Genomic DNA, 238,292 nt, shown 5'->3' with positions numbered 1-238,292 from the left:
TGTGTGTGTGTTCATGTATGCATTTGCATGTTAAGAATAGCTCTAATAAATTGCAATTTTTTTTAACTTTGGAAAATTGTAAAAATAGTCATGGTTGGAAGTTCAGGATCTCACTTGGCCAGAAAACAGAGGAAAACTATAGAAGTGCAGTCTCGAAGCCTTGTGCTAGTGCTCAGGGAGAGAAGCTGGCATTCCTTCCTGCTGTCTCACCCTGCTGGTACTTAGAGGAAATGCTGTTTAGGACACGCCTGGCCCCTGGGCAGTGCTGAGGACAGATCTCAAAGAGGGGTTCTACCGATCTGGTACTGACGGGAGCTGTGACATACTGGCTCAGATCTCTTCAGGGCCCTCATAACTCCCATGCAGCTCCAAGACCTTGTGGCTTCACTTGCATTGGGTTGGGAGTTGTTTGATTGTTTTGTTTTGTTTTGTTTTCTGGTTTCTCTGTTCACGTGAAGCGTTCAAAGGTCATGAAAGGACCTCAGGACCTCTGAGTTCTCATTGCCTGGTTTCTTCTTCCTTCCCCGGGGGGAATAGCCGGTGCTGCATCAAATGACTGTAGGCAGTCTCAAAAGGAGGGTCGTCACCTGTGTGTCATTCCTACAGCTCTCGTTGAGGAGATCCTTTTGGTCTGGCTTGCATTCATAAGCAGTGGCATCATTTAGCATCTGCTAATCAAACTTCACTAAGCACATGTATTTTTAATCTCTTAGGTCATTCAGTAACTATTTACTGGATGCCTGCTATAATGCATTAAAACAAAAAATCAAATTCTGCCTTGCTCTTCAAGAGCTGAATTCCAGTATATAAAGGAGGGGGAAATGTAGCAATTCTGCAGTAAGCTATTACTGAGGTAACCACTGAGGTTCCAAAGGCCATGGTCAGGAAGTCTCTAGACAAGAATGTTTTTAAATGCTTAAAAAAAAACACCTGTTGGGGTGCCTGGGTGGCTCAGTCAGGTAAGCATCTGACTCTTGATCTCAGCTCTGATCGTGATCTCAGGGTCGTGAGTTCAAGCCCAGCATGGGCTTCACGCTGGGCACGAAGCCTACTTAAACAAAACAAAACAAAAATCTGTTCTTTTTCGGTCTGTATGAAAGTTGATTTTAGGTGACTTGCCCCCAGTTTAAACCTGTCTGGTTAGCCCTCTGGCACAGTGGTGACATTTCTACTACTTGGCAGGTAGACAGGCCTGAGTGTTGATTTAGAGAAAGAAAGGACTTACAGTAACCAAGTTTCGCATCTAAAACACTTGTGCACCAAGGTATGCATCTAGACGAGTCAGAGTCCTCTAGATTTTCTGGTAGCATGTTATTCAAACCGTATTAGGCAGTTAACATTCTGACCGTTGAACGTTAGGTATATTTGCTGTGTTGTGGTCAGTTTAGACAGTGGCAGGAAATATTTTTCTTTTTGGCAGCAGATTGGAATGTGGCTGCCCTGAATACTTGGATTTTCTGGATCTTTTCTCAGGCAATATGGGAAACAGATGGTGAGCACATAGTCATTCTCTTTCCCATCTGATCATCTGGGCAACTACTGAGGTTGACCGGATGGCTCTACTGTTGAAGTCATGATGGTTCTCTGTTAGAAATAACTCGATTTGCATCTAAGGATAAATAACAAAATACAACGTTTTCTGGTGAGATATAAATTGGATGTCTTTGAAGTTATACATTGTGAAGAATTTTAAATGTCCAGCATTTTGGAAAACACATAAACCTTCATGAGCTGATTTTTGTTTTACTATTCTTTTTCCTTTGGTTATTAATTTAATCTTTATATAACTGACATGTTTGATGGTTACATGACTATTTCCAACCAAACAGATGCATGTACAATAATCGTTGTATTCGCCCAAGTGAAAAGGTCATAAGGTATCAAATTAAATGGTGTAGACACCAACATCAGAAATCTATACACTACCCCACACAGTACATGTGCTTAATGTATGGAGAGGGAGAAACACTGTATTACAGCTTATATCACCCAGATGTATACTTAACACTGAAGTGATACTCATTTTTAATTTTAAGGAGTTGTTTCCCAGGCAAATCAGTAAGGAGTGCCTTGTCTAGAACTTAGTCTTAAAAAGACCCAAAGGCCAAGCGTGTAGCTCAGGTTAGGTAAATGCTGTGTGGTCATCTTGGTGTCCCAGGTCCCACAGTGTCCTTCAGGCCCATTTGCTGCCGCCCTGACTTCTCATACCTGGCACCTGGCACCTCCTCATACTTACTAAGTTGGAAAGTAGTTCAATATTTGAGGGCTGGAGGCTGGAGGTGGGCCAGCAGGTGGATCTTAGAGCTTCTTTGAGATTTATTTGCTCATTCAAACAAGCAATTATTGAGCAATTGCTGTGTTCTGAGTTACAGGTGAATACACACGACAGCTGTTCATACCCTAGTGAGGGGAGACACTGCAATGCGGGGGACCCTGTTCTCACAGATGCCTTGGGCCACCTAACAGAGGCTGTCAAAACAGAGGGAAAATGTAACCTTGCATAATCATTGCCTACGGATGCTGTAACAAAGTGGGTGCCTTAAAACTACAGACATTTATTGTCTCCCAGCTGTGGAGGCTGCAGGTCTGAAATCAAGGTGTCAGTAGGACCATGTTCCCTCTGAAACCTGTAGGGGAGAACCTGGCTTGCTTTTTGTTTGCTGGCAAGCCTTGGCTTCATTGGCTTGTCGAGGCACTGCTGGAATCTCCGCCTTTATCTCCACATGGTCATCATTTCCTTTGTGTCTGTCTCTTCTGTATGTCTCCTCTTCTTATAAGGACACCAGGCATACTGGATTGAGGGCCCACCCTATTCCATCACGACCTTCAAATACCCTATTTCTGAATAAGGTCTCAGCTCCCGGGAGTTAGGACTTCCACCTGCCTTTTGGGGGGACATAATTCCACCCAAAACACTTTTTGAAAAAATAATATAAATTTTTTCATTTTGAGAAAAATAATATAAGGCTTCAGGAGACCCCATACCTAGCCTATTCCACTTCCTCTCTGGAAATTTCTGATGTATTAAGAAATAATTTTTAGGGGCGCCTGGGTGGCTCAGTCGGTTAAGTGTCCAACTTCGCTCAGGTCATGATCTCACAGTCAGTGAGTTCGAGCCCCGGGTCGGGCTCTGTGCTGACAGCTCAGAGCCTGGAGCCTGTTTCAGATTCTGTGTCTCCCTCTCTCTGACCCTCCCCTGTTCATGCTCTGTCTCTCCGTGTCTCAAAAATAAAAATAAAAAAACGTTAAATTGTTTAAAAAAAAAGAAAGAATTTTTAGAAAATGTCGTAGCAGGATTGACGACATTCTAAACATGGTGGGACACTAAATGTTTTCAATCGACAGGTTAATTTGTAACACAAAATAGTTTTAATATAATTATGTTATTCACAAGATGATGGAAGAATTTACTTAAACATCTTTATAGTGTATTCTGGGAAGTGGGATCCAAGTTTTAAGTTTCCTGATGCATGCCAGTTTATTTTAATCCCATCGGTTTATCTTGGTCAGCGATTATGTAACCTCACTAGACATAACTTCAGACGCCTACCCTTGAGGCTTTTTGTGAAAATGAGACTGGGCCACGAGGCCTGGGCTCCCCACAGATAGCATGCCCCCACTTTGGAAAGAAGCCATTTTTTAGTGAAGCGTGCCTAGATCCTTCCCATCTATCTGCTGAGCCACATTTGCTCTGGCATAGCTTTCCTCACACCCTCGTGCCCCTGACTCATGGCAGTGCCTGCTGTCTCCTGCCCTCTCCTTGTCTGCATCCTGCCCACTCTTCGCCAGAGGATGGACATGTTCCGTCGGGCCTGCAGGTGGCTGCTATTTGCAGCAGTGAGCTCTGCAGTCCACACTGTGCCGATCCGAGGTCGTAAGCCTCTTTGCTCTTGTTCAGTGACCCAGAGAAGACTCAAGGGCTTGAGACAGTTTTCCAAGTGCTGCAAGCACTCTCCTGAGACACCGTGATTGCTCCTATAATATATTGCCCACCTTCTGATGCAGAGGGATTGCTTTGCGTGATCACATTGCTATTGCCCCAGAGACATGATAGTAATAACTGAGAGTTATTGAACACTTACCAGGGCTTAGGCACTGTGCTCAACTCTCCACCTGAGTTGTCTCATCTAACCTACACAAAATCTTATGAGGCCGGTACAAATATCTAATTCATGTTACAGGCAAGGAATCCAAGGCACAAAGTAGGTAGGCTACTTGCCCGAGGTCACACTGTTGGTATCTTTGCAGAGCTGCTCACGTCAGGTGCTCTGACCCCAGGAACAAGACCGTTTATCACTCTAGCCACCTATGGAAGACAGTGGATAGATGACCAGTGAGTGGGTAGTTGGGTGGATGGACAATAGAGCAATAGATTGACCTCTGCACAGTGAGCACAGCTGGCCTGTCCTAGGCTATCTCAAGCCCTTCAGACAATGTCACCTACCTACAGTCACAAACATGCTCTTAGTGGGGAGCACACCGGGCTAAGAGTTTGGGCTCAGAGGTGACACTAACTGACTTTGAATCCCAGCTCCATCACTTCCAAGTTATGTAACCATGGGCAAGTTTTTTCCGTGTCTGTTTGCCTCCGTTTTCTCTTACATAAAAATAGGGAGAGCATCATGGTGTCTTTCTCATGGAGTATTACAAGGATTAAATAAAATGACGCCTGTTAAACGCTGGGTTAGGGCCTGGCAGATAACAAATGCTCTCTGAACTCTGGCTAATGTAACTATTACAATTACTTAACAATAATACCTTTTTGTCTTTTACTTTGAAGCTTTCAAAGCTTATTTAAAATGTTTTCTCATTTGAGGGGCCCCTGGCTGGCTCAGTCAGAGGATCATGGGACTCTTGATCTTGGGGTCATGAGTTTGAGCCCCACATTGGGTGTAGAGATTACTTAAATAAATAAATGAACTTAAAAAAGAGTGTTTTCTCATTTGAGTCTCAACCAGCCCTTTGGGATAGAGAAGGAAAGCATTTATCTCTGGTTTACAAAGAGTTTAGGTACATAAGAAATCCTAGAGCCTAAGATAGTAAATGCAGAAAGGGCTGGAAGCCACAAGGCCTGCCCGGGCCCTGAGGGGTAAGACTTCCATGAGGAAAACTATAAAAGTAAAGAAAAATCTGGCTTTGCTTCCTCCCTCCTCTCTTCACAGATGTAGTCCTAGTTACTTCAAGCTCTAGATTCCCTCCAAAATTTGATGTTGCCTCGAAGGGTTGTTCTTTACATGCCTATGCTATGTTTAAAGAGGGTCACTTAATGGCCATTAAGACCCTAAGGAGCTGACCTGTGTTAGAAAGATTTCGGTCTTTGAGGGGATGAATGGGGGGGTTGGGAGTGGTGGGTTATAGCTAGTTTGGTGTCTCTGGGCTCCAGGAAAATTAGGCAAGCAGGAGCCTGTCATCGCCAATGGCCTTGTATGCAGATGCTAAGGACCTCATATTTATGTTTAGATGGCAGGCTGCAATGGAAGCACCTGATGTGCTAAAGGGACACACTTGAGTTTTACACATACGAGCCCAGTGGCTGATGGGAAATAGGTGGGAGGCCTGCAGCAGGGAGGCTGCATTGATAATTCAGGTGAGAAATACTGATTGGAGTCAATGGAGGAGAAAAGAGGTTGCTGTGAGAGTGATTTATGAGGTGGCACTGAGAGTTTGAATGCACTGAATAAATGTGGAAGATGAATGGGAACTGGAGTAAGAGATTTTTACAGCCAAATGAGGGGTGGCAGGAAATACTTCCTACAACAGTAGTTCTCAAGCTATAGCATTCTCAAATTTTGCATAATACTTGGAAGACTTTTGAAAATAGAGAGGCTAGTCCCCTACCCGAGAGAATCTGATTCCAGAGGCTGGAGCAGGACCCCAAATTTACATTCCTAGCAAGTTCCCGGGTGATCCTAAGGCTGCTGGTCCTGGGACCACACTTTGAGAACCACTATCCTAGAGAATAGTATAGTTACAGGTTGATGTGACTTCTAGAAAAGATTTAGACATAGAGTAGCTGAGAAGATGGAGGAGAGAATTTTAGGTGGGCTGAACAGCATTAGTAAGGCAATAATACAAGACCGTGACTTGCCCACGAGAGTGGCCTCCTGAGAATCTACAGAAGCATGGCGGAGGTGAGACTTTCTTTTATAACCACGTCCCTTTGCAGTATTACATGTTTTTGAGAACTTGACTTCCTCATGTTGTGAAATGGCCATTGGATATAACAAGTCTTAGCATGGTTTTCCCAAATGCAGGCACCTGAGAATGATTTAAGTGAAAGTATTCTATTTAAGAGGTTCAGGCAACTCCAGTAGAGAAAGGTGTGTTATACAGGGAAGAGAAGGCATACCTATTAGGCCACAGATAAACTGGATTGGTACAAAGCACAAGCCTCAGAATTAACCCAACCAAGGTGGGAGGGAGGCAGCTGGCGTGTTTGTCCATCAATTCCTGTCATTATTGTCGGAGGTACCTGGTGATAGAGGTGCTGTGTCTGCGGCTTGCTGGGCCGTGCAGCTCTCCTTAGTCCTGAGGAAAAGAGCCTCGGGCACAGAGAAGCAGACGCAGCTTTAGAAGTGCTGGAATATATTCAAAGGGCTGAGGGAGAGACTGTATACCAATAGAGCACCACCTGGGCTAACCTCTAGCCAAATACCAGCAATGGTCCCTGGTAAGGCTCCTGGTCTGGGCCTGTCGGCAGCATGGCAAAGCAACAACCATCCTTGCAATTCTGCGTTCATTTGCATTTTGCGCATCTGATGAAAAAGAAGGTCAACAAAATGAATTGAGGTGGAGTAGGGAGAAGGATTCCTTTTGCTTTTCTAAGGATGCCAAGCAGTTAGCCTCCAAGAATAGTGCATTTTACAGTTCATATTCTTTACCCATTCTTTCCATGTGGGACTACTCTTTCTTTTAATGTTTACTTTTTATTTTTGAGAGAGACTGGGTGCGAGTGGGGGAGGGGCCAAGAGAGAGAGGGAATCCAAAGCAGGCTCCAGGCTCTGAGCTGTCGGCACAGAACCCGATGCGGGGCTCAAACTCGCAAACTGTGAGATCATGACCTGAGCCAAAGTTGGACGCTTAACCGACTGAGCCACCCAGGTGCCCCACATGTGGGACTACTCTTCTTCCTTATCTGTAGAAATATTCTCTGCTTATTCCAAGAAGTAGAAGTTGCAAACTCTAATAGGGTTAGGATTTTGCTTTGGATATTCACCTGACATTAACACATTACTAGTTTATCTGTTTACTACTGTTACTTTTTCTTGAAAATGTCATGACTTGGGTAATTCTTTAACTATTCTTCCCAGAAAATCCTATTTTCCTGGGCATCTAAACTAGATTTGCATTTTACTTTCAGATCCTCCCAGTCTCTGCAGCCTTGGATTCATTCTGAGATCAGCTGGAATGATATTCTTTTGGTCACCATTCAGAGGTAAGCAAAATGGCAGAGAAACTAAATGTTTCTGCTATTTGTTAAGCTCCTGGGGTGTCTGAATGAGGCATACCTATAACCAATCAAGAAGTGTATTAATCACATTGAAAGTTTTTTTTTTATCACTTTTCATAAAAAGCAAAAGGAAACAGCAGTAGGAATTTTTTTAGGTAAAAAGTCACTATTAACTCCAGTGACTCCTGGAGTAGCTCTAAGGTACATCAAAATGCCTCTTGGATATTTTCCTGTCCAGAGAAATAGCTCAGTAAGTATTGGTTAGCTTTAAACTTTTTTTTTAAAATAAAAATCAGGACTATCATTTACATTTATTAAATTAAAAAACATATACCATTGCTTTATAATGTAATGTAATGGCTTAAATATAGTGTAAAATATTTTTTCTTGGAGGTCAAATTGGTTTTGTTTGAAAGTTACCCCATGTCAGTCTTCAGCTATAAAATCATCCTGAGACCCAAGATGTGGGACATCTATTTATGGAGAATTAGCTATGGTGCCTGTCACTCAGCAGCCCAGCAGGGCAGTAGAGAGGTCAAGGTCTAAAGTGAACCTCACACACAGGAAGATATTTCATGCCATGACGGAGCTGAAAGGGTCACACAGCTCACTCATTTTACAGATGAGGAAAATGAGTCCGAAAGCAGGGGAGTGATTTTCAAGAGTAACACATTATTTAGTTGTAAATTGAATGGCGTGCAGGTCAGAGATAGAGAAGATGGTAAACAGACTCTCTGTTCCCAGCCTTGGGTGCCGATTTTTTTCTGTGCCCGTCCAAAGCATTTGGGTTTAGACTGAGGCAGATCTGGAGTTGCCACTGTGAACAAGTGGGATTCACAAACTGTATTTTATGTGATGAAATGCACTGATGTACTGATGATTGTTCTATGGTTAGGTAATTTTTAGACATGTAATATGAAACAAAAGAAGCCAGCAGGGTTCTTTTACTTTGAGGCTCCGTTTCTTGGAGCCATCACAACTGAATGTGCTTGCAAATCTCAGAGAAGGGTTATAGTACTCTGCATTTCCCACATTTGTTGGCAATGGAACTCTCTTTTCATCAAACGAGTTGTGAGACTAATGATTCTCAAGAACTCAGATTGGGAAAAGCTGGTCCTAATTCCCTTGTTTACTTATGTGAAAAGAAAGCTACATAGAGGCTTTATGGGACTAGGCTTCCATTTTGGAAAAAAACCATCCTCAAGTTTAACCAGGGCCCAAAATGTGCCCACTCCAGGCATCTGTCTACTGAAATAATAATTACAAAAGATACCACTTTAAGCTTTGGTTTGCACGTGAGGTTATCTGTTTAATTCAAGGCCCATAGTGCCATCTTGACTCTCCCTAAGGTATATCTTAGGTCATTGGAGATGGTAGAATTGACCCAGTTTTTTGGTGACTTCCAAACCACTTACATTCAATAGGTCAGCTAGACTGTTCAGTCCATAATGAACCAGATTTTAACAATAGACCTGCGCCCCAGGGATCTTCCTGGCGCTAAACTGGACATGGAATCGACGGGGCAATTGTTGTCTATTTAGCTGCCCATATTTGCTATATTGTCGAACATTCCAACCTCTAATGTTTTTGGCTGGCCACAAAAATTTATTACTGAAAAACTCTCATTTTCACTTTCCTTCTTGGAGAACAATCTGTTCTGGCCTCAGTGACAATGACAGAAAGATGAGTTAGATATTAGTTCAAACTCCATCAAATAAGTTAGGCATTTCCAGACTGCTTATTACTCATGCAGAGCATTGAGAACTACTTAATCAATCAAAAAAAGAACTATTTAATAAATCATTGTCTAAGGATGGCTTAGGTGGGTTGGCTTGTCCTATATGGGACCTCAGAAAATGCCACCTACTCGATACAGCCTTATCTTGCCAGCTAGAAGTGGTACAACAGTTTCCTCCTCAAGACCAGCACGTTTGAAAACTAATGAACATGGAAATGTATATTCCATTTAGAAAGTTGTCATCTAAGCTAGAGGAAACTTTTATGTTGTAAATTGTACAACTGCCTCTATATTCGTATTTACACACACGTATATATAAATAAATACATGTAATGAATAATTTTTTAACATTAGGCCTTATTTTTAACAATATAAGGACTTATATATTCAAACCAGTATTTGGGAAGTCTCTTTCCTGGGAAAGATACACACACATATGTATACACACATACGTATGCACACACACATGTACATATACATCTATAATTTGTGTGCAAGGAGACAGTTGGAGGTACTTGTGCCTCACAAGTCACACAAGATAATCAGCTTTGCTAGTTTATCTTTATAGGTCATATTGGAAACTCCTTAGAAGTCAGCAATTTAAGGCTGGCATTGTTTTGAGACCCATTCATTTGTGAAGTCAGGCTGGCAATGGGCAGCAGGTTGTAGATTCTAATAATTTACTCCATAGCAATTGGGTAACCGGAATAGTGGGCTCAAAGAACGATTTTGGATAAGACTGTGGAGAGGGGAGAATAGGAGCAAAACACAGAAAACCCTTGTTTGTTCTCAGTTCAATGCAGAGATCAAGAGACGCGTTGCCTAGAAAAGTGAGGACTCTCCTGACAATGAAGCTTACTGAAGAGCTCACATAGAAAATAAACCTATGTCCAAGTCCTACAAGAAATCAGGGAAATGGCCCAGAAGGTAATTTAACATTTTAAATCTCCCTGTACCACGTTTATGTATTTTTCATGGGGTTTGACTTCAGTGAACATCAGTAGGAGGAGGTAGGAGTATTTGGAAGGATGAGTGGGCAACATTGGTGAAACTTACTGTGTCCGACATGGATTTGGGGAAGCAGGTAACACCTGGGTGGCTTCATAATTTGAGAAAGCTCTTATTTACAGCTATATATCCTGCTGAGTTACTGGATCTGCATGTTCCGCAATTGAATGTGCTTAATTTTACACTGTATAATGCATGTTTCTGATGTATTTCCATTTTGCTAATATCTGATTGCCTTAAAGCTCTACACTATATAGAAGAGAGTAGCAACTTGAAAGGTCAGTATATATCATGTTCTACTCCTTAACTAGGCATTCAGTGTCATCCATAGCATAGCTTCTACTCTATAGTCTTCCATTACTTCTCTACATATATCTTACTCGGTCTAAACCAAATATGCCACACACTTTCCCACCTCTGTGTGATTCTCCACACTATCTGTAATCCTGGAAAGCTCTTCTTCCTGTAATGTCCAACTCTTAAAGTTCTTTCCAAAATTTTTTCAAAATGCTATGTCCTTGCTTGGGATTCAAGATGGCTGACTGAGCACCCACATTTATTTTCACCCTTCTCAAACTCCTGATGAATTTCATAAAAAAAGTTAATAATAATAAATGATAAATCAGTAATAAAAAAGAAACTTGATAAGTAGCAGCTATTAGAAATTCTATACAAATCTCATTTATAGGGAAAATAAATGTTTTCATATACCTAGGAATACACTTGTACTGCTTGATGTACAAGATCTATATAAAGAAAACCTTAAACCTTTACTGATGGATGTAAACAAGAATCTCGATAGCAAGATTAAATTATGAAAGTGGTCAATTCTTGCAAAATAAATTCACAAGTTCAATGCAATCATTAAAAAATAATCCAAGGATAATTTTTGTGAAACCTGATAAGCGAATTCTTAGTACTTCTAAAAAAACAAAAGTGTAAATAGCCAAGTGAATTTTAGAAGAATGAGGGTAGCTTGCCCTACAGATATAAAACATACTAAAGAGATATAATAATTAAAACAGCATGATACTGACTTAGGAAGAGTCAAATAGATTGGGGCATCTGGGTGGTTCCATTGGTTAAGTGTCTGACTTCAGATCAGGTCATGATCTCACGGTTGTGAGTTTGAGCCCCACATCGGGCTCTGTGCTGTCAGCATAGAAATAAGTCAGTCAGAGAAAGACAAATACCAGATGATTTCACTCATATTTGGAATTTAAGGAACAAAACATACAGATAAGCCCCTCTCCCACTCTTAAATACAGAGAACAAACTGGTCGTTATCAGAGGGGAAGTGGATGGGGGCAGGGGGGAGACATAGGTAAAGGGGGATCAAAAGTACATTTATTGTTGGGGTGCCTGGGTGGATCAGTCGGTTGAGCTTCCGACTTCGGCTCAGGTCACGATCTCACGGTCCATGAGTTCGAGCCTCGCATCAGGCTCTGTGCTGACAGCTCAGAGCCTGGAGCCTGCTTCAGATTCTGTGTCCTTCTCTCTCTCTGCCCTCCCCTGCTCATGCTCTCTCTCGCCCTCTCTCTCTCAAAAATGAATAAACATTAAAAAAAAATCTTTAAAAGAGTACGCTTATTGTGATGAGCACTGAGTAATGTAGAGAATTGTTGAATCATTATATTTTACACTTAAAACTAACATTGTATGTTAATTATACTTCAATAAAAAAAGAAAAAAGTTAAAATTTATATCAAATATCAAAGACAAGAAGAGCGAAAACTCTCATAAGGATAAAACATGAAGTGGGAGGACTTGCTTTTCCAGATATCAAGGCAGATCAGAAAGCTACAGGATTAATACAGTGTGGTATTGGTGCAGGGATAGACAAATAGATCCATGGACAAATAGACAAATAGACCAGTGGATAGGGTAGGGAGCCCAGAAAAAACTCATACATATCTGGAAAAAATTGATAGCAGAGGAGGAATTTCATCCAGTGGGGAAACAATGGAATTTTTGATAAAAGTTGCTGGCACAATTGGCTATTGATATACAAAAAAATAAAATTAGATCTATTGTTCATACCATATCCAAAAACATAAAATTTCCAGGGTGATTAAAGACTTAAATGTGAAAGGTAAACTCCAAGCTTAAAAAAATTTTTTTTACATTTATTTATTTTTGAGAGACAGAGGGAGACAGAGCACAAGTGGGGGAGGGGCAGAGAGAGAAGGAGACACAGAATCCGAAGCAGGCTCCAGGCTCTGAGCTGTCAGCACAGAACCTGATGCGGGGCTCGAACTCATGGACCACAAGATCATGACCTGAGCCAAAGTCGGACGCTCAACCAACTGAGCCACCCAGGTGCCCCAAACTCCAAGCTTTTAGAAGAGTATATAGGAACATATCTTCATGATCTTGGGGTAGAAGGATTTTTATTCTCCTAGTCATGAAGGAGAAAATTGATGAAGTTTACTACGTGAAAATTAAGAACTCCTGTTCATCAAATTCCAGTATAAGAATAATAAAAAGACAAGCCACAGAGAGGAGGAAGATATTTGCAACACATATAACTATCAAAGGATTATTATCTAGAATAAAGAGCAATAGGCCAGCAACTGAGAAAAATGGGGGAGATTTAAACAGACACTTCTCAAAAAACACTAGAACACCCAAAAGTCTAATAAATGTGTGAAAAGAAGTTCAACTTTACTAGCAAGTCACAGAAATGCAAATTAAGACCATAAGATTATACTACTATGCACTTATCAGACAGACAAAATTTAGAAAGCTTTATCTCTTTTATCTCAAGGGGTAGGCAAGTTAGGAGCCACACATGACTGTTGAGAACATAAATTGGTACCAATAGTGGAAAACAGTTAGTATTATTTATTACAGTTGAAGATGAGCATATTCTTTGACCCATAATTTCCGCTCCTACTTACTGGTCCGCTTAGCTGCTCCTGTCGTAATTACTCTGATCATTTAATTGTTTATGACCACCAGAGTCCATGTACAAGAGTGTTCAGTTTACCTAGTGTCTAGTTCTTAATTGACAAAAGCTGGAAATACTCAGTTCTGCCTCAACAGTAGAAGAGATAAATAGAAATAGTCATATATGGATATTCTATAACAATAACAAGCAACAGACATGATATTAAGTGAAAAGTAAAGTTATAAAAATTGCATATAGCATTAATCCATTATGTAAAATTTAAAAATAGACAAAACTGAACTATATTGTTTAGGAATGCATACAGATGTGGTAAAACTAAAAACGAAAGAAAGGAAATTATTACTGTCAAGGTCAGGATAGAAATGACCTTTCTGTGCCTGAGTGGTAATTACATGGATGCTTACTTTACCATCATTTGCTAAACTGTACACGTAAGTTCTTTAAAATTTTCTGTGTATTATACTTCACAATAAAAAACAAAATCAAATAAGTAAAAAATAAAAATAAAAACCCAAAAAGTAAAAATAAAAGAAGACAAGAAAAATCACAAAGACTCTAGAAACAAACATACACGCTTGTTCAATGTGTGCTGAACGTGGCATTTCCAATTCAACTCGTTCAATAAGTAGTGTCAAAACTAGAAAGTAGGGATTGCCAGATTTGACTGCAAATAAATTTAAATCATCTCTATGGCCACGGACACCACAAACAACTTGGAGAAAATACTTACAACACCTATAAGACACAAATGACTAATATCCGTATGTTAAGAATGCTTATAAATCAGTGTAACAGGGGAGATATAGTCAATACACAGAATGAAAGATACAAACAATGTATTTGAATTGTTTCAAATATGAAACAATAATAAATTTTATTAGAATTTGATAAAGTACAAAATAGAAAAACATAATATATATACAGGGAAATTTAAAATAATCACAATATAATCATTTGTAAAATTATATACTAAACTTAATAAGCCATAAAATAATTACAAAATATAAGAGCTAAGGAAGTCATTAAAGGCTAAGTCTCCTTTTAGCTTTACCATTCTTTATACTTACCCTCATAGTCTCAAAATGGCTGCTCTGTCCCCTGACATTACATCTGTGTTCTAGGCATAGACAAGGGAAGAATGGCAAGAGGACTATAGTACACGCCAGCTGAATCTGACCCTGCATATCAGTAGAATCGTACCTTTCCCAGAAGCCTTATTCTCTAGAATTACACTCAAATCTTACTGCCAAAAATGACACAGTTTACCCTTAACTCTTAGGGATTTATGGAAGAGTGTGTTTTTAAAATGAGCATATTTCTGTGCCAAACTAAATTATGATTTTGCTAATAAGCAAGAAGTGGAGCATATATATTGCTTAGTCAACTAGAGGTGCTGTGTGAAGGAAACATCTAGAACACTGCTTGGTACATTGTATATACTCAATAAACATTAGTTAGATAAAGGAATGGGAATTTTTTTTTTAATTTTTTTTAATGTTTATTTTTGAGACAGAGAGAGACAGAGCATGAATGGAGGAGGGTCACAGAGAGGGAGACACAGAATCAGAAGCAGGCTCCAGGCTGTAAGCTGTCAGCACAGAGCCCGACGTGGGGCTTGAACTCACGGACTGTGAGATCATGACCTGAGCCGAAGTCAGATGCTTAACCAACTGAGCCACCCAGGCGCCCCAGGGAATGGGAATTTGTATGTTATGATCTACATAATCCCCAGAATGACAGGGAAGGGGGATCAAGATGAGAACCCAGGACCAGCTACAGAGGAAATTAGTGCAGGTTGAACAGAAGGCTCCCTGAAGTCTAGGATGAAATGGATACAATTATGGAATGTTACTTGAGGTCACTGAAAATACTGACAGCAGATTTAGACGTAAAGTTTGAAGTAGTTAGTGATCTATCTCTAGAGTTGCGCTGGTCAACACCTCAGCCACCAACCACATGTGGCTAAGTTTAAATTAAAGAAAAAATATAACAACTCAGTTCTGCAGTCAGAGTCACATTTTGAATGTGAAGCTAGTGGCTACCATACGGGATGGGGCTGGGATAGGATGTTCCCATCATTGCAGAAAGTCCTATTGGATACTGCTTATCTAGAAGAAAGAATTAAGCCAAGGGAAAAGAGAGTGGGGAGAATACCAATTCCCAGAAAAACTAACTCTTGTGCAGGAAAAGGAAAAGAATCATAATATATGGGGCTCCTTTGTGAATAAGCTTTGCTAATCATGATAATATAAACATTGAATTCTGAATTCCGTAAGTAGAACTTAATTGGGAGGTCGCAGGGCTGAGAGGAGCCTTGTGTCTGGTAAGGGTGGGCGTTCGTGTGGAAGAGAGCTAAAGCTTCACCTTCCAAAGTGGAAACCTAACAGATAATGCTTCTGACCAAAAAAAATCAGAAGAGAGCAGTCTAGACACTTTGTTAAATGCGTAGAGAAAAATAACAAAAGATTCGGCTAAAAGAGTTAAAACGATTGTCTCCAGAGAGGGAAAAATAGAGGACCAGGGAACCGATTTAGGAACGAGCCTCGCAAAACTATGTGATTCTCAAATGATGTGCAGATATGATTGGATTAACATAATTAATAAAACAGAATAAACTGTAGGACAGTTACAGAATAAACTGTTACAATGCCACCTGCTCCATCAAGTCTCTTCTGGTCCGCAGTCATGATTCATCTGGTATTTAGGAATGCATCATCTGAAAGTCTGCTCTTGGCACCTAACTGCACCATGCCTTGCTTTGCAGTCCATTATACAAGTTGATAGTCAAACTCCTATTGATTCATAAATTCTTAGACCAACTATCGCCTGATTTCATAAGCATCACAATATTTCAGTCTAATACAGAGTAAAGCATGAAGACTCCAATAAAATGTGTAAAAATATTGGGGTGCCTGGGTGGCTCAGTTGGTTGAGCGTCCGACTTCGGCTCAGGTCACCATCTCTCTGGCTGTGAGTTCAAGCCCCACATCAGGCTCTGTGCTGACGGCTCAGAGGCTGGAGCCTGATTTGGACTCTGTGTCTCCCTCTCTCTCTGCCCCTCCCTCATTCATGCTCTGTCTCTGTCTCTCTCTGTCAAAAATAAATAAACGTTAAAAAAAATTTTTTTTAAATGCTAATAATAATTTAGAAATAATAATAGTTAACATCCGTGGAGCACTTAGGATATGCAAGGCATATGATAAGAGCTTCCTACCAGTAAACCAGGGTGGCAATTTATTCTTCTTCCACAGAGGAGGCCATAGATAGGGCAGAAAAATAGAGCAGCTCTTCCATACCCAGGGGACGTAGTTCCAGGTTAGCATTAGAATGTCTATGCTTTTTTTTTTCTTTTTTGCTTATATGATTTTGTGCTATGTGTTTTAAAAAATGGGCCTGTATTAGTTTTCAATTTAACACCATCTTTTAAAACACATAACGAATAGTAAGTCAATTGTAGTTTACATCTGCTGGCGGAATGATCTCACGTTACACGCATGTCACTTGGTCATAGAACCTGTGAGAACATAGAAAACGAACAAGGTATAATCAGTTAAATGATAAAATGATGTGTCAATTTTATTTACCGCCATATGAATCACAGAAGGGGGAGGGGAAAGGTACATATGTTTGAAATGTGAGAATACTTACTAACAGCTAAAAAAGAGCTATTACAATATGTTTAATCCCAAATCCATGTCAAGATACGAGTGACCCACAGGGTTTTTGCCTTGGTACAGAGGAGTAGAGGGAGTTTAAATCTGTGAAAATTGTCTTTAGATAGAAAATTGTTAGGTAATTTTTACAAACTCAATGTCATACACTCTGACTTACCTAAGAGAGCATTAGCTTCTCCTAGTAATTTACTGATTTCGATTTTACCTGCTATTGTGTTTGGAAATTGAACCCTTTTGTGCTTGCATTCACACTTTGCCTCTAGAAGCCACCTGACAAAAAGGAAAATCAGAAACCCAGTTACATATGAGAGAGGCTCTTCATTCCCAGCACCTGGCACTACTTAAGAAGGGAGAAGAAAATGAGTATGGTCTTGGCACCCCCCTCTGGTTTAGTAACAGAAAAATGATGGGGCCTATTCTCTCTAAATACACCCTGTGGTTATCTAGGGTCACATCAAATATTTTCACCTGTCATTTCATTTGATCACGACTTTAAACATTGTTTTGCCAACTTGTTGTTTCATGAATTTTATTCCTTTATTTCTTTCACATTGACTCCTGAAACTTACCTGTAGCTCACCTGGTGAGCTGTACAAAAGGGGACAAATGACGTGAAGAAAGCAGCTACAGAAGGGTCACAGCCCCTCCAAGCCATGCTTATTTTATCCTAATTTTTTTTTACGTGAATATGGTATTAAATAGGGTTGCAGGAAATGAGAGATTAAACCTAAATTTGAACTCCATATGCTGGAACTTAGGTAAAATTCCATTACATTTGAATAGTTCTAAGCAAGCAATTTGTTACCCTTTATCCTTTAGTGGAATTGATGAACAGGTGGTTTTTAGAAGATCACTCAGTATATTTAGCTTCTGAAATTCGAGCGACTCAGGGTCTGATTGGCTGCTGTTGCCACGTGATAATTGGGAGCCCAGGCACCAAGCTCGCTCTTGCCTGGGGTTCTCAGGAGGGGAGAGTTGGGAGAGGCTTTGCTGCTGAGGAAATTGATTTGATAGAGTAAAGGTAAGGCCAGTTTATGGCTTTTTCTGACATATTCTTTCTGGAGATGTTCTGCAGTTTCCGTTAAGTATTTTCCAAAGTTTGGGGTCATAACTGGGGAAGTTAGTGATGAAAGTGTGACTAGAAGAGCTTGTGACCCTATTGCCCTACTCAGGCCCTACTTACATCTGCCATGTGGTGTGTGATTTGAGTCAAGTCCTCTACTAACCAACTTACTGCTTGACTGAGTTGGCTTTCTCGTCCAAACAGAAAAATTTTTAAACATGTTTTGCCTTTGATTTTTTTTTTCTAAATATATTAGGATGAAAAAGGATCTATGTTCTGCATTCCTATATTTATCCTGTTCTACTGGGCTTCATTTGCCTCAGAAGGAGTGGCAGTTTCGCCAGCTTAACAAAACCAGCCATGGTGGGGTATTGGTTTACATGGCAAATATCTTTGGGCGAAGGGACAGCTGCTCCAAGTCATCATCCAGTTTTATCAGGAGAGTCCCACTCTCTGGCGTCAAACTAAGAAGGCCTTGGGAGATCCTTTCGTTAGTTCCTGAATTAGAAGCTTGGGCCAAAGACCCACAATCTTACATATACTTCAATCAGTGCTTTAAACGTTTCCTATTTTTCAGGTTTGAGGAAGAGCTACAGAAACAGAAGAGAAAAATCCATAGAAGCCAATGGTGTTCGGGGGGGAAATAACCCCATTGCCTTGAGGTTTCTATTTGTTCTTCTAAAACGGTTGATTTGTTTTTCTGTGTTCTAATTTCAAGCGTAGGCTAGAATGCTACCATGTATTAGAGCGGCGTGGGGACCAAAAGCAGCCCTCTTAGAATTTTGATGCTGGGGGAAAATTCTAACTTCTGGGAGCCAAGCTGACCTCCCTCTCACTAACGCTTTTGCTTGAAAATGTCTTTCGGCAAGTATTTAGAAATAGAAATACTCTGTTTCTTTGAATCCAAACCCTCTCGCTTTCTTCCCTCAACTTCCTTTTGCAAGTTTTACAATGAACTCAATTGATCCCGTAGCTAGAAGTACCAGTACTTACCACGTTCTTGAGGGAATCAAGAGAGAGTAATTTGAAGCCTCAGTTGTTTAGACCTGTATTTAAATATCTTGCTTAGCCTCCAAAAATCTATGGGTATGTAGGCTGGAGAAGTCTTAAATTCTGTTTTTGTAATGTTATGATTTCAGTCCTAGGGAGAGATTCTAATGTGTTTCTATTTTTTGGAATATGGAAAGTTTGTAGGGTGCCGCTACTACTCTGGGAAAATGGCCGATGACGAAGAATATGAGGAGGTCGTGGAGGTAAGACTATAACACCTGACTCTGACAGCCAAGTGTTTTATGTAGCGACAATCGAAGCTGTGTAGGTGAATTAATCACTTGAAAAATACATTGTCTATTATAACTTCACAAAGACTCATTATTAAAGCATGAGAAAGGAATATTTTATGTTCGGTTTCACTATAATTATGTGGGATTTAGAATTGAAAAGAAATATCACTGTTTCCCACTTGTGCTTTTCTTTAAACTCTCAGAAAAACATGGTGTGGGGGAAAGGCGGGTTTTAATTTGTCTTCTAAAACTCCTTCTTTCCCACCTGCCAACTCTCCTGATCAAAGGGACAGAGGAGATGAAGAGAAAGTTCTGAAAAGTGAACTCTATTTTTTAGTTTCTGCAGAGCAATAGGGAAAAAAGAGCTATTTGCTCTTTGCTTCAACCAGCTGATCCTCTATAGGGTGATATGGATTCAATATTCAGAATAAGATATATGAGATTATACACATATGTGAGACTATATATATACATAAATATATGTAAATGTGCACACATACCTGTAAATAGAAATTTGCCATACTCACAAGTGACATTTGGAGCCAATCAGGATGTCAATCAGGGTCAGCTTTCTGACCAATCCTATTATATTTACTTAAGGGAACGAGACTAGCTTTTGCTTTTAAATTTTGGTGGGGGGGGGGGGGGGAAGCAAAGACCGAAGTGGACATCTTAAAAAAACTTCCTCTGGACATCTGACACATTTTACAAAGCTGTTAATTGTTTGTCTTATAAAAATTTTAAAATCACGTTATGGTTTTTCTTCACCAGCTCTTGCCTTCAGCTTTGCATTCTAGAAATAATACCTAAAGGTTTAGGGGCTATAATCCATATAAATATATTGCCATTGAATCTGAAAGTGCTTGATACTTCATAATTAATGATGATCTAAACATATGAAAATCTCCGAGTGCCGATGATACTTGGAGGTAGTTTTGAAAATCTGTGCTTCTTCATCAGAATGAAATCAAGAGCTACCCAGAACCAAATTCCAAATTAAAGTGCCAAAATTTGTCTTTGGAAGATTATTTTAGCGGCCAGTTTATGTTTAGGTGAAGAAAAATTTGTTATTCTACAAATAAAATTGCTTTTATTATTGAAGGATCTAGGGAAAAAAACACAGAATGAATCTCCTACAGTAGAACTTTCCACCTCTCTGGCTTAAGTGCCCAAGGCTACATTCTCAGTGTTCAGTATTATCACTGGTGTTATTGTTTTACATATGTCCCTATGGATCAGAGTAATGTCTATTAAAACATTGACACAATTATACATTAGATTGCCTTCCCTATGGTGGTAATACCAGTGATAATTTTAGCCTCCAACTTAAAAAAAAATCCCTTGTTTTTCTTAAAATAATTGTATTCATTGGTCACTGGAAGTTATCCTCAGTGCTAGACTTGATTGGTTTAACTAGATGTCATAAAAACGGAGGGGACTATTTTTATTTTTAGGCATCTCATCCTTGCCATTTTGTTCCTAGTACTGCTTCTGGGTCTGACCAGCAGTTGCTAAATGGATAGATTTCCTGCCAGAGAGTGTTCAACCAAGGGCTCTCTGACCTCAGAAAAGATGCCATGAAGAACGGGATGGTGGCAAATTTGAGAAGATGGTCAGGGAAGAGTTCAAAAACAAGAGCTAGCTCTAAAAATATATCTTCTGGGGACCTTGGACATCTAAATAAAATTGTGCTATCCATCTCTATTCAAACTTAAACTTGGATTTGGGGCGCCTTGGTGGCGCAGTCGGTTAAGCGTCCGACTTCGGCTCAGGTCATGATCTCATGGTCCGTGGGTTCGAGCCCCGCGTCGGGCTCTGTGCTGACAGCTCAGTGCCTAGAGTCTGCTTCAGATTCTGTGTCTCCCTCTCTCTCTGACCCTCCCCCGTTCGTGCTCTGTCTCTCTCTGTCTCAAAAATAAATAAACATTAAAAAAAAATTTTTTTAACTTGGATAGAAAGGACAAGAAGCAAGGATGTACTATCTAATTAGTGGCACAGCTCTAAAAAAAGTGAGATTTGGCATATATGTTAATGCCAACCATTTGGGTAACATTACTTTTTTTATAAGCTTCTTTCTGAGATACATTTACTAATGGTGAGAGCCCAGCAAAGGTAAAGTTGGATAGCTCCCAAAGATCTGCTTTTGCTTGGGGGCTCAGAAAATCCAAAATAGTTGTGAATCATTCATTTTAGTTTAAAATTTCTTCTCGAGTCACTGATGTTTTGTGTGGCCACAGGCATGGCTGTGTGTGGATCAGCATTAAACAGTATTCCCTAAAATGTCCAAATGATATTTCCCGTGTGATGAAGGCACAGGCATATAAAAGAGAAATTCTCTGTCCTTTCGGAGTTTGTGGTTTCTGTCGCTCTGTGTAAGGACACACTGATAGAATTAGATTTTAAACTAAAGAAATAGTACAGGAGCAAAGAAAGCCCAAGAGTAGGCGACATTAGGTAAATTTTCTCCTATCTTCCTGCAGACGAAATAGAGCCTGCGGCCTATTGACAATGGTTAAATAACTTGATAAGCGTTCACTGAACCAAGGGGCAAAAGAACAGAGGCCAACTGAGGGAAATTAAGAAGTCAGTGTTTTACCCTCTCCCTGAGTATGTTTTGGTGGCAGGGAAAAGAAAAAGGAAGCATAAAATGTTATACGTTTTGTTGATTGAGAAAATGAGCCAAATGTTTCCTTTTTATCCCTTTCCTTTGTGCCTCGGCCTGAGGCTTTGCTTCTTGCTGGGTGAGGCTGGGGGAAAGATTCCACTCCCCTTACGCATCTGAAACAAAATGTCAGCCAGTTCCCATCAGCATCTATTTATTGCCAGTGATGTCAGAAGTAGAACAAAAGTAGGTTTGATTTCAGATCCAGGCTGCAGGCACCTCGCAGCCGTCAGCTACAAACTGCAGCCTAACTTTCCCACATCTTGTGCTGAGAAATCTTTGCATGTTTTCAGTCTCCCCTTGGCATTTGTAAATTTTCATCTTTGCATCCTTTCAAGACCATTGTGCTATGAAAGGATACACCCCGCCCTCTGGAAGAAACTTTCATTCCTTAGTAATCAGGAGGGGGTACGGATAATCGAGATGTGTATATGCTTTCGGGTCTATTATTTCCATGATACAATCCAGTTAAAAATGTTATTCACCTTGAGGTTTCTGTTTCGTTTTATTGTTAGTCACAAATAGTGAGTTATGGCAAGTTTTTTTTTTTCTGCCCAACCCACATACTCAGGATATTGTTAGTATATTTTTTTCTGCAAATTCTGCCCTGGGTACTGTAAGAAAGTCTTACCTTGTCTCAAGTTAAATAACTGCCCCTAGGGGCGCCTGGGTGGCGCAGTCGGTTAAGCGTCCGACTTCAGCCAGGTCACGATCTCGCAGTCCGTGAGTTCGAGCCCCGCGTCGGGCTCTGAGCTGATGGCTCAGAGCCTGGAGCCTGTTTCCGATTCTGTGTCTCCCTCTCTCTCTCTCTGCCCCTCCCCCCGTTCATGCTCTGTCTCTCTCTGTCCCAAAAATAAATAAAAAACATTGAAGGGAAAAAAAAATTAAAAAAAAATTAAAAAAAAATAATAACTGCCCCTAATAAATAATCAGCCTCAGACACCTTTCTCATCACCCTGCATCTCCTTGCCTTGTCTGGTAGCATTCACTCTAACTCCCCTGAAGTTTCACAAAACTAAAATGGGTCCCAAAATGTGAAGACGCTCCCTTGTGTACTTGTTTCCCACAGATAGTGCACACTGGCTGAGCTAGTGAAATAATCCAGTGGTTCAGCTGAGGCAGAGGAGAGGTGATTTCTGCTTTGTTCTCATGATAATTCCTTTGTGCTCTATTTATAGTACTACACAGAAGAGACAGTCTATGAAGAGGTGCCAGGAGAGGTAAGACCCAACCTGTGTCGGCATGAACTGCATGCTGATTAAAGCAGGTAGAGCCTTCCCCTCTCACAGACCTCCAGGGCTACAGGAGCTGGCAAAGGGAGAATCTGAGAAGAATCCCTCACCTACGTGTGCCCAGCAGCAGATGATACAAGAATGAATGCTACTTGTTTGACAGAATACGTCCCTGTTCTTGCTATTGAACGTATCCAAAGTGATTGGGGATCATTCCCCCATTGTTCGTGTAGTATTTTTGGTGTAGGTGGTGCTCATTAAAGCAATATCAATGGCCATCACCACTCTGTGACTGCAGCAATCACATAGCCTTGGACATACGATTTGCATGGGAACCAGCTGTTTTATTATATAGAGTTGTAACTTGTGGGGCACCGTCTTTGCCAACAGGGACAAGCACCACGAAGCCTATGTCCCTGATGATGCAGTGAAGTGCCACTTAGATTTTAGCACATTAGGAATTCTAAGAAAGCCATTCCCATAGATATTCCAAGGTGGAACTTTTTTTCTAAGGTGAAATCCCTCAATCACGCTTTATTTTCTGAAAAGAGCAGTTTTTCTTGATCGTGACAAACAGGGATGGCTATCCCTGGAGCCTGCTCCAAGAGCGTGTGATTGCATGAAACCTAACATTTGTAGATGCTGTGAACTGGTTCATTTCTCACCATCAACCGTACGTCAGTAATAATAGGCAGAAAGCCACCTATTAGCAATGATCTGACAACACTAGGGGAAGTTGTCGTAGAGGTACAATTTCCTTGTTACTTAAGTTTCTCTTCATCATTTGGTACAGATGATATTAGCTGTGAAGGAAATCATGCTGTGAGATGGATTGAAGACTTGTCTGCTTACCTTCTTTTCTTACATCCAGTATTTTTAACCTTGGACCACACCCAAACTTTGGGCCTTAGTTTCTTCCACTATACAGCCTGTTGTAAGAAACAGTCATTTCCCACCTACCGCATGCATAGGACTGTTGTAAGGATAATTTAATTACCCCCTTATGTTGTCATCGTTATCCTTGTCCACCTAAGCATTTATTGGTGTAAATGGCACTCCAATTCAGATTAATTAACTAAGCCAAAAGAATGGTAATCACTTGTAATACTGATGTGATTCATTCTTTAGAATTCATTATTCTTTGTGTTAGACTGCAGGGGAGAATGCCTAAAGACCTGGGGAACAAGCAACCAACTTCTTCTTAGACTCATTTGCAAGTGAATATAAAATCAAGAATTTGAGCTTTATTTGATCATCTTCATCTTTTGTTCTTTGATCTCACGTTTGCTTTTACTTTACCTAGACGATTTAAGATTTTAAATGGTTAAGAATACTGTATTTCTGATTTTCATCCAACCTTAAGGGGTTTGGGTTCTTTTCTACAAATGGAATGTTAAGGCCCTGTAGCAAATTACTAAGGAGTAAACTTTTTGTTCCACGCCATCTTGGACAGTCAGCATTCAGATTTATGTAACGTGATGTACCTTCATATGGACCGAGTGTATGATTTCCTGCTTTGACTGGCTTTAAATATGTAGGAATAACACTAGGAATGTAAGTCTGACTCAAGGTCAGAATAATGTGTATATACAAGATCATGATATCACGGTTTTTACTTACATAACAATGTTGAACTGCATGTCATATTTTCAGACAATAACAAAAGTCTATGAAACTACGACAACAAGGACAATCACATCTGACTATGAGCAATCAGAAACTTCCAAACCGGCACTGGTACAGCCAGTATCGGCACAGCCGGTACCAGCCAAGCCGGTGGAGAGGAAGAGGGTTATCCGGAAGAAATTGGATTCTTCTAAGTTCATGACGCCCTACATTGTACACAGTCAGAAAATGCAGGATCTCTTTAGCCCTGTAAGTTTCAAACCATTTCTGCTAATCTGGCTTTATTAGTGAGAAATTACTGATCTCTACCAACTCTGTTTTGGATGCTAGCTGGATTTTGTTTCTCAACCTCCTATGAGACAACAACTTATTCTGCAGAAATATAAGCTCTTGTGACTCTTTAATTTTCCTTTCCTCTAATTCATTTGCACCATTGCAGTATCAGGGAAAACATCCTTTCTGAAATTATTCCCACAAAATAAGCAGAAGGCCAATCGTACAGCATTTATTGGTATTTAATCACAATTTGTTAGCCAATCTAGAATAATGAAGTCCTGAATATATTCAGTTGAAATCAGTTCAAAGAAGCTAAATAACGTCTAATTAAAACTATGCCTGAGCAGGATGCCCCTAAAGTAGACTAGTTAACAATATGTAAAACGATCTTTAAGAGTTGTATAGCGAAGAAGAATGTGTAGTTCAGAACACCAGGATCAGAGTGAGAACTCCTCTGAAATGAGGATTGGAACGTTCGACTATACCCCAGAACAGTGGATTTTAACTGTGGCCGCACATTGGGATCCTCTGGGAGGTTTAGAATTATGGATACCCAGGCTGTTCTGGTTTTATCCGCGGTTGGGACCTGTGCATAAAGATTTTTAAAAGCGGCCCAGGTGGCTCTAATGTGCAGCCTTAGTCCAGAATCACTGCTGTTGAAGGTCCCTGGTCCTTAACTTTCCATGTACGGTTAGACTGTAACAAGTTACATTGACTGGAAGCAGATTGGATCTCATTTATTGATTGCCCTTGTGGGCTGAGGTCTCACTAGGTGGCATAGCCTCCAGCAGCTGTAAAAAAACGAAAAGCAGCTCAGGGGAACATTGGATTATATAGGACTAAATGCTTGTGTCAAAAGCATCCTGTTGCGATTGGTCAGTAAATATTTATGTCTGGTTTAGCGTTAACTCCTGGGGACTATTTGGTAAATTTCTAGTTCAGAGTCTCGCATGATCTAAAACCTAGTTTTCTAAGACTTTGGTCTGTAAAAACAAGATTATTTTGCCTCCTTTATCCTTGCGGTATTCAGCAAAAATAGAAAATTTTTTGTCAGTTTGTTGCCATAAAGTCTCAAATTCTGACACTAATATCCTAGAACTTCTGCTAGCTTGAAGAAAATGTTGAACGTTTATAGTATTTTTTAAATGGTTACTGATAAAATCAAGAGTCTAATTTAGATTGCTGACTACATTCAAGAGTACTATTGAAGCATTAATAATGATAAATTATACACGTTGTTATTAAAGTGAGAACTCTGTATATTTAGCAGAAATAACAAAATTGCATTCCTTTTCAAAATACTCCATAATTCAGACTTTCCATTAATTCAGCTGGTGTCTCAGCTATCTGAACCACTGAGATTGAACTCCTGAATGGAATATTTTTGCATTGTATTAGCAATCAAATCTTTTCAGATAATTTCTATATTTGCTAAAATTATTGAGGTTCTGGCTTTTTATGTGTGCATTTATGTGTGCAATAAAAACATTGAGAGAATCATTTTAGGGCATTTCCAAGACAATAGTCTGTAATAAAATTTCTACTGTCTCAAGTATCCAACTGTGTTTAGGAAGAGCAATTAACAAATCTATTTTAGTTTTTGCTGAGAAAATCAGGGTAGGGGACAAAAAACTGTTATAACTGATAATTGTTAGAATTTGCAGGATTTTTTTTAATCTATTGGGGATAAATACATTGCCTGAAATTTCTGCTGCTGTCTTATCAGGTTTTAGGCTAATATCTGATACTCTTTTCAGAATAAATACAAGGAGAAGTATGAGAAAGCTAAAGGACAGCCATACGCCATCACATCCGATACCCCAGAACTTCGTCGAATCAAGAAAGTACAAGATCAACTCAGTGAGGTGGGCTGCATTGCTAAAAGAAAGGAGACAGACATGTCAAAAACATGCCTATCACTGGGAATTGAGGGCTTTAATTGGCGTAGAGAAAATGAGCAGTCGAATTGCTGTGAGCCGGTCCAGAAATCTAGAGGAAGTATTGGCTATAGATTATGTTGCTCTAAATGTGAACCCCAAGAGACCTCTAAAAGCTTGGCTTAGCAAGTTAGCTTAAGAGATGCGAGATGGTAAATTCGAATTCACTGTGGTCTTCCATGTGGGAGAGCAGGGAGGCTGAAATTCAGCCAGGAAAGCAGATATGCAATAAATGCAGGGACTCTGCAGATTTTTGGAGATCACGGTTTTCTACCTAAAATGTGGAAAGTCTGCTTTGTGGTGCAGACGTTGAGTCATTGGGTTAATGCCCTTTTGTTAGAAGATACCCTTTAGTATACTCACATGTGCATGCCTGTCATGAACTCTGTATATTATTTCTGCAGGTTAAGTATCGAATGGATGGCGATGTTGCTAAAACTATCTGTCACGTAGACGAAAAAGCAAAGGACATTGAACATGCAAAGAAAGTGTCGCAGCAAGTCAGTAAGGTGAGGTCATGTTATGGATGGCTGGGATGCTAAGTAGCACGTAGGTTACCTCTACCTGGCCTTAGAGGAGAAAACTGGACAGGCCTGATCCTGCTCACCAGTCTCACTTAAATCCAGGGACCTCATGAGCTCTGGTATCCACACATGTCAGGAAGGCTGCACAGATGACTGAAGTGGCCATAGGACCTATGGTGGATTGGAGAGCATATGCCCTGCAACTCAGCTCCAGGCAGCTGCTATACAGAGTGCAGTCCCGATGTCCCCAAAGTCTGATTTATTTTTAAAGAGGCTAGGGAGCTTTATTTTTATGAGAAATGCTCAAATTTCAAATGTAGGCAACTAATTAAAAACATTTAAAAAAATAACACATAAGTCAAAAGAAACACGTTTACTATCCAAATTGAGCCAATGACCAGTAAGATTGCAGCCTTTAAAAGGAATCTATAGAGAATCATAATCATGATTTAGTTAAAAAAAAAAATCAGACTTTTCAAGTAAAAGCTTACTAATGCAGGAAAAGTATTATAGGATGTTGACATGGTCAATGTTTTCACAATTGATGCTAGTAAAACAAAGGCACAAGGGCAGCCTCTTGTGTGAGGACACTTTGATAATGAAAGACTTCACAACACTGTGTTCTCTAAACCCTCATGCCCTTGGGGGAGACATCAACCACACGTCCTCTGCTCTTTCTGTCTAGGTTTTATACAAACAGAACTGGGAAGACACCAAGGATAAGTACCTGCTTCCCCCTGATGCCCCTGAACTTGTCCAGGCAGTTAAGAACACAGCCATGTTCAGTAAGGTAAGAGCTTCTGCTCTGTCGTGACTTCTGTCTTCCTATGTCCTTCCAATGTGTAATTTAGAGGAATACCCAGTACTTTTGATAATCGGGAATGCATCTCCTCAGTCTTTTTGTGAGTGTCCTTGAGCCATGCAGGTTGCAGGGGTAGGTGTTGGCAAGGAGGAACTGAGAAGAAAGCTGTGGAGTAGAGGAGAGGAGAGGGTCCTGGTGGGAGCCTGAGCAACCCTGATGAAGGAACACATGGGGAGAACGAAGATGCACCGGGGAACTGGCTCTGAGAGACCCACAAAGTATAGACCCTGGGCTACACTTTGGGTATTTCTGGCCATCACTCTTACTCAATGTTTATTTTCTGACAGAAACTATGCTAAGTGCCTCCCGGCTCCTTATACTTGGATTAGCACTTGTTGCAGGAAGCAGGTGAAGTCCCAGAGAAGAAACCAAACCAGACACATTTACTCTTCTGAAAATAAGATTTGCCAGGAAAGCAGGACGAGCTGTTAATAAATATGACTCTGACTGGGTGGAAAGGGGCAGGTTATCTGTGGATTCTATTTACCTTTGATCTCACCTTGCCCTTGGCTCTTTTTGCTATTGATGGATGAATTCAAAATTGTATATTTCTTGTAAGTGTAAGCTCACTTTCTCATAACTTTTCACTCTTTCCTGATTTAGAAACTGTACACTGAAGACTGGGAAGCTGACAAGAGCTTGTTTTACCCATACAATGATAGTCCAGAGCTGAGGAGGGTTGCCCAAGCCCAGAAAGCCCTCAGTGATGTAAGTAAAATACAGTCAACCTCATTGGCAGGGTGGAATCAGAAGACCTCAGATTGTCTTCTGGCCACATGTTCGTTGCAGTTCTTCTTTCGAAAAGACTAAATGTCATTATTGCAGATGAATACATCTAGAATCATTATAATTTATGATGTCTACTTAAATTGGATTTTATAACTTATATTAGATATAATTTAGTCCAGTCTTGTTTTTTCATAGGTGAAGAACCTGAGTCTAAGACCACATAGGTCATTAGTGGCAAAGCCCAGATTAGAGGCCTGGTCTTGTGATCTCAAGACCAGTGTTCTTTCCACCGCAGCATGTGCCCTCTGTCCCATTGGCTGGAGTTGAAGTTTTTCTGTGACGTTACAGGGGCATTTTTAAAAACCTATTGAGATCATAGCCACTTTCCCAAACATATTAAGTGAAAAATGTTATTGAACTATCCTAATTATGAAGTCTGAATTGTGGTCTGTCCCCGTTTTTCTACGTGGACTGACATACTTGTCCAAACATGTTTGTGTAGTTCGCAAAAAGCTCTTGCCATTGGGTGTACATGGAGGATATTTCAGAGTTAGTAAAAATCAGCAGTCCCCTGGCCAGAATTCTAGTATTTTAGACCTTGAAAACAGTTTATTAGAGGAACTAAAAAGCCTAATAGTTTTAGTCCTTAGGTTGAAAGCAGTGGCAGCAGTAGAGAGCCCCACTCGATTCTAGCACTTTCCCTTGTTTTGAGGTTCTTTATTTCTTGACCCCTGGATTTGTTAGCTGCCGTTTTGAAAAGACTACTACTCTAGTCTTCAGGAGAGCACCGTTTTATTATTTAACAAGTTGTTTTTCATTCAGTTGTCAACTAAGCCCCCGGAACCTCTTACATTCACTGTGAATGTAAGTCAGTTGAAATTTTCAACAAGTCAGTTGAAAATTACTGTGATTTACTTCCAGTGGATCTTAGGATCCTATCTTGCCCTGTACTGGAATTATGCATATTCATTTGATGGCATCTCCAGCTTTTGAGGTCTAATTTTTTATTGCCTCTCACTTGATATCATTTGCAAATTTAGTGGACATATTTCTATCTCCATTTGCATATAATTGGTTAAAATATAGCATAGAAATACTCCTATCTTTCCATAGAGTAAGTTAGGAACTAATAAAGCCATAACAAATTTAAGGCCGTCTAGTACACAGTACCCATTTTGATGCTAGGGACCTCTTGCTTCTCTTTTAACTTAGCTTTCCGGTTCTGTATCTCATAAATCTATAATACTGTTGTGTAACCTTTATCAAGTGATCAATAGTTATGTGTTGAGGGGCGCCTGGGTGGCTCAGTCGGTTAAGCGGCCAACTTCAGCTCAGGTCATGATCTCGCGGTCCGTGAGTTCGAGCCCCACGTCAGGCTCTGTGCTGACAGCTCAGAGCCTGGAGCCTGTTTCAGATTCTGTGTCTCCCTCTCTCTGACCCTCCCCCGTTCATGCTCTGTCTCTGTCTCAAAAATAAATAAACGTTAATAGTTATGTGTTGAAAGTCCATTATGCATGCATACCTAGCAGGATAGAAAAGTATAAGAAGTTTTCATATTCTTTCCCTTGAGAATTTATAATCAGGCTGATAACATGAAAGTGTTATATATTAAATAACATGAAAATTTTTAAAATTTTTTTAATTTTATATTTTTATATTTATATAGAAAGCAAATTCTATAGTCTAATACTTGCTGAAAGACAGGGCACATGCAAGCAGTTAGCAAAGGCCACGTGGAAGTGGTAATCCAAAGGGAATGGGCAGTGATGAACAGGAAAGGCTTTTCAAGTAGAGCGAGCACTTGAACAAAGGGACAGAAGTGAAATGAGTCTAGAGAGGGCAAAGAAGGTGAATGCTGTGTGTGCCTAGTTAGGAGACCATGTTTAAGAAACTGGCAGCAGGACCTTGAAAATCAGGCAAAATAGCTTTGACATGATATGTATTCAATAAGAGATATCATATGGTTTTGGTGGGGAAAACAATATGCTAAAAGCAAATGGAAAAATTTTACAGACAATACAGTGCATTGAGACTAGAAAAATTGTGATAATTTTAAGAAGGCTATTTTAAGTAATACAGAAGGATTGAAGGGATGACCGGGACAAAGGAGAAGAAGAACGGAATCTGAAGGTAGTAAGTATTGTAAAAGTGTTAAGGACATTGGATATTGGAGACGAAAGAAAAAAGGAGCCATAGAGGAGTTAATGTGAAAGACTGGTAGTCTGGGTATATAGGGGTACAAGTGGTAAATATGCATTCATGGAAAGAGAAATGGAGTTGAGACAATGGAACATTCAGATCAAGACATTTTATAGATAAATTAGAAATTTCATACTGTTGCATAGGTGTGAGAGTAGGAAAGAGATTAGCATTTGAGAGTCATCAGAATAAAAGTGACAGCTGCAGGTGTGACCATGTATGAGGGAGGCAGAACAGTGTATGGCCAAGGGCAGAGTTTTGGAGGACACCACACTTAGGACATCTGGAAAGGAGCCAGCCACGAACAGAGAAGTTGAAGGACAACCAGGAACTGCCATGTCATGTAAGCCTAGGAAGAGGTTTCCAAGAAGACACTTAATCTCCAAATGTCTCCCTTTACCCATAAAATGGAGAGATGAAGGGACACCTCATGCCACTCTAGTGCTATGGACTTTGAACAGTTAAAGTTGGCCACATATTTTGAGATCTCTCAGTAGAGCACATAATGGAGAATATGTAACAATGAAGTAAAATCTTCTCATTCTTAGAAAAACTTGGCAGTTAAGGTATGGCTTTTATTTTTTATTTTTTATGTTTTGCAGATTAACTATGCACTGAGTATCAGATTACCAACATGCCTATGAATAATGTCAGTACCATAAACTTCTACAGTTATTGGGCACAGAACCCTAAGCAAACTGTTGTTCACAGAACATACGACTGGATAGGCATGTAGATTTCAGACTAAGGGCTTGGATTCAGAGGCTTTCTCTCCCTCTCCTGCACCTTCTTCCAGTTTCTCTGGACCCTACTTACTATGTTTTTCTTGTTATCTAAGCAGAGACAAAATACTTTGCAAACCCCAAGAGAGTCCTTAAGCTGACCAGAGTGCAGAATTCTAACTATACAGAATTCTGAATAAGATTCCTGAGAAGTTAGGACTTCCAGATCTGATTTCTCTGAAAATTCTTGACAGAATGTCATAGTTAGTAAGCATTTTTCTTGATAGGATGTTGCATACTCTCTGAGGACTTAGCCAGCCATGGAAAATACCAATTGCCCTATGCCTAAAATAAAGTCTTCACTACTTAACAACAACAACAACAAAAAAAGATTGAGCAGTAGAATTAATATAAGTACATTTTAAAATTGCTCTTTTGTATCCCTGTTGATTTAATGTTCATAAAAGCTTTTGTTATAGGCAGTAGGTAGACATTATTAAGCTAAGACATAGCTAGACTTGGTTAAACCATGAAGGAGATGACTGGGACCTTGGAACTATCCAACCTCTTTATGTCGTAAATAAGAATACTGCCACATGGCAGGAGAAATAATTTGTAGAAGTCTCACAAGTGAGTAGGAGAAGAGTTGGGATGATAAATCTCCTTTTGTGATTTCCCCCAATGGCCACAGTGTATAAAACACACATTCAGAAATCAATCATTGAACCTTCGCTCTAGTCAGTCTCCGTGCAAGCCACAAGTGTTCACAGATGAGCAGGTATGTTTTCCATCATCCCACAGCTCATAGTCCAAGGTGGGACAGATGTGTAAGCAACCAATCACAGTGTCATCTGATAATTCCTTTAAAGAAAGTAAGGGCCAAGTTGAGTGAGATCCCAGGAAAAGGTCCTCAGGTTAGGGAGGGGAGACTGTGACGTGGAGAATGAGCAGCAGCTTGCAGGCACATGGGGAGAGTGTGGAGCTGGGGCGTTCCAGGGAAAAGGGAACAGCAGGTACAAGGTTCAGAGGCATAAGAGGTTTTTGTGGGTCTGGTGACCTACAAATAGTTCTTGTGGGGGCATAATACAAATAGTTCTTGTGGGGGACCTACAAATAGCATTGTGGGGGCAGGGCTCAAGATTGGTGGAAGGAAAGGTCTAAGTAGTCAGTAGTGGAGGAAAAAAGGAGGTAAAGAGTGAAGGGGCTGCATGATTAATAGACATGATACTTATTTTAAGACAAGAGAGGCCTTTCACAGGCTGAAAGAAACTAATGAAGAGGGAGCAGTTGAAGCTGTCAAGAAAGAGAAGGGGCAATGGATGCATCTAGGTCCAGAGGGCTACTGGAGGGATCAGCTGTCTGAGTACAGGACTCCTGCCCTACAAGGGTTGATTCTCTGAACCATGCAGCAGGTGGGAGGGAGGGATGAGTACAGGGAAAGCTAAGCATATGTATAGCCTCCCTTTACTCTATGAGAGAGGAAGCTGAGAGTTGACTGGGGGCCTAAGGACATTCTTGGGGTTTTACACTAGCCACTGAAAGTAGAGACTGACCAGAGATGCATAATGGGGTTTTCAAGCTTCATTGAAGGCAAAGTGGCAATTGGATACCATAAACTCAGAGTATCGGGCACAGAGCCCCAAGCAAGCTGTTGTTCATAAGCACATATCACTAGGTAGGCACCCTGACTTCAAGCTAAGGGCTTAGGTTCAAGAGCCCCCTCTCCCACTTCTGTACCTTCTTCAGTGGCCCTTTTAATCATGCTTATCACATTATCATTATCCAATCAATAGAGTTGTGTGATTTTCTTCAGTGTCACTCATCATCCTGGATATAAGATTAGAGGAAGTGTGTAGTTGAGTTGATCCAGAGCTAGGGGTATGGTAGCTGATGTAAAGACAAGAGATTGGGAGTTGAGGATGCCAGTTAACGGAATAATTTCAACTGCAAATCATGGCATGGATACAAATGGAAGGAAACAGATCTAGGATTAATAATCTTGAAGAGGGAAGACTTAACGAAATAGGAATTGCTGGTAATACTGAGAGCAAGGGCGTGTAACATCTGCAAGGATAAGTTACTGTTACGTGATAGACTAAAGTTTAAGACTTCAAATACAGATGAATACACAGTCTTTTTCAAAATTGCCAACAAATGGAACATGGGAAATAGAATAATTTTCTGTGGTTCATGAGCGTCCCTGTCTTTTGTTTTGTCAGATCGCCTACAAAAAAGGTCATGCTGAACAGCAATCTCAATTCACATCTCTGCCGGATCCTCCAGATATAGAGTTTGCAAAGAAAGTGACCAATCAAGTGAGCAAGGTAAGTACATAGGACTGGCCTCCCTTGAAAACTCTGACTTAATAATCTCAAACATCAGAGAAAGTAAGTAAGGGGGATTTAAAGACCCAATGCCAACACTGTGAGGGTGTTTTTGCAATATGACTCTGAAAAGTTGGCGGCAAAAACATTACATCCATGAACGTCATGGAACCATGTTAATAAATGTTTAGCCAGCTTAATGGCTCCGTGATGAGGAAATGTGAAAGCCGCATTTTGAAAACAGAACCTGTGCCCTGATGTCATTTAACATTTTGACTTGCAGGAGTGATACTAACAAAGAACTGAGTCCCCGCACGTTTTCTTTGGAGGATCTGATTGTTTTAATTGAGTGTACAGTTTTATAGCTATCAGTCAGACATGGAGAAAATAAGAATGCACGCGTGATCTCTCAGACATAGCCATTAGTTTGACAGCCATGGGCAGTGCACCTCATAACTTTTAAAGCCCAGGCAAACAGCTTAGTCTGTCTATATTTAGGCTGGTAAGCCAGCTCTGAGGAATGCAGGCCTGACAGACAATGCAGAGAGACAGATGTCCAACTGGTGACCAGACCCATGCTAAATTCCTATTTTAAATTGGTTCAAATCAGGCCACTTTCTCCTGGGATACTGCTGATTTTAAATACTTTTTTCTTGGCCCTCTGTGGAGTTGAGTCCCAGTTTGGTCTTCTGCTTGAATTTTGATGGAACCTCAAGGTTTCCATTTTGTTTAGGTATTTTGCGGGAAAGGATGTCTCTAGTGAAGAAGAAGGAAGAAAAGTTATGGATGATGAAGTCTATTCAATGATGTTTTTAGTGTCTGATATTGCAGACTACTAACTGTATAACCAGAGGCTATTTGGAGAATCTGCTAAGTACAGTAACTTTTCACTAATAGGAATGCCATGACCCTGACATTTGCCCAGGGCTAAGCGGAAATGAACTTTAGAACTGTCCATAAAGAGCCGGCCTACTGAAAGTGTTGATATTTAAATAAGATTGGGAAACAAGGGTGATGGAAAACAAGGGTGATGGACCCTTTTTTTGAAGAAAAAGAAAAAGCTCCTTTCAAGTGGTTATTTGTAAAGAAAAATTTATTTTTAATTTTTATTTAAAACATATTTTAAAAGCTATCTTACTATTGCAACATGCTTTTACCTTGAGTGTGCAGTGTGGGTACTTGAATGTGATAAAAAATAAATCACTTTCACACTGCTCCAGTCTCCACTAATTTAGACACACCAGTCTAGAAGTGCACTCGTCAATATAGTAGCCATCATCCACATGTGACTATTGAGCATTTGAAATGTGATTGTATAAACTGAGGGTCTTCTCTGTGTGAAATATACACTGGGAACACTTAGTATGACCAAATGAATGTAAAATAGCTCATTCATTATTTTTATACTGATTACAGGTTGAAATAATATTTTTGGACCTATTTGTTAAGTAAAAATATATTATTAAAATTAATTTCCCACCTGTTCCTTTTTACGTTTTAAAAATTGGCTACTAGAAAATCTAAAATTACGCTGGCAGCTTGCATTATATGCCTGTTGGACTGTGCCACTCCAGCCGGATACGGTGGCATCATTAGACACTTGAAAACCTCGCCGGGGCTGGATTTGCCCTTGTGGAATAACAAGGCCAAGGGAGAATGGGGGAGGATGAAAGTCACCGTATTTGGCTGTTTATCCCAGTCTTCCCCAAATACCAAGTTCTTAATGGCTGCTGTGTATTCAAAATAACACTCACTTTAGGAAGAAATGCTTATGATCTGTAGCAGTCCATCCAACAACAAACCATCCAATAAGAGAGGAGTGGGGCTGCAGGTGGAGGAGAAAGAGGTGATTTTGCTGTGGGACCTACCTCTTTTCTCTTGAAGTATTCCCCATGGTCATGGGCTCTGATGCATGTTTCAGCATCATCATTTCCTTTCTTTCCAAAATAGATTAAATCTCCTTATGTACTCACTCTTATGTATTTAAATTCAGCATTTCCTTGTCTGTGTCTCCCAATACATCCCTTTGTCTTATAGCCTTTATTTCATACATTAATATAATGATCGTATATCTGTAACGATTTATATTGCTTATATATTGATTATATTCTGTTTACCAGCTTTCCTTACTGTACCTGTCAGAATCAATTCTCTTACCTTTGTCTTTGGCCAAAGGCACCAGCTCCAATACCAGCACTCATCCTGGCTCAGCTGCATTTTGTAGCCCTAACACAGACGGACAGGCAGGCAGGGTTGTTCATTAAGCAAGCCTTCCAGGTGAGGACACTATGCACACTACAGCGAGCTGAAAGTGGGGTCCTGAATGCAACATTGGGAAGTCCCTTTAGTTTCTCTGTGCTTGCTTCTCTGCTTCTTTCCAGATTCGTAAAGGGAGAAATGTGAGATTTCAGGTTAGAATTTCCAGTTCAGGGACGTAGAGTTGAAAGGAAAAGCTCTGTTTCCTCTACTCTCTATGCATACTTCTGCCACCAAATGGGTTTTTTACCACACCAAACAAATTCTCTGACGCTAAATTCGTGTCCTATAATTCAGTTCAATTCTGACATTATCTTCTTGGAGTTAGCTCAGATCTCACAGGTTAAGGGCCCAGACCCATGAGACTACCCCTATCTCAGACACTAGTCTTAAGTCTGGACCTCCCATACTTTGGACTATAAATCCGGGTTCCCATGACCCCCTCCTCAAGTTTAATAATTTGCTAATAATTGGCTCACAGAGCTCAGGGAAACCCTTTTTTATGTTTATTACATGATAAAGGACACCGATGAACAACCAAGATAAAGAGGAACCTGGGGTGAGGTCCCGAAGGGTCCCAAGCACAGGACCTTCTGTCTCTGTGGAGCTGGGGTATACTACTCTACCAGCGTGTGGATGTGCTTACCAAAATGGAAGCTGTATGAATTGTGCCCTTCATGGATTTTTATGGAGGTTTCATCCCATAGGCCTAACTGATTATTAACTCCGTCTCCAGCCCCTCTCCCCTCCTCAGAAATGAAGGGTGAGGTGGAAAGTTCCAAGCTTCTAATCATGGCTTGGTCTTTCTCATGACCAGCCCCCATCATAAATCTATCCAGGAGTTGTCTCATTGAAACAAAAGACAACCCTATCACTCAGGAGATTACAAGGTTTAGGACTTCTGTGCTAGGAACTGGAGGCAGTGACCGATATATACTATTTCACTAGGATGTTTTTTAAAAAATATCTTTCAGGAAGTACTGTTACACAGCATGAAGATACCAAACTGTGATCTTCTAAAACCATGGAAAGTCCTCTATAATAAAGAATTAGGGGGAGATCTCCATTGATATCAACAGAAGAGATTGGGTTGAGTAAGGAAAGCATCCCTGGGCCCGCTGTAGGCAATGAAAATACCAGTTGGGAACCCCTCCACAATTCTGAGAGGATAACTTGTCTTCGAATGAAACTGTCAGAAGTCCCAGTATTTAGCTACTCATAGAAAAAGAGTGAAGTGTGATTAACTAAACTGGCTTTGTATTCCTTCCGTTTGATAACCACATCAAAACCACAGATGCAGATAGGGAAAGTAGAAAATGAAACCATGTGTTTAAGTAGGACATTATTGTGTCCAATTTGTGGCCCAATGGAAGCACTCTCAGCTCATTTCTGGGGAGGAAGGACTATGGGGAAGCAATTTTACTACATCTATTAACATGCAGTTACTCTCTTGCCCACAGAAGGTGTTTCATAGCTTGTAATTGACTCAATGTACTTTCCTCTGTTAAGTGAACACAGAATCTTAGAGAATATTAAATCGATTCTTGCTGCCAGGTTTCCATTGATTGGCTTTACCTATGACAGAGTTGGACAGAAGAATTAGAGTGGGGTTGGGGGGAAAGTTGGATGTTGGACCCTGGTATGGCTAACAATCTCTGTGTACCACATAAGTACTCAGGCCTTGCTGCCAGACTCGTAGAATAAGACCACTTGGTTGACAGAGGGGTACCACATAGACACATACCTCACTCTCCTTCTCATTCCTCAAGTTGCAGGCCTTCAGCCTTTTAACTCCTCTCCTACCTATAGATGGAGGGGAAGGCCATAACTTCCTCAATAGATAACAAGCCCCAGCCTCTTTCCTTACAATGAAAATCTTCCCAGACTTGGGAATACTCAGGGGTGGATTGTGAGAGATCCAACTCTATGGTGACTGGTTTATGAAGAGGAAGAAGTGGGGAAGGACTTTGGGTGAGGGTGCTGGATGGTCTTGTACTCTTATTTTTCATCTTGTTTTAATATCTTTTAAAAAATCAGACATTCATCTCTTAATGTAAGAATTTTAATTTTCTTAACAAATCTACATATGTGATTCTAATTATTTCTTTACAATAACCCAACTTTTGGATCTCATTAAGAGAATCTGCTGCCTTCTCAATTTTAAATCCTATCACAAAGTCCAATTGCCCCTATCCCCTAATCTTAAAGGTCTCTTCCTTTGCCAGCAAGCAGAGAAAGGGCAGTATTACACCAAAAAATGTGGATTTGGAGGTCTTAACCTGGGGTGTGTATACATCAAGAAACTCTGAAGTTGTGTTTATGGGCATTTTATAGCTTTCTCAGATTTCTGAAGAGGTCTATTTGCCAAAAAGATTAGAAATACTTCTATAGGCAATCAGCAAATCAAAAAATCCATTTTGACCAATTGAATTCAGTCAGTTTTGACTGACTAAAGAGTTGACTTCAATTTTTTAAAGCTTCCAAAGAAGAGAGTAGGCAAATTGACACTTAAATGTAAATACTATCTCAACAAAGATTTTCACTGAAGAATACACATGCGTGTGCATACACAGACACACACACAGAATTTTCTCCAGAGTTTCTTACTCTGTTATGCTAGCAATGTTGGCAACATTATTGTTATAATTATTATACCGTACATTTGTTTAGCACTGAAGAGTTTGCAAAGGACTCTTTAGGGTATAAACTTATGTAAACTTTTCAACAGTCCTCTGTGGATGGAATTATTATTGCCGGTTCTGTGGTTAAGAACCCTGAAACTTGGAGAGGCTAAGCCACATCTTTGGTAATGATGGACTTTAGTCTTGGGCCCAGAGCTTCTGAACTCCATCCCAGGAATCTAAAATTTATAGTTATGAAAAACACTTGGCTAGCATTTAGCGTATTAGCCTCTTGAGAAGAATGGATAAAGGCATTTGAGAGAGGGCTGAGCATCCTTTAACTCAAACTCACTGGCTTTGCATATCACTCATCCTTGGTACTGGTTCTGTTGAAGGTATACCAGAAAATCACTTTCTTTTTTCCTGAAGAGTGAAGTGGGGGTGTAGGCATGCAGACACTTTGAGACTCGCTGGTTGTTAACACATTTCTATGAGCCAAGAAGGGGAAATTGTTATAACCCAGCTCTGGCTCATATGCCCAGGTTTGGGATTGACTGGTTGAATTTTATTTTAAACATATATATTTTTTAAATGTTTATTTATTTGAGAGAGAGAGAGATGGAATATGAGTGGGGAAGGGGCAGAGAGAGAGGGAGATGCAGACTCTGAAGCAGGCTCCAGGCTCTGAGCTGTCAGCACAGAGCCTGATGTAGGGCTTGAACTCCCAAACCATGAGATCATGACCTGAGCCAAAGCCAGATGCTTAACTGACTGAGCCACCCAGGTGCCCCTAATTTTATTTTAAGAACACTCTAGGCCAAGGCAGTTTGAAGCCACATATCATGGGCTTAGTTCAGTTTAGTTTTGTTGGACATGCATTTATGAGGTCACTTTTGTGTGATGCATTTTGTGTTAGATTCTGAGGATATAAACATAAAGAAGACATAATTCCTCTCAAGGCTGCTCACAGCCTGGGGTTCAGGTGGAATGGTGTTTGTGAATAAGATGGGGCAACTTTTGAATTACTTACAAGTTCTCATTAAAATTTCTTCAAGTCTAAATTGGAAAGTGTTATTCATTAGCCTTCAAGCCAAATTTTGTGGTGGCATTCCTTTCTGGATAATTAGAAGTTTTGGTAAATCTCAGAAATTTATGGCTAATTTCATCTGGCATGGAAATGTGGGTTGAGTGGTTTTATTATAACTCTGAAATATAAGTGGAGGATGCTCCTGAGTCTCCTCCCTCAAACATCAGGGAACATCTATAAGTTTTGAATGAACTAAGTTCCCAGACTCAACAAGAAGGTGGTCAGTTATTACCTCTACCCTCTCGCCCAACTTTTTTGTTGGGTAAATTGATACTATCCTGGACCATTTGAAGACATCTATTAAGAACTTAAGGACCATAGTCAAGATATGTTTTAAGTTAAAAAAAAAGTTTTTTTAAGCTGCCCATTACCACTTAGTTTTCTATCCTATTTGTCAATTTCTATATTTTCTATATTTCATCTTTTTTTCTCCTAGAACAAATACAAGGAAGACTATGAAAATAAAGTCAAAGGCAAATGGAGTGAGACACCTTGCTTTGAAATTGCAACCGCCAGAATGAATGCTGATAACATCAGCACAGTAAGTAGGAAGGAATGACCAGATGTTCTTAGGTTGAAAGTGTGACTCTTTCTTTTATGACTTCAGACCCCTAGCTGCATCTAAAGTGGTACCAGAACATTAGAGTCCGGGTACCCCTTCATGGGGGTAAGATCTGTATAGAGTTCCTATCAAGAAAGAAATTCCCCTATCTCTCTTTCCTTTTGAGAAATACTGCTTTGATCAGATTCCATTATTCATGCCCCAATTTTCATATGAACAATACAGTTTCAAAGTGAGTACAGGTTAAGGGGGCCCTTTTAAATTTATTCTTTGCCTGGGGAGCCCAAACAGTACATTTATGAAACTGATTAGTTTCTTCCCTGATTTTCTTCACTGAAAAACACTCTTTCTTTTCTCTTAAGTTCTCTGCCCCTGGCCTTTTAGAGCTCCTTCTTGAAGGCTGGTTTTCAGCCTATTATAATTGCTCCAAATCTCTGTTAAGTTGCTAATTGTTTTTGTGATGGCACTGCATTCTCTCATTGTAACCTGACTTGTGTAAGCCAAGAGGAGCAGCTTTGTGTAACCTCTCCCACCAGCCCCTGTCCTCCCATGTGAAACCTGTGCACAGTCTATGCCCACAGCAGTTCTCCAGTATGTGTAATGTCTTACAGAGGAAATACCAAGAAGACTTTGAGAGTATGAAAGACCAGATCTACTTCATGCAGACCGAAACACCAGAGTACAAAGTGAATAAACAAGCTGGGGTGGCAGCTAGCAAGGTATGAGGGGATGCTCTCATTTGTCATGATGGTCTTAGTGTGGGTGAATTTCCTATAACTCTTGCTTTTGTATATAATGGGGAAAAAAGCATTCTTGGGGAACAACAAAAGAAATATTCTGGGGTTATAATAAGGCTACCAATTTTTGAAAAACTTGGCTGTGTGTGACTATTAACAATACTAAATAACTATCTTTAATATTTCATAAATGACCTTTTGATACCTGCAAGTAGAAAGGCTATCCTTTCAGATAGGAGGATCCCCCAAGAAAAGACAACTGGCGACCTTATATGAATATGGACACTCCCACACTCACCATTACCATTATTTTTCTTATTTTCCTACTAATTGGTGAAAATCTAGTCACAGACAAGATAGACAAATTCATGGATATGCATATACTCTATAGAGTAGACTTTGGTAAATAGAGTCCTTAGCATTCTAAAGCACTAGAAAGAGCATAAACTTCAAAGCCAATCAGACTTGATTCAAACCCTGGCCTTGGCTCTGCTGGAGCAGTGAAAGCAGGAAGATCATATCATCGAGGAAGCTATTTCAGGATTCAGGTGCAAAATAGCGATGTTTTGGATCAGGAACGGGGCAAGGCAAGTGATGAGATGTACTTTGAAAGGTAGAGCTGACCTAGTTTGCTGTTGGGTTGGATGTGGGATATGTGAGGAAAGTTTGGGTCTAAGCAACCAGATAGATGGGATTTCCCTTTATCAAGATAGAGAAGAATGTGGAAAGAGTGAATGATTATTTTTGCAGGGAAGACATGAGCTCAGCTTTCAACATGTAAGATTTGAGATGTCTTTTAGACATCCAAGTGGAAATATTAAGTGGACAGTTGATTGTATGAGTCTGAAGTTTCTAGGGAGGCATCCAGAAGGATTATATAAATTTGGGAGTCATCAGTAGATGGATAGTATTTAACGTCATAAGACTAGAGGCCATCGAGGGAGCAAGTGTAGACCTAAAGCTCTGAGAACTGAACTCTGGAGTATCTCCATGTGAACACATCATCGAGGTGAGGTAGGAATAGAGTCAAGAGAAAGTGGGAAGTGAGTGAAGAGAGTGATCAGTTGTGTCAAATGTTTCTGAAGTGGATTTACCAATAGGTGGTCTCTGGTGAACTTAACAAGAGCAATTTGGTTGAGTCTGCTTAGAGAGGGCTCATGAGTGGATGAGAAGAGAGAAATAGAAAAGTGTAAGTATACTCAAGTTTTTAAAAGTATTTTCCTGAAAGGAAAAGAAGAAAATGGGGTAGTAGCTGAAGGATATGTGGATGAAGAGGGGGTTCTTTTAAGATTGGAGACAAAGACACCATGTTTCTATGCTGATGGAAAAAAATCCAGTGTGGGGGGAAAACGTGATGATGTCTGAGGAGGGAAGAGTGGCTGAAGTAATGCCCTTGAGTAAGTGAAAAGGGAAGCGTTCTGGTGCTTAACAAGAGGGGTAACTTTGCCATGGGTCTTGACAATTCATCCATAAACAGGAGAGGAGACCACATATCCCAGATACAGGTAGGAAGATAGGAGAGTGCGTGGAACTCCTTTTCTGGTTGTTTCCATTTTTCAATGAAGCACATAATTCTATACTAGAGAAAGGTTATGTCTTTCATTCCTGTAGTGTATTCCCTATGAGTCTTCTTTGTGTGCTACAGGGGATAGTGCACCTGTGTTTCAGTTATGTATCTCCTGCCTTTGGATACCAAGCTGGTTATGTCTGTTTTTCAAGGTTCTCAAATGTTAGTAGCTTATCTAGGATTCTTTGAATGTTCCTATATTCTATGGTTATATTGCTGGAATAAGTGGCTGGCACTGTGGATCAAGAAATAGGATCCATTTCTTGTTCTTCTCCCTTTGGACATGCTCCAGACAGGGGCTTCTGAGCCCTTGTTTAAAGCTTCTGCTAAAGCTGGAATTAAAGGTGTAAAGCAGGAGGGGCAGAAAGAAAAAGAGAGGTTGTCATCCTTCATCCAGCCTCCAGCCCCTTCGTCCTCCTTCTGCATGTACATTAAATACACACATGCTTACACACAGTCATAGATGAGGCATTAAAGGGTAGACTGATGATGCTTGAGGCTTGCTTTCTTTAAAAATACGTTGGAAGTTAGGCAGCCAGAGGCTAAGAGCTCAATGAGGGTTGTGGAGCAGTAAGTGTCTGGGACATGATGCACTATCATTATTTGTGTGGCTATCTCTTTCTGTCTTTGAGGGCAGGGACTATATGTTATTCTTCCTTGCACCTGTCTCAGAGCCAGCACGTAATTGATACCCTATGGATGTTTTTGAATGAATAAATGAATGGCAGGAAGTTATCCTGGAAATTTATGCAGTTTCTCTGCTACTGTTATGAGTTACTATGAGTATTTTGTTTGTAAAATGTCAAGCTGTCACTTTTCTAGAAAGTTGATTTGTGGAACTATGTCGTAATATCCATAATAGAGACAAGAGCAAAAATAACCCAGAGTTACTTTATCACTTTATTTCGCTCCTACAGGTAAAATACAAAGAAGACTATGAAAAGAATAAAGGAAAAGCAGATTATAATGTACTTCCTGCTTCAGAGAACCCACTGCTCAAGCAGCTGAAGGCAGCAGGAAATGCCCTGAGTGATGTAAGTACATTCTTGTCAAAAAGTGTTTTTCCACCTTAGCTGCCAGAGAGGTGAAATTGCTCTCCTTCTATAATGGCTAAATGCAAATATAACTTTGCAAATACTTTATGATTCTAGTGTAGCAGTTTCCCTGGAACTGTTTAACCACAGGAAGACATAAATGCCTCTGAGTATGATGTATGTCCATTTTGGGGGTTCTGTGGATTTAGTTCAATGGCAGAGAAATCTTCGTTTGCTTATAGGCCCTGGTGCTTCTATATGAACAAAGAGCAGGTTGTAGGAGATACATGTGATTTTGACACAGACAGGAGGAGACTTTGAAAGGGGAGGGGAGGGGGGCAAGAGAGAGAGAGGGATCAGGTTGTTTGTGTACCCTGCCCTTGTGTTCTTCGAGCCACTGGGAGAAGACCAGTGTCCTGTGTTTCACAGCTTTCCCCCTCACCACCACCATTTTCTGTGCAGATGCTGGCCCTAGAAACCATCATTTGCAGACAGCATGACTTAAAAGATGGCTCCCTAAGTCTTCACAGGAATTTCTACTTGTGGAAATAAAAGCCTGACCAATCCAATTACATTTAAAATAGATAAGTGACAACTGGCATTAAGAGACTAACAGCCCTTGGGGCGCCTGGGTGGCGCAGTCGGTTAAGCGTCCGACTTCAGCCAGGTCACGATCTCGCGGTCCGGGAGTTCGAGCCCCGCGTCAGGCTTTGGGCTGATGGCTCAGAGCCTGGAGCCTGTTTCCGATTCTGTGTCTCCCTCTCTCTCTGCCCCTCCCCCGTTCGTGCTCTGTCTCTCTCTGTCCCAAAAATAAATAAACGTTGAAAAAAAAATTAAAAAAAAAAAAAAAAGAGACTAACAGCCCAAAACCACTTTGACTGTATAAGAGACTGAACATGTGATCAGTTGAGTTTTTCCCTTAGAGTTACATTGTGTTAAGCTTTCCTAATATTTGAGGATGAAACATGGTTCTCTTTGCAGGTTAGTTATCTTTTCTTTGTCCCTTGAATTCAGTCAGCACTGTAGAGATGCATACATGTGATTAAGGAATGGGGTGAGTGGAGTGGCAGGTGAGGTGTCAGTGGGTCTGTCCACATAGCTCTGTTGGAAAATTAATGCAAAGCCTGTCTCCTGTTTCCTAAATGAAGATAATCTTTATCAAGCATATAAAAGCACAGGTCCAAATCTACTTTGTTGATAAAGAGAGCAATATAAAAATATAAAAACTGAATTGCACCATTTACAATTTCAAAACCCAACATGAGAAAGTGACAATAGCCCACTTTGTCAGTGTGCCTTTAAAATCCAATAATTGTAGGAACACCTGGGTGGCTTAGTCGGTTGAGTCCAACTTCAGCTCAGGTCATGATCTCACCGTGAGTTTGAGCCCTGCGTTGGGCTCAGTGCTGACAGCTTAGAGGCTGGAGCCTGCCTGCTTCAGATTCTGTGTCTCCCTCTCTCTCTGCCCTTCCCCCACTCACACTCTGTCTCTGTCTCTCAAAAATGAGTAAATGTTAAAAAAATAAAATAAAATCCAACAGTTGTTACTGTTAGAGCTAAATTTAAATCCTAGCAGAGAAGGAGAGTGAGCAGGTTCATGATCTGATTTCTTGTATATACCTTAATTTTAAGATATATTATCTGTATAATAAGGCATTTTCCCTTGGTAGAAGGAGGAAGAGAGACTGTCTTTCTCAACGTATACTAAACTTTTTCATGCATGTTTGTTAAAAAAAAAAATCACTGCTGCTCAGAATAATCCTCTCTGTTGTGGCACTGTCAGTGAGGGACGTGTGTGAGTTGGGGTATAGAGGAAGTAGGAGTTCCAAAATACACCCAAACTCCACAACAAAGGGCTTGGTCTGAGGCAGCATTCTGGTTTCTTGTTTTTTTTTTTTTTTTTTTGGTGAATGTTAAAAGCCTAAGCTTTACAGTAATTACTAATAGAAGAAACTTATTCACAACACCCCAATGTTTGATTATCCATTTTTAACACAGTTGACAGGCAATATCTTTTTTCTGCTTCTTTTGTTTAGTGTTGGGAAATACAAGTGTTATAATCAGTGTAGGAGTGACAGGAATCTATTTTAACTGATTTTTTTTTCTTTGACAGAAACTATACAAAGAAAACTATGAAAAGACTAAGGCAAAGAGCATAAATTACTGCGAAACCCCCAAATTTCAACTTGATACAGTTCTGCAGAACTTCACTAGTGACGTAAGCAATCCTGTGGTTACTTCCTGTGTTAAGAAAAGATCCATTATTCCCCCCAATCAATACATGAAATATGTTTTGTCTTTCAGACTAAGTACAAAGATTCCTACGTAAAGAATGTTTTGGGACATTATGTAGGCAGCTTTGAGGATCCATATCACACACACTGCATGAAAGTCTCAGCTCAAAACAGTGATGTAAGTTGTAAGACCATTGTTTAGCTTTCCAATGAACACATCTTTAGGGCATGAATAAAATGGTTGCATCCTTATGTCTGATGTCTTTTCCTCATAGAAAAACTACAAAGCAGAATATGAAGAAGACAGAGGCAAGGGCTTCTTCCCCCAGACCATAACTCAAGAATATGAAGCAATCAAGAAACTAGATCAATGTAAAGATGTAAGTCCGTAGCATGAACTTTGAACGTCCTGACCTCCATAGCCTCAGTGGTCAAGAGATAGTTAAAATTTTAACACTTTTCAAGTACATGCAGGCAAGGAAATTATAAGAAACAAAACTTATTTGGTAGTAAACTGTTTTCCCCTGTGGTCACCAATACATTTCAAGAGCTAATTCTAGTTCATTTCCCCCAAGAAGAGTTATCAGAAATGTGAAGAATGAGAAAGTTTCTTGTACAGTGTGAAGGCATCTCTCAAAGACACTGCAGTCTAATGAGAAAAGAACCATGTGTTTTATTAACTACAAGTTTCTTTTGTTTTGGGCAATGCTTCTGCTTGCTTGGTCTATAGGTCAACTTGGATTTTACTGCTGAAACTATTCCTTTTTTGCTCCACAGCACACCTACAAAGTCCATCCAGATAAGACAAAATTCACTCAAGTCACGGACTCTCCCGTTCTGGTGCAAGCCCAAGTCAATTCCAAACAACTGAGTGATGTAAGTTCATCTAAATGTTCAAGAAATCCAATTATGAGGGATAACATCTCACAACTCCATATATAAAATCCAGTGACTTGTCACATTTACAAAAAAAAAGACTATTTCAGTTTTAGCAAATTTAACTTGTATATATTTGTAATCACCTAAAATAGTTCCTTATTTAGTTGCCTTGCATCTTCTTGGATGGATAACAATTATAGCGAAATGGTTCTATAAGGGAAACTAATGTAGCTTACCACACTGGAAAAGACCATGAGTTTTTGAGTCAGACAAAACTGGATTCAAATTGTACCTCTGTCATTTATGACCTGACATCACAGGCAAATCGTTTAACTTCAGTTTGCCTCATATTTCCCTTTTATAATTTATGGTTGTTTTGAAGAGTAAATAAAAGGAGATATGTGCATAGTAAATACCCTGACCCAGAGCAGATATTCAATACAGGGGATTTCTCTCTCTCAAATAAGTTTTTAGAAAATGGAGTCTTTGAGATAAGTTTTATCACATGAGTTTTAAGCATGAACCTCCAAGCTTGTGTTAAAACAAAATAAAACAATAAAAGTAATCCCAGTAGATTTATATCCAGAAATAAAGTCTTCAGATAAGAGTATTAACAAACTGTAATGGATGTGAGGAGATGTAATTTCTCCAATACATGAACATTGACAATAAAAAGAAAGGGCTGTGACTCTCAGGATCTACTGATTCTGGAGGCTGATTGTGATATGCATGGAGAGGAAGCATATATGAAAGAGCCACCTCCTTCCAGGACAGTTCTACCATGGTAACCAACATCAGCCATCATGTGTTCAGCACACAGGTTGTCAATGGAGGCCTACCGTAGCTCTAGACTTCTCTCTTGATCTTAACAACATTGTCAGTTGTTATTTATCAAAACGTATTTTACATTTTATTTTATGAAATGTACCACACAAAATTTTTGTATTTTGGAACAATTCTTCTTCAGAACTAATTGTATCCCTTATTGCCTGTCTCTCTGTCCCTTTCTCTCTCTCTCTCTCTCTCTCTCTCTCTCTCTCTCTCTCTCTCTCTCAGCTGAACTACAAAGCGAAACATGAAAATGAAAAGTTCAAGTGCCACATACCTCCAGATACTCCTGCCTTCATCCAACACAAAGTCAATGCCTATAACCTGAGTGATGTAAGTTCCTGTGTGCTATGCTATGGGATATCCTGACAACCTGTGTTTTTATTTCTGGATTGCTTCACTGAAAAAACATTTCATTAAAGATGGGAAGAATATTTAACATTCGTATCATGTTCCTATGCCTCTGCCCACATATCTTTGAACTCCCCTTATAAATGTGGATAGCAACATTGTTAGTAGCTTCATACAATTAGACAATCTTAATATGTTTTAATCAACCCTCAAAATGCCATCACTAATGTATGTTTAATTGCAAATGATAATGTTAGATCTTTTAGACACACATTCATTTATACTGTGCTATAATTTTCATCCAGGACCTCATTTTTTAGATATAATTTCATTTTATTTACTCCTCAGAGGTTTAATGTCCCTATTTTTACACAAATGGTGCTTATTTCTACATGCAAGAGAACTTGCACTAAGATATAGTGTATTCAGAAGGCATAAGACCAGGTGTCTGTTGCTATTTTTCATTTTCAAAACTTAATCTTATAGAAAAGTCAAATTCGCCTTGTAGGGGAGATCTCAATTTCTTCAGCAATTCTGTAAATAAGTGCTAAGATTATCCAGCATCAATGAGTATTGTAATGATTCAGGAAATAATCTTTTCAAAGGACTTTGAGATCAAACTGAAGTGTTATCTTTAGATCCTAAAAAGTAAATTAACTATAGAATATTTGTGCCACTCTGTGAAATACTCCATGTTAGGATCAAATATTAGTATGGTAACTAGAATTAGGTTAATTTGATGAATGATTCTAATGAAGAGCAAAAAATCTTGATCTTGGAAAATTCGAAGCTTTAGCTTGAGGAGAAATACCTAAAATATGCACGATTTTCTGAACAATGAAAATGATCCATTTATTTCATTCATACTAAGAGTATTGAGATATTCCTTTGTCTTTAAAGTGTGATAACATGCATGTCATTTTTACCAATTCCTTTGTTAAAATTTTTCTTTCCAGAATGTCTATAAGCAAGACTGGGAGAAGAGCAAAGCAAAGAAGTTTGACATCAAAGTGGACGCCATTCCCCTGCTGGCAGCCAAAGCCAACAGCAGGATCGCCAGCGATGTGAGTGTGGCCTGGGCACCTGGGCAGGGCGCCCTCACTGACATTTCCCGATGGGTGGGCTCTGGCATGTGTGATGTCTTTACAGGTGATGTACAAGAAAGACTATGAGAAAAACAAAGGGAAAATGATTGGAGCCCTCAGCATTCATGACGATCCCAAGATGCTGCACTCTTTGAAGACGGCCAAAAACCAGAGTGATGTGAGTGTCTTTGTGAATCACCCTTATTTTCAGATGTGGTTGTACTTACAGTTTAATATAACTTTGGGTGGGATGTTAGCCCAAGTGAAATCTCAGATTCAGGATAACAAATCAAACACGAAAACCCAGTGGTAAAAGATGATTAAGCTCTTTATTCTGTACTTTGAGATACCAGTGAATATTGTAAATGTTTCCTTAATCTCTTTAATGCCCTGTTTTCTTAAGGGGAAAAGATATTAGCAATAGCATTTTCTTTATTGTTTTTCTAGAAATGGGCTTAATATCTCAGTACCCATAAGTACATATTTATTCTGTCATCTGATCTAAGGTGCTTTACAAAAATACATACAGAAAAAATTAAAGGAAAGAAGTGAGAAAATCAGGCTAAAGACAAAGTAGGAAAACTAGATGAAGCATAACCTCAAGAACAAAGTATTTTATTTTATAAAATAAAAATTTTATAAAATATTGATCTCATTTTAAAGACTAAAATATCCAAAATAAAATAAAACTCTTTACAAAAATTGCCTCTCTAATTCATGGCATAAAGGAAAAACTCCCTATTCTGTATCATTTATAAATATTCTTATTTTTATTGAGTATATTTTTGGATTTCCATCTGGGAGAATTGAGAATGTGTAGAAATACATGCTACCTACAACAAAATGGAAAAAATCTTTTTGTGCATTATTACTATAAAGAAAAATATTAGATTTCAATGAGAAATCCAACTTCCAAAGGTGTTATAAAATGTATTTTCATCGAGGGCTGAACTGAATACTTTTCTAGGACTGTGCCTGAGTATCTAAGGTCCACCTTCTACCTTTTACCTAATTTTGCACTATTTAAAAAATCCATTTTCCTTCAAACACATTCAAATGGAAAGAATTATTTAAAATTTTTTTTAACATTTATTTATTATTGAGAGACAGAGAGTCACAGAGCGTGAGCGGGGGGGGGGGGGGGCGTAGAGGGGGTGGGGGGAGACACAGAATCCAAAGCAGGCTCCAGGCTCTGAGCTATCAGCACAGAGTCTGATGCGAGGCTCGAACCCACAAACCAGGAGATCATGACCTGAGCTGAAGTCAGTTGCCTAACCAACTGAGCCACCCAGGTGCCCCTGGAAAGAATTAAGACAAAAAATTGCTTAGAGAGCAGCATTGGTATATTCTAGTTTATTCTGGTGGAGAAATGTTAGGATAAATAATATAAGCATATATATAGTTATTAGCAGCCTAGATTATACAAGACATGAGCCTCTACCATATTCATTCTACTTTTTTTGCTTCATGGAAAATACTGAAAAAATACAAAATTTGCCTTTTTGGTTAAGTATAGCAATGATGAGAATGGCTTTTATATCATGAGATACATATTTTTTATCGTTGTTTTTCTTTTTCCTTTGACAGAGATTATACAAAGAAAACTACGAGAAGACAAAAGCAAAGAGCATGAACTACTGTGAGACCCCCAAATATCAACTTGACACTCTGCTGAAGAACTTCAGTGAGGTTCGAAAGGCCATGGTTACCCCTGCGGTTTCGGGGCTTTTTTACCATTTGACAAATAACATATGTAATTGACATATTTGTCAATATGTTTTCTCTTTCAGGCTAAATACAAAGATTCATATGTACAGAATGTTTTGGGACATTATGTAGGCAGCTTCGAGGACCCATATCAAATACACTGCATGAAAGTTTCAGCACAAAACAGTGACGTAAGTTGAAGACAAATATCCATGCCTCTCAGTGATATTATTTGGGGGCAATAATAACCATGATCCATTTTTATTCTTTCTTATTCTAGAAAAATTACAAAGCAGAATATGAAGAAGATAAAGGGAAATGTTATTTCCCTCAGACAATAACGCAAGAATATGAAGCAATTAAGAAGCTAGACCAGTGCAAAGATGTAAGTCAGCTGCCCTGAATTCTTAAAATTGGGTTTGGGATTCTTGTGCCATCTAGTGGTAATTTTAGCAGGAGTTTCAATGCTAACATCTAGTGATTAGCAGGAGATGTTAAATTTTAAATTTTGGGTGGAATTGGAGAGCACAAAAATTACTGTGAAGAAAACTATTTGTTATGAAAATATCTTGGGTTTTAGAAATCTTTATGTCCACTAGTTTATATATACATGGTTTGGGGAGTAGGGGAAAATAGGGAGATTTATGAGACATAGGTGTTCATTCATTTAACAAATTTACATGAGGAGCTAGCTTGTGTCAGACACTGTCCTTGGTGCTGGGGGAGAAGAGGGGACAAGATGGGCTGCCTCTTGGGAAGCATGCATTTTACCAGGAGAGGCAGAAAATAAAGAGCACAGAAACTTAAAAAAGATATCAGACAATGGTAAAACAACCCATGTAGAATGATGCTATAGAATTAAAATAGGATGATGTGGGAGAGAGAGACTGGATGGGCACCATAGACCAGGTGCTCAAGGAGAATCTAAGGCAGGAAAGTGCAGCCAGGCCAAGATCAAGGTGAGAGCAACTGGAAAAACAGTCTAAGCAAAGAACAAGGAATTGAAAGGATGAGATGGCTGAAGTGTACTGGAGGGAGGGACAGTAGGAAGAGGTGAAATGGTAACAGATGAAGTTGGGGGTGGATTCTGTAGAGTAGGGTTCATCAGCCAGGGTACAATTTAGAGTGAAGGCATGTGCAATGGAGAGCCATTGTAAGGCTTCAATAGGAGGAATATTAATCTGGTTGCTAAATTGCAGCAGGGAGGCCAGTTTAGAGGCAACTTCAGCAGAGAGAGAGAGAGAAAGAAGAAGTGAAAACATATCAACCAAGTTTTTAGGAAATAAACTCTATGTTTGGAAATTTTTTATATGTTAGTGTGTATATGAACAAGAATATAAAGAGACATTATGAAATTTCATTCAAGAACCTTTTTTTCTAGCATACATACAAAGTTCACCCAGATAAGACTAAATTCACAGCCGTCACTGATACTCCTGTACTGCTGCAAGCCCAGCTCAACACGAAACAGCTTAGCGACGTAAGTGCCCTGTTTGTACAAGTGTGAGTGACCTGGAATGCTGTGTTTCTTTGAAATAGAAGCATTTTCTTGCTTAATCTTCATAATCTCATCTGTCATCCCAACGGTGTCATTTTTCAAGATTGGTTTAATAAAATGCAAAGGAAGCCGCCAGATTGAATTGTAGCCTCAGGAAAAATGGTGTTAAAAATAAAAATAATGAATATTTCTTCAATAAGTCACCAATTTTCAGTGGGGGACTTGCTCATTAGGATGTGTCACATACCCAAAATAACACAGACTAAGACTTGATGGCAACTTAAAGAAAAAAACAAGAGCATCTATCTGTGTAGGTAACAAGGCAAGCATTCTCCATTCTTGAGTTTGCGAAGACTTTATAAGAAGACAAAAAGCACAGAAACAAGAAAGACATCTGGCAGTAATAAGAAAACTAATATGGGGTCATGAGACAGAATTCAAACAGAGTGATGTGAGAGAGGGTGAGTGGGGGGACACTTCAAATTGGGTGGTCAAGGAAGATCTAAAGCAGAATGGTCCAGCCATGTGAAGAACGGGGCAAGAACAGCAGTGCTTCTGAAACATTCACTTTCACGTGGATCACCCAGTGACCCTGCAAAAATATTCTGATTCAGTAGGTCTGGAGTGATATGTTGACTCTCTAACAAGCTTGTAGGTGATGCTGCTGCTTTTGGTAGACCACACTTTGAGTAGCAGATCACAGAATTTAATAGATTGTTTGTGTCCTGAAGGCACAGCCTAAAACTTTAGAAAATGAGTTTCCCATACATACGTTGTGATAGCATTTACAAAATGACAATGCAAACTGGATTCCATCCCAATCCTGAAAGAGGCAGTGAGGGTCAAGGTTCTGTAATGGACTTTGATTGGATGGACTACCTCTTTGAGGCATTTTTTTTCTGAAAAGCGTAGGAGTACTTAGCCATATATATCAACACTCCTCTATATGCCCTCAAGGAAATTCTGATCCTGAACTGTTTGGATATCTTCTACTGTTTTCCAGCTGAATTACAAAGCAAAACATGAAGGTGAGAAATTCAAGTGCAACGTACCAGCAGATGCTCCACAGTTTATCCAACACAGAGTCAATGCCTATAATTTGAGTGACGTAAGTACCAAAGGCACAGAAATCTATCATTGCATGTACCTGCAAAGAGGAGATGTGATGGGTGTTGTAAAAAACCAGATTAGGAGTTCAGCAACTAAACAACTATGGAGATTGTTTCCAGAGTGTAAGTGGAGTTTTAAGGCCTAAATGTTCAGAAGGCTCTTACTTAGCTATCCTTTTTTCATTTCTCACATTCTCTGTTACCATCAGAAACATCCTCTGAATTACGCCCCTGCTAATCTCTAGAGTTTTGTAAGATCTGTCCTATAAATGTTGCATTTCACTTTCTCAAAATGGTTGTCATTATACATTGTCCTTTATACATCAGAGTAGCAGAATCTTTAGAAAGTTCACAGAATGTTAAAAAGAGTATAGGGGAGAAGCTGGATGACAGATTAATGAATAATTATACTATCATTTTGTAAATATGGTATTTGTAGGTGAAATAAGTATATACAAATTTTCAATCTGTTTCTTTTACTGGATGAATCTGTGTTAGATTCATTCTTACAACTCCTCTGCTGAAATTTTTCTTTCCAGAATGTCTATAAGCAAGACTGGGAGAAGAGCAAAGCAAAGAAGTTTGACATCAAAGTGGACGCCATTCCCCTGCTGGCAGCCAAAGCCAACAGCAGGATCGCCAGCGATGTGAGTGTGGCCTGGGCACCTGGGCAGGGCTCTCTCACTGACATTTCCCGATGGGTGGGCTCTGGCATGTGTGATGTCTTTACAGGTGATGTACAAGAAAGACTATGAGAAAAACAAAGGGAAAATGATTGGAGCCCTCAGCATTCATGACGATCCCAAGATGCTGCACTCTTTGAAGACGGCCAAAAACCAGAGTGATGTGAGTGTCTTTGTGAATCTGTCTTGTTTTCAAGATAGCATCCCTGTTAACATGCCCAAGGGTGGTAGCATGTAAAAGGATTCCATATCCAGGGGCACCTGGGTGGCTCAGTCAGTTGAGCATCCAACTTAGGCTTGGGTCATGATTTGTGGTTCGTAGGTTCAAGCCCTACATTGGGCTCTGTGCTGACAGCTCAGAGCCTGGAGCCTGCTTTCGATTCTGTGTCTACCTCCCTCCCTCTCTCTCTCTCTCTCTCTCTCTCTCTCTCTCTCTCTCTCTCTGCCCCTCCCCTGCTCATGCTCTCTCAAAAATAAATAAACATTTTAAAAATATTAAAAAGATTCCATATCCATGGGCTCTGTCATGTTCACAACAAATTGCTGAGGAGAAATTTTGGAAGTAGAATTATTTCCCAGATTCTTGTACCTTTCAATTTAAGGAGGGAAATTACTGATTTATACTTGATGTCCATTACACTGTGAAAAATATATGCTTTAATATTTAATAGAATATTGATTTTAATTCTCAAAACTTTTTGGAAAACATCAGTAGATATTTTCATATTTTCTCCTGATTGAAAAATAACCTTTAAAATGATGGTTTTAAAACTGTCTATATATTGGAAGAAAATCATGTATCACAGATAAAAATCTTACTATTGTTGTTTGTTAACTTTAGTAATTAGTATTGGCATAGGTTCAAGAAAAATACTCCATTTATTCTAGACCACCTTGAGAATCTGATAGAAGTCTTGGATCATTCTTCTAGATAGATGAACTTTTTCTTCATGCCTTCTGTCTGAATTTCAGAGAATTTATGAATTCCCTAAGGATTCCCTATGGTCCAAGTTTCATCTTTTGATTAAAATTCTTACTGCAGAGAAGAAAACATCTATTAAAAATTGCAGTGTATACTGCTTAAAAAATGTTTAGAGAATTCCTTAGAGTAAGAATTTCAAAATAGCTTGCAAATATTATTTTTCATAATTAAATAGAAGGATGTTTGTATCATTTACTTTCATTTCAACCATGTGTTCATATAATGATCTATATATACCTTCTTTGCTTCATTTCGCATTTGCTGTATAGTCGTATAACACTTTAAAACATCATATTCAGTAATTTTCTCTAATAACTTCACACTGAATTATGTCAGTATACAGTGCTCACATACGTAATACTGCGCTTTTCACTAGATCCTTATCCCTTCTCAACTCAAAAGTTTATAGCTGCCTGTTAACAGCACATGTATCTTTATCTTTTGTTCTTCATCTTATCACAGAACCCATTAGAACACTAAGCACAAAGGAAGTGTTCATAAAATACTTGGTAATTGACATCGGCAACCAAAAGAGATAGCCAATGATGAATCATTCTCACAGAATATCCAGGCTAAATGCTAGGCTGCAGATAACAGAATGTGCATAGCTTTTAAAGAGAAACTTTTAAAGCCATTTGGACCTTTGACAGCATTTTATAGACGCAGATATGTGTGAACTGATATGAGCATGAACAAAAGAGTCAAAACAATTTAGTCAAAAACACTTCCCCACACTAATCCTGTTGTGACATTGCTTTATCAGTTTTTCAGTGTTCATGCATACTGTCAGAAAATTTCCATATTTTATTTTTATAAACCAAAGTCTAGGTTTTATAATTAAGTGATAAGTTTATTCAGTAAAAGTAACTGCCCACAAAATATTTAGAAAGAAGATCGTATTCCCTAAGAAAGCTAAAAGATCAGATCATTTGCAAAAGGAATTTCTACAGAAGACTTATAAGGCATGTTTATACTTACTAGCCTAGGTCACTGTCTTTAATGCTTATGTGATTATGGGGAGATATAATGGGTTTAGAATTTTCCTAGAGGCACTGGGTCAGAATTTTCTCTTAAGGTAATTGGTGAATGGACATGATAAAGCTGGGGCTTTGACCTAATTAGCACCCTAACATTCCAGAAAACCAGCCAATGAAAGCGCCTTCTGAGGCCCAGTCAAGGCATTTGGTTTATGAGAACACTGTAATAAGTGCCAAGGTTACTTTAATGGCTCAGTTTCACAAACTTTTCTCCTCTGAGGTCTTATTACTGCTGCAATCTGAAGCTTCTTTTAAATTGTTACCAGAATTAAGCTTGGTATGAAAAACATTTGGGATTCTCAGTGGAGCTTATCTACTGTCAGAAGCATAGTCAGGTTGAAAAATCAGTAACCATTTAAAGATGATGTTAGAAAAGCCAAGCAGTCAAATGTACAGCACTATTCATGAAGTAGTTATTTTATATAATCGGAAGTATGAAATGATTGTCATAGAATTCTCATCAATTAAAAAATACTTCCTTATTCGAAAACAATTCAAAGTTGAGATGGCTTTGGTAAAAATAATTCTTGTTAAAAGTCCTTGAAAACCCCTGTTTTAAAATAAAGTAATACCTGGTTGAAGCAGAAGCTGTGGGCTCCTAATGTCTGGCATTGCTCTTTGAGCTAAAAAGAGATTTGAGAAAATCTGTCCATGTATGATTTTTTTTGGGGGGGTGGGGGGAAGCATTCAGTAATGTGTAACATATGAACAAATTATAGGAAAAAATAAGTACTCAGATGTTTGAATGTGTTTCTCTAACTCGTGTTTGTTGTTTATGAGCGATTTCTGTGCTTTTCTGGAAATCCATTGAAGATTTGCAGTAATAAATGGAAATTTCCTATTCACAGCGTGAATATCGTAAAGACTATGAGAAGTCAAAAACCATCTACACTGCACCTCTTGATATGCTCCAAGTCACTCAAGCTAAGAAATCTCAGGAAATTGCCAGTGATGTGGACTATAAGCACATCTTACACAATTACAGCTACCCGCCCGATAGCATCAACGTGGATCTTGCCAAGAAGGCTTATGCACTACAGAGTGATGTAAGTAATCAGTTTTTCTCTATTCCCTCTTTCTAAGGTAGAAACTGAAGTAATCTTTAAGTGGAGTCATGTTTTTGACAATTCTCAGAAGTGTCTGCATTGTCTTCTGTATGTAGCAAGTATGTAATGGGAAGATGACCTTTGTGGTTCTATGAGACCATGCCCTCCAGAGTTAGAGAGACGTGACTCTAGCATGAACCTATCACTATATCCCTTCCTTGTAAAACTAGAATAAACGAATTGTTTTGAGAATTTGAATTCATGCGAAATACCTAGCTTAGTGTCAGGCCCTGGTGAAGTCTCAGTAAACATTCACTGTTATCATCACCATTGTCACAAAGATCTCCTTCATTATTATCAACAATTTTTTTTATACAGGTAGCTATCTTGTCTACTTTTTGTTTCTTTGAGCTGGACTACTCTATAGACCTCATACATGTAGAGTCACTTGGTATTTGTCTTTTTGTTACTGGCTTAATTCACTTAATGTCATGTCCTCAACATTCATTCATGTTGCAGCATGTGTCAGGATTTCCTTCCTTCTTGAGGCTGAATAATATTCCATTATATGTATATACCAAGTTTTGTTTATCCATTTATCTTCCAGTGGACATTTGGTTTGCTTCCAACTTTTGGCTACTGCGAATAATGCTTCTACGAATGTAGGTGACAAATATTTATTTGAGACCCTGCTCTCAATTCTTTTGAGTATTCATTCAGAAATGGAGTTGCTAGGTCACATGGTAATTCTATTTTTAATTTTTTGAGGAACCACTCTACTATTTTTTACAGCAACTGTACAATTTGAAATTCCCATTACTAACAATCTTACTTTATGCGTTATTAGCTTATTTAGCTCTTTAATTTTGCTATGTTTCTTTCTCCTAAGTAGATTGTAAGCCTCTCAAAGGCAGGAAACAAGTAGTTTCTTGATTTTTTTTTATTCCAATTAAAAAGGCCCACACTAAACAGCAATTTGAATTTTGTATCTAGAATGTGAGTTTTAGGTGCCTCCTATAGCCAGACAATAAGAGTGGCCTATTATTTTAATAACAATGAGTAACTGTCCCCAAAATAGGAGTAATTCCAAATGATAATGACCTTCCATAAACAAATTAATGAGTGTGACTATTTTAATGCGCATTATTAATCAGTGCAGAAACACTCCTACACTAACCATTACATATGAAGGGCAATGTGTGCAAACACATACTGCAAACTAACTACTATCAAATCTTATCTAATTAGAAAATGAGCGAAATTGTCCATCTTCAATGTGGCCTTCAGCCCTAATTTGACTTAGAGTTCTAGCGAGCAAACATTTCACATTTGATTATCTAAATATAACAATTTTATTTTTTCTTTGAAATACAGCTTGCAGGGTAGCATTTGTCCAGTTTGGAACTTGAGTTCCATAAACTTCCCTTCAGTTGGAAATAAGGATCAAATGGAATATATGCCAGCTAGAAGAGCAGTGATAACCTAAGGGCTGTTAAAATCTCTCACGAAGGAAATTTTTTAAATAACCTTAATGTACAGAGGAAGAAGCTTTTCAGAAATCCTAAAAACATCCTTTGGGGTAAAATGTTAATGGTTTTATGAGTAAGGATGATGAGCAAAGAACAGTAACCTTTCTCTTGGTGTTATAGGTTGAATACAAAGCCGACTACAACAGCTGGATGAAAGGCTGTGGCTGGGTACCTTTTGGGTCCTTGGAAATGGAAAAGGCAAAGAGAGCTTCAGACATCCTGAATGAGGTAAAGCCGTCCTATGTGCTACATACAGAGAGAGAGTTGGGAACGTGCTATGTTAAAGCCCCCAAAACCATGCAAGCACCTTCTTTACTGCTTCATTCTCTAGTAATTGTTGCTGAGATTGAAAAAAACAAACAAACAAACAAACAAACAACGTACCATATGCATGAATTATCCAGGTAGATAAGCATACCCCTTTATGTCACCAAAATCATTTAACCATTCATGATAAAAATATTTTTAAACAACTTTATCAAGGTATGATTTGCATACCATAAAATTCACCTATTTGAAGTGCACACCTTGACAAGTTTTAATAAGTTCGTATAGTTGCACAGTCATCACCATAATTGAATTTTAAAATGCTTGTAGTATGCCAAAGTTTCCTTGAAAAATTCCTGCTTCCATCTTCAACGCCAGGCAACCATAGATTTGCCTTCTGTCTCTATAGTTTTGCTTTTCTAGAAATTTCTTTTGTATTAGACTTTTTTTCACTTAGCACCATGTTTTTGCACGGGTCTGCAATATTTTCTGTATTACTGAGTAGTATTACTTTGTATAGCTATATTGCAGTTTGGTTGTCTAACAGTGGAACATTCCCATTGCTGTCAGGCAAATCCATCATCAGGGAGGGTAGCCAAATAAAGAAGGAATAGAGGTGCTGAGTGAGGGTTTTCTTCCCACTCAAGTTTCTGTTCTGTGCTTTTGCTTGCTTTTGGTGAGCAACATTTTATCAGATTTTTTCAAAAAAGTTCTAGGTTGGTAGTCTTCAGAAGTCTGAAGCTGGGTGGTGCTACTTTGTACACAGAAGTGGGATGTATAATATGCACAAAGGAAGACGACCGGGAGACTAGATGGAGAAGAATATAGGAATGTAGCTAGCAGTTGCCAGCTTCCGATGAGAACACCTTCCAATATCGTCTCTCCTGTGGCTCCTCAGCACTTTAGTGACAACCTGTGTACTAAGCACACGGGGGCTGCAGAACAAAAGTCCTCCCTCTCCTACAGGAACCACTCGCTGTTACCCTAATTCTCCTGTTCCTCCTCCCTCAGCCAGAGAGCTTCTTTACTTCTCTACCTCGTTGGAGTGACAGGAACTTGAGAACTTGTTAGTGACAGGCAAAGACAATCCAGATTTCCTTGTGTGCTTTTCTGGTAATCCTTTAGAAAACTTTGTGGTGTTTCTGGGTTCTGTTTAGCTGAGAGTACCCTCTTTCATTTCATTTTTCATTTCATAAGCAAGAAACAAACTCTGGTTCCTGAAAGTTGTATTGGGCTGTACTGCCCCAGACAATCCAAAATTAAGCCAATTTTTAAAACACTGGCTTTTGTATTGTATTCATCTTTTCCCCGAAGCCAACCAAGAATCTGTTTACATTTTAAAATCAGGAAAAATCCTCATCTCTCCAAAATAAATTTCAAGGATTTTTTATATATTAGCCTTCAGTGAGAGTAAAATTATTTTCTTTTTTAAATTCACCAAACAGAAAAAATACCGCCAACATCCAGACACTCTCAAGTTTACCTCGATTGAAGATGCTCCGATTATAGTACAGTCTAAAATCAACCAGGCTCAGAGAAGTGATGTAAGTATTAATCCTATCTCTATTTTAATAAATATTAATTAATACAAGTACATTTGTATTCCTACTATACTGATTACCTGTAGTTATTATGCAGTCTGAAGAGACTCAGTTTTGTGAGCAACTGTAATTCTCCCAGCCTTTCATTAATAAAGCATACCTAATTCATATCTTTAGAGTATTATGTATACTGGGTTCACTGTCCTTTCAGCCATTTAACATTGCCGTCCAAGGAGAAGGTAAGAGGGACTTCTCTTGACGACAAAAAACAATACAAACCTATTTCTGGAAAAGACCAGGAAAATGAATATAGGCAATACATCTTATGGAGGAGTCACATTGTAAGTCAGAGCTAAGACAAACATCATACAAACTACCCCTAAGTCCCATCGGTAACCCACAGATATAATATAGATGGTTTGTGTATCCTACCCAGTTAGCCTCTTCTGCGCTGACCAAAGTGTCTGCAGGTTAACATTTTTATCAGGTCACCTCCCTGGGCTAACTTCCACGAGGTGCCCCTAACAAAATCCAGAGGTTCCTTGGGCATACCTAAGGACCTTTGCCAGGGCAGAACAGGCACCAAGATAGGGGACCCTGTACATTGCATATGAGACTACAGATCTTTGTGGGTGAATGTGGGGGTGACACAGGGAATGTCTTTCATAAAAAGCAACTCTGTGCGACATGATCACTCTGAAGTTATTTTCCTGTGTCATTTAACCCCATCTTCCCTACTTTGTTTGTTTATGCACTTTTTCCCTCTTTCAGGTTGCCTACAAAGCCAAAGGAGAAGAAATGCTTCACAAATACAGTCTGCCAGCAGACCTGCCCCAGTTCATCCAGGCTAAAGTTAATGCCTACAATATCAGTGAGGTGTGCACATGAGCTCAGCTGCTGATTGCACGTGAAGCCCTCTCTAAATGTGGCCTGAGCTGTATTCAGATGACTTTTTTTCTTTCAGAGTATGTACAAAACAGACTTGAAAGATTTGAGCAAGAAGGGATATGACCTGAGATCGGACGCGATTCCCATCAAAGCTGCCAAAGCTGCCAGGCAGGCGGCGAGTGATGTAAGTCGAGCCGGTGGTCACCTGTGTGTAACTAGAAAGTGTGGGCAGGGTGGACTTGTTATCCCCAAGACACCATGTCTGTTGTCCCTAATTGGAAGCGAGCCCTTCTGAAAACTATTGAGAAGGGGAAATTCCCTAAATAGACTTGAGTTTTCCTGGAGGTTAGGATTTGTAGAATCTTTACTGGCCAGTTCTCATCAAACACCCCAAGTAAAAGGTCTCTTCCATATTGCTACACAGATTCACGTTATTTCTCTCGTGGAAATAAGTCACTCGCTGTTTAAATCCTTATAGCCTCCTGGTAGTAAGATTGTATCTCAAAACTTGCGTAATTTATATGAATTCCCTCTTTGCCTTACTTCTTTTTACTTCATTGCTTCCAGAGATGGATGAATTGGCCCCAAGTTTCACAGTAATCATTAGGCTCATGAAAGTTGGGAATTTTGTTAGTCTTTGTTTCTTTTCCTCATCTTACTTTCACCCAGCTGTGAACTAGTTACTTTCCTCTTTGAGAGTTAAATCAAATTGACTCAAGCCCCTATCATTTGACCTAGAGCTGATGGGGTACCCTCCCCCTCAGCTTGCTGCAGATATTCTGAGATTTATTGTCTTTTCATAACTCCAGCTCCTGGCCTGCACGTGATGGTTTTGCTCTGGCTTACATGGACTCCCCTACTCTAGATTCACTTCTCTTTCTGGTCTGCTTGATCCAGAGATGGAACACAGTCCCCTGTTTTGGATTCCCCTTAGGTCCCAAGCACAACCTCACTGATTGTTTGAAATGAAGTTGACTTTGCACCAATGTAAATAAGTTACAATTGAATAATAAATATCTGTATCCTAAAAGCCCTGCCATCCAAAATTTCTTACCCACCCCCTTTCTCTGTGGGTACTCCTCCAGCTACTCCCCACCCTGACACATACACACAATCCTTCCTTCATGTCTCTGCTTCTCAGTTTCCCATGCTTGTTCCCAGATCTCCCCAAGCAAGTTCACTTCTTCTCACCTTCTTATTCAGAGCTGATTCATGTTTACATACAACTGGTTCTGGATCTCTCTTTGGATATCCAAAGACTCATTAAAATTCTACTGCTACTATAATTCTATCTCATATCTCATAACATGAATTATGGTTAACACCCCCATCCCAACCTCTCTTGGGTAGCAGAAGTAGCTATAGGCAATCAAATGGGCTTGATATAACATTTTAATTTTACCAGGCTACATTTCAAACTGTATACAAATGAATATCTAATTGTTTGGTTATTGAAGTAATTTCTGGGGAGCTCCATTGCTTTAAATCATGGTCTCATTGTTCAGTAAAATCTTCATAACTACATTTTAAAATATGCCCACTTTTGTTCCCAATAGGTTCAGTACAAAAAAGATTATGAAAAAGCCAAAGGGAAAATGGTTGGCTTCCAAAGTCTCCAAGATGATCCTAAACTGGTTCACTATATGAATGTGGCCAAGATGCAGTCAGACCGGGAGTATAAAAAAGATTATGAGAAGACAAAGACGAAATACAACACGCCCCATGATATGTTCAACGTTGTGGCAGCTAAGAAGGCTCAGGACGTTGCCAGCAATGTCAACTACAAGCATTCTCTCCATCATTACACCTACCTGCCTGACGCCATGGACCTGGAGTTGTCTAAAAACATGATGCACATACAGAGCGATGTAAGTGACATTCCACCAGACAGTCCCCCTCTGAGGTCAGAACCTGTGTGAGATCCTACCACTCGGGGCACTTACTCCTCTTCTTTCCCATTGCTGTAGAACGCCTACAAGGAAGACTACAACACCTGGATGAAAGGCATAGGCTGGATACCTATTGGCAGTCTGGATGTAGAAAAAGTTAAGAAGGCGGGTGATGCCCTGAACGAAAAGAAGTACAGACAACATCCAGACACGCTCAAATTTACGAGCATTGTGGACTCCCCAGTTATGGTCCAGGCAAAACAGAACACAAAACAAATCAGTGATGTAAGTACAATGAAAGAAAGGGGGCAAAGAACGGAGGGAGGCTTTAACAAAATAAACAGCTGCTCAATTTTTTTACTCTTCTGAGCCAGTAACTTTCCTTTTATTTAATTTAAAAATTAAAATTCTTTTTAGTTTGGGCACTAATATTTTCATTTTCTTCTATCTTGCTATTTACTTTCCTTTTTAAAACCTCCTTTTTAGCTTCCTTTGAAATACTGCTATTGGATAAATTTGTCATGATGACCAAGTTCTGTAGTACTACACATGTGCGCCTGTGTGCACCTACACACAAAACTTAAGCTTAAGTCCCAGACACTTTGGCAAATATATCATATTCAATTCTATATTAAGTTGCTTATATTTGCTTTTCATATGTAAAATACTAACACAGGGAAGTAACTCACATGGGTATATGATTTTGCATCTCAGAATTCATCATATATAAATATTATAGAGACTTTCAAAACCTTAGGTCTTAGAGATTAGTATATTGTTTGTCTGCCTGTCCACGAACAATGTATATGATCTGGCTAAAGTGAGATCCAAAGGAAAGTTAGATAGAAGAATTAAAGGGATATCAAAAGCATTAATTTATTCATTGAATGAATGTTTTTTAATACCTTCCCTGTGCCAGGTACCGTATTATATGTTGAGGGTATAAAGATGACATAGACAAAGATTAGTGAGATATAGGATATGACAAAGATATAAGATAGGAGTATAAAATGGCATGGACAAAACCAGAGCATTGTCCTACTGAGAAGTGAATGCTACAGGAGAGGTATGTGCCAAATAAATGTAAGGGAAGAGGTAACTGCCTGCCAAGGCTTCCCTGGCAAATAAGGGAAGGGTGCATTCTTGGCAAAAGAAAAAAACAGAATGACCGTCAAGAGGTAATGAGTGGAAGGACAATGAAGGGTTTGGGATTGTTATTTCATCATTGAGGGTCTTGTGTCCTAATTTATACTCTGGACATTGTGGGGTGGGTAATGGGAGGTATTGAAGATCTTAATCCTTGGAGTTGCATTATCAGACTTGTGTTCTAAAAGATAGCTCTGACAAGTGCTGAGATTGCATTGTTGAGGGGAGAGATTGGAGGTAAGGAGGTGGATTAAAAGCTCTGACAGAAATCTAACAGAAGGCTCATTTGGGCTTCAACTAAAGCAGTAGCAATGGGAAAGGAGATGTGTGGAAGGTAGAACTGGTGAGATTCTGTGAATGCTGTGAAAGCTTAGCTATGGTTTCTACAGGCAGTGAGGAAGTAAAGATAGCTCTTGGATTTCTGGAATGAATTAGTTAGTATTTGAAGGTTCAAATAGATATCAGCCACTTTAGACTTTATTTATGATAAATGCATACCGGTTTATATGTGATGTTGTACATAGACGTGCCTAGGGATTTATAGGATTAATGACAGTCGAGATTGGTAATCTACTTGTGATTTCAGTTGGGTTTTAGTTTTATAAATTAAGCAATTTCTTTTCTATTACCAAGAGGAGGATATAAGTTCTATACCATGCACTTAGATGTCTTTCAGACATCTGTAAAAAGATAAAGTACGGTAAATATGAAATGGTAAACCTTTTGAGTACATTGGGTTTATGTATAAGTGCCTTCATATACTGAAGAAATTACTATGTGGTTTTACTGCTGCAATTATAATTGGAAAGTTTTTAGCAGAAGTGAAAGACTCATTCTAACTGCCATTTTCTAAGACCTTAAGAAATTTTAATGCCACTAGCAAACACTGAACATTTCTGGCTTGGGGGAATCCTGTTTATTCATAATAGGGTTTCACATTTGAACTTATTTTCTATTCATCTCAGTCAAAGATTCCTGTTTTCTATTTTTCTCTCTATTTTAATACACAAAGCTTTGGGATCTTTCTAAAGACAAAATGTTTGAGTTTTTTAAAAATAGGAAAATACCTTTCATGATTTTGAACAATAGGAATCATGGTGGACTGTGCTAAGTGTGCAATTAAAGCCTTTTCCGTTTTTGTGCTACTTTAATGCATTTTATTTTTGTGATTGTGTGTTGCAGATCTTATACAAAGCTAAAGGAGAAGATGTGAAGCATAAATACACTATGAGTCCTGATCTTCCTCAGTTTCTCCAGGCCAAGTGCAACGCTTACAATATAAGTGATGTAAGTAGGGTTTTTGATGGTGTGTGAAATCCAGACATGATGGTAAAATAATAGAATTTTAGAGTAGAATGGGGCCTTGATAATTATTTAGGTCAATTTCCTACACACCCCATATGAAGCCTATCTCCTGAAGATGGCTTTCTGCCTCTTGAGTCAGCCTTTTCCAGGGCAAGAAAACTCAAAAGGATATACCATTTTCCCTTACATGGAGCCCAACATCTGTTCCTCTAAAACCTCGGCTTATTTTTCCTAGTTTTGCAAATAGAGAAAGTTGTTATCCTGCAGAAACATAGGAATAAATGAAATCCTTTTATTACAATAATACTGAAGTTTCTAAAGCTAACCACTTGGTCTTCCCTTGGCCTTCCTTTCATAAGACTAGACAACTTCATTTTCTGCAGTTGGTCCTCACATACCATGGTTTCCAGAATCTTTATTCTAGATCCACTCCAGTTTCTCAGTATTCTGCTTCAGTATGTAGCCAAACCAGGTTTGGGTGAGTAATTGGTACAGAGTCCTATAATTTCATGCTACACAAAGTGTGATATTTTGCTAACGTGACTTCCTAAAACAGAATATGTGATAGGAGATTCCTTTACTGTATAGCTGGAAAAGAATGAAACAATCCCAGCAACGGAGGAATCACTTTAGCTGATTAATACACAGCATGCTGACATCCTTTTTCCTTTTATATCCCAGGTCTGTTATAAACGGGACTGGCATGATTTAATAGCCAAGGGCAACAATGTGCTGGGTGACGCTATTCCCATCACTGCAGCCAAAGCATCCAGAAACATTGCCAGCGATGTAAGTAAAAATTTTAGGTGAAATGTGGGTGATTGCCTTTTTAAACGGTAATCAAATGTGTGCTTGTCTAAATGATAAAACAGTATGTTGAATTAATGACATTCAAATTCTCCACAAAATATTGTTTTGAAAACCTGTCACTTTTTCAACATTCTGTGATTCTTTTCAGTTGACCCCACTTGGTAGAGCTGTCATAAATCTGAAAGCCACTTTCTCCCCGATTCATAGCCCAAATTACCTTTACTGACACATTACCCTGACAGCCCACATTTATTTTCAGTGAGAACACCCTAACTGACACTAACACATTAAATTCAGATGACTGCCTGCATTATAATTGTATTAAGAAGATTGCAAAGATGTTATATAAAATGTAAAGATCTTATAAACCAAATGGTTAAAAGGCCCATTTTTCTAGAATATAATTTTGGCTTATGTAAATTGATGCCCATTTCATCTGTAATAGGAAAAGTATACACTTACATTTCTTCCCGTCTTTGAAACTCAAAAATTTCAACAAGCAAGCATGCCCTGTAGACTTCACTGTCACATACTATTTTGGAGGCTACAATCGCGGTTTAGGAAAAGAGGAGAAAGAAACCACCCATGTGTACAGACCACTTGGGAGCTAGTGGTATAAGAATTCTACAACATTCCTTGTAGAGATGCCACTGAAAATGTGTTCGTCAAAGATTTGCACACTGTTATGAAATAAATTTCTAGCTTAAGGACAAAGTGAAAGTCTAAAGTACGACATTATCTTTTTTATTTTTTATTTTTATTTTTATTTTTTTTAGAGCTTGCACAGAGCTTTGTCTAACATGCCTAGAAATGAAATGTCTTGATAATCCAATTGCCTGCTAAACTCTTGTTTATAAATCAGTGCATATGTGACAAGAGCAGGGTATCTGCAGAGTTTAGGTGGATTTGCATTCTTTTACCTAAAAATTGAGGTTTTGACCTGTTATATACAGTACGACTCAATCTACATCCCGTCGCCAGTTCCAGCAGTGAGATACCATGGGCTGCAGAGCTTTTGTAGTTAGGTCTTTACTGATGGGGAAAGCTCACAGCCATTCCCGCCCTTACTGCAGTTCTTTAATTCCTCTGCAGCTGCTTCAGCAGTGAGCTTGGAAAGTAGCTGCTGAGAAATGGGTGGGGAAGGCCCAGCTCCCTGCCCAAGCATCTAAATTGATGCCACCTAGAAAGAAGAGGGTTTTTATTTTATTTGGTCAGCCTGAGACAACAAAATAATGTTTTCCACCCCCACCCCAAGAAAAACCGAGTGTGAACTTGCACATGGAATCCTTTAGAGTTTCTTCTGCATCTGTTACATACATATCACTTGGCCAATGGGAACAGCAAATGGAAGATTTTCTTAATTTCTAATATTCTGTGATGTATGATAACATTCTATGATGGTGATAATATATTGGCTTGGGAAAATTCACATCCCTAGGAAACCAAGAGGTATTGGCCTTATATTTCGAATGTGTCTTGTTTATACTAAGCATGAAAATTCAATTGGCTTTACGTAAAGTTCTATATGCAAATGCATTTGTAGGATTTATAGCAAAGAAAGAAACGGGGCTTGAATTTATCATGCTACCCACTTGTAACCCAGCAGTATCGGATATAAATGTTTTCAGTCTGAACTTTCTGGAGGCAAATGGGGGTGGGTGGGTATGGTTTGCACTTCTTGTACAATCTTCCAGGAAGTCACAATGTTCTAAGTGCCTTTGTGTATGAATATACTTGCTATACCTATCAATGCCTAGGACTTTGCTAACCAACTTTTGCCTTTGCAGTATAAATACAAGGAAGCTTATGAGAAGTCAAAGGGAAAGCATGTGGGTTTTAGAAGCCTCCAGGATGATCCCAAGCTGGTCCATTATATGAACGTGGCAAAGTTGCAGTCAGATCGTGAATACAAGAAGAACTATGAGAACACCAAAACCAGCTACCATACCCCTGGGGACATGGTTAGCATTACTGCTGCAAAGATGGCCCAGGATGTTGTCACCAACGTCAACTACAAACAGCCGATACATCATTACACATACCTACCCGATGCCATGAGTCTTGAGCATACCAGGAATGTGAATCAAATTCAGAGTGATGTAAGTATGTATAACATAACAGACCCAGAAATGTTGGTGCTTGAGGGACAATCATTTCCTCCCATTTTAGTTGACTTCACAATACAGTGATATTTGAAAAGTGCATTTTTCGGGGCACCTGGATGGCTCAGTCAGCTAAGTGTCCAACTCTTGATTTTGGCTCAGGTCATGATCCATAGTCATGAAATTGAGCCCCAAGTCCAGTTTGGCATGGTGCCTGCTTGGGATTCTCTCTCTCTCTCTGTCTCAAAAGAAAAAATATATATATAATAAACAATCATTATTGAAAGACTAACAAATGCATGGTAGACAAGCTATGTTTTTGCTGGCTTTCTGTGCTCCTATTGAAGTCATTGACATTGTCTTTATTATGGATCAAAGGTAAAACTTATTCCACTAAGTATATAAACCACCTTGATTCTCAACAAGAGGAAATGGTTGCTGCTTAAGTGCTGATATTCTTTATTCTTCTGATCCCAGAAAAGGTTTTTTTTTCTTTTTTTAACTAAAAATTGCACTCTCATGCATGTTAATCTATGTAATGAGTCATCTAAAATGAACCAGGAAGGCTTTGTGATTGCAGCATGATTCATGGAGAGCTGCATGGGGAGGGTGTTTAATATTCAGGGCATTTCCTTCTGCAGGAACCAGATTTCTGTAAGAATCATCCTCTGTAAGGGAAGATACGGTATTCATTTATAGTTGCTCAATAAAGGTGTCTCTCCCCAGCTGAGATCAGGAATAGCCTAGGTGGGCAGTATGGGTGAAATTCAAAGTGGTGGGGTTTTCAGTGAAATCAAAAAGAAAGCCCAATTTATTGTTGAAAGAGAAATTTTTTTTTTAGTATTACCCATGGAAATATGTGGCCTAGATTCTCTCTGCACTGTATAATGCACTCTAACAACAGACTGCTTTTTCTTATTACCAAATTCTGGGTAAGAAGCTCAGTGGCAGACATAGTGAAAAGCTTCTTTATAGACATGAGCGTGCTGAAGGTGTTGCTATTCATTTCCTTTGGATAGAATTGAAGGTTTCAGAGACATCTTTTGAGTATTCTGTTGGATATCTCCTCATATGAGATTACTCTTTTACAGAATGTATATAAAGACGAGTATAACAACTTCTTCAAAGGCATTGGATGGATCCCTATTGGTTCTCTAGAGGTTGAGAAGGTCAGGAAAGCAGGTGATGCTTTAAATGAGAGGAAGTATCGACAGCACCCAGATACCATCAAGTTCACAAGTGTGCCTGATTCCATGGGCATGGTTTTGGCTCAGAAGAACACAAAGCAGCTAAGCGATGTAAGTAGTTTCCCTTCAAAAGGGTTTGTCCATGAATAACACCCACTCCACCATCCTTCTTTAATCCAACACTTGAAGGTGCATCTGTGTTAGCATATCAACTGCTTTCAGGGTAGAATAGGAAGGTTTCACTTTTGAAGCAACTTGGAACTTGAACATAAAGAGAACAGGGAAGGGAGAAGGAGGATTTTCCAAAGTTGCTTTATTTTCCAAATATAGAGAATATGTACTATTTATAAGCAGACCCCTATCATTATACACATGAAATGAAATAAAATGATTACTCTTATCATCTGTGATTCCATCTGAATGGTAAACCAAGCTATTTGTTGCTCTGAGTTGCAACCGTTCTACCTGGCTACACGGGGAGAAGGAGCAATGTCCTAATCCTCTTGCATAAGAGCTCTGTGTTCTGAAAAGCAATCCCGAGAGAGGCCTCTGGGGAGGAGGTAAGCAGTTTACTTTCAGAGTCAGCTGAGTCTCATTTCTGAGCCCAGGTCTATCTGGACCCTTGCTATCTCTACCCTTGGTAGAGCCTAATCACAATATTTGGTGCTTCATCTCATTTGATAATTTCAAGTTCTGTTAAAATACCTCCACCAAAAAGAGAAGAGTAAGTAAAAAGCAAAGATGTGTATTCTTAGCCCCAGATATTAGAAGGTGGGGAATGCTTTGCTTGGCTCAGATCTGAGGATTATCTGTGGATTTTCTCAGGCCAGTCTCTGCTTTCACATTACCATGGATATTTTGAGATTAATTCTTTTTTAGTGGCAATAAACGTGTAAATTCTTTTGATTTCTTTTGTACTGAGTGAGAGACTCACTGTGTTTTTCCAGTGAGCTAGGAGAACTGCACACTCACTAATTGTCTTCCCCATCCCAATAAATGCCATCAACATCTACCCAGTTACTCAAGCCAGAAACCTGGATGTTATTACTGATGTCTCCCTGTGTGATCCCTCCATCAATGCATCTGCTGAGCTAGCCTACTAAATCTCTCCCAGCGTCCTATGGAGCACTTTTCTGTCTTCCAGCTGCCCACAGTCCTAGTTTGGGCTTCCATATCTCTCATGGACATCTGCATGGTATCTGGACTCCCTGTCTGGGGTCACCCATTACCACCAGAAGAGCTATCTTAAAATATAAATCACATCCCTCTTACACTTTAAACTTCTTAGTAACTGCTCCTTGAACATCTAAACTTGTTACCTTGGCTGAAAAGGCCCTCAGTTCTGTGGCCATGTTCCCCATCCTGTTGAAGTCTGCCAGACTCCCTCAGCACACTCTAGCCCTGTGACACAGGCTGCCTTCAGTCCCTTTCTCTAGCCGTGCCCTTTCCAGACTTGAGAGCTCTGCTTTGGCCTGGACTCCTCCCCTTTCTTCGTCTGGGCATAAATGTCACCTGCTTAGAGAGCCTTTGCTGACCATCCTTGTTTCTTTCCTAAAGTTATTCTACTTACAACACATCATACACTCTAGCTCTTACAGTTTACATTTTTATTCTCTGTCTCCTCTACTGCACTATAACCTTCAAGAAGACATGTCTGCCTTTTTCAACAATTTACACACAGAAACCTATCCCCCTACCTAGCCCATAGTGCTGTCCAGTAAATATTGGTGGAATAAGCAAATGGATAGGTCTGCTAACATCCTTCCATTTGATAGTACAGGTATTTGACTTGCATATGGCAAAACATGAATGATAACCTTCCTTTTTAAAGGAGTGTGTGCTTGATGAAACTTACATTATGTTAACTAATGACATTTGCATGCTGCCTCCTTTGTTTTTAGTTGAACTACAAAATAGAGGGAGAGAAACGGAAGCATAAGTACACTATGGACCCTGAATTGCCTCAGTTTATTCAGGCCAAGGTCAACGCCTTGAACATGAGTGATGTGAGTATTTGGCCTGGTGCCAGTCTAATATTGCTAACATGGGCCTCCTCTTTCCAGTTCTGTATAATTCTAGCAGTGAGAATTTTAAGGAGTATGGACCTTTTGAGTCTCTGTTGGAAAGTCATTGTGAAAACATGACTGCTGGTTAAACCTGAGGCTCCTCACCCCCTCCCCTGTCCTTGGAATGTCCATTCTGCCCACCATTCCCACAGTAGGAGACATTTTCAAGGATGCAGCCTTGATAGAGCAGTATGTTGTTGGGACCATCTGACTGGCATACGTGACTGAACCCAGTTAAGGCCTCTGTATAAACTTTAAAGATTGTGGTGGGCAGGAGAGGAGATCTACTTGTCTCATGGCCGCCCACGACAAGCCTTGTGTGCAAGTTCCCTTGTTTATTAAACCTGTCACCTGCCAATCTGCAGTGGTCTCCCTCTTTGTTCGGTCTCACCTTGCCCTCCATGTATGGGGGCCAATTTTTAAATCATTCAACAGTAATGAATAGTCTGTAATAAGCACAAGTATTGCTTTGTCTAATTTTTGTTTCAGTCATTAAAACTTGTATAAAAGTTTATTATTAATTTTCTTTAGAAACTCTTTTTTGCATATAAATAGCCTCTTGGGTAGTCTAGATACATAATTGGTGGTGATGTTTAAATTCACTATTATGAGTTGTTTCCTTTTGCTTTAAAAAAAAGTTGGTAAATTCTAACTTAAAAATGTAATCAAACCTGGATAAAATTGTTCATTTCTTAAAAGATGTCTGTCTTAGTCATTCTTCCTAACATTCTAGGCTCTTTTGTCTCCAAATAAAATTTTTTGGTACTAATTTCTATACTTTTGGTTTATTTAAATTTTTTTCTGCTTTTGTAAGTAATATTTAAGCATTAATTAAATCTGGGTGGTACTGTATCTGAATTTTTTATTTTAGTTTTCATACTTTTCTATAAGATTAAATTGCTTCATTATAAAACATACAAGAAAATTAAAGTATTACATGCTTATTATAGAAAAGTTTGAAAATGTAGAAATATATTCAAGTAGAATAATAAAATAATAAAATACTCTTTCCTTTTTTCAAGTCTCATTATAAAGCAGACTGGAAGAAAACTCTTGCTAAGGGCTATGATTTGAGACCAGATGCCATTCCAATTGTTGCTGCAAAAAGTTCAAGAAATATTGCTAGTGATGTAAGTCTAACCTGAAAGTAGAAAACTCTTCTTCTATTTTTCAAACCTTTACATAGTATACGAGGATATATGAGGTAAATTAGGAAATAAAATATTATAGTATTAAAATATTTCCTAACATCCTAAGTGCCAATGAATTATATTACTTTGCTTTAAAATCTTTAGAAATTCAATACAAAAAGAAAATTTTTTAAACTGTGAAAAATGTTTGGTACTCTCATTGAAGTTGGAAACTGCTTTTTATTTGAATTTGTTTTTCAAGAAAAAAACTTTGGCATACTAAAATGTCACTAAGTCAAAAAAAGTCTCCAAGTACTTTAAAAGAATAAAAATTTTTAACATAATTTTCACAAAGAAAAAATATGATAAAATATAGGGGCACCTGGGTGGCTTAGTTGGTTAAGCACCCGACTTTGGCTCAGGTCATAATTTCATGGTCCATGGGTTCGAGACCTGCATCAGGCTCTGTGCTAACAGGTCAGAGCTTGGAGCTTGTTTTGGATTCTGTGTCTCCTTCTCTCTCTGCCCTCCCCTGCTCACACTCTCTCTGTCTCTGTCTCTGTCTCTCTCTCTCTCTCAAAAAATAAACATTAAAAAAATTTTTTAAACTGATAAAATATGGAAAACCAAGAAGAATTATAGATTTAAATGAGAGGATTTTAGTTACTTACCTACTTATTTACTTTTTATAAATTAAGTTATATTTTCTATATGAGTTGATATAATAACTTGGTAGAGTAAAAATTCATTTGGAGTTGAATATACTAATTTGTATAAGAGCTCTGCTGAAATTTACTCAGGATTACACAAGTACTTTATAAAATAATGCAGTTCTTTTTGGAATTGATTATTAAAAAATGTATATACACTAAATCCTTACTAAACTTTTCAGGAACCTTTGAGAATGCTCAAAGTATCTACTTATAAATAATCTAGATGTAAACCACAAATTACCCCATTCTTAATTATCCCCAGAGCAAATCTCAAGACCCTCCATTAGAAATACTTTCCTAGTTATTTATTTAAAAATGCTAAAAAACTTAGATGTTACCTGCATTCAGACCAAATTCGGCTATTGCTTAATTTGTTACGTAAATTCAGTATAACACTTTAGTATTTCCTATTTAGTATTTAGTATTGACCCTATCAACCTTCTGTCTGTCTTTCTGTTTAATATAGTTCAAGTATAAAGAGGCTTATGAGAAAGCCAAAGGCAGGCAAATTGGATTTCTCAGTCTTCAGGATGATCCTAAACTGGTTCATTACATGAATGTAGCCAAAATGCAGTCAGATCGTGAGTACAAAAAGGGCTATGAAGCCAGCAAGACCAGGTATCACACACCCTTGGACATGTTCAGCGTGACAGCAGCCAAGAAATCTCAGGAGGCTGTTACCAACACCAACTACAGACAACCCTTCCACAGCTACACTCTGCTGCCTGATGCCTTGAATGTGGAGCATTCCAGGAATGCAATGCAGATCCAAAGCGATGTACGTAACAGTCAACACATTGTGGGCATAGAATTAGTTATCAGTTTCTAGCCAGTGGGAGGGACGAACAAGAAATTGGCAATTCCATTTACTTCATCTTAAACCTGGCCGGACTCACTATAATTAGGGATCCTCTCCGGAATTTGGAGTTTTAGAATTTCACTCATGTGAACTATATATAGCTTTAACATTTTTGTTTTAGTTAGTGTGTGTATGTGTGTGTGTGTGTGTGTGTGTATGTGTGTGTTAGACACAGTATATGATATATTCTGTGAAAAGCTAAGAGGTTCAAATTAGTGCAATATACTGTCTTTCCAGTGTAAAATTCTTCTACCTTTTCCTCCAAGAAAGTTAAATTTAAAAAGGAATTATTGGGTCAGGTTTTCCTGTTCAAAATCACCATGAATTCAATCACTTTGTAATTTGGTTTCTTTTCCAAAAGATGGCAGGGAATAAAAAGCAGGTTACTCTCTTTTCCCTCTTTTTTTTTTCTTTTTGATAATGAGTAAATTATCTAGCCAAAGAAACTCACGCTCTGTTTCTGAAATGAAAATGTCCTTTTTCATTGTAAAGAATCTATATAAATCCGACTTCACCAACTGGATGAAAGGGATCGGCTGGGTCCCAATAGAGTCACTGGAGGTGGAGAAGGCGAAGAAAGCAGGAGAGATTCTTAGTGAGAAGAAGTATCGCCAGCATCCTGAGAAGCTGAAGTTCACCTATGCCATGGACACAATGGAACAAGCACTTAACAAAAGCAACAAACTGAATATGGATAAGGTAAGAACCCAACTGCTGGCCTCATTCCGAGCCAGCACTCAACTCATGAGCCTGGCGGTGCCACTATAATCTTCATCAGCATTTTTAATCTTTGTGATGGTCTTGGTGGTGGTGGGAGGGGGAATTCTGTAACTTTCATCATGTCTGGAGAGCTGTCACATACACTGATCCTCAGACCATCTGTGTGCACTACTCAGAGGGTGTGACAGAACTGCAAAACTCCATGTGCTGTGAGGTTGGGGCAACATGGCATGTGTTGTTTCAGTGGAAGGAGACTCCCTTCTTTGATAGGTTTTTCCCTCGTGTGTTCAGTCTCATCACCCCATCTTCTTGCCATTTTATCCATTTCCCAATATCAGATTTAATTTCTTCTATCATGGAGATGTGAGCCTGTTTCTCCTGATAGCACTTTCACAAACTTGTCCTGCCTTACAGTCATGTGCCCGTCCCTCTTGTTGCAGAGGCTCTACACTGAAAAGTGGAACAAAGACAAGACCACCATTCACGTCATGCCAGACACTCCTGACATTTTGCTTTCCAGAATAAACCAAATCACCATGAGTGATGTAAGTAGATTGACAGCAACAAAGTGGGAGAGAAGGTTGGAGGGAACTAATATTTATGGGATGCCTCTCTTTTACATACCAACTGCTTCAAAATCAGGATTCCCATTCGAACCCAAATAACAAGCTGCAGGTGTTATTCTATTTTGTCATTTAGAAACTGTACAAAGCTGGCTGGGAAGAGGAGAAGAAGAAAGGATATGACCTGAGGCCTGATGCCATTCCAATAAAGGCTGCAAAAGCCTGTAGAGACATTGCCAGTGATGTAAGTACTTCCACTGGGCTTTCTTTAGGCTCAGCAAATGAGACACAAATGAGCCAAGTTCCTGTGCATATTCAAGAGCTGCAGTCAACTCTACCTAGTGTTGGTGGGATTATCATCCATGGAACACACAAGACACTTTCCTTCACCCAGTCCAAGTACCCTGTAATCATTTGTTCATTATTTGATGTAAAAAGTAACTGGGTCATGTTAAGACAAGTTGCTTTTAGAGTATTCAGATCATTTATAGGCAATTCTGGGTGAATGTAGGGATGCAGTCTACACGTTTTACCCAAGAGACCCATGATCTGGCTCTTTCCTGAATTAGAGATGCACCAGGAGAAATTGTGCCTGTAGCCTTTTCTGATTAGACACCTGAGTGAGGAAAGCTGCTTTCTAAAGCACCCTAAAACAACTTACTTATGCATCTCTTTGATTAATTCTGAGATCATTTTCTTTCCATGGAGTCAAGTCTGGCAAGAAATTTGAAGTAAAAAGATTTTGTTCACGGCCCCCATGAGCTTCTCTCTAATCGTAGAGTAGCTCTAAAACTGTACACCTATGACAAATCTCATGGCGTCTAATGAATTACATTGTGTTCTCTTTCCTTCACTAACTTCATCACCATGCTTTCTTTCCCATCCGCAGTACAAATACAAGCAAGCCTATGAACAAGCCAAAGGGAAACACATTGGCTTCCGGAGCCTAGAGGACGACCCCAAGTTGGTGCACTTCATGCAGGTGGCCAAGATGCAGTCAGATCGGGAATATAAGAAGGCGTATGAGCAATCCAAGACCTCTTTCCACACCCCGGTGGACATGTTCAGTGTGGTGGCAGCCAAGAAGTCTCAGGAAGCAGCCACCAACACCAACTACAGAAATGTGATCCATACCTACAACATGCTTCCCGATGCCATGGGCTTTGAACTGGCCAAAAATATGATGCAGATTCAAAGTGATGTATGTGACAGCCATATCATTTGTAGAACATTTACTCTGGATAATAAGTGAATCGTTAATGACCCTAAATCATTATGAAAATCCTGAAAGAAATTCATGTGTAATTTCCCACCAAATTGTTTATATATATATTTTAACTTAGATTGAATTTATTTCTTTTAACAAAAGGGGATAAATTCTAGAAACTAAAGTCTTATTTTCCACCATTCTTGCTGTGAGGATTGTTGAATGCTGGATCCAGCAATTGCAAATGAAATTTTGTTGCAGAGAGCATGCTGAAGGAAACCTGTCTAGCAAAGAGAGTCAGAAGCATAAATGGCTTCTGATACAGAAGTAAGGGGAAAGGCAGAAAGTCAGATAACTTGGTAGCTCCTGCCCCTCACTCCTAACCAGCTTTCATTCCACTCCTTCCAACTTTGCAACTTGCTGATGAAACATTGAGGAGGTGAGGGCTGAGGCAGCTACTGGAATGAATGTGAGGAAGGAACAGAATTCAGCTAGAGAGACCATTTATTTTGTGGCTGTGAGAAGGGAATTTAAATTACAAACCAAAGGCAGGCCACACCAAGCATGTGTTTCTCTTTGGGAATATTTGAGCTGAGCTATTATGTACCCCACCCCTGGCAATTAAGTGCTCATATAAAACCAACCATGGCAGAGTTGTAGAGGACAATTTCAGAATTGGTGGGGGGGGACTAAAAAATTTGCACAGAGTACCAGTGAGGTTTCTGGCATACCTGAGAGAGCTGTAACAGTGGTGGGTGAGCAAAACTTAGAATGAAAGAGAGAACCTGGGTCCCAGTGAGTCCTCGGTCAACCAAGGGAACTTGGGAATTTTTGTAAGAAAGGCCAGCATCATTCCTTTTCTTGAGAGAATAGTCATGTAGTAGTTTAGTTGGTATTTCTTAGCATTTTTTCTTTAAGGAAGGCATTGCGGAAAATAAATCACAAAGATATTACTGCTTGTTTTTAATTGTTCGTGCAAGAAAATGTGAAAAGGTACTGTTTGGGGACAAAAAGAGTTGAAGTTTGTTATGCTGTTGGTTGAACACTTAGGGAATATTAAACACCCACTCATAGTCCTTGGAAGTTTGGGTTTCTCCTCATCCATGAACCTTTCCTCTTTTGCAGAATCAGTACAAAGCTGACTATGTTGACTTCATGAAGGGCATTGGATGGCTCCCTCTGGGCTCCCTAGAAGCTGAGAAAAACAAGAAAGCCATGGAGATTATCAGTGAAAAGAAGTACCGCCAGCACCCGGACACTTTGAAGTATTCCACTTTGATGGACTCAATGAACATGGTTCTGGCCCAGAATAATGCAAAAATTATGAATGAAGTAAGTCATTCGTAATGTGATAGTTCCTAAGCACCGGGAAAAAGCCAGGCATTCTTACATTTGACCTATGGGTCTTGCTAATAGTTTTAGGGCATCACAATGAATGTTTATTCAACTTCGCAAAAGGAACTTGTGGTTGGGGCGCCTGGGAGGCTCAGTTGGCTAAACATTCAACTTCAGCTCAGGTCATGATCTCAGGTTCATGAATTTGAGCCCCGAGTTGGGGTGTGTGCTGACAGCCCAGACAGAGCCTGGAGACTGTTTCAGATTCTGTGTCTCCCTCTCTCTCTGCTCCTTCCCTGCTCATGCTCTGTCTCTCTCAAAAATAAATAAACATAAAAAATTTTTTAAAAGGGGGGACTTGTGGTTAAAAAAAATGATAGAAGTCAGTCCTAATTCGTGGCCTCCCAAATGTTTAGTGAACCAGTTTTCCCAACAGACATAACAAAATTAATATGAATTGTTTCTTCTCATGCACATTTTGTAACAAAATCTTGTTTGTCTAAGATGAAGTTGAGTAGAAGTTCATGATGCTGAATCAGCACATTGTTTGCCTGATAGCAACTGGGTATTGCAGCCCACCCTGTTTCCTAGCTGCTTCAGTGGAATTGAAGAAGACTCTTAGATTATGTGGCTATGGCAGCATTCGGAGCCGGGACCTTCTGTGGGCAAATCATGAGAGCAATTGTTCTCCCATCAGTAGTCCCTTGGATCATTAATTATTCCACCCTTTAGAAAAGGCTTACTTTATTTTTAAAAATTTGTTAGCCATAATAAATATTGGGACCAACAAACACATCAACCTGGTACTTCTCTAAGTTACAAATAATAAAATAATTGCAACAGCATTGTTGTGGATCACGATTTGAAATGCCATTGATTAGCAAAAGAGAAAAAAAAACTATTTGGACTTTAACATCAAACAGTTGCATAAAATTATGGTTCTACTTGTACTAGAGAGAGCTATATTATACTAAGTCTCTGAGTAAGTCCCTTGGAGTCTTCTGAGAAAGAAAACTGATTGGTCAAGATGACCATTGCCTTTGATAGGGACTTGCCTAAAAGACAAGGCACAAATCTCAGTGCCTCTTTTAAGATTTAGTATTTAAACTCTCACAAGCTCACATAAACCTTTCATCTCTTTTTCAGCATTAATGATTTATTAACCATTTCAGAATAATGATGCTAAAGTAAGATTCTTCATCCTCTTATTGCAAAGTTGTGGAAATTATAGCCCAGACCTGCTGTGTGTCTTTAGGTAAGGTACATTGCTTCTCTGGGCCATAATTTCCTCAAATCTGCAACAAAAGGATTCAACTGATGACTACCAAGATATCTCTCAGTGTAGCATTTGCTATTTCTATGATTCTCATCTTGGCATCATTTTCCTTTCCATCTTACATAATCTCTACTGTCTTGTTTGAATGAGTATCTTTTCCATAAAAAAAATAAAATTGAGTTAATAAAAATACTTAAAATATTGATGTGTGTATATACATATACATATATACATATGTATGTGTGTATATATATATATATATATATATATATATATTAAATGAGCATATTTTAAGATTTGTAAATACTAACTTTCCTTTTTTCCTTTTTTTTCTTTTTTAAATTTTCCAGCATCTCTACAAACAAGCATGGGAGGCTGATAAGACCAAAGTCCATATTATGCCTGATATCCCCCAGATTATTTTGGCAAAGGCAAATGCAATTAATATGAGTGACGTAAGTGTAATCTCCCCTGGTTTATTTGAACCAGTATAAACAAACAAAGTAATGTCTCAACTATGAAGAATGAAGGTTTTGAAAATAAGAGGAATCCACAAATGACAATCTTTCTCTTTCTAACCTTGCTTTGCTAAGAGTTGGAGCAGGCCTGTCAATGAGACTTGGGCCCAGCAGTTAGGAATCTGAAGGCACTTGGATTTTGTTTGGGGGGGTGGGTATGCCTCCTCAAACTAAGAGACCTGGCAGGAAGAGAAGGGCTTGCCCCCTCCCTCTCCCAGAAGAGAAAAAGGAAGTGAAAATCCTAGGGCTCAGTTCCTGTAGTCTCTCTACCAAGCCTTTGAGATGGTCCTAAAGAGGGGGGGTCTCAGGGAAAGTTAAATGGAAAGAGAAGATGAACATTTTGAAGAATTTGGAGCAAGCTCCATAACAAGGAATGTTCCACACTTAGTGTTAGAAAATGCGTAGGTGTTTTATTTCACTTCCTTTCTCAACCTAACCATAGTTGCTAGAAAATCTCCAATCCTACCAGTGTTTTTTCTTCTCTTTGAATTCCATAAGGATTTAGGATTGATGACTCCTTTTTGGATCGTAAAATCCACACAATTACATAAATAAAAGTGTCACTTGCAAAACAGTGAAGTTTTCTTTTGATCTAAGAGAATGGTTGTTTCGTAGTCTTTCCTTGACTCTTAATTGATAAAAACGTTATCAATTAGAATCTGCTGGGTTTTAGCGGTTTTAAAAAGCATATTTACAACCTAAGAGATCATTAGCTGTTTTTCTGATGGTTTCTTGAAGATAAGTTTGGGTTTGTAATAGACTTTTTCCAAACACAATTTTGTTATTTGTAAGAACATTTAGCCATTGAACCACCAAGGAAGCATTCTGCTTAAAAATAAAAATGATGCCACAGCACTAGTGTTTACTCTTTTAAAATAAGCCCAGGCTTTTCTATTTAGAAGAAAATTATTCCCTTGCCTCTCTTTACAGAAACTCTACAAACTTTCTTTGGAAGAATCTAAAAAGAAAGGCTATGATCTCAGAACTGATGCAATTCCTATCAAAGCTGCCAAAGCCTCAAGAGATATTGCAAGTGATGTAAGTCTGCAGGAAAACACTCACCTTTGTTTTGTTTTGTTTTCTAATTTACCAAAATAATAAGGGCTGAGTTTTGGAAACACTCAATGGATAAAATATGGGGGGAACAAAGCATGCCTACTAACAATGGCCTCCTATTCAATGAGTACCTCTTAGGTTTGCTCTTTTGTTGTCTCTGGTATTTCTGAAAAAAACAGAATGCTAACCACATTATGACCACATACCTTTGTGCTCCCCAGCTTATGAGATCTAGGTGAATTTTCTTTGAACTTCATCCCCAAGGCTATGGCCTGTAGAAATCCAAAGCCCTTCACCAAGCTTTCCTGCAGAAAGACTTGGATTGTTCTTGCTTCCTGCCTGCTAGGAACTGTCCTCCTAACAGGATGTCTCATTGTGTGGTATACTAGGGGTGCTGATATTTTGGACTCATGACAACTGATTATTAAATAATCAGAAATTTTGCAAGCCAGTTGTTAAATTCTTGGTAGCTTGACATCAGCCATGGTGGGAGTATTTATACCACAGAAATTGACAAAAACTGCAGATGAGGGCTTTTATCCCTCCAATCGCCGGTGTGCCAACACACCATTGCCATAACACATCACCTGTGGGAAATTCAGTTCTTTCATTTGGTTGTTTCCACAAGAAATCTGCTCACAGTGAGCACTGAGTTATTTGGGGGTAATGGGAAGAGCACATTTCAGAGCACTCTTAGCCACTCCTGCAATGACACTTTCTCTCTCACTTTACATACTTGCTCTTCATCTTTCCTACCTGCCCATCCTGATGCCACTACTACATTGTCCTGAAATCTCCAAATTCTTTTCCCTCTATTATGCTGGAGTAATTTGGCTCCCCGAGCTCCTGCCCCCTAACTCACACACTCAAACTCACAAGAGACAGGCAGAATAAAAACTTTCCATGTATCAGGATCCTCTCTCTGTAGAAAGAAGTTGAGTGATAAATAAAACTTCTTCCTCATTATGCCAGTCTTAAGGGAAAAGGAGTTCTACAAATATGAAGCTACTCTAAAACGATATCCCATAACTAAGCCTATTCTCAACCGTAAAAGGCTGGCTGATGATTTCTTAGGGCAGCATTAAACTGCTTAGAACATTCTGCTCTTTTCACTCATTTGCCCTACTGAAGTTCTCTTTGACACTAACAACAGAGTATGTGTGGGAGGCAGTGTGGTATATCATCACAGGCTCTGGGTTCTAATACTTAGTGACCTTAGCAAGCCACTCACCTCCCTGGGTCTCAGCTTACTCACCTGTAACATTGGGGCAGTAATAATAACTTTGTAATCTACCTCACAACATGTAGTTGTGAGTAGCAAGTTACACAAATAAATGTGAAAAATGTGTTTTATAAACTGTAGAACTCTACACAAGTATCACTTTTTATGAAATACAGAATGTTGACACTAGAATGCTTCTAGTCAAAAGAACTGCTGTAACAAATATTCTAATTTTTTCACAGTATAAATACAAATACAATTATGAAAAGGAAAGGGGGAAAATGGTTGGTTTCCGTAGTCTTGAGGATGATCCCAAGTTGGTCCATTCCATGCAAGTGGCTAAGATGCAGTCTGATCGAGAGTATAAGAAAAACTATGAGAAGACAAAGACCAGCTATCACACTCCTGCTGACATGCTCAGTGTCACAGCTGCCAAGGATGCCCAAGCCAACATCACCAACACCAACTACAAGCACTTGATTCACAAGTATGTCCTCCTTCCAGATGCCATGAGCATCGAGCTGACCAGGAATATGAATCGCATACAGAGTGATGTAAGTCTCTCTTCTTTCTGGGTGATGGTTGGATTCCTAGCCCAGGAATGGAGATCACAGTCTTCTATACTTTTGTGTCTAAACTGACAAAGGTAAAGTAATTGATAAGGTGAAGGAGAATTTGTCTCTTTTCTTTATAGAATGAATACAAGCAGGACTACAATGAGTGGTACAAAGGGCTTGGCTGGAGTCCAGCTGGTTCCCTAGAAGTGGAGAAGGCCAAGAAAGCAACTGAATATGCCAGCGATCAGAAATACCGCCAGCATCCTAGTAACTTCCAGTTTAAGAAACTGACTGACTCTATGGACATGGTTTTAGCCAAGCAGAATGCACATACCATGAACAAGGTAGGCAGCCATCCTTCTATTCAGGTCCTTCCATACAGCTCCCAGGAAGGCAGGGCTAGCAGCCTCTGGTTCTTGTTTGGGGAATTTGGTTGGAGTCCACCACTTCTGGGCAGTGACAAACAGTTCCAGAGCATGTCCCTATATCATTTTCTTCTGCCGACTTCTTATTTCCCCTGTTTGGTTTTGGGTTTTTATGAGGGGGGGGGGGGGTGAGCGAGTGCATGAGCGCAAGTGCAGAGGGCAGAGGGAAAGAGAGAGAGAGAGAGTCAGTCTTAAGTAGGCTCCACATCCAGTACAGAGCCTGACGTGGGGCTCAATCTCACAACTGTGAGATCAGGACCTGAGCTGAAATCAAGAGGTGGACACTTAACTGACTGAACCACTCAGGTGCCCCATTTCCCCTGAATCTTATCATTGAGTTACAAATCATTTGTTTTTTAAAATTATTATATGTTAAGTATTTTTAATCCATTCTAGAAGATAGACCTACAATATTATTTTTAAAAAATCTGAGTTTGTTTTTAGTGTCTTTGCTGAATCATAAGCGACTTTAGTTACTAAAATTAATCTAATTCAAATTGAGTGCATTCAAATGCTCTGTTAAGTTTTTTTCTTTCCTGTGGGTCCTAAAAAGCTATTCAAATTTCAAGTGTCTTTTTCCCCCTAACTTCCTAGCACTTATATACCGTTGACTGGAACAAAGATAAAACCAAGATTCATGTGATGCCAGATACACCAGATATTTTACAAGCCAAGCAGAATCAAGCTATGTATAGCCAGGTAAAGTTGTATAAAAATTTGGCTTAAAACTAATTGAACTTATTAAATGATGTAATGGTAAATAATTGATGTAAATGCAGAAGGAATGGAAATGAATGACTCACACTGGCTAACTAGAGATGCTGCAAAATATGGCGGTTAAAAGGAAGGGCTTTAGCCGTGACTCTTTTGCTCCATGGAGAGAGGCACTGTGCCCGTGTGATTTATCTCCGTACTCCTTGTACTTGGCACAGAGTAGGAAATCAATAAATAATTCTTGAAAGAAAAAAATTGCATCAGACAGACCTGCTTTGGGTTTTGGCTTTTATGAATTATATAACATTGGGTCTAAGCCTTAGTTTCCTCATTCCTAAAATTGGGACCATAATAATGCTTATGACACTAAATTAAATTGCTGTGAAGACCAAATGAGAAATTTCCATGGAAGGCTCTCCACACAGTACCTGTGTTGAACACACACTAAGTCTGGATGACTTACAACTATTTTTATTATTATCCAGTTTTAACCCCCTTGCATCTATTCAATAAATTTCATGCATAAAGATGAATTCATTTATTGTGCCTCATAAAAGGCTTTTCAGTATCTACTACTTTTATCACTTAGATAATCAAAATTTTGTTACCTTTTTTTGGTTACCAATTTTTTTCACATCTGTGATTCAAACAGTGAGCCCAGACTGTACTTAACAGCAGGAGGAAAGTACCTAATATACTTGATATGCCCATATTGTGTCTGAACAGAAAAGCAACTCTAAAATTGTATATGTATCTCATAACTGAGTGTATTCTCAGAATCAGAAAATTGAAGCAAAATCCTGTAATTCTAAGTCAGTGCTTCATAAAAACAGCTTCATTTGTTTTTATCCATATCTTTAGAGATAAGGGAGATGATAGAATCTGACGTCTATTCTCTAGGTAAACTGTTATTCAGTAATTCATTGGGGTTTTAGTATATACTGAATAATGCTAAATTATTTAATTTCCAGAAACTCTATAAACTTGGATGGGAAGAAGCTTTGAAGAAAGGATATGATCTCCCAGTTGATGCAATTTCTGTGCAGATGGCCAAAGCTTCAAGAGACATCGTTAGCGATGTAAGTACTTGTTTGGCTTTTATGATATGTTATCTGAATCAGGTATCTTAATACTGGTAACTATTTTTACAGATGGGCCTTACCTTTCAAAATGTAATACTATTTCTTCATCTTCTCCTATCCTCTCAGTTTACCAAAAATTCACTTTTCTTTCTTACTGATCCAGTATCAAAGAAAGGGTTTCTTGAATAGAGGTTGAGTCAGAGGACCTATAAGAGCCATTATCACACTAACAATGAAGCAACAGAAAGACAAATAAAGAAACTGATCCCATTCACAATTGCACCAAGAAGCATAAAATACCTAGGAATAAATCTAACCAAAGATGTAAAAGATCTGTATGCTGAAAACTATAGAAAGCTTATGAAGGTAATTGAAAAAGATATAAACAAATGGAAAGACATTCCCTGCTCATGGATTGGAAGAATAAATATTGTCAACATGTCAATACTACCCAAAGCTATCTACACATTCAATGCAATCCCAATCAAAATTGCACCAGCATTCTTCTCGAAACTAGAACAAGCAATCCTAAAATTCATATGGAACCACAAAAGGCCCCGAATAGCCAAAGGAATTTCGAAGAAGAAGACCAAAAGCAGGAGGCATCACAATCCCAGACTTTAGCCTCTACTACAAAGCTGTCATCATCAAGACAGCATGGTATTGGCACAAAAACAGACACATAGACCAACGGAATAGAGTAGAAACCCCAGAACTAGACCCACAAACATATGGCCAACTAATCTTTGACAAAGCACGAAAGAACATCCAATGGAAAAAAGACAGTCTCTTTAACAAATGGTGCTGGGAGAACTGGACAGCAACATGCAGAAGGTTGAAACTAGACCACTTTCTCACACCATTCACAAAAATAAACTCAAAATGGATAAAGGACCTGAATGTGAGACAGGAAACCATCAAAACCCTAGAGGAGAAAGCAGGAAAAGACCTCTCTGACCTCAGCCGTAGCAATCTCTTACTCGACACATCCCCAAAGGCAAGGGAATTAAAAGCAAAAATGAATTACTGGGACCTTATGAAGATAAAAAGCTTCTGCACAGCAAGGGAAACAACTAACAAAACTAAAAGGCAACCAACGGTATGGGAAAAGATATTTGCAAATGACATATCGGACAAAGGGTTAGTATCCAAAATCTATAAAGAGCTCACCAAACTCCACACCCGAAAAACAAATAACCCAGTGAAGAAATAGGCAGAAAACATGAATAGACACTTCTCTAGAGAAGACATCCGGATGGCCAACAGGCACATGAAAAGATGCTCAACGTCGCTCCTTATCAGGGAAATACAAATCAAAACCACACTCAGATATCACCTCACGCCAGTCAGGGTGGCCAAAATGAACAAATCAGGAGACTATAGATGCTGGAGAGGATGTGGAGAAACGGGAACCCTCTTGCACTGTTGGTGGGAATGCAAATTGGTGCAGCCACTCTGGAAAACAGTGTGGAGGTTCCTCAGAAAATTAAAAATAGACCTACCCTATGACCCAGCAATAGCACTGCTAGGAATTTACCCAAGGGATACAGGAGTACTGATGCATAGGGGCACTTGTACCCCAATGTTTATAGCAGCACTTTCAACAATAGCCAAATTGTGGAAAGAGCCTAAATGTCCATCAACTGATGAACGGATAAAGAAATTGTGGTTTATATACACAATGGAGTACTACAGGGCAATGAGAAAGAACGAAATATGGCCCTTTGTAGCAACGTGGATGGAACTGGAGAGTGTGATGCTAAGTGAAATAAGCCATACAGAGAAGACAGATACCATATGTTTTCACTCTTATGTGGATCCTGAGAAACTTAACAGAAACCCATGGGGGGGGGGGGGAGGAAAAAAAAAAAGAGGTTGGAGTGGGAGAGAGCCAAAGCATAAGAGACTCTTAAAAACTGAGAACAAACTGAGGGTTGATGGGGGTGGGAGGGAGGGGGGGGTGGGTGATGGGTATTGAGGAGGGCACCTTTTGGGATGAGCACTGGGTGTTGTATGGAAACCAATTTGACAATAAATTTCATATATTGAAAAAAAAAAAGAGCCATTATCCTAAGATGCTATGTTTGTAGACATTACAAAGAAACCAGAGATTTCAGTTTTCCCCTGCTTGCCTGAAAACAATTTCCTGTTTTCTATTTGTCTATCTTAGACAAATCCAAAGTGCCAGTTAATAAATCAAACTCAACAACCTGATGTTGATAAGTTTTTATATGCACATATTTAAAAATTAGCTGCCAGTTATTTTTATTTAACCCATTCTTGCATGTAAATAATTCTAAAATAGCTAGGGGCATAGAAAATTCAGGAAGTCTCAGGAATTTAGGTTTAAGGTCCAGAGGGCTTAACTTTCTATTGGGTATTTGTTCTCCAAGGCCACTTTTGGTTATGATTGAAAAGGGTAGTTAATTTGGTAAATAAATTAGGTGTAATTCCTATTGACTAATTAAGTGTTTATAAATATTTGACTTAGATATTCTGTGTATAGATAAACATGTCATTATGTTAATTCTAAGAATTAGCCTCAAAAAATCCAGAGAAATTTGGAATTTCAGAGGGAAGAACTACCTCTTAAAATCTTTAAAACAAAACAAGGATTTGGGCTGGAGAAAGTATGTCTAAAGACAGCACCATGAATTCTAAGAATATAAGGGCAAATTCTGTTTACTTTTTTCAAGTTTTTATTTAAATTCTAGTTGGTTACCATATATGGTAAAACTGGTTTCAGGTGTAGAAATTAGTGATTTATCACTTACATGTAACACCCAGTGACTCTCTTTAAATCAGTTAATTTGTGGCATTCCAGAAATGTTAGAAATTAGTTAGATGATTTATTATTACTTACTGGCTTGCGCGTCATTTCCTTATTTAAATGAATCGATATACTGATGAACCTACAGCAATAATGATGCTTGAATGTTCCCCCAGGAACATTTAATGTTATGTACTCCCCATTAGGTGATGATTTAGAAACTGAAGAAATAGCTTCAGTGATTTTCTCACTACACATTTGATGGGATCTAATTTCTTAGGTAATCTTTTGAAATCTTCCCCTAAAATTAACTTTAAGTGAATTTTCCCCCCATTGTAGAGATTATATCTCCTCTCAGTTTCAAATGGTTTTCATATTCTATAAAATTTAAGGAAATTAGAGCTATTTTTATGCGTACTTAATTTAATAAATTAGAATCATAGATTTTGGTTAGAGGATAACATGAAGGCTATTTAATTCAGTCTCCTACTCAGTGTCCTGCCTTCTCTCCATCTCCAAAAGATGGCCGTCTGATCTATGGATACATATACATATAAGAATTTTGTCCTTCAGGGCAGGTCATTTCCTTGTTAGAGCATCTCTAATTTTTATTATATAGTTCCCTATTTTCAACTTGAATAAGTTATCAACCAACTCTAGTTCTGTGTTCTGGAACATCACAAAGGAACTTATTTCCTCTGCCACCTGCTATCTCTTCATATTACAAGTTTCTTATTCTCCTTTGGTTTTAGAGTTATAAGTCCTACAATATTCTGAATATTCAATATTCTTTAAAAGTGCTTCACTCTACCTGTGATTTATTATATTTTTTTTCATTACCCCTCTCAAGATTGGGCCCCAAAATGTAGTGTTGTTTTCTTGTTATAAGAGGTCAGGTCAGAGTAAATGAGCTTTTTTCTTCCTTTTTATAATTTTTTTAAAATAAAAATTTTAAAAATGTTTATTTTGGGAAGAGAGAGAGACAGAGTGCAAGCAGAGGAGGGGCAGAGAGAGAGGGAGACACAGAATCTGAAGCAGGTTCCAGGCTCTGAGCTGTCAGCACAGAGCCCGACATGGGGCTTGAACTCCTGAACTGTGAGATCATGACCTGAGCTGAAGTCAGAAGCTTAACCAACTGAGCCACCCAGGAATACCCACAGTAAATGAGTTTCTGACCTGCTTTTATCTGTGCCCCTACAGAATCCATGACATTACTTTTATAAGAAATTTTATAAGATTGCCCATATCAAGCTTATAGTCAACTTAAATTTCTGAGTATTTTTAATATACATAACCATGAAGCTGGGTAGAACCCAAGAGAGTAGAACCTAACTCCATGAAATGTAATGTGTGCTGGGCATCTAGCATCAAGTAAATGCTATCATTGCTGTCATATTATTGTCACTATTACTACTGTCATCCAGCATTAATGCAGGTTTTTCCCAATTGATCTAAATACTGGATTTCACTTTTCTTAAATTTATGTAATTCATTTTGACACATCTTAGCAATATGTTGAGGTCTTGTGGAGTTTTCTTTCTAATCTAATATATTTAGCTATTTTTAGCTACATGTGCATGAAGATATGGATCCTGAACAGGACAAGTTTATAGGACATAACCATATGGCAAACCACCAAAAATCCTACTGCTTAATAAATTAATCTATGCTATTAGGCTTGTTCATAAAATCCTGAACCTTCCTTGTTTTTCTGCCATTCAGCCCATACCTTTCCATCATTTCCATAAAGCTATCACAAGAGCTTTACCTTTGTTTTTCACAAATATTACCCTGAGGTCAATATACACAATGTCTAGCATATCATGGCATATATTTTTGCCCTTAGTTAGAATTAATTTTTTATCTTAACCTCTCTTGATAATGAACTATGTTGCATTTTTTTTTTTAGAAGCCTCTAGGTCAGTTTTCATATTTCTTACTAAGTTAACATGGACATCGCTTTTCTCACTTCAGTTTTGGAAAATAAACATGCAAATAAAGCAAATTGAGTTTTTAAGCTCAAATTGTTGAGCTTCACTTGACCTCTGTTTATGCTAATAAAAGAACTGTTTCCTTTGATTTCAGTTTAAATACAAACAAGGCTACCGCAAACAACTTGGCCACCATATTGGATTCCGGAGCCTGCAAGATGATCCAAAGCTTGTATTGTCCATGAATGTAGCCAAGATGCAGAGTGAAAGAGAATACAAGAAGGACTTTGAGAAGTGGAAGACCAAGTTCAGCAGCCCAGTGGACATGTTAGGAGTGGTACTGGCCAAGAAATGCCAGGCCTTAGTCAGTGATGTGGACTACAGGAACCACCTGCATCAGTGGACGTGCCTGCCTGACCAGAACGATGTTATTCAAGCTAAAAAAGTTTATCAACTACAGAGTGAGGTCAGTTTATTTTTAATTCAATAGCTTCTATGTTGCCATTTGAATAGCTATTTAGTCAGAGACAGAGAGTAAAAAGAGGAATTATTGTTGAATATCTAAAGTGCATCTGTTTGTAATACATAGAATCACTTGAGTTGTAGGTCCAGATGAGGATGGGGTTTTGATGGAGTGCCTTGTATTTTCACAGAATCTGTATAAGTCTGACCTTGAGTGGCTGAGAGGCATAGGATGGAGTCCCCTGGGTTCTTTGGAGGCAGAAAAGAACAAACGGGCTTCAGAAATCATCAGTGAGAAGAAATACCGTCAGCCTCCAGACAGAAACAAGTTCACCAGCATTCCTGATGCCATGGACATAGTTCTGGCAAAGACAAATGCCAAAAATAGGAGTGATGTGAGTAACTCTTTAGAAATAAAAAGGAAAATTTATAGTACCTGATACCTGGTAGGAGCTCAGTAACATTTGCTTAATTAATTAGTAGAATAGCATAGCATATCATACCGTGTGGCACAACATAGCATAATGTTTAATACTTGGTTGCTTCATTTGAATTATCAACTACCCTGTACTGGATCATGTAAAATGAGTTAGTACCAATTTTTGTCACCTGAAGCTTTCTTTCTTATTTACTTGCCTTTTCTCTATTTATCCATCCGACCATCCATCCATCCATCCATTATGAAAATGAGAAAACTATTGAACATACTTTTTTTCTTTGAAATTTGAATGCATTAAAGACCTAGATTTTGTGTTGTTGTTGGGACAGAGTGTTGAGAGGGCAGTATATTGAGTACTTTGCACAAACGAAGTAGAACTGTTAAAAAGAGTGTATTTTCTGCCAGGTGATTATAACGCATCTTGTTAAGCTGAATCAAGACAAGTAAAGAAGACATACACATATACATATGCATACACATATACATATATGTATACATATCATACGTGTGTGTATCCCATCTTCAAGTTATTTACTTCGCCAGCACTGACACCAGTGTCTAGCATGTAACTCTCAATATTTATTGAATAAAATAAATGAAAGATATTAGTGTAGAGTAATTCTATGCCAAGAAGAGGAAAGATTACTCATCATTGTTCATTGAGAAGCATAACTCTGAAAATTACAGAAAGTTGAGTTATGTGCACTGAGATTCTGGAACTGATAAGAAAATTTAAATTTATATATAATAATTGGGTCTTAGAAGAATCTGAATACTTACAATATCTATATATTTTACACATACCATATAAGTGTTTATATAAAACTCATAACTAGTTTATAATAAGCATTTGATAAATTATAGCTGCTCTTTTCCCAATCACCCCCTCACATACTCAATGTTTACACCCAAAATCTATAATAAATGCTAACCTGTTAGTTTTATTATAAATATTCAAGTTTTCATCTCTTCTCTCTCTTTTTATGATGGCAACTTGAATCCAGCAAGCTAATAAAGCAACAAATTTATGTAAAACATCTCCCCTTTTGGAATCCAAGTTTCTTTTTCTCCATGAAGCAGAGCTGTTTAGAGAGCTCTGAACTAATAAGGTGGCCAAGAGAAAAGCCCTCAGTCATGAAGTTTATCAACATTAATGTCTCACAACAGACCTCTTCAACAGTGTGCCCTGGTTGTAGGAAGGCTAAGACACTGATCCCCTCAGGCCTCAGAAGAGGGCCACTTGATCCTTGAGCCTACTATCTGTCCTTTTGAATAGACCCATACTTCTATCTCAGTATAAACAAATATTAGCATTTTCTCTGTTTTTCAGGGATCAGGGCAGGGGTTGTGGTGAAAGTGACACATGCCATTGAGGAAATGGTCCCGTTTAGTGGTCCTCAGCCAGGTATATTTTTGTCCCACAGGGGACATTTGGCAATACCTAGAGACCGTTGCTGTTGTCACAACTTGAGGGTGGCATGCTACTGGCATCTAGTGGATAGAAGTCAGGGATGCTGCTAAACATTCCAGAAATGTACAGAACAGCACCCCTGCAACCAGGAATCCTCCAGTATACAACACCAGTAGTGCTAAGGCTGAGAATCTCTGGTCTTAATCGGAAAGGTTAGCGCATAACCAGGATAAGCGTATGTGCAAATTCACAAGCCTTGCTTTGTTTTGGTCCTGAAGATCTTAATCAGCTTCTCTGGACTATGTAGTAAGCATGTTCCGGAAGGAGAAAAGTACCAGCTCCTGTACCCCACGCTGCATGCCTCAAGGGGAAATTGGCAAGTCCAAAAAACCAGTGAGAGTTATAAAATTGTGTATATTGAAATAATTTCAAGTATACAGAAAAGTTGCAAAAATAGTACAAATAACATACATATATATAGTAAATACATAAATATGAATATAAATATAATTATGTATATATATGTATCTTCACCCCAGTTCTCCAATTGTTAGCATTTATCACATTTGCATCCCCCCCACTTTCCCTCCTTATTTTTCTTTCATAAATATGTAAGTTGCTTTATGATGCCTCTCTATCCCTAACTATTTCAGTGTGCATTTCCTGAAAACAAGAACATTTCTCTCACCTAACTATAGTGCGACGATCAAAATCAGGAAATTAATGTTGAAACAATACTAGTCTATAGAACTTATTCAATTTTACCACGAATGTCCTTTACACAAAATAAGAACTATTTTCTGACCCAGGGTTCAATCCAAGATCACACACTAAATTTGCTTGTGCTATCTGTAGTCTCCTGTCATCTGGACTGGCTCCTCACTATTCCTTTGCCTTCTAAATCCCTGACATTGGAGAAGAGCACGGGCCAGTCATTTTGTAGAATCTCCCTCATTTGGGTCTGTCTTTTGTTTCCTCATGATTACATTCATGCTTTGTACTTAGCAGGACAACACATGTGGTATCTTCCTCCATGCGTCATATCCAGTGATACAAGATACCAGTCTGTGCCATTACTGATCATTTTAATTTTGGTCATTTGGTTAAAATGGTGTTACGAGGTTTCTCCACTGTCAAATTACCATTTTATCTTCTGGAATTGATAAGTATCTTGGGGGAGATTTCTCTGACAATGTAGGCATCCTGTTTTTCATCAAAATTTTACTCCCTTGTGTTAGTAAATCAATGAGATTTTTGTTTGAGTTCCCTTGTCTTCTGTTGAAGAAAGAGGATGGCTCTGGGACATGTAAGAGATTTTGGATAAATTCCATACCAAATTCTCTTGGGATCCTAATCCCCCCAGATTATTATAAGGTATAACCATAAATAATAAAACATAGAGAATGCAATTCCCTAATTTCTAGATATACCTTGAATACATCTTCTTTTGAGAAGGGAAGGGCTATTTCCCAATTAAACATCGAAGGAGACTTTTATAATCAGATGGAGAATTTCTGCTTTATTTGACGATCTTGGCAAAGACTCTGATTACTTGGGTTGATTTCTAATGGGCAGGGTTATTTGTAAATTTGAAAAGGTAATCCATACTTTATATTTTGAAAGGCAGTTATTCCCCAGACAAATCAAAAAATACTGTACCTATTTTCTGCTTATGCTGTCAGTTAAAATGCTTAATTCAGATGAATTTAGTAATCCTGTTTAAAGTTAACGATGTCATTGACTAATCTAACAAAACTGCTGAAAATCTCTTATTTCACATTTTAGAGACTTTACCGAGAAGCTTGGGACAAGGACAAGACTCAAATCCACATCATGCCTGATACACCTGACATTATTCTGGCTAAAGCAAACTTAATCAATACAAGTGATGTAAGTTTCCAAATTCAGCATGTATTTCCAGAAAGATCATTTTAATTTTTTTAATATTTATTTTATTTCTCAGAGAGTGAGCGAGAATGAGTGGGGGAGGGGCAGAGAGAGAGGAAGACCCAGAATGCAAAGCAGGCTCTGAGCTGTCAGCACAGAGTCCAACGTGGGGCACGAACCCATGAACCGTGAGATCATGCCCTGAGCCGAAGTTGGACGCTTAACCTACTGAACCACCCAGGCGCCCCCAGAAAGCTAGTTTTAATTGCTTCTAAGGCATTGAATTTATATGGAAGTAAATTTGAATGTCTGAATCATTTTAATTAATAAACTACAAGTGACTTAGATTTCTTATTTAGTGGCTTTTAACTTGAATATCTAATTGGTACTCCCTGTCTCAGGCAGAGTTGAGGGTGTGTGCTCTCTGTTCCTTGTAGTCCTTTATTACACATATCATCATAATGTAATGGTTTATATTGCTCTCCCATATGTGGACAGGTATTTCTCAGAGTCAGAGACAATTTGTGTTGTTGGTATTGGGCCTGCAGTGTTTAGCTAGTATAGTCCCAACACACATGAAATTTCAAATGAACAAGCATTAAAAAACCATGTAGGAGAATTCTATTTTTATTTTTATCATCATCATAGCATGATCTCCAGAAATCTGTAGGTGTAAAAATTAAATATTTTAAAGACAAATTCTAAACTCTAATAGAAAGACTTTAACATTAAATAATGTTTTAGAATAATGCCACAGATCACTGAAATACAAACACATTCCAAGATCAATAGGCATTTTAAACAATCTGGTTTCTGGATAAAATGCATTAAATTCTCACTTGTTTCATTATGTAACAAATCTGGAGAAACAAATTGTTTCACTTATACTTTTTAAATTCAACATTTAAAGTTTCCTCCCCAAAATCTTAGATTTAAAAAATTATGAAGGATTTTGTTTCCTACCTACAGATGCGGATCCTGCTACGGGCAGCCCTATGTTGTAAAATAGACTATATTTTACAATGTCATAGCTACATGAAAGAGAGAGCCCATCAGGCGTAATTTTTCCCCACTAAAAGCATTGCTCTTTTCTAACAAAAACTTCTAATGAAACACTCCAAGGTAATTGGAAAATGGCACCTAAATGATGTTTTATTTCCTTTCTCTATCAATTTGCTTCTGCCTCATACACTGAAGTATTTGGGAAGAGCTGAGATTTAATTTTGTTGATCTGGGTAATTGAAGAGCTTTAAAGTTTAAAATAGGATCTGTAGCAATCAATGGGCATAATTTCCAATTACATTGGCGTATTCTAGAGCAGATACTATTGTCGGGGATTCTTAAAATATTTAGCATGTTGCATTCATTCTGCTATAGTTGTTTATGGAAAACAGTTTTTCTCAAAGTGATTTTCATCTCTTAACAGAAACTCTACCGAATGGGTTATGAGGAGTTGAAGAAAAAAGGTTACGATCTTCCCCTTGATGCCATACCAATCAAAGCAGCAAAAGCATCTCGAGAAATTGCCAGTGAAGTAAGACTTTATCCCCTGTTTATACTGATTTGATTGCAATTTATCACTTTAAAGCATTCTCACTTTAATTTTAAATTGAACAGAATCTTCCAAGGAGTAACAAATTAAAGCAGAGTAAAATGATCCCAGAGTGGTAGGGTGGGATGAAGATAAACTCAAGGTATTTGTAGCTGGAATTTGTGTGAAGTTTATTATAAATGAAACTTGTAGCGTGAGTTAGAGTTTAATATTTCTCATCAAAAAACTTAAACCTGTGGTTCTCTAGGCTTTGTGAAATATTGGGAGTTAATGTGCTTTGTAATTGCAACATAAGTTAATCTTGAAAGGTTCAAGACCTATCTTTTTCCTTTAGTACAAGTACAAGGAAGGCTTTCGCAAGCAACTTGGCCACCACATCGGAGCCCGGGACATCAAAGATGACCCTAAGATGATGTGGTCCATGCACGTGGCCAAGATCCAGAGTGACAGAGAATACAAGAAGGACTTTGAGAAGTGGAAGACCAAGTTCAGCAGCCCAGTGGACATGCTGGGCTTGGTGCTGGCCAAGAAGTGCCAGACCTTGGTCAGTGATGTGGACTATAAGAATTACCTACATCAGTGGACATGCCTGCCTGACCAGAATGATGTCACCCATGCTCGGCAGGCCTATGACCTCCAGAGTGATGTGAGTCCAAGATTTTCCTTTGACCAACTAAAAACCGTGGCCGCTTTCCTAAGAATCAAATTTTCCCTAAAGTAAGGGGAGTTGAATTTACACAACTGAGTTCTATATCCCTAGATTAATGCCCACACCCTATCCAATCCCCAAACATCTGGAGGCACCATTACCCCACAGAGAAAGAGCTGGCAGAGCCCCCATTGCTTTGGTTAAAGACTCTGATATGTTGATCTAGAAGATTTGGATCATTCTTTTTGTGCTGCCATTTTAGATGTTTTCCAAAATATGCTTCTAATCTGAATATTCCATTGATTCATAAGACATACCAAAATTTATAAATGTCCCAAGCATTCAAGCATGAAAATGTATAGTAAAATATAATACATAATTTTATTTCTTTAGGGGCATATAATTATGCTTTACTGGTTTGTCACTTATAATTTCAGAATTTGTACAAGGCTGACCTTCAGTGGCTAAGAGGCATTGGCTGGTTACCCAGTGGTTCTCTTGAGGATGAGAAGAACAAGAGAGCTTCCCAGATTTTGAGTGATCATGTTTACCGCCAGCATCCAGATAAATTCAAGTTTTCTAGCCTTATGGACTCCATCCCAATGGTTTTGGCAAAAAACAATGCTATTACCATGAACCATGTAAGTCTTTTCTTCACTTAAAGGGGGTATTAGTGTGTGTGTGTGTGTGTGTGTGTGTGTAAACATGGTAATCTGTTTCTATAAAAGGAAAACCATATTTAATTCTTTTGCTTCATATTAAAGTGGTATTTAAGTACTGTATGCTTCTTACTGATATGAGACATCTAGGCCTAAAGGTGTCACAAATACAGGGGTGCCCAGGTGGCTCAGTTGGTTAAACATCTGATTCTTAATTTCAGTTCAGGTCAATATCATGATCTCACCATGTGTTGGTTCGAGCCCCGTGTCAAACACTCTGATGACAGTGCAGAGCCTGCTTGGAATTCTCCCTTTCCTTCTCTCTCTGCCCCTTCCCCACTCATTCTCTCTCTCTCTCAATAATTAAACATTAAAAAAATTTTTTTCTAAAATACCAACTCACAGAGTAGACTGTCTTTACTCTCATTAAGAACAAGATTTTTTTAGTTTATCTATTCATTACTAGCCTGTACTAGTCACATCTTTTTTGTTTGTTTTAGCGCCTCTATACAGAAGCTTGGGATAAAGATAAAACCACTGTCCACATTATGCCAGATACCCCTGAAGTTTTACTAGCTAAACAAAACAAAATAAATTATAGTGAGGTAAGTAATATATTCATGGTACGTGATGTATTTTGCTTATGCTGCACTTTACGAATCAAACCTATGATGATCTATGTCTTTCTCAGAAACTATATAAACTTGGCCTAGAAGAAGCCAAGAGGAAAGGCTATGATATGCGATTGGATGCCATTCCCATCAGGGCAGCCAAGGCCTCCAGAGACATTGCAAGTGAAGTAAGTGCACCTGAAAATTTCTTTGCCTTGGCTTTGGCTCAAAGATTGCTTTCTCTCTCCTGGTTATATAGTAGGGCAAGTAAGCTATGAGGTTAAAGTTCTTGCTAACAGTCTTTTTTCTAAGTAAATAGTTTTTAATAATGCTAGTAAAATTGTCAACACAAAGGTATGATTGAGTCCATAGATGCATTTCAAAATATTGTCCATTTCCTGCTGAATTAAAGCATTAGATACTTGACTATAGTTAGACATCCTTTGGGCTTTTCCACCTGATATATTCTTATATACAATTGAACTCATTGTAGGATTCCTTCAGAAAAAAAACACATGCCTTATGAACCAGTGAACCTACAAGGGCTGAGGGAATGGGACACATTATTCATAGTCCATCCACACGTACCATATGTTTACTTCTGTGTCCAGTGACTGGTTGCCAATATTTATTTTAAGTGATGGCTTGGCTCACGTTTCTAGAAATGTTTATCCTTTTATTTCATTAGTCTATAAAGTCAAAAATATTTTCTTTATTTCCAAAATATGGGAAGGTAACCATCATAATTTAAAAATAAGTGTTCAATAATCAGAGAAAGGTTAAAAGTATTAACATATACCAACATAATGTAATACCTGCTGCCATTAAAATTCATGTTTGTAGAGAATATTTAATGACACAGAGGAATGCTTATGCAATAAATGAAAAAAGCAGGTATATACAATATGACTCCTATTCAGTTTTACTCTCTGTCATACACCCACCCGCCCACCCACCCACACACACACTACAAAAAGCAGTTTTATAATGGTTTTCACTGAATGGTAGAATAATGTCTTTGTTTTCTTTTTTTGTGTACATATATGTATTCTTTATTTTCTAAACGGTTTACAAAGTGCATGTATGTATATGTTCAAGAGGAAATCATTATATTTTTAATGAACAGGAAAATTGGGGCCTAGTAATTGCTTTTTACCAAAAGCTAAAATAGTTGACTGTCTGTATTTCTTCTTCTAGTTCAAGTACAAAGAAGGCTATCGTAAGCAGCTTGGCCATCACATTGGTGCCCGAGCAATACATGATGACCCCAAGATGATGTGGTCCATGCATGTGGCCAAGATCCAGAGTGACAGGGAATACAAGAAGGACTTTGAGAAGTGGAAGACCAAGTTCAGCAGCCCAGTGGACATGTTGGGGGTGGTCCTGGCCAAGAAGTGCCAGACCTTAGTCAGTGACATAGACTATAAGAACTACCTGCACGAGTGGACATGCCTGCCTGACCAGAATGATGTCATCCATGCTCGGCGGGCCTATGACCTCCAGAGTGATGTGAGTATCTAAGAATCATAATGATGTGCAAATGTAGGAAATCAGTGAATTAACACCCCTTGGAGAAGGTAGCAATAGGTGGAACCAAGCTTACCAGCTCCTGCAAGGCAGGAATAGCATTTCTTCTTTCCTTGTGAGTATTAATTATTTAACCTTCCAGACCAAAAAGGAGTATTGTCTGATATGCTGCCTGTCCATTAAACTGTATTTTCAAGAGTATTCTTTATTTCATATCGTTTAGATGAAAATGTTTTCCCAATGCAAAGATAAAATTTTACTGACTATTTTGTGTCAACAGAATATGTACAAGTCGGATCTCCAATGGCTGAGAGGCATCGGCTGGGTTCCTATTGGCTCTTTGGATGTGGAAAAATGCAAAAGGGCATCTGAAATTTTGAGTGATAAAGTCTATCGCCAGCCTCCAGACAGATTCAAATTTACCAGTGTGACTGATTCTTTGGAACAAGTGTTAGCCAAGAATAATGCCGTTACCATGAACAAGGTGAGGCTTCAAATTCAGAGAACCAACGCAGGACTCCTGACAGCAAAATAGAAGAAAAAGAAATATAATCAAGAAAAGAAAGAAAGCATTTATCAACAAAAGACTATCTATCTATCTATCTATCTATCTATCTATCTATCTATCTGATATATGTGTCATTTATATTTAGTATTTACTTCAGTAATTTATGGTTTTGAGAAAAAGAGATTTTTATGGAAGATCATCTTTGCATAAAAGATATTCTCAATTTCCTTTTGTTAACATACATTTCAGATTATCATAAGGCACTCAAACATCTGTTCTATGAACTGATTACTTGAAGATGTATCTACCATACATAACGTGTATAAAATGTATAACCTTTTGTTATTTTTGTTTATAAAGTTCTTGTGCCCCTGAAATTCTTATTAACTACACACTGAATTTTTTTCCTGATGACATATTTTCTTTGATAGCGTTTATACACGGAAGCCTGGGACAAAGACAAGACCCAGATCCACATCATGCCAGACACACCAGAAATTATGTTGGCAAGGATGAACAAAATCAACTACAGTGAGGTAGGAGCAGATACTAATTCTATGAAGTTTGCATGCGATTTCTGATTTCAGTTAATCTGTCCAAGGTGATGTAATACTAAATAACAATTGTATAAAGAATCTTTTTTCTTGCTTGGTGTGAATAGCAACTCCTGCATTTTTGAATCCTCATCCTAAACATCAAACTTCAAGTAATGCAAATGATCCCTTACAAAGTGACAATAATAAGAACTAATGATTTAAGCAGTAACCATAAGAATAATCAAAACTTTTTCTTTTATTAATTTGTTTAAATTGGGAAATTAGCAATAGATTGTACATTTATCTCCTCCTAATGCTGTATCACTGTGCTATATCTATCTTCCATATATGATTTCCTTTTTCCAAATTGTGGTTTAAAATCAAAATTTAAGATTTTTAATGTATAAAATTAAGTCAGGAACTAAAATTACAGTATTATCAAATAATACTGAGAGAAAGAAACAGAAACAGGGGATCTGCCAGGGTATGTATCAGCGAGTCCATTTCCTTTCCACCCTCTGTGAGCATGGGGCCATGTACCTTCATGTCAGAACCACAGATGTTTAACCCAAGAGGTCAGCTCCTCTTCTACTACAAGAGTCCCCACCCAACAGGTTGTCATCCTGCCTTTGCTTAAGTGTTGTTAGTGACAAGGAATTTATGTCCTAAATCAGCCCGTTCATTCTGAAAAATTCCATTAGAAGATGCTTGTAATGTACTGAGTCAAAGATTTCTCTCTGCTGACTTCTGTAGTCTTCTGAGGCTGTACAAAACCAATCTCTGCCAACTCTACGGAGATGAGGATAGCTACTCTGGTGCCTCCCCTGCCACCTCACCCCAAGTTCTCTTTCTCATCCAAACATCCACAGCTCCTGGGCATTCCTCACATGACACTCCTGCTAGAATGTGACCCTCCAAACCAAACAAAATCCTGCAAGTATAGAATATAGTTGACATCATATTGCCTCTTACGGACGTTTGGCCTCCATTTCTGCGCCCTGTGCCTCAGGGCACATTGGCAGCAATATCACTGCCAGGGCACATGGAACTTGGGATCGACTAGAAACCCTAAGACATTTTGCATGGGCTTAAGCTAGGTTTCATCTAGCCTGAATTTACACATTTGGCAACTTAAATTCAGTTGAAAATCAGTTCAAAGATTAACATTTATCTCTGTGCAATTTCTTCTTCTTCGATTAAGCCTATTGGTTTAAGCCCGTGGAGATTGTTGTGAAACTGATTTTTCTGTCAGCTGATGTATGAGTTATTTCTCCCAGCTTTGTGCTACCAGCAAAGAAAATATTGTTTATTTGAAAACACAAGTCAACAATATATTACTCTTCTGCATGACATAAGTTAGAGGATTTAGCTAGATGAGCCACCCTCTTAATTCATTTTATTTTGGGGAGTGCAAACTATAATTTTAGCACTTACGTAACTAACTCTCAATTGTCACCAGAAACGAAAAACATCCAGTCCTACTTGCAAAGCAAAAAGGAGTGAATTTTTTAGCAAAACCTATGATATAAGTCCTGTATTGTTACAGGAAAGCATGTATTGCATGTGTTAGAATCTCAGGAGACAAACAGCCTCGGTAACTAGCCACTCAGCATTTCTGGAATTCTGGACTCTGTCTTTGCTGCAAAAGTTCAGAGATGCTGTAGTGTGCTGTTGGTTAGAAGAGACCCAGGGAGAACGCCCTGAACTGAATGCCTAACCTGCCTGATCTGCTTTCTCGGGCTTTTCTCTCTCAGCTTAGTTCAATTCTTTTGTAATTTTTATCTCATTGAGGATAGGAAGACAAAACACAGATTTGATTATGTCACTCTCCCTCAAAGTTTATTGATGGTTTCCTATTTCCTGTGGAATTTAGCACAAACTTATTTTAGCACCAAGCCTTCAGTCCAACTCCAGATTCTTTTCAGTCCTCTCTTGTACTTGTCCCTGGCACTGCTCCCTCCGCTTCCTTTGACACCCCTGCACCATCACTTCCTTGTGCTTTGATTCATGCAGCTCCCTCTGCCCCAACTCCCATTCCAGTCTACTGAAATCATACTCATCACTCAAGGTCCAATGCAAAAATCAATCCCACTGCAGGAACTTTCCTGATTCTTAATTTAGGATTAATTACTCCTTCCTGGAGCTCTTTGCTAATAATATGGTTAAATCACCTCTATTGGTAGCCTCCTCTGTGGGTTATCAGTCTTTCCATAACTTCCCCCTGCAACCCTGATGATGGGAGAGGCCTCATACTCATCTTTGATTCCCAAGCACCCAGCACATTCACAGCACACAGTTGGGGCAGAATAGGTGTAGAGTGAATTAATTTCCATGATCAAGTCTTTGCCTCTTATCCACATCTTGCCACCTTAAGCCCATGAGTTTCAGCTTAATTTTTTAGATCTCTTCAAAACTGATTCCTGAGGGGGTACCTGGGTGGCTCAGTCGGTTAAGCGTCAGACTCTTGGCTTCAGCTCAGGTCATGATTTCATGGTTTCATAACTTCAAGCCCCACATCGGGCTCCATGCTGACTGCAGAGCCTTCATGAGATTCTCTTCTCCCTCTCTCTCTGCCCCTCACTGACTCATGCTGTCTCTGTCTCTCTCAAAATAAATAAACTTAAAAAAAAAAAACCTGATTCATGGTTGTAACAAAAAATTTTGAAACAGTGGGTAATATTTATGTTTCGTTAACTCAAGATAAGTTTTAAAATACAAAACAAAGCTGCAGTGTTCTATATACGTATCATTTTTAAGTCTTTAGCAAACAGTGCAAAGGCTTAGACCTCTCAGAATAAGATTATTATAGGCACCTAGCTGTGTAGAACTTAGTGAATTATTTTAGGCCCCCGTCAGTTTTTGGATATGAAAGTCAACATCTAACTGATGTATAATTATATATTTTTTTGCCCAAATTTAGAGTCTGTATAAACTCGCCCATGAAGAAGCAAAGAAGAAAGGCTATGACCTGCGAAGTGATGCCATCCCAATTGTGGCGGCCAAGGCCTCCAGGGACATCGCCAGTGATGTGAGTTTCAGTGTTGCCCCAAGTATATAATCAGTCTGAAGTGACACTTATACTGAACTAAATCTTCAAAAAGAACTTTCCTCACCCTTTGGAAATATGTCATAATGTATTTATATGGGCTTTTTCAAAAACCTAGTTTTGAAGGAAGTGAAAAATTCGATGTTCAAAAAGCAGTTTATAATTTTTAGGATACAGTATGTTCAATGAAAACTGACCCACCAAAATCAGAGAAAGATCCATTCATGAAAATTATTAGAGTACAGCTGCAAGCTTGGAGATCTAAAAATTAACGCCGTACTTATGGAAAGTATAACTCATAAACTTAAGTACTCCCAGTGAGAATCAGGTCCTGTCTTTGTATAACATTTTAATATATAATATTCACAAAATTCATATGACACTTGACACTATAATTCACCCTTCTAAGATTGAAAAAGAAGGCAGTTGATCTATACCAGAGGTGATTACTAGCCCGAGCTTGCACCCTTAATAACAGCTCCTGGCTGTCTAGCACAGGTTGAATAAAACCATCAACCTTCCATGGTGCCTCAGAAGATTCTTGAGGAACAGACCACTGCTCTAAATATCAAGGTCCACTATTTTGGAATATGATAATTCGCTGCCCATGATGTTGTGTTAGTGACTCCCTTTAGTTTATGTATGTTGGACTGCCCCCACAAATGGATTTATGTCAACCATAATAACAGGAATAACTAGGAAGTGTTGAGAATTCTATGCGAGAGCTTGACATGCATTATCTTACTTACACTTCATAACTATCCTAAGATGTAAGTATTGTCATTATCCCTGTTTTGTGGGTTGCTTAAGCCACTTGTCTAAAATCAAACTCCTTGTAGGTGGTGGAGTTGAAACTCCAGACAACCTCATTACTTCCTGTTGTACCATATCGCCTCCTGCTGACCCATCTATACTTTCTTACTTAGTTATCTTTGAGACTAGAGGCATGTGTTTTGAATAACTGGCTCAGATCCCAGGACAACATCATTGGACTTGGAATAGTAAAAACATTCTTGGCCCATGTGGGGGTAGAACCCATGCATTTTCTGGAGCATGCTCTAACCAGTTGGACTGCTATATCAGCTTTACTAGTATAATAATACTAGTATTATATTAGTACACTAATGGTATACTATTACTTTATGATAGTATAGTAAGTAACTAGTATACTAATACTAAACTAGGTCCTTGACATAGAGTACTTCATCCTTCTAGGAACCAGGTACCCATTCTATGACTTATTATGCACACCATGTTACCAAGTGCGACTCTTTCCTGACATACTTTTAGTGCCTAAAACTCATTTCTCCAAGTTCCCTTATTCAAATGGCCTTTCCCCCTGTGAGCACTACCTGCCTCAAGAATTATTCCTTATTACCAGGCCATAGGTGATTTTGAATATGCACTGCAATTATACACATTCCATCTATTTTCTTAGCTCTGTAAGCTTCAAGCGTAAAGGTCAGGATAGCAGCTTGAGTTAGTGCTTATTAGAAAAAGTCAACTTATAATTTTGACATAAGCAAGGTGATTTTGTACAGACTTTTGACCTTCAAGGGCTTATGATAAAAACCTCATTTGTGTGTTTTTTTTTTCTCAGTACAAATACAAAGATGGTTATCGCAAGCAACTAGGCCACCACATCGGAGCCCGAGACATCAAAGATGACCCCAAGATGATGTGGTCCATGCATGTGGCCAAGATCCAGAGTGACAGGGAATACAAGAAGGACTTTGAGAAGTGGAAGACCAAGTTCAGCAGCCCAGTGGACATGTTGGGGGTGGTCCTGGCCAAGAAGTGCCAGACCTTAGTCAGTGATGTGGACTATAAGAACTACCTGCACGAGTGGACGTGCCTGCCTGACCAGAACGACGTCATCCATGCTCGGCGGGCCTATGACCTCCAGAGTGACGTGAGTACAGCATCTATAAAAGAGCTGTGTTCAGCTATGTAAAAGTTATCCTTTATATGCAACCCATTGGCATACTTAAGCTAGGACTTATTGATCAGTGAATGAGATTTGAATCAGTGTATAGTTTTATTGCTTTATTATGTGTACATTTAATAGGCTTTATAAGGAAGGGAAGTTTACAAACTGGATTTGGTCTTTTAAAAACAAAACTGGAATTAAGCAATGTTCAGAGTCCACCAGGTGGAGACATTTTCTTTTATTCTTTTAAGGGGGTAGAAACAAATTTTTATTAAAAAAAAATACTCAATATTTTTAGCTTCTTTGCAAACCAGATAAGGTTATAATTAGTAGAATTCTAATGCCTGTTACGGTGCTAATTGTTATTATTATGAAACAAAAGAAGTTGCTGTATTTGTAAGCTATTGGATCAGTTCACTGACATTTTCTTCTCTTAGCACAGCTCTCTGTAGAGGGGTCACATGGTAGCTAGTGCTGCTGCTTTTAATATCAAATCTGGGTGTGAAAAGCACGTTTCCTACAGCACATAGTTTACAAATGTTTGAAGGGATTCTTTAAGCATTAGAGGATTTTGGAAAATAAAGTTAATTTTTAATTTATTTTATATCTATGTTTAATTATTTTAATTAAATTAATTTTTAAAATTAATTGGCCATTACTAAAAACTGTACAGCCCACCTGTGAAAATGCCCACATCTGTTCTGTAGTTTTTGACATACAGAACCCTGTGTTTTGCAATTGTGTCTGAAAAGAAAAGCTTTGCCTGCACATGAGTTAAAATGGTTAATGCCACCCATGGAGTTGACAGCATTGACAGACTGCTTACATCTATTTGTTGAGTGCCTTTTCAAAATCAATTTCCCCCACACTGTGATGGGGCCTTAATGGTTATTTGAAAGTTAACAGTCATTGGAAAGTTAAAAAGCACTCCAGAGGTATACAATGTTATTGCTTTCATTCTTGCTGTTGTTATTTAGGGGGCAATCCACATAGTAATCCATTAGGCCAATTCCAATAGGCTTTTTGTGTAGACTGCAAAATATCAGTCTGTATTTTCTTAGTTGCTGTTATGGGTAAAATCCTTCAAATGAGCTGGGCAAAGGTCCAATTCCTTTGCTGTGAAGTAGTTAATACTTAATGGGTTAACAAAAATCCTTAGAGAAATTATGTAAAATAAATTGAGAGAGGGATGCTTGAGTGGCTCAGTCAGTTAAGATACTAGCTCTTGATTAAAGCTCAGGTCATGATCTCACGATTCAGGAGTTCAAGCCCCACATTGGGCTCTGTGCTGTGAGCTCAGAGAATGCTTGGGATTCTCTGTCTCCCTCTCTCTCTGCCCCTCCCCCCCCCCGAAAAATAAATAAACTTAAAAAGAACACAGATTTTTGTTTAAAAACAACAAATCAAGAGAGAAAGGTATGGAAAGACAACTCTGGAAAGAAGTCCATCTTCTTTTTTTAAAAATTTTTAATGTTTATTTTTTAGAGAGAGAAAGAAAATGAGTGGGGCAGGGGAAGAGAGAGGGGGACAGGGGATCCAAAGTGTGCTCCATGCTGACAGCAGAGAGCCCGATGCAGGGCTCAAACGCACGAACCGTGAGATCATGACCTGAGTCAAAGTTGGATGTTTAATCAACTGAGCCACCCAGGCACCCCAAGAAGTCCACCTTCTTGTGCTGAGAACTTGGTGGAAAGAATCTGGGGCCTTGGACCAATGAAATGATCAACAATTGCCCTGAGCCTCGGACAGTGTTAAAGCCATGAATTTCTGCCTCAATGTATCAGGGGCTCTACATCATTGTTATATATTCTTTTTTGTTGTTGTTTATTTCTAAAGTGCTCTACAGATATTTTGACATATAAGAAAAAATACATAGAAGGCAATGAAATCCAACATAATCCAACCACTGAAAAAGCCCACTCCTGCTCATGTAATTTATCCACATACGTTGTTTTATGTTTTCCTTCGTGTAATGTTATATTAAGTACCTTTGTACAAGTCATCAATATCCTTTAAAATAAGACTTTTAGTAGCTGCAGAGAATTTCATTTGACTAGGCCTCACCTTTATTTACTGGTAGGCTATTGTTGGATGTATCTGTGGTTTCTCCCATTCTGGGTTGGCATTGTTTTCCTGTACACATGGGCATTATAATAACATTCACTGAACTGACAGTAATTTGGATCAGTCCTGTCCTTACCACCAGAAATATATGATCACTTTTTGTTATGGCTAGGAGATGTTTCTGGGTCATTTTTGAACATAGTGCCTCCTTTAGTCTGTCTAACACAATGAGCTTATTTTCCATGAAAAGACAACTACCAGTATTGTACGTTATTACTGATTGCATTGGCATTTTTACCATAAATCTTTTAAGTCTTGCTGAAGAGTTTCTTCCATTTTCGTCTTTACAGAACATTTACAAATCAGATCTCCAGTGGCTGAGAGGCATTGGCTGGGTCCCCATTGGGTCTGTGGATGTGGTCAAGTGCAAGAGAGCTGCGGAGATCCTGAGTGACAACATTTACCGCCAGCCTCCAGACACGCTGAAATTTACCAGTGTGCCTGATTCTCTGGAACAGGTGCTGGCCAAGAACAATGCCATCAATATGAACAAGGTGGGCCCCAGCTACCTCAAGCTTCTCTAAGATGTCAAAAGATGCTATCATACTCTAATGACTAGTGCAGTTAAAATTATCCATTGAAGTGTGTGTAGGGTCATATTTATCTCCTAAATTATATACTCGAAATCCTCTAATTTCTGTTATTCCCAATTTTAACTTTGATCACTAGTGTTAAGACTCAAACCTCCAATTTAATACCTTGTATCCAAGTTTGGTTTGTTTTTCCTAATTAGATTAATAATAATCATGCTTAACTTTTTATAATTCCCATTTCAAATAGTATTCTATCAACATCTTCTTTGGCAGCGTTTATACACAGAGGCCTGGGACAAAGACAAGAGTCAAGTTCATATAATGCCTGATACCCCGGAGATCACGTTGGCACGGCAGAACCAGCTCAACTACAGCCAGGTTAGGGCAAACTCCTGTGGTGCGGCCCCACACGTTTTATTGTTGCCACTGTTTGTTTTCCTGTACTTGCTTCTATGGAGGTTGCTGCTGTGCCACAGCAATCATGGTGCCTGTGGCTCTGTGACGTGAACACTCAGCCCATCTAGCCTTTTATTTCTAGGTTGAATATTATCTGCTATAGGATTCCGTGGGCAAACTGAAGTTGCATTTTTAGTTTATAGCCATTGCTGGTGTGGGCCAAGGGGACTGAGTAGTATTTTCTGCATCTCCAAGGGGGTAGGATAGCCAGATAAACTAGTGACCCAATATTTCCACTGAAACACTATTTGTCATTTACCTAAAATACAAGTCCAACTGGGCTTGCTATCTTTTTAATTTGCTAAATCTGGCAATCTGCCCAAGGGGACCTCTGATAATATGTAACTTTTACCTACCTGGATCCTCAGTACAACTGAGAGGTAAAACAAAGGAGTATGAATAGAAGTTGAAATCTCATATTTTTTACAACTAAAGTTAAGTTCAAGGATACATTTGGATGAGAACTAAATGAGCCTAACTGAACCTCAGAATTAGGTTCCCATTTGGTCAGAGGCCACACTAGAGAAGGGCAATTAGCTACACTCCCCTCAGGGGTAAGGCCTTAGGGCTTAGAGCCCAGAGAGACAGAAGGGGCTGGGCTTAGTCCCAGAGGGAGCGGGTCAGAGCTGAGTGGGAAGTGTCTAGTCATCCCATCCCTGCTAGTTAAATAAATCGGTAAGTCCGTGATTCACAGGCAGAGAGTAAAGGGGCAGAGAAAGGAGAAAGGTCAGAGAAAAATAATTGAGCTTCTTCTATAGAAAGAAAGCTTCAGGTGTGGGAAAGAAGTGTTCTCTATTAACAGCACTGGGTTTTTTTTAAGTAAAATGCAATTTACTTTAGGCACATGTTTTACTAATATGATATAGATAAAATTTAGAATCTTAAAGTCATGATTATAGTCCAGTTAGCTGTTTTAAATTGTACTTCAGTTTTTTCCACCTTTCTTTTTTAAACATTATAAAGTATTACATGATTGTGGAAAATGTTTTAAGCAATAAAGAAAGTATGTAAGCATATATATTTTATATGTAAACTAACAATATTAAACATTGTTCTGCAATTATTTTTCACTTAGAAATAGGTATAGATTGGTCTGTAAATTGATCTAGATTACTAGATTACATTAACATATGTTAATATGCATAATATAACAAACTACATGCTATATATTAATTTTTAACATCTATGATGGATTAAAATATCACTCGATGTAAATATCCATTGATCTCATTGATTTCTAAAGCTATGTGTATGGGTTTTTTTCAGTAAGATATAATTTATTTACTTTCAAAATTGCTGGAAATTTAGTTGTTTACAGACCCTCTCCTTTTTAAAATTACTTGGAATGTCACTTAATAATCTCTAAATTGTTGCTGTCAAACCTTTTACTTTCACTCTGACTTTCTTTCTATAGACTCTGTATAAACTCGCCAATGAAGAAGCAAAGAAGAAAGGCTATGACCTGCGAAGTGATGCCATCCCGATCGTGGCGGCCAAAGCCTCCAGGGACATCGTCAGTGATGTGAGTAGCCACACTCCATGTATGTACATGGCTGGATAGGATTGGGAGCAAATGATCATTAGTACAGCAGGGAGATGAATCTATGTGCCAGTTAAAGCACACATATTGTGCCTTAAATGAAAAAAAAAATGTTTTTCACTGGAAAAAGCTCTTTTATATTTTTAACTCCAAAAACTTTAATATTCAGGTCCCATAGGTGGAGGTGGTGTCCTAAACTTTATTATAAAATTGAATTTGAATCTATAGTTATTCATATCTTACAATTATAGATATTTCTTATAGAAATAAGAAAATGCCAGAAGAGAAAAAAATAATAATTTGGTTACATGTGTTGGCTCAATATCAGAAAAAGACCTGGTTCAGCCAGGTCTAGGAAAATGTACCTTTCCTTTTTTTTTTTTTTTTTAAATTTTTTTTTCAACGTTTTTTATTTATTTTTGGGACAGAGAGAGACAGAGCATGAACGGGGGAGGGGCAGAGAGAGAGGGAGACACAGAATCAGAAACAGGCTCCAGGCTCCGAGCCATCAGCCCAGAGCCTGACGCGGGGCTCGAACTCACGGACCGCGAGATCGTGACCTGGCTGAAGTCGGACGCTTAACCGACTGCGCCACCCAGGCGCCCCATGAAAATGTACCTTTCCTTAATCTTGCTCTGGATCTTTGCCAACTCTTTCTTTGGAAAATTACCTTAAGTGATTCCTTTTGAGCTCTTTTTAAACGAAAACAGAAAAACAAAGACAACCAAAAACAGTAAAATGGTGATCCTCATTTCTTTTCTTGCTCTCTCTGAAAGAAGTGAGTCCTTCGATGAAGAATTATACATATACATTAGGATTTGTGTGATGTTATTTCCTAAAATGAAGAGAAAATATCCATTCAGCACTTACCACCATCACCACAACTAAAATGCTTTCTTGTAGTTATATAATCTGCTTTCTCACTTGAAGAATCCCAAGAAACCCCAGCCAAATTTGATCTCCAACAGAGCAGGATATAGAGCTGAATAGAAAATGCAAGCCAGCCCATTTTAGGGAGGAAGGTGGTGCAGTGAAAGTCAACAGAGCTAGATTTGGGAGGTGGGAGGGGTGGGCAAAGGAGGTAATATGATACCTGTGGCCTGGGAAGTAGCCTTCTCAAAATCAAATGTAAAATTTCTGGGTTAGTGATTTCACTGGCCCAAGATAAACAAAAGGTAGTTTATGCTTCCAGTTGATTTTCTGGAAGTGTTGCTCCCTTTTTTTTTTTTTTCCCCAGGGACTTAATGTCTGCAAAACCTTAGAAGTATGTAGTTGGCCTTGTCTTCCCATTAGAGTATTGTTGTGAAGTCAAGTCAGAGTTTAGGATAAGGAAACAAGTTGGTATTCAGATAGTTCCAAATTTAAAATAATGATGTTTAATAATAAGATTTTAGCCCTTTCTAACATGTTTGCCTTTATGACTACTTTTCAGTACAAATATAAAGATGGTTATCGCAAGCAACTAGGCCACCACATCGGAGCCCGAGACATCAAAGATGACCCCAAGATGATGTGGTCCATGCATGTGGCCAAGATCCAGAGTGACAGGGAATACAAGAAGGACTTTGAGAAGTGGAAGACCAAGTTCAGCAGCCCAGTGGACATGTTGGGGGTGGTCCTGGCCAAGAAGTGCCAGACCTTAGTCAGTGACATAGACTATAAGAACTACCTGCACGAGTGGACATGCCTGCCTGACCAGAATGACGTCATCCATGCTCGGCGGGCCTATGACCTCCAGAGTGATGTGAGTACTAAGACCCGTTGTATACCACCAGTGACCATGCTTACGATGGTAATACACAGTGATACATAGATAATGGTCTAGGATTAGTTAGAGCCCTCAGAAGTAATAACATTTTTTCTCTCCACCTCTCATTCACTGTACTTTGCTTTTCTTTTAGAGAGAACACGATCCCATGAAAGTGTATTTAATTTGGCTTCATATTTTATATTTTTAATGTTTATTTATTTATTTTGAGAGAGAGAGCAGGGGAGGGGCAGAGAGAGAGAGAGAAAATCCCAAGCAGGCTCTGTGTTGTCAGTGCAGAGCCTGATGCCGGGCTCAAACTCACAAACAGTGAGATCATGACCTGAACCAAAATCAAGAGTCAGTTGCTTAACCAACTAAACCATCCAGGTGCCCCTGGGCTTCATGTTTGAAAAAGACATAGACATGATGTTTAGCTATTAAAGCTTTTCAGTCTTTTTTATTTTAAGAATTTTTTTTTAATTTTTAAGTAACCTTTATACCCAACATGGGGCTCAAACTCATGACCCCGAAATCAAGAGTCATGTGCTTCTCTGACTGAGCCAGCCAGGCACCCCAAATTTTTCAGTCTTTTTCTTTAGTTTTTAAAATCAAGTGTCATAACAGCTTAACTAAGACTTGCTTTTGTGTTTGATCTCACCAGAACATTTACAAATCAGATCTACAGTGGCTGAGAGGTATTGGCTGGGTCCCCATTGGGTCTGTGGATGTGGTCAAGTGCAAGAGAGCTGCAGAGATACTGAGTGACAACATTTACCGCCAGCCTCCAGACACGCTGAAATTTACCAGTGTGCCTGATTCCTTGGAACAGGTGCTGGCCAAGAACAATGCCATCAATATGAACAAGGTGAGTCCCCAGTTTGGGGGAAACTAAAGTAGAACCATATGCCCTTGAGAATTTCTATGGTTAATTTAGTCTTTTAATTGTTTTACAATTGCCATATTGTCTTTAGTGGTTTGGTTGCATTTTCTATTCAGTTACGTTAGGATTCCAAAAATGTATGTGGGAATTTCTGCTGTGACATCTCTTGTGAAAGAGCCAGAGCTAAGAATAGGACAGGTGTTTGGTGTTCAGTTTGTTTGAAGTCAATGAGAGTAATACATGGTTTGATATCAAGGTTTCTTTCCCATTGGGTATTTATCTAAGTGAGTTCAAAACTAGCAAGTCAATGTGAATCTCCATAACATTCATCAAAAAGAAATCTGGAGATGGCATATCCAGTTACATTTGCCATTAACAAACAACAAACAAAACCTTGGGAAGGATTTAATGTAACCACAGTGCATATGGTATGTATGCTTGGAAAATAATTGCTTATAATTGGAGGTGATAGTGTAACAAAACACACACACAGGTTTTCTTTTCATATCTTAGTCTATGTTTCCATTTAGTGGCAATAAATATCTTGTAATAGCAAAGAGATTTGGAGTGTTGGTATAAAGTACACAGCATAGATAGGGAGGAGCTTGGCTTCCAACTTTGTCATGAACTCTAAATTAGAAACTCTTATTTACAACATTGTTTTTCTCATTCATTAACCTGTTGATCATTCACAGCGCTTATACACAGAAGCCTGGGACAAAGACAAGACCCAAATTCACATCATGCCTGATACACCTGAAATTATGTTGGCAAGACAAAATAAAATAAATTACAGTGAGGTAAGACCATTTGTTTTGTTTTCTTGGTCTGACCACATTGATTTTTTGCTGATGTAGTAAAAACGTTAGAATTATGGATTTAATTCTCATGTGCACCGGTTGGCTTAGTTTTGATTTTTTATGCCCGTCACCTTACCCTGAATATATGTGCCATTTTTCAAAAAGTAGATACATAAAATGATACAGAAGTAGATAAATACAAAAATATCTGCATCTCAGGAGGAGAAAGAAAACAATCAAAGTCAACTATTAATGATTGAAATTCATTATAATTTTAATTAAAAAAATGATTGCTATGTATCAGATTAGCACTTCAGTATTCTGTGAGTTTTTCCTCAGTTACCTCACCTGTGAAAATGGGATAAAAATACCTATCTTGAAGAATTTTCGTGGTGGCTGAATAAGGTAGTATATATAATATGCCCAACGTAGGGCCTGGCACAAATAGTTGCTTAATAAACTTTAACTTCTTCCTGTTACCATGCAAATTAGATTTGTTTAATATACTCAAAATCACTTGAGCTTTATTTACAAGAACTGAAATGAGAATCCTCAAGTCCATCCATTTCAAAATTGCCTGAAGACAATAAAATATATTTTTTATGTGTTATCTCCAGCCTCACTAAACATGTCATCACATATCTTTGCAGTCCAGAAATACTGCTGCAGGGACAACTTCTTGCCCAGTTGTACTTGCCAAAAATCAACAATTACTGGTTTATTCAAGAAGAGATTGTTTTCTCACACGTTTGTGTGTCTTCGTTTAAAAAAAAAAAAAGGGCGGGGGGAGACTTTTCTTCAGTTTGAGAACACTGGAAAATTAAGCACCCATTTTCAAGACTTGACCATCTTCATTCTTTTATCTGTATTGACTACTTTTATTTATAATCAGCCCTAAAGAAGAGTCATGCTTCATTTAACCGTGACAAGTGACAAGTGAAATGAAGAGGGTACGATTTCCCTCCCTCTAACATTGTAAAACAGACCCGAGGACAAGCCTGATCATAAGTATTTGCTTGGTCTTGGCTTCAGTCATTTTTTGAACGAACAATTTTTCTCTTGGCCATAGAGCTTCTCTGTTCGTTGAGCTATTCCCAAGAGGTCTGTCTCACCCCAGACAGATGAAGTTAGTTTCTACCCCAAACTATAATGACGCTTTTAAGCCTCTGCCTTTTGTTAAAATGAGGTCAGATGAGGTAGGTGTTTTTTTTGTTTTTGTTTTTGTTTTTTAGCTGCTGAGAGGAAATTAGGCTTTTATTTCTGCAATTTTCAGCTGGATTCATTTTCTTTAAAATGGCATGATCATGTTAATTGCCTAAGGACTGTCTTCTGAAGATTAGATTTCATAATGGCTCACTTGAATTTTTTCTCAACCCAATTGTTACCTTCATTCCATACTCAATAAATGTAAACAAAACAAAGCAACCACATCTTTTTTTTCTCTCAAATTCTCATTTACCTATTCTAGTTCTCTTGGGTAAATTACTTACCAAACAAACTTTAAAACATAGTCTTGATGGTAACCAAAGCGTTCTCTTCTTTGAAGCCCTGCATCTTTTTCAAATGTTGAAAGAATGAAATAAATCAATTTGTTTGGCCTAAAGACATGAGATGATTTAAACACATTTTTTCCACTTCTGCAGAAGGACAGAGTCCTCAAAGGAAAAATATAATAGGCAAACTATTTGACTCTCCAGTTATGAAATAAACATTTTAGAATTTTTTAAGAAGATCAAATGCCCTTGGGATTTTAGCTTAAATGTATCCAATTTATTCTTAATTTTGTTTCAGCTTTTCCTTGTAAAATCTTGGGAAGAATGTAATTTGTCATGTATTGATAATCTACATTAAAAACATGTAATAAGTTCCTTCTAAGACCCAAGTCATTTAAAAATTAAATATCTCTGCATCATATTTAAAATTCAGACATTATTCTCCCTCTCTCTCTGCCCCTTCCCCGTTCATGCTCTGTCTCTCTCTGTCCCAAAAATAAATAAACGTTGAAAAAAAAAATTTTTTTAAAAATGGGGCGCCTGGGTGGCGCAGTCGGTTAAGCGTCCGACTTCAGCCAGGTCACGATCTCGCAGTCCGTGAGTTCAAGCCCCGCGTCGGGCTCTGGGCTGATGGCTCAGAGCCTGGAGCCTGTTTCCGATTCTGTGTCTCCCTCTCTCTCTGCCCCTTCCCCGTTCATGCTCTGTCTCTCTCTGTCCCAAAAATAAATAAACGTTGAAAAAAAATTTTTTAAATTCAGACATTATTCCAATATTTTTAATTCAATCTAACATGAGAATGGGGGTAATGATGAAGCAATTCGTTTTCACTATTTCTGCCACATGTTTAAAATTTTTCCTTACATTTAAAATTTTGTCTTCATGCAGCCTCAACAGTGACAAAATACTGAACATTATAGAGTAGGAAGAAACATAAAGCCCTGAAGAATTGTAGGTCATTGTTGTTTTGCCCTTAAAACCATAAGCAATTTCTAAATCCTTTTCCAGAACTATCTACAGGTTCTGCATCTACTTGCTCTGAAGCAGTAACTCTCTTAAAAGAGGAAAGGGAGGAAACTGAAATTAAAGATTAAATTAGTCCATCATAGACCACTTTAAGAACTATGTCTCTGTTTTGGGGTATAAAGATGAGCTACCTTCCAACTTCAGGTGTCCTTGAGGTAACACAAAGTCTTTCCAGTGGGTACTCTGGCTTGCGGTGTTATAAACAAATCACTTTAACAGGGAGGGCTTCCCTTCCCTACTCTTCTAAATTACCTGCCTGAGGGGCCCTGCCCTCAGTGGTGTCCACTTCCTCTTTCTTAGCCACTCTTCTTTAACTTTCAAACAAAAAGCACAGATTAAAGGCCTAAAAATCTGCGAGAACAGTCAAATGCCACTCGTGCTCCTGAGTTGGATTCTGGGTAGACAAACAATATTGCTATAAAGGACACTACTGGGACAGTTGGTGGAATTTGAATATTCACTGTCTATTAGATAAGAGTATTGTGTCAATATCAAATTTCCCAAATTTAATAAATATATTGTGGTTGTGTAAAAGTGACCTTTTTCTTGGGCAATATATGCTTTAAATATTTAAAAGTGAAAGCCATGATGTCTACAATTTACCCTTAATTGGTTCTTATAATTGAAAATAAGATTTAAAAAAACAAATATACATGCCAAACATACACACATAAAAGAGAAAGAGAAAATAAATATGGCAAAAGTGCTAATAATTGGGTAGCTGGGTGTTCATTGTACTATTCTTTTTTTTTTTTATTTTTTTTTAACGTTTTATTTATTTTTGAGACAGAGAGAGACAGAGCATGAACGGGGGAGGGGCAGAGAGAGAGGGAGACACAGAATCAGAAGCAGGCTCCAGGCTCTGAGCCATCAGCCCAGAGCCCTACGCGGGGCTCGAACTCACGGACCGCGAGATCATGACCTGAGCCGAAGTCGGACGCTTAACCGACTGAGCCACCCAGGCGCCCCCATTGTACTATTCTTAAAACTTTTCTGTAGGTTTGAAGTTTTTCAAAATAAGGAAAATATACATTTTTAAATATTAAAACATACATTAAAATATTTGACCAGATAAGATTTTTTAAAGATTTTATTTCTAAAAAGAGGAAAAAAAGAAAGCATACCTGTTCCAGCAGTTAATGTGGTACATGCCTGAGTGTATTTAAAAAAAAACAAAAAATCTGCCAAACAATTTAATTCATTAATATCCACCAAAACCGTTTTCAAGGTTTTCAACCAAGGTACTGTGATTTCCTATAAATCACAAAAGTAACATTAAGAGATCCGATAAATTTTTACTTTTTATGTTTAAAAATTATCACAATGCATACTTTATTATTGATTAATTAAAAAACAATATTAGCAATTATTTTAAATTTATCTTAACAGTATATAGGATTTGGTCAAATTCTTGTGGGTGGCTCACAAGCAAAAAATGCTGAATGAAGACTTCTAGTATAGATGATTTGTTTAATGTACTGGTTCTCAAACTGTGTTGCCACAGCATCTGCATTCCACCTTCTATGTGTATCTATCCTATCGTAGAAACTGAATAGTGGGTGTTTTTCCAATTTACAGAATAAATTATCAAATATATTTTAATTAGTTTTGTGTTTTTAACTAATAAATTAACAATTTATAATTAAAATTTTTAAATAAAAAATTAATTATGGAGCAAATCAATATTAACAAAGCCATTCAGGAACAGATTATCCTTAGTTCAGCACTGTTTGGTTGTAGACACATACATATTTAAGGTGGTGTTGTGTATTATGTAATCATATTCTTTGCTAGTAAAATTGTCCCTAACTCAAATTTGGAGTTAAATCAACACTTCTTGGCTGTTTGATGAGAAGAGCAAGGGCTGAACAATCCAACACATTTGAAAGCTATTGATTTCACGTCTAAAATCTGTAAGGATTTGTGTAAAGAGAACTTGCAGTGTTAAAGCCTGCCAGATGTAAAATCTCAGCTTAAATAGCTTGGATAAATAGAACGTAAAAGAAAGAGGTGTGTGTGTGTGTGTGTGTGTGTGTGTGTGTGTGTGTGTGTGTTTAAGATTTAAAGCTGAACATATTAGTGCAGTTAATTCTGCATCCAAAGCAGTCTTCTTTGGACAAAAATACAATTTTAGAGTGAAAGTATTACATCTAAAAGCTACTATTTCTGGGACACCTGGGTAGGTAGTCAGTTAAGTGTCTGACTCTTGATTTCAGCTCAGGTCGGTAATCTCACTGTTTGTGAGATCAAGCCCTGTGTCAGGCTCAGCACTGACAGAATGGAGCCTGCTTGGGATTCTCTCTCTCCCCTCTCTCTGCCCTTCCCCTGCTTGTGCACTCTCTCTCTCTCTCTCAAAATAAATAATATATATATATATATATATATATATATATATATATATATATATGAACAAATGAATGAATGAATGTTGCTACTTCTTTCCTCAGAACTTCTATCGCCAGGCCATGGAAGAAGCCAAGAAAGAAGGCTATGACTTGAGAAGTGATGCCATTCCCATTGTGGCTGCCAAGGCCTCCCGAGACATTGCCAGTGATGTAAGAGCTGAACAAGTCCTTCCCTTTGCTACCAACAGGCCAGCCCTCTGTGCAGGGAAACACAGATGGATGTCTCTATAGTCATCATCCATGGATCTGTAGTCTTCCACCTTAACTGCCTTCACTGTACAGGCAAATAAATTAGGGTTTGAGACAGTAGGTAACCTGCCCAAGATCACAAGCATCATTGAGACAAAGTCTGAACTGGAATGTAGTTCCTTTGATTCCTGTCCTTTGGTCTTTGTTTAATAAGATTGGGTACCTTCATTAAGGCTAGATGGACATATGTTGAGCTAGTAGCTCATAACACCTCATGAGCTCTCCTCAGGATACACTCAAGACAAAGATACCAGGAAAGGAGCGGGATTTAATGGAGTTCTCCCTCCTGATTCGAGGAAGGACATAGGATAGCAAAAAAGATATGTCTGCATATTCCTTTACCTTAAAAGTGAAGATATCAGATTCCTGGACAACTTAAATATTAATCTGAATAGTAGAAATTGTCCATTTTTGTAGGCTTTTCTTTTTAATCATGGTTTAAAAACATATAAAATTTACTGTCTAAACCATTTTCAAGTACGTAGTTCAGCAATGTTAAGTGTATTCGCACTATTGAGCAACAGACTTCCAGAACTTTTTCATTTTGCAAAACTGAAACTCTAAACCTATCAAACAACAAAATTCACCCATTTTTAAACTACTGCTCCCAGACTATTTGTGCAGAGGAAAATTATTTCTCAGAATGCCCTAGAAAAAAGATTAGGAAAATCTCAGTTGAGTCCACCCATATGACCAACTTCTGAGACACTGTTTATCACTACAATTGAACTCACTCAAAGTTCACTTTTTAGTCTCTTTTTATCAAAAAAGATTTTTAGCATCATATAAAGTGATCATTGTGGAATTATTCTGTAGAAATGTGCAAATTAGCACAACATCCTTTTCATTGGAAGTAAGCGTTTTCCAATGTGTAGCATCTCAGCACATGTTGAATGTACCCTAGCGTCTTGAGGATTTCATAGAAAAGCCTCATCACAAAAAGAATGACAGGAAATAGCCCTTGGTGCTCCCTCCTTATTTACTGGTTTCTCTTTCAGTACAAATACAAAGAAGCTTACCGTAAGCAGTTGGGTCACCACATTGGTGCCCGAGCAGTACACGATGACCCCAAGATAATGTGGTCTCTCCACATCGCCAAAGTGCAGAGTGACCGAGAGTACAAGAAAGAATTTGAGAAATACAAGACCAGATACAGCAGCCCAGTGGACATGCTTGGTATCGTTCTGGCCAAGAAATGTCAGACCTTAGTCAGTGACGTGGACTATAAACATCCTCTGCATGAATGGACCTGCCTGCCGGACCAGAATGACATCATCCAGGCTCGGAAAGCTTATGACCTCCAGAGTGATGTGAGTATCCCTGATGCTGGTTCTGCATGTTAAAAGAAGATCTGAAACATGTCCTTAAATTCTGACTAGTGCCAGGAGACTGGAATTTATTTGTATATTTTAAACAATATACCATTAAATGTTTAAAAAGAGTTTCCTATTGGAAGCACTACAGTTTATTTCACAGTTCCCCCCCCCCAAAGTCATATGTAAAAGAGGAAATAAAATATATATTATCAATTATATATATAGGTACATTTCTTCCTAGTAATTCAGGCTTCCTTTGCATGAGTTAGGTGAAACTTAGTCCTCAGAAGTATATAGCTGCATATTTTTGGCTTAAAGAGAGAGAAATACATGTTGGCATGGAGGGAGGTGGAAAAAGTGGGAACAGAAGTATATTATACTAAATCATTTTAACAAACATTTCATATTTTCTACCTACTGACAGGGAAATACTAATATATTACTGTCTTTTTGTGCTCGCTTCGGCAGCACATATACTAATATATTACTGTCTTTTTCAAAACCAATCGTCTAATTCTTGTTAACAGTTACCATGTACTAGTGATAGTAAAATAAAATGAATAGAGAAATATATATTATCTTTACAACACCACATTACACACTTGATATTTTGTGATTTTGAAAGTGGAAATAAAGATTTTTTTTAAAGTTCTTTTTACACACCAGAAGTGCAGCTATGTGTAGTGAGAGATGTTAACTTGACTTATTGTGATCATTTTACAGTCTATACATATACTAAATCATTATGTGGTACACTTGAAACTAATATATTACATGTCAATTATATCTCCATTTTAAAAATGTGAGAGCGTGACTTGCAAAGGTTAACATTACTATATGCTGAAACTCATTACTGTAGTTAAATTTCACCTCTTTTCCTTTAAAAAAGGCAAAAGAGTTTTTGTGACTGCAGCAGCATTGGTCTGAGTGTGGGGTCTTACTGGGAGCTATTAGAGCACATTTTTCTTTTTTATTTTTTTTTATTTAATGTAATTTATTGTCAAATTGGCTAACATACAGTGTGTGAAGTGTGTTCTTGGTTTTTGGGGTAGATTCCTGTGGTTCATCACTTACATACAACACCCAGTTAGAGCATGTTTTTCAGAGCTAGAGAAGCTCTATTTCTGTGTAAAAATCGTGTACTACCCTCAAGGGCAGGTGTCTTCTACATTTTACAAAAGTTCTTTTATCATATTGGTATAATCCTCTGTACCAAAAAATGCTCAGGGGGGAAAAATATTCTCAGGATTCAATAATACTTTTAAATGAGTGATCAGCTATGCTGGGAGCTTTATTTGTTCACAAATACTTTGTATTTCCCTAATAGGCATTTTGTGACTATGAATCTAAAATTCTAATTAGTAAATGTGTTTCCTATCTGTTCATTTGCAGAATTTATATAAGTCAGACCTTGAATGGTTGAAAGGCATTGGCTGGGTTCCGATTGGTTCCGTGGAAGTGGTTAAAGCCAAGAGGGCCGCAGAGATACTGAGTGATAATATCTACCGTCAGCGTCCGGAGACCCTGAAATTTACCAGCATAACTGACACTCCAGAGCAGGTGCTGGCAAAGAGCAATGCTATAAACATGAGTAAGGTGAGTTTTTATTCCTCACTGTTAGGTAGAGGAATTTACCATCGAAAAAGGTAAAAATTCTGACATGTTACAGCATTCCTATAATTCCTATAGGATTTATGATACCTTTGTAAATGATTTTTCCATTATAATACCATAGTTACTTAATACTTCAAAATATTAAGCTGTTAAAAATACTATGCACTATAATTATTTCATAATTACAGATTTTAAATACTGCAACCCATTTATATTTTTCAGAACTGCTAAAGAATTTTAATAAGAAACAGTAACAACCAAGTCAATGAAATAGTAAACTAGTAAGCTAAATACTCTGGGAAATAGTAATTTATCTACATGAAAAGTAGGAATTGATTCAACTTAAGTAATTTTATTTCTACTTCGTATAGAGGAGAGGTGACTGACACATATCAAAAGAAAAGCATCTTTGAATGCCAAAATAATTTTTCTAATTTCTTTCTTCATAGCGCTTATATACTGAAGCCTGGGACAATGATAAGAAAACAATCCATGTCATGCCAGATACCCCAGAAATCATGCTAGCCAAACTCAACCGAATAAACTACAGTGATGTGAGTAAACTATTGATCATATAATGAACAGAAAGGCAAAAATGAACTATTGTAACGGTTTCCTAAGTGACATGGTTTGACTTATACACACTCCAAAGTAACGTCAGTAGAATAGAGTTCTCTCTTGCTTCAATTTCGGACTGTGTGGTAGGTCCACAAAGTAGCCAGCCTTGTAGCAACAGGGTAGCAGGGAATGGAATGCTTATGGAGAAATAGTTCAATGGGAATTACACTCCTGATGTCTTCTCCTACAGGTCAGTGTGGGTATCAAGCCATTATTTGATTAAACAGCTATTTAGGAGGCACTGTTGGAACCCAGTGAGGTGTCATGCCCTCTGGTATTCTGCTGTTTCAGTAATGCTCTGGTTACCCTTTAAGCATTACCCTTTAAGCAAATTCTTTGCAAGTATTTTTCTAGGCATCTCTCTTAGGACTAGTATTTTCATCAGGGTGATTGTTTGAAACCCTGCTCTACATATTGATCATGGTCTGTGATGATAGTCCATAGCAAAATGATAAAAAATATATATAACATGTTGAGTTTTTCATACATTCAAATATATTCAATTTGAAGATAATGTCCTTATTCTTTCTCCTTGTTTAGTATTAAGATGGTTTTCTTTTATATTATAATGGTGATAGTAAATAGTATTTTTTTTTTTTTTACATATTCTTGTTCGGTAAAACAAAATTTTGGCAACCACAGGCTGATCTCCCCCCAAGATAATTTGTGTGTGTGCGTGTGTGTGTGTTTTAAACTTACCAATTAATAAAACCTCCAAGTTTAGAACATGTGCCTTAAAATCCTTAGGCACCTACAAAGCAATTTTGTAGAAACCCACCTAATATTTGATTTTTATGGATTTCTTTCTATAGTTTAAATGAGGACAGGGAAAATTTAATAATAACCTGCTTTATTTTTTAATGAAAGGAATAATGATTAATGACTTTCTTTTCTACAGAAACTCTATAAACTTGCTTTGGAAGAGTCCAGGAAGGAAGGCTATGATTTGCGTTTGGATGCCATCCCAATCCAGGCAGCCAAGGCCTCAAGAGATATCGCTAGCGATGTAAGTTGATGTTTTTGGAAGAGGCATTTCTTAGAGATTTTCCTAAATGGCAGCTTTTATAATTTTTCTTGCCAGAATTTTGGTTGTCCCTACAAGTCTCAATTTCATTTGGTGATTCCACCATGTACAAAGTTGCCAATAAAAACAAAGCAAACCACAAGATGATGTGTCCATGATGATACCTGTTAATCAGTTGGGGTTAGAGGTATTTTCTTGTAAAATGAGGGTTTTATAGACCCTAAAAATGGGTTCATATTTTTGAGCCTTAGAAGTTGAGCAGCAAATGCTGTGGATGTTTGTAGAAGACATTGAAAGAACATGTACATCAGCCAATATAAATGTGAGTTCTTTCCCGCTACTTCCATCCATTCTGGCATCAAAGGAAGACTAGATGACAGATGTGTTTTAGAGTTTTGTCTCATCCTTTGTAACTTTTAGTGAGATGTAACTCTGAAGATGCCCCAAACTGGTTGTAAGAACAAATTGAGACGAGAAGCTTGTTCTCTTCTCTGTAGCTTTTCCTTCTCATGCGAAACATCTCCTGAGAGTATCTGGTATCCTTATTCTGTACCATGGCTCCTGAGGACCCAAATCCAGGCTTTCCTTCTTCTGGGAGGGCCCCATGCCTTAGACTTAGGCTTCATTCCTTCTATTATCAAAACATTCTCTGGCTGTAAAACAGCTGGAAAAGTCCACACTATGATCATCTTATGATAAGATGAATCATAACACGTTGTTCTTGAATTCTAAAAGTATGGAACAGTAACCCAAGGCATGACTCTTTCATGGTGAAAGTTCAGTGACCTAACAGGAAGATATTTTCTGGTGAGATCATCTAAATGTAGCCCATTCTCTTGATCAGGACATTCAGTATAAATTCTAAAAGATAGATTCTAAAATATTCTTAATACATTTTTAGGAAAAAGCCACATCTTTAAGCAGATGTTTTTTTAGAATGTACAAGATGTTTTACATTTCCTTGTTAAGCAATCAAATGTGAAGTAGGTAATATAGTTTAATAGAACGGAAAAATATTAAGAACTAGAAGCTCTCTACTTGAATGTCACCTACTTGTGATGTGATCGTGAACAAATCAGCTAAAATTCCTCTAGGCTTCAGGTTTCTACTTTATAAAATGGGGTTGATAATATTAGCCTTTCTCTCTCACACTAGTGAAAGGAAAAATCAAAAGAAATAATGTGTGTATGAAACTATAAAATGTTATATAAATGAGATGTTCTTATCAAACTCATATCTCTTTTCTTTTTTTAGTACAAGTACAAGGAAGGCTACCGCAAACAGCTTGGTCATCACATTGGGGCTCGAAATGTTGAGGATGACCCCAAGATAATGTGGTCCATCCATGTGGCCAAGATCCAAAGTGACAGGGAGTACAAGAAGGACTTTGAGAAGTGGAAGACCAAATTCAGCAGCCCAGTGGACATGCTGGGATTGGTGTTGGCCAAGAAGTGTCAGGTCCTTGTAAGCGACATAGACTACAAACATCCTCTACATGAATGGATCTGTCTGCCTGATCAAAATGACGTCATACAGGCTCGGAAGGCATATGACCTTCAGAGTGATGTGAGTGGGCCTAATATTCATCAGCATGTGTTTATTTTTGTTGATTTTAACTTGAATCTAAATGCCTTTATTAAACAATTCATTAATGGGCAGCAATCCATACAGCAAGTAGAGGGTAACTCCAGAGTTGTAAGGAAAAAAAAAAAAAAAGGGTTTTTATAGGGGGGAGGATAAAGGCAAGGAGGTTATTAGCAAAAGAATGGAAAGGATTGTTTCAGACAAGGTCACCTTCCCTTAGGGGAAAGGGAAGGAGGTCAAATTAGGTTAATTACCTTTTTTTTCCTTTGGGGGATAGGGAAGGTCCATGTGGCAGATTATTTCCTTGGTGCTGACCCATCAGCACATTTAAAAGATTTTTTTAAGGGAGTTCTAACTTTTTTTATGCCATGGAATCTTTTGGCATCCTGTGAGACCTATGGACAACTTCTCAAGACAATGTCATGAAATGCATAAAATGCAACATATGTATGTTTCAGAAGAAACTGATCACATTGAAATATGGTTATGAAAATATTAAACTTTGGGTACCTGAGTGGCTTAGTCCATTGAGTGTCTGACTCTTTGATTTCCACTCAGGTTGTCATCCCTGGGTCGTGGATCAAGCCCCATGTCTGGCTCTGCACTGAGCATAGAGCCTGCTTGAGATTTATGCTCTCTCTCTCTCTCAAATAAAAAACATATATATTTAACATAATCTATGATGTAGTGAATAGACATGATTTTCAAGACTTAAAAAATGTAGCACTGGGTATAAGAACTAGTTTAATTTCAAAGAAGAAGCATAAATATCTCAAGATGTCTGCAACAACTGTAATAGGATATGAAAATATTTGTGATTTTTATTGCTGACAAAGTCTTATATAGTATTAATGCTATTATGATCTATAGCCTATATTTATAATCAAATATTGTATTTCAATTAGAGTTTAATAAAAATAAAGATAGTATGTTTTTCTATTCAAGTACATTGATGCCAGGTTCAGAATCGATGGTTTAACACAACCTAATTTTCCAAATGAATTGATTGTATTATCATTTTTCTGATAACGTTCTGTTATTTGCGCAAGGAAGTTTAAGAATGAATTGTACAGATTGAGACAATTTTTCTAAGAAGCTGAAAACAATAGCTCTCTAGAAATACGTGAGGCATTTTTGTTGTCAGCCAGTAGATTGTCCTTGGGACTCAAGTGCTACCTCATTGGTATAGTAGCTCCTTGTTTTTTTTGATCAGGCTCTGACAACTGTCACTTTTGAAAGACTGATAAAAATAGTGGCATTGTAAAAAGGAAATTTCCCAAAGAGCCATACAAACAAAAAGAATTGTTACCTTTGGGGCGCCTGGGTGGCGCAGTCGGTTAAGCGTCCGACTTCAGCCAGGTCACGATCTCGCGGTCCGTGAGTTCGAGCCCCGCGTCAGACTCTGGGCTGATGGCTCAGAGCCTGGAGCCTGTTTCCAATTCTGTGTCTCCCTCTCTCTCTGCCCCTCCCCCGTTCATGCTCTGTCTCTCTCTGTCCCAAAAATAAATAAACGTTGAAAAAAAAAATTAAAAAAAAAAAAAGAATTGTTACCTTTACTTATGAGAAAAATGCTCCTTTAGCCAATTACTTAAATTCAAAGAAGAAAAATTAAAGACGGATAAAATATCTTCTTGAACTATAACAAGAAAGGGAATTGAGGATAAGATAAACAAGAGTAAAAATACGTGTACTCTTTGTTTAGAAGCATGTATATAGAATCAAATGATGCCCTTTTTGTTGTCCCCAGAAAACACATTAATTCAACATGTAGTCAACCAGTAGTGTTCATCTTTATGTTATATGGCTGGTTGTGAAGGCCACTGCCCAATGGGACAGGAACAAGCTGTATTCTAACAGAGTATTATTGATGCACAAGGAAGTATAGGCAATCAAATCAGAGAATAAATACTTTCTATCAGGGGGCAGTCACTAATTTCCTTAAAATGGTTTGGTAGTATATGTGCTACCAAAGTGAGCACAGATTTTATGAGTCTTTAAACTAGAAAACATTAGCTGCCTTCAGGGACAAAGTGTTTGGCTAGCCATTCTACACCAAAGTAAGTCAATCCTGTGGGTCTTCCCAGAAATTCATATAAGTAAGATTCAGAATTATACATTATCTGTACATGTTAACTCAAGATCTGACACCAGGCTGTCTAGGTAACTTCTATAAATATTTGACATTATTTCATTTTCAGGCTATTTATAAGTCTGATCTCGAGTGGCTGAGAGGCATTGGATGGGTGCCCATTGGCTCTGTAGAAGTCGAGAAGGTGAAAAGAGCTGGAGAAATCCTGAGTGAAAGGAAGTACCGCCAGCCTGCAGACCAGCTCAAATTCACATGCATTACAGACACCCCAGAGATTGTCCTGGCAAAGAATAATGCCCTGACGATGAGCAAAGTGAGTATGCAATTGTTTCCATTTCCTGAGTCATACCTTCCATGGATTTGGCTCATAAAGTGAGAAATGCCCTGAAGAGTTTCCAGACAAGGGGGATGTAATGGGCCTGATTCTCATGCCCGTCTTCAACAGAGCATCTGCTTGATTTCTAGTTGGACCTTCATGTTCTTCTCAACACTGTGTCCCCTAATTCTCTGTGTGCATGAGGAAGCATAGCCTGGGGTAATTTCTCTGGAGTAATGGACACACTCGTTTGAGCAGTGACCTGGAGACATCCACACATACATTACTTTGCCCTGTACATTCTCCTAGGCATAGCGGACTCAAACCATTGACTTCTCTTTATCTATCCTGCAAGGAATATACGGCCTTTTAGCATGTTGTTCTGAAGTCTGGGAAACACAGTGTTTATAGCAGCACCACACTGACTTTTTGAACGTGAACAACTCAAAATAGTTGCTTGGTTTGCCCTTCCGTATTAGGTTGTGGAAGTGAGAAGTGAGAACCTCTTTGAGAAGTGAGCTGCTACTGCTGTTTCAGTATCATTACATAAGATAAATAATCACTTTTTTTCTTCAGAGTTCTAGCAATCTATTTATTGATACTGGGATCATTCTTTATCCAATGGATGGGTTTTTAATGTGCACATTTTAGGTTGAATTTAATGTACCTGAATTCTTCCACACCTGCCTGGACATCTTCCAGACATTCAGGGTAGTGAGATTGGGTGCTCAGTGCAGAATATGAAATTGACTCTCAGTGAACTCCAAAGCTTGAAGTACTAAAACTCCAGGAATTCTATTTTATCCCATACCCATCACAGCAACCACAGTAATAATAACAATAGGAAACACCGTAAAATCTTTTGAGTGCCTACTATGACTCAGACACTTTACATATGTTATGGTTAATCTTCAAAACGCACTTAGTAAGGGCACCTAGGTGTCTCAGTTGGTTAAGCATCTGACTTTTGATTTCAGCTCAGGTCATGATCTCACAGTTCCTGACAGTGAGGAGCCTGCTTTGGATTCTCTCTCTCTCTCCCTCTGTCTCTGCTCCTCCCCAGTTCTCTCTCTGTCTCAAAATAAATAAATAAACTTAAAAAAAAATAGTAGGTTTAAAAAAAACCAAAAAGCACTCAGAAAAAATATGATTATCCAGCTCTTAGAAATGAGGAATATGAGGCATTATGTACCTTTCACAAGATTACACAGCTTGGACATAGTGGATTTGGGCTTGAATTTGGGATTAACTCTGTGTTAATGGATTTCTGCTGCATCATAATTCTATAGGCAGGCTCCATCTTTGGAGGTCATATGAGTAAGGGTGAGATTCACAGAAAAAAATAATAATTAAGACCAGTATATAGCTTCATATTAGCTATGAATCTGTCATATGGCAGTTTAAATATTGTCATATTTCACTCTCCCCACTACCCTTTTGCTTCCCTCGCCTCCAAATAGCCTTAAAAAGGCTTTTCTACAGTAAAATGTGTTAAATTTGAAAACAACTGTAATACATGGGCACTAACAGAGGTTCTTACTCCTTTTCCCCCATAGCATTTATATACAGAGGCTTGGAATGCTGACAAGTCCTCCATCCACGTGATGCCGGACACCCCAGAAATCCTACTGGCCAAGAGCAACTCTGCCAATATTAGCCAAGTAAGAGGTTTCCTGATTGTCTTTTAAGCCTTTCTAGGATTCCTCACAATACTTTTCCACCTTACACTTTCCTGTCTGGAATTGACCTATTAACTTTCTGAAACAATTTTCTTTTTCTGTTGTGTATCATCCTCCACCTAGAAACTTTACACCAAGGGATGGGATGAATCAAAGATGAAGGACTATGATCTGAGGGCTGATGCTATTTCCATCAAAAGGGCCAAGGCCTCAAGGGACATTGCCAGTGATGTAAGTGCCCTCCATCTTACCCCCTCTGGACTCACATTGCTGAACAGCCACTGTGCTGCTGGTGGGCCACATTTCACAATTATTTCCACACATATCCCCACTCCTGCTTCTTACTTTGTAAGACGTTTTCCGTTTGTTGTCACAGAGAAGAATAGTACAGTTTGGAGTTGTAGCTAGAGTTGCTCAGGGAAGGGCTTCACCAATGAAGGTATATGAATATACTACACTTTTGCTTATGATAGTGTAAAGAATTTAAAATTATTCAGAGATGCCAAAATGTTTGCAATATGAAATTTTTATCCGTTTGCTTGCGGATGTTCATGTTTTCTGTAGTCAGCGTGTATACGGTCTTCAAACTTGGTTTCTAAACTGATATTTCTTTCATTGTAGTACAAATACAAAGAAGCATATGAAAGACAAAAGGGCCACCACATTGGAGCCCAGAGCATAGAAGATGACCCCAGGATTATGTGTGCCATACATGCAGGGAAGATTCAAAGTGAAAGGGAGTACAAAAAGGAATTCCAAAAGTGGAAGACCAAGTTCTCCAGCCCAGTGGACATGTTAGGCATCGTGATGGCCAAGCAATGTCAGACTTTGGTCAGTGACATTGATTATCGAAATTACCTGCATCACTGGACATGTTTACCTGATCAAAACGACATTATCCAAGCAAAGAAGGCCTATGAACTGCAGAGTGATGTACGTAACACAAACTTTGGGAAAGATGGAAGGAGAGGACTTAGCTTTATTAATTGTCCAGGCAGTGCCCCTATGGGTAGACCCCACCATGGACAGATAGAGTCATAGAGTGTGCACTGCACAGCCCAGGAGAACACCACTCACATTGTTTAATACATAATCCATCTTCAGGAGTTATGTCATAGGAATCAAAGAGTATAGATGAAGAGCCCTACTTACGCCAGGTCTTTTATTCTGTGACCTAGGTTCCAGACTGTTTTCTTCATGTCATTTATACTTTCTGGCAATGAAAATATATTGCAGATAAACATAAATTATCTGAATATTTTTGAAATAATTACCACTATTGTGCTACAGCTAAAACATTAAACAAAATTTCCTTCAGTCAGTTATTACAGGATTAAAACGGAATGAGATTCAACAAAATTTCCTTTAAAATTTTTTTCAGTTCTATAATTTTTTGGAAATATCAAATAATTATCATGAAACTCAGCATTATGATTTTATTCCTCTTCACAGCTAGTGTATATAATTCTGCTTTTAAAAATTACTCTATCATTGATATTAAAACCCTGGAGCCCTATAAATCTCAGATCCTACTTTTTTTTGAATACCATCTACTATGCTCATCAACCCCTCAATCCCATGTACTTGATTTTTCAATTATGAGATGGTGTGTCTAACCGTGGAACCTAATTTCTGCCTAACATCTTTGTAGAGTGTATATAAGTCAGATCTGGAGTGGCTACGTGGCATTGGCTGGATGCCAGAAGGCTCGGTAGAAATGAAGAGGGTGAGGAATGCTCAAGACCTGGTGAATGAAAGACTTTATAAAACACGGCCAGAAGCCTTGAAATTCACTAGCATTGCTGACACTCCAGATGTTGTACTGGCCAAAGCCAATTCTCTGCAAATAAGTGAGGTAAGAACCATCCTGTTACCAAGCATTCCTTTCGTGGGACTGTTTTCAGATGATGCCACCCAAACAGAGCAAGTGGCCTGTTCCTCTTGGAAGACTTACTAACAAGAGCAACTCTAAGAATCTGCTAGTTTGGTAAAGACTAGTTTGGTAAAGATAGATGCAAATTAGAACAAATATTTCTTTAACACCTATCAAATACTAAAGCCTGTAGCATATTGGGGTGCCCAGGGGGCTCAGTCATTTAAGCACCTGACTTCGGCTCTGGTCATGAACTCACAGTTTGTGAGTTACAGCCCCACATCAGGCTCTCTGCTGTCAGCACAGAACCCACTCTGGATCCTCTGCCCCCCCCCCCCGCCTCTCTCTGTCCCCCCCTACTCATGCTCTCTCTTTCTCAAAAAATAATAAACATTAAAAAAAATCTGTAGCATAATGCTGCATTTTAAATGGTATAACATTGTATTAGCCATGGTTCTCCAGAGAATCAGAGCCAATAGGAGATATAGATATGTATAGGTATAGATATATGTATATATGTGTGCATATATATGTTTATGAGAGAGATGTAGATAGTTCTGTAGCCTATATCTGTGTATACACACACACACACACACACACACACACACACACACACACACACACGAAGAGAGATTTATTTTATGGAATTGGGCCATATGATTATGGAAGCTGGCAAATCTACGGTCTGCAGAATAGGCTGGAGACCTAGGGAAGAGTTGCAGTTCAAGTACAAAAGTAGTCTGCTGACAGATTTCCTTCTTGCTCTGCGGACGTCAGTCTTTTTTCTATTAACGGCTTCAGCTGATTGGACAAGCCCCATCCACATTACAGAGGGTACTCTACCAAAGTCTACTGATAAAAATGTTAATCTCTTCTAAAAAAAAAAATACCTTCACAGAAACATCTATAAAAGTCTGACCAGGGGTGCCTGGGCGGCTCAGTCAGTTAAGTGACCGACTTCAGCTCAGGTCATGATCTCATGGTTTGTGGGATTGAGTCCCACATCAGGCTCTGTGCTGACCTCTCAGAGCCTGCTGCAGATTCTGTGTCTCCCTCTCTCTCTCTGCCCCTCTTCAGCTCATGCTTTGTCTCTCTCTCTCTCTCCCTCCCTCTCTCTCTCCCTCCCTCTCTCTCTCTCTCTCTCTCTCTCTCAAAAATAAACAAACATTAAAAAAAAAAGTCTGACCAAATATCTGGGTACTGTGGCCTAGCTAAGTTAACACATAAAATTAACCATCATAAACATTAAAAACATTTTTCCAGGTTTTTAAGGCTTAATGTTTCAGATATCTACTTTTTATCACTGTATTAAATTAATACTTCCCTTCTCTCCACAGAAACTATATCAAGAAGCATGGAATAGAGATAAAACCAACATCACCATTCCTTCTGACACGCCAGTCATGCTGCAGGCTCATATTAATGCCCTGCAAATCAGCAACGTAAGAGCATAAATATGAAGTGTAAATGTCTTTATAGGACAGTATATGTCAGTGTGTGGAATGTGGCATATTGGACAAATTACCTATCTTAGAAATGTGTACAGTTTTTGGTGCTAGACATTTTCTCTTTAGTACCATTCCCAATGCATTATGAATGGCAATTCTCTCTTTTAAATGTTAAATACAGGGCTGGGTCCCAGGACTACAAGAGTTGGGTGGGATATCTGAATCCTACTGGATTCCTCCTTTCAACGTTAAAAGCATTGTCCTATATCCAATGTCCATAGCTCAGTCTCATCATATATTAATCGAGAAGAATGAAATTTCCTAGTTAAATTTCTCTTACATGAGGGAGAATGAGGTAATAGTCTCTTTTGTCTTTATAGTTTTTTTTTATTGATCCAGAACTTTCTTGCTTGATATTTCAAAGCCATTAGAAAAGCCAAAAGATAATTTTTAATTATACCCAAAGAATAAGATGTGCTTAAATATCTATGTCCCATCCCTTTAGCAGGGACCTCTGAAAAGTCAAAGGGAAATATTAGGGGAGAAAAGTCTTACCAGGTCTTACATGATACCTTGATGAAGGTTTTCTAGCTTCACAGTTGGTTCTTAGTTTTCATGTATTGCATGGTGGGTATTTTCAGATGTGTACCGTATTGTGATGAAAACAAATATTCAAAGTTAGTAGACCTAGATGTTTAGCTCTAAAATTTTAGTCGGAAGTATCCTACACTCCATAAAGTAAATGGCCAACCACCAGAAGAATTCAGAAATGTCTGTTTTAGACATCACAATGACTCTAAACCCATATCTTTCTATAATAACACTGAATGTAAATGGACTAAATGCTCCAACCAAAAGACATAGGGTATCAGAATGGATAAAAAAACAAGACCCATCTACTTGCTGTCTACAAGAGACTCATTTTAGACCTGAGGACACCTTCAGATTGAAAGTGAGGGGGATGGAGAACTATCTATCATGCTAGTGGAACTCAAAAGAAAGCTGGAGTAGCCATACTTATATCAGACAAACTAGACTTTCAATTAAAGGCTGTAACAAGAGATGCAGAAGGGCATTACATAATAATTACAGGGTCTATCCATCAGGAAGAGCTAACAATTATAAATGTCTATGTGCTGAATATGGGAGCCCCCAAATATATAAAACAATCACAAACATAAGCAACTTTATTGATAAGAATGTGGTAATTGCAGGGAACTTTAATATTCCACTTACAACAATGGATAGATCATCTAGACACAGGATCAATAAAGAAACAAGGGCCCTGAATGATACATTGGATCAGATGGACTTGAGAGATATATTTAGAACTCTGCATTCCAAAGCAACAGAATATACTTTCTTCTCGAGTGCACATGAAACATTCTCCAAGATAGATCACATACTGGGTCACAAAACAGCCCTTCATAAGTATGAAAGAATTGAGATCATACCATGCATACTTTCAGGCCACAATGCTATGAAACTTGAAATTAACCGCACGAAAAAGTCTGGAAAACCTCCCAAAGCGTGGAGGTTAAAGAACAACCTACTAAAGAATGAATGGGTCAACCAGGCAATTAGAGAAGAAATTGAAAAATATATGGAGACAAATGAAAATGAAAATACAACAATCCAAGCGCTTTGGGATGCAGCAAAGGCAGTCCTGAGAGGAAAATACATTGCAATCCAGGCCTATCTCAAGAAACAAGAAAACTCCCAAATACAAAATCTAACAGCACACCTAAAGGAGATAGAAGCAGAGCAGCAAAGACAGCCTAAATCCAGCAGAAGAAGAGAAATAATAAAGATCAGAACAGAAATAAACAATATAGAATCTAAAAAAACTGTAGAGCAGATCAATGAAACCAAGAGTTGGTTTTTTGAAAAGATAAACAAAATTGATAAACCTCTAGCCAGGCTTCTCAAAAAGAAAAGGGAGATGACCCAAATAGATAAAATCATGAATGAAATTGGAATTATTATAACCAATCCCTCAGAAATACAAGCAATCATCAGGGAATACTATGAAGAATTATATGCCAACAAACTGGACAACCTGGAAGAAATGGACAAATTCCTAAGCACCCGCACACTTCCAAAACTCAAACAGGAAGAAATAGAAAACTTGAACAGACCCATAACCAGTGAAGAAATTGAATCAGTTATCAAAAATCTCCCAACAAATAAGAGTCCAGGGCCAGATGGCTTCCCAGGGGAATTCTACCAGACATTTAAAGCAGAGATAATACCTATCCTTCTCAAGCTGTTCCAAAAAACAGAAAGGGAAGGAAAACTTCCAGACTCATTCTATGAAGCCAGCATTACTTTGGTTCCTAAACCAGACAGAGACCCAGCAAAAAAAGAGAACTACAGGCCAATATCCCTGATGAATATGGATGCAAAAATTCTCAATAAGATACTAGCAAATCGAATTCAACAGGATATAAAAAGAATTATACACCATGATCAAGTGGGATTCATTCCTGGGATGCAGGGCTGGTTCAACATTCACAAATCAATCAATGTGATACATCACATTAATAAAAGAAAAGATAAGAACCATACAATCCTGTCAATCGATGCAGATAAAGCATTTGACAAAATTCAGCATTGTTTCTTAATAAAAACCCTTGAGAAAGTCGGGATAGAAGGAACATACTTAAATGTCCTAAAAGCCATTTATGAAAAGCCCACAGCTAATATCATCCTCAATGGGGAAAAAGTGAGAGCTTTCTCCCTGAGATCAGGAACACGACAGGGATGTCCACTCTCACCGCTGTTGTTTAACATAGTGTTGGAAGTGCTAGCATCAGCAATCAGACAACAAAAGGAAATCGAAAGCATCAAAATTGGCGATGATGAAGTCAAGCTTTCACTTTTTGCAGATGACAGGATATTATACATGGAAAACTCAATAGACTCCACCAAAAGTCTGCTAGAACTGATACATGAATTCAGCAAAGTCACAGGATACAAAATCAATGTACAGAAATCAGTTGCATTCTTATACGCTAATAATGAACCAACAGAAAGAAAAAGAAATGGATCCCATTCACAATTGCACCAAGAAGCATAAAATACCTAGTAATAAACCTAACCAAAGATGTAAAAGATCTATATGCTGAAAACTATAGAAAGCTTATGAAGGAAATAGAAGAAGATATAAAGAAATGGAAAACCATTCCGTGCTCATGAATTGGAAGAATAAATATTGTTAAAATGTCAATACTACCCGAAGCTATCTACACATTCAAGGCAATCCCAATCAAAATTGCACCAGCATTCTTCTCGAAGCTAGAACAAGCAATCCTAACATTTGTATCAAACCACAGAAGGCCCCGAATAGCCAAAGTAATTTTGAGGAAGAAGACCAAAAGCAGGAGGCATCACAATCCCAGACTTTAGCCTCTACTACAAAGCTGTCATCATCAAGACAGCATGGTATTGGCACAAAAACAGACACATAGACCAATGGAATAGAATAGAAACCCCAGAACTAGACCCACAAAAGTATGGCCAACTAATCTTCAACAAAGCAGGAAAGAATATCCAATGGAAAAAAGACAATCTCTTTAACAAATGGTGCTGGGAGAACTGGACAGCAATATGCAGAAGAATAAAACTAGACCACTTTCTCACACCATTCACAAAAATAAACTCAAAATGGATGAAGGACCTGAATGAGAGAAAGGAAACCATCAAAACCCTACAGGAGAAAGCAGGGAAAATCCTCTCTGACCTCAGCCGCAGCAATTTCTTACTTGACACATCTACAAAGGCAAGGGAATTAAAAGCAAAAATGAACTATTGGGATCTCATGAAGATAAAAAGCTTCTGCACAGCAAAGGAAACAATCAATAAAACTAAAAGGCAACCAACGGAATGGGAAAAGATATTTGCAAATGACATATCGAACAAAGGGCTAGTATCCAAAATCTATAAAGAGCTCACCAAACTCCACACCCGAAAAACAAATAACCCAGTGAAGAAATGGGCAGAAGACATGAATAGACACTTTTCCAAAGAAGACATCCAGATGGCCAACAGGCACATGAAAAGATGCTCAACGTCACTCCTCATCAGAGAAATACAAATCAAAACCACACTCAGATATCACCTCATGCCAGTCAGAGTGGCCAAAATGAACAAATCAGGAGACTATAGATGCTGGAGAGGATGTGAAGAAACGGGAACCCTCTTGCATTGTTGGTGGGAATGCAAACTGGTGCAGCCGCTCTGGAAAACAGTGTGGAGGTTCCTGACAAAATTAAAAATAGATCTACCCTATGACCCAGCAATAGCACTGCTAGGAATTTACCCAAGGGATACGGGAGTGCTGATGCATAGGGGCACTTGTACCCCAATGTTTATAGCAGCACTTTCAACAATAGCCAAATTATGGAAAGAGCCTAAATGTCCATCAACTGATAAATGGATAAAGAAATTGTGGTTTATATACACAATGGAATATTACGTGGCAATGAGAAAGAATGAAACCTGGCCTTTTGTAGCAACGTGGATGGAACTGGAGAGTGTGATGCTAAGTGAAATAAGTCATACAGAGAAAGACAGATACCGTATGTTTTCACTCTTACGTGGATCCTAAGAAACTTAACAGAAGACCATGGGGGAGGGGAAGGAAAAAAAAAAAGAGGTTAGAGAGGGAGGGAGGTAAAACATAAGGGACTCTTAAAAACTGAGAACAAACTGGGGGTTGATGGGGGGTGGGAGGGAGGGGAGGGTGGGTGATGGGTATTGAGGAGGACACCGGTTGGGATGAGCACTGGGTGTTATATGGAAACCAATTTGACAATAAATTTCATCTTTAAAAAATAAATAAATAAATAATAAAAATAAAAGTAAAATTAAATTTAAAAAAAAAAAGAAATGTTTTGTCTTATGCTGTCTTTATTTACATTATGTCTTATGAATCTTATTTTGAGTACTTTGAATATATTCACTTATTTTCAATTCTTGTAAACAAACCTGTGTTTCTCCTCAATAGAATCTTTACCAAAAAGACTGGAATGAGGCCAAACAGAAAGGCTATGACTTAAGAGCAGATGCCATTGAAATCAAACAGGCCAAAGCCTCCAGAGATATTGCCAGTGAGGTACGGTTTTATTTCCTTGTGGTTTTTTTTTCTTCTTACAACAAATAGGGAGAGTATTTTTCAAGAATTTGGGGGTTTAAAAAATCTATGCAAACAATTGCATTTTTTTTTTACACTAAAGACTTACCCTATTTAAAACCATTAAAATGGAATGAAGCACATTAAGGTTAGTATAGATGAGGTATATGTATAAATGATTTCTAAGTTGTTTCTGAGTGGATGTAAAATAACACAAAGAGACTATGCAGAATTCTTGGGAGAATTCATTACATCTGATTGTTGACCAGTATCATTTTATCCCCCAAATATTTATGACATTATCTATAAATGTAGGTAACAGGTGAAAGTTTCACATAAGAGTTAAGACTGAAATCGCACCTTATATATAAGATTTTATACTGAAGGCTTATGTATAATGCTCTCAGTAACCTTGTGAAATTTATTTGATAGTAATGTAAAAACTTAAAATAATTATCCTACCAAGCCCCTTTCCCCCACTGCCAGCTCCAAATCTTTAAGCAACCCTGTGCTCTTTCTCTGGGTTGTGCTCTATTTTTTATCTTCCATATCTACCTGTTCCTTCTTATTTTTCAATTTTAACTCTAAACACAATAGCCAATCTATAGTATCTGCCTTATTCCCAGTTCTCTTTCTCTCCCTTTTATCCAAACTTTTCTATGTTATCCAAATATAGAAAAGAAACAGATGCTATCTTACTCTAGTCCTAAGAAACTTAGGACAAGTGTGGACAAGATGGAAACTCTTGCCTACAGGCCTTTTGTTGTCGTCTGATTCACACCAATGACCTCGCTTTCCATTCCTGAAATATGCACCTTTTGCTTTATCTGTCTCCAAAATCACACAAATGACTTTTTCCTACTGAGGTACTCTCAGTGCTCTTGGAGGACGATCTGACTTAACATCCCACTTTCCAGGAAACCTTGGGGACCATGATTACACCTACTGTCTTATACTCCACATCTGAAATGTGTGATAATAATAGTATCCACTTCACAGAGATGTTGTGAAGATTGAGATGATAGTTGCTACTACTCAACTATTTTAACTAAAAATTCAACAATTTCACAAGAATCAACCTATACATTTGAAGCACTCATAATAGTATTGGGCATTTAGTAATTGCTCGGTAAATGTTAGCTATAATTTTTTGTAATTACTCTCATTCACCATGCTACTTCCCTCCTGATTTACTCATATTCTCTATGAAACTGCCAAAAATAGCCCTATTTCCTTACTGAAATATGTAATGACTGCCAATGTTGAGCCAATTTACATTAAGGCAGGGAAAATATTCTGAAAACATTTAATGAAAAGTCCTCTTACTACATTATTTTCATATTTTTTTTGTCTGTTTTTTCACAACTTTAGTACAAATACAAAGAAGGATACCGTAAGCAATTGGGCCACCATGTGGGTTTCCGCACCCTACAAGATGACCCCAAATTGGTCTGGTCTATACATGCTGCCAAGATCCAGAGTGACAGAGAATACAAGAAAGCTTATGAGAAGTCTAAAGGAATTCACAATACGCCATTGGACATGATGTCGATTGTTCAGGCCAAGAAATGCCAGGTCCTGGTTAGCGATGTTGATTATCGCAATTATCTGCACCAGTGGACATGTTTGCCAGATCAGAATGATGTGATCCAGGCTAAGAAGGCCTACGAACTGCAGAGCGATGTGCGTATATTATCAGGAGACTCTTGGGGAGATATTTGTCTCTGTATATCATCACAGTGTGTTCCCTAGGGACATAATTTAAGTGGTAATCCTAATAGAGCCTAACTTAATCTGTACCTTTCATGGTATATGCATCTAAAGACCTTTTTCTCCCAAATTCCTACAGATGTTATTCTAGTAGTACCAAAATGGCAGATTTCAAATGGTGAGCACAGAAGCTCAACCTTATATAAAAACAAAATCAAGTGCCATTGCTATCTGTCATTCTACAAGTGTCATTTGTCAGTCCTGTTCCAATTCCTGTAGGATATGGTGAACTTCTCCCAGAAATGTGTGCCCGGGATGTAACACCCAAATATTAACAATTAGTGTTGATCCTTCTGTTTCATGGGATTGACCACCCAGCTGATTAGAGGTAGTGTGTGGCCCACTGGCATTGTGTTCTTGTGGGAAGATTTGACTCTTCTGCCTTCTGTGGTTCTCTTCTTCATGTAGAACGTGTACAAATCAGACCTGGAATGGATGAAGGGTATAGGATGGTTGCCAGAGGGTTCTGTGGAAGTGATGAGAGTGAAGAATGCCCAGAATCTCCTGAATGAGAGGCTGTATCGTATAAGGCCTGAGGCCCTCAAATTTACCAGCATTGTTGATACCCCTGAAGTCATCCAGGCAAAGATCAATGCTGTACAAATCAGTGAGGTAAGCCAGGCTGATGATACATTCAGACATAGTGGAGAAGTCTCAATTGTGAACTTTAATTAATTAGAAGTCTCTAATTGTGAACTTTAAATTGCTAATGCCAGCATTAGAACCTTGAACATTTATGTATCCAGATAGAATTTCATATAGTTGATCAATTAACAGTATCCACATCTCATTTATTTAGATAACTCTTTGGCTAACATAAGTGTGGTAGACATCTTCATACCCCACAGACTCTGATAACACATTCTGAATACATTGTGAGGTCTTGCTTGTAATACAAGTCCACCAGTTAATACCATGATCACTGCCACCTTTTTATTTTTAATCATGAGGTAAGTTGAAAAGTCCAGGGGGTGGCCCCAATATTAGATATTATCATAGTTATTTGGGCCAAGAAAGCCAGAACTTGATTAGCAATGTGGATTTTCATAGTTACCTGCATTGTGGGTTTACTTGCCTGGTAATTACATGTGAATTAATGGGAAAGGATCATTTTACTACCAGGTTTCTGACTCATTTTCCATTTATATCATATCACACAAGAATATATTCTTGTTGAAGTCACTACTGGCATCTTTTAAATAAAAACGCAATGAAAACAAAATGTGATCTATGTTTTTACCTGAGAACATCCAAGGAGAGAACCTTTAATTGTACCTATAATTTATTCATGTAGTAATGGACTTATTTACTTATCACCCACCCTTTGTTTTTCATTTTTACCAGCCATTGTATCGTGATGCCTGGGAAAGAGAGAAGGCAAATGTGAATGTGCCGGCTGACACTCCAGTGATGCTGCAGTCCAAAATCAATGCCATGCAGATCAGTGATGTAAGGAACTGTACATCCATTTGCTTTACACAATATTTTTGGCCTAACTGAAACTTAAATTGATACGCTCCAGAGGGAGTTAAGCAAAAGGCATTTCCCTACCATTCCTTTTATTTCTAGTCTTTAACAATAAGTGCTCTGTGTGCACACACACATGCAAATGCACTCGTATGTGTATGCATGTGTTTATAAATAGAGATGTGTGTCCTTATCTTTTTTGGAAGGAAAAATGCACTAGTTTCACCAAAAACAACATAAAAACATATACATGCAAGTATAGTAATATTTGGTTCTCTTTGTAGTGGCCCATCATTGATTTTTCCTCTTAAAGCAAAATTATATATATATATATTTTCTCATTTTCACATGATTTACTGTCTCCTAAATTACTTTCTTTAAAAAAAATGAATTTTAATTAATTTCATTAAAAATCTACTGGCACTTAATTTCAGTATGAAACCAGCCTATTTTATAAATCTTAAGGGGAGACTAATTTTCAGCGTAACTTAACATAGTCTCTTAAACACATCAGTAATGCTGACTCAGTGGCTCCCTCTTCAGATTAACTGTGGCATTGCAATCTCCATTTGCAGAAACAATATAAGCAAGCGTGGGATGACGTCAAGATGACGGGTTATGACCTGCGAGAAGATGCCATTCCAATTCAGCACGCCAGAGCTTCCAGGGATATCGCCAGTGATGTAAGAGCTACTCCTTTCACAGACTTAACCAACGCTAACAGACAACACACGAGAAATTAATACTTGTCTAATCTTTAACTTATTTGCGAAGGAATTATACTTAAGTAGAATAGAGATCATCGTGATTAGTGTCTTGTTTTAACATCTCAAATTCAGGAATAACTTTTACAACAGTTTGGTGATGCTTTTGCATCAGGGCTTGGCTCTTCTTATGTTTAAGAACAGATTTTTATTTTCTTTTCAGCATCTTGTCAATATTATTTAATTTACAAGCAGTTATAAAAATTCAATGGATAAAAGTAATTCTGAGGGATTTTTTAATGTTTATTTTTGAGAGAATGCAAGCAGGGGAGGGGCAGAAAGAGAGGGGGACAGAGGATCTGAAGTGGGCTGTGTGCTGACAGCAGCAAGCCCAATGTAGGGCTCTAGCTCACAAACTGTGAGATCATGACCTGAGCCCGAAGTTCGAGGCTCAACTGACTGAGCCACCCAGGAGCCCCAGAATTCTGTTGTCTCTTGAAGTGCAGCATACATAAGTTGTTCCTGTAATAATTTTATGCAGTTGATGGATAAGCATTTTTAAAAAGTTATGATTTAATGTGTGCTAGAAAAGTATTGATTTTTCCCCATTTGCATAGAATGATAAATTTTAGAACAAAAATATTTTAAAGTTCACACTTTAAATTTATTTAAACAAAGAATCTAGTTGATAGACTAAAGTAGGAAGTACTGATAGTACCTGATTGTGGCAAAACGCCTGGGAAGGCAGTAGACAGTGACTGAAGTTTGGGAAACACCACATAAGCCTATATTGGGAATAATCCAGAAGCACAGTTCTTGCCTTCGAGGTGCTCACAATGTTTTCATGCATGTAGACATAGACAAGCAATGTGTTAAGAATCATAAAACTTACAGTATGGACTTAAAAACAGGGCCCATAAAAGTCTCATCTAAGGGAGATAGAGTTATTTTGAGCAGGCTGTTTAGAAAAAGTGAGTTTGGAAAAATAATTTTTCTTTCTTCTGTTCACATACACCAGTATCTATACAAAACTACTTATGAGAAACAGAAAGGTCATTATATTGGATGTCGCACTGCCAAAGAAGACCCTAAACTGGTTTGGGCAGCAAAAGTGTTAAAGATGCAGAATGACAGGCTGTACAAAAAGGCCTACAATGACAACAAGGCCAAGATCTCCATCCCGGCAGACATGGTGTCCATCAGTGCTGCCAAAGAAGGCCAGGCATTAGCAAGTGATGTGGATTACCGCCATTACCTGCACCACTGGTCTTGCTTTCCTGACCAGAATGATGTGATCCAAGCCAGGAAAGCCTACGACCTGCAGAGTGATGTAAGTTGTTGCTTGTGCACAGAGTACCAACTGAGGTGCCTGAGGAATGAGCTGTTTCCCAGGGAGAAAACCTTCCAGAGCTTTGCCTGGTCATTCCTGCTAGGACTCAGGAAAATGCAACTCTCCTTACATGAGCATCTCTTTAACATCTTACCAAGTTTACTGATTGCCTTCCTTACTGCTGGTCTTATTCAGAAAGTGTTTTTTCTTTCTTTCTTTTAGTGGTGCTACCAGATTTTTTTCTATAGATTCCTTAATATATGCTGTGTCTGTAGTTTCCTAAACATAAGAATTCCTATGGTCCTTCATTGAATGACAGGGCTACTTCCTTGAAATTAATTTTAAAGGTTAGCAGTGTATTCCAAACTCATTAGTTTCCTTAATTCAGTGTTCTTCACAATATGGTGTTTCATTAGTCTACTTAAAGTATTTTTCGATTCATATTTTCTGCTCATCCAATCTTTTAGAACTCATGGATTCCATTAGGGTATTAATTTCTTATGTAGAATGAATGCCTTCTTTAAATTATTTGAACTTGATTCCCATAAGCTTCAAGGGATGCTTTCATGATGAATGAATTTGTTATAGAAAAGTGTATCCATCACTTGAAATGAATTGCCAACTGGTCGATTTAGGCCAGTTTCTAGAGAAATTCAGTCTCTCCATTAACCTGAATAACATTAGCATATAATGGAATGCATATGAATCAAGTTCCTAAAGGATGAGGAAGGCAAACTTCAAAATCTATATGTAATCCTTTTTGAGAATCCTTCTGAATTTTGGGTATCCATCATACTTTACACACTAAAATATATAATGTCCTTCTTCATTAAGATAGAAATTTTACTGCATTTTTACTCCTCTTACTACCTTTTTTATCCTGATATTTGTATCCTATTAACTGGTTATTAAAATACCATTTCTGAAAAACAGAATGATTTTTTTATGAAATTAATAACCGGTGCTTAACATAGAGCAATTTTTTCTGGTTAACCACTTATCTATAGCTGAAAAAACTTGGTTTGAATAACCAAGAAAATGCAAATCCCAATTCAAAGGGAGGTGCTATCTTGGAAATGGAAGAAAGAAAAAACAACTGAGATCAAAATTGTGGAACCAGGGATTGAATTCCTTTATTTTTTTTTATTGAAGTATACTTGACACATAAAGTCACATTAGTTTTAGAGGTACAGCATAGTGATTCAACAAGTCTACACTCACCAGAAGTGTGGCTATGATCTGTTACCATACAACACTATTTCAGTACCATTGACTATATTCCCTATCCTGTACCTTTTATCCCTATGACTTATTCTTTCCATAACTGGAAGCCTGTGTCTCCCATTCCCCTTTTACCCATCCCCCCACCTTCCTCCCTTCTTGAAAACATTAGGGGTTTTTTTGTTTTTTGTATTGATTGGTCTCTTTCTGCTTTTTTTTTTGTTTGCTTATTTATTCATTTGTTATTTAGATTCTACATGTAAGTAAAATCATGGGGTATTTGTCTTTCCCAGTCTGACTTATTTCACTTAACATAATAGGTCCATATGTGTTGTCACAAATGGCAAGACCATGTTTTTTTTCTGTCCTGAGTAAAATTTCATGTGTACATGCATATGCATACACACACACACACACACACACACACACACACACACCCCTACCACACCTTTGTTATCAATCCATCTATTGATCGCTTCCATACCTTGGCTATTGTTGATAATGCTGCAGTAAACATAGGGGTGCACGTAGGTCTTTGAATTTGCATTTTCATTTTCTTTGGGTAAACACCCAGTAGTAGAATTGCTGGATCATATGATATTTCTATTTTTAATTTTTTGGGGAACTTCTTATTTACCACAGTGGGACTGAATCCTTAATTATCCCTTTAAAATATACCATGTGCCAAGTACTGTGCTAAGCACTAAAGATACAACAGTGAATGAAGAGGAAGAAACAAGACAAAGTTCAGACATTAGGGAGTTCATACTGATAACAAAGAAACAGATGTTAACTACAGAATATCAATAGAAAAAAATCGGATAGCTGAGAAAGAGTGATCCATGGTGCTATGAAAAAGTGAGGAGGAAAACTTACCAAGGAAGTACTGAGTGAGTGGGAATATAAAGGGAGAGTAGGAGTTGGCTCTGCAGAATGACCACCATATGCAAAGGGGTCTGTATACAAACAAGAAACCAAAAGTCCATTGGGGTCATAATGCATAGGTTAAAGGGAAGCACATATAAGACAAGACTGGAAGAATTGGTAAGGACTGGTGCTAGATTATCATCATCTTCTAGTCCATGTTAAGACTTTGATCTTTGTCCTAAGACCAATGGGAAGCCATAGGATGTTAAGACTTTGATCTTTGTCCTAAGACCAATGGGAAGCCATAGGATGCATGTGGTGCATCAGATTTGATTTGTAAACTTTATGATGATCATTCCAGCTGCTGTGTGGAGAACTTACTGGATAGCCCATTATTATTGCTTTAAAGCCCACCTGAGCTGGTATGATGTTACTTAAATATAACTCAAAATCTTCCATGCATCCCGCAGACAGAGAGCTCCTTCTGCATCATTCTGCTTTTTTAAGAGTGTGTAAAGTGCCCCTGCTACAAAAAAACAAAGCAGAACAGAACACTGCTGTGCATTTGAGGAATTATGTCTGTCAATGCTCATTTTTAATTATTGTTTGTGGAAGGTAAAATATAACATAAAACTGCTTTCTTACTTTACCACAATTAAAAAAACACTGACTCTGCTTAACTTTGTTTTCTTTCCCAGGCCATCTACAAGGCTGACTTGGAGTGGCTACGTGGCATCGGCTGGATGCCCGAAGGGTCTCCTGAAGTGTTGAGAGTCAAAAATGCCCAGGAGATCCTACGAGACAGTGTCTATCGGACACCTGTGGTGAAACTCAAGTACACAAGTATTGTCGACACACCCGAAGTTGTCCTTGCTAAGTCAAATGCTGAAAATATTAGTATTGTAAGTCACTTTTCCCCTCTGTGTTAAAATTAAATCATGCTCATAAATGATAAATAATTAACTTGGCAATCTGTTTGTATGATAATGATGTTGATGATAGCAAAGATTTTAATCCATAATGTTGATAGGGCTGTTTTATTATTGTTCATAAACTTTAAACAAAAACTCAAAGTACTAATAAAAGGTCATCATGAATTGGTACCATTACCAATTTCATATTAAATTTGAGTAACTTATATGAAAGACTTTTGGAAGTTTTTTTTCCTTAATATGAAAAGATTTTAGATCAGAAAAGTTGAAAGTTGTGCCCTGGAACTTGCAAAATTACAAGTTGCAAAGTAATTTTGTTATTGTTGGGTCTTTCCATAGCCAAAGTACAGAGAAGTTTGGGACAAGGATAAAACTTCAGTCCACATAATGCCGGATACTCCAGAAATTAATCTTGCTAGAGCCAATGCTCTTAATGTGAGCAATGTAAGTACCTCAACAGACTCCCTTTTTGTTTATAAGTTCACCAGCTGGTGCTATGATATCCCCAGGGAACTCTTCATAGCCAGGGGAGAAAAGATTGACTGGGTGGGGATGGGGAAGACTCCTTAACATAAGTCCTTGACCAGGAAAGGAGCAGGGGCACCTGAGAGGCTCAGTCGGTTAAGCCTCTGACTCTCGATTTTGGCTCAGGTCATGATCTTACAGTTCATGGGTTTGAGCCCCACATCTAGCTGACACTGACAGCGTGGAGCTGCTTGGAATTCTCTCTCTCTCCTCTCTCTCTGCCCCTCCCCCAGTTTGCATTCTCTCTGTCTCTCTCTCTCTCTCTCTCATAATAAAAAATAAACTTAAAAAAAAAAAAAAGTGAGGAAAGGAGCAGATCCTTGGCTCTGAGTCACCCAGCAAGGCCAGTTACTGGTGAGCCAGTGTCAACATGACAGAAAGGGAGAAGGTAATAAGGACCAGAAAGTTTAAAGAAGAATGAAGAGACACATGACCAAGAAAGGGGAATTAACAGCAGTCAGATGAACAAAATAATTATAAGAATTCTTGCAAAACTTTATACATATTAATTTTAAAGCCTGGATCTGTAGGGGATTTTCTAGGAAATCATAAATTACCAAAATGAGCCCAAGGGGAAAAAAAAACATATAACAAGAAATTAAGAGGATTATTAAAGACTCCCCTCCCTCCTCTCAGATGTCAGGGTCATCCAGATGATTTCATAGAATTCTTTCAGACCTTTAAGAAATAATCAAACTATAATAGAGCCCAATGAAAGAAGGAAAGCCATCACAATTTCCAAAACTTGTCAAAGATAGTTCCACAAATGAAAACTGTAAACCAATAGTGAAGAAAATCTTAAATATTAACAAATAAAGTTTAATAGTATGTGAATATGATACAAGAAAAAATAATTAGGGTTCATTCAGGAATGCCAGGAGGGTTCCATATTCAGAAACCTAATAATGTGTCTGAACAAAAGAGAAAATCACATCTTTATTTTAATAGATTTGAAAAGGCATATGACAAAATCTAATATCCATTATTTTAAAAAATAAAATCCTGATAAAATAAGGTTAAATGACTATCTTCTTGATGTGACTAAAAGAATAAATCTCAAATCAAAGCCAGACTCATTCTCAGTAAGTTAAGTTTCTCATTCAAGCTAGGAATGAAACAAGGATGCTCATTGACATCACCATTATTTAATGTTTGCTGGAATTTCTAGCTAAGTGAGTAAGCTCATTCAAGCCAAAATAATTACATAAGAGTAAGAGATAAATATTGGGTTTAAAAAGGCAAAATTATCATTACCTACAGGATAAATCATTATGGCTGGAAAAAGGAAGAGAATGAACTAAAGAGTATAATTAATAAAATGAGAGAATTCAGTGGCTAGCTACACACTTTAAGAAATCTCAAGAAAGGTACTGTCTTCATGGATCATAGAGCTTTCTTGTGAGTAGAAAAAGTATGACCCTAGAAGAAGTATACTACCTTAATGTCGTTCACCATGGTTTGGAACTTGACATTTTTCAAAAAATAATAAATCTTTGTGAGAGAAGGAACCTGCCCAGAAAAGATTCCTCACCACATGCCAAACCACACCATCAATTCTATTATAATGGGCCACTTGGGAGCTAGTTTTTTCCAAGAGATGGGAAGAAAATGAAATTTTAGGGCGCTGATACATTTTTTTCAGACAAGAATAGTATTATGGTGCAGTGCTTTCTCATCACCAAACTGCAGCATAAACAAAGTCCTCAGCCTCTTCTTTTCCATCCAGAGGCACCTTTGGCTGGACAATCAGGGAAAGTCTCATGTGCTCTTTTTTGTATGATATATTTCTTAACTGGAAATATCAGAATCCTACAGCTGATATCTCAATGTAAGCAAGAGTAGTATTTGAAACTATACCAAAAGTTACAAACTTCAGATATTTAGATATTCGATATTAAGACATTAATGAAGGACGCATGTGTGGCTCAGTCAGTTGAGTATCTGATTCTTGATTTCCACTCAGGTCATAATCCCAGTGTCATTGGATGGAGCCCCGCAATGAGCTCTGTGTTGAATGTTAAGCCTGTTTAAGATTCTCTCTCGCTCCCCCTCTGCCCCTCACCCCTGATTGTACACACTTTCTTGCTCTCTCTCTAAAATTAAAAGTAAAAAGACATTAATGAGAATGGCTTGTGCTTTGGAGGAAATCAAACCTCCCATGTGAATGATAACCAAAAGGTACATTTTTTTAAAATATGGTGTCACTATTACTATAATCTTGATAAAAGTCACTACTTAAAACTGTTTCTATCATTTGGAAAGCACAACTTTTTCAAGATATTTGTATATAATTTTCTAGGTAACCAGCAAATTCATGTTAAATTAACTCATTTAATCTAATCACATGAATAAAATATATAGTGCTATTTTGTTTTTATCCGATGGGAAAGTTGAGACTTAAAGTGATTGAGGAATTGATCCGTGTCTCAAAGTTAGTAGACGAAGTTTTGGTCTCAAACCCTGATTTTTTTTTTAACTCAAATAAAAAATATATTTGAACACATAAACAAAAATTTAATACATAATTAAAAACAGTATAACATATGTAATAAAATAAAAACAAATTCTAAATAACATGACGAGTTTGCATTAAATATTCTCCATTTAAATGTGGGAGAACACTCTACATTTAAATGTGGAGAACACTTTTATTTTGTCTAAAAATAGAAGTCAATTGTTAAATAGGCCTACCCAAAATTCATACAAAAACTTGAATGAAAATTCATACAAAACTTGTCTACACTCATATTTCAGATATGCAAAGCCCGTGAAACTGTCAATAATTGAAATTCATCTTTCTGCACTTTTAAAGCTTCCACATTGATTGGTATGATTTCTGAATTATACATTTAGATTACTGTTACTTCTTGTTTTTTAATGTTTGTTTATTTTTGAGACAGTGAGAGAGAGTGCGAGCAGGGGAGGAGCAGAGAGAGAGGGAGACACAGGATCTGAAGCAGGGTCCAGGCTCCGAGCTGTCAGCACAGAGCCCAATGCGGGGCTTGAACCCACGAATCGTGAGATCATGACTTGAGCCAAAGTCAGACACTCAACTAACTGAGCCACCCAGGCGCCCCTAAATTACTGTTACTTTCGAGTCTTACATCATCAACACAGAGTGTGTCCATTTAAATATGAACATATATTTGAAAAGTTATCTGTAAATCACTACCTTAATTTCTGTGTATAAATAAAAACACACTGCATTTTAAAAATGGCTATTGGGGCACCTGCATGGCTCAGTCAGTTAAGCCCCTGACTTCGGTTCAGGTTATGATCTCACGGTTCATGGGTTCAAGCCCCTCATCAGACTCTGTGCTGACAGCATGGAGCCTGGAGCCTGCTTCGAGTTCTGTGTCTTCCTCTCCCTCTGCCCCTTCCCCTCTGCCCCTTCCCCTCCTCTCTCTCTAAAAAATGAATAAACATGAAAAAAAATTTTAATGGCTATTAACATACAATTGTGCTTCAGAAGGAATATCTAACTTTCCCAAACAATATGCATCATCAACTACATGAAAAAAATCTAAGAAACCATCCTGGGGAAAACCTCCCCACAAATATAAAAAGTGTATAATTCTGAAGATGACAGAATTGAGTTGAATTTTAAAATTAAATAAATTGGAATTATTAACTTAAAGAAACCCAGTAATTTCTCATTAAGTCTGACCATAACCTTATCCCAGTGCTACTGATACAAGAAGCATCTAAAAAAAAAAAAAAAAAAAAAAAAAAAAAAGAAGCACCTAAACGCTATTATATAAACTATGAATAACTACATAGAGGCCATGATTTTAATTAAAAAGAAACAACTCTTGGGGCGCCTGGGTGGCGCAGTCGGTTAAGCGTCCGACTTCAGCCAGGTCACGATCTCGCGGTCCGTGAGTTCGAGCCCCGCGTCAGGCTCTGGGCTGATGGCTCGGAGCCTGGAGCCTGTTTCCGATTCTGTGTCTCCCTCTCTCTCTGCCCCTCCCCCATTCATGCTCTGTCTCTCTCTGTCCCAAAAATAAAAAAATAAAAAAACGTTGAAAAAAAAATTATAAAAAAAATAAAATAAAATAAAAAAATAAATAAATAAAATAAAAAGAAACAACTCTTGTCAAGCCCAGATCTTTGGACTCCATACACAATTTCGTATTCCAGTAGCGTGGTGCGGAATTATTCTTTTACCTATCCTCTTTTCAACCTATTCTGGGACTTCAAAACTGTACTGCTCTGATATTAATTCTACTTGAGCCGCTGAAGTTATTGGTACATTTGAATCCAAAATGATACCTTATTTTTTTCTCCTCTTCAGAAAATTTACCGCGAAGGTTGGGATGAAATGAAGATGAGCTGCGATGTGCGGCTGGATGCCATCCCTATCCAGGCTGCCAAGGCCTCCAGGGAGATTGCCAGTGACGTAAGTGTGGCCTTGTTTAACTTCTCAGTTTTTAAGCAAACATCCTAGGTGCATCAAGAGCACATACTGTGACCCATCTGCTTTGTTTTTCCATCTCCAGTATAAGTACAAGCTTGACCATGAGAAGCAGAAGGGACACTACGTGGGTACCCTCACAGCCAGGGATGACAACAAGATCCGGTGGGCCCTCATCGCTGGAAAGATTCAGAATGAAAGAGAGTACCGGCTGCACTGGGCCAAATGGAAGACTAAGTTCCAAAGCCCTGCAGACATGCTTTCCATCTTGCACTCTAAAAAATGCCAGACTCTGGTCAGCGACATTGATTATCGCAATTACCTACACGAGTGGACGTGCATGCCTGACCAGAACGATGTGATTCAGGCCAAGAAAGCCTACCAACTGCAAAGCGATGTGAGTGGGCTACATTTTAGCATGAGCTCTTTTCTCATTTTGCCATGACTCCCAGAAAGTTTGTCATTAAATTTTATATCACTGCTTCCTGTCTTTATACTAAAGCCAAGAATTTGGTTTTAGTTACATCATATAGTATGGTGTCAAAAATCATCAACGCTGTGAAAGATGTAGATTTTGTATTAAGGAATATATGGTTGTGTGACTATAAATCTTAACTGTGACTGTATAAAGACAACTACTGTGAAAATATTATTTATGGAATTTATGTAGCAACAAAGGTACAATGTTGGCAGTCTGTGGAAAGGATGTAGGCACAGGTAGGCTTTTTTTCAGTTGATACAGTGTTTAAAAATCTTGAATTAAGTTGCCAAGGTTTTTTAAATCAGGAAATTTGGGGTACAAATCTAGGATTTCCTACTTCTTTAGAAAAATCGGAGAACAAATTCCTGGACATGCATTACGCCCTAGCAACAATAACTGGAGCCGAATTGAGGCTAACCCCCTTTAAATGGAAAAATGTCTCCCCGTTTTTCATAACTCCTGACCTCCCAATGAATTTACTTATGTTACCTTCCCAGCTGCTTGAGTATGTCATCTTTATATTGTATTTTTCCATCAAATCAATAGATAGAATAAATAGGACCATATGACCAGAGTTGTTGAAATCACATGGCTCTGTTCCCACAGGCTGTCTACAAGGCTGACTTGGAATGGTTACGTGGGATCGGGTGGATGCCGACTGATTCCGTTTCTGTCAATCATGCCAAACATGCTGCAGATATCTTCAGTGAGGTATTCCAAGATTTTACCTGGCCATTTAGTGTATTTCCTGGGAGACTGGACAAAATTACATAAGCCAAAATGAAGTCATGCCCCATCAGCAATGTTAATAACTGCAATTGCTGTCATTTAAGCCAGAAATATCTTGTCCCAAAACAATCCTCTACTGTCCCTATCTCATCATGGGGCCACATCCATAATATAATGTCCAGTACACTCACTGATGCTTGGAATTGTGTAAATGGAAAACTTCTTTTGTCAGCAATGACACCACAATTGGGAGAAGTTTACACAGTTGAAAAAAAACACATTGAGTATCATGATACACAGAGTATTGTATTACATGACTTTGATAACTAAGCAAACCTGCTACTTTAAAAATCTGTGGGAGGTGTGAGAAACCACTCAGTTGTTAAAAAATAAAAGACTACGAAAAAAGGGCAAATTGCCAAGAAGGTGCCATTCAAATATGGCACTCTACACTTCTAGTGGAGAAGGACCCTTAAGTCTAGTATCTCTTTCTCAGCTCAGACGGGACCAGAAACTACAACTGTTTGAAAGATATTTTCTTTCCCATAGAAAAAATACCGCACGAAAATAGAAACTCTCAACTTTACTCCTGTGGATGACAGAGTTGATTATGTGACTGCAAAACAAAGTGGTGAGATCCTAAATGATGTAAGTACATGGCTGTCTTTCTAAAATTGCCCAGTCGTGAAATGTCATTTCCAAAGCTTTCCACCTACTTAAGCTCAGCATGCAATCATTGTCTGAGATACAGATTGTAGTCATTGAGATGATGCTTGCATTTGCTTGGACGACATTATATTTTCTTAACATCAAGTAACTTACCCTCTTGCCTCTCATTTCCAGATTAAATACCGGAAAGATTGGAATGATACCAAATCAAAGTACACCCTCACAGAAACCCCCTTGCTGCACACTGCCCAGGAGGCAGCCCGGATTCTGGACCAGGTATGGATTTTAGCCAGATGCCTGGTACTTCGTGTGGAGACAAAGGACCATAATATAACTGTGGGAGATGTATGTACATGACCAATCCCTCATTGTGACTCCTTACTTAAGCTTCTGTTGTGGTTCTCTGTCTTTTAGTATCTCTACAAGGAAGGTTGGGAGAGGCAAAAAGCTACAGGTTACATTTTGCCTCCGGATGCGGTGCCATTTGTCCATGCCCATCACTCTAGTGATGTTCAGAGCGAGGTAATTTATCCTTATGTGAGTGCACGTTGGAGTGTTCCTTGACTTAGCAGACCTGGCCGGGCTTAGGGATGGTTGGAGTATCTGCTCCCTTCTAGTCCTTCCTGTAGGCTTTGGGAGTTTGTTTTTGGCTTCTTTAAAAGCTGTTGTTTGCATGCTTTACTGTTTCTTCTATTCCCCCGCTTCCTTAAAATCTCTAAGCTTTCAAATAAAATATAGGCAGAATTAGAAAACAAATATTTTTTTTTCTATTTTTAAATTGCTATTTCTTCATATCTATTTATTTCACTGCTTTTTGTTATTTAGTCTCAGTGAGGCAGTTGACAAAAGGCTGAGGGGCTGAATGCTGATGTTTCCAGCCCCCTTTGCCTTGAGTGCTTGTCATAACTGATGGAATCTCTATTTTCTCTCCTACCAGCTGAAATACAAAGCTGAACATGTAAAGCAAAGAGGTCATTATGTTGGTGTTCCAACGATGAGAGATGATCCTAAACTGGTTTGGTTTGAGCACGCAGGCCAGATTCAGAATGACAGACTATACAAAGAAGACTATCATAAAACAAAGGCCAAAATCAATATACCTGCTGACATGGTGTCGGTGTTGGCCGCCAAGCATGGGCAGGAACTTGTCAGTGATATTGATTACCGTAATTACCTGCACCAATGGATATGTCATCCTGATCAAAATGATGTTATCCAGGCAAGGAAGGCCTATGACCTACAGAGTGATGTAAGTGATTTTGTTTCTTAATTATCTAGAAATATATGGTGTACTCTGAGAATTATAAGCAGCATTCTGGATGCACCAGTCTTGGAAACTTTGAGCCATAAATATTGAGTTTGTTCCCAGAAGGGAAATAAGGCTGGATATGAAGTAGAGAAAGACCGTGGGCAGTGATTGACAGCTTTGCCTTGACTATGCATTTCTGAATAACTTTCAAAGTCAAATAAAAAAATTTGTTTTTGTATCATCTTTGCCATCAGCAACATCTCACATCTGCCTGAAAAGTTATCAGTTGATTTAGAATAACAATTGGCTTGGGGTGAGACTGGAGAGTGAGTTGGGATTTTAACAATATTGGATGATCGTGTAGTCAAGGACCTGGGAACACCCCATTCTTGCTTTGTGAGCATTTCACTCCTTCAGGCATTTATGAAGGACTTGCTTGCAAAGAATCAAAACAAAAAGGAAACAAAGTACTAATGAAGCACAGGAGGGCCCAGAATCCCTCATGCACAGCTTTGGTAATGCTAGGGTAGAGAATACATGACATAGGCCATCTGACACCGAAGCCTGAGTCAAGACCTCTAGCTACCACCAACAGTCTGTAAGGAATAGAAACACAGCACATTGAAGTGATGCTTGGGTATACCCTGGAGCTAACCCTGCCTGGTATTCTCATTACCAAATCAGAATCAAGAAGTGAAGGACCACCTGTAGCACAGGTGCCGAATTTGAACATCCCACCTCATTGTTGCTACAACAGAGTGACTACTGTGGACCTTTAACCAGATTAGCAACTCCTTTGGTATGAGGTGGCCCAAGAGAATCCAGGCACTGGGTGGGGGAGAGGAGAGCTAGGCTTGGCCAGAGGGATGTGTCCCCCTACTCTATAATACACGAGCACTTACTTGTGTAATTTCCTTTGTATAGTGTAAATGTCCCACATATTTCTAAATACCAAATACAAGTCCATCTAAAATTACACTCTCCTTGGTAAAACCTTTCCTTAGGCTCACTGCTGAAAATAATGGCTTCCTGGCCGTAATTCCCACAGCACTTGAATGTTTCTGCTCTTACAGCACTTACCACCCTTCACCTTGTAAATGACTTCTGTTTACACTAGATTCCTTTATATACTTATCCCTCAAAGCACCTAACACAGCACCTCACTCATAGTAACAGGCTCAAGAAATATTCCCCAGGTAAACAGATGAAATCATGATGGAATCAATGAGACAACAGCCATGAGACATAAATCCTTAAAAGCTCCTGAAAAAGTTGTTTCTGATCTGCTGTCTGTAATCCTATGTCTGAGTCATTTATACCTGTGTTGTCTCTCTTCCTGCTCTCAGAATGTGTACAAAGCTGACCTGGAGTGGCTCCGTGGCATTGGCTGGATCCCCCTGGATTCTGTGGACTATGTGAGGGTTACTAAGAACCAGGAAATGGTGAATCAGGTACGCAGAGCCTTTTCTCACCTAATGCCTGACTCCCTTGCCTGCTGTGTGGGGATAGGTACCCAGCCTTAATCATCTCTGTTTCCTTGCAGATAAAATATAAGAAAGATGCTCTTGACAACTATCCTAACTTTAAAAGTGTAGAGGATACTCCAGAGATTGTTTTGGCGAAGATTAATTCAGTCAATCAAAGTGATGTAAGTTTGCTTTGTGTATAATGAGGTACATGGACTGGGGAGTTAGCTGTCCACCATTGAATGCATTTGTGTAACTCCAGATAACTGCTTGTAAGAAAATGAACCTTGGGGTGGGAAACTGTAAGATCATCTTTGGTGGGAATGTCTGAAAAGTCACTAGTAGAATGTATACTCACTTTTAGATAATATCTGTATTCTTGTCCAAATTTTTCTGCTATATTAGCTAAAAATGAGCTGAAATTCAACCAGTTGGTTAGTTTTAACCTCTAAATGTAGACTGATTATTATCTTGCTAGGTAGAACCCATGAAACTTTAAATACACATTTACAGTAACTAAAGGCTTTGTTTTGTTTTGTCTTGTTTTCTCCTTAGATAAAGTATAAAGAAACATTTAATAAAGAAATAAAGGGCAAGTATACATTTTCTCCAGATACACCACATATCACCCACTCCAAAGACATGGGAAAACTCTATAGTACCGTAAGTTTTATGCCATTTACAACTCAGTTCTTAATTTTAAGCTCTTGTCAGTATTCATATCCTTGGCTGATTTTGTGAACAACTGAACATATAAGATCTATTATTTTTATTGTATGTAGTCTTGTTTATTAGAAATAACTAGTCTTGTTTATTAGAAGTAGTATCTGTTCAGCCAGTATTTTTGAGCTCCTGTGATGTGCCAGGGACGGTAGGAGGCACTAAGGAGCTAAAGCTCAATAAAGACAAGTCATTCCTTCACAAGCCCATGGAAATGAGAGGCACAGACATCCAAAGAAATAGATAATAATGTCACAAGTGCTGTACCAGCTCTAGGTGCACATAGGACTGAGCATCTATCAACAGGGAAAAGAGAGGAAAGGCTGGTCCTTCTTTAACAATCATGTATAAATATCTGTAGCCAACAAATGGAAGACTTGACCTCCAAATTTTAATTCAGCTAATTTAAATGATGATTGTGTGTATGTAGTGTGTATGTTGTATGCCCAATGGAAAGCAATCTTTGGTGATTCTCTCCCTATGTGAAAATTTATTTTTCACTTTTATTAGAACTTAGTTAAACTCTGTTATAAAATGCCTCAGTGTCTGTAGATTTAATTTGCAATAAGCCAGAAGACTCTGCCCTGTTCTTAGGTAGACATGATCATGGCTCTAAATAAAGACGTAAGCTTTGCCTTTAAACATAAATATTTTACCTTGGTTTTACCATTTTCTTTTTAGCAATATCTGAAGGAAGTTGAATACAAACTTGTTGACACACATTTCTTTGTTCTAGATACTGTATAAAGGGGCATGGGAAGGAACCAAGGCCTATGGCTATACCTTGGATGAACGCTATATTCCCATTGTTGGAGCTAAGCATGCCGACTACGTGAACAGTGAGGTCAGTAGTACTGTTTCCTCTCATAGGTTTCAGAGTCTTTCTTGATTGGGAAGCTGGTTAGAAAATCCCAGTGATTCTCCATGTTGTACCTACTTCACAGCTTAAATACAAAGAGACATATGAGAAGCAGAAGGGCCATTATCTGGCTGGAAAAGAAATCAGTGAGTTCCCTGGTGTGGTTCACTGTCTGGATTTCCAAAAGATGAGGAGTGCGGTAAGCAAAACTCACCTTAGTGGAGGATTTGTACCCTTAAGTGTACTATTAGTCTGCCTGTTTGTAATCTGTTCTTTGGTTGAGAGGGGCATGGGGTGTGAGGAATGAGTCCCCACCCCTGCCAGTTAGCCTTGTGTACCTTTGACAGCTATGGGCCTCCTCCCCTTCCTTCCTCCTCCACTACCAAACTCACAGTGAGGTAGCTGTTTGGAAAAAGGAGAAAACGACAAGGTAACTATTTACCCCTCTATTATAAAAGGATGGGAAACTGAAAAAGAAGAATATATTAAAGTATAATTTTTTTAATCTTTGTTTATTCTAAAGGTACTGATCTATGGTAGAGATTAGACTCTAAGAGAGATCAATCTGAATAATTCACACTTTAATTCCTTTCTCCTTTTTGTCTTTAAAAAATATTATTCTTTAGTTGAACTACAGAAGAGATTATGAGGACACGAAAGCCAATGTTCATATCCCCAACGATATGATGAATCACGTGCTGGCCAAAAAATGCCAGTACATCCTCAGTGACCTGGAGTATCGACACTACTTCCACCAGTGGACATCTCTTCCAGAGGAACCCAACGTTATACGGGCCCGAAATGCCCAAGAGATCTTGAGTGATGTATGATGTCCTTTCTAAAGCTTGACTTGGTTACAGGCTTCACCCAACCCTGCCTAGGCCTTCAATGCTCTAATTGTCCCTGTATTATGGCTGTTTTTTTTTTTTTTAAACATGGTGGCACAGGTAACCACTTTTTGGTGTAAGAGTCCCCTCTGAGTCCTGTGACACCTATGTTAGATATTTAATCTGTTTTTATACCAGATTTGATTTAGCTGTTGCTCTCCTCCTGAGTTTCTTTAGGTCGGGGCATTAACGACCTCCAGCTGTTGAGAGGCCCACTCTATGACCACTGAGCACAGCCAGCAGCTGATAGGAAATTATCAAAATGCAATTCTAAGTTCAGTTAGCACTTGCCACTTTTCATCACCCCTTCTTTCTTTCAGAATGTGTATAAGGATGACTTGAACTGGCTGAAAGGCATTGGATGCTACGTTTGGGATACACCTCAGATCCTCCATGCCAAGAAAGCCTATGATCTCCAGAGTCAGGTGCGCGCATCTTCCTAGAAGGACTGGCTCACTCTGAATCCGTGGACTTTGTAATGCTCTCCGTGGGTGACAACTAGGCCATCCCTGTGCCCAGGCAGAGAAATCTGCTTTAACAGTGCATGATCCAAGGAAACCAAAGGATCCCTGCCCAGTAGAACCTCTCCTGGTGACCTCCTCTTGTGTTGGACCTTCTCGGTTTTAGTATCTCCTGTGGCTTAAGCATTTGATGTTTATAAGAAAAAGTTACCTGGGAGGTGTTTCCTAGTGAACTAACTCTCAAGCATCTGTCCTGAAGTTGATGAGGGTAACTTGCAGAGAGTAAGATGCAAATGCATGCTTTGACCTTAGGTAGATAAGTTCTGAAGTAAAAAGTAGATATCTGGAAAATTGTCCAGCATATGTTTGGGCTCTGATAGGGCAGGTTAATGGAAGGTCGGGGCTGTGGGACTGTAGTCAGGGTTGGGGTACATGCATGGAAAAGGCAAAAAGAAGAGGACCTGGCAAAGAGCCAAACTCCACTGTTGGTGAAGACAAACTATTAGTTTTGACAGCCAAACGATGTTGGCAGGAATATAGAATGACAGCCTCTTTGTTAGTATGAAAGCAGAAACCCAGAAATAAAGGCTCATCTAAATTGGCACAAACTGTGAAAGCTGAAATTTTACCATTTCTGCTCACTTGTTTTTCTTTACAGCTACAATACACGGCAGCAGGTAAAGATAATCTACAGAATTATAACCTGGTCACAGATACACCACTTTACGTGACTGCCCTTCAAAGCGGCATTAATGCCAGTGAGGTGCGTCTTCCTTGTACTACTCTTCCAGGACAAGCCATTACTGTCTTTATGTATTTTCAAACAGCAGAAAAGAATAACTCATCTTTTTTGTGTGTAGGTGAAATATAAAGAAAATTATCATCAGATTAAGGACAAATATACGACAGTTCTAGAAACAGTGGATTACGACAGAACCAAGAACCTGAAGAATCTTTATAGCAGTGTGAGTTCTTTTTCTCATCTTTGTATTTGAGTTCTCTTTTTCTCCTTTAGAGACAATAAGGGAATAGTTGGGATAGACACCTTACCCCCAAAAGTTTTTCCAGTTTTTTTTCATGAACCTTCAAATTCCTACTCTATCTCATCAGTAGTCCTAGTTACAATTAAATAGCCCCACTTTAAATATTGCACCATTTCATGCAGTTGACACAAATTTAGGAGCTCCTTCCTTATTGCAGGCAAGTGCAATTCAAGTTATGCTACATTGACCCTGGACTTGTCCTTCCCTGACTTCTCTGGTGGCCAGTGGCTTACAGCCTGCAAACACATTCTTTTTCCTCCTCTGAACTGGTTAATTCAACAAGCATTTTTTAAACTTCATTTAAAAAAAATTTTTTTTAATGTTTATTTCTGAGACAGAGACAGAGCATGAGTGGGGGAGGGGCAGAGAGAGAGGGGGACACAGAATCCGAAGCAGGCTCCAGGCTCTGAGCTGCCAACACAGAGCCCGACGCAGGGCTCGAACTCACTGACCGTGAGATCATGACCTGAGCCGAAGCCGGACTCTCAACCAACTGAGCCACCCAGGCGTCCCTAAACTTCATTTTGAAATAATTTTAGATTTACAAAAAAGTTGCACAAATAGTACAGAGAATTCCAGCATATTTTTTCTCTGTAATACAATTATCAAAACTAAAATATTAACATTGTTGCAGTGTTGATTACAGACTTCATCCACTTTTCACCAGGGTTTTTCCACTAGTGTGCTTTTCTGTTTCAGATGCCATTCCATCATCCCACATTGCATTTAGTTGTCATGACTCTTTAGCCTCCTCCAATCTGATCATTTCTCAGTTCGTCCTTGTCTTTTTCTGATTGTGACGCTTTTGAAGAATACTGACCAGTTATTTTGTAGAATGTCCCTCAATTTGGTTTTACATGATGACTTCTCGTGATTAGATCAATAATGTGCAGTTCTGGCGAGCATAACACAAAAGTGATGTGCTTCTCTCAGTGCATCATGGCAGGTGGCACATGACATCAATAACTGGTGATGTTGACCTTGGTAACTTGGCTAGGTCACTGTCTGCTGAGCTTTTCCACTGTAAGGTTACTCTTTTCCCCTTTGTTATGAAGAAATATCATGGAGGAGATACTTGGAACTATGCACGTATCCTGTTTTTCCTCAAACTTTCTCTCACATATTTTAGCATCTATTGATGGATCTTGCCTGAAACAATTATTGCTATGGAATATGCCTGTTAGTGATTTTCTGTTTCCTTCGTCCTTTCTACATTTATTAGTTGGAATTCTGTAAGAAACAACTCTTCCTTCCTACCATTTGTTTCTTTTATTTGTATCAGTATGGACTCATGGATATTTATTTTATTCCATAGGATGTAGTCTATAATGTTATTTATTTTCTTGCTCTAATTATTTTACCTTTGGCCACTGGGGGCTCTTTCAAGGTGTCTCCTATAAGGCCTTGACATACTGCATCATTGTTTTCCAGCACTTCCTTACTTTCTGGCACCACAACATGCTCATCTTGTATTTCCCCTGTTCTAGACCCACCTCTCTAAGGAGCCCTAGTTTATTTATTAGAGAATGGCATTTCAAAACCAAGATCAAAATACTAGGTGTGCTCATTTGCTGCTAGGACTCTTATGGGGACAGAGCTTAGAAATATATGTATACTAAGCCACATATGCATACATATCTGTATTCTATACTTACCTAACCATATCTGTGTTTTAAAACATGAGTTCCTACTGATGTCTCCAATATAACTCTACACCACAGAGTTCATTCTAGCCTTCTACCTTTTCTTATTTTTCCAACTTGTGTTTGTCTTTTTTTTAATTTTTCCAGAAAGCCCAGCTCTCATCACCTACGATACATGTACTTATTTGTTCAACTCTTATAGGCACATAAAATGTTTTCACAATTGCTAACCCATATTCCTGTGGGAAACAAATTTAATAACTAGAGCACAGTATTTTGTGTGGTTATTTTGGTTACAGACAAAATACCATTTTCCAAAATAAATTAGTTTTCTTTCTCACTTCCTCCAGTGTAGTTTGTTACACATTTGTAACACAATTAGATTTATTTGTTAGAGTTTTTACTCTATTTTAGTCCTGTCCCCCATTCTGGTTGCTTCTGTGTTTTAATTTACATACTGTAAATTACTCTTTGTGGTATGTAGTACTATGGCTTTTAGCAAGACATGGAGTCATGTATTCACCACCACAGTCAAGATACAGAAAACTTCTGTATCACCTCAAAATTTCCCTCTTGCTTCCCCTCTTTTCTCCCTTGACATCCACAGAGGCATTTTCTGCACTTGTTAAAAGAAAAAAAAAAATTTTTTTAACCTTTTTGCAGAATGTTATGTAAATGGAATTAAGAATTATGTAGCCATCAGGTCTGGCTTCTTTCTCTGCATTTATGTACTACACACATTGCTATATAAACTGGTAGTTTATTCTTTTAATACCATTCCATGGATGTACCACAATTTGTTTATCCATCCAGGCTTAAAGGACATCTGAATTCTTTCTAGTTTTTGACAATTGTGAATAAAGCTGCTGTATACATTTGTGTATAGGTTTTTGTGTAGAGGTAAGTTTTCATTTCCCTTGAGTGAATAAATACCTAGGAGTGGAAATATTTTGGGGGGTCTCAGCTACCAAAAAGTAGGAAAGGATAAATAGATTTTAAGTTAATGGTTTTCATCCTCCAGGAATTCCTAGACTGATGGAGAATGAATATAGCATCAAAAATTTTGTTTTAATTTATGTAAATTTCACTCTTTGTGATGTATAATACTATCGCTTTACAAATGCATAGTCACATGTCCACCACTGCATTCAAGATATAGAAAAGTTCTTTATCACCCCATGATAACTGCCAAACTGTGATAAGTACTATGGTAGAGAACAAAATAATGGACTGTGAAATTATAGTCATGGCATTAGACCTGTTATTCATGTAGGGGTACGTGGATCCTTCTGAAGGTGAAGATCTAGAGGTTGGTAAGGAGTCTCTGAGAAGGACAAATACAGGAAAGATCCCCTCCTCAAGAGCCAACAAGAATGCATCTTTCTGTATTCACAAGATGATTTTTAACCCCTACAGAACCTGTACAAGGAGGCCTGGGATAGAGTGAAAGCCACCAGCTATATCCTGCCTACCAGCACTATGTCCCTGACACATGCCAAGAACCAGAAGCATCTGGCCAGCAATGTAAGTCAAATACAAATGTGATAGCCTTCCACCCACCATCTGCCTTCCCCAGTTCTCTGCTCCTAGAATCTTTCTGGTTGATTCATATGTCATATGGATTATGTTGTATGTTATGTATATTGTAAAAGAAAATCCTAAATTACATGATCTATTTAGATCTTAAGTCTTTTGAACCTTTTATGCCTAAAGTGTTCTTAAAACTTAAGCCTCTTCTAGAGACTTTTACCACTTAATTGTGAACATTTTACATAGCATTTTAGATCAGTATTTCTCATACCTTTTTTTTTTTTACCATGACCCACAGTGAGAAATTGATTTGATATTGCAAGGCAGCATGCAAATACATACACACACGTGCGCGCACACACAGACACACACACACCTGAAGTTTACATGAGTTCCTTCTGACATAAATATTTTACAGAAGAGAGCATACTTCTACACTAAAAACAATGCACTCTGATCATTTCGATTCTGTTCTATTCATTTAAGTGCTAATGACCCAGTAAATTGATTTCACCACCTTCTCATGGGACCTAGAGATGTGTAATTAGTAAAGGACTTTGTTAGATAATATATGGAATTTAATTTTTACCTGAAAGAAAAACGAATATATGTGATTTTCTCAGACCCAAGTCTGTTTGGAAGACTGCAAACAGACTAACCCAAAGGAGCAAACTTCATTTGGAAAGAGAGGTTTTGTATATAGAATTGAAAAGCTCAGCAGATATTTGCTCCTTTAGTCATAAAAAAAGTTATAGAAGCAGAATTTTCAGCAACTTGTTTTTGGAACAAGGTGGGACACAGAGAAATTAATCCCTTAAAAGAAAGATTTCAACAGTAGCTTAAAAAAAAAAGGTGCCTTTGAATACTATCTTCTTTATAACTGAGGAATGGTTTAGATGTAAGGAGCATGTGAATTAGTGTTCTGGAAAATTCTGTTGGGAATTTTTGTTGGTTTCCAGTCAGCAAAGGGCTTCACTGCAATTCTTACACAAATAATCCCATCTTCCTTTTTTTGTTTTGTTTTTGTTTTTGTTTTTGTTTTACTAAGTTGTGGGCCTTTGAGTTATGAGAGAAATTTTATCATGTGCTAGGAGATTGGATCTTCATTTCTGTAAGGGCCTTACCTCCTAGTTCATGTAATCATGGAGCATTAATTCATAGGCAATATGTCTTAAGAATTAAAAGTTGGTTTTCCCATAGAAACTGGTTACAGTGTATTTTTGGGAAACCTCATAAAAACTGAAATCCAAGGACTATGTCTCTTAAGCATCAGGCTTGTCAATTACTAAAAACAAAGAACTGAGCACATTTTTCATCTTTCATTCATGGTTGAGAAAATCCAAGAATCATGAAAGAGATTATTTAAAAATTACATAATCTTTAAAATGAATTAATTGTAGTAGCAGAAGTATTAGTACAGGCATTTTAATATTTTATTTTATTTTTTTTGACGTTTACTCATTTTGAGAGAGAGAGAGCACATGTGCATGCATGCATGTGAGTGGGGGAGGGGCAGAGAGAAAGAGAGGGAATCCCAAGCAGTCCCTGTGCTGTCAGAGCAGAGCCCGACATGGTGCCTGAACTCACAAACAATGAGATCATGGCCTCAGCTGAAATCAAGAGTCAGACACTTAACCAACTGAGCCACCCAGGCATCCCAGTATGGGCATTTTTAAAACAGTAACTAAAAGTTTATACCTCTCTGCAGTTTACAGAGTACTGTCAGATATAGTTTTATGTAATTCTCAGGGTCACCCTGTGGCAGGCACTAGTGCTGTATGTCCACCTCTATGCAAAGATGAGAAGACGAGCCCAGAGAAGTGGTGACCCCACGTTGGCTGGATCTCAGGGTTGGGCCCTTCCTATTATGTTCCGTACTCTTTAGCAATATAAATCCATTACTCTCCAAAACTTTTTCTTCCTTTGTACTTTCTCTCTGTAGATCAAATATCGAGAAGAATATGAAAAATTCAAAGCTCTTTATACTTTACCAAAAAGCGTCGAAGATGATCCAAATACAGCACGGTGTCTCAGAGTTGGCAAGTTTAACATTGATGTAAGTAATCCCAAAGACCTTCCTTCAAATCAAAGCCAAGTAATATAGCCATCTATCATAGATCAGAACATTTCCTATTAATGCACATGGCACTGACTGTGCATATGTGAAGAAGGGAAGTGTTATTTCTGCTTCCCCCACCCCCATGGATCTGTAGGAAGTGTCAGAAAATTCCAGATCCCACCTGATTGCTGTAAGTTGGTTACCCTGACTTCTCTGGTATATAAGAAAGGCACGTATTGCCAGGATACCTTGCACAATTTCCTGTATAATTGGCATGTTATTTTATCTTCATAGCGCCTATACAAATCAGTTTATGAAAAGAACAAGATGAAAATCCACATGGTGCCTGACATGGTGGAGATGGTTACTGCTAAGGATTCTCAGAAGAAAGTCAGTGAGATTGATTACCGCCTACACCTCCATGAGTGGATTTGCCACCCTGACTTGCAAGTCAACAGCCACGTCAGAAAAGTCACAGATCAGATCAGCGACGTAAGCCCATTGCTCATGAAGGTCCCCTTCCCTGGCTCCACATCCCATCCTGAGGAGAAGCAGACTCCCTGTTGCTTCCCCTCAGCCTTCTTCCACTATCGCTTTCCTACATACCTATGGGTCTGTCCCTGGAAGCAGGGCTCTGTGTGCCCATGTTTCCATGGTACCCTCAGCCTCACAGCGTAATGCCTTTTGATTTTCATTCCATAAAGTCATCCTGGGTCCAGAGGGTGTTAAAGTCATGATCAGTTTTTTGTGTTGTTTTTTTTTTTTTTTTTTTTTTGGTCTAATTCCTTCTGTCTGCTGCAATCCTTTAGATTGTATACAAAGATGACCTCAACTGGCTAAAAGGCATTGGCTGCTACATCTGGGACACTCCTGAAATTCTTCATGCCAAACATGCTTATGATCTACGTAATGATGTGAGTTTGCCTTGTTTTTTTTGTTGTTGTTGTTTTTTGACTTTTTTTTTTTTAAGTATGTTTCCTTTTCTACATAGTATAAGTCAGGGGAAGAGTTATGGACATTGTCACAGACCAGCTATGTCGTAAGTGGTGTTGAGGATGGCTGAGCTGGAGAAAGATGCTAAGGAGCAGAGAATGGCCATTGCACAGGAATGCCTGTAGCTTTCCAATGAAACACTGCAGTCAAGCTGTCCCACTGTCTTCTTGGGGAGAAGGGACCCCTGGCTCTTTTCTTCTCTCTACATTTGGACTATTTCAAATATTGAGCACATGATTTGCATATTAGGAAAATCTCATTTGTTAGGAGTTTGTGGTGCTATAGACAGGATCTATTTATAAAAAGAGGATTTGCTAGGCAAATTAACAGTGTAATCAAGATTTTAGTAAAAAAGCTCCAATGTTCCTAGAAGAGCAGCTGTCAAGCCTGCTAGAAGGCTCTGGAAGCTCTATAGGACTATAAACATTGATTACACAGATTGTCATAAAATTCAAATGCATCCTGGTCAGTTGAATAAGTGCTAATGAAAGTAAACATTGGGGCACCTGGGTGGCTCAGTCATTTAAGTGTCCAACTTCTGCTCAGGTCATGATCTTGTGGTTTGTGAGTTTGAGCCCCACATCAGGCTCTGCACTGACAGTGTGGAGCCTCCTTGGGATTCTTTCTCTCTCCCTCTCTCTCCACCCCTCCCCAACTTGTGCTCTCTCTCTCTCTCTCTCTCTCTCTCTCTCTCTCGCTTGCTCAAAATAAATAAACTTGGGGGAAAAAAGTTAAAAGCAATCAAACCCTCTGTGAAAACCAGCAATTTCTGATACAGTGAATGGTCTAACACAGGTTTATTTTCTTCTCTTGACAGATCAAGTACAAAGCTCATGCGCAGAAGACGAGGAATGACTACAAGTTGGTCACTGATACTCCACTCTATGTGCAGGCTGTCAAAAGTGGGAAACAACTAAGTGATGTAGGTGCACGAGGAAGTAGTGTGGACAGTAGTAAAGACAGACTGCCACTCAAGCAGAAGTGGCAAAAAAAAAAAAAAGTGGTCTTTTCTAACTGGGAAACCAGAGTTAGTACCTTAGAGAGTACTTACAGCTCTGCTCTTGTTCTCTGAAACCTGATGTGTTCAATCAGTTCCCAGTGAGGAGTTGTAAGGGATCTAAGTCTACTAAATACTTGGTGTTTTAGAGTGTCCGAAGTTGCTTCTTGTATCCTTGTGTCAAGAGCAACAGCTCTGTCTCACTGTCTAAGAATTCTAATAAATTAGAGCAAATGACACTAGGGTGAGGAGGGAGAAAACTCTGAAGTCAGAGATGTGGACAGTCACTACCACACATCCTTCATGAGGCTTGGGAAAAGCCCTAATCCCTCTGAGCCTCGGCATCCTTATGGGTACCCATGTATATCCATTACGCCTGAAAAACAGCAGATGAACCCAGCACAAAGCTGTTCTTTCTTATCTTCAACTAACCTCCCAGGTCAATAAGTAAATGTCAAATCTCACCAGTGAGTTAGAATGTTAACACCTATTCTTTTGACTCCCTCACACCTGTCAGAATGGCTAACATTAACAACTCAGGAAACATAAGATGTTGGCGAGGATGTGGAAAGAGAGGATCTAACTTTTGCGCTGTTGGTGGGAATGCAAATGGGTGCATCCACTCTGGAAAACAGTGTGGAGGTTCCTCAAAAAATTAAAAATAGAACCATCCTATGATCCAGCAATTGCACTACTAGGTATTTATCCAAAGGATACAGGAGTGCTGATTCATAGGGGCAGATGTACCCCAATGTTTATAGCAGCACTATTAACAATAACCAAATTATGGAAAGAGCCCAAATGGCTATCAACTAATGAATGGGTGAAGAATACGTAGTACATATATACAATGTAATATGACTCAGTGATCAAAGAGAATGAAATCTTGCCATTTACAACAATGGAGATGGCACTAGAATGTATTATGCTAAACAAAATAAGTCAGAGAAAGAGAAATATCATAAGATTTCACTCAAATGTGGGATTTAGGAAACAAAACAGGTGAACATAGAGGAAGGAAGGCAAAAATAAGATAAAAACAGAGATGGAGGCAAGTTATAAGAGACTCTTAAACACAGAGAACAAACTGAGTGTTGCTGGAGGGGCGTTGGGTGGAGGGATGGGCTAAATGGGCGATGGGAATTAAGGAGGGCACTTGTTGGGATGAGCACTGGGTGTTATATGTAAGTGATGAATCACTAAATTCTACTCCTGAAATCATTATTGCACTATATGTTAACTAACTTGGATTTAAATTTAAAAAAAGAAAGAAAAAGAAAAAATGCAAAGGGAAAAAACCCTATTATTTTGAAACTTATAGTGGTAAAATACCCACTCTTCCTCTTCCTAAGCCTGAGCCATCTGTTCTACTTCTCTCTTGGTGTGGGGAGCACACACTGGTTGTGATCCTATTAATAAGACACAATAATAGATCAGATAGAGTCCCCTAGGCAAAGGGAAGCAGGCTAGCTTTTTCTCATTTTTTAAGAGAGACTTGGGTTTCCATTTACTTCTTTCCAACAAGGCTCCTGCAGTCTGAATCAGCTGACCCTTCTCCTCTCTGCACACAGGCTGTTTACCACCATGACTATGTGCACAGTGTCAGAGGCAAAGTGGCTCCAACGACGAAAACAGTGGATCTGGATCGGGCCCTCCATGCATACAAGCTCCAGAGTGAGGTGAGTAGTTAGAACCCAATACAGGGCCCAGCAGAAGTCCAAGATGCAACCTAAAGGGCCAGGCCACTGGCCTCTCTAGAAGCCACTTGGGCATGTATCTAGAAGGCTTGGACATATATCTCAGCCTGACCTTGTCATTTATAAATGCTGTTCCATTCACATGAGTTAAAAAGCAAAACAAAAAACCAAAATAGTACATAGTCTGTCTTCCTCTTGGCTGGCAAGATCCTTATACCAAGCAAGCAGTGGGTACTTTCTGGAGCAATATTTACAAGATACAATGAAGAAAGCCAACTTACTCTCTCTGCCTAAAAAACTTAAAACCAAGGTGATGAAGGCAAGGCACATAATCATAAAAGACTTCACTTAAGAGCTAGAGCTAGAAATTGCTGTTGGAATTCAGAAGAGAAACTGGATACCACTCATATATTTAATATCCCTATTCTGTATTACCTGGTGTGATGCTACGTTTGTCTCACCCTTTAATGTTACTCTCCTATATTGAATGTTAAAAGTAATTTAGTTTTTAACATTTCAAACACTGTTCCTACTCCTGTAGCTCCCTTTAAAGACAGACTTGTGTATTTATTTATTTATTTATTTATTTTTATTTATAGTTTTTATTAGAGAGTGAGCATAAGCGGGATAGAGGGGTAGAGGGGCAGAGAGAGAGAGAGAGAGAGAGAGAGAGAGAGAGAGAGAGAGAGAATTTCAAGCAGACTCCACACTCAGTACAGAGCCTGATGTAGGGCTCAGTCCCACAACCCTAGGATCATGACCTGAGCCAAAACCAAGAATAGGATGTTCAACCTACTGAGCCACCCAGGCACCCCAAGACAGACTATTTAAAAGGTCACAGTCAGAGAAACTCCTTTCCCTTTTCTACTAGGGATAGGAGTATCTTGACCTCTTTACAGCCTGACTTCAAGATGCCACGTTTATGGTGGGGATGGGATTCCAAAGATGTGCCTTATAATTATGACTGTCTCAGGGATTGCTGGTGATATGAATAGCATCTAAGAGTGGGGTTAATGACAGAGGCAGCACTGACTCCCTGTTTTCTCTACTTTTCCTATTTTCTTGCTAGATTGTCATGCAACTAATGGGGCATAAATTCAAAAACAGAGAATTATTATTTTCTATAAGCCCCTTCACTCATCACTCTTCTTTTCAAAAGCAAAAGTTAAGAGTAACTTAATTCATTGCCTGACTCTTAGAACTTACTTAATTTCTTCCTGAAATCAGTTTGATGATCGTAAGAACATTAAGTATCTAATTGAAAATCTATTGTGTACTGCATGTGACTTGTTTAACTTAGATCAGTTATTTGATGTAGATGTCATTTATCTACTCTTCCTCATTCCTGCAGGGTCTATACCGAGGAGCTGGCCGGCGAACCCTGCCTACTGGATATAGGCTTCCCGTGGACACCTCTCACTTCAAACACATCAAGGACACCCGATATATGAGCAGTTATGTGAGTGGTCTCCTCATTAAGATGGGGTCTGAAGGTGGTGGGAGCACTAATATTCATTAATAGCCTACCTAATGCCCTTAGTCATACTCTGAATGCTCAACGTGATATAATGATGGGACTAGAGAAGGGGAGACAGTGTGTTTTCTAGGGTTGCTATGGAATTGGCTTGCTCCTGCTTTAGCAGTATCTGTGTAACCCAGTGGGTTAGCATAGGGCTTTTGTGGGATTGCATCTGCATGACTCAGTTACTTCAGCTTATGGTTTATGGCTGTTAGGATACGTCTGCTTCTGTTGGCTTTAGCACAGAAGAATCCTGAACTATTCCAAGCCATATACCAGGAACGGAAGTTCGTACATGCACTGCTGATGTGTGGCAACAGTATTACCTTCAAGATACAACATCACTGTGTATTCCTTTGAAAAAGAAAGGACTTCTTGCCTTGCTGCTGGCTCTGATACTTGCCCCACTGCTTACCTTCTGTGCTCGCTTAAAAAAAAAAGCTCAGAGGGGTAAATAGGCTCTCACCACTTGTAGCTTGCCCACATGTCACTGACACTAACCTTCCCTGGAATTAAAAGTTCCACATTGGAATGTGATGCATTTACCCTATGGAAAAGCCTAGGGAAGTGTTACTATGTCTGTGACTCTGGCCTGCATACCATACACACAAATCAACCATCAGTCGAAGAATAAGCCGTCTCTTCCATGTTGCCCTTTAGAGTCCTGGGAATCAAACTTGCTGGCCAGGTAGGGTCCAATAGCCAGGGGCCCAAAAATATGGTTTCCAAAGCAGAGTCACAGACTGAATAATCTAACATGTCATTTTTTAAATCAGTCTGTAAGGCCATTCATCAGTCTTAAAAGTAGTCTGTTATGTCTTCTTTGCATTTTCTAATTCCCTAGCTGTACTAGGGCTCAAAATACAGGGTTTTTTCTTGTATTTTTCTTTCCTGCCTATAAACAGATTTATCTAGGCAACACTGAATTTTATTCCTTTCTGGACCTGGCTTTATTAGCAAACAAAATAATTTTCAAGACTCAAATTACTATAGAAATTTTGTCAAGGACTTTTCCTTATACTTAATGCTTAGAGAGTAATTTTCAAATGAAAGTGACAGCTCTTTTCTATTTGAGAAGTATAAAGCTACTCTGTGCTTACCCATCTGGGAACTCATTCTGACTTTGCTTTTGCAGTTCAAGTACAAAGAAGTTTATGAACACATCAAGGCAAATGGATATACACTTGGTCCCAATGACGTTCCATTTGTCCATGTCCGGAGGGCCAACAATGTTACCAGTGAGGTACTGTGAATGCGGATTCTGTTGGGCAAAGACTGAGTTTCAAAGACCATGGCTTTGTTTGAAATGCATTAAAAGCTAATTATATTTTAGCTATAAATTCACACATCAGCAAGGAGTAAGAGAGCCCTTTTAGTTACCATTTTGATACTGGTATCCATTGGCAACATTTTCCTCTATTTGCTGATGCCATTGTACAGATCCAATTTATAGATCATAATGCAAATTAATTCCTTTTCTGACATTTATATACAAAAAACTTTAATAAATTTGCATTTTAGTCTGACTCATGACCCTGGTTTTCTACACAAATGATTGGTTTGTATATCTGATCCTATCCAATCATCTGATAGAATGTGGAAGGTTTGGTGGTCAAAATTCTTCACCTAAATAAGATAAATACCATTTACTCTTTTTTCCTAATCCCAATCACTTTTTTGTGTCCTTAATCACCCCTCTCATGGCTCTTTATGTAAAATATTTGCTGATTAGTCAATGGATGCCCTCATCTTCCTACACTAAATAACTGGAATGGTTTTTCCTCCAATGTAGAGACTGTATCGACAATTGTACCATAAACTGAAAGACAAGATTCATACAACTCCTGACACACCTGAGATCCGCCAAGTCAAGAAGACACAAGAGGCTGTTAGTGAGGTGGGTATTTTCTTAGGAGAGAGGAAAGGCTGTGGAACCCAGGCAGGAATGTCAACCATTCAGTCTCTGATGTGTGTTTCTGGGTATGTTTTTCTTTAGTTGATCTACAAATCAGACTTCTTCAAGATGCAAGGCCACATGATCTCACTGCCATACACACCCCAAGTGATCCATTGCCGCTACGTGGGAGACATAACCAGTGATGTAAGCATCTCCTAGGGATCTTTCTGATGGACTCTTACCAAGAGGCTGTCTGCATTTAAGCCACCACTGGTCTTTGAACAGCCTTCTGCATTGAATACTTCTAAACTGAATATACAACTTGGAGGCAAAATTGTGTGGAAGTAGGACCACACATTTCTCCAGCTATGAAAACAGTAGTAAGAGGAACACATGAGAATGACAAAAATTGCTGACCACCATTCTGCATTCAACACTGAATCATTACCAGCTCCTCACCGTACATGACCTCTGATCCTAGGTCCTGTTTATATTATCTTTCTCCTGCTCATCCCCACTCTCACCCTTTTTAGCAACTTCCTTCTACCATTTTTTTTCTCCTTAAATGTTTCCTTTTCCTAAAAGGCCACTCCATTCAGCCTATGCTTTTCTCCCATCAATATAATAATAACATAATACTCCGTTCTCTCCTCAGCTCAGAATTAGAGATTAAATTTTAAAACCTGTGATTCATTTGGGTGCATGCAAACTAAGAGTTTTCAACCAGGTAGATACGTTCAACCAAAATGAAAGATATATCAATATATAAAAATATAAAATACCTTCTTTGTTCCTGGTTTACATTTACTCACAGCCTGCTATATTTCTGTTTCTGTGACACAGATTAAATATAAAGAGGACTTGCAGATTCTCAAGGGACTGGGCTGCTTCTTGTATGACACTCCCGACATGGTCCGCTCCAGGCACCTGCGCAAGCTCTGGGTGAGTGCACATCTTCACAACACACGGCTACCCCTGGACAGCCTCCATATGTCTCATTACCAGCCTCAAGGTCCTAAACAGAAAGACTCTTTGCCTGCAGCTACTTTTAAGGGTAAATTTACCATTAACCAGTTTGAATAAGTCATGACCCATTTAAGATGCCATGTGCCTCTGTAAGAGGTGATGAACTCAATTAAATGACAGTTGTCTTTGTTCCTTCCCCGGGAAGACATCCAGGACACGTAGAAGGCCTGCTCACATTGCACATACCAGCATTTGAGAGAGAGTTATATGACCACGACACGCAGTTCCTTAAATGACTAATTAACTTGTATTTCCATTGTTTTTTTTTCTCTAAGTCTAATTACCTGTACACCGATAAAGCAAGGAAGATGCGAGACAAATACAAAGTGGTTCTTGACACTCCAGAATACAGAAAAGTACAGGAACTGAAGACACATCTGAGTGAGGTAAGGATGCTGAACCTATCACTATAAGTGACTTGTTCTTCCGGTGACTGTTTTTCAGGCAACTACACTAGGCAAAAAAATCTCCACTCTGCCTTTAATTACAGACATGTCCATCATGTCTAAGCAAGTCAACTGACCTCATTTTGCCTCAATTAGCTGATTTTGTCCCCTTTTGATGAGGCTGTTGATACTTGACTACCTGTGACTAGGGCTGCTGAGAGTTCACATGATTTTATAAATTAGAAAGGTCTTCTGTCTTATGCTATTGTTGCAGTCTCCAAACTGAATTTATTTCAAAACTATCTCTTTAATCCCTGCTATCAGAAACTCTGAACACAGCACAGCCATTTGAAAAGTCTTATATTGTTCCCTGCTCTGCTGCCCACAACAAATTCCAAACTACTATGTTGTTTCATTTTCGGTTGGCACTGAGACTTCTGATTTATTATAAACAGTTGTGCATAGATATCTCATGCTCTCACCTGCATACTTGGTTCAGTGAGGGTTGGACCCCATCTTATTTAGTTGTGTATCCCATAGTGCCTTGCTGCCAGTGACTAAATGTGCTTTGTAAAGATCAGGGCATTTCACAAATGTAAATGGTTTTTCTTATTATAGATGAATTGGCTGTTCTCATTCAACTTTCAGTTTGTCTTGTGGCCTCATCAGACTTCACCGAGCTAAGCCACATGTTAGCGGTCAGGCCACTTCGTTGACTCCCCATTCTCAATAGTTCTGATGCTGCTAATTAGGAATCACTTATGCTCTTAGACCTTGAGATGTCCTGGCAAACCAAACGTTGCCCTCAGAGGAGGGGATGTGCAGCTTCCTACACTCCTAGTGAACTAGAGGCAGAGGATGATTAATTCTTTAGTTATTGCAAATGCTACATTGAGTGCATTTGCTTTCCTGAAAGCTTACCTGTGTTACTTCACCCGGCACGAGCACTTTTCCGGGAATGCTTACGTTCTTCTGTCTCAGCAAAGTTGTGCTTCTCCACCCTGGCAGAGTATCAGGATCACCTGGGAAATGTTTCTAAGCTACCCTTGAGTGGGCTCTAACTCCTCAGCCTCACAGCAAACTTTCTGATTGTCTGTGTCTGGGCATCTGCATGCCTTTAGCTGCTCCAAAATGATTTTAACATGCAGTCAGTGTTGGAAACCACTGCTTTAAAGTATCCCATCTGTCCCCCAGCTACCACATAATAAAACATAGTTTAGTAACTTAAACTGCTTATTGGTATCTCTGAAATACCTGTATTTCTCTTGGCTGTTTGGATTCAGAATTATCTAAAACTTTAATTTCTCCTTTTCCTAATTCCTATTGGGATTTTCTGCATCTTATGCATCAACACTGAGGAAAAAGAATAGATATTCTTCAGTAGTTCATTTCCTCCCACACTTGCCTCACCAGAAGAATGACGTGGGAATGATAAAATATTGACCCACCTCTTCAATTTTTGAAAGAGTTTGAGAAGGATTGGTGTTCATTCTTTGAATGTCTGGTAGAATTCATCAGTGAAGAATGAATTCATCAATGCAGAATTCATGCATGCTTTTGATCTTGGACTTTTGTTAGTTGGGAGGTTTTTGATTATTGATTCAATATCCTTACTAGTAATTGGTCTGTTTAGATTTTCTATTTTATCACGATTCAGTGTTGGTAGGTTCTATGCTTCTAGGAATTTATCCATTTCTTCTAGATTGCCCAATCTGTTAGTGCATAATTGCTTATAGTAGTCTCCTTTATACTTTGTATTTCTATGATATCAGTTAAAACATCTTGTCTTTCATTTCTGATTTTGAGTTCTTCGTGAGTCTAGTGAAAGATTTGTCAATTTTGTTTATCTTTTCAAAGAACCAGCTCTTTCACTGATCTTTTCCATTATTTTTTTAGTTTGTATTTTATTCATTTCTTCCCTGATCTTTATTTCCTTCTTTCCACTAACTTTGGCCTTCATTTAGTCTTCTTTTTTTTTTTATTTCCTTGAGGTGTAAAGTTAGGTTGTTTATTTGAGACTTTCTTGTTTCTTAAGGTGGGTATATATTGTTAAGAACTTTCTGATTACAACTGCACCCAGAGACACCTGGTCGGCTCAGTCAACTCTTGATTTCTGTTCAGGTCACAATCTCATGGTTCATGGGATCAAGCCCTGTGTTGGGCTCTGTGCTGATTGTGCAGAACTTGCTTGGGATTCTCTCTCTCCCTCTCTCTCTGTCTCTCCCTCTCTCTCTCAAAATAGATAAATTAACTTAAAAAATGCATAAGTTTTGGTATGTTACATTTTCATTTGTCTCAAGATATTTTTTTTTATTTCTCTTTTGATTTCTTCTTTGACCCATTGTCAAAGTTGTTGTTTTGTATCTGTTGTTGTTCAGTATATTATTTAATCCCTACGTATATGTGAATTTCCCAGATTTCTTCATGTAATTAATTTTTAGTTTTATTCCATTGTGGTTGGAAAAGATGCTTGACATGATTTCAGTCCCCTTAAATTTGAGACTTGTTTTGTGGCCTAGCATGCAATCTATCTTGAAAAATGTTCCATGTGCACTTGAGAAGAATGTATATTCTGTTGCTTTTGGATGGAATGTTCTGTAAATATCTGTTAAATCCATCTGGTCTACTGTACCATTTAAAGCCAATGTTTCCATATTTATTTTCTGTCTGGATGATCTATGCATTGAAGTAAGTGGGTATTAAAGTCCCCAAATATTATTGTATTGCTGTCTCTCTGTTTAGGTATGTTATTATATGCTTTATATATCTAGGTGTTTCTGTGTTGGGTGCATATTTACAAATGTTCTATCTTCTTATTGGCCCCTTTATCGTTATGTAATGCTCATCTTTGTTTCTTATTGGTCTTTGTTTTAAAGTCTGTTTTGTCTCATGTAAGTATAGCTACTCCACTTTTCTTTTGGTTTCCATTTGCATGGCATATCTTCTTCTGTCCCTTCACTTTCAGTCTCTGTATGTCCTTACATATTAAGTGAGTCTCTTGTGGGCACCTGGATGCTTCAGTTGGTTAAGCATCTGACTCTTGATTTCGGCTCAAGTCATGATCCCAGGGTGGTGGGATCAAGCTGCATGCCAGGCTCTGTGCTGAGCAGGGAGCACCTCCCCTGCTCACATGTGTGTGTACACACTGAACTCACACACAAAAAATAAAAAAATAAATAAGTGAGTCTCTTTAAGCAGCATATAGATAGATCTTATTTATTTATTTTAAAGTTTATTTATTTTGAGAGAGAGTGAGAGGGAGAGAGCACAAGCAGGGAGGGGCAGAAAAAGAGGAGGAGACAGGGAGAATCCCAAGCAGGTTCTGCTCTGGGAATGTGGAGCCAGATGTGTGGCTCAGTCTCATGACCATGAAATCATGACCTGAGCAAAAATCAAGAGTCAGATGCTTAACCAGCTGAGCCATGCAGGCACCCCAGTAGGTCTTGTTTTTTAATCCATTCAGCCACTCTATATCTTTTGATTGGAGAATTTGGTCCATTTACATTTAAAGTAATTATTGATATGTATGTGCTTATTGCCATTTTATCAATTGTTTTCTGGCTGTTTTTATAGTCCCTCCTTCTCTCTTTCTTCTCATCTTGCTCTCTTCCTTTGTTCCTTTGTGGTTTGATGATTTCTTTTAACAGTATGCTTATTTTTCTTTCTTTTCATCTTTTGTGTGTTCCTTATAGGTTTTTGCTTTATGATTATCATGAGGCGACTTATAGCAACTTATATTTATAGCAGTCTATTTTAAGTTGATGACAACTTAAGTTTGATCTCATCGTAAAGGTCAACATTAGTACTTCCCATGTTTTATGTTTTTGATGTCACATTTTACGTTTTTGTTACGTGTATCCCTTCCCAAATTGTAATCATAGTTATTTTTACTCCTTCTGTCTTTTAACCTTCATACTAGTTTTAGAAATGATTAATTCACTGTATTTACCATATATTTACCTTTCCATTGAGATTTATTTTTCATGTGTTCTTATCACTAATTAACACCCTTTATTTTCAGTTTAAAGAAGTCTCTTTAACATTTCCTATAAGGCTGCTTTTAATGGTGATGAACTCCTTTAGCTTTTGCTTGTCTAGAAAACTCTGTCTGTCCTTCATTTCTGAATGATAACTTTGCCAGGTAAAGTATTCTTTCAGCACTTGAAATATATTGTGGCACTCCCTCTGGTCTGCAAAGTTTCTGCTGACAAATCTGCTGATACTCTTATGGGGGTTCCATTGTATGTAACAAGTTGTTTTTCTCTTGCTTTTAATAGTTTCTTCTTGTCTTTAACTTTTGACATTTTAATTATCATGTGTCTTGGTGTGGGTTTCTTTGGGTTCTTCTAATTTGGAACTCTCTGAGCTTCCTAGATCTGGATGTCTGTTTTCTTCTCCAGGTTAGGAAAGTTGTCAGCCACTATTTTTTCAAATAAGATTTCTTTCCATTTCTCTCTCCTCCTTCTGGAAGCCCTATGATGCAACTTTTAGTCCATTTGATGCTGTCCCACAAGTCCCTAAGGCTATCTTCACTTTTTTTTTTTTTCATTCTTTTCTCTTTTTGCTGCTCTGATTAGGTGAATTCCACTGTCTTGTCTTTGAATTGACTGATTCTTTCTTCTGCTTTATCTAGTCTGCTGTTGAACCCCTAGAGTATATTTTTCAGTTCAGTTATTATATTTTTCAGCTCTGTGACTTCTATTTGATACTTTCTTATATTTTCCATCTTTTTGCTGACATTCCCACTGTGTTCATTCATTCTTCTTTCCAATTTGGTGAGCATCTTTATGACTGTTAATTTAAACTCTTTATCAGGTAAATTATTTCCATTTTACTAAGTTGTTCTGGGTTTGTTTTTATTTTTTTAGTTTTATCTTGTTCTTTCATTTGAAACATATTTCTCTATTTCTTCATTTTGTTCAACTCTCTGTGTCAACTTCTATACAATAAATGAAGCAACTACCTTTCCCAGTCTTTAAGGAGTGGCTTCATGCTGGAAGTGAAACTTGTTATTCGATCATGTTTCATTTCTTGGTTGTCTCTCAAACCTTCATGCTTGGGCAAGTAGCCTATTATCTTTTTAATAGCTCCCAGTAGTTGAGGATGTGCTAACACCACCCAATGTCCCAAAGGGAAGGATCTTAGCATCTGGATTTAAGCTGCTTGGAAGCCAGACCCCCAGGCATCAACTTTTAAATATATGTAAATACATACAGTCCTAAGGGACTTCAAGCATAAACTCTGCTGGCCACCAGAGCCAGACAATCTGGAGTTGTCTCCTGGCTGGTGGTCATAGAAACTGGGACCCCAGACAAGCATATACATTTTTTTCTAAATGAAACCAGCAAGCTGGAGCAAGGCAAAGGTAGAGAACCAATATGGCATCCACAACCTATGTTCCTTGTTAGCAGCTCTATAAGCTACTAAGTGTGTGTCAAACCTAAAATCTACCCCTCAGGCCAAATATTCAGGAAAAGGAAAAAGGCCTTCTTCATAGAAAGACTAGGAGTATGTCTCAGTCTGTGCCCTTGGGGTGGTAGCCTACCAAGAACTGTCTTTCCGATTGTCATAGTCCTGTGGGACCCAGGAATGCAAGCCCCCCAGGCTACTAGTGCTAGGCAGTCAAGGGGTGTCCCCTGCTTGGCAGCTGCAAAACCCAGGCACCAGCTGTGTAAAAAGTTTCCCTCCAGGAGATGCTGGTGCTCTGAAGCACAGTGGAGGGTGAGCATAAAGATAGCACATGCCCTCTAAGATCTCTGAAAAGGATTATAGTCAGCTCCAAGATACATTTTTAGTTAGAAGCCTACTCCTCAAGCTATAGTCATGATGATTAGCTAACAAGTCTTTACTGAAAGAATGAGGTCCTGGGTCTGTTGTCTTTTGCTGTGCCTGGGGATGGTAGCTATTTAGGAACTTTTTCTCCATTGGTTAAAGTCCTATGAAACCAATAAGAGTAGGCCCTACCAGCCACTAGACCTAGATGGTATAGAGGTGTCTCCTGGCTGCAAAGATTAGGCTCCCAAAAAAGGCTATGAGCTCCTTTCTGGGTGACCCTGCTTATAACAGTCCCATGGGACCAGAAACACAAGTTCCCCTGACCTTCAGGGCCAAGTGACCAAGAGGTGTCCTGAAAATGGTAGCCACAAATATTGGAATGAATGAAATCTTGTCATTTGCAACAACTTGAATGGACCTCAAGGGCATTATGCCAAGTGAAATAAGTCAGAGAAAGACAAATACCATATGACCTTTCTTATATGTGGAATCTAAAAAAAAAAAATTATATGTATATGTATATATATATATATATTTATATATATATATATATATATATATATATATATATATATATATATATGTATAGTGGGCACCATAGGTGGGGAGAAGTGAGAGGGAGAAATTTAGTTTAAATAAACTGAATTAAAGAAATACTGATCCAAGCCACTATTCTGTATTTGGAAAATCTTCAGTAGAACCTATAAATCTGTTTTAATAAGGACTTTGGGATATTTTAGGATCAGGAAAATTTCATAAATATTGTCTGAGAAAAAGTTTGATGGCAAAAGGAAGTTCAAGTTCTTGACTTTTGAATTGTCTTTGAGTTGTATAGACTTTTGACTTTTTATACATTGTAATACTAGGAAGCAGGGATATTGTCCCAAGAAGCATGAACAACGCATACCTAAGTATAGGGGAAAGAAAGGACAAAGAAAATTATAGAAATGGCATGGGAGAGTTGAATTTTTGTCCCAGATTTATTTCCCAGTTTGCCTCATTATATTAAATTCCTTCAACATTTATCAGAGGACTACTATCTTTCAGATCTTTTATCAAAACACATGGTGATTAAAAAAAAAAAAGAGCTGAGCCCCTGCATTCCATGGGCTCATAATGTGTGAAAAGAAACAAACATCAATATGATAAATGATATCCTGTAGGGATAATCAAGACAGTATGGACTCTAGGAGCTTTCCAGGCAGATAAGAGTGGGGGAACATTCTAAGCAGAAAAGACAGTATATGAAAATGGCCATCATCAGTTCTTGAAGTTGGAAATAGTTTCAAATAGCACAAAGGAAGTGTAGAAGAATGTTAGGAAAAGAGACTGGAAACATAGGATAGAAGCCAGTTTATAAAGACTCCAGGGCTCTATCTTAATATTGGACTTGATGAAAAATCATTGAAGAATTATTTATGAGCATTAATAAAATCTTCTCAGATTTGTGAAAGATGAATAAGCCATATGGAGTAGTCCAGTGGGAGACTTAGGAAGGTGTTTTAGGAGGCTCTTGAGGATGTGTAGAGAAGAAATGATAAAGGAGGCTGAACTAGGGCACTGGCTGTGAGAAAGGAGAAAGTGGATCAGACTTAAAGGATATCACAAAGTTAGGAGCCCAGGATTCATGACCATTTATTGTGGGAAAAAGGGAGAAGTTTAAGATGACTCCTCAAGTTTCTGTCCTACATGATAGAGATCAAGGAGCCATTTAGCAAAGTAGAGAAAACAGGTGAAGAAGCAGGTTGAGGCTGGAGATGGTAATATAAAGAATGCCACATTGAACATGGTAAGTTCAGGACATTGTTGAAAATTTGGGTCTGGCTCAGGAAAAATAATGGATATATAGATTTAGAAATCCTCAGTCTCAAATTGATGATTGAGGTCATAGATACAAATGAGGTTATGCATGGAAAATACATAGGGTGAAAGAGGCCAACCCTGACTCCAGCTAGTGGCAGCTAGGGCAGAACCATAGAAGGAAGCCAAGGAGTGCCTTGAAAGATAGGAGGCCACTTAGAATGCTGGAGGCAGAAAAGAACACTTTCGGGAATGAAACTGCTGAGCAGTTTTAGTTGCTACAGAGAACTGTTTCTGTATTTGGCAGTCGTAAAGTTTTTGGTAGACCTAATAAGAATGACTTCATTGGCGTGTTTGGGTGCAAGCCAAACTGTTGCCTTGAGAAATTAATCAAAAGAGAGAAAAAGAAGAAATACATAGTATTTCTTGGCTGTGAAAGGCAGAAACAAGGTCGTCAGTAGAGATTGGAAAAGGCTTAGTGAAAGGGAAGGGACTGGAATTTGTTAGCAGATAAAGGGGGAGGGCTGGAGAAACAGGAAGGTTGAAGGTGTAGAGGGGAAGGGTATAATTAATTGCTAGCACAGGCTTCTAGAACAGAACAGGCGAGCATAGGACCAAGAACACAGTAGGAGGCTTGAATCTCGAGCAGGTTATAGAATGTCTTATTTTGATATTAGGGAAAAAGAAAAGGAGGGCTAGGGAGGTAAATAAATTATTGGTTTATTGGGCAGAAACTGAGATTGTTGCAGTGGGGCAGGCCCTGATTTCTTTATGAAGTAGGTAGTAAAGGCATCTCTCAGCAGAGAACATAATGTGTCAATGAAGCAGAAATAACGGTAATGACTTTTATGTCCAGCTGGTGTACAGAGCTGCAGGCAAAAAGCAGAAGTCTATCTTCACCTCAGTTCCTGATACGCCTGATCTTTTAAGAGCCAAGCGAGGACAGAAGCTTCAGAGTCAGGTAAGATTCATAAACCTACAGCGCTGGCAGCATGGGGGGTGGTTATGTGTGGCTGACCACTCCAGTTCAGTGCAGCCCCTCACACTTGGTTGTCCTTGATAAAGCCTAATGGCCCTTAACTTCAAGAAGTAGTTTTCTTTTGGGCCATCATAACTGTGGTTGTGTTTTACATAAACAAGTAATCCCATGTCTACTTTTCTAAGTTCTATGCAACTTTTGTTATTGGATGAGTGATCTATGGACTAAACTGCTTGATTCATTCAGTAGGACCTATCTGATGTTCATGACAAATGAAACCACAGTGTATGCATTCAGATGAAAATGGGGAAAGAATGTGTTGAGGGCTTTGCCAGAACCTTCTCATTCTCCCCTTGGCATTCTTTATCACGGGGATTTAGACTGGGCCACACCCAACAGTAAGGGTATTAGGTAACTAGCATGTTGTACACGTATTTCCAAATGTGAAACACAGAAATAAAAGAACAGAAATACATATTATAAATAAAAAACCAGGACAACAATAGGTAGACATGGCCCTTCCATTTAGTGGGTAGAAATGAGTGAAAATAACGGGATGCTAAATAATGAATGTTTTATCTCTATCACATCTGATCCCTATTCTCTGATTAGTATCTGTATGTTGAACTTGCCACCAAAGAAAGACCCCATCACCATGCTGGAAACCAGACCAAAGCCTTGAAGCATGCTAAAGACGTAAAGGACATGGTCAGTGAGGTAAGTTGGGAATTTGGCACCAAAGCGCACTGGGTTAAAGAAAAAAAAAAAAAAAGTATTCCCTTAAAACCTTCACTTGCTGACTCTGATCAGAGAGCACACTTCTATACTTGTGCTCAGCAGCATTAAAACACGGAAGGTAAGCTATTCTCTTATTGAGCCCGATACAGCATGTGTCTAGGCTGGATCTGTGACGTGGTTATGAACTGGGAAGGATAAAAACACTTGAACTTACATTTGTCTCTTTTTTCCATCTTTATGTCTTAGAACAAATACAAGATTCAGTATGAAAAGATGAAGGACAAGTACACCCCCGTTCCAGATACGCCAATCCTCATCAGAGCCAAGAAGGCCTACTGGAATGCCAGTGATGTATGCATCCCTTTCTTCTTTTCTTCTGTTATGACAGGGACAGCCCAGGTCATCGTACCTAAGAAAGAGAAGATATTATAGTCATCCATACTTCAAAGACCTGGCCCACAACATGGGTCATGAGAACAACAACACTGAAACCACAAAAGGGCATAACTAGTATCAGTCAGGCACAGTACTTAAGAATAATGCTGAGAGATGCTAAAAGCCCGTTGTTCTTCTTGCCCTTCTGGACAAAACTATGACCTTTTCTAATAATTCTCTGGTAGCATTTTCAGGGATACTTGACAACTAATTGTTACTTGTCCATAGCGTCATGGTCTTGGAATCAGCCAAACATGGTTTCAAATCCTGTTGCTGTCACTTGCCCGCTGTATGACTCTATGTTATTTACTTAGTTTCTCTGAGACTCTGTTTTCTTATATGTGAAATGAGGATAATTAGACAAAACAAGATCATGTACATAATATTCCTGGTGCAGTGCTGGGCTCTTAGTTGACACTCAGAAAACGTTTGTTCCCTTTCTTCTTTCGACCACCTAAGTCATGAGAATGACACATTCATTAGAATTAGGACAGATTTTCATTTCCCATGCCACATGATCAAGGACATGACTAGCTTTTAATGGTAATGGGATTACCTGTTAATAAAGATAGGAAATTAATCAGCTCAACGTAGGTAACCTGTTCTTATCAGTTTTGTATCTCAGAGCCCATCTGCAAATGCATTGCACCCATTACCAGAACCAGAATCCTGGAGGACTGGGCATATTGGGACATAAACTCAGGCAAAATCTCAAGCAACCCTATAAGCCCTCAATTTAAGAATATTGCTCTAGGATTTCAAGGCATCTTAAAGTCATTACAGTGATCTCTAAACAGAAATGTGAAAGGATACAGCAAATTGAAACAATATCTCAGTTCATTTAGAGCTGAAAGGAGTTTGCTAACTGGACTAGCCCCTTGGCTCCTGACCCTTTGGGATACCTCAGGTCCCACCCCTGGTGTACAGTTGCACAAGATCCAATGGCCTGATAAATGGGCTGAGCATCTAATGCCAGCATCTCCTAAAACACTCAAAGTAATTAGCATGCTCTTCACTAAAGGTAAAATGCCCATAGAAGTGGCCTAGGTGTTGCTCAGCCCTGCAGCGTACCAACATACCAAGGCACTGGTTTTACACTCTAGGGGTCCAGGGGCAGAACATTTTGCTTAAAATATAAGCTAAGAAAGTCATATACTACCCTCAAAATCTATCCCCTAGGGTATTTTTAGTCGTCTTGTGACATCCTCATCTTTATCACTTCAATGTTAGCTGTTGAATATGAATTTGAACAAGCCCACTCTACATCACCACTCTCTGGGAGTGGTAGCACAGTGAAATTGGCCCCCGGGGCTCATTATGCCCCAAATGGACAGCCCACCCCTAGAACTTTCTCATACCAATGCTGATAGCTCTAACCTTTAAAACAGTCCAGTGTAACCAGGGTTGTATCTGGCATTGAGTTTGGCTTATGTATAGGTGGCTGTCCCCACAAGTAGAGCTAAGCAATTTTATGAGATCTGAAAACTAAAGTTACAATGTCAGGAGAAAAGTCATCTTCAATTACGTATTTGCTCAGCTACCGCAAAAGAAAACACTTGAGATTGAAAACAGACTACTTAGAGAAGTACCCATCTTGTGTAAATGGGATGAATCTTGTGTGATATTCTTAGGTTTAAGTCAAGAGATGTTGACAGATCAAGATTATAATATAGCACAAAGATCAAGATTATACCACAAAGATCAAGATTATAAAATAAAATTTTAAGACTGCCTCATGGAGAAGGCATTTTAATACTAAGAGAAACTAAATCTTTCTCCTCTTTCCATGTACATTAGTAAGTCTTGGGCTCAACAAGGCTGTTTTCTTTTTTCCTCCTCCAAATTAGCTTTTTGTTTGTTTCAGATTTAAATAAACTTCTTAAGTAGTTTTAGATTTACAGAAAAGTTGCAGTGATAGTACAGAGTTCCCATATACCCTACATCCATTTTCCTCCCTTGTTAATTAATGCCTTACATTACCATTGTACATTTGTCACAACCAATGAATCCATATTGATATGTTATCATTAACTAAACTCTATACTCTATTCAGGTTTCACAATTTTTTTTTTTCCCAATGTACTTTTTCTCTTCCAGGATGTGAAAATGAGCTTTTTAATCTCTCCTAAATTTATTCAAGAGAGAAGACTCAAGAGAGTTCAAGCTGAAAATAACTCAATTATTTAATTTGGTAGTTTTTTTTTTTTTTTTTACAGTCCGTGTGCTTTTTCTCTTTCCAGCTACGCTACAAAGAAACCTTTCAAAAGACCAAAGGAAAATACCACACTGTGAAGGATGCTCTGGACATTGTTTATCATCGCAAAGTCACAGATGACATTAGTAAAGTATGTTCCTACTATTTCTACTTGTGTTGGGCTTAGTAATCTACCATCTTTTTTTTTTTTTTAAGTATTCTTCCTTTCTTAAAACTCTCTAGAGAAAAGTAGACTTTTTTACATTAAAGTTGGGTAAGACTTTATAGCTGTCTTTGTGCTTTTACCATAGGTGAAATACAAGGAGAACTACATGAGTCAGTTGGGGATCTGGAGGTCCATTCCTGATCGCCCAGAGCATTTCCACCATCGGGCAGTTACTGATGCAGTCAGTGATGTGAGTTTTAAAATCTTCTGTTCTTACATATAAATTCATATTCCCGTGTGACTTATAAAATTAAACACTGAATAAAAATTGAACACTTGGCTAGATTTTAGATTTTCTATATGGACGTTTAAATCCTAAAACTCCTTGCTAAATAACTGAACTTTAACTTGGGAGAGAGAAATCTATATTCAAATTTATAAACCTACCTGCATAATATCCTATTACATGACTGGAAGTGATATGCTTCATTTAAGAAATAGCGTATTTTTGATCTTTTGATGAACAACTTCATGAATCAATGAAGACACATAACAATGCTCATCTGGAAAGAAATTTCAGCTCTCTCTCTGAAAATACAGCTGCTGAGGTAATATACTTTCTAGGAAAATATGCCCATTTAATTTGAACTGCTTTAATTAGTATTAAAAAATAAAATCTCCATGTAGAACAGTACACCATAAAATGAGCAGAAATCAGTATTAGTAGAAACTTCTGTTAAATAATTGCCTTAATACTTGAATATACGTCAGCAGTCAGAGCTGCTATTTGGCCTACCTGTATTGACCATAACCTACTGCTGTTTGGAGACAGGTTCGTAAAATTCTTTGATGATGTTCTTCTCCCAGGTAAAATATAAAGAAGATCTGACCTGGCTTAAGGGCATTGGTTGCTATGCCTATGATACCCCTGACTTCACTCTGGCTGAAAAGAACAAGACTCTCTATAGCAAGGTATGTCTACTCAAGTATAAGAGCCACCTGCATGTAACATATTCCAGTGCCCACAGAGAGAATTAGTACCGAAGAAACAACTTTTCATATGTCCATCCCTGTTCTGTTTCTAGACCCTATAGCTAGAGTGCATAGTGAATTGTTCACTCTGCTTAGGAAGTTTCTTCGTACTGACTTCACTGACTGTAGTTGCCATTTACTTGTATCATTTATTTGAATTTGATAAAAAGTCATCTCAGTATAACTCCTCATGGCCCTTTCAGAATTCCCTCCCTATTACTGTGTCTCTGAGTGACTTACCTTGTTAGAGTTGACAGTTGATGTTAGCAAATATAAAGTGGGGTTATTTTAATCCACAAATCTGATGTGTGACTTCAAGCAAATAACTTGGTTTTTCTGTCCTCATTTTCCTATTTACAAAATAAAGCAGTTGGACTAGCTTCCTCTAAATTCTAAAATAGGAGTCAACAAATTTTTCTGAAAAGTGCCAGATAGTAAATATTTTAGATGTTATGGACCACGTTCTGTCACATAGTCTTTGTTATAATTCCCTAAAATTATTAAAAAAAAATATTTTTAGTTCATGGGGTCATTTCAAAGCAGATGGTGATTTAGATGTTAGCTCACCTCTGCTTTAAAGTATTATGATTATCTGATTAATTACTGGAAAATCATTTCAAATTAATGGATTAAAAATGCCCTCAAGTTCACCTGGAGTAAAACAAAATAAAATAATAATCAGTATAATATATAGAAACAAAGAAGAAACTAATTTGTATTTTTGCCTAGAATGGAAGATGGATTTGACATCCATTCAATAAAGTATGTCTTGGGGGGCTAGTGTTTAGGGTTTCCATGTGGGTATACTTTTCATTGCCTTAGGAGACAAAGTAAGTGTTCAGTAACTGCTTGTTAGCCTCCACTGAATAAATTGTCTCAGTTGTACGATAAAATAAATGACATGTCTTGTTCTTAAGGTAATCACAGCCTGCTATCAAGTAACCATGTTCTGTTTTCTCTAGTATAAGTATAAAGAGGTATTTGAAAGGACAAAGTCAGATTTCAAGTATGAAGCAGATTGTCCAATCAATAAGCATTTCAAGTATGCAACTCAATTGATGAATGAGGTATGTATGACATTATCCAGTTCAACCTATTCAGTTCCCTTAAGAAGTCTATAGAGTTATTTAATTGAAGCCCAATACATAAAATGACAGGAAAGTCAATTTAAATATTGATTCAAGATAAAGATTTGGGCTCTTATAATGTCACCATCTGATGGCCTCTGCCAAAAGCAGAGGGAAGAAACTGTCCAGTAAATAAAACAAGTGAAGGGACTGTCCAGAGTGGTGTAAGGGCCCCACAGCCATCATTGCCTCTGTTCACACTAGCATAGGGCAGGACAGCCCTTTAGGTGACAAGAGGAAGGAGGTCAAGGATTTTGTTGACTAACAGCTGAACTCCTTTAAAAATGACACTGTGGAGTGTTGGGAGACCCAGAAGCTCAAGGTTCATTTGGAGTCCCTTACCAAGGCACAGAAATGGCAGTGGTTGAAATAACTACCCCTAAAGGGATAGTTGTGATTCATGCATTCAAATGTAGTGCCATTTGTTACTCATATTGGTGCAGAGAAGTATCCATTTGCACCCAAATCTTTTCTGGAACTGTTGTAGCAATAATTTAAATTTAGCTTAAAATGGCCAAAAATGAGCAAGCTATGAATTAACTTATGTTTGGTTGGCTTTATATTTAATTTCCTATCTTTGGATTTTCCATGGATTTATGTAAATTAAAAAAACAATTTTAGAAAATTAGTAAAATGTATCTAACAATGAAAATGTAGCCAATAGTATATTTATTTCAATATATGAATCTTGTGTTGTTTCTGCTATTTTTAAATTTGATATCGTTTATTTTCAGTAGATTTCCAGACAAGATGACTGAAGAATTACTGCAATAGCTTCCTAGGAAGACAGTATTGATATATTTTCTTTCTGTTTTCATAATTTGCAAAAGATTTCCAGGGTCTCTTTTATAATCAAATTCACTACCATTAGAAGACTGGTAGAATTTGCCCATGAATATGCTTTTTTGATTCTCACAGCCTTAGATAGTAAACCTGTAGTTCATCAGTGCCTTACTTAAGATGCCACAAAACCTAACATTGCTAATGGCATCATATTTAAAGATGGAAGATGTTTACGCACAAGGTAGTCCAATTTTGGTGTCATCAGTCATATCTATCCCAAGCCCCAGCCTTCTCTAGGTGATCTTCACTTGACTGTCTTTGCCTCCATGTTGTTACTACCCTGGATGCCTTAGGAGCCCACCTCTAGAAATGACCTATTTCTGGTTCTCTGGAGTGTTTACCTTGGGACATTTCTGTGTAGCCTTGAAGTTGTACTCTTGCTATAATTTGATATGATGTTTGAGCAGAAAAAATACAGAGCTGATTATGAGCAGCGGAAAGATAAATACCACCTGGTAGTCGATGAGCCTAGACATCTGCTGGCTAAGATCGCAGGCGACCAGATAAGTCAGGTACTGTGATGGGGCTGGCTGGACAGCCCAGGCAGGACTGTGCTCCAGATTTCTCATGAGATGTCGTTCCGTCTGCTGCAAGGATGTCATAGGTTCTGCCTATGATATTGGGATGTTCTGTTTCAAATATCTGTCTAGCCACCCAAAGAGCCCATGAGCTATTTGAGTGTGCCAGTCCATGCTCTGTGTCCTCACATATGCTGTGGTGAAGATAAAAAGAAAAGCTGGGGCCCCTCACCTTTATTTTTCTGGAGGGTCTAATTGTAAGCTGCAAATTGAGTTGCCAAAGCAAAAACAAAGACAAAAATTCATGGAAGGAAAGAAGACAGAACATCGTCGTGGAGTTTTCTACTCCAACGATGTCTTCTTTTCCTGTAAGGCAATGCTAGCGGGATGAGCTATCTTACCTCCCATTCACAAGGACTGCGGATGCTCAACTGCAAGTATTGCCGTCGTTCTACTTGGCAGTATAATGGGTTTAGTGTCTTCACCCACATGTATATTTGAGTACATAAAGTGTGCGTGCCTACATCTCTTCACTCAGAAGTGATTGGGATATAGAGCCATGTTCTTTTCTGTCTTCATAAGTCTCTTCTGTGCTTCACTGCTCTTTGCATGAACAGAGAAAATATAAATCTAGTGCCAAGATGCTTCTGAAACAAGGATGTAATGAAATTCTGCGTCCAGATATGTTGACTGCCCTCTACAACACACTCATGTGGAGCCAGGTAATGTTTGATAATGATGTGAAGAAGAGATTGAGAGGCCTTGAAGGCGTTCACTTTTACCCTTCCCTTGATTTCCTTCCCCGGCTCCCTGCCCAAACTGGTTTCGTGTGATTAAGCTGCATAAATATTCACTCTTTATAAATGAACTCTGGCTTGGCCAAGAGTGATGATGCAGCAGCCATCATCTGTACATCATCTAGTAACTCCTAGTAAGATTAACTGAGACTTTTTTAAACTTTATTTCTAAATTGGTATAACTTTAATTTCAATTTTTTAATATTTTCCCTAAGAAATGGGTTCCTGGGGCGCCTGGGTGGCTCAGTCGGTTAAGCATCCGACTTCAACTCAGGTCACGATCTCATGGTCTGTGAGTTCGAGCCCCACGTCGGGCTCTGTGCTAACAGCTCAGAGCCTGGAGCCTGCTTCCAATTCTGTGTCTCCCTCTCTCTCTGACCCTCCCCCGTTCATGCTCTGTCTCTCTCTGTTTCAAAAATAAATAAACTTTAAAAAAATTAAAAAAAAAAAAAGAAATGGGTTCCTTATGGATTAAGGAAATTAAGTAGATTCAATGGCTTCTAAAACATATGAATAATATTTTCGTCATCTAATACCTGTTGTTCAGTGATCACTACAACTGTACCATTTGGGAGGGATGAAGACCACAGGGCAGCTCTCTGAATCTTGCACACGTTTATGGCCTCTTGTTTGATGCTAATTTGCTAGGTTATTTCCAACATATCTGTCCTCACACACACACGTGTTAGTGATGTTTCTGGTGACATTGCCTTCCCACAAGGTCAGTTGAAGCTCACATCACCGCTTTTCCATAACATGCTGAGAGGTACATTTGAAGCAGTGAAACAAAAGACAAAAAACAAAAAACAGTGATAATTTTGCTTAACTACCAGATATAATGTTAGTAAAATGCCATTATTCCCCCCAAAAAACACAATTTTTAATCAGTTTTTTGTATTAGAAACTCATTTTATCACTTACGTTTGACACCAAATCAATACGTGAAATGAAGGGGATGAGGTCTACATAGAAAATCCTGTTTGCCTGAACTTTTTCCTGTGTCCTGCCTGATGTGATCAGCAGATAGTTGTGCATGAAATTTTGTTGTGCTCTCTGTATCTGTACTGCTTTAAACAGCTTATGTGCATGAAAACAACCCGTGACTTGGAAATAACGAAAGTGAGTGTCTTTTTAAAAATGATAACTACTTTATACCATGTATACTCCTTTTTTATTTATATCTGTTTCATCTTTGACATGGATACATGCCTTAAGACATTATACATATTTGATGCAGCATATTGTAAGTAATCATTACCTGTCAGAGTCCAGAGAACAAGGGTCCAGTCCTGGCTCTGAGATTCACTCTGTATGTGTCCCTTAGTTCAGTCTTTTAACCTCTCTGGGCCTGAGTTTCCACATGTATGCAAATATAGAAAATGTCACTTATTATTTGCTACTCCATTACACTGTCACTATCAAATATGGACTTATATTAAACATTTCTCTTAGGATTAAGAGAGAAAGTATGACACCATGCCCCACATTCCCCACATCTGTGACTTATGTATTAATCCTATGATTTGCTGTGGGACTCTCTCAAGAAGAAAATTAGATTGTTAAAGCCCTTGATTCTACTTCAAGTTAACTTGTTCTTCTCTTCTATAATTTAGATCAAGTACAAGAAAGACTATGAAAAATCAAAGGACAAATTTACCTCAGTTGTGGATACTCCAGAACACCTGCGTACTACCAAAGTCAACAAACAAATTAGTGATGTAAGTGCAAGAAACACTGAATGGATTCTCAAAGTCAGGGAGCATTTGCAAATACGGAGAGACGTTTTTTATTGTCACAACGTCTGGAAGATTCTACTGCCATTTAGTGGGAGGGAGACGGGGATGTTAAATGTCCTGGTATGCTTACAACTCTTCTTTTGTAATAAAGAATTATTTCAACTAAATCGGCAGACACACCGTTTTAGAGGCAGTGGAGCTTTAGCAGAAAGCATGAAGTTACCCGTTGAGTTTATAGAATTGTCTTTTCTTTATGTACACTAAAAAAATCCAAAAAAAATTGTGTCTACATTTTATATTACATTGTATTATAAATTGAGATGTACCATATTGTCTCCTTCTGCTTTCACTTCTCCTTCAGATACTTTATAAATTGGAATACAACAAGGCCAAACCCAGAGGCTACACCACAATCCACGACACACCCATGTTGCTGCATGTCAGAAAGGTCAAAGATGAAGTCAGTGATGTAAGTACAAGAATGGCTTTGCAGCACCTGTTATCTTAGGCTCTTGCTAACATGATACAATAAACCCTTTTCCAGTTATCTATTCCTGTGTAGCAATCATCCTAAAATTCAGTGGCTTGAAACAAGAATCGTCTTTTTTTGCTCGTGATTCTGTGAACTAATTGGGCACAGATGAGTGGACCCTCTCCATCATGTGCTGTTGGCAGGCAGCTGAAGCCCAGGTGGGCCAGGACATCTAGGATGGCTCACTCACATAGCTGGCAGCTGAGGATGGCTATGGGCTAAGAGCTGGACTGTTGCATAGACAGGAACCCTTGTATGTGTCCTTTCCATATGGTTTGTACATGTCAAAGCACAGTAGAAGGGTTCCAAGAGCCTGAGATAGAAACTTCCAGACCAGGTAAGGGCTACTCTTAGAATTGACAGAGTCACTTTCACCATATTTTGCTAGGCACCGTGCATATCCAGATTCAAGGGACAAAGAGATAAGTGCCACCTTGGATGAACAAATGGCACGATCACATTGCAGAGAAGCACGGAGGGGGTGCGGGTAGGGGTTGTGGCATTGTTGAGGCCATTTTGAAAAACGCAGTGTGCCATAAACGCAATGTGCTATTAATGTTCTGTAAGCTTTATCTTGACCCAGAAGAACAAGGTAACCATTAAATTCTAACACTCTGAATTTGAGGAGAAATTGTATTAATAAATTTTCAGATATGTAGCTAGATTCTGTGGTTGAAGGCTATCTCCATTTCAGTTTAAAAAATAGATTAAAAATTTTAAAGAACTCCATGGCTATATGGGCACAAGAAAGAATAGTAAAGGCAACTGTAGAATAGCTCATCCTTACCCCAAAACCTTGACTATGGCTGGTGCACAGGAATTCTTTGGTAGGTAAATAAATGTGTTCACACTGCTGACCCGGAGTTGCCATGAAAAATGTTAATCACGTCCAGTGCACTGTTTATGAAGGCAGAAATGTATAGAGCATTTTAAAAATGTTTTTTATGTGAAAATAAGTTTTGGCACTTCAAACATGAACATCACTGGTTCATAAACACCTATCAGATCCTCTGTGTGGAGCCGTCCATTCCCTCTTACTGTAGAAAAACGAAGCATTTCTGTATCCATTCCCTCAAACTTTCTGATTATAACAATAACCGGAGATATGAAAAATGTGGATTTTTCCCTAAAAATACTGATTTACTAGGTCTATGGCAAAGTGGCAGATGATTGTGATTTATATCACGAATCATATGATATAAGGGGCTTCCTTAGAACAGTTTTACTTCAGGCTGAACACTAAAACCCAAAGTCCTCTGCAACAAATAGTGGGAAGACCCCAAGGGTGTCCCAGAGCCTGGAATTAAGAGGAGCAGAAGTGGGTGAAGCTAGAAACGCCAGGCCCAGGATGGGCAAGTACCTGTTGAGCCCACAGAGGCTAAGCTTTCCCATTCTCTCTCTCCCATCCAAACCCACACACGCCCAACTTGCTAGATGTGGCTCTGGCAATTATGGTAGTGGACAGCACCCATCAGTTCCTTCGTTTTTCAAAACCTGGTGCACAATCTTTGTCCTCAAGGGGTTCAACTTAATGGAAGAATAGACTGGTAAGCACATAATTACAACACAATGAGGTAACAGCCAGAAGTGTGGGGGCACAGAAGGAGGCAAGACTAACAACATCTGGGTAAGCTAGTGGGGGGATTTTCTCTTCCATCAGCAGTTTTCAAGATGTGCTGAACTCAGGATTTTCTGATTTGGGGAAAGGAAAACACACATGGCCCTTTCAGCCAAGCTTAGGGGACATAAATCCTACGGTGACCCTGGTGAGCATACTCCATCTATTCTGGGGAGCTAGTTTTAAGACCTGAGACAGGAATGTGCATGGCTACATTCTTTCTTCACAACAGGTTATTCTGTCTTAAGAAGCATTATGTATTACAGTCATGGTTTTAATTTTTTGTCATTTTTTTAAATTGCTTAGGTCACCAAAAAAATTAACCTTGTCACTGTGTTTCCTCCCACAGCTGAAATACAAAGAAGTTTACCAAAGAAATAAGTCCAACTGCACCATTGTGCCAGATGCTGTTCATATCAAAGCAGCCAAGGATGCCTACAAGGTCAACACCAATGTAAGTTCCAGAAACTTCCCTAAGTCTAATGAGGGATTTATCAGCTTCTGCAGGACACATGACCTCCTTTTACATCTCTTCAGGTGACTGAGCTATAATGAGTCTGGACCAAGAGTTAGGCCCCAGCAGCGTGATTAATGATGCTGGAATCTAAATGCTGCCTTTGGTTGTCACAAAGGAGACGGGGAAGAGCACAGGTGGCCTAACCCTGTACGACAGATGGCACGCCCCTCAGCCTGTGTGCTAGGTGGCTGAAGAATAGGAGATTTTATTCTGAAATAAGTGTTTCAGCATCTTCATTCCCTCCACCCTCTGTATCCTCCTCCTGCCTTGAATCCTAGAACCTGCTTCTTCTGGAAAACACACGCACACCCACGCATGTGTGCGTACACACACACACACACACACACACAAACACACACACATGCATGCACACACGTGCACACACACACATTTCAGTTACTTGAGGCTGTCAGAGGTTGGCCTAGGCCTTTCTCCTTTTCAGATCTCCCTGCACGGACTCCTTACTTTTTTTGTGGTGGGACATCTTAAAGCCTCAACCACAGAAACATTTTTGTGCATTTAGAGGAGTATTGACTTTTAAGATATATAGATGGTTAAATAATGAAACCGTAATAACTCAGTGAATGCCCACTAGTGCCAGAGGGAACATATGTTTATCAGGGTCAGCAGACACCTTTAGGGGCTGGCAGGTATTGTAGGTGTCCCGCGGTTGGATTGAGCGATAGGTAGCAGGATGGGTGTGTGAAAAAGCAAATGCAGTAAAATGTACATTGTAGAATCCAGGCATGTATGGATGGGTGGGTATTCTCTCAGATTCTTACAGCTCTGTTGTATATTTGAAAAATTTCATAATAACATGGGGGGAAACCTCATAGAATAGCACCAAAAGCAACCCTCATGTCAAAAGCATGCAGATTTTATTATGTGCAAAAGGTACCTTGACTGAAAAGAAAAAGAGTGAGGAAAGAAATGTGCCTGACAGTGAGGGCTCTGACAGTGAGGAAAAATTAAATTATGTAGCACCTGTACCGCAGATTTGGCCCCAGGCCACCAGCTGCCCAACTCAGGTGAAAGTCTAGCAAGTGTGCAAGTGTCTCCAAAGCCAGTCTCTGCAGGTTCGAGTCCCAGCTTTGCCATTTACTAGCTGCCTCCCCTTGGGCAGGTTGTTTAGCCCTCTCCATGGTTCTTCAGCTGTCAATTTCATACGGTTGTTATAAAGATTAAAATGAGTTCATAGTTATGAAGCACTTAGAAGAGTGCCTGGCATGAAATAAATACCATAAGTTTAATAATTAAAAAGACAATTAAGCCTGAGTTTAGCTAGAAATTAACGGTACTTGACTCTGAAGATGATAAAGCTGCACTGGCAGATTTAGGATTATTTCACCTGGAGGCCTTTAAAATTTTTAACCCCTATTTTGAGACCAAATGGTCCCACAAGATGACCTTTTAATGGCTGACTAGTTGCATAAATTGTACAGAAATGTTAATTGGGGCTCTCTCTTGCATAAAGAACAGTGATAATGTTGTCTGTTGAAATGCAAGAGGAGTCCCTCTGTGCCACATGCGGTTATGAATTCAGTCCACTGACCAAAATGATTGATTTCCATCTTGTTATAAACAGCTGGACTACAAGAAACTGTATGAGGCCAACAAAGCCCACTGGAGGTGGACCCCTGACCGACCGGACTTCATCCAGGCAGCCAAGTCATCCCTGCAGCAGAGCGATGTGAGATGGGAGAGCGGGTTGGGCTCTATGACACGCCTGAGGCAGAAAAAATGAAAGACTACTCATAATAGCCACTGTTGCGGGTGTCAGCCTAGTTCACTTGAGATCCAGTAAGGATGGGGGGAGGGGCAGTGTGAGGGGTGGAAGGCAAGTACAGGAAGCAGAGCCGCTGCCGCGGAGCCTGGTCTCCTGCAGGTGGGGTTGGAAACTGGGGGTGAGCAGGCTGGGAGGGCTTGGTCCTGGCCACGGGGCTGGAGAGGGGGAGCCCAGCACGCAGTGAGGGGCCAGGAAGCCTCTGCCCCCATTCCAGCAGCAAGTCGTCATAGTGCCCTTCAAAGGAGGATCCCTTACAAATTTAATCAAATGCCCGCCTCTTCCTCTGCCTTTCTTCTGTTTCAGTTTGAATATAAGCTGGACCGAGAGTTCCTCAAGGGTTGCAAGCTCTCTGTCACTGATGATAAAGACATGGTCTTGGCCCTGAGGAATTCTATAATAGAAAGTGACGTAAGTATCCGGTGCCTTCCATCATGGCTCACCTCACTCGGGGCTGTCCTCTGTGGCACAGTCTCCAGCCACACCCAAGGAACGACAGAGAAGGCTGCTGGTGTAGGAGCTCAGGCGTGAGTCCTGAAATACGACCCTGCCCCTTGAACACCAGCCACATGGCAGAGTAGGGCCACAGCAGGGGAAACCATTAAATCCAGGTGTTCATTCTTGTTTTATACTGCACCACGAGATAATTCACACAGCAAGAATTGGGAACTGAAGTTCTGGCTGGATTCTATGCGGAAACATTCATCTTTGTGTGATCATATTCTTCCTCGGCTGCTGTTTCCTCATCTGTAAAGGAGAAACAGGAATGCCTCCCAGGCTTCAGGGGGCAGATCACATGACATATTTGAAAGTCCTTTGAACTAAGGCTAGGTGTATAAAGAAAGATTCATCATGAAATCCATTTTGATTGTTATTGAAGCCTCAACTTGCAAGAGAGAAAGAACATCTCTTTTGTACATTTTCCAAGATTTCCAAACATCGAATCTTTTATTGAGTTTAATGTTCATCCTGTGTCAGTGGTGCTGTTTTCCCAGCTCTGTCTAGTGATTTGGGGACTGAATAAATATATACAGGACACCCAGACTAACTAAAGAAATATTTTTTCACCCCTGTAGCTGAAATACAAAGAGAAACATGTCAAGGAAAGAGGAACCTGCCATGCTGTGCCTGACACTCCTCAGATCCTCCTGGCAAAGACTGTCAGCAATCTGGTGTCTGAGGTAATCCTCTAGCAACCATATGCTCTCCTTCCGACTTGGGCTAACGCCCCAAGCAGACACTCTTAACAAGCTCTCTGTGGATTCCCTCAGAACAAGTACAAGGACCACGTCAAGAAGCACTTGGCCCAGGGCTCATACACAACACTGCCAGAGACCAGGGACACTATTCACGTCAAGGAAGTGACCAAGAATGTCAGTGATGTAAGTGACCAGCCCCACAACTCTTGGCACAGCAATACCACTTTACCGTAGAACCCAGGGAAATCCGGCACAAGCTGCCTTTTTGCTTACAAGGGCTTTCTTTTATGTCGCTTCACCCTTACCATCGATGCCCATTTGTGAATTTTCAATTCTGCTTCAAAGGAGGACTTGATATTTATTAGGTTTCCAATTATGGCAACTAGAGAAAATGTGGGTTTTGCCACAGGGCATGTTATCTGCAGGATAAGATGTTAGTAACCCAGCGTTAATAAAAGGTGGAAGCATTGCTGATTAAGAGTGGCCTCTCCTGTCATTAAACTGCTCAACAATTTTAGAGAAGTAAAATCACCACTTTGTATCTCCGTAATCTCTGCCCACTTTGTTCTTATCAGTGATGCTTTAATAATCATGGTATTATATTTTTAGAGCCCTTTATGGTTCCATGTATTTTTCCAAGATAGAAATGGCAAATGAAAGAACTTAATTGGCTTGTAGTCAGTTCTCCAAAGATTGCTATGTGTTTCCAGTGTTGGGTTCCAGGACAGAAATGACCGGGAAGAGCTAGAATATGGATCAGAGATCCAGGTTCCACACTGAGGCCAAAATAGCAAGCCACGGATTTTCCTGGAGATCTTCTCACAGTTCCTCAAGTAAATCAGTTCTGTTCCCAGACTCCTCTGCTCACATAAATAATTCTGTCTTTATTTAGACAAATTACAAAAAGAAGTTTGTCAAGGAGAAAGGGAAATCCAACTACTCCATCATGCTGGAGCCCCCAGAGGTGAAACATGCTATGGAAGTGGCCAAGAAGCAGAGTAATGTAAGTCCCCCTACCCCTCTATACTCTCAGGGGTTCTGTTGAGCCGGTGGATCCTAAATTGGAGCATATTGAGCTGTTTCCTGTGAGTGGTAGCCCTACTTTCTCTGTCTGGTAGTTTAAAAAATACGGTAGCTTAAAAAATTGGCTTGGTTTTAATAAAAAGTTTCCTTGTGCTTAATGAGGACTTTTTCAAAGGTAGCATATCTCCCAAGTGAGTAAACACTCTTTTTTCTCCAAAGGTTGCTTACAAAAAAGATGCCAAGGAAAACCTGCATTACACCACAGTGGCCGATCGGCCGGACATCAAGAAGGCCACGCAGGCAGCCAAACAGGCCAGTGAGGTAAGGGTGTGGTTAAAATGTACCTGCTCCCCAGAGGTCACCGCCACCAAGTAGTACAAGGCACCCACCCCCTAGAATGTATTGCCCATCTTGGTTTTCTTTGATTCAGGTGGAGTACAGAGCCAAGCACCGTAAGGAAGGCAGCCATGGGTTAAGCATGCTTGGTCGCCCAGACATTGAAATGGCCAAGAAGGCAGCCAAGCTGAGCAGCCAGGTAATACAGATGGGCGAGTGGCAGCTCTCGTGTGAAAACCCTGTGGGAGGAAGTTGTTCCCAGAATGAAAGTGCAATAGTAGCCACAAAAGAGATCCTCAGTTTTTGATAAAAGTGCTGAGCTTGGAAAAGTGGTATCATGAAGGCGTACCAAGGACCTTCTCTCTCCTTTCTGTCGAACATCTCAGGCCTTTCTCATTCTCCACTTTTCCACTTGTGGGTGTGTCTAGATGTTTGTGTGCTTAACTATCTTCATGGAAGAGAAACATGGGTTGTGAGGGCCTACTGGCACCTCTCCTCAGGTAGTAAGATTACATCCCAAGGGTGGGATTCATACTTGGGTCAACTGTGGGAACTTAACAGGCACAAGTAATGACATTTGAACTTCTAGAACCCACCCAGATGCAGCCACCTTTATTCTTTCATTCAGCATCCGTATATTTCATGACTGGGCTAAGAACTAGGGGATGAACGGATGAACATAACTATTAGCTGTGCTTTTCTTTACACTTCCAAGTGTCCTATTCGGATAACAAGTTGTATGATCACTTTACATAGGACGTGTTCTTTTCTATTTATATTTCGTCCATTTCTTAGTTTTCAAAATAATTGATGCTCAGAAATAATTTGGAGTTTTGCACTTCCTGTTAGGTTAAATACCGAGAAAATTTCAACAAAGAGAAGGGCAAAACACCAAAATACAATCCAAAAGACAGCCAGCTCTACAAAGTCATGAAGGATGCTAACAATCTTGCAAGTGAGGTATGTGTGTGTGTTTTTTTTTTTAATTGTGGTAAAATATATAACATGAAATTTGCCATTTTAAATATTTTCAGATGTATAGTTGAGGGACGCCTATCTGGCTCAGTCAGAAAAGCATATGACTCTTGGATCTCAGGGTCATGAGTTCAAGCCCCATGCTGGGTGTAGAGATTACTTAAATAAATACACACACACACACACACACACACATACATACATACATACATACATAGGATGTATATTGAGTGTCATTGACTACATTCACAGTGTTGTCCACATACCACCGTTATCTCCATCACCCCAAACAAATTCTACAACCATTAAGCAATAATTCTCCATTCCTCTCTCCCCCTAGGCCCCTAGTAATCTCTATAAATCTCTTTTCTGTCTCTATGAATTTGCCTATTAGAGAATTTCATATAAGTGGAATCATACAATATTTGTCTTTTTTTTGTCTGGCTTATGTCACTTACCATGTTTTCTAGGTTCCTCCGTGTCATAGCATTTGTCAGAACTGAAGTTCTTCCTATGACTAAATAATAATCCCGTTGTATATATACACCACATTTTACTTCCCCATCTGTTGATGGACGCTTGAGTTGTTGCCACTGTTTAGCTACTGTGAACTAGGGGTGTTATTTTCATCACCATCTCCAGCACTTGTTTCAGGATATGGGATATCGTAGCATGGCTTCCATTAGTACTGTTTTCCATTTCCTATTTATGTGATTTCTTTCTTTCCCCTGGACTTGCAGGTTAAATATAAGGCTGACCTGAAGAAACTTCACAAACCTGTGACTGATATGAAGGAATCTCTGATAATGAATCACGTGCTGAATACGAGTCAGCTTGCCAGTTCTGTAAGCTCAGCCATTTGCTACAGAAACAGCATGTTTCACCCATTTGTGGCTGAATTCCTTTGCTGAACTCACACACATCTTCTCTGCTCCTGAGATGCTAGCTTTAGAAAACTCTTCTGTTGTTTGAATGCATTCTTCCAAATTAAACATTAGTCTATCCATTCTCCACTGACTGTAACATCTCTCAGAATATAAAAATGCTTTTATTCTTCAAGTATTTAAACTTTTATTTCCCAATTAACTAAGCCCTTCCCTCCTTCTAAGGACATGGAATTATGGTTTGGAATAATTTCTTTCACTTTTCACTTTTAAAACCTACTTTGAATAAGCCATTTAACCAAAGTATTTACCATCCTGTATTAACTGGCAGTACAGAATGTGGATCTTCCTCCTTTAAAAGGTTTTCGTAACCGCCCACTTACTGTTTGCTGGTTTTAATTTGGTCTTGATGCTGCTGCTGCGTAAATGTCTAACCTAAAGAGGAAAAACAGAAATGCTGAGCAGTTTTTCTCTCAATGTGCCTTTATGCCACCTTCCCCTCAGTACCAGTACAAGAAGAATTATGAGAAGAGTAAAGGCCACTACCACACAATACCAGATAATCTGGAGCAGCTTCATCTAAAGGAGGCCACAGAATTACAGAGTATAGTAAGTCAATCAAGACCGCCTTCTGTCCTGATGCTCGTTCAGCCACAGTGTCAAAAAATGTTCATGGATTCCCCCTCAGAATGGTAGTTACAGTTTTAATAACCATTGCTGGAGAAAACTGCCCAAAGATAGAAGGGGGCTTGGAATTCAGCGGCATTTTGAAACAAAACTTTATGTTCTAAATAAGAGCATCGACGTGTATTGGAGACCCGGTGCCGGTGTATGCAATGTGTGTTATTCAGATTACTGACAGGGGCTGGAAGCATGCGTATTATGTTACAAGGGGGACAGACCCCTCACACCAACCCCGCTGTGCCCTCGCAAGTCTGCACCCCCACTAAGGATGTAAGCCTTACAATGATGATAGAGAGCCTGAGGAGGATTTTGAGCAGAGAAGTGACCTGATCAGATATACCACCGAAATATCTGAGGGTATTTAAGAAATTGCAAAATTTGTAAAATAAAGTTTTTCAAAAGAAAGGACTCAGAGAAGGAGTTTGTTGTCACACGACTTCCTATATCACAAATTATTTAGGTTGGCATTATTTAGGTTTCTTGTTGGGCATTCACAAAGAGGGCTAAATTACTGGAAGTGTCTTCGTGTCATCTGGGAAGCAGCCCGCATCCCCAGCTTTCTATTTTGAGCAAGATTGCTGAGACTGAGCATTGCCATTAAGATGCTCTGTGACCAAGGGCCTCTGTCTCTCTGACTTTCAATTTCTGAATATCTATGGGCTGCCCCCACTCCTAATCACATGTAATGAGGATGAGAACATTGTATTTGTAAAATAGTTCAGAGAGGTCTTTTGTGAAGGTCAAATTTATTAAGTCATCCAACATGTAAAGTAGTTTTCATTTCTATATGAATTTATATTGACTGCATTGAATATGTGACCAGTTATGACCGAGACCCAGTTATTGACATATAAATAAAGTTGTGTGTGTTATCTATCAAATTAGGACCCCAGGTCTCTGATAAAAGTCCTTACAAAAGAAAATCTAGAGATATTTCTCAGAAATATGGTTAGATGCTATGGTTAAAATGTTCACATCTACACATACCAGATCTTGTCCAACCTTCATCTTATGGGTGGCTTTCCCCATGCATTTCCTTCCTCAACATTTCTCTCAGCTGATTCTTCTGCAGTGATTCTTTCGTCTCCTTGGATTGAACATAAATCCTATTATGCCTTGCAGACAGTAATGGTATTTTCTCCCAGGCAATAACAAAAAGTACTAGATCTGAAACACTACAGGAACCTGTTTTGGGTGGCAATGAGGTGCCACTCAGGTGGACTAATGTATCAGTTACAAACTATCCCTAAACTGGCCTCTGTCTGTGAATTGATCAGAGGAGTTATATCTAATAAGGCTTTTCATCACTAGGTGAAATACAAAGAAAAGTACGAAAAGGAACGAGGAAAGCCCATGTTGGACTTTGAAACACCAACGTACATCACCGCCAAAGAGTCTCAACAGATGCAAAGTGGGGTAAGTTCTACAAAAACACACCACACAGCAAACATACATCAAGCTGTTAAAAACAAACTCTGCCCTCAAATGTGTCCAGCCTTCTGTTATCCAAAAGTTGTAGATGACAGAAATTTTATTGGCATGTGGTCACTAAAATTTTTCCATCTCAGAAATCTTATGATTTGGTTATAACAAATATTCTGAATAATAAACATTTGTTGTATATGTTTTATTTCAACCCTCATTTCCATAGCATTAGAGCATAGCAAACTACTCCTAACTCTGAAACAAATTATATTGAATGTAATATGAATTTTTCTTTGACAAATGAGAGTTTCCCTCCGCACAGACCCACCATTGGCTTTGGATTGCTCTTGTCTTAATAGGAAACCCCAACCAAACAAGAGATTAGTAATCAAGATGTTTATCAAAACAGCAAAAGCCAAGATGCCGTATTTCCTATTTTAGAAATGTAACCGGAAGCATCTAAAAAAAACATCGTTTTTTTCCTTTTTAACCAATAGCAGAGAAGAATGGAATCTTATTTTGAATGTTAGGAAGTCTGTTTTCACTGGGAAACAGACTTATTTTGGATTGCATTTTACCTCTCCCCCCATGGGGCATATCTCCAACTATAAAGATAGATAAATGGTTGTTAATAAAGTAGCATTTTACAGAGCTTTCTGGTATATAGAAGGCCAAATAATCAAAAGTTAAACATAGTTTCATATGATTAGTGAATGTGGGCAAAGGGTTTGTGGGAGTTCCTTGTACTAGTCTTGCACCTTTTCTGTAAATTTAAAATCCTATCAAAATTAAAAAGGCCAAATTTGCATTTGGTGCCCTCAGGCTCTTCTTCCTCCACATTGTTATCTTCCCCTCACTTACTTCTAGTTCAGAAGTAAAATCTTTTGTTGCCTGGGGAGAGATGACAATGGATTCAGAGTCTGATGGCGCATGTGACCTTCTGCTGTCCTGCCCTATTGTGAAGCAGGGAGTGGGGCCGCCTGAGTCACAGCGTTTGACAAGTGAACAAGGAGCCCAACAGGGCTTCTCAACAGCTGAGTCTCTTTTGCTGTAGACAAAGAATTTCCAGAATAATCAGACTCATTTCAAACGTGTGACTGTTAGCAAAACTATGATCCAGTTAAAAGGCCATACATAGAAGGTCAATGTTATAATCGTTTTTTCTTCCTAGGTTTGAGAAATAAGTTGTGATAAAGATTCTTTTTTTAATTTGTGTTTCCTTCCTACTCACATTAGAAAGAATATAGGAAAGATTATGAAGAGTCCATTAAAGGCAGAAACCTGACGGGCCTGGAGGTCACGCCAGCTTTATTACATGTCAAATATGCAACCAAAATAGCCAGCGAGGTAGTGCCCACTTGGTCTTTTCTTTCCCTGTCGATCCCAATAATTGCACTAATGACACTCATCAATGTTCCTTCTAGCAAGTTCATCACTACCTAACTTTCGCGGGTTTCAAGTTGGGTTCACATGTGTTTGGTATTACCATCTAATCTATTACCCACGTTAATACTTCTCATTTTTTAATTGAATACCTAATAAAATATGCTTACCTTAGCATCCTGTTAATGTCTAGTTTCTTATCTGATATTTAGTATTAACCGATGAAGCTTATACCCTGCCTTTATGCATATCTTTAATCACTAAACTGTAACTATCTAAAATTGGAAGGGTATTTTTTCTTTTTTTCTTTTTTTTTTTTGGCTCTTTATTTAAGAGGAACAATCCAGGCTTTCTTGTCAGTGATGTTGCTTTTATTTTGTGATATAGAAAGAATACAGGAAAGATCTAGAGGAAAGCATCCGTGGGAAGGGTCTCAGTGAAATGGAAGACACACCTGACATGCTAAGAGCAAAGAACGCCACTCAAATCCTCAATGAGGTAGGCCCACAGCCAACTGCATGCATATAATTAACAGAGCATCTTCTTCCTCCAAGCCAAGTTACACTGAAAAAGGAAGAGAGAAAAAGAGAGTTTTGAATTTCAAATTCCATATCTAACATGGTTATTAACCATTAAATAAGTGATATCTCAATTTCTGATGAGTTGATATTATAACAGTTTGTATCTAGTGGCTATCATAATCTATTTATCTATTTGATAGATAAATGGATAGATAGATAGATCTATTTGATTTAACCACAATCCATTTGGTGAGCTCATTTAAAAAAAATTTTTTTAATGTTTATTTATTCCTGAGACACAGACAGAGCATGAGTGGGGGAGGGGCAGTGAGAGAGGGAGACACAGAATCAGAAGCAGGCTCCAGGCTCTGAGCTGTCAGCACAGAGCCTGATGCTGGGCTCGAACTCACAAACCGTGAGATCATGATCTGAGCCGAAGTCAGTTGCTCAACTGACTGAGCCACCCAGGCACCCATAGTGAGCTTGTTTAAATTAAAATACCATATCGGAGTGTTGGGCACCTAGGTTCAAAACTAGTTATGTAGCAGACCAAATTTAAAATTTTTTTAATACTTTGGTTGTCTTTTTATTTATTTAGTTTTTAGGGAGAGAGTGTGTGTGTGTGTGTGTGCAAGCGAGGGAGGGGTAAAGGGAGAGGGAAAGAGAGGGTCCCAAGCAGGCTCCATGCTCAGCACAGAGCCCATCATGGGGTTCGACCTCATGACTGAGATTATGACCTGAGCTGAAATCAAGAGTCCGATGCTTAACTGACTAAGCCCCCCAGGTGCCCCTGTACTTCGATTTTCTAAGTAGAGAATGCTAAAAGTGTTTAAAAGGAAGGCTTCCATGTTGATGTGAGTAGAATAGTTTCCTATTCTATTCTTGCTTCCTATTCTATTCCTATTCTGGGTTTCTGTGGTCACTATTGCCTCTGACCACATGGAATGGTGAAGGTGAACACTAGTAACAGAAATGGTATATTATGTGGATTTATTTTCATGCTATACATTTACTACCTAGTCGTGAAAGTTAAGTAACTGTTTTTTAATGCTACTACAGAAAGAATATAAGAGAGACTTGGAGCTGGAAGTCAAAGGAAGAGGTCTGAATGCCATGGCCAATGAAACTCCTGACTTCATGAGGGCCAGGAATGCTACTGATATTGCCAGTCAGGTCAGTGTCATTATTTCAGGTCAATCTTGAAAAAAAAAAAAAAAAGTTGTGATTACAACAACACATATTGTCCTTCTGTTATCTTACTTGGTCAGTAACAGTCATATGTATATAGTGGCATTTTTAAACATCTGCCTGGTGGAATCCATTCTAATATAAGAATCAGAAACCCTATGCCAGGCCTGCAAAGGGTTTGTCTGTCTTTCTGAGTCTATAACCACAGAAGACTTTCAGAGCAAAGGGTAGAACTTGGGGAACTTGGAGTTAGGGCAGATTCTGACATCTTGGTTATATTTGTTCATCAATTCACCCCCCATTCAGCATGAAGAATTCCTTGTTTAGACTATTTTGGGAGTTCTTTCTTTTCCTCCTTTCAAGACCTAAATTTAAATGTAGTTTTTAGACATCTCACATTGTCTTTTGCTTATTTGTCCTGCTCCCAGCTCTTCTATATGTAAACAATCCATGCCTTACTATGTGTTGATCATCTTGCTCCTTTCCTATTACTTCTTCCCTCCCCAGCCCCTGTGCCAAATTACATAGTAGTCTTTCAATAGCTAGGACTCAACCTTTCTGACTCTCTTTCATACAAAGCTATAAACACAATAGGAAAAAATATCGAATCTCAAATGAATGAATCCTTTTGGAAAAGAAATATTGACCACCTCGTAATCAAACAAAATCAACAAACATGTACATCGTAAACATTTACCCAATTTTGGGGTGCTCTGTTGCAGATTAAGTATAAGCAATCAGCAGAAATGGAAAAAGCCAATTTCACTTCTGTGGTTGATACTCCAGAGATCATTCATGCCCAGCAAGTCAAGAACCTTTCAAGCCAGGTAAGGACATTCATTGGAATATCACTCATAGACCCTAGGCATGAGGAACAAAAAAGTCTTTCCATGAATACCTAAGTAGCCTCTTTCAAAACACAGTTTTGCCCAACAAAAGAGAAGTTGAGATTGCTGTATCCAAATTAAAATAGATTATGGGAGGGAACTTTAAGGTGCTGACAAACTCTTACATGGTACCACCCATGTTAATGAATCAGTATTTTAACAAGTAAAATCTCCTATAATGTGGGTATAAAATTTATGTGCAAATCTGGAAGAAACAAAGTAGACAGTCCCTATCTGGATTAACAGTCTCCTTAACCAGATTGAAATAGGTCATCAACACCAACCATGCAATCTAACCCCAATTCTTCCCATGAGAGATAACTCTCTATCTTCCCACAAACAGAAATGAAGGGAAGTAGAAGGTCTTTTATAGACCAGGATATACCCTCATTTGTTTTCATTTTCAGTGATATCAGGGACCTGCAATTTGTTTAAGAAGCTATAAGGTAGAATTTTTGCTTGTCTTCTGAGCAGTGAGTTATAAAGCTGTCGTGACCTGACTAGGCTATGCATTATAAACACCTGAGAATATAATTTTCCTAGTCCCACCCTGGAATTTTAAAGCTACTAAGACTGATGTAGGCCCTGGAAATCTGTTTTTATTTGTTTGTTTCTTTTCAGTCGTCACAGGTGATCTCTCAATGGCCAATTGCGTCAGGGAAATTATGGATTTAAATCCTATACTATCAACATATAATTTTATATCGTAAAATTAGACATGAAAAATCGTTATCACTAGAGAATTGTTTATTTAAGAAATAGATATATTCAAATGGGAGAAATAAACCTTTTGTTTTGGGGATGGGTGGGGAATCATTTTATTAACAAAATTATATGGGCCCCAAACTACCATGTTGTGTTCATTGGGGGAGGTCAGCATTCTTGGGGCTGTGAGAGGCTTGCCAGCTGTATAACCTTGAGCCTTTTGACGCTGCTGATCTTTCAAGAAAACCCAAGAGTGCAGGCCTTTTCCAGGGAAGAATTAAATCACTTACTCTGTTCTCCTGGGACTTTCCTCTGCTAGTTCCTCAAGGCATAAAATATGGCCAGACGAGTTACTTCCCTCCCAATTTAAATTAGTATTTACCTTTCAGTGATGTAGTAGTGCTGGTACTTTCTACAAAATTGTTTCTTGGTTTCCAGTGAAAAGTACATATTTTATAACTTCTAAATCTCATACTTGGGGGTTAATGCAAACAGTCTAAATGGACCCACAAATTCAGGATAATATATTAAATACTTTTTTTTTAATTTTTGTTTTTAATGTTTATTTTTGAGAGAGAGAGACAGAGTGCGAGTGGGGGAGGGGCAGAGAGAGAGAGAGAGAGAGAGAGAGAGAGAGAGAGACAGACAGAATCTGAAGCAGGCTCCAGGCTCTGAGCCATTAGCACAGAGCCTGATGTGGGGCTTTATCCCCCAAACTGTGAGATCATGACCCAAGCTAAAGTCTGGCGCTCAGCTGACTGAGCCACCCAGGTGCCCCATATACTAAATACTTCCTAATGCCAGGGATCTGGGACTCTTGCCTCTCATAACACCCCCAAGTTCCAAATACAAACTGATCACCCCTCTTAGTGACCATCACTAGCTTGGCCAAGCAGCTAAGGCAGCTTTTGCTCAATGTTAAGAAAATAAGAGGAAAAGAAAAGGGCACCTGGGTGGCTCAGTCGGTTGAGTGCCCAACCTCGGCTTAGGTCACGATCTCACGGTTCGTGGGTTCGAGACCCACATCCGGCTCTGTGTTGACAGCTCAGAACCTGGAGCCTGCTTCGGATTCTGTATCTCCCTCTCTCTCTGCCCCTCCCCTACTTGCTGGCACTCTAACTCTCAAAAATGAATACACGTTAAAACAAGAAAAAAAAGAAAAGAAAAGGAAAGGAAAGGAAAGAAAAGAAAAAAGAAGGACTGGTCTTACCCCTTTCCCAGGAGAAAGAAAACTCTTTGCCTTACATTTGCATAACTAAGAAAATTCATTCAGGTTACTTTTTCCTGAACTGGGAATGTGATGAACTGTTCTTTCCTTCCAGGAATCTTTGTTTTAACTGGCTTCCTGTTAAAAATCTAAACTGAAATCTCTTATTGACTGAAACAGCTATCACCTTTGAGATCAAATCTTTCAACATATAAATGTAATTCATAATGTGTGTGTAGTACAAGTTAGACGAGAGAGCTGTACAAAGAATAGTTTTATCCCCTTGCAAAAGTAGCTAGCCTTTCTGCCACACCCAAACTTCCCTGAAAAGTGGGAGAAACTGGAGCTAAACAAAGCTGGAGAGAAAAGTGAAAGGACTTAGTGACAAGCAATAAAAGAAAAATCTGGTTCTCAGAGTATGTGTTCTGCTGCAAAGATTAACCAAAGTGAGTCAGTTCTGTTGCAGGGACTGACTGTATAGGTATCTGGCAGAAGAGCAGACCTGTGGGCACAGTGTCCAACCAAAGGCTCGGCAGGGGCAGGAAAGCCTGAGAGAGGTGAAGGCCAGCTCAGAGCCTTGGCCAGTCAGTTGGTCGTAATGCTGTTTAGCAGAGCCCCCAGTGCTGCAGCATCAGAGCCACATTCTGGAAGTACCTGATGGTCCTGCCTGCCTGGTGCATCCTGTGGCCAGGAACCCCAGCCACACATCAGCTCAGCAAAAATCTCCTTGTCACCAGCTAAGGCCAGCTTTACAGAGGCCTGTTGATGGCTCCTAACCCTCCTGCTTTTCTCTCCCTGCCTGTGGAAGTCCGGCTCCTGGCTGGTTACCTATCCAGTTCACAGTAGGCACCCATTGCCAGGAGCCTGTTGTCCCCTTCCTCGGTGGGCCAGCCAGCGAGGGCCTCCTTCTGCCATCTTTGCCGTGACAGTGGGTCTTACTGGATGCCCAGCCTCAGCTCTCCCAGAAAGAAAAGGCATGGCACTCACTAACCAGAGAGGGCCGTGCTTTAGAACAACCTAATATCCAGGAACAGTCAAAAACCTACAAAGGACTTTCCTTCTGCTGACTGAGCAGGAAGGGCAGTTTTAGGTCCCATTGGCCCATATTCCTGTGGTGTTCTCCATCCTTATTTCTTGGAATCTATTCTCAGAAAAAGTACAAGGAAGATGCAGAGAAGTGCATGTCCTATTATGAGACTGTTTTGGACACTCCAGAGATGCAGAGAGTCCGGGAGAACCAAAAGAACTTCAGCCTTGTAAGTTTTTATTGAATCTAAGACCCAGCCCACTGATCCCTGGGATAAGGCCGGCACTGTGGATGCCTCTGGGCCTACACACTTGGGCCATCCCCCTGCAGTGGGGCTGTGCGGTGGCCCTTTACAACTCCCATCAGTGGCCCAGGAACTGTGTGCTCCATTCTGCTCCGGGATTACCTGATATTTCAGTACCAAATCATAACATGAAAGACCCACCTGCTACTGTGTTAGTAGCTTCTTGCCACTGCATGTGAACTGTCTCCATCTTCCATTCGTGCTGACATTGGTCTTTTTCAAAATCGATTCAGGAAGGGATGCATTTTTAAGAAACTTAATTTGATACTTTACAAATTTTAGCGTCTTTAAAATTTTTTTATATAAAATTCTTATTAAAGAATTTCCCTTTGGCTATCGGACCATGATTATTGTGGCATACATATTTTTTTTTAATTTGGATTTTAACTTCCTTTACACAATATAGACAATTTAAAATATATTTTAAGATGTTGAGATCTTAACAAGATGTTTACTCTTTCTTCATAGCTCCAATACCAGTGTGACCTTAAAAACAGTAAAGGAAAAATTACAGTTGTTCAAGACACGCCAGAAATACTGCGTGTTAAAGAAAATCAAAAGAATTTCAGCTCGGTATATTTACTATTTATTTTCCATTTAATGCTAACCGAATAATTCCATTCTCCTCTGTAGAAATATGCTAGCCTCTTGTTGATTCAGACAATTAACATCTAACCTCCCCAGTTAATACCAGCAGTTATTTGATCGAATTTCCCATACTTTGCTCTAAAAACATCATGCCGGGGACCATTTGAAATAACAACTTAAATCTGCTAACACAGTAACTTTTCTTTCTTCTTAATTTTTTTAATCCCAGAGGAGTAACACGTGTTGTCTTGTTCCATGAAGATAGATTTCTTTTTGACATTGTGATTTCTTTTGTTCTCCTTCCCCAGAATAACTGACTTCACACTTCTTTAACGGATTTTGTGTTTCATATGGGAGGGTTTTCTTTAAATCAACATTTTTCTGGTTTTTCTCATCCTGTGTTAATACAGTACGGTAATCTTAAAAGAGCTCTCAAGATCTGAAAGTTATCCATGTTGTATATATGGTAGGAGTTACTGATGCTGATGCAGATGTCAGATCGTCAGATACTCCGGTACCTTGCTAAGGACATTCTCTAGTGTCTTTTGTTTTCACAGAAGCCATGTTTCCTAGTCTTCCTCCAGGAATCGCTGGGCTTTGTTTTCCTCTGTGTAACATTGTCCTGATTCTGAATGGCCAGGTTTTATATAAAGAGGATGTCTCTCCGGGAACGGCAATCGGAAAGACCCCTGAGATGATGAGAGTGAAGCAAACACAGGACCACATTAGCTCGGTAAGGACGCCTCCGTGAACTCACCTGCAGTGTCTTCTGCCTCCCTTTGATAATTTACTTTGAGGGCTGAGCTGCCCTCAGAACCTTTGTGGCCAGGAGCTGCTGGATTGTGTGCCTGTGCTGAGCACCGTCGCACAGTCAGTGCGGTGCTGAGCAGGTGTCATGAGGGGAGGTTATACGTAGGAGATGGAGAGGCTGGTATCAGAGCAAACCAGAGCTAGATGCTGGTTCAAGACATAAAAACAGATTTTAGTCTGGACTGTTAAAATAGAAGAAAGAGATCGGAGTATAGAACTGGGCTCAATTTCAAACACTGCAAGGAAAGCTAAGAATTTATGGGGCACCTGGGTGGCTCAGTCAGTTGAATGCCCAACTTTAGCTCAGGTCATGATCTGGCGGTTGACGAGTTCAAGCCTCGCGTCAGACTCTGTGCTGACAGCTCAGAGCCTGGAGACTGCTTCGAATTCTGTGTCTCCTCTCTGCCCCTCCCCTGCTCATGCTCTGTCTCTGTCTCAAAACTAAATAAACATTAAAAAAAAATTTTTTTTTTAAAAAAGAAAAGGATTTATAATTGGGGGTGGGAGCAGGGCAGGGGGGTAAGGAGGCAGAGGGAGGACAGAAACTTAGAGAAAATGTCAGGGGTAGGGAGGGTTCTGGCTGAACCTACCTAACCAGATTCTTGCTGGCAGCAGGCCAGGGGGACCAGACTTTGCCTGGTGGGCTAAGGAATTTGGTCAGATAACAAGAGTGATGAGATACCAAGGGTATGGGGATTCTGGCTAAAGGATTCTTGCTAAATTTGGGCAAATACAAAGACGGACTTGGAAGTCCAAAAGTTGAGGCCTGACTGGAAAGAGGAATCAGAGGACCCTGACTAAAGTTTGGTCTAGGAGAGACTGTCTGTCATTTGTAGGAAAATAGAATATGTTAAAGTCAAAAAATCAACCTTCCTAGATATATACATGTGAATATATCTGTCCTGGCCAAATGAACTATTGGGCATAAGAACATCGGAGTGCACGGAAAGATGAGGGGCTACAGTCTAAGTATGGACTCCTCCTTCACCCTACCCTTAATTGATAGGAAAGAGATCAAGTGTCCTTGTCCATAATTGTTCTCCGACCCAGCATCAGATTGGGGCCCCGTTCACACTAAGTGTAGAGTTTGTATTATTTAAATTGTGACTTTACAAACTGCGGAGCTACTAACCAAACACATGCACATATTCCCATTTTTATATCTGCAGGTGAAGTATAAGGAAACCATTGGACAAGGAACGCCAATCCCTGACCTGCCTGAAGTAAAACGTGTCAAGGAGACACAGAAGCATATTAGCTCGGTAATGGCCCGTGTGTTGGGCATGCATTTGTGCAACCAGCCACCTCCCAATTGCTACCTACCTTTCTATCATCCCTTCTTCCTCCTACCAAGGGCTTCCCGTGCCTTGAGGAGGGTGTGAATTTCCCTCCCTCCATCCTAGATAAGAAACTTCTGTCTTCACATAATTAAGGAGCAGAAGGGACTTGGCTTCTTGATTAATCATCATGCCTGCAGTTTCTAAAGTAAAAAGTGCCAGCAGTAATAAGATTATCAGAATGATTTCAAGTGAGTTAAAAGATATCAATATAAAAATACAAAATATTACATATATAATTGTATATATATTGTATTATATATAATTATATATAATTTTATATATATATAAAATATATAAATAAAAATATATAAATATATATATAATATAAATATAAATAAATATAAATATATAAAATATATATATAAATTATATATATAAAATATATATAATATATATAAAATATATATAATATATATAATATAATAAATATATAAATTATATAATTTATTATATATTATAATATATAATATATATTATATAAATATATAATAAATATATAATATAATAAAATATAAATATAAATAAATATAAATATATAAAATATATATAAATAAAAATATATAAATATATATAAATATATATATAAATATATAAATATATATATATAAAATATATATATATATATATAATTATATATATAAGATTTTGTGTTACTCTTATATATATCTTTGCGTGAGCACCTCAGGTTATTCTCCCCCATCCAGGAAAACTCTAGGTAGACTTGTGAAGTCTATGCAGCCTTCTCCTCTCCCTTTCAAGATCTCTTGCCCTGTATCGTCTGCTGTCTTGCAAATGCATTGTGTCTCTAAGGTGCCAGCTGTCATTTATCTACCCACAATGACATATAGTAAGCATGTTCTGTATAGGAATTTCAGGCACCTGTGCATAGTGTCTATCTGTGGGGGAAGGGTGTGAGGGATGGGGGTGGTCCCTCACACCTGAAATAATCAGGTTAAGCATATGTTTCTCCTGACCTCTATCAGGCTAGCCTAGCCTCTCCTCCCCACCTCCCAACACTGTGTGCACGTACACACGCGTGCACAAACACTCACTCCCTCACTCCCTCAGCTTTCCCATCTGTAAGCAGATTCTAAGCAAAAGCTGGCTACTAGCAAGAGACACTGTGGAGCTTGGGAAATAGTTGATGGCCAATAAAAGGTGACGACCTTGGTCTTATAGGTTCTGCTGGTCTCTGGGGGACCGAACTCTCATTGCCATTAGGAGACCCTTGATATCTCTCTTGCAAACTGCTCATACTATTTAGATCTCACTCCCTTTTCACTCTTTGCTTATACTCTGGCTTCCTTATGGTACAAATTTCAATCCAGATTTTTGTGGCCACCAGTTGAAGAAAACTCCTTTAGTCACTTTTGATTACAACTTCCTGTCTTTCTCTGGTTACGTTTTGTTCTGTTGTCCATGACCAGGTCTGCTGCCTTGCTGGGTAAAGAAACACAAGTTTGTCTAACACGGTAGATTTTTAAAGATCCCTAAAAGTTTCTCAGCAAAACAAAGATATCACCATTAGTCTGTCAGTATTTTCAGAATTAATCTGTGAGACAAATTCCCACGTTGTTCATGTTGACCCCACCCATGCTCAAGTACACCATAGGATCTATTTATTTAAAAAGAATTCATTCATTTCTTTAGGCTGACAATTCTTAACATTAATCAAGAGGGAAGAAGGTAAAGAAGGAGGCCAGAGGCTCAAGAAGTTCCTTACTCTTTTCATTAAAATTTACAGACCTTTAGGGGCGCCTGGGTGGCGCAGTCGGTTAAGCGTCCGACTTCAGCCAGGTCACGATCTCGCGGTCCGTGAGTTCGAGCCCCGCGTCGGGCTCTGGGCTGATGGCTCAGAGCCTGGAGCCTGTTTCCGATTCTGTGTCTCCCTCTCTCTCTGCCCCTCCCCTGTTCATGTTCTGTCTCTCTCTGTCCCAAAAATAAACGTTGAAAAAAAAATTAAAAAAAAAATTTACAGACCTTTGATATGACCCCTAAAAAATAGGGACATCCCTCAGTTTGAAAACTAGTAATCTACATGATCCAACAGTCATCAGTAGGAATTTCCAGGGAAGAATTTCTGAAAAACACACTGTTTAAATCTTGTCATATTAAGGGCACCTACAGACTAGGTGCCGCCTAGGAATTTTCAGTAGAAAACACAAAACAAAATTCTCAATAAACCTGAAAGAATAGTGTGTCACATGATTATAAGATTTTAAACCACATAACCTATGTATTAAGTACAAATCTACTGTGGACTTACTGATACTAAATGTCATGAAATGGTTAGATTTTTCTCATTGTTGAATTTATTACCACTTTTTAATGAATTTTAGGACTGTATTAAGTGTTGACTATAGAAAATGTGTACTAAATTACACATTTGTGTGTAAAGTAGTCTTCAAGGTAGTAAAATTACTAGTTTTGAAGAGGGAACATAAAATTTTGTGGAGTTTCTTGCTTATCCCTTGAGTGTCTTATCTGAAAGCAGATTGTTTTTAGGGGTTTCCACCACACAGCCCACACATGTGGCTATAATCTAAAGGATTCATGGTCATTTTACCTTTTTGGCTAATTATCTCCTACAGGTTATGTACAAAGAAAACCTGGGAACAGGCATTCCAACCCCTGTCACTCCAGAGATTGAGAGAGTCAAACGCAATCAAGAGAACTTTAGCTCGGTATTTACAAATATATCAAATAAGAAACTCTATTTCCCCATTTAAAAATTTACAAGAATAACCCATTATCCTTTTTTTTTTTTTTTTAAAGTAACATCTTAACAATCCTTTGTGTGCGTGTGCGTGTTATTACCTGACCAAAACCATCTGGACTTAAACATAGTGACTCACTTTTCTGATGGTACTTTAACATTTTTAGCGACTGACAAGTGTGGATACTTAGGTCTGAATTACTGTATGGAGAATTAACACCAGATCCCTCATCATTATACTCATTTCCTATAACCAATGTACTTTTTCATCCCCAGAATTAGCATGGTAGACTTCATCATTAAAGTGGTGAAGAAAAAGGAAAAGCATTATCCTTACTAAATTAATTACTCACCGAAAGATTCCCTCTTCACACCAACTCCCTGCCCCTGATTTTCTCCCTTCCTTAATCTTTGTGCCTGTTTTGAATGTCTTTTGGGTGCTTTCTTGTATCTCACAGGTTTTGTACAAAGAAAATTTGGGGAAAGGAACCCCAACACCTATCACTCCAGAGATGGAGAGAGTCAAACGCAATCAAGAGAACTTTAGCTCGGTATTTCTTAGGGGCATAAATAAAATCCCTTAATTCTTATTTAAAATAATATTTTTAACACATTACAAACATATGATTTTTCTCCCTGTAAAATTACTAAATTCATATAATGAAAATAATGATACCAAATATTACCTCAGTTTTCAACCCAAATCTAATTTAGTAGTTACTTGAGTTCTGGTGTGAAATTTTTAACTGTTTTCCCTAAAACATAACTATTGGTCACTTCCTTAAAAACCCATAATATTCAGTGTTCTGTGTTTTTCCCCTCTCAAATCCTCCTTTAATAACAATAAGTGTTTCTAACTGTTGTGGCATAAGTCAAAAGTAAAAATCTAACATTCTTTCAAAAGGTCAGTGTTAATTAGAATTTTATTTGTGCTTATTCTGGCTCTGTTTGATGTTATTTTTTTGTGTTTGTAGCCTTTTGTAGAAGAATGTGACTCTTAATATTTCCATTCATGAGACGACAGAACAATTTACAGTAACTCAGAAATGTGGCTCAGTTTGTGTACCACATCAGATATAAATGAGGTTTACTTTGGAATAGCTTAAGGACTATTGAAAGCTAATGTTTATTTAGCTTCTAATACTTATTAATATTTATTTTATTCCCCCAACCTCTCTCTCTCTCTTGTTCCCTATTTTAGCATTACCAACAACTCATCATGGATATTAATTTCAATGAACTTGAACACTATTTGATCAGGCCTAATACCTCTGTCTTTGAGAGAAGACCTATATTAGTGACTCCTGCCTGCAGCCTGGCAGCTGTGTCTCTATTAATGCCACTTAGAGACAGACATCCTACTGTGTGTGACGAAATGTCAAAGTGATTGGTTCTATTTCTTAAAGTTGGTCAGGCCTATTTCATGCCATTATGAAAATAAACAAAAATACTTTTAGAGACTAGTTTGAAGGTTAATTACCTGAAAGATGGGTCCATGCTGATGTGATTGTTGGTTTTGTGCACACAGATTTTGTACAAAGAGAACTTGAGCAAGGGGACCCCCCTTCCTGTCACTCCTGAGATGGAGCGAGTCAAACGCAATCAAGAAAACTTTAGCTCGGTATTCAGGAGAAAGCTCCTTTAATTCCATATTTTAAAAATAATAACAACTTTCTATAAAACAAACTTCTCACTATTAGTCCCTTTAAAATAATGAGTTTAACATTTTTTAATATCATCAACTGGATCCTGTTTTCACGTCTTTTACTTACCATTTGATTCTAACATTTTATACCTTCTATAATAGTCCCTTAAAACTTTTAATTGGTTCCTTTCCTTCTTTTTTCAACTTTTATGTTGCCGCTGGGACTTTTGAAGTTCCTTGATATCCAAAAAACCCAAACACCATAGCTCTTATTTACTCAGAACTCTTGTTATTTGATGCTTCTGGGTTAGCAGAAGTCCCAGACATAGGACTTGAGATCACATGCAGAACTAGTGGCTCTGGCTTGGGAGCAGTGGTTACTTTAACCTAGATCCTATCTGGATAAACACAGGACAGAAATAGAAAGTAGCTCAGTGTTGGAACCCAGAGCAATCTTATCTTGATACTTGTGCTGAACAAGCTATTCCATGAATACAGATCCAGACCTTCTGATTTTTTTTAATATACAAATCAAATCATAAATGTACGTTTAATGTTATTTTTTCTTGTATTAATGCTATTGAAAAATTCCGTAATACTCAGTCTGTGAAACTGCTATATAAGGATCCTAACGGTCACTTATGCCTGAAATAGAAAATCAAATGTCAACAGGAAAATTTAGCTGGAGTTTTTTTTGGGGGGAGCAGGTTTGATCCAAAGTGGCTTTTATTGTCAGTTTAAATATTTTCAGAAAGTTTTATTCTTCCACATAATTAGATCAGTAACTTTCTTTGGTCCCAGTGTCTTTTGGTTTTGTTTTCCTTTGTTTTTAATTACTATTCACTAACAACCTTTCGATTTTGTTAAATTGTCAATGTAAATTAATGTTACCTTTGGAATGTTATAGTCATTATTTTCCCTGTGGGGGGATGATGATGATGATGATGATGATGATGATTTCTTCTTTTAGAAGAATTAAGGTTTGCATTAATTTTCAAAACTATATTTTAATTATTTTCTTCTACGTTAGAGTAAGTATACTGTTTATATCTGAGATCGTAATGATCCTGACAGTACTGGGCAATTTTTTTTTCCTACATAACCATTGTGTTCATTTTTACACAGGTTGCATTTAGGCAAAATTGTCCGGTGGTGCATAGAGCTTTCAAGATTCTGTGTGAAATAAATAGTACTATGTATTAAAACATTACCTTTCTGACTTGGCCACCTCCAGAATTTGAATTTACTCAACAAAGACCAATTTTGCTATATTGCATAAATTTGGCCTGGGGATTTAAATGTCTATTATTCTGCAAAATAGATGTTCTATGTAGGTAAAATAGGTATTTGTCAATCTAATTAAAAAATAATTTTTCTATTGTACACTAAGCACTTTAGTGCCTTTATGAAATTATTTGTAATTTTTTCCTTAATTCCCAACACAGGAAACAAACATTCAGTATAATATGAGTTGATATTGAGTTGAATACCAAATACACTGGCACGTTAGCTAAGGAAATATGGAGCGTGTTCTCATCCAGATCTGTATTTGAAGAGATGGGTTGACTTGGTGAATTTGTCTTTCCTGTTTGGTGTCTGTAGTCTCGTACGAGGGTCCCTACAGGACAGATGAAAGGGCTGTTTTGACTGCTTTTGTTTTTTCTGGATGCTCTCTTGTGTCATACAGGTGTTGTATAAAGAAAACCTCGGGAAAGGGATCCCAATTCCCATCACTCCAGAGATGGAGAGAGTCAAACACAATCAAGAAAACTTTAGTTCGGTATTTAAAAGAAAAAAAAAATCCCTTTAACTATTTTTAAACCAAAAATTAATGGCTATAATTTTAATCTAATCAGCTTATCCCAATAAAAACTTCGACATGTCTTGTTCACAACTTAATGCTGCCATTTCCTATGAATCCATTTCCCCATTTTGGTTAAGTATTAATATAATCATTTGACTTATAAAACAAAAAAGTGTTCAGTATTCTATCCCAGGCTTTAAAAACATAACCTTCTCATGTCTAAGCACCCACATTTATCCTGCTTTGGCAAATCTGATCTGAATGTAAAGCTTATAAAAATTTATTTAGCAAAGATCAGAATGTTGGTCTCATTTCTGTTCTAACTTTCTCTGCCCCTACTGGTGTTTGTACAGATTTTTTGAAGTTTCCTTTTTTAGAATCTTGTCATTGCTCTCCATTTGCTTTAAAAATAAGTAATTCTCCCAATGTGTTCACCCAAACTAAAAATTAAATACTTGGACTTCTTTTGAAAAGTCAACAAAAGAAGGTTTGTGTAGGTATCTTCATATATACAATGTTTCTAAAACCCAAATACCCTTATGTGGATTATTAATAACATTTCCAAATCAAAAATAACTTCCTGGGTTCTCCTTTTGTCTCTTACCCTTTTAATTTTTTTTCTCTTCCTCATAACAAACTGGGGGCACTAATCCTTCCCTTTCATGGTGCACTCTGTTGCTCAGTGCTACAGGGATTTGTTCAAACAACAAAAATAACAACACTTTCCTATCTCTTCGTTTTTGCTGCTCTTTCCTGCATTCCCTTACTTATGTCTCTAGGCTCGTACAGGTTGGATCTAGAAGCTTCTGGTGTTTCCTTTCCTCTAACTCATTCTCTTCCTCTTTGCCCTTCTACTCCCCACTTCTCCACAAGTGGGGGAAAGTGGTTGATTGCTCTTTTTGTTCTGGATGCTTTCTTATCATACAGGTGCTATACAAGGAGAACCTGGGGACTGGAATCCCAATCTCCATCACCCCTGAGATGCAGAGAGTCAAACACAATCAAGAAAACCTTAGCTCGGTATTTTGGAAAGAAAGGGAAAAAGAAGATGCCATTTAACCTCGTTATTAAATAGATACTTAACATTTATTCCTTTTTAAAACCCACTACCCTTCCTTTGTTTCTAATATATCTCACTTAGCAAAAAGACATACTTTTAAATTTTTATGTTACTACTATGGATTCATTTTTTTTATATTTTAGTTAATTGACTTCTATTCCATCTGGTATTTTAAAAAATATTTTAAAAAAAACACTGGTCTTTATTTTGCTTGGATAACAACAAAACCGAGTTCTAACCATCTCAAACCCCCACGTGATTGGGAGGCAGTGTGCTCACAGAAATGGAACAATAACATGAATAACTGACAACCTTTCCCCAGCAGCTGAGGTCCTTGCTGCCCTACGGTCCTCTTCCCCAGCCCAAGAATGGCTGCCATTAAAATAGTTTGTGGCAAATTGTCAACCTGTAACTCCTGTGTCATGTGGTAACAAGGAAGTTGAACTTGTCTTTAAGAATCTTAAAAACCAATGAAATATTACTGATGCCTGTTTTTTCTGGATGCTTTCTCATCACACAGGTGTTGTACAAAGAAAATATGGGCAAGGGAACCCCTATACCTGTCACTCCAGAGATGGAGAGAGTCAAACACAATCAAGAAAACCTTAGCTCGGTATTTTGGAAAGAAAGGGAAAAAGAAGATGCCATTTAACCTCGTTATTAAATAGATACTTAACATTTATTCCTTTTTAAAACCCACTACCCTTCCTTTGTTTCTAATATATCTCACTTAGCAAAAAGACATACTTTTACATTTTTATGTTACTACTATGGATTCATTTTTTTAATATTTTAGTTAATTGACTTCTATTCCATCTGGTATTTTAAAAAATATTTAAAAAAAAACACTGGTCTTTAATGTGCTTGGATAACAACAAAACCGAGTTCTAACCATCTCAAACCCCCACGTGATTGGGAGGCAGTGTGCTCACAGAAATGGAACAATAACATGAATAACTGACAACCTTTCCCCAGCAGCTGAGGTCCTTGCTGCCCTATGGTCCTCTTCCCCAGCCCAAGAATGGCTGCCATTAAAATAGTCTGTGGCAAATTGTCAACCTGTAACTCCTGTGTCATGTGGTAACAAGGAAGTTGAACTTGTCTTTAAGAATCTTAAAAACCAATGAAATATTACTGATGCCTGTTTTTTCTGGATGCTTTCTCATCACACAGGTGTTGTACAAAGAAAATATGGGCAAGGGAACCCCTATACCTGTCACTCCAGAGATGGAGAGAGTCAAACACAATCAAGAAAACCTTAGCTCGGTATTTTGGAAAGAAAGGGAAAAGAAGATGCCATTTAACCTCATAATTAAATAGATATTTAACATTTATTCCTTTTTAAAAACCCACTACCCTTCCTTTGTTTCTAACATACCTCACTTAGCAAAAAGACATACTTTTGCATTTTTACCTTGTTACTATGGCTTCAGTTTTTAATTTTAGTTAATTGACTTCTATTCCATCTGATATTTTAAAATATTTTTGTTTAAGCCACTGGTCTTTAATTTGCTTGGATAACAACAAAACCGAGTTCTAACCATCTCAAACCCCCACGTGATTGGGAGGCAGTGTGCTCACAGAAATGGAACAATAACATGAATAACTGACAACCTTTCCCCAGCAGCTGAGGTCCTTGCTGCCCTACAGTCCTCTTTCCCAGCCCAAGACTGGCTGCCATTAAAGTAGTTTGTGGCAAATTGTCAACCTGTAACTCCTGTGTCATGTGGTAACAAGGAAGTTGAACTCGTCCTTAAAATCTTAAAACGAATGAAATATTACTGACGGCTGTTTTTTTCTGGATGCTTTCTCATCACACAGGTGTTGTACAAAGAAAATATGGGCAAGGGAACCCCTATACCTGTCACTCCAGAGATGGAGAGAGTCAAACACAATCAAGAAAATATTAGCTCGGTACTTTGGCAAGAAAAGCAAAAACTACTTCTTTAATGATTTAAAATAATACTTATTAATCCTACTTTTAAAAAACAACTTAAATTTTGTGAATTTTGTTTATCACATGTATCCTTCTTTCCTAGAAGGCTACTCTTAGCTTTAACCCTGTAATAACAAGATTGCTTTAATCCATAAAGTTCTAATATCAGGAAGTAACAGATTTTCCAATAAAATATCCTTTCACTCATCTCTCCCCAAACTTACTCTCTATCTACTATCCTCAAGGTCTCTTTGTTTTATGCACTCATGAAATTTGGGGGGTGGCATGGTAGGTATGAGAGCTCTTTCTGGAACATTGGAGTTGTGATCTTCTTCAGCTTTTGCACCTATGACTTTTGGTTCTAATTTATCCTGTCAGATTTAGACAAAGAGACCTTGGGGAAATAACCCCTGATTCTCTTCTTCAAGGATAATGACATTTCTATTCCATCGGATATTTTTAAATATTAAAAAAAAAAAAAAACACTTTTAGTTTGCTTGGATAACAACAAAACTGAGTTCTAACAATCTCAAATCCCCATGTGATTGTTTGGAGGTACTGTGCTCATAGAAATGAAAAAACTAAGATCCACTAGTGATTTCAGCACATGACCATCAATTTACTTAAAAAGGAAAGTGTCACTCGAACTGTTTTTGCTTTACCAATTTTTTTTTTTTTTTGTCTTTAGCGTGGTCTTTAACTGTTAGCTTTAGTAAACCATTTCCTGTAAGCCTGTGCTCTGTGATATTATATATGTTTAGTGATCACTGGTGGGGGGGGGAGCAGAGATTGGGATTCGTATGGGGAGGACACTAGCTCGTGTAAGGAAGAAGCCTGCGACCCCTCACATCAGCGCTATGTGTGGGTTTCTCCAGTACTTGAGCACAGGGCATCAGAATCACCCGGAGCACTTGTTACATCAGATTGTAGGGCCCTGTCCCCACAGTTTCTCATTTTCTGGGTCTGGTGTGAGGCCAGCAAATTTGCAATTCTAGCAAAGCACTCAGGCGATGCTGAGCTTGCTATTCAGGGACCCCACTTTGAGAACCATTACTTGACCAGAATTCCTTCTCTTGAACATCATTTCCCAAACCCATTCCCCATGAATGACACTGAAGGGAGACACTGAGGTAAAGGATTTATGGTGATGCTAATGATGTAATCGCTGAGAACATTTTTCCTTACTGAGAAGTTTGCTGGTGAACTAAAGTAGGAGACAGAGCACAGATGACAGCAAGGAACAAAAGAGTAGGAGAAATCCTTGTTTGTGGGCCCAGGATTGTATGGATGTGTCTATATACAGAGTTGCTGCACAACCAACCATCCAGTCGCCCACTCCTGTGTAGGGACCGGCCCCGCTTTCTCGGTGTCACTCAAGCGCATTCCCCTACAGTCCTTTCTAGATGATCTGTCTGGAGCTTGAAATTCATGGACTAGTGGGAAAATGAAGGCTGTCTTTCATCCTTTTTGGGGCACACTGCAGTTCTGTCAGGCGGTCTGCCAGGATGTCAGGGCAGGGGCCTACCCTGGAAATGTGTGTCTGGCTGTAACTATACTCAGCTTCCTTTGGAAACATACCTCTTTCCGCCTAACCTTGTTGCCTAAATGGTTTGACACCCTGAACCTCATAACAAATTATCTACTCCGTTTAATCTTTTGGTAACTGTAACTTTTTTTTTTCTTTTTGGCTTTTTGGATCCATTGGACCCGCGTAGGTTTTGTACAAAGAAAATGTGGGGAAAGCCACCCCAACCCCTGTCACGCCAGAGATGCAGAGAGTCAAACGCAATCAAGAGAACATTAGCTCGGTATTGTCTTGAGAAACGAAAGTGCTTTTAACTTTGCAAAGTAACCCCTGCAGTTTGGCCTGCTCCTAACTCCATCCCAGGTTAAAAACCAGCAAAATGCCAGTTTTTTTAGAATCTCCTGTAAATGACCTACTACATGTATTATTGCCATTAACTATTTTTTTAAGCTTTCTTCTCGAGAGCCGTTCTCACTAATGTAGTAGATTAAACCTGGAGTTTTCTTCCCCAAATCGCATTATATTTAATAGCCTGAATATTGCCTCTTGGTGATTTTCGGGTCCAACTTTGTATCTCACAGGTGTTATACAAAGAGAACCTGGGGAAAGCGACCCCTACACCCTTTACTCCTGAGATGGAAAGAGTCAAACGCAATCAAGAAAACTTTAGCTCGGTATTTTGGAGAGGAAAAAAGAAATCGTTACCCTTTTAATAAGCCTGGCAATCATGGTTATATCACTAATTTACCTCACATTTTTCCCAGAACTTTTGTTTTAAGTTCATCTTTACCCACTTAAAAACAACCAACCAACCCCTCCAGCTCAAACTGATTTAATTCTTTCTTCTTCTCTGGCTTTATACAATAACATTTTAATGGCTTTATCTTCCTGATGCGTTTCTTATAGAGTGTGATATAATTGAGCCGTAACACAAGCTAGATGATGGTTTTCAGAACTGGTTTTCTGCTTTCTGATGTCTGGATGCTCTCTTGGCTCCTCTAGGTATTATACAAAGAGAATATGAGAAAAGCAACTCCGACACCTGTTACTCCAGAGATGGAGCGAGCTAAGCGCAACCAAGAAAACATTAGCTCGGTATTGTCTAGGATTAAACACAGGAGTAGTGCAACAACTTGGAAAATAACATTTTAACATCATAGAAACACGCCTTTCTCATTCACTTGGAAAGCACACTAAAATGAAAAAAAAGAAATGCAACATCTTGGAAAATAACATTTTTAACACCATAAAAATGTGCACCTTCTCATTCAACTGAAAATTTACATTAAAATTAACACAACTGTGCTTTTAAATTCCAAATGATCATACTAAGAAATAACAAGTTAATTGCCAATGTTTTCTCTTACCTTTATTTTACTCCAAGGTAGTCTTATATAACCAACTAGGTAGTCTTACATAACCAACTGTAACAAATTGACTTCCTAACAGCCTCAATCTTCTGCTCTCCTTTATTTTTAAGGTATTCTATGAAACAGGTAATACTCTGAGGTGGATGCCTTCTTTGGCTTTGGTATTTTGGGTTTTTCATGTCTGGAGGACCTTGATTTCTGTGTTAACATATGGGTTTATGAAATCTGGACATAAACCTGTGAAAATGATCACTTGTTTGGAAGGACAGTTGTTTAGGGGCACCTGGTTGGCTCAGTCAGAAGAGCATGCAACTCTTGATCTCAGGGTCATGAGCTCGAGCCCCGTGTTGGGGGTAGAGATTAAATAATACATTAATTCAACTTTTAAAAAATTGAAAGGATAGTTGTTTTCAATGTCAGAATCACACCTAGTGCCAAATACCATCCAGTCTGCTGGTGCTGCAATTCCCAGCAAATCCAAGAGACCAATTTCTTCCGATCCTCTTTGAAATTCTCCTGTGCTCTGTCTCCCTTGAAAATCAGAGTTGCATTTTCAAAGACAAAACTTGTCCTTTCTCTCTTGATGAGAGCCCTGCCTATTTGTCCTCATGCTAATCTGTTCAGCCGTTAGTCAAGGGTATCACTGGGTCTTTTCGGTTGACTCAAGCTTCCCTTCCCAGCTACTTTTATCTCCATGTGCTGGAAAAGTTTTGAGACTTCAGAATTAGAACAGTACCATGACCTGGACTTAATTCATGGTCTCTCCTCTACCAGGTTCTTTATTCTGATAGCTTCCGGAAACAAATACAAGGCAAAGCTGCCTATGTCCTAGACACTCCAGAGATGAGACGGGTGCGGGAGACCCAACGTCACATCTCAACGGTGAGTCCGGGATTCTTCAGGATTGACGGGCCAGCCTGCTGGATCAGGTGGAAAAGGAAATGATCACACCGTCATATTTTCACAAAGTGAATTAATGAAATTTCAGGTGAAATATCATGAAGACTTTGAGAAACACAAGGGTTGCTTCACACCAGTGGTGACGGACCCTATCACTGAACGAGTAAAGAAGAACACACAGGACTTCAGTGACATTAACTACCGAGGTATTCAGAGAAAAGTGGTAGAAATGGAACAAAAACGGAATGACCAGGATCAGGAGACTATTACAGGTATATGAGGCCTACAGGGAAAATCAACTCTAAACTGAGGGGGTAGAAGAACAGGAGTGGAATTACCCATAGGAAGGCAAAGGATAAAGGGACCTCAGTCTGTTTTCACTAGTTGTAAAAGAAAACTGATTTCACGGCTTGCAAAGCTGATCTCTCTTCTTTCTTCTGCTTTGTTCTCCTCTAAGAACTAAGCTAAATTGGTGTTAGTGGTCCTGTGGTTAATTAAGCTCATGCTTTGCTTTCCAAGATATCAGGAGTCATCCAAAAACATCTGTTCTGATCCTTAATTTTGCTCAATCTTAGGTTTACGTGTCTGGCGTACTAATCCGGGCTCAGTTTTTGACTATGATCCAGCAGAAGACAATATACAATCACGAAGCTTACACATGATTAATGGTATGTTATAGCTTATGACATAAATGTCACCATTTAGTGGGCTAGCATCGGTGACCTCAAGGAAACTCAAGGGTCTTCAGTGTTCTCAGTTGTCATTCCGCAAAGAAACACCTCCCTGACCGGTGGGACAACATCATTTTCTACGAAAATTTATATCGGGGAAAGATTGCCTCACTGCCTTCATGTAAATCTCCTTAGGCCCCAGTATTATCATTTTGTTTCTAAAGAAAAAAAAGGTAGTACATCTTTCTATTGGAGACATAATGGAAAAAAATACCTAGGCACCGGGAAGAGAATGAATTTGACCTTTGGCAACTTTCTGAACACTCTTATGTCATCCAGGAAGATTATTAAGAAGACAGGCCACATGCCTTTGTGTCTTCTGTTCATGTTAAAATGTAGAATAATACATAGTGCTTGTCCTTAAAGGATTTACACTCTATTCTCCTGATGGAGAGACAAGTAAATCAGTGGTTACACCCTGACACGTGCAGTTTTAAAGGTCTGCACACAAATTGTAGGAACTCAGAGAAAGGGATCTGAATTAATTTGGAAGTGAGGGAGGGCTTTCTGGAGGAGTTTAATGTGGAGTTTGTGAATTTTGATGAGCCAGGAAAACGGACAGGGTGGAGGGAAGGGGTTGTGGGCCAGGACAGGCTGAGATTTGAAGCGTGGCTGTACCGTTTAGCAGTCACGCGCCCTTCGGTAAGTCACTTCAGCTGTCATGTGGAAAATGAGGATGACAACCACATAATATACAAGGGTTTCGAGGGTTTAATCCGTGGTAGTCTACCAAAAACCACGCTTCGCAAATCCCCCACCCCACCGAACTGAGATTCACTACAGTCAGGCTTTGCTACCGCCTAAGTTTCACGCCTGCTCCCCCGCCCCCCAGCGCAAGCGCAGCGCCGGAGCCGGGAGCAGTCGCGGTCGGCCAGCGCGCTGAGCGTCAGCGGCGTCAGCGGCGGCGGCGAGGACAAGTCCGAGCACTCGGAAGCGGCCGACCAGCGCCTCTCCACCTACAGCGACGGCGGCGTCTTCTTCTCGGCCACCTCCACAGGTACACGTGGGTGGCGCTGCCCTGGACAGTCGCGGCCCGCCCGCTGACTGGGTTACGAGGGCAGATGCTTTCAGTTAAAATTTTTTTTTTAATCTGGATTTTTAAAAATCATTTCTAATGAGGAGAAAAGCCTAGAACTGTGGAGAAGCACATGAAACCAGATGTTTCATTCATTAACTTTTATGAGAGCCTCCTTTCTTGCAAATCGTTCTTTTCAAGTTAGGGGAAAAGAGAACCCTGCTCCACTGTTTGACACTGATTAAATGACGTCTAGCCACCATTTCTTCTCGTAAACTACTTTCCCCCTACCGTGTAGCTTACAAACATGCGAAAACCACGGAACTCCCACAACAGCGATCGTCTTCAGTTGCCACCCAACAGACAACGGTATCCTCTATCCCATCTCACCCATCTACCGCGGGGGTAAGTAAGCAATCAGGAGCTTACTGAAATCATTCTTATCTTTTCATATGTGCAATAATGATTATCGCTATTCTGGTCTTTTTTTTTTTTTTTAATTCCAAGTTTTAAATTCTAGTTAATTAACATAGAGTGTAATATTGGTCTCAGGAATAGACTTTAGTGATTCACCGCTTATATACAACACCCAGGGCTCATCACAAGTACCCTCCTTAATGCCCATCACTTTTAACCCATTATATGCCCACCTCCTCTCCATCACCCCTCAGTTTGTTCTCTGTAGTTAAGAGACTGTCTTAGGGTTTCCTTCCCTGTTTTTATCTTATTTTTCCTTCCATGTAATGCTTTTAATACACATCTCATGTTACCAGTAGTATCAGAAACCTTTCATTACCAAACTCAAATTAATTAAAAAGCATTATTCAGTGATTTAGAACAAACTAAAGCAAATGATCATTTGGGGCTCATTGGTCCTACCCACTATCTTACTGTATTTGCTGCTTGGAATCATTCTTTTTAATTTTTTTTGAACGTTTATTTATTTTTGAGACAAAGACAGAGCATGAACGGGGGAGGGGCAGAGAGAGAGGGAGACACAGAATCGGAAACAGGCTCCAGGCTCTGAGCCATCAGCCCAGAGCCTGACGCGGGGCTCGAACTCACGGACCGGACCGTGAGATCGTGGCCTGAGCTGAAGTCGGACGCTTAACCGACTGAGCCACCCAGGCGCCCCTCATTCTTGAAGAATATACGTATGTGTGCCCATGTCACACATATAAACATGTCATTATCTTAGATTTCCCTTGTTAATATCCATTGAAGAAGAGATAAGTCAAATCATGTTTACAGTTCACCAGATTACTTAAAAAACTGTTAGTTTAAAACCCTGGACTCATTCGTAATATCACAAAAACATCAATTCTTTAGGGTTGAAATAAAAATATTTGTATGAAGAAACTATCTTTACTAAAAGACATAAAGATCTAAGTATTGAGACCCATTATATTTCAGGAAGGGAATCTTGTAAAGTTGTCATTTTTCCTGAAATAAATACATAAATTCAAGGCAACTCGAGTCAAAATCCTAGAGGAATTTTAAACCATTTTGTATATTAATCCTAAAATTTATTTGAAAGCGTAAAGATGCAAGAATAATCAAGTAAATTTTGAAAGTGACAATAGGAACTTATTAACCAAATAAGAGCAACACATACTATAAAATTGTCATTAAATATGGATCTTAGCATGGGAATAGATGTGAAAATAGATGAGGTCCAGAAACGGACCCTTAAAGAATTACAGATTAGCAGGGGGAAAAAAAATCAAAATTGTAAAATACTATAGAAAAGCAGAGACTACTTTTATAATACTGGGGACAGGGGAAGACCTTCCTCAGCAAGTTCTAGAACCTAGGAATGTGTAAGAAAAGACCACATATATTTAACCATAAAACTTTAAGTGTTTTTATAACAAAAAGAAACATGTCAAACTGGAAGAAATATTTGCAGCATACATAACAAAAAGATTTATATCTAAAAAGCATAACACTCAAAAATTCATTGACAAATTATTCCCCTTCCAGTCAAAATAAGAAAGACCTGTACGCAAATGAATAAACAACTTACAGCAGAAGAAATAAAACACCCAACAAAAAAGATGTTCACCATGATTGCTAACCAGGAATATGCAAATTAAAACAATAAAGTAGCATATTAGAACATTATGGTAGTGAATAAAAAAAATTAACATGCACATACCGTTTGACCTTTCACCTTTAAAAGCTTTTTTTTTTTTTTTTTTTTTTTTTTCTAAAATACTTGCCTGAAGACAAACATTCGGGGATTAGTGTAAGAAAAAATGGTAACAATTAAATGACCAAAAGTATAGACCTGGCTAATTTGTAATATTACTAAAATATGGAAAGACCTCAAAGCTGTATTAAATGGAAAGAACAGTATTATTTATAATATTGTTCTACTTATACAGCGGGAAAGGGGAAACCTATCGCTGAATATGAATATATGTATGTATATTTCAGAATGCTAGGAAAAAATATGTAGGTTATATACTAATTACTAAGTAGTGCCTGTCCCTATCAAGAAAATTTGGGCACTTTCAATCTTTGTTTTTATCTCCAAATTGTTACAGTTTTTAAAAATCTTATTTTGCTATTCTAAGAACATTTAACATGAGCTCTACCTTCTTACATTTAAAAATTTGGGGGGGGGTGGGTGGGTGCTGGTGCCCAGGTGGCTCAGTTGGTTAAGCATCTGACTTCGGCTCAGGTCAGATCTCAGTTCATGGGTTCAAGCCCCCATCAGGTTCTCTGTCAACATGGAGCTTGCTTCAGATCCTCCCTTCTGTCCCTCTCTCTCAGAAAGATCCTCTCTCTGTCCTTCCCCCGCTCATGCATACTCACTTGCTCTCAAAAATACATAAAACATTTAAAAAAAACTATTTTTGAGATGAGGGGGAGGAAGGGGCAGAGAGAGGGAGGGAGAGAGAATCCCAGACAGGCTCTGCACTGTCAGATGGAGCCCAACACAGGGCTCAATCTCATGAACTGAACCACGAGATCATGACTTGGGCTGAAATCAAGAGACAGATGCTGAGCTGATTGAGCCACCCAGGAGCCCCCCCTTCTTACCACATTTTTAGGTGTTCAGTACATTCTTGTTCACTATAGGTTCAAGGCTGTGTGTGCAGATCTCTAGAGATCTCCAGAACAAGAGATCTCTAGAGCTTATTCATCTTGCTTAACTAAAACTTTATGCTTGTTGATTTTCCCCTCCCACGTTACAGGTTTTTTTGTTTGTTTAACATGTGGAGGATAGCTTGTAGCAACTTTTACTACTAACATGCTCCCAAATTCCGAAAGTGAGAGATACATGCAATATTGCTATGGTTTTTCAAATTTTTCTTCTCCAAAACACAAGATTGACTTCCTCAAAAGGGAAGAAAAGGCTATATATAAAACATTCTTTTTTCATACAATTTTATGAATATATTAACATACTATTAAGTTCATCATTTGAAGTGTACAGGCCCAGTGATTTTCTTTGTTATTCAACCACTACCATAATCTAATTTCCTAATATTTCATCACCCTAAAAAAACCCTGTACCCATCAACAGTCACTCCCCATCCCCCACCATCCAATCCTAAGTGATCCACTAATGTACTTTGTTTCTACGTGCCTATTCAAGACATTTCATGTAAACGAAATCACACAATATGTGATCTTTTGTGACTAGATTCTTTTAATGGTCTTAGTTCATCTAGTTGTATCATACAGCAATAATTCATTTCCTTTTATCAACAAATAATATTCCATTGTATGAAAATCTTACCTTTTCATTCTTCATTCATCAGTTGGTGGGCATTTGGGTTAGTTCCACTTTTGGGCTGCTATCAGTGGCAGATGTAGAAGTTATTATGTGGACGTATTTACCTACGTAGGACCAGAATATGCTAACTCTGTATTTAAGATGGGAGAAACTTCCAAAACTCTATTCGGAGTGGTTGTACCATTTTACATTCTCACCAGCAGTTTATGTGGGTTCAAATTTCTCCCTATCTTCCCCTAAACTGGTTATTATCACCATTCTCATGTGTGTGAAGTGGTATTGCATTGTGGTTCTCCCTGATGACTACTAAGGTTTGAACATTTTTTTGAGGAGCTTACGGGCTGTTTGTACATCTCCTTTGGAGAATTCAGATCTTTTGCCCTTCCCCCACCTTTTATCAGTATTGAATTATAGTTCTTTATATTTTCTGGATGGTAATTCCTTACCATATAGATGATTTGCAAATATTTTCTATTTTGTGAGTAGTCTTTTTACTTTCTTGGTGGTAGTTGCTCATTCTATTTTGTGCAACTTAAATTTGTGAAGTAAGTTGTAAGAGACCTTAAAACTAGGTGTTTAGGGTACTTGTTGCAAATCTAATATGTATTTTTTTTTTTTTTTTACCTTTTTCCATCTTCACAAATAGAAAATCTTCCGTGCCATGTACGACTATATGGCTGCTGATGCAGATGAGGTGTCCTTCAGAGACGGAGATGCTATTGTAAATGTTCAGGCGATTGATGAAGGTTGGATGTATGGCACTGTGCAGAGGACCGGCAGGACCGGCATGCTGCCAGCCAACTACGTGGAGGCTATTTAAGCATTTCAAGTATCGCACCTGTCTAGAGGACCTGCAGAACCTCTAGTCAGTATTTCCGTTCAGACACTCCACTGTTACTCAAGCTGCCTAATGATCTTTTTGTGTCAATATGACTAATAGTTATACCATCCCTTAATCTGTTTCTATATGCACTTCAGTAATTCTTCAAGGAAAACAAATGTTAATATCACCAATCTGTTCAATTATTAAACTAGATTTACTTATTTTCTGGACTTGGATATAAAACTTAAGAGACAACATTAAACCCATAGGTTCATTATTTTTAAAACTGTCATTAGCAAATTTTCCATAGGATTTTTAAATAAGTTTAATTATAGAATAGGCATTTTACAAGTCTATGCAATGTTATTGCTGTATCAACCCAGAGTCTTTCTCCATTATGAAAATGTTTAACATTTAATATCAGGATTCTGAACATGTTAAACACATTAAGGAAAAAATGGCAGAAATACTCCCCTTTTCTTGCTTACCGAATGCTGATGCTTTTAATTCTATTCCAGTTCTGAAGTTATAAAGGTGACAGTTGATAAACTGTTGATAAGCTAGTAACTAATAAAGTCTATAATTCTGCAATAAACACCACTGATGTAATGACTTATTTTTTAATAGTTTTAAGATCTACAAATAAAAAATTTCAATAAAGCAAATCCATTACATTAGACTTCACAAAAAAAAAACTTAAAAAAACGTACTGTTAAAAATGCACAAGCATAGGCTTTCTCAGATCTATACTGTGTTCAGTAAGCTTCCCTTATGGCTCAGCTGATAACATTTTAGAAACAGCTATGGGATCAGCAGGTGACAACCAGGAACTCAGTGGCACAGCAAGTCCCACCACTACTATTTCCCGTTGACCTGCCCCCTCCAATATGCCCTTGGCAATCTCAGAAAAGGGGGCAGGAAATTTATTTGAAGAAATAAAAGCTGAAAACTTCCCAAACCTAAGGAAGGAAATAAAATTCAGATCCAGGAGGCACAGAAGTCTCAACAAAATCAACGTCATGGAGTTCCATACCAAAAAACAGTAATTAAAATGGCAAAATTACTAACAGAGATTTTAAAAGCAACAAAATAAAAAGTTACATACAAGAGTAACTCCGTAAGGCTATCAGGGGATTTTTCAGTTGAAACTCCACAGGCCAGAAAGGAGTGGCATAACATAATTCAAACTGCTGAGAGATAAGCACCTGCAGCCAAGAATATTCTATCCAGCAAGGTTATCATTCAGAATAGGAGACAGAGTTTCAAAACAAAAGTAATTCATGATCACGAAATCAGTCCTACAAGACATATTAAAGGGGACTCTTTGGAAAGGAAAGTCCATAATTTAAGAAAACTTGGAAGCACAAAAGCAGTAAAACTAAGCATAAAAATCAGTCAAGAAATTCATAAAGAATGTAAAGTATGACACCATTATACCCAAAATGGGGAGGGGAGGGCAAGAACCAAAGAACGCATTCAAACTTAATGGTCAACTTAACATAGACTGTTAGGTGCAAAAGACATGTTATATGTAAACTTAATGGTAACCACAAATCAAAAACCAGTAATAGATACACAAAAAATAAAGAGAAAGGAATCCAGGGGTACCTGGGTGCCTCAGTTGGTTGAGTGCCTTCACCTCAGTTCATGATCTCACAGTTCGTGAGTTTGAGCCTGCACTGGGCTCACTGCTATCAGCAAAGAGCCTGCTTCAGATCCTCTGTTCCCCTCTCTCTTCCCCTCCCCAGCTTGCGCTCTCTCTCAAAAATAAACCTTTAAAAAAGAGAGAAAGGAGTCCAACTACATCACTAAAGAAAGCCAGCAAACCATGAGAAGGAAACAGGAGAAGACTGGAACAGAGAAGAACTACAAAACAACCATAAAACAAGTAACAAAAAAGCAATTAAGTACATACCTACCAATAATTACTTTGAATGTAAATGGAGTAAATGTTCCAATCTAAAGACATAAAGTGATGATGGAATGGATAAAAAAGCAAGATCCATCTTGATGCCGCCTATATGCAAATGGAAGTGAAAAGAAAGCTGAGGTAGCAATACTTACGTAGGACAAAAAACACTAAAACAAAGACAAAGAAGGACACTATATAATCATAAAAGGGACAATCCAACAAAAAGATATACCAATTGGGGGCACCTTTGAGCCTCATGTTGGGTGTAGAGATTACTTACATAAATAAACTTTTTTTAAAAAAAGATATAACAATTGTAAATTGGGGAGTACCAAATACATAAAGCAGCTAATAAAAGACATAAAGGAATTGACAGTAATACAGTAATAGTAGGGGACTTAAACACCCCACTTACATCAATGGATAGATCATCCAAACAAAATCAACAAGGAAACAGTGACTCTGTATGAGACAATGAACCAGATCGATCTAACAGATATATTCAGAACAGTCTATCCTAAAATAGAAGACACATTCTATCCTAAAACAGAACACACATTCAAGTGCACATGAACATTCTCTAGAAGAGATCACATATTAGGCCACAAAACAAGTCTCAACAAATTCAAAAGATCAAAATATTACCATGCATCTTCTCCTACTGCAACACTATGAAACTATAAATCAACCATAAGAAAAAAATCTGGAAAAAACACAAATACATAGAGGTTAAATAACATGCTACTAAACAATGAATGCATCAACCAAGAAATCAAAGAGAAAAAAAATTACATAGATACAAAGGAAAATGAAAACACAAGGGTCCAAAATCTTTAGGACACAGCAAAAGCTGTTCTAAGAAGTTTATAGCAATATAGGCTTATCTCAAGTAGCAAGAAAAATCTCAAATGAACAATCAATCTAACCTTACACCTAAAGGAGCTAGAAAAGAAAGAACAAATAAAACCCCAAACCAGGAGAAAGAAAGAAATAATAAAGATTGGAGGAGAAATAAAATAGAAACTAAGAAGATAGAACAGATTACTGAAACCAGGAGCTGGTACTTTGAAAAGATCAACAAAATTGGTAAACCTTTAGTCAGATTCATCAACAAAAAAAGACAGAGGACTCAAAAGCAGAAATTAAATTGGAGAAATAACCAACACCACAAAAATACAAAGGATTATAAGAGAATATTATGAAAAAATTATATGCCAACAAATTGGACAACCTAGAAGATTTGGATAAATTATTAGAAACATATAACCTCCCAATGCTGAATCAGGAAGAAACAGAAAACTTGAAAAGACTTAACACCAGCAATGAAATTTAATCAGTAATTTAAAAAGATCCCAAGAAACAAAAGTCCAGGACTACATGGTTTCACAGGTGAATTCTACCAAACATTTTGAAGGTTAGGTTAATACCTATTCTTCTCAAACTATTCCAAAAAAAGAAAGAAACTTCCAGGTTCATTCTATGAGGCCAGCATTACCCTGATTCCAAAACTAGATAGACACTGAAAGCAAAAATAAAAAGACTACATGCCAATATCTCTGATGAACACAGATGCAAAAAGCCTCAACAAAATATTACCAAACCAAATCAAATAATACATTAAAAAAAATCACTGGGGCGCCTGGGTGGCTCAGTGGGTTAAGTGTCCGACTTCGGCTCAGGTCATGATCTCACGGTTCGTGAGTTTGAGCCCCGCATCTGGCTCTGTGCTGACAGCTCAGAGCCTGGAGCCTGCTTCGGATTCTGTGTCTCCCTCTCTCTCTGCCCCTCCCCTGTTCATGCTCTGTCTCTCTCTGTCTCAAAAATAAATAAAACATTAAAAAAAAAAATTAAAAAACCATTTACCACGATCAAGTGGGATTTATTCATGGAATACAAGGGTGGTTCAATATTCACAAGTCAATCAACATGACATACTACATCAAGAGGATATTTTATTTATTTTTGAAGGAGAGACAGAGTGTGAGCAGGGGAGGGGCAGAGAGAAAGACACACACACAGAATCCAAAGCAGGATCCAGGCTCTGAGCTGTCAGCACAGAGCCTGACACGGGGCTTGAACTCATAAGCTATGAGATCATGACCTGAGCCAAAGTTGGACACCCAACAGACTGAGCCACCCAGACGCCCCCACATGATCATTTCAACAGATGAAGAAAAAGCATCTGACAAAGTACAGCATTCATTCATGATAAAAACCCTCAACAAAATAAAGGAAACATACCTCAACATAATAAAGACCATATCTGAAAAACCCACAGCGTATATCATACTCAATGGTGAAAAACTGAGAGTGTTTCCCCTAATGTCAGGAATAAGACAAGGATGTCCACTCTCACCACCTTCATTCAACATAGTACTAGAAGTCATAGCCACAGCAATCAAAGAAGAGAAAGAAATAAAGGGCATCCAAATTGGCAAGGAAGAAGTAAAACTTCAACTATCTGGAGAGGACATGAATACTATACATAGAAAGCCCTAAAGACTCCACCAAAAAACTTCTAGAACTGCTAAATGAATTCAGTAAGGTTGCAGTACACAAAATTAATATACAGAAATCCATTGTATTTCTATACACTAATAATGAGGTACAAAGAGAAATTAAGGAAACACTCCCATTTACAATTGCACAAAATAATAAACTACCTAGGAATAAACTTCATACAAGGGAGGTGAAAGACCAGTAGTCCAAAATGTATTAAACACTGATGAAAGAAATTGAAGACAACACAAATGGAGAGATATTCCATGCACATGGATTGGAAGAACAAATAACGTTAAAATGTCCATGCTATCCATAGCAATTTACAGAGTTAATGCAATCCCTATCAAAATCCCAACACCATTTTTCACAGAAGTAGAATAATCTTAGAATTTGTATGGAACCACAAAAGATCCGAAATAGCTAAAGCAATATTGGAAAAGAATAAAACTGAAGGTGGCACAATCTCTGATATCAAAATATACACAGAGCTGTAGTTAACAAAACAGTATGGCACTGGCACAAAACAGACACACAGATCAATGGAAGAGGATAGAAAGCCCATAAACAAACGCACAATTATATATGACCCGTTAATCTTTGACAAAAGAGGCAAGACTATGCAATGAGAAAAAGATGGTCTCTTCAACACATGGTGTTGGGTAACTAGACAGTTACATGCAGAGGAATACAAGTGGACCACTTTCTTACACCATACAAAAAAATAAATAAAAAAACAAAATGGATTAAAGGACTAAATGTGGGGGGCGCCTGGGTGGCTTGGTCGGTTAAGCGTCCGACTTCAGCTCAGGTCATGATCTCACGGTCCGTGAGTTCGAGCCCCGCGTCGGGCTCTGTGCTGACAGCTCAGAGCCTGGAGCCTGTTTCAGATTCTGTGTCTCCCTCTCTTTCTGCCCCTCCCCTGTTCATGCTCTGTCTCTCTCTGTCTCAAAAATAAACGTTAAAAAAACAAATAAAGGACTAAATGTGAGATGTGAAGCAAACTCCTAGAACAGAGCACACACAGTAATATCTCTGACATTGACCATTGCAGCGTTTTTCTAGATATGTCTCCTGTGGCAAGGGAAACAAAAGCAAAAATAAACTATCAGGACTACATCAAAATAAAAAGCTTCTGCACAGGGAAGGCAGCAACAGAACTAAAAAAAAAAAACAGCCTACTGAATAGGATACCTGCAAATGACATATCTGATAAAGGGCTAATGCCCAAAATATATCAAGAATTTATACAATACCAAAGAAAACCAATCCAAATTAAAATAGGAAGACGTGAACAGATGTATCTCCAAAGAAGACACAGATGGCCAACAGACACATGAAAAAATGCTCAACATCACAGATCATCAGGGAAATGCAAATCAAAACTACCATGAGAAGGGCACCTGGGTGGCTCAGTCAGTTGAGTGCCCAATTCTTGATTTTGGCTCAGGTCACGATCCCAGGGTCATGGGACTGAACCTCATGTTGGGCTGCACACAGCATGAAGCCTGCTTAAGATCTTCACTCTCCCCCTCTGCCCTCTCTCCCTCTCCAAAATTAAATATAATTAAGTAAATAACTACAATGAGAGATCACCTCACACCTCTCAGAATGACTACAATCAAAAACACAAGAAACAATAAACATCGGCAAGGATGTGGAGGAAAAGGAACCCCTGTACACTGCTGGTGGGAAATCAAACTATTGTAGCCAAAGTGTTGTGGAAAACAGTGTGGAGGTTCCTCAAAACGTTAAAAATAGAACTACTCTATGATCCAGTATTTACACTACTGGGTACTTATCCAAAGAATATGAAAACGCTAATATGAAAAGATAAGTGCATCTCTATTTAATGCAGCATTATTTACAGTAACAAAATTATGGAAAAGAGTACAACTGTCCATTGGTAGATGAATGGATAAAGCAGATATGGTGTGTGTGTGTGTGTGTGTGTGTGTGTGTGTGTGTGTGTGTATATATGTGGTAAAATGCTAAGTCAGAGAAAGACAAATACTGTATGATTTCATTCATATGTGGAATTTAAGACACAAAACAAAGACAAAAGAAAAATTAAAAAAAAAGAAGACTCTTAACTATAGAGAACTGATGGTTAGCAGAAGGGAGGTTGGTTGGGGAAATGCATGAAGTAAGTAAAAGGGATTAAGGGTCCATTTATCATGATGAGCACAGAGTAATGTACAAAATTAAATCACTATATTATTCACCTGAAACTAACATAACACTATGTTAACTATGCTGTAATTTAAAGCTAAAAAAACTTCATATAACTTACTTTCAATACCAACTTATTGCTTAATAATACAACTTGCTTCCTTGTTTTTGCACTGCATGGTGTTGGGGGAGCACCATGGAAAATGATGTCTACGCAGGGAGCTCATGGAAAATGAGGAAGCTTTATTTATTTATTTTTTAATATTCACTTATTTTTGAGACAGAGCAAGACAAAGAGCTAGGAGAGGGGCAGAGAGAGAATC

The 238,292-nt window shown here is 38.6% G+C and overlaps 1 protein-coding gene across 41 annotated transcripts; it reads left to right on the top strand.

The window, feature by feature from the left end:
* The first annotated feature begins 17,661 nt into the window (after positions 1 to 17,661).
* NEB (nebulin) lies at positions 17,662 to 231,981 on the top strand. 41 transcript variants are annotated; one of them, XM_045033809.1, is made up of 167 exons: positions 17,662 to 17,802; positions 18,422 to 18,506; positions 19,032 to 19,097; positions 22,968 to 23,009; positions 24,675 to 24,896; positions 26,681 to 26,788; positions 27,265 to 27,369; positions 28,070 to 28,174; positions 28,850 to 28,954; positions 34,116 to 34,220; positions 40,621 to 40,725; positions 41,358 to 41,465; positions 43,968 to 44,084; positions 46,198 to 46,302; positions 46,389 to 46,496; positions 46,594 to 46,698; positions 47,096 to 47,194; positions 48,254 to 48,358; positions 49,333 to 49,440; positions 49,526 to 49,639; positions 51,049 to 51,150; positions 51,252 to 51,359; positions 51,449 to 51,553; positions 52,550 to 52,648; positions 53,670 to 53,774; positions 54,315 to 54,422; positions 54,508 to 54,621; positions 57,326 to 57,523; positions 59,173 to 59,280; positions 60,765 to 60,863; positions 61,632 to 61,736; positions 61,825 to 61,932; positions 63,305 to 63,616; positions 63,716 to 63,922; positions 65,966 to 66,070; positions 66,770 to 66,877; positions 68,686 to 68,997; positions 70,092 to 70,298; positions 72,089 to 72,193; positions 73,276 to 73,383; positions 74,563 to 74,874; positions 75,448 to 75,654; positions 76,116 to 76,220; positions 76,375 to 76,482; positions 77,128 to 77,439; positions 78,571 to 78,777; positions 80,407 to 80,511; positions 81,505 to 81,612; positions 83,095 to 83,406; positions 83,547 to 83,753; positions 84,429 to 84,533; positions 85,520 to 85,627; positions 90,486 to 90,797; positions 90,985 to 91,188; positions 94,429 to 94,533; positions 95,957 to 96,064; positions 96,417 to 96,728; positions 97,169 to 97,372; positions 97,891 to 97,995; positions 98,082 to 98,189; positions 99,199 to 99,510; positions 99,809 to 100,012; positions 100,468 to 100,572; positions 103,493 to 103,600; positions 105,219 to 105,530; positions 107,963 to 108,166; positions 108,479 to 108,583; positions 110,076 to 110,183; positions 111,634 to 111,945; positions 112,613 to 112,816; positions 113,527 to 113,631; positions 118,595 to 118,702; positions 119,800 to 120,111; positions 121,510 to 121,713; positions 122,181 to 122,285; positions 123,248 to 123,355; positions 124,628 to 124,939; positions 127,156 to 127,359; positions 128,919 to 129,023; positions 129,165 to 129,272; positions 129,663 to 129,974; positions 130,693 to 130,896; positions 132,252 to 132,356; positions 137,371 to 137,478; positions 138,868 to 139,179; positions 139,675 to 139,878; positions 140,611 to 140,715; positions 141,309 to 141,416; positions 142,456 to 142,767; positions 145,554 to 145,757; positions 146,127 to 146,231; positions 150,607 to 150,711; positions 150,812 to 151,123; positions 151,814 to 151,918; positions 152,486 to 152,584; positions 152,780 to 152,881; positions 153,020 to 153,127; positions 153,543 to 153,854; positions 155,201 to 155,305; positions 155,398 to 155,502; positions 155,876 to 155,983; positions 156,777 to 156,884; positions 156,985 to 157,098; positions 157,526 to 157,723; positions 158,107 to 158,211; positions 158,906 to 159,010; positions 159,108 to 159,212; positions 162,350 to 162,457; positions 164,406 to 164,519; positions 164,817 to 165,014; positions 165,332 to 165,436; positions 166,333 to 166,437; positions 168,084 to 168,191; positions 169,561 to 169,668; positions 170,864 to 170,971; positions 171,521 to 171,625; positions 171,725 to 171,829; positions 172,469 to 172,567; positions 172,927 to 173,037; positions 181,469 to 181,573; positions 182,204 to 182,308; positions 182,576 to 182,680; positions 185,005 to 185,109; positions 185,270 to 185,374; positions 185,992 to 186,096; positions 187,119 to 187,223; positions 188,534 to 188,638; positions 189,262 to 189,366; positions 191,055 to 191,159; positions 191,539 to 191,646; positions 193,677 to 193,781; positions 195,430 to 195,534; positions 195,934 to 196,038; positions 196,704 to 196,808; positions 196,899 to 197,009; positions 197,719 to 197,829; positions 198,069 to 198,170; positions 198,280 to 198,384; positions 199,035 to 199,145; positions 199,901 to 200,005; positions 200,549 to 200,653; positions 202,040 to 202,144; positions 203,390 to 203,500; positions 203,924 to 204,034; positions 205,117 to 205,230; positions 205,968 to 206,072; positions 209,196 to 209,300; positions 209,844 to 209,948; positions 210,604 to 210,696; positions 211,943 to 212,035; positions 214,705 to 214,797; positions 215,288 to 215,380; positions 216,358 to 216,450; positions 218,162 to 218,254; positions 219,206 to 219,298; positions 219,859 to 219,951; positions 220,512 to 220,604; positions 221,160 to 221,252; positions 222,990 to 223,082; positions 223,381 to 223,473; positions 223,802 to 223,894; positions 224,944 to 225,051; positions 225,158 to 225,341; positions 225,645 to 225,737; positions 226,633 to 226,797; positions 227,114 to 227,220; positions 231,210 to 231,981. In XM_045033809.1, exons 3-167 carry the CDS (start codon positions 19,062 to 19,064, stop codon positions 231,381 to 231,383), a joined length of 22,797 nt encoding a protein of 7,598 aa, XP_044889744.1. In that variant the 5' UTR covers positions 17,662 to 17,802; positions 18,422 to 18,506; positions 19,032 to 19,061; the 3' UTR covers positions 231,384 to 231,981. The 41 variants fall into 41 exon arrangements, with proteins under 41 accessions (XP_044889744.1, XP_044889704.1, XP_044889703.1 ...); XM_045033769.1 differs by lacking the exons at positions 188,534 to 188,638; positions 219,859 to 219,951; positions 220,512 to 220,604; XM_045033768.1 differs by lacking the exons at positions 189,262 to 189,366; positions 219,859 to 219,951; positions 220,512 to 220,604.
* The last annotated feature ends 6,311 nt before the right edge of the window (positions 231,982 to 238,292 follow it).

The sequence above is a fragment of the Felis catus genome, chromosome C1 (assembly GCF_018350175.1).
Source record: "Felis catus isolate Fca126 chromosome C1, F.catus_Fca126_mat1.0, whole genome shotgun sequence".
Classification (NCBI taxonomy): Eukaryota; Metazoa; Chordata; class Mammalia; order Carnivora; family Felidae; genus Felis; species Felis catus.
The sequence above is the reverse complement of the archived record's forward strand: the minus strand, read 5'-3'. Positions and strand labels throughout refer to the sequence as shown.

What these genes read in the sequence shown, in the direction of transcription:
- NEB (XM_045033809.1), top strand. Translation starts at nt 19,062, where the DNA reads ATGGCCGATGACGAAGAATATGAGGAGGTCGTGGAG. An exon ending in TGCAGAACTTCACTAGTGAC is followed by an intron (nt 46,303 to 46,388) that starts GTAAGCAATCCT and finishes TTTGTCTTTCAG; the next exon opens with ACTAAGTACAAAGATTCCTA. An exon ending in CTCGAGAAATTGCCAGTGAA is followed by an intron (nt 96,065 to 96,416) that starts GTAAGACTTTAT and finishes TTTTTCCTTTAG; the next exon opens with TACAAGTACAAGGAAGGCTT.